General features: G+C 39.3%; 3 protein-coding genes and 1 long non-coding RNA gene across 17 annotated transcripts; 2 read left to right on the forward strand and 2 right to left on the reverse strand.

Annotated features, from left to right (window-relative positions):
* The first annotated feature begins 7,921 nt into the window (after positions 1 to 7,921).
* On the forward strand, positions 7,922 to 54,242 carry PDGFRL (platelet derived growth factor receptor like). Its single transcript, XM_037526307.2, has 6 exons — positions 7,922 to 8,032; positions 16,567 to 16,864; positions 45,180 to 45,331; positions 49,333 to 49,626; positions 51,640 to 51,779; positions 53,462 to 54,242. Exons 1-6 carry the CDS (start codon positions 7,978 to 7,980, stop codon positions 53,648 to 53,650), a joined length of 1,128 nt encoding a protein of 375 aa, XP_037382204.1. The 5' UTR covers positions 7,922 to 7,977; the 3' UTR covers positions 53,651 to 54,242.
* Positions 54,243 to 54,979: 737 nt separating this feature from the next.
* On the reverse strand, positions 54,980 to 193,192 carry MTUS1 (microtubule associated scaffold protein 1). 12 transcript variants are annotated; one of them, XM_037526308.2, is made up of 15 exons: positions 193,115 to 193,191; positions 149,728 to 151,955; positions 144,960 to 145,155; positions 126,126 to 126,287; positions 116,761 to 116,895; positions 114,545 to 114,583; positions 89,976 to 90,190; positions 81,895 to 81,961; positions 67,977 to 68,191; positions 67,160 to 67,265; positions 66,077 to 66,150; positions 65,839 to 65,934; positions 62,559 to 62,675; positions 57,809 to 57,906; positions 54,980 to 57,246 (listed from the first exon to the last, which is right to left on the reverse strand). In XM_037526308.2, the coding sequence occupies exons 2-15, from the start codon at positions 151,816 to 151,818 to the stop codon at positions 57,033 to 57,035; spliced, it is 3,825 nt and encodes a 1,274-aa protein (XP_037382205.1). In that variant the 5' UTR covers positions 151,819 to 151,955; positions 193,115 to 193,191; the 3' UTR covers positions 54,980 to 57,032. The 12 variants fall into 12 exon arrangements, with proteins under 12 accessions (XP_037382205.1, XP_054556994.1, XP_054556995.1 ...); XM_054701019.1 differs by lacking the exon at positions 193,115 to 193,191 and adding an exon at positions 192,657 to 192,709; XM_054701020.1 differs by lacking the exon at positions 193,115 to 193,191 and adding an exon at positions 152,730 to 152,831.
* Positions 193,193 to 230,867: 37,675 nt separating this feature from the next.
* On the reverse strand, positions 230,868 to 250,864 carry FGL1 (fibrinogen like 1). The gene is made up of 8 exons (XM_037524717.2): positions 250,662 to 250,864; positions 248,972 to 249,048; positions 246,710 to 246,890; positions 240,974 to 241,133; positions 240,627 to 240,724; positions 236,268 to 236,356; positions 235,895 to 236,082; positions 230,868 to 231,223 (listed from the first exon to the last, which is right to left on the reverse strand). Exons 1-8 carry the CDS (start codon positions 250,678 to 250,680, stop codon positions 231,064 to 231,066), a joined length of 972 nt encoding a protein of 323 aa, XP_037380614.2. The 5' UTR covers positions 250,681 to 250,864; the 3' UTR covers positions 230,868 to 231,063.
* On the forward strand, positions 243,686 to 254,588 carry LOC119256996 (uncharacterized). Of its 3 annotated transcripts, XR_005127954.2 has the most exons (6): positions 243,686 to 243,826; positions 245,235 to 245,457; positions 246,768 to 246,897; positions 247,153 to 247,199; positions 247,545 to 247,583; positions 248,996 to 249,246. It is a non-coding gene; the product is annotated as an uncharacterized LOC119256996 (long non-coding RNA). The 3 variants fall into 3 exon arrangements; XR_008554013.1 differs by lacking the exons at positions 247,153 to 247,199; positions 248,996 to 249,246 and adding an exon at positions 254,572 to 254,588; XR_005127953.2 differs by lacking the exon at positions 247,153 to 247,199.
* The last annotated feature ends 22,617 nt before the right edge of the window (positions 254,589 to 277,205 follow it).

The following is a 277,205-nucleotide window of genomic DNA, read 5'->3' on the forward strand; positions in this document are numbered from 1 at the left end:
TTAATTTTGAAGTATCTTTGTGTGTATACTTAATTCTTATTGATTCTTGTAAATTGGAGCGAACACTATGTGTTGAATTAAAAAAAAAATTTAGTGTCCACTTAGCAAACATGAAACCAAGCTAAGACAGCAATGTATTTGCCAAGTATAAGTGTAAAACTTAAATATCTGATTGTTGACTTGATTCAGATTGTTAATAAGTTGTGATCCCCCCTCTGCTCTGGAACTACACAGAAAGAAAGTGATCCCCCAGAAGCTGGGTCCAGCCAGGAACCCCTGGAGATAGGAATACCATCTTAGTGTTTGTAGGGCAAGTGAACTAATCAGGTTTTTTGCACCGTTAGCCTTTGTGGCTACCACCTGTGGCCTTGATCATGCTAATACAGGAGGTGCTTGGGAGTGTGGCCTGATTGTGGACACCTGGAGTATGGATGTGGGCATCCGCAAGTGTGCACATCTGAGCCTGGAGGCCAGGGCTGTAAGGTTGGCGTCACTCAGAGATGGAAGAAGATGGCTACCTGAGGAGTGACTACAGAGGGGTGAGTCCACGAGAGAACGCCAGAGAGCCCAGAGAAAAATCATAAAGATTTGTGGGGGGCTAAATTGCCTACCTAGTCCCCACTAGTCTCCCCTCCCATCCATGCCAGTGTTCTTTAAAGAAGGCCACTGTAGGGTAAGGTAAAAGGTATCAGGCTTTTCTGCCCTCCCGCCATCAGGATAGATGAGGGAACCCTGTGATCCTGAATGCACGCCTGATGGCGGGCACCTGAAGTGGGTCCACCTGCGCTAAGACTGTGCTTTTAAGGGCGGCGTCACGGGGACGCCAAGATGAAGCTGAAAGAGAAGCCGAGAGAGAAGCAGAGCCATAGGAAGAAGCAGAGATCACCGGAGAGCCCAGATAGAGTGAGGATTTGCTGGGGGCTGGGAGCACTGCCAGCCTCCCGGCCCCCCAGCACCCTTGCCTGCCACGTACCCAATGAACCCCAATAAAAGACCTGCAAAAAACCACTGAGGACTCTGACTCCTCCTTTACCTGATCTGCATGGGATCCTAGAAAACCTGCACTGTGTCCAGTCCTGCCACTACAGCCACAGATAGCTTTCCTTTGTAGTCAAGGGTCAAAATCTGGATTGAGAGATTAGGCTAAGTCCCCTTCCGTCTGGAAAGAATGATTATTTCACCCCACAAAGAATCTCCAAAAATGTCACAAAGACACAAAAATGACCCATTTTATATTATTTCAACTTTTAAGGTAGGTTAAAATATGGGTGAAACTAGAAAGAAACTCAGATCAATATTGATAAACTTCCTTGAACCTTTCTAGTAACAGATTTATAGTCAACTCCAATATTTTTTGGTAGCAGAGATTACCGATGTCGTAAACCTTGGGTAAAGAATACTTATTACTCTCAACAGGGATAAACAGTTGCAGGGTAAGGAAAAATGTCAGGCTTTTCTGCCCTCCCGCCATCAGGATAGATGATGGATCCCTGCGGTCCTGAATGCATGCCTGATGGCGGGCACCTGGAATAGGGTGTGGGCATAGGTAGATGGGATTCACCTGGGCTGAGACTGGACTTTTAAGGGCGGCATCACGGGGGATGCCAGCAGCAGTAGAAGCCAAAAGAGAAGCCAAGAGAGAAGCAGAGAAGGCTGGAGAGCCCAGATAGAGTGAAGACTTTCTGGGGGCTGGGAGGCCTGCCAGCCTCCTGGCCCCCCAGCACCCCTGCCTGCCATGTACCTGGTAATCCCAGTAAAAAAGCCTGCAAAAACCACTGACGACTCTGACTCTTCCTTTACCCAGTCTGCTAGATCATAGAAAACATGCACTGTGGTCTTCCTGCCCTTTACAGCAGTCAACGTGAGGAGGAAGACAAGACAGAGGCTACTGCCCAGGAGAATTACACAGCTGAGGGTTCCATGGTGGGAAGCAAGCTCACTTCTGGGCTCTGGGTCTATTTATCCATAGTAGTAGCACAGCATTGTCATGACTGAGGTTTTCTGGGGGTCCCCGGTGGCTGAATTGCCACATGTCCTGAATCCTCCCCCGCCTGCTCACTGATTCATGATACTTCTTCAGCAAGGCCCAAGGGTTTCACTGCCCTAGTAGAAATCAGACTTAAAATGCCCATGTTCTTAAAACCAAAATACTTAAGTGGCACTAAGGTGCAAATAATTGATAGCAGGGCCTTCCCGGTGGCGCAGCAGTTGAGCACTGAGTTGCGAAGCTGCCCGCAGCCTCTGCAGTGCCAGTTCGATTCCCCAGCCGCTGGAGAGGGTCCCACATGGCGCACAGACCTCCTGCTGCCCACTACTCCCTTCAGCAGTGTACTTCGTCAGTCTGCCTGTTCTGTTCCTCACTCTGGCTCTGGTGAATTCTCTCACCCTCCTGCGCTTCTGACTGTACCCCAGTGCTTGTATAAATAAATAAATCTTTTAAAAAAATAATTGATAGCAGATGCTGTTTAATAAGAAGCACTTAGAGGGCGTAAACAAATAGGCATGGGCTGGTTGAAATGGGAGAGGAACAGCATTAAGAAAAAGCCATTTATTCACTTAGAACTGTGTTTCCCATACTCACCTAGGGGCTCTTGCCACTAATGGACAGTAGTACAATCTTATAGCATGCTACATCCTGGAGCTAAAAACCTAATTTCTTTACCCCATCTATTTTAACGAGACCAAGGTTCTGGGATCCTTCCTTATACTCTGGTATCTCATAATTAGTGGTTCTGGGAGCATAAAAAAATGTCTGGTATTTCTATTAGAATAAGATTTTCAGTGTTATATTTGAAACTCCTAAAATTATCTTCTGCTAAGAACCTGAAACCATTTTTTTAGACTTCATCTTAATTGTATTTCTAGTTAATGAAAATTAGTTAGTGCAGCCTACCCCCCACCCCTGGATCACACTTCTCTCACTTTTCTATCTCCTGGTTTTTGCTTCTTCCTTCTGCTACTGCTCTTTCCTCTCCAGCTCTCTATTTGTTCAGCCAGTGCAAGGGACTGCTGTCCTCACTCTGCAGAGAAAGGCACTAATGCTCAGTTGGTTGGTTAAAGCAGTGCCCTACCATGTGTGACCGCCCTGGTCAATTTTTAAAAGCTGTTTCTATGTTTTCAGAATCTCACATCAGGAAGCAGCTGATGATTCAGGGGAGGCTTGAGTTCCCTAATTTGTTCCATCCCTGAGACATTCTGTCCTCCATGGAATGGGGAGTCAGTGAGTGAAGTGACAGAGGCAGACAAGCAACAGATAATAAAGAAGTGGGTGATGCAGGTAATATGATCATTTATCTAGAAACCTACGAGAGCTGTTGAAAACTACATGGACAAATAAGAGGGTCCATTTAGGTGATGAGATATACACTGACCATACAAAAATTAATCATGACTCAGGAAGCCAGACTTCAAGTTGTATTTGGCTTAGAGCCGTAAGATAATATTTACTTTAATTGACCAATATCACAGCAATTATTGGAGAAAAATGGAAAAGTTTAGTGCAAACAGATCCTCATAATAAAATTCTTTTTTACCCTAGAGACCAAGAAAATGGCTTTTTGAGCAAAATACAACTCATAAAACAAAGCTTTAGCAGTTTTATTTTTCAAATTTGGAGTCATCCTGAGATTGCTTCTTTCAAGGACAACGGCCTTGTGATTAAGCAGCTACAGGTCTTGGGAAACCCCTGTGCTTGTTGTAACCCTTGCTTCCATGCTAACAGAGTGTATTTGTTCCCTAGGAGCACAAAATGAAGTAACCACAGATTGGGTGACTTAAACAATAGAAACATATTTTTTCACAGTTCTGAAAGTTCAAAATTCAAGACTGGTTTCTTCCAAAGCCTTTCTTCGGCCATCTTCTCCTTGTGTCTTCATATTTATTGTGTCTGTGTCGAAATTTCCTTTTATTATAAGGGTACCAGTTAGATTAGATTAAGGCCCACCCTCATGACCTCATTTTAATTTATTACCTCTTTTAAGATATCCTGTCTCCAAATATGGTCACACTCTGAAGTACTGAAGGGTAAGATTTCAATATTAAAAATATTGGGAGAGGGCCACAATTTAACCCCTAATAGACCCAGGATAAATTTGGGTGCCTAAATTTAGATAAAGTGTATATGACTACAAACAGGTTTAGGACATTTCCAAAAATATTCTAAGTTTTAGGAATTAATGATAATTCTAACAATAATCCCCAAATTATTTTCCATATAAGTTAACTAGTTTGAAAATATAATGAGGACATATTCATTCACAATAACCAAATAAGCAAGCAAAAATAGGAAATGTCTCTCATATTACAAGCAAATGAGTAACTACATAAGCATGTTTAACTATCTGACTGTGTACACACATGTGTATAAGTACATATATGCATATAAGTACACACACACACACACATTTAGGGATCCCAGACTTAGCTAAAGTATATTTGACATAAGGAGGCTTGGAAAAACAGAATGATAAAATTGTTGTCCTAATACCAGAATTAACCAACTAGAAAATATAATGGGGACATAAGGAAGACTTGAAAAATTGGTAAGATATATAACATAATATTTCTGGGTAGGAAAACTCAATATTGTTAAATGTGTCCATTCTCCCCCAAATCAAAAATTCAGTGCAATCATAATCAAACACTACAAAATTTTATGGAGATAGATAAGTTGATTCTAAATTTCATCTGGAAGAAAAAATGTACAATAATAGAAGAATAATGAGAGGGTATAAGGTCAGGAATGATACGGAGCAGGTTTTCTATGATCCAGCAGACCGGGTAAAGGAGGAATCAGAGTCCTCAGTGGCTTTTGCAGGACTTTTATTTAGATTTACCAGGCATATGGCAGGCAGGGCTGCTGGGCAGCTGGGAGGCCAGCAAATCCTCACTCTATCTGGACTCTCTCTGGCGTTCTCTCTGCTTCTCTTCTCTAGGCTTCTGCTCGTTCTTGGCTTCTGCTGGTGTCCCCATGACACCACCCTTATAAACTCACTCTCTCAGCCCAGGTGTACCCACTCCAGGTGCCCGCCATCAGGCATGCATTCAGGACCACAGGGTACCCTCATCTATCCTAATGACAGGAGGGCAGAAAAGCCTGATACTTTTTACCTTACCCCGTAGAGGGGCATCCCTTCTCCAAATAACAAAACATGCTATAAACCAGCACCAATTAATGCATTCTATAGGCATATGTAAAAATACCAGCAGAATAAAATAGAACAAAAATAGATTCATGTCTATGTGTCATTTAATGCACAAAAAAAGTCAATTCAGAAAGATGAAAAAAGAAGAAATTGTTTATCAAATGATAGTGTGACAATGATAATCCAACTGGAAGCAAAATTAGATTTAAAATTTGTGATATGTAGGGTATTGTAGATGGGATATGTAGATGGGATTCACCTGGGCTAATACTGGCCTTTTGAGGGCAGCATCACAGGGGCGCCAGCAGAAGCCGAGAAGCAGAAAAGCAGGAGAGCAAAGAAGCTGAGAGAACGCCTGAGAGCACAGAAAGAGTGAAGACTTGCTGGGGGCTGGGAGGCCTGCCAGCCTCCCGGCCCCCCAGCACCCCTGCCTGCCATGTGCTTGGTCAATCTAAATAAAAGCCTGCAAAAAGCCACTGAGGGCTCCAGGACTCTTTCCTCCTATACTCCATCTGCATGGGATCATAGAGAACCTGCACTGTGTCCATTCCTGCCTTTACATGATACCAGAACAAATTATAGATTTAAAGGCTAAACATGAACAACACAACACAATTAATAAAAGTTTTAGATGAATATACAAAATAATTTGAGGCAGAGAAATTCTACCTAAGGAAATATAAAACCCAGAGTCATGAAGGAAGTTACTGGAAAATGTAATTGCTTAAACAATGGTGTTCTTGAGCCATCAGCAAAGAAAAATGGGTACAAGGAATTAGAAGAAAATGTCTACAATGTGTAGAACATCCAAGAATTTACTAGTCAGAATATAAGATTCTACCATTGCGTGAAACAAACAATAAAATGTACTAAATTTTTAAATATAAGAAAATACAAATGTCTGATTAAAACATAAGAAACTCATTCTTGATAATAGGAAAAATAAGGGGAATTGCAGGAACACAGGGAGACAGCCTCCCACCCCACCCTGGCAGGTTGTAACAATGGAATCATCACATCCAGCGTGGTGGGTGCATGCAGAAAGGAGTAGTTTCATTCCTATGCTCCTGAAGACTGCAGAATTGGCTCTAAATAGGGACATCTTTGTTGAAAGGCAAATTGGCAATGTTTATAAAAAGTGTTAAATATCTTGGCCTTTGGCCAAATAATTTCACTTCCAGGAACTTATATTGTAGAAATATTCATGGACATAAAGATATTGGATAAGGATAGTTTTAGCACTGTTTTTTAATTAATTTTTTAAAAGAAAGCACAGATGGAGCTACTGAATACAACTCTTCATTAGCCCCAGATCTCTCCACATGTGGGGCCATTAGGCTCTTGCTTGTGAAGAACTTGCAGACCTGCAGGAAGGAGCTGCTGAAGAGGGTGTCTGGGTCCCCATGGATCTGAGACGCCCAGGGATTTGACCCTTGCCTGCTAGTCTGCATTTGGCTTTTAAGAATTCACAAAAACTTGGAAAGTCAGACGTTTTCTTCTAAGGGCTGTTTTTATGGCAGCCACTCCTCCCTGGGCAGACTTGCCGCTCCCCAGGTCAGGTTGCCTGGCCAGGCCGCAGTGAGGTAAGTCTGCAAGTTCTGTCTTCAGTCTCGAGTGTTTAAGGTGGCGTTTGGGCCCTCTCCCGTTTATTGGTCGGGTGGGCACCTCTGCAGAACTCTCCTTCGTAGTGATTTCAACAGCTTGTTTTAACCAGCAGAGTGAGGGTTATACCTCCCGGACTTTCAGGTCAGCTACAACCTGGATTAAGACTTAGGCTGAGTTTAAGCTCCTGCATCCTCATCTGTAAAACCAGGATGGTGTTAACAATACAGCTGGCCTCAGACTTCTCCATAGGAGCAGCAAGAGATGCAATGTATGGTATAACACTGGTTGGAACAATGAGTTCCTGGTAAGTAATTATTACAGTCCAGAAACTGGTGGCAGACAAGTCATGCAGTAAGATACACCTGCCCTCTGATTTATAGCAGAGGGTGGAATTAGGAAGCAGGCGCAGATCCCCACTTAGGTTCTACAGTTTGTTGTAAGTGTGGGAGAGAAGTACTCATGGTCGGCAGCGCTTAGCCCAGCCCAGAGAGGGTGAGTCTCCTCCATGAGTTTCACCAGGAGTTGGGCCCTCTAATGGCAGACCAGCCTTCCCACGTGGGACCCCCAGGGCTAAAGTGTCGACTGCAGTGGAGATTCACGTGTGCAGCAAGCCTGAATGCCAAATATAAAACAGGAGCAGCAAGAACAGCTGAAGACAATGATCTAGTAATTGAGAGACCTTCTAATAATGAGCAGAAAAACCACCGGGGTGCCTTTGACAGAGCATCAGTGTTCTACCTGAACGGGTGGAGAGCGTGCTGGTGACAATTGCAATTGTGGTTCAATGTGAACCCATTGGTATCCTCAGGATTATGCAGGACTTTCTTAAAGTTAATCAATTTGGTAAGACCTCAAGTCTTGGAGGAATTTGAGTGATTTGCAATTGACATTTCGCCCTGACGCCTTCTTTTACTCTCCTGGGAAGGCGCAGCGCCAAACTTCTCCGCCAGGGGGCAGGAGAGGTCACATTGCACAGAAGAGATTTAAAAAAAAAAAAAAAACCAACCACACACACACGCAAAAACTTTTCCCCCCAAACTGTGTTCCTTCTCATGAAACCGAATCCTGCAGCTGTGGCGTCCCAGGCGCCCGCCCCGACCTGGAGCGGCTCCCGCCCCGAGGCGGCGCCCCGTGCCCGCGTCTCCCCGGCACCCTGCCCTGGCCCGGAGCTGCCGGCTCGCGCCTCCGCCCGCGGTCCCAGCCCCTGCGCTCGCTCCTCGCCCCGAAGATGAAGGTTTGGCTGCTTCTTGGTCTTCTGCTGGTGCACGAAGCGCTAGAGGAAGGTGAGTGACTCTGGGGAGGGCCTACTCCGCTTGCCCCTCAGCCTCCTCTGCGCTCCTCTAACTTTTGACCCCCCAGGAGCCACCTCCTGCCCCGTGCACCTGCCCCGTCCTAGCAGAGCCCCTGTACCTCCGCTCCTTCTCCCCTGGAAGCCCCCGGGACCGTGGCCTCTACCCCGCTCCAGAAAAACCCTCGTCGGGCAACCCGAGCACCCCCAGGCAGCGCCTGTTCCAGCCCCCACTGTCAACGTGTCGGGGTGGGGTGGCGCCAGGCGGGGCATCACTTCCACCTCGGCGCTGGGGCCGCCCGGGGGATCTTGGCTGCTAAGGGCGGGTGCCACCTCAGCAAGGCAACTGCGTATTCTTTTGCAAAATTCGAATGCTTCTCCCATCTGCCATCCTGCATTTGTTTCCTATACCACCTTGGGCATGAATCCTGCAAGATCTTAGACCAGATATTTCTCCTTACTAATCTCAAAACCCACAATGTTACCCTTACCCAAATGGATAGAAAAGGTGAATAAAATGCTTTGTTGTGTAGTTGCAGCAGCCCTTGGGCGACTGCACGTTTTTGACCCGCCCTGGACCCACCCTGTTGGGTCACCCACAGCTGCAGGGCCTGCACCTACGCATGCTCACCTGTATTGCTGGAGGTATGGCTGTAGGTCTATATGTTACTGTTAGTGTTTGTTGTGTTTGGCTGCCTTCTTGCCTTGGTGGTATTTGTGTAGTACATTTTGCATCAGAGTACACCCTAGGATCCTGAAACCTCCTTTGAAATTCCTCAGCTACAGCCACAATTTGTGCTTAGTTCTGGTTTTTACTGTTATGCAACCTCAAGCTGGAGCCAGCTCAGCCTGGCTCACATTTTACCCAGTACTCCATCCCAACCAGTTCCTTTCTTTCCTGTGGAACTACAAGCGTTTGCCCAAAAAAAAAAAAAAAAAAAACAAAAAAAACCACATTCTAGTTTACAAAGCCCAAGATGGTTTGGAACTTGAAGCTGGGGATGAAGATCCCTCAGCCTGAGTTTGCTGAATAAAATGGAGGCAATGCTGCTTTTCCAGGAGCAACAGCTACTCTGCGCGAGTTCATGTTATAAAATGAGTTAAGTACTCCTGGCAGATCCTGGCTTGTGACCTGTCGAAGTGTTGGAAATGTCTTATTTAGTATAATTATTTGAACAGGGCAGGAAATGGCCAGACAAAATAATTTCAAACAACCCATTCACTAGTCTATATCACTAATCCAAGATGCCTGCCTCCGGGGCTCAGGAGGCTGAAGCCAGCCTCTGCCTCCTGGATTATTCCTGGCCCCCGGTGGCCCATGAGGATGATGACAAACATCTCCCTGAGGCAATGGGTTGCTGTTTGAGTCAAATGTAATTCACACTACCAATAAACATGTGAGCTGATGGGAGAAAGTTTAACACAGACTGAGTACTTTGTAAGAAATGATAGATGAATTTTGGGTGTGATAATAGTACTGTGGTCATAATGTTGCAGAAATAAATTCTAGCCTTTTAGCAGGGCAGGGGAAGAACAAGTGGTACTTCAGGAATGGTGAGATCAGGAGAAGCTTTATTACTCATGCATGAGATCTCAGACCTGGACAGTCTTGTAAGGTCTGAGCATCCACCGAGAGACAAAGGGTCTCTTTTACACACAATCATCTTACATTGATAACATTGGTCAGTGATCACAGAAGTTCTGGGAGATCAATCAGCCTGGCCAGTGGTCCAACCAAGTTAGAATGTCACCTCCTTTAGATATGCTTATTAGGGAAGCAAACTTGTTATTTACAATTGCATTGGATTATTTACTGCCCCTGGCCTAAGACCCTTCAGTAGGAAACAAGAAAGATTTATTTGCTTAGCAGTTCCTTTTCAAGAATGGATCCAAACCTACCCTAATTCCTCATTTTATTTTTTAAAGATTTATTTATGCATACAAGAACTGGGGTACAGGCCAGAGATGTGGCAGGTGAGAGGATTCACCAGAGACAAACTGGGGAACAAAACAGGCAGACTGAAATACACTGTTAAGGGGAACAGCGGGCAAATCAGGAGAGGTCTGCTGTGCCATGTGGGTAGCTTGCTGGCCGGGGATCGAACTCGTGCTGCAGTGGATGCTGATAGCTTCATAGGTTGCATCTTAACCACTTGAGCCACCAGGGAGGCCCCCAAATACCTCATTTTAATTTGATCACATTTACAAAGAACCCATTTCCAAATAATGTCACAATCACAAGTACCAGGAATTAGGGCTTCTGTGTATCTTTCGGGGGGAACAATTAAAACATAATACTGGGTAGCAAAATGGAGAGGCCTGAGGAGGGGAGTGAAGATGTGGTTTGGAAAGGAGGGTCTGAGGCCAGCTTGGCACCTTTGGGTGTCTGAAGGAGGAGTGACTGGGGCCAAAGGCATGGGAGCACATCAGCTTTGGGTGTCTCAGTGGTGAATGTGGCTGAACACCGAGGTGGGACAGAAAATGTCAAAGCCTTGTAAGGCCTGGGAAGACTTAGGGCTTTGTTCTAAATGGGAAGAGATTCCTGGAGGGGAGCAGAGAGCACACGATCTGTGTTTTTGCAGGTGAGTGGCTGTTTTAATAGTCCAGATGAAACATGGCTTGGCTCAAGGTGCACAGAGGACTAGGCTTCAGTTTATTTTGACAGTACAGCCAAGGAGTTTGCTGCTGGACATGGCTTGGGTGAGAAAGAAAAGAATCAAGTGTGACTCTGAGGTTTTTTTCTTGACCAGCTGGGTGAACCGAGTTTCCTTTTGCTGATAAAGAGATGCTAGGGAAGGAGCCAGTGTGATAGGCGTGGAGCTCAATGTGGACACGAACGTTTGAGATACTTATGAGCCTTCCCTGGGGCAGTGCTGGGAAGGAAACAAGGTTTAAAGGCAAAAATCAGGGCCTCCCCGATGGCACAGCAGTTGAGCGCTGGGTTGCGAAGCTGCCCGCAGCCTCTGCAGCGCCGGTTCTATCCCCGGCTGCTCCCCGGCCACCGGAGGAGGGTCCCACATGGCGCAGACCTCTCCTGCTGCCCGCTGCTCCCCTCAGCAGTGTACCTCGGTCCTTCTGCCTGCTCTGCTCCCCGCTCTGGCTCTGGTGAATTCTCTCACCCTCCCGCGCTTCTGACTGTACCCAGTGCTTGTATATAAATAAATAAATCTTTAAAAAAAAAAAAAGGCAAAATCAGAACAGGAACAGGGCAACCCTGAGCATCTAACCCCGCTTTTATCCGGGGGGTGGTGTAGGCCACGCAGACTGCCCTTAGTGATTGGGAGCAGTGACAAGGATTAAGTCCTTGGGACTCAGATCAGACAGAAAAAGATGAAGAGCAGCCAAATAGTCTGAGGAGTTTCACTGGCACAGGAGGAAAACCAAGATGGCGATGTGTCCTGGGCCCCAGCCAGCAGTGATTCCAGGCGAGAGTGATCAACCATGTACTATTGGATGACCTAGAAAATGTTTCAAATTAAGATCTTTATCCTGGAATATGAGTACTTAAGAAAATGATAGTTCAAGAAATGGAAGCAGGGTGCTTTGGAGTGAAGTGCCAGAAGGGAGCAGGGCAAGCCAAGGGTCCCCTCTTTCTACCTCTGCATCTTCCTGGTCATTGCTTTTCTGCCTTAGCTTGTTTGAAAAGTGTAGGTGTTAACTTGTGGGGTGTTTTATGAAGAATGGGAAAATGAGAGGGGGGCTTGTCTCTATAGTGGGGACCCCTGAGCTATTCAAACTTCTAGTGCAGTTGTGTTGATGTGATCCTCACAACAGCCTTTCCCCCTTAACTGCCCACGGGGAGAGAAAAACCAACCAGCTATAGTTCTTAGATGTTAATGACTGTTTGCACACAGACCTCTTTGAAACAGCAGTCAGTGATTATTTTTCTCTAAAATAATTGCAGAGAGGTTCACAGTCAGATCACCTGTATTGTAAGGACTCATTGCAACCCTCAGTTAATGCTGAAGAATTAGTCTTTTATGTGGCCCGCTTTTTAACATTTTTTTGTTCATTTTGGAGATAAGTTTTTGACCAGCGGCTTCATGGGGATTCTAATGTATGCCTTGGAAAAGCACCTCCAGGCCTTCCAGGAAAGTGCTGCCTCTCATCCATGGCATGGAGTTTTGTTTGACTTGGAACTCCTTGTGCAGGTTGGGGGTGTAGCAAACAGAGAAACCACTCAGACAGGAGGCTGTGGGTGAGATTGGTGCAAATAAAGTAAAACTGCTACAATATCTTTCTCTCCAAGGGACTCAAAAGGCAACAGCATGAGCCAGAAAAAACTCTAGGCCTGGAGTCAAAGGGTCTGGTTTCTTACTACCTTCTTAGTGACCCAGGATGAGTTTACTGATGTCTGTGATCTCAATTGTTTTCATCTGTTAACTGAAATAACAGCTGCTTTGCTTCCACTTAAGTTTATCACGCATCACCTCGAAACAAGATGAGAAGCACAGAACAACATGAAGAATTTAACTAGCACTGACTTATGGCTGGAAGCTTTACTCAGCACCTTAAGCATATTAGGTTATTTCATCCCCACAGCTGTCCATGAGAGAGTCATTATTGCCTTATAATTCTCTACTTACAGATGAGGAAACTGAGACAGAGGGTTATTTCCCATGGTCACACAGCTAGTCAGTGGCAGCCAGGGCCTGATGTCAGTAATATTTGATTGCAATTTTTACCAGCTATTTCTCAATAAAATCTGTGTGATAGTCTCAAAAGTGCAATGGTAATAGACTTTCACTTTTATTTATGTACAATATAAATTTTTATGTTTCAGGCCTCTGAAAACAGTTTACACAGCTAGGCTGAAGAGTCATGCATATTCTTTCCAGAAGTTAGATGTGGGATTGGCAGTCATTTGATCCTAAGATTTTCTGAGGGTCTGCGGTACCTGTAGGCTGGCTCGTTTAACTTGGCGTCACTATCCTCAAACCATGAACTATTTCCTTGGTCAGGCAGCTGGACAAAGTATGTAGTTAGATCTGGGGGTGTGGGAGGAGGTATCTGGTCAAAGGGTCAAATTATTTTGCAAGGATAACAGCACACATTTGGATGTGTAATGACCTTAATCAGTTCATCAAGTGTTCCTGAGTAGCCCAGCCACACAGAATGTGATGGCTTAGAAATCAGTCAAGTTGGTCTAGCTGCTGAAATTCCATAGGATTTCCAGACCCCTGTCGCCATATTGGGGAGCTTGAATTCTTGGTACCTGATAAAGAAAACACACCAGGGCCTCCCTGGTGGTGCAAGAGGTTAAGACACAACCTATCTAGCTATCTGCAACCACTGCAGCATGAGTTTGATCCCCAGCCTGCCAGGGAGTGACCCACATGTGCAGCAGACCTCTCCTGACTCACCCGCTGCTCCCCTCAGAGTGTATTTCAGTCAGTCTCCCTGTTCTGTTCCCCATTCTGTCTCTGGTGAATCCTTTCACTCCCCCCACCCCCCACACACACCTCGGGCCTCTACCCCAGTTCTTATATGCATAAATAAATAAATCTTAAAAAAAAAACCCATTGAATTAGTCATTAATCCAGAGGTCTGTGAATCTCCTAGGTATAGGGTTACAACTGCGTGCAGGACACAAGTGACTTGGACATCATAACGGTGGGCTTTAATTTTCTATATTATGAAAAACACCATGACCTTGTTCTTACAAAGCTGAGGTGTATGCTTCACCGTGGACCTGGCTGGATTCGTGTGCTTGTGTAGGTCTGCAGTCTTCCCACTGGTGCTATTGCTTCTCCCTCTGGGAAGTTGAAGTTGTGTGTGTGTACATGTGTGTGCCATGGCCCCCATGTCTCAGAACCCCAGGGGTGAATAAACCAAACTCATGGGGTCAGGGGAACTCTTGACAAACAATCAGATCGGCAGCAGGTGTTGGGGACTTGCGGGGGAGTCTAGAGTTCAGAACATACCTCTGCTCCCAGGAAGGACTAGGACCCAGAGTAGAGGACGGTTGGGTAATAAGAACAGACTTACTTCTCAGGAAATAGGACACGCAGGAAAAAGAGGGGGTCACAGTGGATCTGAAGTCACGGGAAAGACAGCGGGGCACAGGGCGCAAGGTGCGCAGGGCCCATGACAGCAGCCGGCTGAGGAAGAGACGAGGCGCCAGAGTCTGGGCCTGGCTGAAAGCAGAGCAGAGGTGAAAGGGCAACATGCAGAGGATACTTGAGTCCCATTTGATTGCGTTTTAGGCTATGACCAGACTTTCTCTTGATGGACCACATTTCCTCATTTTATACAAGTGCCCTGTAATTCCCTCGCTTGTTCCAGGTCTGTGTGGTTATCTTTTCAAAATGCAAACAGGGAAATGAGCTCTTGGGTGGGAGTCAGGAGACCTCAGCTCTACTCCCATGTTTGCCGCTAACAGCTTTCTGCAATAATTGAACTTGGGGGGGAGGGGGCTCCTTAATTTTTTAATCAGTGACATGAGAACTTTATCTCAATGACCCCAGGATCCTATAAGATTAGATATTTTATAATTAGACATTTGTAATTCCAGGTCACCTTTGAGCTTCTGCAGACAGACATGCACAGTAGTTCTGCGTGGTCTCCTTCTCATCCCCGCTGGTGGACACAGCCAAGTGGCTACCAGAGCTGGTGCACAGCCAAGATTTCTAGAACTCAGAGGCCCACCAAGGCGGGGGCAGTAGTAGCAAGATCTCTGGGTGCTGGCAATAAGGGAATGTTGTGTGTCGAGAAGGGAGAACAGTAGTAAAACAGATTGAAAGTAGGTCAGCTTGTTATTAGCACCATCTGTCTAATTCTCAGGAATGTTGGTGATAAAATACTCCTCCAATAGCAAAAGTGCCCTGTTAACTAAGTTCTAAGCCATTGCTACATTTACCATTAGGTTATAATGACTCACCTGTAAGCTCCTACTTGTTCCTTACCCAGCCTTTATCTCCATGGGTGCTGTCAGCTACAGACACCAAAGGCGCCACTCTACATGCTAATTTAGGAGAAAGTCTGCAATGGTTTGAAATCTAAATGTGCTTGGAGTGCAATTTTTGTCTCCACTCAAGATTGCATATCCCTGAATTAAAACAGTAGATTTAAAATAAACAAGGAACACTGAGATGGCAAAGACCAGAATCAGACCTCAAATAACTTTGGTCCTGCCTTCTGTGTGACCTGCTGGAGACTGTAAAAGAGTGTGAACGACAAGGAAACGTATTTGTGTTTGGCAAATGAGCATTTTAATTCATACATGAAATATTTTGTTGAATTTAATTAGCATCTTTGAGGCTGAATTAATTCCTTTTCAGTTACTCGTTGATGTATTTTTTTAAATTTATTTTCTTACATCGTTGTTACTATTTGATTTTTCCCCTCAAATGTTGTCCATGTAGCTCTCCCGCCACCACAGCTCCCACGACCCATCACCATAGTCCCTTGTTCTCTTCTGTCCCCTGTTCCGTCCCTCTCCCTCCTGTCCCCCTGCTCTATGCCTCAGATCTGTGGTCTGCTTGCGAGTTTTGTCTCTTTCCTAACCCTTTGTTCAGTTTCTCTATAGCCACATGTAAGTGAAACCATCTGATATTTATCTTTTCCTTCTGACTTATTTTGCCTAGCATAATCCCAGCTCCATCCATGTTGCTGCAAATGGCATGAGTTTATCTTTTTTGATTGCTGAGTTACTTGTTATTTTAAAACTAAAAAGTGAACAGGAAAATCACAAGTCCTTACATACCCATGCTCCGAAACATGGACTCCTGGGCCACTCAGTGTCCTGGCATGATCAGTAGTAGTGTATTTGCTTTTTAAAGATTTATTTATGCATACAAGAACTGGGGTACAGGGCCTCCCCAGTGGCTCAGCGGGTTGAGCACAGTGTTATGAAGCTGTCCACAGCCTCTGCAATGTAGGTTCAATTCCCAGCCAGCCAGGGAGAACCCCACATGGCATGGCAGACCTCTCCTGTAGCGCCCACTGCTCCCCTCAGCAGTGTATTTCAGTCGTCTGCCTGTTCTGCTCCCTGCTCTGTCTCTGGTGAATCCTCTCACCCTCCCATGCCTCTGCCCTGTACCCCAGTTCTTGTATAAAAATAAATAAATCCTTTAAAAAAGAACTGGGGTACAGGCCAGAGGTGTGGGGGGTGAGAGGGTTCTCCAGTGACAGAGTGGGGAGCAGAACAGGCGGATCTACTGAAACACACTGCTGAGGGGAGCAGTGGGTGAGACAGGAGAGGTCTGCTGAGCCATGTGGGTTGCTCACTGGCTGGGTTCAAACTCGTGCTGCAGTGGCTGTGGATAGCTTCATAAGTTGTGTTTTAACCCCTTGTGCCACCAAGGAGGCCCTGCTTTTTAAATTTTCTCTAGTTTTGGTTTAAGGGAGAGGGCTGACAGTAACTGCTTATTCTAGCAACTTGATGAGGTTATGATAATCATGATTACTACCAAAAATAATTTTGACAAATGAAAGGAGAGGTATTTAAAAAATTACCAGTTTTAGGTGTTAAATCATAGGTGTATGAGATTACAATATCCCACTGCTATCTCCTGTCCTCTGCCCTAGTTACTGGCCAACAACTTCCCAAGAACAAGCGTCCGAAGGAGCCAGGAGAAAATAGAATCAAGCCTACTAACAAGAAGGTGAAACCCAAAATTCCTAAAATAAAGGACAGGGACTCAGCTGATTCAATACCGAAGACACAGTCCATAATGATGCAAATGACAGATAAAGGTCGGTTCCAGAAACCTGCTGCTACCCTGAACCTCATGGCAGGACAAACACTTGATCTTCGATGCAAAGGGAATCAGGTTAGATGGAGCTACCCTGCCTATCTAGACACCTTTAAGGACTCCCGCCTCAGGTAAGCAATATAGTTTTAACTTCTTTTGGGTCAAGGATTTGGTTTTGTTCTCTCATTAAATATTGCTCCTCTGACATCAATCATTCTTATAGCTCAATGAAAGCTCAGTGAACAAAAGTCATATGTTTTATTTCTTCACCAGCTTAAAAAGTCATTAAAAATCCTATGAACATTGATTAAAAGAGTGAATTTTATAGGCAGTCATGACAAATCATTGAAACTGTGATGAATCAAGATAGACATTTAAGAATTCATATTGTAAAAAATAATAGATCCAATACCCTCTGTAATTTCTAAGTAATCAAAATAAAAAGTGAAATGACAGGAAATTCCTATGAGTAACTTGACCAGAGACCAACTTAACTTGTTTTTGAAATTTTCATCTGCTCCTCATTATTTTTAGTTTCCCGAGTATTAGATTTTTATATTCAAAGATATCAGTTAGTATGAAAGTGAAGGATTTCTCATGTTATAAAGAGCACCTTCAGGTACTCTTGCTCAAATCAAGTGGGTAAGATGATGATGATGATGAAAACTGAAATGCATGAAAACAAAATATACTTCAAGGAGGGGGGTCTTGGGGTTAAAGGACATAAGTCCTTTGTATTTTGGGCAAATTCCCCTTAACACCAGCAGGTCTCAGTGTCATATGTAGAATGAATGAGGATTAGACTACAGGATTTCTATGAATCTTTCAAGCTTTCATCGTATGATTTAAGATAGAGAAAGACAGGATATTGTCTATTTGAGATGTCTAGAATGGGAGAAAGAATATGAATCTTGAATACCTCAAATCCTGCCTCTTCATATGTGGGGGCACAAAAGAAATCTCCCCAATCCCTCTGGGTTCTTTAGGCTGATAACCAAGCCATCTGACAGACTGATAAGAGAAAAAGCCAAAAGCCCTTGGTATATATGGGAGAGACCCAGTATGACAAACTCCATCATGTGGCTTAAATAGTTTAGGCAAGTCAAGAGATGCCAGGGGTCGGGGGTGAAAGAGGGGCAGTGGAGTGGGTAAAATGGAAGATCAGTTAGGGAGGTTATTGAGAAAGCACAGTAGACAAAACTATGCAGATTTAAACTATCTTCGCTAACAAAAAGAGGTAAAGATATTAGGCTTTCTTGGAAAACTCCCTCACAGAGAGATGTGTGTTTACATATAAACACCAAGACCAACCTCTACCCAGGTTTCAGCGCCCCTCCTATGAAATTAGCCCTTTGCCAAAAGACATATTTTGTGGTGTAAAATATGCACATAACAGATCCATATTTCCACACAAATGCCACTTCCCCTGAGTTCCAGCTCCTCAAGGACCATCATCCACTTCGTTGCTCAGTCAGAAAACCTGGAAGCATCCTACCTCCTCCCTCTTCCTCACTCCCTCACTCCCACATCCAATCAATTGCCAAGTTCAGTCAGTTCAGCCATGAACCTGCCTGCTTTCCATCTCTGATGTGTTGGCCCAGTCACTGTTAGCCCTTATTAATGTTAATCCTGCAGGAAGCAACCCAGGTTTGTCCTCGTCCATCTTCCTCACTGCAGCTGGGGTGATTATGGGAAGTGCAGAGCGGGTCATGTCACTCCCTGCTTAACACTCAGGGGGTTTCCTCTGGACATAAAGTCCAACATCCCAATGTTCACTGAAATAAAATTCTCAGTAATAGACAAAGTGCTTATTAGATAGTCAAAGTCAAGAACTGAGTCTAGGAAGAAGTCTGCGGTTCCACAGGTGGTGCTTTGGGAGAACTGTTCCCCCAAATCACAAGTTTGAGGTTAGTTTACATAGATGGGAATAGTGAGTTATTCACATCAAAAACTAATTGTGTTCTTGGAAGGGGGTGTTTCTGGTTTTTTAATAGACTTAGGTTTTTCAGTTTCCCACTTTGTCTTGACTTGGAGATGCACTGATGCTGGCTGCACGGATGGGAGGGCCGGGCTGGGAGTGAATCCCTTTCCTGATTGGCACTGTGGGCATGTGAGGCTGGTACCCATTTGTGTATATCTTCTTTCTCTGCCTCTGTGGTCTTTTGTGGGGGTTGAAAGACTGGTTTACACACAGGCAGCAGATTTAAAAAAAAAACATTTTCTCAATTGTTTAAATGTCTGTATAACTTTGAGGTTACATTTTTACTTCTCCATATATACAAACTTTACTTACCTCCCACCAAACCTCCCTACTAATATCTGTCCCATTCTTTTCCCTGTCTCCTCCCTCCCAGCGTTCCCTCTCATAACTAGTATATTTTTCACTAAGTCTAAGATTTGCTTTATTTTTGTTCTTCTTTCCCAGTATACATTTTTTTATAATTTACTTTCAACAGATGAGTGAAAACATCTATCACTATTTTACTTAGCATAATCACTTTAAGGTCCATCCATTTTGTACCAAAAGGCACTATTTCATTTTTGTTGTTTTTTTTTTTAAGATTTATTTATTTATGCATATAAGAATGGGGGTACAGGTCAGAGGTGTGGGGGGTGAGAGGATTCACCAGAGACAGAGTGGGGAACAGAACAGGCAGATTGACCGAAATACACTGCTGAGGGGAGCAGCGGGCGAGTCAGGAGAGGTCTGCTGTGCCATGTGGGTAGCTCCCTGGCTGGGAATCGAACTCGTGCTGCAGAGTCTGTGGTTAGCTTCATAGGTTGTGTCTTAACCCCTTGTGCCACCAGGGAGACCCCACTATTTCATTTTTGAGTAGTAGTCCATTGAGTATATATTTCAGTTTCTTTATCTTGTCATTGGACACTTAGGTGGATTCCAGGACTTGGCAATCGTGGACAGTGCTGCTGTGAAATGAGGTCTTTTCGTGTTAGTGTTTTCATATTCTTTGAGTAAATATCTAATAGAGCAATTGCTGGATCATATGGGATTTTCATTTTTACTTTTAAAGGTTTCTTCATACTGTCTTCCACAGAGGCTGTGCCAAATTGTATTTCCCTCAGCAGAGGATAAGTGTTCCTTTTTCTCCACAACCTCACTGACTTTTGTTGTCTCCATTCTTTTAGATATAAATCATCCTTACTGGGGTGAGGCACTATCTTGTGATTTTGATTTGCATTTCTGTGTAGTAAGCGATGCTGAATATTTTTTCATGTGCCTGACTGTCTCCTTTAGAAAAATGTCTAAGTCTTTTGCCTTTTTGGATTGGGTTGTCTGTTGTTGGATGCCATGTTGTGTAAATACTATATATATTTTGGAAATTAACCTCTTCTCAGACATATGATGTGCAAATATCTTCTCCCAGTCTGTGGGTTGCCTTTCTTGTTTTTGTGAGATTCTTTTGAGGCAAAAATCTTATTACTTTGATATAGTCCCAATTGTTTATTTTTGCTTTTCTTTCCCTTGCCATTGGGGTTGCATCCTGAAATATATTCAATATCTTTACAGTTGATTTTCTGTAGTGTACCCCTTGTGCTTTCTTTTAAGTACTTTATGGCCTCAGTTCTTACATCCAATTCTTTATTTGAACTAATTTTTGTGTCTGGAGTTAAGTAAGGATTTAATTTCAGTTTTTTGCTTGAGACTATCCATGTTTCCCAACACCATTTTTTTTTTAAATTAGGATTTTTTTTAATATTTGCATAGAAGAACTGGGGTGTAGGCCACAAGTATGCGGGGGTGAGAGGATTCATGAGAGACAGAGTGGGGAGCAGAACAAAGAGATTAACTGAAATACACTGCTAAGGGAAGCAGCGGGTGAGAGAGGAGAGGTCTGTTGCGCCATGTGGGTCAGCTCCCTGGCTGGGGATCGAACTCAGGTCATAATCATGATAGAGCTGAGACTTAACCTCTAGGCCACCAGGGAGGCTCAACCAATACCGTTAAAGAGGTGTCCCTTCCTCCATTTTATGGACATGGCTCCTTTGTCAGAGAGTAACTGTCCATACATGTATAGCTTAATTTCTGGGCTTCCTTTTCTATTCCATTGATCTTGGTTATATTTTTGTCTCAATACCACATTTTTGGGTCTTTCTTTTAAAAAATGTTTTCATAAGCATGCATCATAGATCCATCAAAAAATTGTTTTCTTTATAAAAACACAAGCTGTAACTATCCTTTTTCTTCTGTTATCAACACAATTAAATTCACCTCAATATTTTATTGTATTTTGTCTAAATTACTGCTACTGCTGCTTGACATCTTTGTGTACAGTCTGAACTATAGTGACCAGTGCTCAGATATTAAGCACCTATAGGTTATGAAGGTTGTTGCAGATCCTCAACCATCTGTTCAGATTGACCTTTGTCCATGACCCTTTATTTTCTTATGTTGTTCATTTTTATACAGTATTTGATTTCTCCCCTCAAGTGTAGTACCCATAGTTCTCTCACCACCATAACCCCATGACCACACCATAGTCCCCCATGCTCTTAGCTCCCATTTTGACTCCATCTTCCCTTGTGTCTTCCTTGCCCCTTTCTTGCCCTCCTCTCTCTTAACCTCAGAGCCCTCGGGATGTTTGTTGATTTCTAGTAGTTTTTGAAAGTATTTTGCATTGAATTGTCTGCAATACTGCTTTGATCATTATTGCTGTGTAGTTTAGTTGGAAGTCAGGGCATATGATACCTCTGTTTTCTTTTCTCTCAGGATTGCTTTGGCTATGCAGAACCTTTTGTAATGCCATACAAATTTTATAATTTTTTTCCTATTTTCTCAAAGAAAGTCATTGGGATTTGGATAGTGATTGTATTGAATGTGTAAATTGCTTTATGTAATATGACCATTTTAATGATGTTTAATCTTCTAATCCATGAATACAGGGTATCTTTCCATTTCTTCATGTCTTTTATTTCCTTTAGCAGAATTGTATAGTTTTTACCATATTTGTTAAATTTAACCCCAGATATTTCATTCCTTTTGGTATGCTTGTAAATGGGATTTTTTAAAAAAATTCTCTTCTAATTTATTGTTTGCATATATGCAACTGATTTTTGTGTATTTGTATCTTGCCATTTTATTCATGTCATCTTTAAATACTGTTAGTATTAGGATGCCTTCCTGGTGAGTTAAGGGTTAACTTTCAGTGCTATTATCACTGTGGCCTGAGATCAATCCCTAGCCAGGGAGTTAACCGACATGGCACAGCAGACCTCTCCTGTCTCGCCTGCTGCTCCCCTCAGCAGTATATTTCAGTAGCTCTGCCTGTTCTGTTCCCCACTCTGTCTCTGGTGAATCCTCTCACCCCACTCCCCATCTCTGGTCTACATCCTAGTTCTTCTGTGCATAAATAAACACACATTTTTTAGAATAGTGATAGTATCCCTTCTTTTCCAATTTGGATTCCCTTTATGTCTTTTTTTCTTGTCCAGTTGCAGTGGCTAGGACTTCTATCACTTGTTGGACATCCTTGTCCCTGATCTTAGTGAAAATGCTTTCAGTTTTTCCCCATTGAGTATGATGTTGGCTGTGGGTTTGTTGGTATGTGGTTTTTATTATGTTTAGATAAGCCTGTTTATTCCTATTTTATTGGGACTTATCAATGGACATTGAATCTTGTCTAGTACTTTTCTGTGTATTAAAATGATCATGTGATTTTTTTCCTTTTGTTGATCTGGTGAAACACATTAATTTGCAGATGTTGAACTAGGCTTGCATCCATGGGATGAATCCTGTTTGACCATGGTGGATGATTCTCTTAATATATTGCTGTATTTGGTTTTGCTAAGATTTTGTTGAAGATTTTTGCATCAATGTTCATCAAGGATATTAGCCTATAGTTATCTTTTTCTGTGCTGTTCTTGCTTGATTTGGGGATTAGAGTAATGTTGACCTCATAAAATGTGTTAGGAAGATTTCTACCCCGAGTGAGTAGTGGCGAGTGAGAAAATGAGACAATTTTCCCATTTCAACTCCACACTGGCAATTGCATTTGTGTGTGTGTTCGTTCCTCACTTGGGACAAATCTAGAAAAATTTACTGCCATGTACCTTTTACCTTTTAAATTACTTAATTTACGGGCCTCCCCTGGTGGTGCAGCACTCGAGTGCTGGACTGCGAAGCTGCCCGCAGCCTCTGCAGCACCTGTTCGATCCCTGGCCACCAGCGAGGGTCCCACATGGCATGACAGACCTCTCTGGTCTTGCCCACTGCTCCCCTCAGCAGTGTATTTTGTCAGTCTGCCTGTTCTGTTCCCTGCTCTGGCTTTGGTGAATTCTCTCACCCTCCCGCGCTTCTGACTGTACCCAGTGCTTGTATGTATGTATGTATGTATGTATGTATGTATAAATAATTACGTAATTTACCCAAACCAGCAACTTTTTACTACACACTTTCTTAAAAACTAGAATTTATCTAATTTAAATTATTCTAAACTCTTTGACTTTGTTAAAAAAAACAAAATTCATCTGAATAAACTTAGCAATCTAATTGATTTATTAACTGATTCATGAATTAGGCAGTACCCCATCTAGCAAATAGAAAGGCTCTGCTTGGAGGTGTATAAAATGGAAAGATTTTATATTCAGAATGAAGGTGAGACAGAGTATTTAGCAAAAGAAAAAATTTCACAGTGGGGGGTTTAGAGAGGCATCTTATGCAGATAATCTTATAAGTGCAGGAAACTTCGCACTTATTGTTTTCAAATTTTTGTTTTGGGAGAGGCTGAAACTATGATTAGCTTAGTTTAGGTATTAAGTCTAGGTGGGTCTGGCATAAACTATCCATTTTTTATCCATTGTTTCTTTTTAAAAACAATTTAGCAAAGCATCCTAAACCTAGGTGACTTGGCCCTTGAAGATTTAGTATTTTCTAGGTGTATTTTCAAAGTCACATTAGCCACAATATGTTTGAAAATATCTTAGAAGCTCAAACTGAAGTGAATGTGTCTGAATTGAAGAGAAATATCCAGGAGCTCAAAAAGCCAATTTTTAATGTTTAGTATTAAATAATATTCTTTCAAAATACAGTGAGGGCTTTATAAGAAAGTAAAGACAGATGTAGCCTTCTCCAAAAAAAAAATGCCAAAAATGTGAAAAACATCTAGTCATAACTCTGTATCAAACATCAGCAAAATCATGCTTTGACACTAAAGACTCTACAAATCGACTCTTGACATTTTTCCCAGACCATGGTTGGATAGAGGAGGATTATTCGCCCTGTGTTTTCTTCCCCTGGAATGAGTTCTTTCCAACATTCTGTCAGCTTTGGGGTTAGAAACTCCCTAGGTGTGCTTTCAACAAAACCTTTCATTTTAGCTAATTTTGGTAGCTTTCTGGACTAAGTTCACATGCTAAAACTTTTGTCTAAATTTCATCTTCTGACCAGAAGAGGGAGCACTATGCACAGAGAGGGCAGGGTAAAACACAGTTGGATTTGAATCCTGCCTTTACCACTCACCAGGAAAGTGGTCTTCAATGAGCAATTTCCTTTGAACCCAGTTTCTCCCCTGAAATATGGTGATAAGTGCTGCCTAGACCATGGTGAGTGTTTAATAAATGATAATTGTCATTAAGAAACACATTTCTCAAACATAATAATCCAAGTGATTCTGGGGACAATTCTGATCCCACCTCGTGAAAGTCAGGGAATCGTGCAAAACCAATTTGGCTTCTAACATAAAGACTCCAAGGACATTTGTGCACCTGTCTCCCAGCAGCATGCACAGCTTCATTTAATTGGTCAATTATCTGTAATCCAGGGTCTGTCCACTTCCTCCATGAACGCATAAACCCCTTGAAGGTAAATATCACGTCTGCTTGGCTCATCATCAGTTTCCTAGCATCTGGAACACATGCCAGTGACACATACCAGAATTCAGGAAATATTTTTGGTTTCCTCAGGAGTTTAATGGTCATACCAGAATTCAGTTCCTAGTCATGTGTTCATTCATTTGACATCTAAAGATCGTGTATCAGAAGGAGGGTAACAACAATGCCAGACTTTTTTTGTGTGCGCCGAGATTGCTATGCCGCCTGAATCCGTCTCCATTATTTTAGAGTCTGTTGTGTTGCTTAACTGCATGGCCCTACCCTCCCTCTTCACCCACCCTGTTCTGTCCCTCCTCCCTTTCTTTATTGTTAGATTCCAGGTTGATGTTTCTAAAAAGCGTGTTAATATCTCATAAGTGTGTCTTCTTTTCCGTCACACTGTCAGGGTGCAGGGGAAATTCTCCCACCCTTCTTGGTTCTTCTTGGAGAACCTAATGGGATACTTCTCGGGTATTTAAAAAAAATAAAAAGATGCGCTCTTGCCATTTGTGACAACATGGACAGAAGTGGAGAGGATCAAGCTAAGTGAAATGGAACAGTGTTTGAGCATTCCCAGACCCAAAAGTCACCTATCAAGTCACACCAAACAGGAATGTTCTACTTTCAGTTGGTGGGGAGACCTGTAGTGAAGGAAAGTTCTCACCTCTTGACTAAGACCGAAGCTCCCTCTGTGTCCTGAACCTGTTCCATACATGCTCTCCTGGGAACCCTTAAACAGTCGCCCTCTTGTCCTGAGGCTTCAACCTCCCTTTCTCCACAGGATCCTTTCTGAGAGTCTTCTCCATATTAAGAGCTGCCTCTTGGCCCCTGGAACCGTCCATCTTCCTTCCTCTCCCTACCTTCAGAGCCAGAACCTTTGGAGGAGTCTCTCTCTCCACTCTTTATCCCTGAATTTCCTCTCCCAATCACTCTTCAACTTCCCCACCTGCCTCTTCCCTATTACTCCACATGCATTTTATCACCAAGGTCAACAGTGTTACCAAATCCATTGTTCACTTTTCTATCCGCCCCCCTCGTGATTGCCCCACTAGCTCCATTCAGCAAATGGAAGTACTTTTGTCTTCCACAATGATATAGTCTTCTGTTTTCCCTTCCTTCCCTCCCTCCCTCCCTGCCTGCCTGCCTGCCTTTTCTTTCCTTCTATTTAATATGGATGTAGCACATTATGTAGGTTTCAGGTGTAGAGTCTTAATTCAGCACCTGGATGAACTACATTGTTTGCCACCAGACCTCTGGTTTCTGTCCATCACCATACAGCTGGCCCTTTTACCAAACTTACCAGACCCTTCAGCCCCTAGTGGTTTTGGTAACCACTATTTTGTTCTTTTAGTCCAAAGTTTGTTTTTGTTTTATTTATTTCATTTGCTTGGATTTTTGTTTAATGTAGCCTACAGGAGAGAAATCATACAATGTTTGTTTTTCTACATCTGACTTATTTCACTATGCCTAATACCTTCCAGTTCCATCCTTAGAATTATAAATGGGAGGATGTCATCTCTTCCTATAGCTGAGTTGTCTTCCTTTGTGTATAACACATCTTGCTTATCTGTTCATCTGATGAGCATTTAGTTTGTTTCCAATTCTAGACATTGTGAATAATGCCTCAGTAAATGATGGTGCATCTTTGCCTTCAAATTGGTGTTTTTTGTATTCTTTGGATCGATACCTGGAAGTGCAATAGCTAGAGCATATATTTCTAGCCTTAATTTTTTGAGGAATTGCCATACTGTTTTCCGTAACGATTGGGCCAGTTTGCATCCCCATCAACTGTGTACTCTGGAGTTCCGCTTCCTCCACACCTTTGCCAACACTAGTTTCTTTGTGACTACAGCCATTCTCCTGAGTTTGAGGTGACACCTCTTTATTGTTTCAATATGTATTTCCCTTGCAATAAGATTAACATCTTGTGCTTGTTAGTTGTCAGCTTTCTTACTACTTCACTGCTCCCCCCACCTTGTGTTTTCCTTTTCCAGGTTTTCATTCCCTGGCTATATTAAATGTTGATTCTGTGCCACCTTCTCTTTTCTCTACATGCTGCCAAGTGCCCTCAGTTTATCACATATTAGAATTAAACGTTTCTTCTGAGCTCTAGAGGGAACTCTCCAACTGCCTGCTAGGTTGTTCAGATCTTCAAATGTAATCATCTAAAACTGAAATTTCACCATACTTCCTCCACACTCTCATCTTCCTGTGTCCTTCAGTTCCGTGAATGACACAAATTCCATCCAGTCACCCTTGACCTGGAATATGGCTGTCTTTATCACTTCCACATCCAATCGACTGTCATGTCGTCATGATGCTACTACAATTTTTTTCTTGATTCTTCCCACTTCTTTCCACCACAACAGCAATGGCCTTAGTTTCTTACACGGACCACAGCAATAGTCCCAAAAGTGACCTTTCACAGCCAGGCTTACACCTGACTTGCCAACTTAAGATAAATTTTTGGCTTTCCCCCTTGTTTAAAATGGGTGGGGTTGTCTGTGCCATTGTTGCAAGCGCACCCTGCTGCTCCTGCGAGATAAACAGAAATGGCAAATGACCATCATGACCCCCAGGGTTTCACTTAAGCTCCTCTTTTTAACAAATGAGAAAACAGACTCAGAAGTAGACAGCTAGTCCAGAGTGACACACTGGTGAGCGGCAGTGTGAGTCTTAAAGCTTGGCCTCCTGTTCCCAGGCCAGAGCTGCTGGCCTGCTCATGTGCCGAGGTGTGGAGAGTGGAACATATACAGGGAATAAGACTCTTGGCTTAATGCAGGCTGTAGCTTCAGGGACAAAAGATTTGTTGTCATTGTCTTTATTCTTTTTAGTTCCAAGGGTGCTAGATTAATCTTATTTCTAAAGTAAAGATTCAAGACAGAAATAACGAGAGAGAAGCTTTTGCAGAGAAGTGCATCGATTTCTTGTGGGGATAGTTTTGAATTAAAAGTGGTTGAAATTGCAGTGATTTAGGACAGCTCTTTGGACATCAGAACATTAGACCATTACACCGGGCTATTGAGAAAGGGGAGATCTGTTTGAAGACAAGATCCCTCGTGCCTTGACCACCCCGAATTGGGTTCTTCTGTGACTCTTACCTCCTTCCCACCAGTAAGCCCAGGTGACGAGAAAGTCCACTAGATGGCAGGTTTTAGCTGTGTTACAGTGGCTTCCTTTCATGGAAGAAACATTTCAAATGAGGACTGACTGGGTAAAATAATTACGCAATGGTTCTTTCATGTATCGAGGCTAGTCAGCTGGATCACATTTTCAAGTTATATTGGAAACAATTCAATTCCCCAACAAATTAAAAAAAGGGTGTGTATTTGTGTACCCACATCATAAATTCATTGATAGGTCTGAATCCTGCTGTCTTTTCCTCTGGGCACTTTGAACAGCTAAGTTCTGTATTTTCAGATGCTAAAATGGACCCAAATTTTAATTCTGGAATCAGTCCATTCCATATCGCATAAGGCTCCACTGTTCCAAGATCAGGAACAGCAGAGATATTTTTTCTGACAGTCGTTGTTGGCATTTATCGAATGCTCTATTTCTTGACTCTGCCTGCCCCATCCTCTTCTGGACTCCGCCCCCCACCCCCCACACACACCCTTTTTACCCTTCTCTCTACTCTCCTCTTCCTTAATGTCCTTCCAATAGTTTTCTTTAGCATCTGCTACATTCAATGGTCTGAGTTTCCAGAAGATTAAAAATTCCTGCATGTGCAGATGTCATGTCTATCTTGCTCACCATCATATCCCCAGTATCTGGCTGTGTGAGTGCCTTGTTAGCAGAAGTGCAGGATCAGGGAGAAGAAAACTCAATATGTGAAGACTGACAGTTAACCAGGCAAAGGAAGTGATAGGAGGACAATATAAGAAAATTCTAGAAGGAGGGAACAGCATGAGGAACTGCCTAGGGCTGAGAAAGAAAACACCTGGAACATTGAAAGTGTGTGGGGAAGTGGTGGGGGATCACTTGAGGCAAGGGATAGAGGAAGAAGGAGACTAAAGAGAGACAATCTTGGAAGGTAAATGGGAGTGAGACATGGAGGATTTGTTAGCCACATTGAAAAATTTAGAATGAAACCTAAAGGCAATTATGTGTTGGTACTTAAAGCCTTTATAAATGGATATACAGAGAAAGTGCACAGAGATAGATACCACAGTGTGAGAGTTATTATTCCTCACTGTCTTCAGGAGAAAATAATTTCAATTCCCAGCCTCAGGTACAACCATCTCCCTCCATGTCTCTTGTTCCCATTTTCCTCAGAGTGGTGTCTGTAGACATATTCCTGGACCTGATGTTGCTTTGTGAGACTTTTTAAAATTTGGCTTTTATTTTGTTAACAATACAAATAATTGACATAAGAATATTCTGGACCAACTGATCTGCCTCTGCTGGGTGACCAACCTGCTCTATTTCCATCTTTTCATAACACATTTCCAGAGTTTAGAGCAGGTGAATTGCTGGTACAATGCTGAGCCACAAAGGAAAAGAAATTTAGAATAGGTGACCTGGAAAATGGCTTAAATATAAATCAACACTGGATAAGGACAGGGAGCCACTGAAGATTTAAGGGAAGTTTTTAGTGACCTCACAGCAGTAAAAACAAGCTGGGCTGATGGGGAAATGAACCCCCACACTTACAAAATCAGGCTCTAGGCATTGTCTTTCAGGATGTGTCTGTGGTGTCTGGCTGGTGGGATGTTCGCTTTTTTCTGTCAAGAACTATACTTTGGGAGGAGCAGGTGGGGCAAGGGAGTCACTTTGATGCTTCCTCTGAAAACAATAACTTGAGTCTAGAGAGAAGGGAGGGCATCTGGGTTTTCTTTGAGCTGCAGTTGGCAGCAGCTTACCCCACCCACACACAACACAAAGGAGGGCGGGCCCAGGAATCAGCAGGCTCCTGTGCTAACCCTGCCTTCCAGGCCCCCAGGGAGAATAGTTGGGGGACATTTTGAAAGAAAAAAAGAAATATGTTAAGAAGTGCTTGTCAGCAGAAGAATCCCACTGTTGCAGACTTCAGTAAATATTGTCATCATTCTTCTGGTGTTGTGCAGAGAAAGATGTCTTTTTCTTCATTTTATATTGTCAAATATACAGAACAAAAAATGTACCTTTTCAACATATATAGTTCAGTAGCACTAAGGGCATTTACATTGTTATGCAGGTGTCTTTTTAATGCGAACTCATTTTCCTTGAAAACTTGTTGAGCTTATTTTCTGATTAGAACAAATGAAGCTGATGAGGTCCCCCAGAAATCTTGGCCCCCAACTTGTGCCAGCCTGCATGCACATTTGGGTCCAATTTGCAGTGGGAAAAGGAAAGCATATGCTAAAGTCAAATGGATACTTACCTTCCAGTGGATTTCTACCCCAGAAAACAATCAAATTAAAAATAAATAAGCATCCAGCTCTAAAGATAGAGATCTCTTACCAGACTCCATGGCACCATTGCCAGAGCCTCCAACCTTGCCCCAGGGATGTGTTGGTGGGGGCGGAAGGATACCAGACTTCTCTGGGTGTACTAGATGTTCTGACAGTGCTCAGGTTGCAGAAAAACAGGGCCCTGTTCTGTTCAGGACATGGGTGGGGGAGAGCAATAATAGAACTGGTCTCATTGTGTTGTCAGGATGGAATGAGGTCATGCAAGTAAAGTGCTTGGCACACAGAGCAAGCCATCCCCGTACAGATGAGTTATTTTTACTCATAGTGCCATACCCAAAGGAGGTAAATCATAAGAAAGCAGCTAGTTTTTCAGGAATGCTGTTGTTTAAAATGTCCCACACGTATGTCTCAATTTCGGACAAGCTCTGGATATCCAGAATGCTGTGGGTGCTGATGCTCAGACCCAGGACTGGGTTAGGCCAAGCTCCAGCTCGCCCCAGTCAGCTAGTCATTCAGGTGGAGAAATGGGTTGATGCACATTATCTGTTTGGGGGAAATGTTTTCTATTAACTTTTATCCTAAAAGAATGGTTCATTAGCAAAACATTTCATTTCTTGAGCTTTCTGGTAAGTTCAGATTTTTGATGATCCCAGAGAAGTCAAGTTAATGCATCAAACCAAAGACACTGTAGGACTATCACAAAACCATTTTATATGTTGTGTTTTGTTTATTTTAGCAAAGAATCTGTTTTTTTAAGTTTAGGTTTGGAGACTTAAAAGAATGGACATAAATCACATGGCACAATTCACTATCTGTGTAGTGGAGACAAAAGAATAACTATGTTCCTTTAGAGGGAATTAAAATTGAGGGCCTCCCTGGTGGCGCAAGGTGTTAAGACGCAACCTATGAAGCTATCCACAACCTCTGCAGCATGAGTTCCATCCCCAGCCAGGGAGCTACCCACATGGCACAGCAGACCTCTCCTGTCTCACCTGCTGCTCCCCTTAGCAGTGTATTTCAGTCAATCTGCCTTTTTTGTTCCCCACTCTGTCTCTGGTGAATCCTCTCACCACCACTCCCAAACCTCTGGCCTGTATCCCAGTTCTTACATGCATAAAATAAGTTTAAAAAAATTTTTAGAAGGAATTAAAATTGAATCCAGCACCTTCCGCTTCTATCTCAGGGAGATGCAAGCCTCTTCCAGTGACGGCTCTTTCAGTGACTCTTTAGGATGAGCAGCGTTGACTGCTTCTCACAAACAGGCCAATCCAGGCTCAGAGGGTAGGTAAAGCACTGAGCAGGAGGCTCTAAAGTTCAGCCTCCTGCCTCCAAAGCCCATGTTTTCTCCAGTGTACAGCACAAGCCTGTAGGTCTAGGCATTTCTAATCTGGAGGTGCTCCCTGGAACATTGCTCAAGCTTCCTGCCTTATGAGACTGTAACTGGAGGCAACTCTAGTCACCATACCCCACGCAGGCGGCTCTGCTGAAGAAAATAACCTAAGGCAAGGCCACCATCCACCCATGCTTCATTCTCCAAGAGCCTTCAGTTTGTTGACCTTCCCTACCATCTTCCTGGCCTTCTCCTCAGTGGTTACTCCATTCTTTCAAATACCTGTCTGGCCTCTGCCCCCTAAGCAGCCTCCTGCTTCACACTTACTGAACTTCTCTCAGTGCCTCCTCCATTGCGAGGTCTCGGCAGCATGGAGACCTAGTCCTGCCAGGCTTGGTGGCATCACTCTACACTTTCTCTAGACCTTGGCATCTGCTGTCACTTCTGCATCTACAGTCCTCCATCTGAGTTCTTTTCCCTCAGCAGGTCAATTTCTGTTTTCTGCAAAAGGAAATCTCCCAAGATCTTGAAACTCTTCAAACTATCTCCATCACGTTGTGGCCAAGGTTCTCAGAAAAGCGAGCTGTGCCTCTGCTTTCTTCCTTCATTCTCTCCCTAATGAGCTTTCCCCGTGGCCTCTGAATTGCAAGGTCTCTCATTAAGGAAGGCCTCTTCAATGCCGAATTGATTGTGCCCGAACTATTTGCAGAATTTAGCACAAGACTGTTTTCTGCCTTCTACTTTCACCCTCTCTGACCTTTTCTCTCCACTTTTCTGGCCACCCCTGAGTCCTCACACTCACTCCTCCCTAGCTGCTGTCTTTCATCCCAGCCTCTGACCGTTGCCTCTGGGCTCAAGACTCCCCAGTTGGTGTGTTTGGCCCAGGGCGCTCCCTCCTGAGCACCAGGTGGGAGATTTATTCACTCACTTGGCAGCAACCTCTGGAAGCCATAGTTGTACCTTCATTTCCCATCTCATGGAACTTTATCCTCCGCACTCTCCTTCAAGATCAGCTCTTCTTATTTTTGTCTCTGTCAATATTAATAGCCCTACAACCTACCGACTCTGTATTTTGTACCTGAAACGTGAGATTTATTCAAGATGGCTTTATTCTCAGGTCTATATCCCATCTATCACAAATAGGCCTGTCCCTGAGGCCTCAGAAATGCTTCTGACTCCTGTGGTGCCTCCATCCCTGCTGCCTGCACTTCCGGGCTCTTGAGGTCTTCCTGCCTCTTATTGGACTCTAAGCTGCACTTTTAGCAGAATGATCTTTCGAATACAAAATTAATAATTTATCTTAATGCTTAAAACTCTTCACTGCTGGGCCTCCCTGGTGGTGCAGGTGGTTGAGCACCGCACTGTGAAGCTATCCACAGCCTCTGAAGTGCGGGTTCGATCCCAGCTGGCCGGCGAGAATCCCACATGGCGCAGCAGATCTCTCCTGTCTCTCCCGCTGCTCCCCTCAGCAGTGTGTTTCATCAGTGTGCCTGTTCTGTTCCCCACTCTGTCTCTGGTGAATCCTCTCTCCCTCCTGCACATCTGGCCTGTACCCTAGTTCTTGTATAAATAAATAAATCTTTAAAAAAAAAAAAACCAAACTCTTCACTGCCTTCCTATTTCTACAGATTAAAAGCTAACCTCTTCAACTGCATATCCCAGGACCCCTCCGTTTTTTGTAAGACTCGGTTAGTTCCCTTAGGTATTTATTTACCTTGTTCAGCCTGGAATCCTTCCTTTTCCTCTTGTTGGTCTGGCATGTTTCTCTTCATCCTTCAAGGCCCAGCTCTGCCATCTCAGGGGACCCATTCTTCACCTCCAGAGGTGGTTAAAGGCTTCTCTCTCCAGTCTACCCCTGGACTTTGTGCACATTTCATGTCTTCATGCATCTGTGAACTTCACCTAGGGACTAACTCTTTGATCTGCCATCCTAGGATCTGCTCAGGAAGAATCTGTTGACTCAAATTTTCCTTAAATTTGCACAGTCAGTTAATAGTAGGAAGGCTTCCTATTTTGGGGACTGCTCAATGAATACAGTGTGGGCAACAAAAGGAGAGGGAGGTAAGGCCAGCTTTGGGGTAAAAAAGTCAGAGCTTGGCAGGAGGAAGAAGCTGGATAGTGCAGACTGCACAGAGAATCTGTGCAGAAAGTGACTGAGTGGGCTTGAACCCCAAGGTAGGGCTTGGTACAATCTCGAATGCCCCTTTCAGGGCAGCTGGAGTCAGGATCAGGGGAATGAGGTATGTAGAAGACCCTGGGTACAATTTCATTGTTCTGTGTATGTATTTCTCCAGTTTTCCCAGCACCATTTATTGAAGTAATGATCCTTTTCCCACCAACATTCTTGGCTTCCTTGATAGTACATGATCATGTATACTGTAATTTAATTTTGGGCTCTCTATTCTGTTCTATTAGTTAATGTGTCTATTTTGGTACCAATATCATATTGTTATTGATATGATGGCTTTGTAATATAGTTTGATATCCAGAAGCATGATACCTCTGGATTTATTCTTTCAAACAAAATAATCAAACTATTTTTGATGATAATTTTAGAAACTGTTGCAAAGTGGAATAATTTTACAATATAATGTTGTGATTGCATGCATTTTAAATGATCTTGCTTAAAAAATATGTATACATGTAGGTGAGGTTTGGAAATGGTGGGCAAAAGTAAAAATGGGCATGATAACACAAAATTATTTTTTGCCTGATATTTAAATATACAAAATGAAAATAAAACCATTTTGAAAAGTTATGTCAGAAGGGGAAACAAGAAAAGAGGAATAAATGATAAGATAAAACAGGAAATTTTATGCCCACTTGTATATAATATTGCATATTATAAAAAACAGTAAAACTAAGATGTCACATCTTAGCCTACAGTTTTGGGCTCTGCTCCCTTAAGAGAAAAACCCACCCGCACAGCTGGCTGCAGGTGGGCTGGTGAGAAGTCACTGCCCTTGAGACTCTGCCCAGAACCTCTGTCATCTCACTTTCTATATTCCTAACCTGTTCACTTTTCCCTAGGTCTCAGGATCCTGCCATCTCCTCTTGCTTGGTGGTTCCCTGCTTAGACCCTCTATTCAGATTGCTATTTTTTGGACTTGATCCTAACTTTACTCTTGGACTTTGCCTTTCAGATCACATCTTACTGTGTGAAGCTTGACCTCCACCCTATCTCTTAGCACCCAGGTTTGATCTGGTAACTCATTGCCCCACAGAGGTCATGCAGTGTAGACTCACTCTTATCTTTATGAACTTGACTTAGTAGCTGGGACAAGACAGAGGCATGGGACTCTGTATACCAACCAAAACCCAGATAAGAGAATGTACCCTCAGACATTATTTACATTGGTGGCTAATGGAATAGTGAAAGATGTGGCATCAGCTGTAGACACCCTGGGGGATTTATTAATTTATGCACCCTGGGGGACAAGGCAAGGGACAGCAGCTATCTATATAGAAACCAGACAGGTGACCTCAGTGATAGTGTCATGGCTTGAGATTAATCGATGTTTAACTGAGCAGAGTGCATGCCAGATAGTTAATGTTTAATTTTTTTTAAAAAAGATTATTTATTTATACAAGCACTGGATTCAGTCAGAAGCGCGGGAGGGCAAGAGAATTCACCAGAGTCAGAGTGGAGAGCAGAGCAGGCAGACTGACAAGGGGAGCAGTGGGTGACAGGAGAGGTCTGCGCACCATGTGGAACCCTCGCCTGGTGGCCGGGGATCGAACCGGCGCTGCAGAGGCTGCGGGCAGCTTCGCAACTCAGGGCTCAACCGCTGCACCACTGGGGAGGCCCAAGTTTAATTTATTTTTAAGACAGTTCACCAAGTCAAAAATGTATATGCAAAATTAAAAAAAAAAATACTAAACCAAAAACCCAACCAGAAGTGGTTCCAGCCACAAGCAGCTTACGGGCTAGTGGAATAATGATACCAGATAGAATTACAGAGCCACAGTGGATAGCTTGAGGTCAAGTGTGAGGGATAGGAGCTGACAGGAGAGAAGGCAGCTGTCAGCATAGGCTAGAGAGGTAGAGTGATTCATTGAGGGACTGGTTTTCTAGTTGCAGGGAATTGGGCCTTGGAAATAAGAGATGTAAGAGGTGTGGAAAGAACCAAGGAGAGGAGCATAGCCCTTCTTAAGAGGTCTCTATTCTCAGTAGTCAGCTGAGGCCACCACTGATCTAGCCTAGACTCTGTATTTTAAAAATGACTCCATCACTGTTAAAGGGTTTTTACAAGTTTGCACATTTTTTCATAAAAGCAAACTGAACTTAAACTTAATTCCCTACACACTCTGGTCTCTACACCAAGAAAACAGGTTGTTTTTTTTTTTTTTAAAGAGATTTATTAATTTATGCATAGAAGAACTGGGATGTAGGTCAGAGGTAGGAGGGCATGAGAGGATTCACCAGAGACAGAGCAGGGAACAGAACAGGCAGACTGACTGAAATACACTGCTGAGGGGAGCAGTAGAGCGAGACAGGAAAGGTCTGCTGCACCATGTGGGTCATCTCCCTGGCCAGGGATCGAACTCAGGCCGCAGCAATGATAATGCTGAGACTTAACCCCTAGGCCACCAGGGCGGCCCCCAGTTTCTTTAGGTTTCATAAGATTTACTGTCCAAACAGCATTACTATGAGTACATATTGAAAATATTGGCAAGATGAAAGATCTGGTGCATCTATCTCTTGCTGTGGATTCATTGTGCCAGGTGCAAATAGGTTCTGGCTCCTTGGCCTCTGAATTCACTATTATAGCTTGGCCACAATACATTCGCTGTGGCTATACAGTAACCCACAGCTTGTTTTCCTAACAAGGGTGGTGGAGGCTTGCTCCATTGTCTTCTGTCTGTCTTCCTCCAGGACCTTTTCTTCCCGGAAATATGACTATGAGCATCCAGCAAAGCAGAGTTGGGGGAACTCTTTCTCATGTTACCACAGAGAAGTGCTGATGGGCTCATGCTACATGGTAGGATAGAATTGCCAGAAATATAATAACATGAGCTGTTAACATACATAACCGCTGTACATCAGCATCATGTGGTTGCCAAGTTTGAAAGATGACCTCATTACTCTGATGTGACAACAGTGATTGACTTAGTTCTATGAGTTTCTCAGTGGTGTGTGCATGTCTACTAAGCTATCTTTAACTGTCATCCATAAACTTCCTCTCAGTCACTCACTTGGTCAGGATTTGGTGTCTTTGGAATCATGGATACAGACTTCCTTTCCAAGGCTCAGTGGGAAGCATGCCAGGCTCTCTTTCCCAGGGCTCCCCAGGGAGTCCATTCCCAGCTCTGACTCTGGCTGTATGACCTTGAGTGAGTCACTTGATCTCTGTAAAATGAGGGATCCAATCAAATGATCTCTAACTTCTTCCTAGTTCCGAAATGATTCGTTGCACTTTTCTTAATTCACTTTAGATGATATGGGGAACCTTAAATACCTGCAAAGATGCCTTCTTTGCTGTGTACACTGGGAGTTGCTCATATATTTTTTTAAAGATTTATTTATGCATACAACAGCTGGGGCACAGGCCAGAGATGTGGGGGGTGAGAGGATTCACCAGAGACAGAGTGGGGAGCAGAACAGGCAGATTGAATTAAAGACACTGCTGAGGGGAGCAGCAGTCGAGGCAGGAGAGGTCTGCTGCGCCATGTGGGTTGCTCCCTGGCTGGCCAGGGATCGAACTGGTGCTGCAAAGGCTACGGATTACTTCATAGTGCAGTGCTTAACCCCTTGCACCACCAGGGAGGCCCCAGCTGCTCATATTTTAAAGCTGGGGATAAAAATAAAATGGATGTTAGGATAGTATATCTGACAGTTTTGCAGAACATATTTAGGGAATGGAGGAAACTTTTTTCCTAGAAGGCTCGGTTTGTCAGCTCTTTGAATTTAAGGAATAGAAGGGATGGAGGGTCAGTGTTGACAGTGAGATTCAGCCCAGGTGACAGGTAGAGTTGCAGCTCTCTTGGAAGAGATTGGAAAGTCAGGAGCCAGGGGAGAGGAGAGACTGAATAAGACTCAGGGAGGAGCTTGGGAAGTCAAGGTTAAGTTCCAGGGAGGCCACTTGGCCAAGGGGAAGAGGGCAATTTTGAGAACAAAGTCAAGTTGCAATCTTAATTATTTCTTACACTCTAACAATGTTTTCATTAATTAGAGCAAAATAATATGTTCAATTTTTTTGGCTTGCAAAAATTCCTGCTGGTCCTGCCTTTTGGAAGTTCACATGCTAAAAGACAAAGTGATAAAAAATTTACCTTGAGATTTTTAAAATAGAAGTGACCTATCTGTGAACATACATTTGTAGAGCATCTGTTTGGCAGTTTTATAATTGGATTAACATTTTGCTTTTATTATAGTTCTTTTTACTACAAAATAACGCATGCTCGTCTACTTTAGAAAGTTGAAACTTCTACATAAGAAAAGGTACTGGAACAGTCCCAAGTGTACCATCAACTCTATCATGTAGAATCTTCCAATCTCATTTCTATATGTAAAAAATTGTATCAAAATATACAAACTCATTTACAATTAATTTTTTCCATCAATATTTCTGTTATGACTATAATACCAAGTTGTGTTTAACTAAATATCTATTGTTAGAATCTTTGATTAGTTCCCACTTTTTTACTCTAGTCTCTGCTGCAGTAACATTTAGTAGCAAGGATTTGTTCCTCTTAGTGGAATCACTGGACCAGGGGTTATGCACATTTTAAGGCCATAGGTAGGTAGATAGATAGATGTAGATGTTTCAGGTTGATTTCTAATTTTGAATTATAGTCTTGGAACTTGGAAGTTCCTCAGTTCATAGGTTTGGTTTGCCACTGGTTCCCATTCATATTTCATTGTGTTCTTTTTTTAAAAAAATCATAATCTGTGGTGTTTTGATACCCAGCTGTCTGCTGGGCTTGTACTCTGTTGAAAGTTTCCATTCCCCTCATAGCACCGAGGGTTTATTTTTTGACACATTCTTAAAAGGAGGTCTAGAGTCAATACAGGTGTCGTACTTGAATGACTGACCAACCCCATGAGTCTTTATCTCCCTTGATGCTTGGGCACAGCTCCTTGCATTTGGTGAAAGCTGTATATTTAATTTTTTAAGTGACTTTAGCTCCCTTGATGCTTGGGCACAGCTCCTTGCATTTGGTGAAAGCTGTATATTTAATTTTTTAAGTGAATGTTGGCTAAGAGGGCTACTTGCTTGAATCTTTCTTTTCCTTGTTCCTTGCATTTCTGTTTGATGCCAATGGAAACAACCCAGTCTGTAAGGCAGGGTATCTGGGTTCATATAGTTGTATAGCCGTGAAAGTTATTGAAGCTGAATTTCGAATTTTCCTTTGGCTTCAATGCTTACTTGGGAAAGACCCTATCCTCTCTGGTGTCTGTATACTTACGACATGAGAACAACTATAGCATCTACCTCAAAGAGATTTAGGAGGATGAAATCAGCCAAAATGTGTAAAGGACTTAAAACACTGCTTGAAACAGATTAAGCTCTAGTTTATTATAACTACTTCTAACATTACTATTTCATGGGATTGAGAAAAGTAACCTGTATTTTTCAGCTATATAGTAGATGCTTATTAACTCGTCTTATTTTCTTCAATTACTTACTAAGAGATTTATTGCCCATTTAAAACTTTAAAATGAGCACTATGAATCATATTGAGATAATTTAATCAGCTCTTCCCTGTTTTTACTTGGGGTGTGGTATTTGTCTGTATTTAATAGGATTTGCAGACTAGTTGAGGCACCACCCCCAGTGAAAATACCTTTGGTTCACTTTTGAGCCATGTGGCCCTGCTCTTTTCATTTGTAAACATTTGCAAACCAAGTCTGTTGTAGATGACATTAGATTAGAAGCTCTACTGCTCAGAGTGGGAAGACTTGGACAAGGTACTTCTCTCAGTTTCGGTGTCCTCATTAATAAAAGGGGGAGAAATTATACTTCCATGCTAGTGTGGTGGTGAGAACTAAAGAGGACCATTGTAACATCTGAAATGTACTGAGTACTTTGTGCCAGGCCCTATTCTAGGACTTGCACTTATTTGAAGAACAGAATGTAATGGCCGGTGCTCTGTAAGCTCTAGTTACTATTGTTACTACAATGAAGTGGTAGGTATAGCCAGACTGTGAAGGTATGACCTCTAGCTAAGGAGTCTGAAAGTCATGGTAGAGGTCAGATTTGATTCCTTCAGTGTGGCTCCAAAGTGCATGCTCTGACACCTCACGATTGCTGCCTGCCACCGGGTCCTCAGCCCACTTGTGTTCCAGTAAAATGTCTCATCATTATGTCCCCTTCTTTGTGTGTTGAAATCTTTCTCCTCTTCCAAAGGACTCTCAGCCCTGAAGCTTGTGAGCCAGAAACCCTTTAGAAACAAACCACTGTGTGTCTCCTTCGCACCCTGAACCTCCCACTTAATTTGCATTCATTAAATTTTTATGGGACCTAAGACTCATCTTGTAGCCCAGGGCTCACCCCGCCTGTTGCTGGTGGCGTCTGGGGTAGGGCCTAGAGCATGGACACCTGGTTACTGCCCGAGGTGAGAAGTGCAGTGCTCCCTAACTTTGGGAGTTGTCAGCCCCCCTCCTCTGTGCCATCCCCTAACAGGAACGCTCCATGAGAAGGAAGACTGGGCCTGATGCAGAAAACTGTGTTGGAAAAGGCAGTGGAAACCCACTGGAAAACACATACCCCTAAATATTTTTCAGTTTCTTCATAGAGCTTTTAATTTTTATCTTTTGTTTTTATATTTTATTAAGGTAACATTGATTTATAGCACTCTGTTTTTAGGGGTGTGGGTTCTATAAATGTATGTTAGCACAACACCAGAGCTCCCAAAATCTTCCACCATCGTCAACTGATCCTGCATCATCTTAGCCCCACTTGCCATCCTGCCCCACCTCACCTCCCCCTGGGAACCTCAGTTCTGTTATCAGATTTCAAGGGCTTTGGGTTGTTTTTGTTCCTTTGATTTGTTTTGTTTTATACACCACACGAGTAGAATAATCTGGTATTTTTCTTTCTCCTTCTGACTTATTTTCTTGCATAATCCTCTCCTGTCCCATCTTGTCACAAATGACAAGTTCACCTTTTTTTTTTCAGCTGAGTAGTATTCCATTGTGTAGCTGTAACACATCTTCCAAATCCACTCATTATCTTTGGGCACTAAGATTTTTCTTATAATCTATGGTAAATAGTGCTGCCATGAATATAGGAATGCATATATCCTTTCCAATTAGTATTTTTGCATACTTTGGATAAATACCTAGGAGTAGGATTGCTGGATCATGTGATAGATCTCTTTTCAATTTTTTTTTTAAAAAGATTTATTTATTTATTTATACAAGCACTGGGTACAGTCAGAAGTGCGGGAGGGTGAGAGAATTCACCAGAGCCAGAGCGGGGAGCAGAGCAGGCAGAAGGACCGAAGTGCACTGCTGAGGGGAGGAGCGGGAGGCAGGAGAGGTCTGTGCGCCATGTGGGACCCTCCTCTGGTGGCCGGGGAGCAGCTGGGGATCAAACCGGTGCTGCAGAGGCTGTGGGCAGCTTCGCAACCCAGCGCTCAACCTCTGCGCCACCGGGGAGGCCCACTTTTCAATCTTTTGAGAAACCTCCATACTCCTTTCAATAGGGCCTGGACCAGTCTACATTCTCAGAGTGGAGGAGGGCCCACTTTTCTCCATGTCCTGACCAGCACTTGTTCTTTCTGATCTTATAAGGGCTATGATTATAGGACAGGACAAACCTAAATTTTGAACAAACACTCTTTGCAGCCTGGACTTTTCTGTGACTAAGCCCACTGAGAATTCTGAAATTGCTGTTTTAGACAACAGACACCTGAGGTGAGCTGATGGCCTCTTTTATTACATGTTCATAGCTGTCTCCACTTAATGCAAATCCTCAGTTATTACTTTTCTTTCTGTACTTTGTGGCAGCAGCTCTTTTTTGCTCCACTCAAGCTTCACATCCTTTGCTGCTTCTATTCCCAGGCATTTTGTCAAGTGGTTACAAGAGAAGGAAAGGGTCCTGGTGAAGCATCTCCAGACAGGTCTCTGCAGGGCTCCTTGAATTCTTGTCTCCATTCCATGGTGAAGAATCTGCAGCCCCTCCCACAGCCCCACTGAGGCCTGAGGTCATATTCCAACCAGCTGGGTAACCTGCTGCCCTGACTATGCAAGACCATTAGTAGAAATGGACATTTTTAATCCAGGCATTTAAACTGTAATCCTGCTAAATCATTAGTTTCCTGTTTTACATTATTTGCTTGTGAGAGGGGGTGGAAAATCCAGAAATGTTTTCCAGCACATTTCCTTCCTTCCACCCCCAATCCTGCTAAAGATATAGCATGCAAATTTCCCGGTGGTGGCAGGGTTACTCCCAAGCGCTGAATTACTCTGTGCCTGACTACTTTCCTGATAGGAATGGAATCTTGCACTTTCCATTGCTACAGTACAAGTAAATGCTGGGTCCAGAGAAGGTTCTCAGTACATTTATCACTTATTGAGACCCCAGGTCCTGAGTTCTACAGAGAGGTGGCTGGATATTATGGTCATGTACTAAGTCCTCCACCTCCATTTTCTCTCCAATTTTCTGTTTTGTTTGCAGAAATCCAAGGTCCTCATCACAACTGAAATTTTTCTTTTGATGGTTGTGAAAAACTTACATTCTGCCAAAGAAAGTGTGTGTGGGGGGGCTTAAGGGGGGGTAGGTGGGTCATGAATCTTACAGGCATCTGATGCTTTTGCGCCACAAGGCCTCAAATCTTTCTCCTTTATTCATCCCTTTCCTGCTTCTTCACGCATCTACCTCTTCCTTCTGGCTCCCAAGTTTTGTTCTAGATCTGGTCTTTAACCTTCTCTTCTGTGCTTTTTGCTATTTATTCCTTTGGCTTCTAATTCCCTCAAATACAAATCTAGTGTTGTTTTATTTCTTCTGTACTAGGTCTGTGTTTCCAGTTGCTCATAGGACATCTATACTTAAATGACCCACATTTGATCCCAAATAGTGAATTATTTTGCTTACACCATCTCTTTTCTCAATCAACCCATTTCAGTCAGTTAAAACCCCATTCTTTCCAGCTCACAGAAATACCGATGGAATGGCCATTATTGATGTGTCTTTCATTGCTTATGCTCAGTCTGTCAATAATTTTCCTCAAGAAAACATTCCTTGAATTTGCCTCCATCCCACTGCCAGCGTCCAGTCCTGTTCAGCAGGGAGCAGCAGCTCAGTCTCTCCTGCTCCTGCTCTGGCTCAGGTGGGCTCATCACGTCCCACCTCTCAAACTCAGGGTGGTCCCTGCTGCTTGGTGAGTGCCATAGGTCTCCCTCTCACTGTTCCCCACCAGGCGCCGCTTGACTACCACCCCGCTGCCTTTGTCTCCTGCAGTTGATGGATTAAATCCCTGGACCATTGAGCCTTCCACCCACTGGCCCCAGCATTGATGGAATAGACCAAGTCCCCGCCAACCCCGTGGGGTTGATGCTTCCTGAGCAGGAGCGCGCACTGCCTCTCAGCCCCCTTGAGTCCCTGTCCTCCACCCTCACCTTTCAAAGTCCAGCTTTTGTCACCTCCCCCTCAAAGCTGTCTCCAACCTCTTCAACCTACAATGCTAAATCCTTCTTCAGAATTCCTGTTTTTATGAGGACTCTTACGTTTACTCTGATCTTTTCAAGTAGATTTAACTCCTTAAGCAGGTTGTAATATCTTTGAGGTCCACTGTATTTTATTTGTTGTGCTATTCCCAATGCTGGGTGTGTATTACTCGTTGTAGTAGTGTTCACAGTCACTGTGACTCATCTTTTATTACATGTGATTAAGAGATAATTAGGATAATGCAATGCCCCAGGCATGGCATGAAATTCTCATCTAATGAGTGGCTATTCGGTACCTACTTGTCTAAGGAAGACTTGCTCAGCTGTGCACCAGCTGTGGGTCTCGGGGATAATCACTTCTGTCCAAGACTTTATTTTTTAAATATTTTGTTTTATATAATTCTTACATCATTTTTCATTTTTTGCACAATGTATGCATTTTCATTTTGTTTATATTCCCCATACAATTGCACCCCCCTTATTTTGACCCTAATCCTTCCTCTCCCCGCCTCCCACCCTGGTAGTGTGTCTCTAGTTTATAGTTGCTTGTTGATTTTGATTTTTACTTTGTATTAATTAGTCTTTTTCCTGGTCCCTGATTTAGGTTTTCTAAATTCCTGCTATGAGTGAGACCATCCGGTGTTTTTTCTTTTTCTCACTTATTTCGCTGAGCATGATCCTTCTAGCTCCATCCATGTTGCTGCAAACTGCATGTGTTTATCTTTTTTGAATGCTGAGTAATATTCCATGGTGTATATGTACCACATCTTCTTGATCCAGTCATCTATTTTGGGGCATTTGGGTTGTTTCCATAGCTTAGCTATTGTAAATAGTGCTGCTATAAACAGTGGTGCAGGTGTCCTTTGGAATTAATGTTTCTGTGTCATTTGGGTAAATACCTAGGAGTGGAATTGCTGGATCATATGGAAGCTCTATCTTTAGTAGGCTGAGGAATCTCCACGCAGCTCTCCATAGTGGTTGGGCCAGTTTGCACTCCCACCAGCAGTGCAGGATAGTTTCTTTATCTGCAATGCTGGGGGCTGGATGCCTGGTTTTGAGGCTCTTTCTAGTTTCAACAGTGTGGTGAAAAGTGCTTTCAAGCCACATATTGGGAGAGAATCCTTACTATGAACTCTGCACAGATTTGTTGTTTAGGGAGTATAAGACAAATATGGCACAGTTCCTGCCCTCAAAGTTTTGACTATCATAAAATAACAGGAAGTTGAGGGAATCTAAGGGTTAGAGAACAAGGGAGTCAATTACGTCACTAGGAGAAAGTGGGGGAGATTCCTGAGAGTCGATTCTAATTAGAAGCTTCCTGAAGGAGGAGAGATTTCCGTTGTTTAAAGGAGGCAGTTGATAGAGTGGGTGGACAGAGGCACCTCTTGGCAGGGCCGGTTGTCTAAACAGCTCTTGAGGGCTGTGCCGGACAGGCTGTTTGGAGCCAACCAGCCAGACACTTTGCTGTGTGCTGGCCCCTCTGGTGTTTCTAGCACCCACAACAGCAGGACCTTCTCTACATCAGAAAAGTGTGCAAGCTCAGGGCTGAAACACTGAGATAGCAAAGATGCATTCTCAGGTTAAAACCATTTATTTTGGAATGTGCACAGGGTGAGCCTCCTCAGCCACAGGGAAGCCTCTGACCCAAGCGTGATACATTTGGATTCCTATTGCAGTGGAACACAGTTACCAGATGGGGCTAATACTAGTGTTTAATAACAAATTTGTTTAAACTCATGACATTAAAAAAAGAAACACCAAGAAAGTAAAAGTAGAAATCACAGGGTGAGGTCAGAGAAGCATGAATGCCCAACCCTTTCTTAGGTGTGAGCTGTGTACCTGGGGCTCAGCCTCTTAGCAATCAATGCATCCTTCCCCCACCGCCAAGCAACATTTTAAATTTAATAATGTAGAATCTTAAAGATTCCAAGCTCACATTCAGAGGCTTGTCCTTATTGGTCAGAGTTTGCACACTGGGTAACGCTGTATGCTTTCATTCACATCGACTGTGCTGATGTACAGATTTTACTTAAGGAAACCCTAGTGCTGAGGTTGAAGAGAATTTCCTCTTTCTGGAAAACATAATTGTCATTTATTATTTCCTTTTAGGAAAGGCTTTTCTTCCTGCTCCCCCTCCCCGCACACTTTCATTAGTTTGTGCCACATGAGAGAGGGTACTCCCAAGTGACCAGGGGGTTATATCTGAGAAGAATAGGGCAGACAATAATGGCTGCAAGGCCTCTGGCCCAGGAGACTGACTCTGCGCTCACTTCTTTCCCTGACAGTGTGAAGCAGCACGCACGCTACAGCCAGCTCACCCTGGTCAACTCCACGGCGGCCGACACTGGCGAATTCAGCTGCTGGGCACAGCTCTGTGACGGCTACATCTGCAGGAGGGATGAGGCCAGACAGGGCTCCACCTACATCTTGTTTACAGGTAAAATGCTTAGTGCAGTAGTGTCATCTGCAGGACGTCTGTACTTAGCTCAGATTAAAGGTTTCCACCGACTGCTGAGTATCAACTAATTGTACTCACTGTTTAGCTCTCCCTCTCTCTGGGCCTAATGTGTTACATCAATTATGGTCCTAGTACAACTCCCAGCTACTCTTCAGGGTAAGTGCAAATGGATTTTCTTTTTTTCCAAGGGAAAAGTTGAGTTTGGAGAGATTTGATAAGATCCTAAGTTTATACTGCAAATAAGAGACTTGACTGGGATTTGAACCTGTACTTATTTGCTTCTGGAGCCTGTACCTGAACGTCCAATATTCTAGCCTTTAGACATGTCAGACTCTTTAGAATTAAAATTTTAAAAACCGTTCCTCAGTGATACTGCCCATTTTCAAGTGCTCCTGCAGCCAGTGCAGATGGAGGCATGCCCACCACGGCAGAATGCTCTGCTGGGGACTTAGTCATCATACACAGAACCCATGCTGCTCTCCTTTTTGGAAGCTCCATAGTCATAGGGAGGCTCACTAAATGACACTCTCCATTTGTTATGAGTACTGTGAGCTGAAATTTTGGAGGCAGATGCCTAAGTGATGTGCCTGACAAGTTGCAGGTCGCTCCCCCCCTGCAGGACTAGACGTGTTTGTCAGGTGCAACTTGTTCTTGGAGAAACAGGCATTGCAGAGTACTTTCCCAGGCTCTTCCACCTCAGAGCTCTCTAAAGTTGGGGGGATAATATTCTCCTACAAGGTTCAAAGGTCAGAAACAGCTTTCAAGAATCTTACCAATGCTGCCCCTGGCACAGCACAATTCAGGTGAAGCTAGAGTGCCTTAGTGTCGGGCAGGGGCATTCCTGACTTATGTCTGTTCTTGATCCATTTCTCCTTCAGACCTACAGTGACTTAGGTCTGTGATGCAGATGTTCTTAGGTCCTGGCCATTAATGAATCCTTAGCAAAATCTCATCTATCTGCCCAAAGAGTTCCTGTTTGACAAGCAGATGCATCAGCAGAGCATGCTGTAGTTCTGGAAGCAGATGCATGTCATGTCATAAGTACAAACTACCTTTTAAATGTCTGCATGAGAAGTAATGGTGTTGCTGTGAGACCGGACAGGGCAGGTAACTCAGTGTCCCATAACTTGTAGTGGCCAAGTGGTGAGTCAAACCGTTACTCTGAACTGGGATCCTGTGTTCTTACTGTCCTCATGCATTCATAGGACAAGGTAATGGATAGATTGGACAGTCGGGTAAATACTAGCTACATAGTCGACTTTTTCGGAAGCGTTGTTAACTGTTGTTCATTGGTAACGCCATCTGATTCTAGTTTTGGAATGTGCTGCACACGTGGTCCGGTGCCCCTAGGCTCCCCTCACACTGGGAGCAACAGTGTCCATGGCAGCTAATCAAGTCTAGTAAGAGTGTGTTATTCTGGACAAGGACTGATGGCAAAGAATCTTCATTCTGCAATTTGAAACATAGCAAGATTAGCACTGGTGTATCTTTCTGAGTATTTGTTTTTCAACTGACACATTGATCACAATGTCCTACCAGGGGTATGGCCTCTAATGAATGAAAGCCTTCTTGTGACTCAAAGGCAGACTAAAAAAAAAAATTCAGCTTTCAATATACCTGGATCAAAAAAGGAATAGGACCTAATATGTTTTCTCATCTCTCATCCCTCAGCACCGTGAGTCCAGTTGGACTTCGGCATAGGGTTTAGTAGTTTGTCTTTTCAGGCATGAGTGGGTTTGGGAACCAAGATGGGGTGTTAAGGAAGCTGAGCCCCCACGGCTAGCTCGGTCTGTGGTGGGGCGGTCTCTGGAGCACATGCTCCCCCACCACCCTCACGGAGGAGGCTGGCGCCCGTGATGTCTGTCTGCTTTTAGGGGTTGGCTGAGAACACTGTGGAGCTTCTTTTTGACTGTTAATTTGTATAGTTTATCTTTAATATTTATTCAGAAGGTTCTCAGACAAGGTTTGTTCTAGCTTTTTAAAAAAAAATCTCAATATATGGAACTTGCACATTCTTTTCAGCTCTTGTAATCAAACACTAGAATTAGGGAAAGGCCAGAAATTTCTGTATTAACTGTCATTTTTGACAGTTAATTATTACAAAAACAGCATAGAGGAAAGACTTCCTTTGTTACTGAATGCCATCACATCAATTCCTAGGTATAAATAAAGGAAGCAAGTTCTCCCAAGCCCAGGGAAGTACTGAACAGTCAGTACTCACCAACATTAACCACAGATGCCCTTTTCCTAAAGTTGTGTTGGAGTAGGACATACACAAAGAAAAAGAAACAAACCATAGATAGCTCAGTAAATTATCCTCAAGTGCACATACACATGTAACCACCACCCAGGTCAAGGAGAAGGTTGCCAGCAAGAGGCCCCTTTATGTTGTAAACTAACTATGGAGTTTGTTATAATTTGTATTTCAGTTTACAGCCTATTAACTTTAACGTTTTGTAAACCTACATTCCCATGTGTTTAGTTTCTTAAAGTAGTATTTGGCATCCACAGGAATAGATAAAAACATTTGCAGGGAGCCCATGCCATCTGCAACTTGTAAAGTAAATGTCACACATTTTTTAGTAAATGGAATCTCCTGATTACAGATACATTTTTTGTTTGTTCAAGAAATTGGTGGTCACTTCTTTAAAAGCATGTGTTGTAAGAAGTCCTACCACACTTTAATGTTCTGAAATGGAGACTGGACACTTATTCCACGGGCTTGGCCCACTGGTTCAGATTCCTCCACAAAACCTTAAGATTTAGAAGGCAATTTTGGTTGTAAGTTCCATAAATGTTTTTGTTAAAAAGTTACCTCCAGATTTTTCTCTTTACAAATGGGGCTGTTGAAACATAGTAAGGCTCAGTGGTATATCTACCCCAGGGCCCTATTAACTTACTCTGTGTGAACCCTGGGGTGTCAGGTACAACACTGACGAAGGAGCCCCCAGCCTAAGCCTGAAAGTCAATTTATCATGAAGTGGCACAAATAACCTGACACGGACAGACTTGCTGATCTACGACCTGCTCTTCCTTGATCTCAGAGCCAGGGACAAACCTCCGCATGAGTGAGTGTGGCACTCGCTGCCAAAAACTCTTGGTCTATGAAGACAGTCGATGTATCCACGGATTTTGTCCCCAACTTAGCACATAAGACAGTGGCATAAAGAAGGTTAGTGAAGGAGAAAGTCAAAAACAGATTTGTTTCAGGAATGTTGAGGAAAAAAACCATAGGGAAGTTTAACAAATGCTGGGGTGTGATTAATTTCGAAGACTTCTTAGCAGTTACTATAATATCCCTGTGCAGGATGATCTAGAAAACAAAGCACTAAATGTCCTATGCCAAAAAACAAAACCAAAAAACCCAGTTAGAGTTCTTTGTCCTGAGGGAAGTGTGGGCAAACCCATCCTCATTTCTGCAAGAGGAAAATGCCATCATCTTGAGCTTCAAGAATAGAATAGTTTCAGAGGAAATAGAGTAAGATTCAGACAGAAGGTCCCTTGCTCAGATCCTGAGCTTGGCAGTTCCTCATCTGTCCCTACTTGACCTTGGCAGGAGTGTGGCCCCCTGGGCACAATGAGGAAGGATGAAGCCACCAGCACCCACAGTGGGCTGGCCTCACAGACACTGCTGTGTTGGCAGATGTCTCTGCACAGAAGTTACTGAGCATAAACTATGGTGCTAATTTCTCTACATGGACACAGCAGATATTCACAGGTTTAAAAGTTGCTCTTAAAGAATGCAGTCTCCTTCCTCAAGTGGGGTAATCCCTGGGCCCCTGACTTGGGCTAAAGAAATACCTGCTTTGTTTTCCTTAAGGAAATGTGGAGTAAAATCCTTTTGAAAGAGGAAAAGCATTTAGAAACAGCTCTATTCTGTTCATAGAGACTCAGTATTGTGAGTATATTGTTGGTTCCCTTTTCTTTGAGCCCTGAGTGAGTCCTTAAAGTCCTCTTACCTTGTGTCTTTCCCTTTACAGAGAAAGGAGAACTCTTTGTACCTTCTCCCAGTTACTTTGAAGTTGTCTACTTGAACCCAGACAGGCAGGCTGTGGTTCCTTGTAGAGTCACTGTCCTGTCAGCCAAAGTCACACTCCACAGGGAGTTCCCAGCCAAGGAAATCCCAGCCAATGGAACAGACATTGTTTATGACATGAAGAGAGGCTTTGTGTACCTGCAACCTCATTCTGACCAACAGGGGGTGGTCTACTGCAAAGCGGAAGCTGAGGGCAAATCTCAGATTTCCATCAAGTACCATCTGCTCTATGTGGAAGGTAAGCCTGTTCCCTACCAGGCCTCAGACTGCAGTTAAGCCAGTTCAGGTACTGCTCTCCACTATTTAAGATGGAAATTAGGAAGCAAAGATTGCGGTTCTTACAGGACTGTCATTTCTAGAATGTTCTACTTCCTCACTTGTGATCCAAATCCTTCCACCTGTTACTTGAGCAATTCTCTAATTTCCCCAAACACTTAGCAGATTTTGGCTACAACAAAATCTCCTCAGGGGACCGTCCACTCACACCCTCTGCTCTCCTAAGACTTGTGGCTCAAGGCTAGACCAGCTTAGTAATCACTTTCTAGTCACTCACCTCATTGATGGTCTTGTCACTCCATTCTCAGGATGACATCAGACTCACCTTGGAACCCACTGACCTGTTTCACTGACTGCCTTATCCATTCTGCCTCACACACCCCTTCCCTCAGTCAACCTGTCAACAGTACAACCCACTAACCTGGGAGCCACCAAGTCAGATCCCCAATCACAGTCTCGTACTTGAGACTGAGTGTCCAGGGTCCCTGACCCCTTCTCCACACTGATCCTCACCTCTACTTTCTACTCTCCACATTCCTGGTGGCCATTTCCTCCCCCCCACCCCCACCTCTCCTTAGCATGCTTCCATCTGGCTTTCTCCCCTCTAGCCACCTAACAGCTTGGCTAGGGTCTCCAACACTATGAAATACAGCACACAGCGCCTGTCTTCATCCAGCTATATTCTGCCTCAGCTATATTCCACTCCCTTTAATCGCCTCTCACTAATACGTCTGAGATGAGTAAATGTGTCTCAGCTTCACCCACCAACTTGTAACAAATACCTGTGCTTAGATGTGTCGCAGCTCCCCTGAGCATGGTTCTTCAGCTGTCCCTGCCTCAGCAGGGTTCTCCAGTTACCTGCGGGGAAGACCCAAGCCTGCAAATCAACTTGATGTTCCTGCCTCCATCTTTTTGACTTTTTCCATTAAATTGCTTCCAAATTCTCTCCATCCTCACTGCAAAGCCTTCAAGTTATCATTATCTCTTCCTTGGACTGATGTGGATTCCTTTCCAGTTGGCCTCCCCCTAAGTCCAACTTGTCTTTTTCCACTTCCCACACTGTAGCTCATTATGATTTGAGTTACAATCCTTCAGTGATTTTCCTAGAAACAAGGTCAAAAGCTTTCATGTGACCTGAAAAGTCTCACATGCCCTGGCCTCCCTCCACCTCCCCCTGGGGACTCTGCTCACTGCCATTCCCACCCCAGGGATAGCTTCCCCCACTGTTCCCTCCATGCCTGGTAAGCTCACTCTTCAGATTTTAGTTTAAACACTGCTTCCTCAAAGCAGCCTTTCCTGTCTCTTAACTTCCGGAGCACTCTGGGCTTCTCCTTATAGCTCTAAACACAACTCAAGTCTAAAATTAACCATAGAATGACTGGCTTAGCGTCTGCCTCCTCCACTAGCAGAGGCTCCATGGGCTCAGCGACTGGGCTCGGTCTGGTTTGCTGCTATAGTTGCGGCCCCTAGCACATCACCTTGCTCAAGTTTGCCAAAAATTACTTGCGTGTGCTGACCACATTGAAATTTACTTCTGAAATGCTATGAAATAAAGACTCTGCAAACATCTTTCTAATCAGTATTTAGACTTCCCCTGGGGAGAGACAGTCACAACCTACCTGCTCATCTCCACCCTCTCTCTAGCTGCCTTCTCCATGTTCCATTGCTATTCCCCAATACCACTTCCTGCCTCAGCTTTTTTATTTCCTTCACGGGGCACCCTGGTAGAATTTTTATCCTCTTCCCCCAATTCCATGCCTAGTTGCTGGCATTCTACCTGATCTAGACCACCAAGAAAGAGAGGAGAGGCTTCAAAGAAAACCCAGAAGGGTGGACAGAGTAGGTCAGGCACTAACGGGGAAGCTGGAAGACCAGCACATCTGCTACATGGCTATCCAAATAACAGAACAGCGCTGTAGGCTTTCGTCATACGATACTCATGATGTCACCTCACTTTTCCTCTGCTCACTTCCAGTTCCCAGTGGCCCTCCATCTACAACCATCCTGGCATCCTCCAACAAAGTGAAAGGTGGGGGTGACATCCGTGTCCTCTGCACTGTCCTGGGGGAACCAGATGTGGAGGTGGAGTTCAGGTGGATCTACCCAGGGCAGAAGGTAAGCACTGCCCACCTAACAGCCAGCCGTTTCAATTCAGTTTTGTGATACAGACCATCACTTAAGTGCAAGAAAGGCGTGGCCTATGGTAGGGAGCCAGACCTTGCTTGTCTTTTTTAAAGATATCACAGGACACTTACAAATGACTTAAAAAAAGACAGGAAAAATAACGGTTCCATTACCCTCTTCATATGTGATTTTTCTTAATCATCAAATAAGGAGAGGGCCAAAAAGGGGAGTCAGGAGGCTTCCCTCTTCCTCAACCTCCCAACCTTAATTCTGGAGCAGTTGGAGGTCAGTTTCCAGTGGCCCTCCTCCTGGGTCCTTCACTTCCCTTCCATACCAGCTGTGCCCTCCACAGCTCCACACAGACACCTGGTGGCTCAGCCCTGTCAAAAAAGGTGCTGTGAGGCCAGAGATCATTTTGAAATAGACTTTCCATAAAAGCAGCTATGGCATATCGAGCCTCTATTCATGTCCTGCTCACTAAAATAAACAGCTTTGCTACTAACATGGAATAATCCCTTTGTTGCCAGAGAGATTTGAGACGTACTCAGCAGCCAATACACTTCTGGCTTAAAGGTTGTGCTTAATGGAAAATAGCTCTCCCTAGAGAAAGGTAATTTCCAGCATCCTAGTTCTAGGTACTTGTTTTTTCAAAAGTGTTGTCACACGTAGCAGACAATGATCTTCTTTAGAATTTTTATGTTGCTGATATTTTATGAGCAGAAAGGACATAATTTAGTAATTCTATAAATATTACAATAATGCAGAACTAGTCCAGAAAAACAGAGCTTGATAAAACATCTTAAGTGACGCTCTCACTTTCTATAAATAGGGCAGTACGTCATCTAGAGCATCATATAATCCATCTTTGGTACAACTTTTCTTTCACTGGAGACCGTGGCATGTTGACTAATCCGCCCCAATCTGAACAAGCTCTTATTCATTTACACAGGGAGCACTTCAGGCTCCTTTTTGTCATAAAGGATGGTATTAAGAGGTACTTAGTGAGGGGTGAAAATCTATGTCTAATACAAGTTCTACATCTTGGAATTCCAAAAGTATTGATTTTATACTAAATAGAAATAACAAAAGGGCATAAAGAGAGCCAAACAGCTTTGGAAAACAGCAGCCTAAAATATCACACAGGGTAAAAGTTCCCATGAGCTAGGCCTAGCAAACAGACTTCTAGAAGGCTGTGTTTTGCACTCTGAAAGAAATACCACTGATGTCTTATTTGGTTCCCCTATATTCCTGTTATAAGTGAAACCATCCTATATTTTTCTTTTTCTTTCTGGCTTATTTCACTGAGCATAAGTCCTTCTAGCACCATCCAAATAAGACATGAGTGTTAAAAAAAATAATAACAGTACAAAACACAACAAAGCAAAAACATACAATTATAAACCAGAGACATCCTGCAGGGGAGGAGGCGGGAGAGGGATCAGAGGGAGGGAGGAGCACAGGGGGCTGAGGTGATGGTGCACGGGTGCACTGGGGAAGGAAACTATGGGGACTACACCTGAGGGGTGGGGGAAGCAAATATTGTTTAAAAAATTCAAAAAATGATAAATGTTAAAATAAAAATTAAAAAAAACACTCACCAGTGCTGGGTAAATGGGAGCTGTTGACAGCAGCTGGTCATCTCCAATTCAGTCTGTGTGGGTGTCCCTCAACAGGAGGAAAGGCCCGTGACAATTCAAGACACCTGGAGGCTGATCCACAGAGGGCTCGGGCACACCACGAGAATCTCGCAGAGTGTCATCACCATTGAAGATGCCGAGACCATTGATGCAGGATATTACATTTGCACGGCTCAGAATCCCCAAGGACAGACTACGGTAGCTACCACTGTTGACTTTTCCTGACTTGGAAAATGAAGTATAATGAACTGATGGAAAGCCCATTAGTGTAAACATCCAACTTTGGGGTTCTTTTGACTAGGGCTTTGCCAGAGGCTGATCTGAAAGGCCAAACCCCAACCCCTGCCTTTGGAGTCAGACCCAGACACCCAACTAAAGGAAGTCATCCAGTCTAATAATAGAAGTGTTAACTCTTCTACCAAAGCATGTATTTTTATTGCTTACCTACGCATATGTGCGTCTAGTTTTTAAACTAAAAGCATATATGCCAACAATGCTAATCATTTCCAATAAAGGTGCAAGTTTTTGTAAAATATTAAATGGGCTAAGTTCTCTTTCTCGACTCAGCTGGATATACACCCAGGACTTCTTGCCAGCAATGTCTGTGTCAATACTTAATATCCTATTTGATAGAACCGCAATGAGATGAGAATCTAAAATAGCAGTAACAGAGCTCAACTACTTATCTATGATCAGCAACTCAAGGCTTGAAAGCTTAGGCCTATCATTTTTGTCCTCAGTAGCAATCCTTAAATTGCAATTTTAAAGCTAATGTGATTTAAAAATCTAGTGATACAAAAAAAACTTGCTTTTTGGGCCTCCCTGGTGGCGCAGCGGTTGAACGCTGGGTTGCGAAGCTGCCCGAGGCCTCTGCGATGCGGGTTCGATCCCCGGCTGCTCCCCGGCCACCGGAGGAGGGTCCCACATGGTGCGCAGACCTCTCCTGCTGCCTGCTGCTCCCCTCAGCAGTGTACTTCGGTCCTTCTGCCTGCTCTGCTCCCCGCTCTGGCTCTGGTGAATTCTCTCACCCTCCCGTGCTTCTGACTGTACCCAGTGCTTGTATAAACAAACAAAACAAATAAATAAATAAGCATGCCTCTATAAAAAAAAATAAAAAATTAAAAACAAAAAAAAACCTTGCTTTTTAAAACAAAGTTGCTACTCTCAGAAGTACTAAATTCTGGAATAGTCTATTCAGTAAGGACCAAAGCATGTGTCAGGTTTAACTTGCAATATAAAATAGATGCAAAGAAGATTCAACTTTGCTTACTTTTATACCATTGTCAAATTAGACCATGGCAGTTCTAGTTTTCTTACATAGCATGCAGAAAGTGAAAACCAGTCAAAATTTCTCAAGTACACAACATAGTTTTGAATTTAGAAAAGAAAAACTTACCTCTATGTCTAGCTCCATGAGCCAAATCTCAGCCCATGACCGAGTTTGTGGCTACATTGGAAATTTCTGAAAAGAAAAAAGTAACTTACCAGAAGACATTATGTCAACACCTGTGCTGTAAGAAAGGCTATATACTGGACAAAACTTTGGAGGGAGAAGAATGCTAGAGATTACAATACTTATATTGAATATTCCAGCATTATTTATTTGATCAAAGTAAATAAAATACACATTTAATCACTACAAACTGAGCACAACTACAGCTGTTTACACATTCATATTTTTATGAAGTGCCAACATTTTGCATCCTACATGAAACATTTGGTTTGGAAAAAAAAAAAATCAAAGATCTGTTTTGTTTCCTATCTTCTCTCTTATTTAAATTTTGTAAGATTGATTTCCCCAGACACCTAAATGGCATGGAGGACAGCAGGGAACAGCACAAGATTTACATGCATAAGGGATGAATGGCTAACCCAACTTAGGCTGATGACACTGAGAGTTACTTGGAAGGATGAGGAGGTGGCAGTGAACCTACATTTCCATTTATCAGAAGCAAACAAGGCTGGCTGTATTTGAAACAAACTATTGAAGGTTAAAGAATTCGCCAATAAACATGCATCATGAATATTAACTTGCACTGAGTGTACATGTAAATGATGGCCCAATATCCCCCTTCAGTATTTTACTATAGGGGGGTTATTTGTAGAGTCATCAAATGCCAGCAACGCAGGTTAGTAAATACTGACATCACAAAGTTGACACATGCAAGGACAGAGAGACAAAGCCACAGAGTTCTTCCTTCCACCTCCCCCAATGTATTAGAATTGGGAGAGGTACTAAATTTTTAAAAAAGATAATGCAGCTTGGAGGAGAGCTGTACAAGGTACATTTTCTACTTTGTTGCCAAGCCTTCAGCTACCTTCCCAAGGGCAGAATTCTTCAAGGGATACGTGGAAACTTAGTTATCTCACCAGACTCTTTTTCTATTAAATACTGCATCACTGGTTTAATCAAGGTGCTCCTGTTCATCAATAAGCACTGAATCTCATCTCAGTTCTGTTAACCAATGACTCTCTCGTTCTTCATCCTCTCCAGGGTTTTTCCAAGCTTTGTACCATCAGATCCAGGCATTAGTTGATTTAGAAAGTGGTTTCAGCACCTTGAAGATGAGCTGGTTCTGGAAAAGCTTAGTTTTTATCCTCGTCCCAGAGAAATATAAGTATAGGAGGTAGAAGGTTTGCTTTTGTGGCTCTCGAGAGGGAGAGGGAGAGAAGATGAGGATAATGGGAGAGAAGACAGTTCAAACTCATGAAGACAACTGAGATCAAGGTGAAAAATAAGGCAGGAAAAAACCCCACTGTTACTGCCCTTTTTCTTTATACAGATTTGTAGAAAAATTTGGGTTCTATACTTGCTCATTGCCTGAGAAGATGGATCTTAGTATAATATTAGGTTTACGTGGACAAGTTAAAAATCTAAAAGAAAAAAAAATGGAGCTACTTTCAACTGACAAGGCTAAACACAAACACTGCCAGGAAGTTACTCCAAAGGGTACGGGGAATGTCCAGATGTGGACATGTCAAAGCTCTTCTGGTCATTCCCTCCCCTCCCAGGTCAGAGGGCTGAGCGGAGTTGGTGGTAAGGAATCATAATTAAAGCAACTATTGCTCTTCTATGGCTTTTGCTGAACTGCATACACTGACTATTATTTGATTAGTATATATCCAGATATAATCAGCTTTCCACTCTTACTATACAGCAAAGGAGGCAGCAGCAGACACAGGACACTGTTACATCCCTTTCATTCACACATCCCCAGCCAGACCAAAATAAAAATCACAAGAAGGTGTCTGTGGTCAAGAACATTATAAAGGTTATAAATCTTTATCTTAATAGGCCCCTGAGAGTTTTTCCCCTTATGCTTAGGTGAAAAAGGCAATGAACAAGAAGGTCTCGTTCCTTAAGTGCTTTGTGCAACAGCGTCCATGGAGATCAAATTCCGAGATCTTTTTGGGGAGGAGTCTCTTGGACCAAGTCAAAAGTCTCCCTCCAGAGTTCCAGTCTTACAAGGAGCCCATTCTGGGGGTGGTGACTTTCCAGTTCGATTGTTGTGACTACACGTCAGCTAATATAGCTCTTGCTCCGGTGCAGGTCAGCCCTGCGGACCTGTAAAAAGGCTTTCAGACAGTCTCCCAGCTTGGGAAAAGGTCATCTGGGTGAAACGCTGGGGCTGGGGAAGGAGCCAGAATTCCTTGGTGACTGGAAGGGGATGGCGGAGGACGTGGGGGACCTCTTGGGGCTGCACAAGTCCCCGTTGTGCAGCTTCCACAGCAGTTCCTCATTCTCCATGGAGAGTCGCTTGTTGACTTTCGACTCCTTCTCCAAGGACTCCTGCAGAACAGCCTGCTCGGTGGAGAGTTGCCTTAAAGAGGAGAAAGAGTCAAGTACCATGCGGATCTTAAGTTAAATAATAGGAAAGAAGTTTATCATTTTAAAGCATTGAGTCCAACAAAAACTATCCTTTTGGACTAAAAGGGAGTCCTGCACTGCACTACCTGGCACGAGTACTGGCTGGAAGTGGGAGCTGAACCAAAAGAAAAGCTCACTTTGGGGGGCAATTTCATAGCAGGCTGGGTGACACTGCCACACACACTCAGCATGGCTATGACTGTCTTATGTTCGGGGCTGTTTCCTATTTGGTCCTGTGATGTTCTTTCTCTGAATGTATTCTAAGTGTCAGTAAGCCAGGGGGCCCGGGTGGGGTCAGGGGAGGCTTGCCTGCTTAGGCTGATGTGGTAACAGCATAAAGCCCTACAATCATGGTTTTTTGGATAGTAATTACAGTAATTTTTGGATAGTACCCTGTAGCCAGCCCCGCCAAATGTGTTTCCAGGAGATATGTGAGTCAAGAGTGGCAAGAAAGTAATGTTTAGTGTTGGAAGAAGTCAGCAGCTCCAGGAAAATGAGGACTATTTAGGTTTTACCTTGAAATTGCCATGTGCTTGTCCATCCGAGCCTTTAATTCCTCATTCTCCTGTTGGAATCGCTTCAATTTGTCAACCAATGCTGTGTTGTTATCCACCTTGGCATAAACAAGAATGCCAACATTTATACATTAAACAAACAAAACCTTTCATTTCTTAAGGCATGTCAGGCACATTCCATACAAAAGCACACTTTGGAGAGATTTAAGAAAAGTCTAGGGGGCCTCCCTGGTGGCGCAAGGGGGTAAGCACCACAATATGAAGCAATCTGCAGCCTCTGCAGCATGAGTTCGATCCCCGACCAGCCAGGGAGCAACCCACATGGTGCAGCAGACCTCTCCTGTCCCGCCCACTGCTCCCCTCAGCAGTGTATTTCAGTCAGTGTGCCTGTTTTGCTCCCCATTCTGTCTCTGGTGAATCCTCTCACCCACCCACATCTCTGGCCTGTACCCCAGCTCTTGTATGCATAAATAAATAAATCTTAAAAAAAAAGGAAAGTCTAACAGAATGTTGAAATCGCTACACCCTGATATGTTGCAAATATAACCTGACGTGACAGAAGGGAACACAGATTTCCTCATCATCATCATTGGTGCTGACACATGTGACTGAACTAGGGTAGGTATTATTTTTTCAAATGTATGCCCAGGGGCAAAGAAGGGTGAGGGGTGAAAACGAGGAGGGAGAGCACGATGGACTGTGGTGGGAGACTCTGGGTGCTGAGGTGGTGGGAGAGCTGTGGTCACCACACGTGAGGGGAGAAATCCCATACTATAAAAAAATATTTACAAGGATGTGTAAGATGATAGTTCTTCATTAAAAAATAAGTAAAAATGTATGCCAGTCACTTGGAGACTGGCATACCCATGGGGGTAACTGATTTGTTACAAGTCATACCAGCTAAAGAATTTTGCTGGCATTAGTGCCCTACCCTGGGCAGCCCTGTAGGGCAGTGCTGCTTTCAGCTTCGAGGCAGTAAAACCAAACAGCAGTTAGACCTCCTGTGCTTATCCAGAGCATTACAGCTTCTTATGGAATATTTTGGAAGAAAAAAATTTCCCACATTTGATGAAAACTCATACGCCAGCAGTTCACAGTTCCTGTCAATATTTAATGTGGCCTTAAAGGCAGTGCCCTAGTTACTCTAGCATTTACCTCTGACCGACCACAGAAAGCAGCACTTCACAGAGATCTGAGAGCAACAACTGAGGGGAAGCAGGGCTACAGAAACCCTCTCGCTTCAGCTGGAGATACCTGTTTTTCTGCTAGCCTGGCCCAGGCTAAACTTCTAAGGAAAACACATTGACCAAGTGAGATATTGAAGAATAAAATCCTAGAAGACATTTAATCACTTAACATGAAGAATTGATTACATCCCATCTTACTTTCTAAAAGTAAGATTTTATGACTTACTTAGGAGGCAACATCATAACTGTCAGAATGAATTTTAAGACCTCGTCATTGTAGCCATCAACTAATCCGCTGTGATTATAGCTTTTAGTTTGGAGTCCTATTGTTCTTAACATATCCTGATAACTGAAAATATGCAGGACAAGGTAAGCAAGTGAAGTAACTTTCCCTAAAATGAGACTAGAATGTAAAGAAAAAGGGGAGGGGTACAGAGGGAGGTCCTTGGAATTTCTAGTAATTACAAAGGAATTCAAGATAAAATACAAAGTGGGAAAAATCTAGAATCAGAGAGTGGGTAGTGATCTTAAAACATTTTCTTGTTCAATTTGTGGAAGAGAAAACTAGCTTAGTGTTGCCATAGAGCTGATTACTGGCAAAAACTTTCATATTAAGAAAGCCTCCTTGCTTTTTTAAGTGTCTTATTTTCTGCAAAGGCCAGGAGCTGACAAACCCACTTATTAGTGAGTTTACCTATTATCATAACAAATCATTTGCATATATGAGGCAATGCTAATATACTATTTCTTAGGCATGGCAAGAAACAGGAATATTTATGGATTAACAAAAATTAAAGTGTTTTTTTAATTTTATATATATTTCACATCATTCTTCCTTTTTGTACATGCATGCTTTCTCTTCCCAGGTGTTGTCCCCATAAAATTCCCATTACCCATTCACCTGTGCACCATCACCATAGTCCCTTGAGCTCTACCCTCCCCAATTTTGATCCATCTCCCTGCCCCTCCCCTGCAGATTGTCTCTGATTTACAATGAGATACCACCTTAGACTAGTGAGAATGGCACATATCAAAAAAACAAACAAACCAAAAAAACCAACAACAACAGGCAACAACAAATGTTGACAAGGATGTGGAGAAAAAGGAACTCTCCTACACTGCTAGTGGGAATGAAAACTGGTCCAACCACTAAGGAAAGCTGTGTGGTGGTTCCTCAAACTACTAAAAATGAAGCTGCCATATAATCCAGCAATTCCACTCCTAGAATCTACCCAAAGGACACAAAAACATTAATTCGAGGGGCCTCCCCGGTGGCGCAGCGGTTGAGCGCTGGGTTGCGAAGCTGCCCGCAGCCTCTGCGGCACTGGTTCGATCCCCGGCTGCTCCCTGGCCACCGGAGGAGGGTCCCACATGGCATGCAGACCTCTCCTGCCGCCCGCTGCTCCCCTCAGCAGTGTACTTCGGTCCTTCTGCCTGCTCTGCTCCCTGCTCTGGCTCTGGTGAATTCTCTCACCCTCCCGTGCTTCTGACTGTACCCAGTGCTTGTATAAATAAATAAATAAAATAAAATAAATCTTTAAAAAAAAAACAAAACAAAACATTAATTCGAAAGAATGCCTGCATTCCTATGTTTATTGCAGCACTTTTTACAATAGGTAAGCTATGGAAACAACCCAAATGCCCAAAAATAGATGACTGGACCAAGAAGATGTAGTCTATACATATACAATGGAACGGTACTCAGCAGTAAAAAAAAGGATAAACTCATGCCATTTGCAGCAACATGGATGGAGCTGGAAGGGGTTATGCTCAGTGAAATAAGCCAGAAGGATAAAGAAAAATATCAGATGGTTTCACTTATAGGAGGAATGTAGGGAAAAAATAATTACAAAATTATAATAAAAAATTAACAGGCAACTATAAATCAAAAAGTGCTTTTCAACAGAGCTGATGTATTTTATTGTTTTATCGCAGTCTGCAAGTAATTTTATTTTTGTGTAGAAGAACTGGGGTGTAGGTCAGAGGTGTGGGGGGTGAGAGGATTCACCAGAGAGAGTGGGGAGCAGAACAGGCAGAGGTACTGAATTACAATGCTGAGGGGAGCAGCAGGTGAGACAGGAGAAGTCTGCTGCACCACAGGTGGGTTAGCTCCCTGGCTGGGGATCAAACTCAGGCTATGGTGGTGACAGCTCTGATTTAACACCTAGGCCACCAAGGAGGCCCCCTATAACAGTATGTTTTTACCACACATGATTTTTTGAAGTTTTGATGCATGCATGGCAGATGGAGCAAAAGATCCTCAACTGGACTACTTGAGTCACGTTGCCTACCCAGACAGGATCGTGAGACCTGATACAATGGATGACCTTTGACAGGAACTAGTATATATACTAGGTTTGGCCAATTAACAAACCATGAGATGCTCCCTTCCCTTAAAAAACAACATGTTTCGTGATTGTTTTTTTAAAGATTTATTATTTGTTTATGCAAGCATTGGGTACAGTCAGAAGCGCAGGAGGGTGAGAGAATTCACCAGAGCGGGGAACAGAACAGGCACACTGATGAAGTACACTGCTGAGGGAAGCAGTGGGCGGCAGGAGAGGTCTGCGCGCCATGTGGGACCCTTGCCCAGCAGCTTCGCAACCCAGCACTCAACCACTGTGCTTCTGGGGAGGCCCTGTTTCCTGATAATTTTAAGTGCCCATATATCAACATGGGGCCTCAGTCCCATATCCCCCTCAGTAGAGGGGTAATAATCACTACAATAACAATGAACCAGACCAAACTGAACACCACAGCCCAAACAAACAAAAAAGCAAATGGTGACCTCCAGCTCCCTACTGTGGAGGGCTGGTTTGGGTTTGACTGAGGGGTTACTCAATGACGAGTCATCAGAATTGAAGGGAGAGGGGCTGCAGTGCCCGGCAGCTGGCACAGTTGAGCAAAGTACAACACAGGCTGTGATCACTTAGGTGCCTCGCCAAACCCTGCCCTCTTGGTTTGACTCCTTGTCGTTGGCAGCTGTGTGGCCGGGCTGGGACAAGATTCACTGAATGTGCAGCCCAAATACGTGGTTCTGGGTAGACTAGTTATACACCAGCACAGGTTGTTGGCCCCAGAGGCTGCAAACTAAACTTTACCCATATTTTTCATTGTATTATTTGTTCAACTGGAGTAATTTTTATAAGGCATGATTCTTTTATCCCATTCTCATTCACCACGAGCAAGATGAAGAATTTGGATCTTGAGACTGAACTGCTCCAATGAGATTAATTTACATATTCAACTGTTTGAGCAAAAGAAACCCACTAAGAGTTAGTGGTATTTTAAATACTGATGTGATGCATTATATTAAACTTTACGCAGGCAAAGAGTAACACATCACTGAAATGAGGCCCAATTTGTTTGTTGCAGTTTTCCCAAGGCCCAAATGCTGCTTGGAAAGCTTCATGAGACAAATGCTCTAGAAGGCAGCAATGAATAAGCCTTGAGCATAGAAAAGAAAATGTAGCAGTTAAAACTAGAAGCAGTTAAAATAACTAACTCCACAGTTCTAGCTACTATTTCACATCCCACTAGGTAACGATCTGAAAGAAACATACCACTTTCTCCATTTTCATCAGCTTGATGTCCTGCTGATGCAGTTTTTCATTCTTGATCTCTAGCACAGCTTTCAGGCTTTCTAATTCTTGCTCCAGATACATGATCTGAGGATTTTTCTGTAAAAGACACAGCAGGATAGTGCTCTAACTGATCATTTCACACACTCATAATTCAAATTCTTAATATAAAGGATCTCTGGTTATATCTAGAAATTAGACAAGCAGCAAGTGACATTTACCTTCTTATAGTAGTTTTAATGACAGGTGAAAAGCAAAGGCTCTCTTTAATCTCAAAATGATTGTAAGAATGAAATAAAACATTTCACATTTGGGGCCTCCCCGGTGGTGCAGCGGTTGAGTGCTGGGTTGCGAAGCTGCCCGCAGCCTCTGCAGCGCCCGTTCGATCCCCAGCTGCTCCCCGGCCACCGGAGGAGGGTCCCACATAGCGCGCAGACCTCTCCTGCCGCCCGCTGCTCCCCTCAACAGAGTATTTCAGTCCTTCTGCCTGCTCTGCTCCCCGCTCTGGCTGTAGTGAATTCTCTCACCCTCCCATGCTTCTGACTGTACCCAGTGCTTGTATAAATAAATAAATAAATCTTTAAAAAAAAATTATAAAAAAAAAAAAAAACATTTCACATTTGAAAGTATGTATATGAATTATTTACCGGTAACAATATGGAAAAAGTATTGATAGTCTCAACTATCTTAATGGAAATAAGAGAAAAAAACATTGCTTAGATTTCAAAAAGAACTCTGTAGAGATTAGGTGATTACACATCCTTTACCGGTGCTTGGAGGGAGAAAAGGCAACAACAGTTAATTCTAACCAAAGTCAGTAACTAATCGGGAGTGGAAATGTAGTACATTTAGAGGGTTTTCTGGAAAACAATGGAAATGACAATCATGTCCTGAGCCTTTATATTTCTATCAAGGTGGAACTATATAGGGCTGGCCATATTTCCAGGGTAGGCATGGCACACCACCATTTATTTTTTATTTTTTTAACATAATTTTTATTTTTTTAAAAAAAAATACATATTTTTACATCATTCATTTTTGTACAAGTTTGAGTTCTCCTCTCAGGTCTATCACCACCAAGACATCCAGGAACTGTCACCACAGTCTCTTGTGCTCTTCCCTCCCCTGTTTTGATCTCTCTCCCCCAACTCTACCATTTTATTTGGTGACATTCTGACACCTACATAGAACATGCACTGCTGAAATTCTATCCAAAATAAGCACTGCATAAAGAGAGATATTCTCAGAGTCTCGATGACCCCCAACTCCTGGTTTTATTTATAGAAATTCAATGAAGCCATGCAAAATGTATGATACAAATGAACAGCACAAGGCTACTGATCAGATGTTCGATCCAATGAGGGCATTTCTTAGATAAGAATCAAAGGTATAGATCATCAAAACGATCCTCCTGGGCAATGGTTAGTGTTCTGGACCAACCCATAGAGACAATGAGGGAAAGTGGCCCAGGGAGGTTAATTAATCAAACCCCTCATTTCACAGAAAGAGACAATGGATTCCACTGCTTAAGTGACCTGTCCAAAGAATGCTCTAGAACTCCAAAGTCCCAGGGCAGGGATCAAAACCCAGCTCTTCCAAAAATTTCGTTAGTTACATATATTATTTTTCACATTTTTTTTTACCCTGAAGATAATAATATCCCAGTTTTGTTAAAAGAAACAGCATAAGTTACTCTGTTAATTTAAAAAAAATCAGAATTTATAGCCCTGTTCCCAGTGTACCTTTTTCCGGTAACCCTGCTGCCTGTCCCTTCTCTGTCACTCTGTGAGTATGTGCTCTTGTTTCTACCCCTTCTGCATGCTCTCAGGGGGAAGGCATTACACATGCCTGCTTTCCTCAATCTCTTTTTCCATTTTTCAAAGCTGCTACAGTACCAGAAAGCTGTTTAAAATCTATTCCCCCAGGGCCTCCTTGGTGGCACAAGGGGTTAAGACACAGGCTAAAGACGCAACCTATGAAGCTGTCCATAACTTCTGCAGCACGAGTTCGATCCCTGGCCGGCCAGGGAGCAACCCACATGGCACAGTGACCTCTCCTGTCTTGCCCGCTGCTCCCCTCAGCAGTGTACTTTCGTCAATCTGCATGTCCTGTTCCCCACTCTGTCTCTGGTGAATCTTTTCACCCCCACACCTCTGGCCTGTACCTCAGCTCTTGTATGCATAAATAAATAAATCCCAAAAAAGTAAGTCAAATTATTAAAATAAATAAAATAAAATAAAATCTATTCTCCCAAATATCAGCAAAGTTTACACCCTGACCAGTGTATGGGTGATTTTTAAGTCTAAATTTTCTTTTTAAATCACTAACATTTTCCAAAAGGGATCACTAAGACCCACACAAGTACTTCAAGAGAGGACAACAGATTTTAAGTGACAAAATGGCTTTGCTTCTTCTGTAGTCTCAGGTCACGATATATGGAGCAAACATGGGAATACTAAAGATCGAAGCAACAGCAAAAGCACATGCTTACACACATACACAGAGTAGGGAAGTAAGGATGTAAGTTGTAAGAGCAAATTAAGCTTACAAGAGGAATTTGTATTTTGCAAAAGTGAACATTTTCTACATAATAAAATGATTTCAGCCACAAAAGGAAATGAAGGACCTACATAGTACAGTATGCATGGACCTTGAGAACATGAGCTAAGTCAAAGAAGTTATATACAAAAGGTCACATGCAGCATGACTCCATTTTTAAGAAGTGTGCAGAAGAGGCAAATCCATAGGGACAGAAAATACACTGGTAGTTCCCTGAGGCTGAGGAGTTTGGAGGGAAATGGAGAAAGGCTGACTGTTAATATGTACAGGGGTTCTTAGGGGGGGAGGTAATAAAAATGTTCTGGAATTAGATACCAGAAAGCTTTATAAATATTCTTAAAACTGCTGAATTGTATTCATTTCAAGGTGTGTAAAGTATATTTGATTACAGCTGTTAATTAAACAGACCAAAAAGAAAAGTCTTTACATAAAACCTTTTCCCTAACCAACAGATTATCTGTCTTCCTGTATGTTTTAGCTCAAACCAATATGCAATATGTTGGGATTCATCTGTTTATTAGATTTTTGAATTAAAAAAATGACACCATAAATAAAGAAGCCTCTTACAGTTTTAAAATGATGCTGCAAGATATGAAAAGGATTCCAAACACATACTATCTCTCTAGCTGTTAAATGCTTAGCAGAGGGCAAAAGGCAGCTGGGCAGGAAAAACCTCCAGTAGTAACAGAAGGGCACAACTTACTAAATTTGCCTTCTCTCTTGATATTCTTTTTTGTTCTTCTGCTTTCAACTTTTCATTTAAAGCATCATTTTCACTCTTCAGATCATTGATTTGTTTCTAAAACACAAGCAATGAAACACGGAACTTAAGTTAACAAGCAGACACCAGAATGCAGAAAATGTACAGACATACCAAAACCCACACATATCTCAAGAATGAATGAATTTTTTTTTTTTTTTTGCTACTGAGGTTTACCTACCTCGAGTGACTCCTGCTTCTCATAAAGTAAATCCTCAAGTGATTTTTTTTCCATTTCATGGCTTTTCTTGATTTCTGGAAAGAAGTAATATTTGTTAGGCAATCACAACCTATGAGATCACTGTCTTCACACCCAGGTAAGAGTTGCTCAGAAAGCAACAGGACTATTGTCTGTGTATGAGGCTTTTATGTACATTAAGCAATCTGCTGTCAAATGAGCCCTGCAGGAGCACAGACATTCCATCTAATGTCTGACAGCAGAGGCCCACAGAACACAGGAAGCCCAGGGAACACACACAAGAGTCTTGGGGGAGGGTTCAAACACTGGCTTTTAGACTCCTGGTCCAGAACTTCTGTGCTCTTTGCCATTTGTTCTTCATGACCCAAACAGAAGTCTAAAATTAAACTCATTTCCAGCAGGAAGGAAAAAATAATGTCTACTGCGGGCCAACTACTTTTACATGTTCTCATCTTTGACTTCACACAACGGCTCTCTTTTTCTGATGAGAAAGGCCAAAGGCCACGCACTCGTTCTTACCACGTGTCCACTCATGTCTCTGTAGGGTGAAACGAGTGTAACGATTTCAGCTACATGGCCAATTATGTTCTGAAAGACATGGCTTGTTCTTTCCCATCTACTACAACCCTTCCAATCATGATGAAATAATTTAAAAAGACTCTATTCAGCAAATGCAGCTATATTTTGCAGCAGTGCTGGTGAGTGAGAGTGCCCAGCATGGATCCCCGGGAATGGCCAAGGATATAAACCGAGGCCTTCAGCTTCCTAAAACTGAAAGTGGTGAAGCACAACCACTGCTGAAAACAACATTAAGTTCTTCAAAAGTGCTAGTTCCTAAAATGCTGGCATTTATATCACACTATTATTTGTATCCTTGAGGATGCAGACATCCTAACATTGTCCTTAGCAAGCAATGAACAATGAAAAAAATAAAACACTCCAAACTGGGCACCACAGGTGTTCTCTGGAGGGCATTCTCTGTTCTGTGAATCAGTTCTGTTTTCCAACATATCATGCTGTTCCATTAGATGTTCTGCAATTTAAATAGAAGAGAAAGCATCTTGCCTGCAAGAGTGGCTTCATAGGCCTCCTTTAGCAATTCCACTTTCTCCGAGTGGCTAGCTTCGATTTCCAACTTTGAGGTTTCATGGGCAGCATTTAAGTTGTCAAACTGTAAGAGGGAAATCCAAAACAGTAGTTCACCATTAAAATCAAAGGTCATAAGTTGAAAAATAAGGCGCAACATGAGGTGACTTTACACATAAGCTTGCATTCCAGCACAAGAGTTGCTTGACATATGTAAAGAGCAGCAGGACTTGGAGTTTTACACTTCCAGCTCTCCACGTAGGAACACAGACACACAAGCTCTCCACGGCTCACTGAAGGAAAACTTTCAAGGTGAAGACACATTTCTCAGCAACAGGATCAGGTAAGCTACTCCCATCATGCGGGCCTCTACTGCCTCAGTCTCCAGCCTGTGCCTGACACAGAACAGGCACTCTGGAAACACTGGCTAAGTGAAAAATTGACTTTAAAAGGGAGTAAGGAAATTAAAGGTTGGTTTATGACATACCATTAGGTGAAAACAGTTACTAAACAAGTACCATTTTAAAAAAGAAGAAATGCAAGACAGGAGATTAGCTGTACAACCCATGTTCACAAAGAGATTATTTCCAGGTAGTAGGGTTGAGGGTTATTTTAGTTTATCTTTTTCCTTCTGTTTGTTCACTCAACATTAAGTACATGGCACTGATCATTAGAGGAAAATGTAAGTCAAAATCCTTTTCACCAATTTCAATTTAAAAAAAGTTAATCATCAAACAATTAGAATTCAAATAACTAGGCATTGTCCAAGAATATGTTCAGGTCCAAAGGCACCGACCTGTTCCTGCAGTTGAGTTTTATACTTCTCTGCCTCTTCAATGTAGATGTTCTGAAACTTCTCACATTCCCCAGTATAAAATTCTTTAAGCCGATTCTCTAGTTCTGTTAGATCAGTCTGGTGTTGCTGGTTTAGCTTCTGGACAAATCCTTCGTAAGCTGTTTGCAACTCATTTCTGGCCTTTTCCAATTTCTCACAGGTGGCTGAAGCGGTGACTGAAGTGAAAAAGGAAAGGAACAATGACATTTAACTTAGTCAATGTCCTGAATTTGTAATATCCACACACACTTGGGATGTCTCTGGAAGCAGAGAGAGAGAGAGAGCACAGTCTCAGTTCTGTAGGGACCAGGCTTTCAAATGCCATAGTATGAAGTGAAAAATAAAAAGGACAAAAGGCAATGATCTCTGGCAGAAAAAAACAACAAAAAGAAACAAGCCAACAGCTATGGAGCAAGCAGTGAGGGGGTACTGAAGAGCCTGATTCCCAAGTAAAGATGAGCCTTTTCTGTGGTGACCTAGGAGTGAGGGAGCATAAGGTTGAGAAGGCTCTGACTGGCTGAGGCATCTCTAAAGACAGCCAATCACTGTGGGAGAAGTGAAGACACAGAAGGATCTGGGAAGATCAGGGACAAAAAATTAGTAGATTTTAAGCTTGTCCTTAACTTGAGATGATTTCTTTTGAAAAATCAGCAATTAAAGTCAAAATATTAGAATTCATAGAGCACCAATCACCAGTGCATAAAAGAGAAAACTTTAGGGAAAACATCTTAAAAGCTACCAACGTGAACACATTGAAAGGTAAAATAACATGCTTTCAAAATGCAAAATAATGTGATAAAACTCAGTTTAAAATCTGAGCATCCTACCTCTTCACCACTACCACCAAAAAGAGAATCACTAAAAATACACTGCAGAACTGGCACACAAATGCATCCATGCACACACTACAGGGAGTCCTGGAATGTCACGATCACTTCTCAGGAAGCTGTGAGCTCTTCCACCCTCTTCATTGATGTTAAAACACAGGTGAATGGAGACCTACTGCACACCCACCAGGACACATGTTCTCCATACTCTAGAACGCTATGTACTAATATAAAATGGGTATTGGTAAAGTTAATCTTTACTTCATTTCAGAATATTAAATTTCAGGCATTGTGGAAGGAAATAAAAGATTGTTTTAGGGCAGAGAAACTAATTAGGGCACCTAACTAATGTGGAATTGGCTGGGTTCTGGGATGAATTCCCGGCGCTGCTTGGACTTGTGTTCTTGGGAATATGCCATGTGGAGTAGAACTACCAAAGTGACCTTTAACGGTATCCTCTCAGAGGTAAGATGGACCATATGGAAAATGACAAGGACAGTGGCTGCTAAAACAAAACTCTGAAAATTCAAATAAACATTTATCAGAGGGGAAAGGAATTAATGTTAAAAACAAAATTGCTGGGGCCTCCCCTGGTGGCTCAGGCAGTTGAGCGCAGCTCTATGAAGCTGTCCTCAGCCTCTGCAGTGCCAGTTGGATCCTGGCTGGCCGGCGAGGGTCCCACATGGCACGGTAGACCTCTCCTGTCTCGCCCACTGCTCCCCTCAGCAGTGTATTTCGTCAGTCTACCTGTTCTGTTCCCCGCTCTGTCTCTGGTGAATCCTCTCACCCACCCATGAATCTGGCCTGTACCCCAGGTTCTTGTATAAATAAATAAATAAATCTTTAAAAAACACACACACAAAAAACCAAAAAAACAAAATTGCTACTTGATGACTGGTGCACAGAGGGGCTCTGTACATATCACCTCACTGAACTCTCCCACAAGTCCTGGAGAACCATACTGCTAAATCAGGAAACCAGAAGAAGGGCGAATAGGTGGCCTGTGGCACAGAGCTAGAAGTGTGATTCTGATTCTGTGCCCCATGCCTGTGTTATTTCAACCCCAGTCAATTGACTATTGCACCAGGAACTGGTGAGAAAACCACCTCAATCGTTAATTTGAATATATAAATATGGTGCATCAAACTATAAAAAAGGATAATGAACATCCTCTCACATTAGCCACCAGACAGGGCTTTTACTGTTAAGGGGAAAAAAAATCTAAGTAGTGTTCAATTGTGTTGGCAACTGTGAGTGAAGAGGTGAAGAGAGGACAGATGAGAGGGAAAGGGAAAAAAATGGGTCAGATGGGGGAGCGGGAGGTTTACTGCTGTTTATTACCACAGGCCGAGAGCAGGCCCAGCCCCAGACAGTGACATCAGCCTGCAGCTGCGCAAAGACCTTTGCTCTGTTTATTGCTGCTTGTGCTGTGTGGACAGCAGCTGGGCTGAAACCTTCACTCACACATATGGCTTTAGTTTTAAATAAATGGCCTGGGCTCCCCAGGAAACATTTCTTTGGCATAAAGACTCAGACTATGTTTTTACAGGACACACATGTGTATGTATCATGAGCTCCCAGAGTGCTCCTGGGGGCTGGACACACTGTTGGGGGCGAGGGGGCCGGGAAGGGGAGAACATCAGCCCAGGGTTTTAGTTGTGGATGTCCCTGTAATATTACAGGGTAGGAGAGGTCTCTAATACCATCTGCGCTTGCTCTTACTCCTGTTCTCAGTCCTGTCTCTTCTGTGCATTTTCTCCACAATTCCACTTACTTTCAGTCCATTACTCAAACACCTACTAAAGTCAAAAGCAAACATAAAATCTAACAGAATTTGGGCAACATGAGCAAGCAGTTTTCCCAGTGTTAGGTGAAACTCTTTCTGGGAGTTACTGCATGAATAGAAAATCCACACGGATTTTTGAAAGCATATCTGTGACTGAGAGCACCAAAAGATCACTGATGGGTTCTTTCTTTTGCGTACATACTGATAAACTACAAAATAGGTCCCTAACAATCTACTTTAAAATGAGAAATAGTCTTCAGAATTAACAATGAAGGAAAGAAAAACAAAACAACTTTTACAAGATTAGCACCAAAACAAAGAAGTGGACATTTTTACTGAGATGAACCTGGGCTGAGAAGTCTTCTAGACCAGCAATGTAACAGCCACTGCCTGGTAGTTTAAAACATGAACAAGTGAGTAAGGGAAAAATATTTAGAAGTGGGGAAATGCTTGAAATTTTCCCTTTCCAAATAATTATTTGGATGACATCTAGAAAAGGCCCATGTGACAGCCAAATATAATCTCTGAAAAATGGAAACTGGATTCATCCCAGATGCTCCAGCAGGTGCAGAAAGGGAGCCATTACCCAATTAGCCCACGTGGGCATTCATCAAAGGGGGAGGTCAGATTTTGAGCATTTCCATTTTGCAGAGACCAATTCCCCCTTGATGACTGATACATGCGCTATTCACAGAGAAAAACATACAACCATGACCCTAAATTATCAACATTGTTTTGAAATATCACAGAGCTTTCTTCATTTTTATATGTGAGTGCCAAGCTTTACCAGGAGGCACCCCCCAAAATATCTCAATTCTAGGAATATAAGTCTTAACAGAAGGGAGGCAAAAAACTTAGGCTCAAATCTCAGTTATACCATTTACTGGCTGTGTGACTTGAGCACAGCATTTTAGTCTTCTAAGTCTGTATTTCCTCATTGTAAGATGGGGATAAGGTTAGTGCCTTCCTTATGGGAGATCATACATGAAGCTCCTGGCCCAGTTCCTGGCCAGAGTAAGCAAGCACAATACTCATAGCTGCTGTTAGGATTAGCCTTGTAACAGTCCACTGACTCAAAATCGGCTTGAAGACTCCTCAAAGACAGCCTTGGGCTCTATGACGGAGTGTAGTAACAAAAAATAAGCATTGCGTGTTCAGTATTCAGACAACACGCACATGTGGCAGGGTGTAACAGTGGAGGAGACATCAGCCTCAAATTTTCACCTTCTCACCTTTCTTGACATTTTCCTGATTTAGGTGACCATCAAGAAGGGATTAGTTTAATTATGTTAAATCTATATAATGGAATACTTTCCGAAGAAAGTAAAAATACTTTACAGCTGGTAGAAAGGACTGGGGAAGTTCTTTATGTACTTATATTTAAGAAATGTTAAGTGGAGGGCCTCCCCTGGTGGCACAGCGGTTGAGCGCTGGGTTGCGAAGCTGCCCGCAGCCTCTGCAGCGCCGGTTCGATTCCCGGCCACCGGCGAGGGTCCCACATGGCGCGCAGACCTTTCCTGCCAAGCCAGCTGTTCCCCTCAGCAGTGTGTTTCATTGTTCTGCCTGTTCTGTTCCCTGCTCTGGCTCTGGTGAATTCTGACTGTACCCAGTGCTTATATAAATAAATAAATAAATCTTAAAAAAAAAAAAAAGAAATGCTAAGTGGAAAAGCCAGGTATCAAGGTCCAAAAGACTCAGGAATAATCTTTGGCCTTCCCCTTAATTGCCTAAAAAAATTCAGGAAGAATACCTGTTCCATGAAGGGAGTTACCACCATGGATAACTAGCATATGAGTTAGCTGTGGAGGCAGGAAGGAACCTAGCGATGTTTGACTTAAAATTCCTATGTCCCATGGCTTCTGCAGGACCCAGCAAACATTTGTTTACCAAACACTTGCCTTATCTCATGCTCCTATGAGTTTTCTCCCTCTCACCCTTTCCTCATGAGCTCAAGATGTCATATAAACCCCAACTGCCTATTGGGAAGCCCCCCTGTGAATGAAATTTTTCTCCTGTTAACCTGTCTTTTTAAAAAAAGATTTATTTATGGGCCTCCCCAGTGGCACAGCGGTTGAGCGCTGGGTTGCGAAGCTGCCCGCAGCCTCTGCGGCGCCGGTTCGATCCCCGGCTGCTCCCCAGCCACCGGAGGAGGGTCCCACATGGGGCACAGACCTCTCCTGCCGCCCGCTGCTCCCCTCAGCAGTGTACTTTGGTCCTTCTGCCTGCTCTGCTCCCCGCTCTGGTGAATTCTCTCACCCTCCCATGCTTCTGACTGTACCCAGTGCTTGTACAAATAAATAAATAAATAAATAAATAAATAAATTAAAAAAAAGATTTATTTATTTATGCATACAAGAACTGGAGTACAGGCCAGAGGTGTGGGGGGTGAGAGGATTCACCAGAGACAGTGGAGAATAGAACAGGCAGACTGACTGAAATACACTGTTGAGGAGAGCAGCAGGTGATACAGGACAGGTCTCCTGTGCCATGTGGGTAGGTCCCTGGCTGGCTGGGGATCGAACTCATGCTGGAGGCCGTGGACAGCTACACAGTGCTGTGCTTAACCCCTGAAGCCACCAAGAGGCCCACCTGTTAATCTGTCTTATGTCATTTTAGTAGACCAGCCGAAGAAATTATAGTGTGGAGTAAAATTTTACCTCCCCAACAGTTTCTAAAAGTGGAGTCTAATTTACTTAAAATTGGAGATGATAAAAAACTGAATAAATGAACATTTTTCTAAAAGTAAATTGCTACGTCATGGAGAGGAAGTAGCTGACAGAAGAACAACAAAAGCACAGGGACCCTATGATCAGACAATAGCTATTTCTAACTTCCTGCCTCTCAGTTTCCTGATAAACAGGTAGGAATAAACATCACCTGAGCTGTTCATCTTATAGTTGATAAGGATAATGTGAAACAGTAAGAGTATTCTATTTCATAGAGCAAATCTTCATAGACTTTGGAATGACGATCTACACATATGCGCCTCAGGCCTGCTTCTCAAAAGTACTACCCTTTGAAATTTCACATGACCAAGAAATTTGGCAAACAGGGGTAGACAAAGGTTTTTTCCTACAAATGGATTTCTGATTGTTCTTGAGCATTAGAATCAACATGAACAGGTTTCAAAGCCTTCCATTAATCTAACTTATTAGGAACTAACTTTTACAAAATGCCAATATTATCAAATCAATTCTCCCATAAATATCATCTTACTTCTCAAACTCAGATCATACTTTCCAAAGTGCTATTACATTTATGATTCCATTTACTGTAGTACTGAGTTAATAGTCATATAGATATGAGGGGACTAGGGTGACAGAATTGCACCTAGAACACCCTCTTAGCCTCTTTCTACAGCACAGAACACAGAACCTGACCTGAGTGCCATTTCTTCAACTTGAGATATGAAAGAGATAAGCTAAATCATATATAGATGAAATACCTCAGGGTATTAGGGCTCAATTCTCAAAACTCGGCTGAGAAAGACTGAAATAAGGCAGATAAAAGATGATCTCTTTCCCCCTCTACACTGAGTAGTCCTGACAAAATCTTCTTTGCAAATGATCTTTGTCTGTAGGTGCTAGCTGGGCCTGCATGGAGCCTCAGGTTCTCCCTGCCAAGACAAGTCTGAAAAGACTTGACTGGTTTTCCACTTAGTCACCAGCCAACAACATGCTGCAAAACAGATGCTCTCCTAATCACAACAGCAAACACTCATCTACCAATGGAAACATTCAAGAGTGAAAGCGGATCAGAGCTGCAAGCCTGGCTGAATAACCAATAGTGCTCTAGGTTTCAGGCCTGGGGAAAATGAATTAAGACTTTAAAAAAAAATCATGTCTCAATCAAAGAATAAATGCAATGTTAAAAAAAATGGTGATTGAGAGTCAGGTACTGACTGCTTTTCCTCCCTGATGAATCATTTTTAGGACGCAAGGGTCAGAAGGACAGGTGAAAGTTGATGGCGTGCATAATATTTAGAAGCCTGTGTATAAGAATGGACTCAATTCAGTTGGAGCTCTTTGGTATTATTTGCTCTCTTATTGTGCTTACTGATTCATATATGTTATTTTTACAGAAAAGAAACAATTGAAACAAAAGAAACAATTGGGACTGCGAGATTGGTGTCAACCTGTAGTCTAGGCAGACAACTGAACAGAATCACCCAGAGGGTGGTTAAAAAGAGGATTTCTGGACTCCAACCCATGTCACCCAAGTCAAAATTAATGGGCATGAAAACGAGGAATCTACATTTCAACCAGGTCATTTTTTTTTTTTTTTACACAAGGGAGTTTGAGAACCACTAGTTAATATCACTTGTCTAGTGACAAGCAACATTAGATAAACTGAGTTTATCAAAACTGGAGTTAGAACAAAGACACCAACTCAATGCACTTTCAAAACAGATACTCTTGGTAAAACTGTGCATCTGTACAGATGACAGAATATGGTCTTTACCTTGTACAGTCAGCCAAAGTCTAAATTTAGGATAGATGGATATGGACAGGAAAATACTATCTCCACCTTTAACCAACTCAACAAGTGAAGAGCTCTGTTTTGGTATATGGTCACTTTCTTTTCCTTTCATTAAAACCCACTCCAAAAACCACTTGTGGAATTCTGCAATGCCAAAGTGACTTAACTGTGCAGAGTTTTAAAAATACTTTAAATACAGCCTTGTTAAATGACACTGTAGACAAAACTGGAACAGGAAAAGAATTAACACATTCCATAAGGTGTGAGGTAGCCTGGAGTTCATAGATACCAGTTAAGTGTTGATTAGACAATTTGTATACTGCCCTTGGCAGAGACAAGTCATTATTCCCTAGGAAATTGCAAGACATATTCTAATATAACAATACTTCTTGAACTCTTGACTTGAATGAAGCATTCTAAAAGTAGATACCAATGGAAGCTAGTGTTGTTTCAAATTATTTTCCAACCTTTCAAAGATTTTCATCAAACATTCCCTTCTGGAGTTAGGAGTTTGATAGTTTAGCCATTCTAGATTCTTTCCAAGAGCTTTGCTTGCTAGCTGTTTACCCTTAAGGAAGTTACTTAAATGTTAAACCTTTATAAAATGCAAACCAGTCAAATTTGAGCTGATTGTTATGGAAAAAAAGAGTAGATACTCAACATATGCTCACTGCCACACCCATCTCACAATTCTCACATAAGCATGACATGGAAAAATCAACTAGCTTTCTATATAATTATTACGGGAATTCCAGTAATTTAATTTCAGTGAATTGAAGGTTAAAATCCTGTGAAATGCCAATAATCAAAACAAAAATTATACAAAGATGTAGGTAAGCTCTTAATTCTGATGGCTAACAAATATATAATGTTGAAATACAAAATATCTTTTTCTTTATATACTTATATAAAAAGGTGATTTCAATGATTATGATTAATTTAAAAAATAGGAACCCCAGAAGATAATTACAGCCCTCTATTACACCAGTTTTGATCCACCAACTGTAAAAGATCAAAATAAGACATTTCTTCCCTACCTCAAAGACCAAATATTTGCTGTGAGTATAAATCATTAAAATTGAACTGCAATCTATTTCAAGGTTTGACACTTCCAAAAATGATCTACTGATAAAATGGGCATGTCAGGCAACAGAAAATGTTTCTAAGATAACTAGTTCACCTTACTTTCTTATTATTTTTTCCTAAATTGACTATTTTATGACAGTTTATATAAAAACATTTGTGCACAATAGCTGAGTATTAATATAAAGATAAAACTAATTCTCCTTAACTACTGTCCTTGATTCACTCACTGAAATACTAAATGCTAGGCGTAAGAGATTAGCTGTTGGATTACAAAGATAAAGATATTGGCATTGGCCTTGCCCTTGAAGAACTCCAAGGTTTGTACTGAGAAGAGGTATATAAACAAATAATTACAATGAAGTACCTTGGTATAGTCAAGATGCAACTAACTTGCTTGAAAGATTTGGGTGAAACTCAAACCAAGATAAAATATTTTAGCCATTTCTTAAAAAATGAGTAAATGAGAACAAGTTTGAGAGGCAAAAAACAGAAACGATAGTAAGAGGCATAAAATAGAAAGAGCAGCATATCAGGAAGAAAGGATAACATGTGCACAACAGGAATAAATGAGATAAGAATGAGCCGGTGGTTGGGATGGGGGGTGGGGGGAGCAGATGTGAAGACAAGTAAAGAGCACCCAGGATGTTCAACTGGAAGGTTATGGTGACTTATCCTATGTTTGGGCATAGGAATCATTTGTTTGTATAAAAATGTCTAATGAAGGACACATAAGATCTGGTATAAACATAATCTGCTAGCCTGTGGAGAGAACAGAAGCAGGCCTGGAGGCAAAGTGACTTGTCGGGCAAACAGGGGCATATAGTCCAAGTGAGAAATTATGGGGCTTAAATGAGAACAGTAGCAGTTAAAATGCTGGTGAGGGACAGATCTGATATTTAGAAAGCAGACTGGTTTGCATGTGGAGGATGGAAGAAAAGCACGTGACTCCAGTTGTTAGTTTGAGTGGTGAGTGAATAGTAATGCCACAACAGGGGCTGATGGGTAGACTATGAGGAATAGATTTGAATGAGGAGACTGCAGTCTTCAGGGGCTGGAGGGTCAGGAAGCCTTGATTACAATGGACTAGCTCGCCTAAAGATAGCTCTTCACCAGGAAGAAATACATCTGCAGCTTGGAAAGGACAGGACTAGAAACATACACCTGTGAGTTTAAACCATGGGAATGGATGAAAACAACTGACAATAAAAACCTTGCCATATGACAACATTATTTTAGGAGTAAATGAACTTAGGCTACACCCACTTGATAAACTTGCAAGTCATTAAATAGTACCACAATGAAGACTATAGATAATATGGATATTTTCTTAATGTAAATTAAAAAGATCAGAGTACACATAAGCATGACATGGAAAATCTCAAAAACATGAAGAAGCCAGACACACACACACACACACAGTTTCCATGCACATGAAAATCTAGAATAGACACATGAGCTTATGGTGATAAAAAATCAGATCAGATCAATGTTGCTTCTAGAGGAAAGAGGCATGAAGGAATTTTCCTAGATAGAATTTTTCTATGCAGATGCACTTGTCAAAACTGATGGACCCAAAGCATTTCACTGTATGTAAATGACACCTTACAGAGTACAATGTTGTATATATTTATGTAAACAAAGACAAGGGGATATGGAAAAGTTAGTTATGTCAGGGCAGTGGAGCTATGGGTTATTTACCTGTCACTTCAGAATTTTCATACGTAAGTCTTTAAAAAGAAAAGAAAGGGAACTTTAAAACCTCAAATGCCCATACTTAGCCAGCCACCATGAAAATGAAAGCACATTTTTCCCATAAGAAACAGGAAAAAATTGCTGCAATTGGGGTTTATACTCGGAAGACAACAGGAATGGCCATACTCAACACAAGAATGAAAGCACCGAGGAATGTAAGATGCTGGGGGAGCCCACGGCATTGTTCTGAGTAGACCAAGGAGGGGTTTCCAAAGTGTGGTCACAATAGCACGTGGCAAGTCATTCCACAAAGGGGGTGTCCTCAGGCAGCAGAAACTTTCACTGGAGGGAAACTGGGCTGACTTGACAGCAGATGACACTTGCTAGAGTATGAATGGAAGGGACAACGAGAGGCAGTTAGATTTGGAAGGTCAGGAGCATAGGCTCTATTTGGGTGTTAGTGTTCCTGATGTGATGAGTTGTCCTTTATTCTTTGCTGTTCTTAGTAGTTTGGAAGCCTTGCCTCAATCTTCAGAGGTGGCAGAGAAACATTGCTCACTGGAAGAGTGACAACAACAATCCCCCATTATCTAGGGAAATTTGTGAACCCTTTGATGGTGGTGGTGTGGCACCTCAATTCTCTTGAGTTGCCTGTGATGAACAAGGCACAGACCAGTTGCTTCATACATATCACCGTTTTGTTCAAGCTCCACAGTCGTCCAGCAGAACGCGAAATAACTTCCCACCACCAGTGGGGAAACTGCACTCAAAGTAGTCAGAAGTTACCTAGGAGGGAATGGCCAAACACCTGGACTATGGACGCCATACCCCAAGACTTCTATGTATTAGGAAGGGATAGATCATGTCTTACATTTGAGTCTGAAGAGGAAAAAACATCCTGTCCCGAGGGAGTTCTAATACTATTGAATCCAATTATTATTCCTTTCTTTGGTTTTGCTTATGTCCTCACAAAACAGCAAATGCTGCTGATTGCTACACAACTTAAACAGCATATATCTTAATAGCTATTATTTAATATCAGTTAACAGTTCTAGATGCTTTAAGATGCATTACTTCATAAGATCCTTACAGCCACCCTTTTTTTAATTGTCTTTTTTTTTCTTTTTCTTTTTCTTTTTATATTCCCCATACATTTGCACCCCCTTATTTTGGCCCCAATCTCTCCTTTCCCCACCTCCCCTCATAGTGTGTCTCTGGTTTATAGTTGCTTGTTGATTTTGATTTTTACTTTGTATTAATTAGTCTTTTTCCTGGTCCCTTATTTAGGTTTTCTAGATTCCTGCTATGAGTGAGACCATCCGGTGTTTTTTTTTTTTTTTTTTTCTTTCTGGCTTATTTCACTGAGCATGATCCCTTCCAGCTCCATCCATGTTGCTGCAAATTGCATGAGTTTATCTTTTTGGATTGCTGAGCAATATTCCATGGTGTATATGGACCACATCTTCTTGATCCAGTCATCTATTTTTGGGCATTTGGGTTATTTCCATAGCTTAGCTATTGTAAACAGTGCTGCTATAAACATAGCGATGCAGATGCTCTTTGGAATTAATGTTTCTGTGTCCTTTGGGTAAATACCTAGGAGTGGAATTGCTGGATCATATGGAAGCTCCATCTTTAGCAGGTTGAGGAATCTCCACACAGCTCTCTATAGTGGTTGGACCAGTTTGCACTCCCACCAACAGTGCAGAAGAGTTCCTTTTTCTCCACATCCTCGCCAACATTTGTTGCTGCTAGTTTTTTTAATATATGCCATTATCACTAGAGCCACCCTTGAAGCAATTATGACTGCCATTTTACAGAGAACAAAACTGGGACAAAAGAAATATGACTTGCCTTTGGTTGCCCAGCTACCATAAACTTGAACCTAGATAGTATGACAACACAGTCTAACTACTTGCACTGCTCCTCAAATTTATACAACTGAATTTTAAACTTTGTTGTGTACAAACTAATTAACACCCCCGCCCCTGCCCTCTCCCCCCACTACAAATTGGCAGATCCGAGAACATTCTTTCCTCACTATTTCATCAGAGTAACAGAATAACTACTTTTCTTCTTTCTCCTCACAAAACAAAACCTTCCCTAAATGCTTTTTGTTGCTACTCAAGCAGTCTGCTTAATCAAAAGCAGCACATTCCCTACCAGTCCAGCCTTGGGAGAGCAATCAATATAAATGAGTCAACTCTTGAGTCAACCCTTGTGCCTCCTGCCACTGCCACAGTGGCAGTAAAAGCACACTCCTTATCACAGATGGAAAGCTGAGAGTGGGTACAAAGTGTTGCAGCAATTTCCTGTCAGGCTATGTGACTAACAGGAGGTGCTGCATACCTGGGTCCCAATTTAAATTGCTTAATTGTGCTATCAACTAACAGGTAACAAGAGGATCCCCCATTCAAGCAGAGTGAATGAGGGCAGTGTTTGGTTGGTGTTTCTGCCTTGTTTTAGGATGAGGCTGAAATGTGAACCACCAACTAGGCTCATCTCTACCTCCACGGAGCTATAATAACTCCAAAACACACAACAAAGGTCTCTTTCCTACCTTCTAACTCTAGATTCATGACCTTATTTAAGGCTCAGACAAAAGCAAATTAAGTTGGTCATTTGGATAATCAAAAGGAAAGTAGTCTAGTTAAGTAACCAGCCAGTGTCAAAAGTCTCAAAGAGGTGGGCTGTTGATTTTTCTTTGGACAACACCAGAGTTTAAGCATCATCAGTTAAGTAGGCTTTATGTGAATACCCTTAAGTTTCCCCACTCAGGACAAAGATCTCAGTGTGCTTCCTTGAAACTCTTTCCTTAGATTCTTAAGTCTTTCAGTGCTGAACTTCCATGTCTTAAATTTACATTTCCAGAAAGAGCTCATCATTTTCACATCATAAAATAAGCTCTGGAGAAAATTATACTTCTGCTAGATATTGGGAATGGCTAGCCACGAGTTCACCCATCAGGAAGTGAACAGAGAGGAGATGGAAGCAGTGAGGAAGTCTTGACCCCACTTTTACTGCTCTGTACTGGGGAAAAAACTCAAGAACACTCAAGCCCAGTAAATAGTATCAATGTTTAAACTCTAGTCCTGTCCAAAGAAAAATGGGCAGCTCCTCCTAGAACTAGATCAACACATCTTTCATGCGCGGCTATTGCCACGGCATAATTTGTACACCTACCTACCCACACTTTTGATGGAGACTGTCGGCACAGGCTGAGAACTGCAAACAGCAAGGAATTCAGCCTTCAATAAACCATCCAAGACCTGCCTGACTCTCCAGGGCTGAGGTGCAGAAAGGGGGAACCCCAAGGCAGTCAATTCAACCCAACATGGCGGCTGAAGACAGAAAAGGCAGCATTGCCTTCTCTTTCACAGACCCTGAGGGCATTTTCCAGGAGAGACAAGAACTAAAACAGAATCCTGCCTGACACTGGCAGCATCATGTGGTGACTGCCACAGAGGACTATAGATATCAGAGGTGCCTGGCTTCCTAAGGTGCTGGGTCCTAATTCACCAACAGCCCCACCCAAATTCTATGATTGGCATAGAAAGTGCCTTCTTCAGACAGGCTACCCCTCCACACGGCATCCTTTTAACTACACTCTCCATTCATAACCCACCCTGTGGAAGTATAATTACTGTTATCTGAGAGGAAATTTTCCAACCATTCTTTAACATAAAAAATGGTTAAAAAAATATTTAACAGGAATGCACACAGTGCGAAAATCATTCTGTCCTCTTAAGAGAAATGTTTCAGTCATCAGAAGCTCTGCTAGGCTTACTCAGATCAATGCCAGGAATTCAGTGAACTTGGGGTCGAGCTGCCAAGATTCAAAAGAAATGTTGATATAGTAAGTGTTTTCACAGACACCAGTGTGGGACAGCTAACAAATGCCAGCGTGCAACTCCGGTCATAACGCAGATAGGAAAACCAAATTTTCCAGTTTACCCCCTGCACCATAAAATCTAAGAACAACAGAGAAAAACAACAACAAAATTCTTACCTAGCTCTCCCCGGAGGTTAACAAGTTCTTGAGATAGGGTTTTGTGTTGTTTCAGTGCTTCCTCCTGCTGCGGAAAACACACATCAAGTTACTAAATGTTTTCAAGAGGGTCCCATTCATTAAGGCTTACATTTGTTATCACTAGGAAAATGAGACCAGAATCGAGAAGCCAAGATATGAATCATTTAGGCTAACAGTGTGTTTCATTAAAAAACACAGATGTCCCTCAGTTGTTCAGGAAATTCACGTTTCAAAATCGGTATTTTCTCAGGTCCTCGTGAAACTTTTATTTGAGGCACTGAATGGCCTATTTAAAAACATTTACTTTGAGCCATGCTTCATTGCTGTTCCACAGAACCTTTCAGCCAACGCATACTGTACTTAAGACGTAATGCACTCTCCTCCTCCAAGGGCAATAAAGGGCCAATCAGTGGAAGATAAATATTTAATGTTCTAAACACATGCACTTATATGCACTTTGTCCTATATTTGCAAATAAAAAAAGTTTTGTTTGAAGGCCAATACTTCTAAAAGGAAGACAAAAAGTTGGTTGTAAAGTTACACAAAAATTTAATCCTTTAAAGACAAAATTAAGCTAATTTTATTCAATTACACATTACTTTCTACAGATTATTATAGTTTGGATCAACTATAATTCTAAGTAGATTTTAAAGAAATAAATCAAAGGAAATCAGGCAGCTGTTTCAGCATGAAAAAGCAGTTCTCATTCTTGCAATAAAGTACAATTTCCAAGTTACCAGCAACTCATTAGCAAGCACACGTACACACATACTCATACAAATACAGTAATTAGATATGGTTTTGTAAGAGGTACAGTCAGCACCACAGGGGTGTAACTACGGAAAAGGCAGAACTCAAAGCTCTCTGAGTATACCCAGCCTAGGCTCACCCAAGGAGGAGCTCCCGCCGCATCTTGATCACAGTATTGCAGAGATCATGAGACCTGGCCTTTGCAGGCAAGAGTTGCTTGTCATTCAAAGCATTTTCCCCTAATTCCAGACAACCTCTGCCTTAGTCTCTGCATTCTTCCAGAAAAGCACTATAAACAAATACTAATTACCCTCGTTGCTGCACATGGAGAATAGAGGCACATTTTGCTGCCAGAGCAGCCCATTTTCCAGCTTCTGTCTCCAACTCCCTCCACCCACCACACTGCCCAAGAAGTGCACAGGTGGCCACGCCACCCACCAGTCTGGTCTGTCTACATTCAAAGCTTGACCAGGAGGCGCGCCATTGGTCCTCGGTTAGCCTTACTTCACGTCCTGCAGGTTACCGTATGCCTCAGACGCCTCTCTCCTCACAGAAGCTGATGCTGCAGCTTCTGCCTTTGGCACAAGCAGCCTGTGATTACTTAAAGCCACAGCCCTTCATTTATGAAAAACGAGAGCCAGACATTAGACTGATCGATTGCCACTTACTTAAATATCAGCTGGTACAGTGGAAAGAAAAACTGACCTTTGGCTACGTGGATAATGGAGTTATTTTTAGATTTGTGAGCCTTTTTAGTCCCCTCTCTAATTGAGGTCATTAGATTATTACACTTACTAATAGAAAAAGGAAACTGTTCTCCAAAACCTGGATTCTAAGGGAGCTTACGAACCAGGAGAAGAACAAAGAAAGTGCCCGTTGTGACTTAGTGACTTAAAATTGAAATGACTTAAAATGAATGCTCTCTCCACAAAATTAAATTTGAGTGCTTAGAACATGGTCCATGCTGCGTTGAGAACTGGAGGGCACATACATTCTATAACTTTTACTTGGTACTTTGTAGTTGTCTGTCACTGAAGACTAAGGAAGTTACCAACATACTGGTGTCTTAAAGATAGTTAACAATGTCCAGAATTTAAAAAGCGTTTCTCGTTGTGTATATTTTGGGCTTAATGCTTGATTTTTAAAGTATTAAGTTGTTCTGAAGCCACAGATCAGAGAGTTAGGGCTTTAACAATGAACAAGCAAATTGGTTCTTATGTAAAAAATAAAGTTTGAGGAAAATCAATCTGGCCAGAAACAGAAATCAAATAAAAACATACACTATACATTTCTCTTAACATTGTAACTTTAAGCCTTAATTTCATTTACTTAGTGATCTAGTTTAAGTAACAATCAGCAAATTTTTTAACTGGATGTCAGGAAAACCAGGAGACAGCTTGACTAGATACTCAGCAGCAATGCTGTAACACATTCAGTGCACTTGCTTAAAATTCATTTTTTTTTCCACTAGTAAGCAGTTCAATGGTTAATAGAAAAATCAGCAAGAAAGTTTACTCTTCTTCAAATTTATGGAAGCTAAAAGGACAACTGAATAATTAACCTGCTATACAATTTTGACAAAACTGTTATGTTCTATCATATTATATATATATATATATACACACACATACATATATATTAGCAAATATAAATATTAGCAAAAGTCAGATGTGAGAAATATATATGCTCACATACATATATATTTCTCACATGTATATGAGCATATATATTTCTCACATCCGATTTTTTGATAATATATATTTGCTAAATATTTTCAATTAGAAAAAAATGAGATGTGAGAAATATATATATGATATACATATGATCATATACATATATATTTCTCACATCTGATTTTTCTTCTAATTGAAAATATTTGGAGGCAAAAATTTTGGTATCCATATGAACACATCCCTCAACCCCACTGCACTTAACTTTCCTGCTCTCAATGTCCAGAAGTCATCTATATCTTCCAACATCTGCCAGTACCAGGAATAGAAAGAGGGAAATCCTGAAGTCATCTTTGACTTTTCTTTACCTAAATGGGCTATGTATGCCAAGTCAGTTCTTGCTTCCTAATGTTTCTTGCATCTGTCATCCTTTTTCTACTAGTGATAGCTCCAGCCTAGTCCTAATCCTCACCAGCCATTCTTGCACTATTGAAGCATCCTCCACACTCCCTTGAAGAAGGCTGCTAGATTATTATCCCATATTCTCTTTACCTAATGAATGCCCTTGATCAAAAAGAGCCTCCTGTTTAGTACTTACAAAAATAAATTTCACCCTAGCTTCATGAACCTAATCATCCAGTTACCATTTAGACTTCCATCTCCTCTTCTGTCCAAGTCACTCTCTCACCATGCCTGTCTCACCCTCCACAGTCTGGAATGCCTAGTCTTTACCTGAACCATTTTAAAACCCTTCAGGGAATACTGAATGATAGTCATATTCACTGTTCTCTTCCACCAAAGCCTAGACAGGACTTGACCCTTCTGATTCAGTGTGCAAGTCATTGCTCAGTACCAATTAACCAAGCACCATTCCAGATACTGTGAAAAATATGAAAGGAATTTAAGACATGGTCTCTGCCTTAAAGAAGGCTGAGACTAAGCAGAACTAAAATGCCCTCCCCCCAATTCTCTGGTTATCTCCCAAGGAAGACGCCTCACCTGAGGAGGAAGCATACAGGATAATAAGACCATGGGCTTTAACTACAACCCAGCATGCAATGCTGACCACAGTCTCCCATATCATAATAGACACATATGAAGTAGCTGACTCTCCCTGGCTGCCTGCTCTTAAGGTGCTTACCCTTCACCTATAGATGATGAAATGCATTTTGTCAATTAGATACTGATAGCCTGTTTCTTTTTTTTTTCAGTTAATCCTATGTCAGTGTTTTCATCTTAGATGACAAACACCTAACCCAGACAATAAGCTTATATGATTGTATTTGTAACATGCAGAAGTTCACACAAAATAAAGAGTAGTGAAAATCTGGATAGAAAAATGCCTCCATACTCATGCATTAAATATATGAAGTACTCCAAGAAAAAAAAAAATAGATTCACCATAATTTAATTAGGAGTCCCTGAGACACAGGCACTTAGTCTCTGGCTGTCATCCCATCAGTGAGTATGAATTAGCTAACAGTGCAGAGCATCAATAAGATGGGGGGTTCTACAGAAAAGTCCTATCAGTTGGCTCACTGTACATGATATCTGACCTCCTCCACATGTACACAATGATAATATCCACTTTTTCTGTTGTGAGACATTTTTACTTTCAGTAAACTGCTGATATCATTCAAAATTTGCCTCTGTTCTGGTGTTACTTTAGATTAGATTCCACTTTCAAAAACAGATTTGGAGAGACACTGACTAATTAGTCAGGAATTTTGGATGGGGAGTGACCTCAGTCCTATTTAGTCGTACCAGGAAGCATCATAGAACCTTTTATAAAGAAATCAACACTGTCCTCTACTTGGCTGTCTGTATAGGGTACTTATGCATACAACGATGCAAAGATAAGTAAAATAATTAAAACTAACAATAGTGTGTTCCGGGAAAAACAAATTATAGTATTGCTTTCCATATTTCTGAGATATTTGTTAGAACTGAGCTACACAATGGTTTATGTCTGCCAAAAAAGTGGGAAAGCTATAGTAATGAAATCAGTTTATGCAAAAGAACAAGTGATGGTTCAAGGATTCTCTATAATCAACTATCTTCATTCATAATCTAGTGTTCCAAACTGTTTAGGAACAGTTAGCAGTAACAAGATGTATCTCTATATACAGATCAAACTATATCCACTTGTCACTACTGTAATGGGGAAGAGAGAACCAAGAGTTAAGAAAACTTTGCATTGAAGAAAAACTTTTTCCCCAGTTATGGCTCTCCTTTCCAAATGTTTTATAACAGTGCCATGTACACATTAAGCAATCAGTAAATATTTGCTAACTGATTAGAACTTGCTAGAAAAGAGCAAAAGATATTTATGTAAAGACTTTAGATTTTTAATCTTACATCTGAGGTTTCTTCCTTTCCTTATTCATTTGTTCCTGTGTGTCTATTATGTGTGTAAGGCATGGCCACAGCAGCGACAGTCGTCTCTTAAGAAAGAACTAGATGCAAATTCTGCTCTCACTGATAACACAAAGTGGAGAATGACAGAGAATTTTAAGTACTTCTAGAATGCAGAGGGTAGACAGAACACAGAGCTAGAGGGACCAGGAAAGCCTTTAAAAAGGGGAGGATGGGTGAGCTCTGCTCTAAGAAATTAAGTGAAGTCATAATTGAACAGGAACCAGGATCTAAATTAGGTGTTTGAATTTACTATACAGCAAAAGTATCCATAAAACTCATTATGAGTTTGTCCTGTTGGGAAAAGATATCTTTCAGTATGTCCAGCTCAGTGATGCTTTTTCTCTTTCTCCAACTGAACATTTGATAAAATATTTGGATAGTATATAAGAGTCAGGGCATATGGAAAGGAAGTATCTTCAAATATTAGATTACATGTTATGTGGAAGGTGCCTGCCATACATAAGAGGTATTCAGGGACTGAGGATATACCTAAAGGAAGAGCAGATTGATATCCACTCCTGGGCCTTTGCTCACTGATGGGCAGGAGGGCAGGGCTACCTGATAGACTTAATTTGCATTTTTTAAACATTGATTATGTTTATAATGAATCCATGGAAATTAAGTGAAATGATGCTACCTTAAGAAAGGTACGGGGGGAAGGATGGTAGTCTAGCAATGGTACTTCTAAAAGGATGAAAAAGAACTGGCAGAAACAGGGGGGGTGAGTTCTAGAGTCTGAGATCTGGGTTCAAGTACTAGCCAGACTTCTCTCACCAGCTCTCTGATGATAAACAGGCATGTTACTCAGGAGCTCCTTGTCTCAACATTTTTATTAGTATATATTCCAACTTGTGTTTTTAGACAGAATTCAGTCAGATAAATAAGAGTATGTTGAACATTAGGAAATATTCAACAAAGGTTAAATCCTCTTACTTCTCTATTTTCCCAGCTATATAGCTGGAACATACAGGCAGTGATCAGTTTCAAAAGATCAGCTGGTGCCAAATAATCATAGTTTTATACTCCAAGTTATAAATCAGTTATCCAAAAGAAATATGATGTGAGCTATTTTAATGTTTATAATTTTAATTTCCCAGTAGACACATTAAAATGTTTTTAAAGATTTCAGTAATATATTTTATTTAATCCAATATAACCAAAATATTATTTCAAAACAGTCAATAGAAAATTATTGAGATATTTTACATTCTTTTGTATGCCTTTGAAATCCATGTATATGTATTATAATTACAATTAATTGCATATCTTGATTCAGACTGACTACATCTCAAGTACTTAATAACTTCCTGAAGCTTAGTGGCTAACATATTGGACAGATCTGATGAGCTGCTATCATTCAAAATTTGCCTCTGTTCTGGTGCTGCTTTAGATTAGATTCCACTTTCAAAAACAGATTTGGAGAGACACTGAATAATTAATTAGTCAGGAATTGTGGATGGGGAGTGACCTTGTTCCTATTTAGTTGTACCAGGAAGCACCACAGAACCTTTTATAAAGAAATCAACACTGTCCTTTACTTGGCATCTGTATAGGGTACTATACAACGATTGACAAGGGATAATCGCGGAAGGTTTTAATCATTAGAATGTAAAGATGAGTCTGTTAGCAGTGCTTGGGGTAGATTATAAGGAGGAAAGGGTGCAAGCTGAAAGACTGCTGAAGAAGTATAGTCTAGTGGACAGCTATCCAGACTATGAGTAAGGATGAACCAGTAAGAATGAGTAAGAGGGATAAAGGGCAGAGACACTGTGGAAAGAGTTCACAGGACATGATGACTGATTTTATGTGGGTGATAAAGGACAGAAAGAGTTGAATGTGGGATTGTTAAGCTTGATATAGTAAAACAAGATAACCTCTTTATCCCTAATCTGCTTCTGCCCTACATTTGATAGGATATGGTTTTCAATTTAGCTTGATTATATAAACCAAATCTTGAATTCCTTCTTTACATATAAAAAGGGGAGAAATACTGTATAGTACTGTAATTTTAAAAAACTAAACATTTCTATCTCCTTCTTAAAAACATACGTGTATGCACACATATATAAACACATACATATATATTACATATATATCTATTTGGACAAGGCTGCAAAATGTTCATCAACTATTAATCTATACTATCTACCAGTTTGGCAGCCCATCAAAGGCACAGACCAAGTGACATTCACCTGTCTCCCTGCCCTAGATGCATACACAGCAGCATCTTAGGAAATGAATATAGTCTTGTTGAATTGACTTAAGCTACAAACAAGCAAACCAAACCGTTTTCTTCTTGAGATGCCTTGTATTTTTAAAGCTGTGGTTAAAAAGTATGTAAAGAGCTCAGATTATAGTCTCATCCCAGAGTTTCCCCTTAAGAGAATAAGTTTTTGTTGCTATGCAAGTAGCATATGTTCATAAAAACTTGGTTTTCTCAATGAATTTTAACTAGTTCCTGAACTGACATCCTTGGAAAGTATTGGGGGTGGCTTAGCAAGCAAAGACAATCTGTTTTGTTCTTGTTGTACCACAAAGTATTTTAGGAATGGATGGAAATCCTGAAGAGTCCTCAGATCTACCCTAAATTACTTTCACTGTTGTCTGACCCATAAATGATCAACCTCATCTTTCAGAGCATTAAACTAAGTGTGCTGTGGAAAGTGACATATAGTTAGGCAAAAAGTTAAGTGAAAAAAAATCAGTGCTAATATAGTCTGGAAATAAACAAAAGTCGTCTCAAGGCAATTATCTTCTGTTGGTCTAAGAGACTCTAGAGGGGAAACTGAGGTACACGAAATGTTTCCATCCTGCTTCCTGAAGGAAAAAGATAAATATCAGACGGTCTCAATTACATGTAGAATATAGGGAAACCAAACAAAAGGTTAAGAAAAAGTTAAAACCAGCAAGCTGACCATAGAACTGAGGCATACAGCAAAGGAGTAGCGGTCAAAACAGGGGAGGGAAGCGCACAAGGGACTGTGGTGATGTTTCACGGGTGATATGGTGCTAAAATAACTGTGGGGACTACAATGATGTAAGAAAAAAAAGTTTCTATTGTGTATTTCCAGAGATTCACTCAGATATCACATACTTAGCTAAATTAGATCCAATCTTACGAACTTGCAAATAATCCCAAGACAAAAGCATGAGCGCTGTCCCCACCTGCCCTCTGCTTCTCCCACCCCCGACTCACCCACTGCAGTGAGGACACATCCTTACCTCACACAGCAAGTGCTGAATCACAACTGTTAATGCTTCAAACTTGGTGTTACCACAGGAGAGAAGCTGCTTGAGCTGCAGGATAATTCCACTCTGGTTTTCACATTTTGTTTTATACTGGGCCAATTCGAGTGTTTTTTCAGAGGACAGAGCACCTGGAGACGTCTGTGTCTGGATACATAAACTTCTGGGAGTCTTTTGTCTGCCCTTTTCAACTACAAAAGAAAAGACAGGTACTTAAATCTGTGGCTTTAATTTTATAATCACCACCACATGAGTTCAAAAACAACTAGGTAAGCCACAAAAATGCATTAAATTTACATTTACATAAGGAAAGAGTATGAATGACAACAGGAGTTAGTCAAATACTGGGTCGTCAGGAAAAGTCATCATGCATTTTTGCATAGAAAATAGAAAAAAATACATCATGACTTTTCTGACAACCCAGTACCTAGACATTTGGAATTTAAAAACCAGACAATAACCACTTTAATTCTGACTTTAAAACATTTATGTGGAGCAGAGAATCATGCACAGGAAACAAATTTAGCAATCCAAAAACACGAAAATTGTGTGCAAAATAATACTGATTTCATAGTTCTAATCTTCTAGGTGAACTGGCACAGAAACCAATAACAAGTCTCCCAACTCTATATTCTGATCATGCGCACTGAAAGAAAAACGACTGAGCAAATGATTGGAACTTAAATGTCTTTTCCTCCTCCCAAAACATTTTCTACAAACTCCCTGTCCTTCCCCTGCTAATGCTGATAAATTCAAAGATTTCTACTGCAGACAAATTATTTCCTAACCTCTACTAAATTGTCATATACATTGAAAATCTATGTCCACTTTGCCTTTCAAGTTCACTACTAAAAGTACTCTGCTCCTGACTATACAATTACATTTTTTTTTTCTTAAAGATTTATTTATATATACAAGAACCGGGGTACAGGTCAGAGGCACCGGAGGGTGAGAGGATTCACCAGAGACAGAGCGGGGAACTGAACAGTCAGACTGTCGAAATACACTGCTGAGGGGAGCAGCGGGAGAGACAGGAGAGGTCTGCTGCACCATGCGGGATTCTCGCCTGCCGGCCGGGATTGAACCTACACTACACAGGCTGCAGACAGCTTCACAGTGCAGCGCTCAACCACCTGCGCCACCAGCGAGGCCCTACATTTTGTTTCATACACTGGCTTCATTATTTTCCCTTTCCAAGTAGTAATAATGGCTTAATTTTTTTTTTTTCTTAAAGCACATGCTACTACTCCAAATTGATCTAAGAATCCATGCTAAGTCATTATTCACTTTCTGTGCCATGTTGCACTGGGAATTACTCTGTTTAAAATAAAAAACTGGTCCATTTTGGAAGCATTCCAAATATCTCAGTGACTTTAAATACCAAACTGAATTGGAAAAACAGGAAACAAGCTGCTTAGCTTCTGAAAATAAGAGGCGAAATAATCAAAACAAATCTAAATCTGAAAAGACACAAGAAACAAAACAATAAGTGTTTCCTTACTCTCACAGGCATTCCTATGGCATCCACATACTGTGGTAACAAACAAATCTGAGATGATTTTTGTAAACAGTAATTATTTTCTCTAATTTTTCAGAGGGAGGAAAACTACAGTGATTTCTTGAAGGAAAATAAACAAAGAAGGCTCAGTATTCATGTTCCAAGAACCAAGGGCAAAATTACACTCAATATATTACAAGTTAACGGCAGGAGAGAGGCCCTTGTTTTCTATGGTTGTTCTCCAGATTAAACAACTCCGCTCACTTCTAAAATACCTACTGTGTTTCATCCTTTAAAAAGGGGAAAGTATGAAATATTTTTATTAGCAATCATTAAAATAGTTATTTGTCAGTAACTGCCACTTTCACAGCAGATGGGGAACATAACCAAGACTCACATTAACATCTGAGAGAACTTCAGTCTTTATATTAATAAAAAGTAATCTAAATATCTTATAATTTATCAAAATGAGATTAGTATTTCTTTAGTTTGTCACTTCCTAAAATGTTCTTATAATAATTATTGTGTTATACTGTTCACAGAATATTCTCACATTCCCTCTCTTTTGATCCTCCCAGTAACCCTCAGTAGGGAAGGTGAGGTTCAAGGATACGAAGGGACTTGTCCAAGTGGACACAGCTTCTGTGGGATGGATTCAATGGCAGAGGTTAGGCTCCTGCCGCCAAGGCTCTGCTGTTCCTACCCATTCTGCAAAGTGGAGATGGAGTGGAGATATATTACACAACCAAGAAACTTATATGCAATACTCTTCACAAAGTGTTATTTTAATACATTCAAGCCCATTATTTGACAACTCTTCATTTCAATAGATTACATATAAACATCTACATTTTATACAGAATTTTATGTAATTTTATAGTCAAAAAAACCCATTTGAAGCTTTGACCACCTACTGTAATATTTTGATAGCAACTCATCCTCCTAAGTGATACCATTGCTAGAAGTTCCATCAGTACTTACTGAAATATTCATTTATTTATTGATAACACTCTTTTGAATCTATCACTTCTTGACTCCTTAACAATGTTAATTCCCTTTGTAGAATTTTTATGGTAATTAACTTCATTATTTAGTACAATATTGGAATTTTGAAATGGTCAGGTTATAACTATTCATAAGATTTGAGAGGTGATTTCCATATTAACATTCTTGGGGGACACTTTCTTTAGGATTCTTAGTCTTTCTGATAAATGTCAGTATTTGCTGGCCTAACAAGTTATTTCATAAGGGAAATATATTGAATTATATATAAATCAAACTATTAAGAATTATTTTACACACTTCGGTTTCGAATGTAGATACTCCTTTTATAGCAACAAATTTCATATTTTCCTTCAAATTATCTCTTAAATCAAAGTCAGGCAATAGTGGTATATTTATGTTTGGCTCCTTTGTAAACTAAATTCTTTTACTATATTATCAAGGTTTTTGGTTTTACAACTCAACTGAAAGTATTTGCTAGTTACATTGTTTGGTCACATTCATATACATGTTATATGCCTTCCTTTATATTTATATGTTTTTCTCATTAAATGATTAACTCTATTTCTAACATTATTTTAAAGATAGGGAGACATAGCCTTACCCTTGTGGTTTAAGGCTAAACCTTAAACCAAAAGTTTCTCAATGGACATAAAATAGCACATTTATGCATACTGTTAGGTATTTTTTAAGTGTGCAAATTTAGGAGTTGTACATGATGACTTCTTATTAGGTCTATGAAATCATTAAGATCTTTTACTGTCTTTTATTTTAATTCAGTAACTTTTATTAAAGGTGCTTATTATGCCATATCAGCTTCAAATTCCTGTCACGAACTCCTAATTTGTTTCAGGATGTCAGTGCAGCATTGTTAGCTATTCCCTAGTTGTTTCTGAGCATCTTGATGGCATAGGTCCACAAGTGAGATTGGCATCTGTACATATCCTTTATTAATTTTGGTTGCTTTACTTTGGGTAACAAAATGGCATTTTTGTGCTAATAAAAATACAATTCTCCACATTCCAGAATTGTTAAATGTGTTACTGTATCTATTCATTGGAAGTTTAGAAAATTCTCTAGGTCCTAACATGATAAAAAGAATGCTGCTGAGATCACTCCAGACTGTAAACTACTTTTTGCTAAGGAACACCATGGAAAACATCAGCTGTCCAAGTTTGGTTGCATTTCAATCACACAAGTCTCCTTGTTCTTAGCTGCTTTTTCATTTATATTATCTGGTTGCTGTTTATCTTTAGTGGCAGTTGAGTGTGTTAGGGTATTAATTCCATCTAACTAGATAAGTAGGCAAGGGCACATTGACCGCCTTAGTAAAACCCAAGCAGTCCCTGGATCTGTTACTTTTCCTCCCAGGTTTCCTTATGAGTTGGTAAAACAATCTCTAAGTGGGGGAACCCACCTATTTGTATCAACTCCCAAGTGTCCATTCATGAAAGCCCAAATAGTGCACCCAGAAGACAAACACAGCTCTGCCTCAGGTAGTACCAGAAATTATCTGTACATCAGGATGCAGTTCTCAAAGCCATCCTCCAAGAAGCTCATGGCTGGTAAGCAAGACTTTATCCTTTTATGAATACTACACATGAAATGACATATATAAAAGGGTTTTCATTATAAACTTGTTTGGAAAGATTGAAAAAATAAAAGACAGCACCCTAAGGTCCATAAGAAGTAAACTGCTTAAATAAATCCATTGTACGTTTATATGTAGAATACCACAGCTGTCATACAGGAGTAGGAGGCTCTCTGTGCTGAAAGAGAAAAGCTCCATAAAGAGCAATGTAGCTAATGTGACCCCGATGTGTAAAGATGTAGGGAATGTAAGAGCCTGTTTTCTTTTTTGCTTATAAAGGCATAACAAAAATGGACAATAATGTAAAATAGAAATAAATTACATTAAAAAATAAAGGCATAACAAAATGATCACAGAATACATATAAAAAGACTAACAATGTTTACCTTTTCAGAGAAGGACATAGGAACCAGATAGATGAAAGGTAATCTAATGCAGTCTTTGTAATTCTTTAACCATAGGGTAAATGTATTCTCTATTTGAAAATATGCAAGTAGTACTATTTTTTTTAACAGATGGTTAAAATGAATTCTGAGTACCTAAAACATTAACACTTTGTCATCAAGAAAACATGTTTAATTCATGTTGTTTCCTTGGGGGAATCTAACCAGGATTTTGAATGACACAAGTTGTGTGGTATGTGAATACTCAGACTATGTTTATATTTAAGGAGGAAATACAACATTGACATACATGTCTTTGAGAATTTTATGTAAGAATAAATAGGCAAGTGACTGCCTTCTACATAGAGCTGGAAAAACAAGCTGTGACCTCAATCTTCCCCTTCATATACCGTGCTCCCTAAGGACAAAATAATACCACATGGTAACTGATGCCCCAGCTTGAGCATTGACGACCCCCCACACACCCCAACTCATGGTGCAACTGAAGATCAGAGATGATGCAAAATCTCCAATGATGCCAAAAGCCCTAATGCTCATAAAGAGGGTGTTTCCTAATACTAAAATGCCGCAGTTTCCCTTAAATCCTACAGGAGTCATTATTTATAGGAAATGAACAACACATAACCCAAACTTTGCCCCTACATTCTGTTTAACATGTTACCATTTTTGACAATGTAACTATATTTAAAAGTATAGTCATTATATCTATAAACAGACATGTTCTGATTTCAAAGAATCAATTTAATCAGAAATCTTAAAAAATTAAGTGTTAACTTCATAGATTCAGGAGTCATTCAACAAGATAACTATCACTATCGTCATGGTTGATTCAACCTTACTGGAATTCATTCTAATGAAACTGAAACTTCCACCAGGATTAAAAAAAAAAAAAAAAAAAAAAGACCTAAATCAAAGACATGTGTTCATTTGTAAAACAGTTGGATAAGACTGTTTGCTAATCTCAGTTCATTCTACTGAGAAATATGAATTTAATAAGGAAAACTAGCCTAATCAAGTACAAAAGAAAATGACTGGTCAAAGAGGAAATGTCCTGCTTTTCAGGTTCAAATCACTCAGGCATCCAGACCCTCAAACCAAGGCTAAGAACAATTTCTGAGAGAAAGCCTTAACTATTAAGGCCTGAGCCAAAGACCATCACATATTAGCTGCTGAAGACACATCTATCCTCAGGCCAAACAAGCCATTAACTAAATCTGTTGCCTTTCCAAACATTAAAATCAAGTTAGAAATAAGATCTATCAACAGAGTGTGCTTTGGCATCCATGAAAAACAAAACTAAACACAGAATTCAGTAATGTTGCCTAGCTTTTTATGCACTCAATGCACATACTCACTCACCAAGTGTTTATTAAAAATCTACCATGATGGCTTTGCTGTAGGGAGGGGGACAGCTCCTAGTGCCTTGGGGAGAGTGAGGTAGGCAGCACATAGAAAAAAGATAGGTGCACAGAGATTCATAAGACACCAAGGATTCCTGGTGAATCATGTCTTCCCAGTATCTTAACCTCTTGCTGTTCTCAACACAGCCACCTATTTGTATGGTATGTGCTTTTGACTAGATCATGTATTAACTGGTTGTATGTTAATAAAAGGTTGGTAATGAACTAAGGGCTGGTAGGTGCTCTCAATCTGCCATCGGCCTGGACAGACAACTGATCCCCTTCTTTCTGCCTTATTCTGAACCTACATTGCTAAAAACCTTATTAGGGATAAAATGCAACGGTAATGTGTATTCTTGTAAGAGGGAGTATTTGGTTATGAATGATGGTCATTCAAATGACGAATGTTCATTTAGTGTCTACTGATGCCTTCCTCACAAATGGCCTCTGAGCTTAAGGAACTTTAATGCAACAGAGACACCCACAATGGCCATAGGATTTCATGGTCATAAAATGGAATTACATCTACAGTGGGGTGAGAATACAGGTAGAGAAACCCCAGCTCTGGGGCAGTCCAAGAAAGGGGTTCAAGAGGCTGAATTTGCATGGACATTTGCACATTTGGCAGACAGCTGAGCAGAAGTGAGCAAATACAAAGGTGTAGAGGTACGGAAGCCCCTGGATCCTGTGCTGACAAAGAAATAATAATAAACAGGAGCTAGAACATGTATGTCATATGAGGTTTAGCTCAGAGGGGACCAAGGAGGCTGAGCAGGACAGTGGAGGGATGCGGAAGAACACCTGAGCGGGTAACAGGGAGGTCAGCAGGGAGGCTCAATGACAGTGAGAACGGGCAGGAAAGATGAATGTGTTTATGAGGCAGAACAGGAAGAATTAATGATTAGTTGGATCAAGGGGATCCAGGATGAGTCACAGGTCTCCAACTAAGCAACAATACAAAGAGCAGTAGGATAGCATGTGAGGGTGAGGACAAGAGTTTGGTGCGGGACCTGGTGGAGAAGGTGTTATGACACCTTCTGACACTTTGCTCACCATTCTTCAGAGTCTATTCTAATACTCAACTGTTCCATTAACACTTTCTAAATTTAATCATCTGCTATGTAGTTTTCTTTAGAAACAATCAGCTCTTTATCTCCCAGTGTCCTGAACACTGTCTCTAACACATGAGTTTTAACAAACATTTCTAGCTGTAGTAATTTAAAAGCGAATCTCTGGTAATCTGACCAATTAAGATATTTTCAAAATTTTCATGTCATCAATTATTAGTTTTAATTTGTATAAAGTTTTTTGGTATTCTTTCACTATTTTTTTACTCTAAAAGACTTACTAGTAATAATAATTTAAGCTCTACAGAACATATCTTTCTATTGCTAGGGAGGTATGGCATTTGTTTAATATGGAACATTTCAAGCTCACAAAACAGAATGTTTAGACTTTTAAAATTACCTCAGACAATTTTTGAGGTCTGGGGGATTTTAAGATATCTAGGCATTTTAAATTTTACATTATTTTATTGTTAATTTTTTTTTTGCTATAGTTTGTACTGTATGTAAAAATGTTTTAAGATTTTGTAATTTAACATTAAGGATAGAAGGCACATATGTATTTAAAAACTCCTACTTCAGGGCATCCCCTGGTGGTGCAGGCAGTTGAGCGCCGCACTGTGAAGCTGTCTGCAGCCTCTGCAGTGCCAGTTTGATCCTGGCCAGCCCGTGAGGGTCCCACATGGCGCGGCAGACCTCTCCTGTCTTGCCCGCTGCTCCCCTCAAGCAGTGTATTTTGTCAGTCTGCTTGTTCTGTTCCCTGCTCTGTCTCCAGTGAATCCTCTCACCCTCCCGTGCATCTGGCCTGTACCCTGGTTCTTGTATAAATAAATAAATCTTTAAAAAAATAAAATAAAATAAAAACTCCTACTTCAGGATTACATGTTTACAAAATTATTTCCGAAATATCAAAATTTAACAAATATTTTCCATGTAGCTGGCCAGAAAAAAAAGATTTCTAAAGTTTCTAAAATGAACTACTTAGCTATAAAGAATAGTAGGAAATTCACTATATTCAGAAGTACTTTAAAGAAGCTACTAATTGCATCCCTTGATTAGTTTTCTAAATAATTAAAAAATCCAAAGTTTATGAATTTGTTTCAAGACTAGAGATTATACCATAAAAATTGAACACATCAAAAAGATTTACAAGTATTACAATTCTATATAGGAAAAATATGCATTCTTAGCTTAACTTATTAAATTGAATTTTACTTTTTATTAGGTTAGGAAACAAGTATCTATTGTTATCCTTGTTCACACTGCCCATGCACAAAATGAATAGGTCTTTTCTCAGAGCACAGCAAAGCAAGTTCCCACTGATGTCAGCAAGGGGCCATCTCACTAGACAGCAGTCGCTAGTACTGGCTTTTCCTCCTTGGTTATTAAACACTGGCCTTCGTGTGGACCTTCTTTTAGTCTTTGTCTTGCTGATCATTTGGACTTACCAATTTTACTAGTTCAGCATCACAAAGCCTGTTTATAATAATCAGTGTGTTTGATTTCAGTGATGACAATATGCACCAACAAGGTGTCCTTTTTAATTCAACACATGAAAGGACACAGCACAAGGAATAGGATATGATTCAAAACATGCACAAAGTCTGCAAGGCCCTCCTCCTACCAGCTCTACCTCCAGTACATTTACTACTTGAGATTTTTTTTTCTTAAAGATTTATTTATTTATGAATACAAGAGCTGGGGCACAGACCAGAGATGCGGGGGTGGGGGGGGCGGTAAGAAGATTCATCAGAGACAGAGCGGGGAACAGAACAGGCAGACTGATTGAAATACACTGCTGAGGGGAGCAGTGGGTGAGACAGGAGAGGTCTGCTTCGCCATGTGGGCTTCTCCCTGGCTGGGAGGGGATTGAACTCGTGCTGCAGAGGCTTCAGATTGCTCCATAGTGCAGTGCTTAACCCCTTGCGCCACCAGGTAGGCCCTACTTGAGAATTTTAAATGCTATCTCTTCTGTCTCTTTACATTGAGCTAGCCAGCTGAGAGGATATCTCCACTGCTGTGCAATTGAGTTCAGGCCTTGGGGGCCATTGCTCCACCGGCACAAGTGGTATCCCTATCCATCACAGATGTGTTGCTATCACATGATCTTTGCAAACAGGGTCCCACTCCTCTCCATTGCAAAGCAGCATGGCTAAATCAAGGCAAGAGCCAACACAAGACTGAATCCCCCCAAAACACCAAAGGGTCAAAAAATCCTACTGTATACTCCAAACAATAAACTATCTTATAGTAGAAGCAAAGCTAAAATAGTCACTGAAAACCTTCAACATTAAGAATTTCTATGACACCAATAATAAAAAAAGGAGAATGTCATTCTTCAAAATGCTGACCAGTAAAGGGAAAGCGATTTTGGAGAGAAGTGTCTAGAACCAGAGAACCTCAGAAAAAGGGCAAGTTTCTCACCCCCCAAAAAAGCTCTGTCAGTTATATTTTTCCCCAAAGCTAAATACTTGCTGATGTTTATAAAAAAAAAAAAAAAGGATGTTCAGGTACTAAAATAACCCAAAGATCACCTATTACAAATACAGAAAAATGTTTAATACTGATACACTGAAAACCACACTTGTCTCTTTACCCAAGAAAATAAGCAGTGTAAACTATAGATCTGAGGCATACAGCAGGGGAGGGAGAGGAATCAAAACAGGAATGGAAAAGAGCACAAGGGACCACGGTGATGGCTCGCAGGTGATGTGCTGGTGGGATATTTACCGGGACTACATCAGAGGGGAGAAATCAAATACTGTACAAAAATGAATGACAATGTAGGAAAATTAAGAAATTAATGAGAAAAAAATGAAAAGAAGCAATGTACACATACTATTAATATTGTTTTAGCTCTAAAACATGCCGCAGAGCTAAGAAAAAGTACCATAATCTATATTATTTCATTTATAGTGATTCTCCACTATCCAAATGCATTCACAGTTTTTCCATGTATCTACATGTTTTTTATGGAAGTTTTCCTAAATGGCTTCATTGACTTCTACATTTTGTGCGATGAGAAATGCAAGAGATATGGAAGTCTGTTTAACAAATGCATAAATTCTTTAGTAATAATTTTTTAATCTTTTGTTAATACATTATAAATACATAAAAGTCACACTTCAATTTTACCTTTTTTCTCAATGTATTATTTTATGCAACCAAAAAGCAACTTTAGAGATCTAAATCAAATATTAACCTATACATTCAAACAAAAGATCTTGAAAGTGCTTAATTGAAATAATTGCAAAATAGATGCTCATTACCTAAAACACTCACATCACAACAGTATAAACAAGGTTTGTTGCAAGATTCAACTTGTTAATTTTATTTGTGAATAAAATAATCTTATTTGTAAATAGCCACTGTCACCTTTTGAGAAATAACTCTTTTGCCTTCTCTGTGGCAGTGAAATAAGCCTCTACCCACCCACCCCCACCCCCAAATACCTGAATGAAGCAGAGAGACTGGAGAAGTCAAACACTCAATTTCCCATCCTCCTTTGCAGGCAGAGAGAGCCATGTGACTGAGGTCTAGTAATGAGATGTAAACTTCAGTGATTTGGCACCACCTCTTCCCTATTACTTTTTTTTCCTGCCTGGAGCAGCCATTGTGAGATCATGAGGCAACAGTCAAGAGGAAAGGGCTGAGAAATTAGCAGATGTTGATCCTGACACACTTGCTAAGCCACTGAATGACATCAGAACTTCTCAGGTGAGACAGATAAGCTACTGTTAGTTAACCTGGCTGTTATTTGCAGTTAAAAGCACTCTACTTCACAGCTCAAAAATGAATAACAAACACAACAACACAATTTGACTATTCTACCTTGTTCTCATTAAACATCCAGTCAAAATTGTCCTCTTTGTGCTGATTTAAGTAAATGAAAATATTTTTTCTATTAATACTTCTACTGCCCTCCCACCCTACCCCCCAACAACTTGCCAGAGTAATTACTTTTAATCTAACTTAGCAAAAAAAAAAAAAAAAAATCTATTTCTTAGTGTAATGAATTTCCTTCACTTGAATCCAATTAACTCTGTGGTTCAAATTGATACTTTTTATAACTAATATAATAAAAAGTCTCCCCCCCACAAAATAAAAGCCTAGGGCCAGTTTCACTAATGAGTTCCATCAAACCTTCAAAAGTGAACGAAAACCTATCCTATCAAACTCTTTCAACAATTTAAGAAAGAGAAAATGGTTCCAAACACATTTTATAAGGTCAACATTACTGATACCAAAAGCAGATAAACACACACACACAAACTACAAATATGCAAAAATCCTCAACAAAATCTTAGCAAACAAAATTCAAAATACATTAAAAGGGTCATACTTCAAGACTAAGTGGTATTCATTCCAGAGATACAAGGATGATTCACCATCCAAATATGGATTAATATAATTCACCACATCAACAAAAGGAATGATTAACATCATATGACCATATCAACAGATGCAGAGGAAGCATTGATAAGCTTCAACATTAATTTATGATTAAAAGCCTTCAAAAGATGGGGATTGATGGAATTTACCTCAACATTATAAAGACCATAGATGATAAACCCACGGCTAGCATCATACTCAATGGTGAAAAATTGAAAGTTTTCCTTCTAAGATCAGGTAGATGACAAGGAAGTCAACTTTTACCACTATTAGCCAACATAATTTTGGAAGTCACAGCTAGAGGTTAGGCAGGAAAAAAGAGACAAAAGGAATCAAAATTGGAAAAGAAGAGGGAAAACTATCACCATTTGCAGGTAAAACTATCACCATGATAACATATATAGAAAACCCTAAAGACTCCACTAAAAAAACTAATTTTAAAAAACAGTGATTCAGTAAAGTGGCATATTACAAAATCAATTTAGAAAAATCAGTTGCCATTCTATGCAAACAATGGGCTAGAGAGAAGACGTCAAGAAAAAAAAAATTCTATCTACAACTGCATCAGAATGAAATACCTAGGAGTACACTTAAGAAAGGTGGTTAAGGACCTGTACAATGAAAACTATAAGACATTTTTAAAAGAAATAGGACACAACACAAAGAAATGGAAAGATAATCTCTTCTCATTGACTGGAAGAACTGAACATTGTTAAAATGGGCCCTTTACCCAAAATAATATATGGATTCATTGCAATTCCTATCAAGGTTCCAATGGCACTCTTCTAATTTACAGAACAAACATTACCAAAATTTACATGGAATCACAAAAGTTTCTGCATAGCCAAAGCAGTCCTGATAAAGGAAAAGGAAAAATGGTGGCATCACAGCCCCAGACTTCAAACTATACTACAAAGCTGCAGTAATCAAAATAATATGGTACAGAAATTAAAAAAAGACACACAGACCAATGAAATAGAATTGAGATCCCAGAAATACACTTAGTGGACAGTAAATATATGACACAGGAGCCAAAAGCATACACTGGATAAAGGAAAATCTCATCAATAAACAGTTCTGGGAAAACTGGACCACCACAAGCAAAATGAAACTAGATCATTCTCACATCATACACAAAAAGTAACTAAAATGGATTAAAGACTTGGATTTAAGACCTAAAACCAAAAAGTATATAGAAGAAAACAAGCAAAATATTGGTTTCCATGATGCCTTTGGAGAGAGCAAGGGAAACACCCTACTGTCACACGTCTGACAAGGGGCTAATAGCCAAGATCTATAAAGAATCACACAACTCAACAAGAAATCAACCCAATCAAAAAAGGTGCAGCAGAGCTAAATAGGCACTTTCAATGAAGACATACAGATGGACAAGAAGCAAATGAAAGTATGCGCATCATTATTTACTAGAAAAATGAAAATCAAAACCACAAAGAGATATCACTTCACACCTGTGAGAAAGACCTATATCAAAAAACCCAGAAACAAGTTTTGGCAAGGATGTGGAGAAAAAAGGAATCCTCATACAGTGCTAGTGGGAATGCAAACTGGTGGGTCCCCTTGGAAAACAGTGGTGAGATTTCTCAAAATATTAATAGATCTACCATAAGATCCAGCAATTCTATTCCGAAGTATGCAAAAACACTAATTTGAAGTGATATATGCATTCCTGAAGCACTATTTACAATAGCCAAGTTATGGGAACAATCTAAGTGCCCAAGGACAGATGAGTGGATTAAGAAGATATGATATATATACACACAGTGGAATACTCAGCTATTAAGGAAAAAAAAAAGCGAACTCACCATTTGCAACAACATGGATGGACAGTAAATAGATTTTAAAAAAGATGGAACTGGAGGGGATGATGCTAAGTGAAACACGTCAGAAGGAGAAAGAAATATCAGATAACGTCACTTATAGAGAAACAAAATAGAGGGTCACACAAAACCAAAGCAATAATAAAACCTAGAACTCTGTAGAATTGTAGCTACCACTAGGTGAAGGGAGGATGGAGAACAAGGTATGCAGGGAGCCCAGTGGACTATGGTGGAGGACAATGGGTGCCTTGGAGTTGGGTGTAGTGACAGATCTGAAAGGGTGTGATCCTATACTTCTGAGCCATATACAGTGTGTAAACCAATATTACCTCAATTTAAAAAAATACGGGGGGGGGGCGGGGGCCTCAGTGGGTTAAGAGCAGTGCTGTGAAGCTGTCCACAGTCTCTGCAGCACAGGTTCGATCCTGGCCAGCCAGGGAGATTCCCACATAGCGTGGTAGACCTCTCCTGCCTCGCCTGCTGCTCCCCTCAGCAGTGTATTTCTGTCCATCTGCCTGTTCTGCTCCCTGCTCTGTCTCTGGTGAATCCTTTCACCCTCCTGCACCTCTGGCCTGTACCCCAGCTTTTATATAAAAAATAAATCTTTAAAAAAAAAAGACAGGTAGCTCCAGCTTCATAGAAAAACATACTGAAAACGGGCAAAAAGGAATATTTCTACCTACAAGATTCTTTTCCTTCTACTGACTCATAATATTGGAACAAATATGTTAAGGCAAAATTCTGAAATAGCCTGAGCTGAATACTTTGGCAAGTCTGTGAAGTCACTTCTTAGAAGATGTGAGCACTTCCCCGATCTTCATCCATGTCGAACATCCTGCAGCATCACTCAAAACTCTGGCAAATTCGCTCATTTTCTCTCCTCACTGTTATTTACAGAAGGAATTATATCCTGGATTGACAACATGCAGTGCCAGTGGGTGCCATGCCAAAGTGCACAGTGCCATATGTCAGGATGGGTGGAGGAGGAGGCTGGGCCCCTATACTTGGCAGTCATACTGCCCCATCCTTCGATATATCAAAATACTTTCATTCCCTTGAAGGAATCATCCTCTGTCTGACCACCAGGTTTTTGCATGCTATTTTCTATTCTAGGAACACTTTTTCTTCTTGGCTCATTCATATATCTTCAGGCCCAAGCTTAGTGGCACTTCTGAAAGACGTGGATAAAGTCAGCCCCACCTGCTAAGAGCTGCCCCAGGTGCCTAGTCCATGCCCACCCGTGATTACATGATGTTGTAGGTGTGCTTCCCTCTGTCATACTGTGGGCTGTGTCAAGGCAAGGGCCATAGGTGCTTTAGTCCTGGCTATATTTTTGGCACCTAGCATTGTGTTGGGTATTTTAGTGCATGCTTAAGAAATACTTATTTATGAAATGCATGAAGTAATCTTGCAATGTGAAAGACAGTTTGGAAGCAGGGGAAAAGCTGGTAGTAGAGACCTCCTTCAAATTACCCAAAGTATTGACAGGTATACAACTCTCAATACTTGATTATATTTAGCTTAAAAGAAGAGCAATTTTATTTTTTTTTATAATAAATTTTATTTTTATATTCCCCATACAATTGCAACCCCCCCATTCTGACCCCAATCCCTCCCCTCCCTCCACCCACCCCCCCAATAGTGTCTCTGGTTCATAGTTTTTTGTTGATTTTGATTTTCACTTTCTTATAGTTATTCATTTTCCTGGTCCCTTATTTAAGTTTTCTAGATTCCTGCTATGAGTGAGACCATCCGGTATTTTTCTTTTTCTTTCTGGCTTATTTCGCTGAGCATGATCCCTTCCAGCGCCATCCATGTTGCTGCAAATTGCATGTGTTTATCTTTTTTGAATGCTGAGTAATATTCCATGGTATATATGTACCACATCTTCTTGATCCAGTCATCTATTTTTGGGCATTTGGGCTGTTTCCAAAGCTTAGCTATTGTAAATAGTGCTGCTATAAACATAGCGGTGCAGGTGTTCAAGAAGAGCAATTTTATTTATTTTTTTTTAAAAATGAACATATTTGGATATTTTATTTATTTACATTTTTTTTAATATTAAATTTATTTTATATTCCCCCATACAATTGCAAACGCCCCATTCTGACCCCAATGCTTCCCTCCCGCCCCCCACCCCCAAAAAGTGTCTCTGGTTCATAGTTTTTGTTGATTTTGATTTTCACTTTCTTATATTCATTTTCCTGGTCCCTTATTTAAGTTTTCTAGATTCCTGCTATGAGTGAGACCATCCGGTATTTTTCTTTTTCTTTTTGGCTTATTTCGCTGAGCATGATCCCTTCCAGCGCCATCCATGTTGCTGCAAATTGCATGTGTTTATCTTTTTTGAATGCTGAGTAATATTCCATGGTATATATGTACCACATCTTCTTGATCCAGTCATCTATTTTTGGGCATTTGGGTTGTTTCCAAAGCTTAGCTATTGTAAACAGTGCTGCTATAAACATAGGGGTGCAGGTGCTCTTTGGAATTGATGTTTCTGTGTCCTTTGGGTAAATACCTAGGAGTGGAATTGCTGGATCATATGGAAGCTCTATGTTTAGTAGGTCCAGAAATCTCCACACAGCTAAGAAGAGCAATTTTAAAAGCTTCAACTTAATAAAGCCTGAACTAGAGTAGTGGCAGAGGGTAAAAAAAAAAAAAAAAATAGACACTTCAATGGACATAGTCTTATTCTCACAGTAAAATAGTTGTAGATAAATGAGGAAAGAACAATGCTTCAAAGGTGACTGAGATTTGATGGCAGGATAAGGGAAAAACCGTAAGCATCATAAAAAAATATAAAACGAGTATTAACTGAGTTTGGATGGCAAGGAGAGATTTAGATAGGATGTATTTTTATGTATCAGTAATACATCCAGGCAGTAATACATACATACACTGAAATCTGTAGTCTTAAAATTTACAGATTTTGAGGTTCGATTATCTCTTGATTCCTTTCTTTGAAGTCCTGTATTGTTACGTGAACAAGGTCGTCCAGCAGAGCCAATGCTCCTGCCCCAGGCTCTCGGACTCCAAGTCAACACCACTGCCACCAAGGCAACCAACACCAACAACACAAGCTACTGCTTACAGTTCACATGGAGAAGAATCAATGCAATGACTTCAACATCCATCTTATTCGAACATTTCTCAGATCTTAAAGTTATGCAATATGGATAAGATCACAGGAGAGTCTTCCTAGGGGGTAAGTAGAATCATATTCTTTGGTAAATTAAAAAATATTTCCTATATACAACAAAACACTTTTCTCAATAGATTTAATAGAATTATAGCCAATTTACAGTCAGGAAAATCTGCAAATCACAGATTTGTAAACAAAGGTCTCAGATTTAGTCCCATCTCTGCCATTGACTGACTGTGTGTCCTTGGGGAAATTCTCTTTTCCGGACTAACAACTTACTAGTATAAAATAAGGTAGACAAGATCATTTTTAAGGATATGCTAGCTCAAATAATAACTGTGGTCAAACAAATATTTCATAAAATTTATATAAATTCAGAAAATAAAATGCACCTAAAATACCACTATCAGTCAAATTCTGGTAATAAAAGCCTTGTCTTTTGTTTAAGCTGCCCTAGAAAACTATCTGTTTTTTAAATACTACAAACAATCAAAAAGATTCACTAGTAGAGGACTGGTTAAATAAATTGATTCACCAAATGAGGGGATATTATATGATTGTCAAAAATGATGGCGCTAGACATGAGTTAACATGGAAAATCTACGACATATTAACTTTAAAAAGCAGGGAATCAAAGGATATGTGTAGCATACTTCCATGTATATATAACAAAAGAGGGTACAGAAGATCTGCACAGCCTCACATTTGATAAGAAAATTACTGCCAGGATAGACAAGCCTCAGTGGAAAGGGCAGGAGCTGGGGAAGAAACGGGCTTACTGGGAATTGTAAAACCTTCTATACTGATTGCTTTTCTTTTTAACTTGGAGCATGGAGTGCATTATTTTTAAAAAGTTAAAATTAAAAAGCTATTTAGAGCTATTTTGAATCACACAAATTATGGCAAATATAGGGCACCGTTTTTTTACCTTTTTATTTTGTAATGTTGAAAAAATTACAGTGGCATTTAGGCTGGGCAATGAAGAACCACTGTGCACCTCCTAATTTACCTCATTTACCTTCAGTCATCAGCTCAGATAAGATGGAAAGGCTGGCAGACTCGAGTGACAGGTCAAGGGGAATTACGAAACATGAGGGAGAGGTGCTGGAAAAAGTAAGAATTAACCCACAGAGAAGGGAGAGGCCTCAGGGGAAACGACAAACAATCCTTTGACAACACTAGGGAGAGAGATGAGCCAAGTGAAAAACAAAGACTCATCAGGCCGACATGCATATAAACAAGAAAAAAAATCTGCTACTTCCATACTCAGACAATTCTACCACAGTAACACAAGCCAGCCAAAACCCAAATATAACAGCACCCTAGTTTTTCTAGAAAAAAGTGGCTTAATTTACCATCGTTGCAATTATCACATAGAACAAGAAGTAGCAATGTAAGGCAACCAGATCCCCTAAAAGTAAACACGCAGGTTAATGTATGCCGAAAATACACAGTTAACTTACTCCCATCTTGGGCACAGAAAATAAAAAGCAGATACAAGAATAAACAGCAGACACAGTCATTTGTGATTGCAAGCATTGTCAGTACGAATCTTGGAAAACTTAATCTGTGGTGCACTTATTACTTTGCCACAACCATTATAATGCTTTATTTCAGAAATGCTTGGAATAAGGGAATTTTTGAATATATTAAACTAACCTACCATCATCTCAGTGAGAAACCACATAATAAACTAAGAAACTCTCACATTTCACCTTCTTAAAGGCAAAGAAATATTCTTCTTAATCTGCCTGTATCCTCTTTCCAAAATCAGTTGAGTTAAAATGCAATTTAAGGGTATTGACTTTCATGGATTTGGCTGGTGTTAGAAGAGCTAGCACCCAGGCAACAATACTGGATTCTATAAACAAACCGAGCACACATCTGCTTGCAAACAGTGACTGCACCATACAGCCCTGTTGAAACACAGGAGAAACAGCTTCACAAATTTAGCCAATTCTCTCACTAGATAGTCCCCTCTGCCCATTATCTCTCTCCTTAGACATTTTCTGACAAACATCTGCCAGTTACTCAAGATGTCCCCCAGCAACACTAAACAGAGATCTATGCAAGACAAACCTGTATGGAAGATAACAGCGCTTTTCCTAAACCCTGATGGAAGCCGGAGGTTCCGAAGCAATCCTTTGGCAGTCAGTCGGACGTGAATGGTAGACAAGGAAAATTTGGGAGACAACAACATGTCTTCAGAGCAGGTGGAAAGATTTCACAGAAGAAAACAGCTTCCATGGACTATCTATCACATACTGTCTTTTTAAACTCAGCACTCTTGGAGGCCAAGAAATACAGCGAGGGGAAAACACGCCTACAGAGCAAGTGCCATTCCACCACACACGCACAAAAGAAAAACCCAGAGTGCTGGAGTGCCTCTGGCTTCCGTTTTCACTCCCAGATGTTGCCAAAACAATGCTCTTCCTCCGAATGAAATCTCTGCTTAGCAGCTCCAGCAGTAAGCAGCCTCTGAATTACATCACACTGTACATGCTTATGGGTTGTTATGGTTTTCATCAGAGATGGCAAAGGGGAGGAGAATGTGGGTGGTCTTAGGTGCTTTGTAACAACCAATGTCACACATTCTGTAACTACTTGGGTAATCATTATGGGAAAAATTAATTACTTCAAGTGCCTAATGTTTATTTGGTAATTAGAAAAAATTAAAAGAGTTCATTAAAATAATCCATGACCTGATTTTTAAATGTTTACTTACATTTGCACGGATAGCACTGAGCATTTTGTTCCCCAGATAATTTATGTGTAAACCTAGATATAAACCTGCTATCTTGGATAAACTTTAAAAAATACTATAAAATATAAAAGGAATAAAAATGAGTCAGGCAGTATTCGAAGGATGATGACACGCTTGACCAATTACATTTATACAAAATCAGGCACTCTTAAAAGTGATGCTTTAAAATTAGGAACATGGGGTGAGGTGTGATTATGTGTATCTTTTATCTTATTAAATTTCATTTTAGTAAAGTCATTTGTAAAAGTACTGTAAAATAGGATGACAACTCCCCCCTCCAAAAAAAATTTAAAGGTAAAATATGGATGAGAAAAATCACTGACAATATGCTCATTAAAGTAAAACTAATATTAGACCAGAAATAGCATAAACTTTTCACATTTTTAATCTTAAAAAGTATAAGAAACTACATGCAAAAAATGATCTGTTTCCAAGACTTCCTAAAAGAAAGACTCAGCAACTTTTTTGGAAATAGACTATATAGGGCAGAAGAGGGAAGGATATAGGCAGGAAAGGAAATTTTGAATAATTCCTTCTTCCTCTTGACTCAGTCTCCAATCTGTCATTTCAGAAGTTGTCAATAAGAGAGACAAATCCAATAACCTGTCAAGAGTTAATTCTGGGAAAGAGACAACTAGTTCATTCACAGACAATGGAGTTAGTACACATTGTACCCATGGCAACTGAAACACAAATAACCAAGGAAATAAAAATTTAAGAAAAATGATATTTAGGTATTTCCTTTTCACTGTGATTTCAAAACACGTTTTAGATTATGCACATTAATAAGCCATAACCACCTCTCCTCCCTGCCTCTTCAAAAATTCTTAAAAGCAAGGTAACAATCCGGATTAAGATCATAAAAAACAAAGTTAAATATCCATAGTAAAAATAGACATAACACCATCCCATACAGGAGTTTTTGTTTTGTTTCAGTTTTTGTGTAAGTAACATCCAAACTCCAAATTATCCTGGTTAAGAAGGAAATCTAGTGTATAATACCCAGAAGAAGTTAGCAATATGCTACTAATTCATCACAGTCAACAAAAATTTTACTGCAACTACACTAAGCTATACCACATATATAAGAAAATGTTGCTAATGATCTTTTTAAACAGAAGAACAAGAGAACTGCAAGAATAAAGTCAGTCAGAAGAAAAGTCAAAAGTCAGAAGTAGCAGTTCCTGTTTATACAGTAAAATACACAGAAAATTAAGTGTGCTAGGTTAAGACTAACAGCTCAAGCTGGCTTGCTATTTTTCCCCAAACATTGTCTGCCCCCTGGTGGCACCTAGCACAACTCTAGTGCTTTGGTGTCCCCAGCAAATTTAATATGTGGCAGAACCAAGGTAATAATAGTATGTGGTATGTATGACATCTTTATAAACAGTAGCCAAGTTTTATTTAGAGTCAATGTTGGATAGAATCTCACTGCATCATAATCCTTAAATAAATTATGCCAGCTAGACCCCATGAGGATGGTTCTTGACCATCAGTGTTTTTTTTTCCTGCTTGCTCTAAGGATTTAAAATAACTCAACTTCCTGAAAAAGAATTCTAAATCACTGGAATGAATTGTCAACATCACCACCTTAGTAAAAGAAGCAAATGTCATTTAAGAGCTTTTGATAGAACAATTCTGATACAATTCAAAATTATTCCTATACTGGAAATTATTCCCAAAACTTTTCCATGTTCCCAAATGATAAATTTGAGACTTGGAGAAGCTTACCAACCATCCCAAGTTCGAGACACAAAGAGAATGTGGCAAGATTAAGACCTAAACCAATATTCATAGTCAAAAGTTCATAGTCAACTCATGAGATAATGGAACTATTTTTAAAGTAACTGGCTAGAGGGTAAACCAGTAAAATTTTCAACTATTACACTGACATCAGTCAACAATTTAAAAAATAGTACCCAATGTTGACCACAGTACGGTGAAGCCAACCTTCTTTTATGTTGACAGTCATGGTATAAATGAAGCTTTTGGAGAATAATTTGTTATTTAAGTGAAGTGATACATTATGAATGTTTTGAATAATTTGCACTATTGTTAGGAATCTATCACGAGAAATTTTCCCAAACTTTTAAAGTGTAGTTATAAAGATGCTTGTCATAGAATTATTTGTGAATGTGACACAGAAGAAACCCAAATATTCAAGGAGGAGCTAAATGTTGCTGCATATGCTCAGTGAAATAGTCATTAAAATGATTATTATATGTTAAGTGGCAAAACAGTTACCTAAATTTTATTTAGAATACATTTTAAAAAACTATAAGGGGCAATTTCTAAACCTCTACATACTAAACATTTTAAAATTGAGCAAACTACAATAATGAAGTATTTTACTAAAACAAAAACATCAGTCAACTTAATCTTCATTAAGGTTAATCTTCATCACTGTTGCTTAAGAAAAACAATCTCAAAGCTATAGCATGGACTTTTTTTTTTTTTTTTTTTTGGTGGGACCCTCGCCGGTGGCTGGGGAACCAACTGTCCCTGCACAGGCTGCCGGCAGCCTCGCAGCCCAGCACTCAACTGCTAGGCCACCAGGGGAGGCCCTATAGCATGGACTTTTAAACGTTAGTGCTCAGAGGAAATGTTTATATGTGGAGGCAATGTCTTCTTGGATCATTTAGAAGATGATCATTTGCAAGCAAAATATGAGCAAATTAAGATTATTTTCCATCATAGACTATTCTAGCCAGGAGAAACCTTAGAGATCATTTCAGCTGCACAGAAGATGAAAATCAACCTCAACTATATTACACCAAATCTTTGGGTGTTTGGATACCACATCTTAGCATCAAAACTGCTCCTCCAAAAGCCAATACACTGTGACTTTTCCTTCGCCAGCTCATCTTAACCAGATTAGCCTCAACTCAGGATAATTACTAACCATCATCTAGAAAATTTTTCAAAGTCATGTTTATGATCTTTGAAAAACATCAAACTAGACTAATTTGCAATTTGCATGCATCTTTTTCCCACTGCGATTCTGAGAGCACTGATTATGAAGGGTTACTTGGAAACAGGCATTTTTGAATCCTGTTGTCTACCCCATTTTCTACCCATGATTAAAGGCTTTGTAAACAAAACCACAACATGATGAATATTTTCCATTTCTTTTGCCATTTAACCAAGAATTGGTATCATTCTGAAAACCTTTTGTTGCGACAGGAACTTTGTTGCCACTTTGCAGCAGGAAGGTGATGAGGGACACAACAGTTGTGGAGCAAGTTTGCAAGGCAAGACTTTGCTACTTGAGCAGAAGTACTTGTGCCACTTATTAAAAGCATACAGGCAAGTAAAAGCTGATAATGCAACAATGGTATGAGGAATAAGGTCCAGAGGGTGGGATAGGAATGGGGGACAAAGTTTTATGAGGGTCAGGAAAGTGGACATCATGACTATTCATCAAGAGATATTTGCATCATCAAAGTTTGATGTTATCACAGGCAGAGTTATCCCGAGACCACCATGGAGATAGTCATGTAATCAGATCAACAGTGGCTTAGGCATCCCTGGGCCTGCCTCGTGATACGGGCTATACTCTGAAGGTAGTCAAGGAATGTTCTATTGTGATTTGCAGATAGCAAATAGGTCACAGTTGCCTATGAGTGGCCAGCTCATAGGGCCCACATGCCCCCCCTTTCTATTACATGGGTGAGGAGCATGGGGGAAAAATGAAGAGTGGTCTGGTAGATCAGCATGGCTTGTGGGCACTGACATGGTTGGATGTAGAGGCAGCACTGTCAGCCTAGGCAGACAAGAAAAAAAAAATAAGAGGCATAAAAATATTTGAACATAACTTTGTAAAGAAAAACCTGTCCACCATATATGTGGGTGAGCAAGTTTGGCAAATGCAAGAAGATCATCAATGGATTGTAGGAAAACTTGAATTTTATGGAGCTGATTTAGTAACTTGGCTTGAAGGTCACGAACAGAGCCCTCCAAAGGAGAATCAAAAAGGCTTGTAAAAAATTATGTTGTTGGGCCTCCCTGGTGGTACAGCGGTTGAGCGCTGGGTTGCGAAGCTGCCCGCAGCCTCTGCAGCGCTGTTTCGATCCCCATCTGCGGGTGAAGGTCCCACATGGCGCATAGACCTCTCCTGCCGCCAGCTGCTCCCCTCAGCAGTGTATTTTGTCAGTCTGCCTGTTCTGTTCCCAGCTCTGGCTCTGGTGAATTCTCCCACATTGCTGACTGTACCCAGTGCTTGTATAAATAAATAAATCTTTAAAAAAAAATTATGTTGTTGGAGGGCCTAGGAGTAGGGAGATAAGATTGTTGGCAGTAATATTAGTTACACATAAGTGACCAAAACCTATATTACACTGAAGGAGAGAAAGCGTCCACAAGGCTTGCTGTTGCCTCATCGAGTTCCTACCACAAAACAGCAACAAATTTCCTGCCACAACAATCTCTAAGATTAAAACAGTTATATTAGATTCATTTAGTCAGCCCTTTTCCCATGACCATTAGGAATGGCAGCCAGCAAAACATAGAAAAAACACAAACCAGTACTTGCCAAGAGAACTGCAAAATTTATATTTTTAAAAACTACAAAATATCATTCAAAAAAATGAAAGACAACATAACTAAAAGGAAAGATATCTCACATTCATGGATCAGAGTGTACTGTAAAGATGGCAATACTCTACATTTCATATATAGGTTCTGAGCAGTCTCTATCAAAATCCCAGCTGACTTTTTTTTTAGAAATTGGCAAACTGACCTGAAACCTCTTTTGTCACCTAAAATAGCCAAAACTGTCATGAAAAAGATGTTAAAGGGATCAAAACTTACAACACAGTAATCAAGATGTTGTAGTATTGGCAAAGTAGATATGCAGATACATGGAATTGACTTGAAAGTCCAGAAATAAAACTTATGGTTAATAAAGGTTAACCACAGGTAAACTATGGTTAATAAAGTTACCATGATATTGCATTGAGGGCAGGAACAGTGTTTTCAATGACTGGTGCTGAGACAACTGGAAATCTAACATGCAAAATATGAAGCTTGACCTCCTACATCACACACAAAAACTAACTCAAAATGGATCAAGAAAGTATAAGTTTCTTTTTTTTTTAAAGAAAGTATAAAATTCTTCAAAGAAAACACAGGCATCATTCTTTATGACCTTTTATCAAGCAATTTTTTATATAAAATGACAAAATCATAAACAATAAAAAAGTGAACTTCATCAAAGTTAAAAATGTATGTATTTCAAAGGGCACTCTCAAGAAAGTAAAAAGATAAATCACAGAATGGGAAATATATTTGCAAATCATATACTTTATAATACACTAGAATAATAATATAATAGTATTCAGAATTATAATAGTACAATACAGTAGTATTCAGAATATATACAGGCATACTAGTGAAAAGACACAAAAAATAATTTTTTCCATCCATATTTAATATGGTCAATCGCTTACCTGAATTTAAAGCTGTAAATAGATTTTTTCTTGAAGGACCTAAAACATAAAAGAAGTATTTGTAAAAGATATGTATGCTTTATTTGAAATAACACACAAAAATAAGTCATTTAAAAAGAACTGTTTCATTTCCAAAACCAATCTTTTAACTTCTAAATCTTAGGTTTGGGATGAGAAATACTGAGATACAATACCTTTATTAAGTATATTTTAATAAAATTGTATTCCAAAAACATTAAAATGATAGCTTAAGAGTGAGGTAAATTCATCTTCACAAATTAAATATCAATTTAACAGAACAAACTACAATAGATTTTCAGACAAGAACTGCTGAAATTAAAATTTTAGTAATACTGAATGCACACATAATACTACCCCAGTGTTGACTTGATGAAAGACAGTCCCGTGTGTGATTTCTCAAACTGCCAAGAGTTAAATCTAGTTCACTTGCTGTTCAGCTATGAAGGAAAATATAATAAAGCTTTTTCTCCAAACTGTACTATTTAAAATACAACTAGGAAGAATTCACTCACAGATACATAGATACCAAATCATCAAAGATAGTACAATTTTGTCAAACCAGGAAAGTAACAGGTATAGAGCTACAAAGTTAATTCACCAGAAGAAAACTACAATTGTTTCTACTTGACATGAGCTAGTCATTTCTAGGGCACAATCATCTGCAAATTACTAGTTGTAACAGCTGCCGCACTCTCTGTGGAATTTGGTAGATCACCTCCTAAAATATGTGGCTGTTCTAAGTGGAAAGCCTGGATTCCCACTCAAGTAAAACTTTTGTGATACAAAAGCTCACAAAGTCAGTAGCGAGTGGTTTTAGAACACTGCAGTTTCCTGCTCTAAAGTTATCAGTGAAATCATGAAGTTCTAATTCTCCAGAAGTTATTTTAGTATCAAAGTCTGACAGTTTCTTTTCAGTTAATGGTGTGTATATGCATTATGGGGTTTATCATCATCAACAAAAAGCAGAGATTCACACACTGATGTCATCCCAGCAAGAGAATATTTGATCTTTCAGTAACTGAAGACCTTGGACAGATGCGAAGCCACTGGCACAATGAAAAATCTGTGTGCCAATATTTATCACAATTTTCTCTAATTCAGTGGAAAGGAAAAAGTGTTGATAAACACTCACTAGGCAAACAACCTCAGATTACCAGAATAATCTCATACTCACAAACACACTCTGAGGTGGCTACAGTGCAACAGAGACGCTGTCACTGCTGGGAGAGACTGACCTCTTTCTGGAAAGTTATTTAGTGACATATTAGCAATTTTAAAGAAGATTCATACATTTAAAACCAGTGATTCCTCTTTCAGGGATATCCATGGAATTAGAATCTGAGGTAATGAACAAAGTTCACATTCAGAGATATTCATCTGAGGATAATGTATAATGTATAATGTAAAAGTCAGAAAGTGCCTAGGGAGGGACCAGGGCATTGGAAAGTAGTGGACGACTGCACAGCCATTTTAAAAAAAGAGGATGACTTCATCATTAATAAACACATTGTATATACTATACACCAAGTTTTCTTGAAAGAAAAACAAAACCATCATCTGTGGAGAAGGAAAAAATAGAGGAAATGGAACAGTCATTAGTGGTTAAATGGGATGAAGGAAGACTGTTTCTGTGTGTCTCAGATTCTGTTATAAATATGGGTCATTCGGAATTATTTTTCACTTGAGCAATTCACTAACCTAATTCTTTTCACTAGCCTAAAGGCAACGTTTAAGGTGCTTCAGATCCATTGTGATACAGCAGTGTAAAGATTTCATGACCAACATACACCATACACTTTCTGTAAACCTGAAAGTTATTCTTCCTAACCACAGCAATTACAAACTGGGTTACCACAAAGATGAAGAGATAAATAATAGAAGAAAGAACATAGCTTGGACCAAGGTAGGAAATAAACTAAACATTTCTAGCTCATTGCTTTAGATCACTGCCTTAGAGTAACATAACTCTAACGTGACTTGTTCTATCCGCCGATTTATCTGTAGTAGGTCATAACTGAAACACCTCCTGACTCAGAACAAGAATGACTCTCTTGGTGTAAGAGTGTATTATATGTCTTTATTCAACATATGTTTTAAATATAATTGTTAAATATGTCATAATCCTAACTGTCCAATTTTAATTTCCTACGGCCAAGGACCTGTCTCCTCTTTTCTATCTACAATGAGGACCATACCTTTTGGGGGAGTCTTGAGTAAGTGTGCTTGAGCTCTGTGTACCAAAGGTTTCAAATACAAGGATCCTGAAGAACCATTTTGAAATGCTGGTTTTGGGGGTTTTTCCTCATACTTGATGACAGCGGCATTGCCAGCTGTAATAAAACAGAAAAGCACGTTTTACTTCACAGATCAATAAGTAGCATTTTCCACAACTTACTCTTCCTTCTTGAATCATCAAGTCTCACTAAGCATCTACATTGGCCCAGGCATTACTGTGTGCTGCAAATACAAAGATGGATAGTAGGTAGTTCCCGTCCTCAAGGATACAATGTAAACACTCTAACCAGAATGACCATACATCTGAGGACAGATTTTATCCCAGATAAAAGTTGAGCCATAAATTATATGGTCTTGCACGCTATGTGACAAATATACCCAAGGGCAACTATGAGGCATTTCTGTCTCCACGAGGATAAGTCAGAGTCCAGGGCAGCCAGTTGCAAAATAAGTCAGAAAGAAAAAGAAAAATACCAGATGGTCTCACTCATAACAAGAATCTAGAAAACCTAAATATGGACCAAGAAAAAGAATAACTGTAAGAAAGAAAAAAATCAAAATCAACAAACAACTATGAACCAGAGACACTCTTTGTTGGGGGGGGGGGATTGGGGTCAAAATCAGGGTTGCAATTGTATGGGGAATATAAAAATTTAAAAAAAATAGCCACAAAGATGAGATCTGGATCTAATCCTCCTCTGCTATAGCGTTAGACCTGTATCATCTGCCTTGGAATAAAGGTGCTTCAGTCCTAAAGCTAAAATATGGAAATGAATCCCACTTAAGAAAAATGTTTACATAGATTATTATGTAAATCTTTATTTTTAATAAGCAGGCAAATCTCTCCAGATCCCTCCCCAAAAAATAGTCCTAGGTATTTAAAGAACTGCTTAAGAAAGATTGATTGCGGGAATTTTGATACTAACCAAATTTGCTTGGACTGTAACCTAATTCTGAGTTTAGTAGAATTAACTAGGCAAAGGGACTCCCACAGAAGACAACTTACAGCATTTCCCAGGGGAAAATGCCAGGGTAATAGTGAGAGGGAAGAATTAAATGACCAAATATAATACTTTAGGTATACTATGTCAATGAGTGCTAGAAAGGGCATCTTCTGCTTTTGCTACAGTCTCCGACTTTATTTCTCTTTCTTCACTGGGATTGGAAAGACAATCCTAGCATATCATATGACAAAGACACTTCAGAATAAACAAAGAGCTTTACAAAATAATAGCGATAATTTATAACTTGCTAATCTTCTAGCAGAACCAAAATCTGAAACCATAGAGAAACAATTATGGCAAAGACTTGAGTAGTTATCTTGCTTATTCTTATTTTTAGTGTTTGCCCAAAAATGACTAAAGTCCTTGGCATCAAAAAACAAAGTATCTTTCAGTTGCATAAGACAACTGTATCTGACCACTTTTATATAGCTTCTTCCTGAACTTCCTCTTCCCAGTGATGGCTGCCCACTGGAATAAAAAGGAACCAGAACCTTTATAGTATACATACAATTTTTACTTGTACTTAGGCAGGAAAAGGGTAGAGGGGAAAGAGAGCAGAGTTCATTGCCAGCTCTCTGAATTCCAAATGAGAACACATTTTCACATTGTACTTTTGCTGAGGATGTACTTGATCTACCACGAGGTCTTATGAGTGTCCTTCAGCTATGGTGTGGCAAAGTGGACTTTGTGGCTACTTCAGGAATCATCACCATTATCATCATTTATGGCACTGTTTGGCATAGCGGAATCTACCTTTTAAAATCTTCTAAATGGCAAGAACACTAGAGGAAAGATTTGAAAACTATACTGACATTTAAAGATAAAAACATTTTTCAAAGTTTCAAATTTTATTAAGTGCTATTTTTTAAAGTAGCAGCAATTTATTAAGGAAAAAAATTAGAATGTCCTTAAAAAATGATTCTATATCCACATATTTCCTTTTAGTTCTCCATAACAGAATCATCATTGAAAAAGTACACTGTCCAGAAGCTTAGGTTCTACAAGGAATTTTAGTTTTTTTTATTTTATATATTTTTTACATCATTTTTCATTTTTGCACAATAACTGTTTTGTTCTACCAAAGATTATCATGTTTCACAACACTCAGGAGTGTAAACATAGCACTTTGTCCTTTTCTCTCTATATCCATGGAGAAAAAAATCCAAACAAAAATACTTGGAAAATGTTTTCTGGTTCTCCCTTGCCATGAAAGGTAACCCTTTTTGTCGATCTCCTCTCGCTAGCCATACAAAGCACTGGCATGTTTGTGTTACCATATACCCAACTGGGCCAGAGGGAAAGCTAGAGCTTCATTCACTGACTGGCTCCCAACCCTTCCCCCAGCACAGACTGGCCTTATTGTTTGTTTCTTAAACAATATTTGACACCCAATTCTAAGCACCCAGCTCTATTCTAATCTACACTCATAATCATAAATTTCTTTATTGCTTGGGGGGAAATAAAATTTGCTACCCCAAAATACGTCTTTTGATATCAGGATTATTTTGAATTGACTATTTTTAAGAAACAGCAGACAGAAGTACTTCTTTACCTTCTCCTAATTGCCTAAAAGAACTTAAAACAGGAGGGGGTTGTTTCAAGAAGGGAGGTATCATCAGAGATTACTACAAAAATGTAACTAGGTATGACAGGCTGGAGGGAATTAGCCAGTCTTGTTGGTTCAACTTCTTCTCATAGCCCTTTTCTCTCCATGTAGCATGAAAAACATTTGTTTACCAAACATTTGTGTGTCCCAACTTTCTGTAAATTGTCTTCCCCACTCCTTTGAAGTCCCAGCCACCGCCCCTTCTTCCTAGTTCAGAATGGCCTATAAATACAATTGCATGACTCTCAGGGAGCCTTTTTAATTTGCGGAGTCCCCATAGACACACTTAAATTTGTCTTTTTCCTGTCAACTGCTCTTATACCAACGTAATTACTAGACCAGGCAAAAGCACTTTGAAGGCTAGGAGGAAACTTTCCTCCCCAACATTACCAACCTACATCAACTCTCATTTCAGAAAAGTGTGAAATGGCTACCTTATTAGCAAGTACATAGTAGATTTGAAGACAGCTAGAAATTTTCCATTTGGTTAAACCATCCCAATTCCTACAACAGTGCCTGTAGATGTAACATTCAGACCCTGAAAACACACTCTTGATGGACATCAAGTTTCTCTAGATGGAGCCATCTGTTACTTCTTCCTGTGCCCAGAGGACATTTTCAGTATTAGGTCAAATCAACAGAGCCTCCCCTCCTACTGACAAGTTTCTGACAATTTCCTACCCTTCTTTCCAATTGTCTCCTTCTCCAGAATCTAGAAAACTGGATTTTCTCAGCATTGACAGAGAGCTAATAGAAATGACAACACTGGAGACACCATTACTGAAAACCTCAACATAATCTTTTAAAAGATGGATGGGGGGATTACTTCACAGCCTGGAAGTAAGAGAAGCAAAATTTCATGGGGTATACTTTTAGATGCTCATATAAAATGGGTATTGAATTTTACTTAGCCTTTCAGTTTTTACTAAGTAAAAATCCAAGAAAGGAAGTAAATGTTGTTATTAGAGTCTTAGCCCTATATAATAGTACTCTGCACTTCGATCTTATTCTGAAAACATTTAAAAATTACATTCAAAACAAATAAGCCATCTATTCAGATTTTGAAAAATTATAGACCGAATAAAAAATTCCATGATCCCAAATTCGTGCTTTTTCATTTCTAAGTTATAAACACAAAGACCTTCAGTTACCAAAGAACTCAGTAAAAAGACCTCCCACTAAAGCAAGACACATTTCTCATGAGGCACAATACTCCAGTCCCTTGGCTCTGTCACACACAGATGTTGTTGTCCTGGAAACAAACTGTCTCGTGGCCTGTCTTCAGGCTCAACAGAACACTGATCCAGTCCCAGATCAACTCTGTAACATGTAAAGGTCAGAATCCATATTTGGGGGTAATATTTCTGAGTCCAACCAACCCAGCTACACACACACACATTTTCATTTATACATGATTAATTACATGACTATATTTTTATGTGCTATGATTATCTATTGCACATATTTCCCACCTTCACTTGCTTCTTCACTTTACTAATGGTGGGGAAAACCTCACCACTTGTACGTCATTTTCTTGATTTTCTAAACCTACTCTAAGCTGATCTACTGCTTTCTAGGAAGCCCCAACTTGAAGGATATATGTCACTGTGAAGCATGAGGCTCTCTAAGTATTTCTCCTGCCCTCTATTTCAGTTCCTAAGATGAAAGCAGGTCAGGTAACCTACCCTGATAACTAGATTTTCCCTCACCCAGAGATATTTTAACCAAACTCTTCAGTGGCAAAAGTTCCCATATAATAAAAGAAAGATCACAGTTTTCAGTAATAGAATGGAATCAATGATAACAGAGTTCTGGTGCAGACTTGGCTGTGCTAAAACTTTACTTGTCCCTGTGTGTATGACAAGTGGATATGAATGTCAGCTATGGGAACAGAGGCTGCCGAAGGGCCCGTTGTAAAGAGGACTGTGCTCAGCCCCACTGAGGCATCTTCAGAACTCTCCTGCACACAGTGTTATCTGGGGCCAGGACCACTCAGTGATGGCTGGTCTGTAGGCCCAATATATGAAATGCCACATGTAGTTGCCAAGTTATCAGCCATCTCTAATATACAGTTTTTAAATTGTCCTTATTTTGTTATCATTTCAATTATGCCAGAATAATTCTCTGAAATCCTATTTTCATTTCCCTATGGTCAAAATCTGGTTCAAGTAAAAGGGAGAGGGAAGGGAGAGAGGAAGAACGAGGGAGAGAGGAAGACAGAGAACTATGTGCTAGAGTCTAAAGAGAAAATGAAGAGCTATTTTCAGAGAAGACCAAGCAAAGGTTTTCCTGTGAGAGAACTTCTCATTGTTCCAGAATTTTATTTGCAAACTAAATGGATGCTTTTCACACAGCATCCTCGCCATCTAGTTAACATTAGTTTTGTTCTGCTTATTAAATTACGTATGTACACAGAGCCAACATTCTGTTCATTTCTTGAATTTGGGTGGATTTACTCAGCACTCCCTACTGTGCCAGATCATCTGCCTACCTGGCCTGAAATCAAATCACTATGGAAGTCTAAGCTTTCAAATTCCAAAAACAAAATTGCTTAACTTTGTAATAACAAGAATATCTCCTATATACCCTAGGAAAACACTCAAAGAATAAAATAGCAATCTGCATTTTTTTTTAACTAAGGAGGCCACTCAGATGTGTGTAAGTACTAAGCACATTTTATAATATAGGGTCGGGGTATGTATATTACTTTTCCTGCCTCCCCCCATCCCTGCCCACTGTATACATCACCAGTCAAACACAGGATGCTGTGAAGCTGAAATCTTCCTGAAAAATCTTTCAACACTATTCCAGGTGATTCTTACCAAGTGACTAGTGTTGGCAGGTGAGACAGTACCTACTTGTCATCTTACAATAAAGAGAACTAACTCTTCATAAGATTAAATAAGACTAATCTTTCCATCAACATAATCACTTAAACAACTCAAAACACCACCTTGTTTTATTTTTTTCACTACAAGTGATCAGAGAACATTTTTTTGCTGCAAGGATTCTGAAAATATCTAGTATGCCCCTCCCATACATCAGGTGAGAATTCTCAGGCTAAGACAGCAAAAGGCTGTCCAACTTCTCATGAGTTAGTGGAAAACTGGCTGAATCCAAGTTGAATGTCCTTTTCTATCATGCCATGTCAGCCAAGGCTCAACACTAAGGTGAAGGGAACGAAAGCTCCATTTCTTTAGTTAGACTCCTGCTGTTCTCCTATTTCCAAGAGAGTGCAAATAGCTTTGGTGTGCATCTCTTATATTTCCCCTCACCATCTGTCTCTCAAAAATAAACATGTTTTCATGGCCAAATTGGAAGGAGAAGGAAGCCCCGGGACTTCCTTTTTGCTTACATGCCAAAATTATACGCTCTGTCAAGACTTCCTATATACTTACTTGCACAATGGTCCTTAAACCTTCAACTCTATTTGAAACCAAAAAATGTAATTTATTTTTATCCAATCTTCAATACTGGACTTTAGCTGAATCTGGAAGAACTCATAAGCTCTAGCCTCTATAAATGAGCACATTTGATATAGAAACTACTATGCAGTATTTCATGCTAATTTGCAAAAGAAAATCAATATCATAACTTTAATTTACTATGCATAAAAGAAGACACAACAAGAACCTTCTAGAGATTTATTGTCTTGTACACGATCCAGTCATTGTAAAAATTGGTATTGTTATTTCTATAGGATCCTGAAGCATCAAAAAATCAGAAGCCAATTTTACAACAGCAGTATGTGATTTCACAAGTTCTTAAATGATGCCAGTAACAGTATTACATCACAAAGAAATGAGCAGACAAATCAAGAAAATATTCTTTAAAAGGGTTCAAATGTTTCACCCAATGTGAACTAAAATACTGACTGAAAGATTATTTCCTACCATAAACCATCATTATCAGAAATGGTAAAATGTCATCTTACAATGATTTTTCATGTTTTAAGGTAATCTTGTGAAAGCACACATCTTTAATAATTTTGGGATATAATGCAATTTAATGAGCAAGATAATAAAAAGTGCTTCTTTAATTATAATTCTAGTATTTTTCTATACTCTTACAATTATAAGCTACATTTACAAAAACTACTAGTTATTTAATCAAAAATATGATCAAATAATCTTTCTTAATAATTTCATGTCAAGAACATCACAATGCTATTGAATTATATTTAGCAAGAGTTCCCAAACACACAGAAAAATAAACTTGATTCTACATAGAATCATTCACAACTTAAATACAAATATGCCCCAGAATACAATTAACAAATTGCAAGTTACAAATATAGCAATCAAGAGATGCCAAATCAATTTATTGAGTAAATTTAGGCATGCTTACAAAGAAAAGAATCAAACCAGAAATCGTCAACCTACTTCTTTTCCCAGTAAACGTGGCTAACAAAGGAATTATACAAAGGCTGTAGGATCCCAGGACCAGCAATGTCAACAAAGTAGCATCGTAGTGTCTCTCTGAACCACTCGGTGGGGTGAGTGTAGAATTGATAAATATTTTTGAAGAAATATCCGTTTCTGTACAACTGCGAAATCCTCCTGGTACAGTCATTTAAAAGGATCAAAGCAAGCTTAAGCAGGAAAAACTGCAGCCATGTTCATTCTCACATCCCTCATGCTTGCTCTTAGTGAATGAGAATGGAGGAAAAAAAATCTGTAAGCTCCAAGGCACTACACAAAACAGATTAACCCAGCTAGCAAATCAAACTAAGAAAGAGACTCACTGATTTGAATGCTTAATCAGCAACAGGGACACATCACCACTAGACAGGCTCTGTGGGTATACGGTAAACCCCTTTGTTGAAAGACAAAAAGGAACGGACAAAAGCATTTTACAACCTCCTTAGGAGTGTCAGACACTACTGAAACCGTGGCCAAGTCAACATGGCTGTCAATGGAAAATGCTAGCTAAGCAGCACTACAGAAGGTGTCAGCTCCTAGTGTCACAAATCCCTTTACTACACAGTCCTCCCAGAGCACATGAGAGAATCTGTTTGGCAGTTTGTTTTTAAAAGTCACCTTATAAACAGGAAGTAGAGAGTGATATGACCATAAAGTAATGCATGTGTGAATCACCTATTCAAATTGTCAGAGAATTGTCTGTTACATGCAAGCCCTTCTGAGCTCACGCCACAACTCACATTTCAAACAGTAGAGAAAACCCTGTTAATTTTAAACATAGTCCAGTACCCCTAAAGTTCTGCTCTTTAACTACTTACTACCATGAGACCAGCTACAGCTAAATGACCTCGCAAAAATGTACTCATTAATTCAGTCATTCATTCAATGCCTCCACAAGCACATTCTCAATTCTGTCACATGCTGGCTGAGTGCCCAAGGACTCAGTGACAACCTCTCTGAGCCTCAGTTACCTCATACATAAAGTCAGAATAACAGCAGATGTAACTTGAGGGCTGGGAAGGGGGAAAGTATGGTACCTCCAACAGAGCTCCACACCCAGAAGGCTCCTTGATTCTTTACCAGAGAGAAAGAAATCCCTCCTCCCACACTTTTTTCAGCTTGTTTTATCTGGCATTCCAGTTATCCACATTAATAGCTTCTTTCTCCTCAACTACCTTCTAGTAAGGACCATTTCTTTTGCATCCTGTGTCCCTCACACACCCATGGGGATGCCTGTACACAGCAGGTGCACCAAGGTGGTTCAAATTAATTCACTGGTTTGTGAGGAAATTTAGAAAGGAAATGAGCAAACACATACTAAGACCAACTACATCTAGCAAAGGAAAAGGAAGACTCAGTTAATTTCACCCATTTTATATACAGTCAACAAAATTCCTATTAACTGAAAGCTTTAAAAAAAATTTTTGAGTTTTGGGCCTCCCTGGTGGCGCAAGGGGTTAAGACACAACCTATGAAGCTGTCCACAGCCACTGCAGTACAAGTTCGATCCCCCGGCCGGCCTGGGAGCAACCTACATGGTGCAGCAGACCCCTCCTGACTCTCCTGCTGTTCCCCTCAGCAGTGTATTTCAGTCAATCTGCCTGTTCTGTAGACAGACTCTGTCTCTAGTGAATCCTCCCATCCCCTATACCTCTGGCCTATACCCCAGTTTTTGTATGCATAAATAAATCTTTAAAAAAAAATTTTCCGAGTTTAAATTACTTTGAATTAGGCTTAATAGTCATATTACACCAAATTTAGCATTCAAAGTATAGAATTACAAAATACCCATCTACAAATTAGTCTTTTACAAAGTACATAGAATTGTTTTTTTCCCCCTGATTTGCAGATGGGTTCCAGTAGCCCCTCACTTGCAATTCTGTCCTTAAACTAACCAAAAAACACCAACCAAATGTGCTTCAAGTAAAGCACTTCAGAAACGTTCATGGAAAAGGATACCAGGCACCTTTAACATAGACCTTTTCCGGTGTTTCAGAGTACACTCCTCAAATAAGAATGTTATTGAAATCGTGTTTTTCCCTGGGGACTACACCTGAGGGGGGTGGAAGCAAATATTGTTTAAAAATGAACAATGATGTAAAAAAAATTTTAAAAATTAATATAAAAAAAAGAAATAGTATTTTTTCCTGCCCAACTTTCGGAACAATTCCATATATATTCTTATAATCCCTTATATCTCTGATTCAAAAATTCTGATGTATTTGTAGAGCAGTAGTTTCTTCTTATAACTAAGGTTTCAACAAACCCCAAAGTCTGATGTGAGACCGACTTACAATTATTGCTGTAAATACTCAAATCGCTGTGGGTGCTGGTGAGGGAGGTGGTGCTTCCAGCCCTCCGCAGAGCAGAACTTTTCAAAGCCGCTTTGGACTTAGGAAGTGGTCTAGGCAAATTCACCCAAGATGGCTGTGCCGTTTTCGAGGATGAGGGTTTTCCTTGGGATTTAAAAAAAGAAATTTCCTCTGCTATTCATTTCAAAAGCTTTAGGGTTATAAACAAATTCCTGCACCAACAACCATGTCAAAATACAAAATGAATATTCGCAATTATGTAACTTCAGATGGAACATAAAATCTTCATATGAATCGTTTTTATTTTTGATAATTTACAGGCATAAGCGCAGAGATGATGGTGAAGCAATCAAGCTATAGAAGAGGGGCTCTAATCCTATAACCTGAAGTAATTAACTCATATCTTCTCTAACACAGAGACAGTTCAGGAGAGCTAGTAGAATAGAAGCTTTTGGCAAAGTTGAAATCAAAGAATAAACAAACTGTTGTGACCTCCTCCCATACTGTTGAAAGTAAAGTAGTTCATTTGCACCTTAGGCTACCACATAAAATAGTGAAAATTTATGAACAACTAAAACAGGAGGGAAAAAATTCAAATTGATGAGAAAAACTTCATTTAAAAAATGCCTACTGCCTAACACCAGGTGGAGCTATGTTATTAGCATTGTTTTCAACTTGCTCCGGCTTGCCAAGTCTATGGTCTTCACTTAAAACTTCACTTTCTTGCAGTAAATATTTCCACTTGTCGAATTCTCAGGCATCTTTGAAACCACACAATACTGATACCCACACCTATACCCAAATATGGGCATTTCTCAAATTCAATCCTTTACTCACAAATTCCTTCATAGCCACCTTTCTTGCAGAGTCTACTTTGCTTTAACCAATGCTCTTATATGGATGAATCCCAAATTCTCACCTACAGCCCTATCCTCCTTCTGAATCCAAATGCCACTAAGGTTTTGAATCCCTATTGTTTACATTCTTTGTTGATAAATTCTTTGTTGGAATTTATAATGAGACTCAACTTCAGGCACACACAAAAAGGATAATAAAGGGCTTATTTACTAAAAGGGGAAATGAAGAAAGGAATAACTCAGAGAGAAAGAACAAGAGATAAATTGGTGAAAGCGTCCTACCAGTTCCACTGAGGTGGAACCCCAATAGCATGCTGAAAGCCAACAGAAAAACAAGGACTCCCAAGGCCCACGTGTCTGGTTATATACCCCCTCAGTTCTCAGCAATCCTCCCCTTCGGTGGTGATGACATTATGGGATTTGTAGTCCTTGGTGTCCTGGACCTCTTTGGTCTAGGGTGGGGATCTATAAAACCTATTTGTGAAGTTTGTTCAGGACATCCTTTCTTTGTCCCAGAGATTTCACTTAAAAAATCTCATCTTAACCAGAATAAAAGGAGTTTAAGCTCTTTGGGTCTGACATTTAAGGTCCCCAACATTAAAGTTCTATCTCCAGCATTACCCTGTGTATTATTCTTTTTTTCATCAATTTGTACTTTGCTCCAATCAATTGAGTTTTCTAACACCAGATGCACTATTCCAATTCACTAGACACATTTTTTTTCTCCAGAGATCTTCTTTTTCAAATGCTACAAATTCTTATTTACCCCTTATATTGTGTCTAAATAAGTGTATCAGACTGCTAAAGTCTTCTCCCTCCATCATTTCCGACTCCATGTAGATCCTGAACATGAAAACTAAGGTCATGACCCAACCTAAAATATAAGTCCTCATTATCTACAGGGTGTTATTTTTAATCATCTTAATATTTCATTTTGAAGGCAATTACCAACCTCCCTCCTATAGTTTTCCATACCTATATTCCTCTACAAATTCATACACACACACACACAAATTTATTTCTATTTCTCCAGGCCACATTATTCCTCTGCTAAGGCCCAGCTTTATGAATGAAATGGCCCCTCTCTCACCCACAGAATATAAAGTCAGTTGTTGATTCTCTTTTAAATCCTTGCCACTCATTTGCATCTCCACCTCAGATCTACTGAGTCAGTCTACATTTTAACAAGATCCTTGGTTGATTCACATGCATACACCCTCCTACTAGAGCATGTTTCAATAGGATTCTTGGACTAGTCTCTAAGGTCCCTGACAAGAGAACGAGGACCTGCCTTAATTCTCTCATAGAACTTAGGAAACTGTCTAGTGTGGAGATTTAATAATTGTTTGCTGGATGAGTTCATTTTTCTTTTAAGGAGAAGGGGTGGGTGTGGAGTATAGGGAGAGACTGGTGAAACGGTACCCACTTTCAGCTAGAAGATGAATAAGGTCTGAGAAACTAAAGTATAACATAGTGACTAGGGTTGAAAACACTATTGGATCAATGAAATTTGCTGAGAGTAGAGAGTAAATGCTTTCACACATACACACACACAAAATATGGGACATGATAGAGGCGAAGTCACAAATGAGAAATTTTTCACCATGTATATATTACATCACATATCACAATGTACTCTGTCTTACAATTTTACTTGTCGATTATATCTCAGTAAATCTGGAAATACAGACATGATGATGACATAAATAAAGTTATTAAAACTTTAAGCGCCCAAAGTAAACAATACATTTTGTTTACTTCTCATCATCTATAATGTACACTTAACCACTATTTACAAGCTTATTTGTCTTTTGTTAAGCTAGATAAAGGGAGATATCTTTCTTTACATGCCTTATAATAAATAGCAAATGATATTCAGACATTTCATTTTAATTACATTTTTAATTACATTTACCCACCAGTTTTATTTACTTTTGGAGGAACACAGTTTTAGGATGTAAATTTACCAAAGTGTTGTCCCTTCATCAGCAGCAGCAACACTGTGATGCGTCATCAGAAACCATGGACAAGGCTGAGCTAGTAACAGGACTATCTCTGTGCCGCAGCCACAGCGCAGTCAAGGGTCAGCAAGTTTGAAAACTTAACTAACTCTTCAGGAAGGGATGCTTCACAGCACTGTTTCTGAAAGCACTGCAGGTTTACAGACATTTCCAGTGGGCTTCAGAATTACTACAGACCTGTGTCTCTGGTTCTAATACTCAGCCTGGCATCAAGACCCCAAGACTAACTGCCACTCCCCTTTCTTTATGCCATTTTCACAAATCTCACTGTCATTTCCAAGCAGTCCCACCACCAATACCTAATGGTAACTGTCAGTTAAAGCCAAAATCTTTCCCATTGCACCAGAACTCTTGATCAATGAGCACTGAGGACACTGAACATACCCACTTCTAAAGATTAGCTCCTTTAAAGATGAGAATAATCCTAAGAGGGTATTACTATTTCCACCCCCAGTTTATAGAGGAGAAAACCACTGAAGTGGTTAAATGGCTTTAGTTTATGCAGCCATTACTAGTGACAATGAGGCCTAGAATTGCCAACAGCCTAAGTTTCCTCTACTGTCCAATGGAGCAGAAGCCATCCGGGTCAAGAGAAGAAGGGGCAAGCTTAAGGCAACTGCTTTCCTCCTATTGTGAGGAGGGTGCTCCTTTAGTGCAATTCTCGCAATCTGCAGACACCTCGCAGGCATCGCTGTTTCACTACAAGTCTCAAGGCTAAACCTCATAGCATCTGGATTTCATACAGGGAAGCAGTAAAACTTGTGTATCATAAGCAATACTAAAAGACAAGGAAATATTGGGTTGACAGGCTGAGTAAACTGAATACCAAATGCTTAAAAATAAAATCAATACAGGTCTTTTCTGACTTACAGGTCTGAAAAGGTAATATTTACCTGTTCATCTCACATAGTATAACTTACCATTGACCTGAACCATAAAGACGTTTTAAGATCTATCTGCAGAGGTACTGGCCTCGGTGGTTTATTTTAAGGTCATACATTTAACATAAACTTACATATAAACAATGAATTTGTTTTGGTGCTATATTTATAACCATCTTTTGTCTAGGAAAAATCTGGAGTAATATGCACATTACCTTAGAGGGTAACTCAAAGTTAGTGGATGTGAAGCTACCTTCATCAAACAAACCATTTACTAGAATATCCATCTTGGAAACTACAATAAAATGTACTGCATTCAACAAAGAAAAATTCAATAAGGAATATCTAGCAAAACTGAAACTCTAAACGAAAGATAATTATTAAGTTAAAAAGGGGATGTTATTATTTTATTTAGTTTATGTTTATCTATACATTGAAAATTCCAGGATACACTAAAAATTCATGGGGCTGTTCTGCAATAGAGGGACATGGAGGAAAAGAGAAGGCCAGGAGTGGGAAATGCTTCCTTTTTCCTTTATATACTTATACGTTATTGCATGTGAATTTTTCTTTTACAAGGAACATTTTTACAAAAACTAATAAATATTAAAGACAGTGGTGCCGGATATTTAACCAGGCAAAAGATATATAAGATAAAACAAAAACTAGATCAACAATCAGATTCTCATAATCTTTTATTCCTGGACAACTATAAACATCAGCTATTCCCTAATCGAAAGAAAGAAAAAAAGAAAGGAAAGGAAAGAAAGAATGTAATAGCTTTTAAACAGCAAAGGAAACAGTCACTCTACTACTGAAAATTTTTCATGATATTATTATGGTATGTTTTCCTAGGACCATATATTAAAACCAAAGAATGAACACCTGACTGTCAGCCCTTTGTTCTGACACCTTTATTAAATGATTCATTCTCCATGAGAAAGCTCCAGGGCCCTTCAGGTATGTATCATAATCTCTCAGCTCCAATTTGGATTTCTCCATTCTTCAAGGAAAGGCCTGGGAAAGAAGGTGGGTCCCACACTGCTCACAAAACACCTTCAAAGTAATGAGAGTGGTTTTGCAAACCACAGAAACATCTACCAGTAAAAGCAGTTTCTCATTCCTCAACTCTCAACAACAATGAATTCAGCTTTAATCTATTTTCTGCAAGATTATTCAGCATTGAAAATTTGACTTGCTGTTATTTATAATAAAAATGTATGTGTTTTGAGGTGAGATTTTTATTAGTTGACCCTATTTTGTTACTTCATTAGAAGACACGATCATCTAAAGAAAAATCTGGACAATGGATTCATATCAGGGGCTGTTACATGAGCATTTACTTTCACAGAAAGGTTAACTACAAGTCATCATGAACGTAAATGTATAAGGTGGAAGAAACATCTGACATCTTGCTACAAATATTTTCAGTAAAAATTATAAACTCTTAGAGAATATATTGTATCTCACAATATTTTGTTCTGTGATTTTTATAACTTGGCAGCATGGGTGTATTAGGAGAAAAAGAGAAAATGAGTATAGAGGGGTGGGAATTAATAGCTGGCATTAATTTGCTGTTAAAGATGGCATTAAATGTCAGGATAAAAACTTCAGACCTTAACTGTGAGGTGGACACTGTAAGGAGGGAAGATGGAAGAAGAAGGGTACGTTTGTAGTAAAACTTGATGGTGTGGTAGCACCATGCAGGGGTCCAATGAAGGGAAGAGCTTGAAATCAGGGGAACAAGGTAGGAGGATGGTGTGCCTGCCAGGGCTAAAGGCAGAGGGAATTTTAACTAGATGATGAAAAGATTACTGAGGTCAGCTTGTAATGTAAAAATTATATGTTAATATATACATTTATTTGAAAATAAGTTACAAAATAAAATTAATGAGGCATATAAATGGCAGAGCCACTAACTACTAGAGCTGGGAAAAGAATGTGAAATAGACATAAATTACCTATTGGGTTGTGGGAAGTCATGACACATTTTTTGCTTGAAAAACAGAAAAAATATGTTATGACTTTTCTGATAACCCAAAAAAAAAAGAGAAATTATGTTGATAGTTATAGCTTGGGTTCTTTTAACACAACTATATAGAGGAGGTGACCTTTGGACTGATGATCTATAGTAAATAGGAATTATTATAAAATTAAATCTACTTAAAAGAACAAAAAAAGTAAAGATAAGATATGGGGCAATAAACTATGCAACTTGAAACTGTTCCTGGAGGGTCACTCTCAACCTTCAGGTACAAATTCTCTCAACAACACTGTTTACCATCTAAAAATTTCATTTTATAGGCTGAGTGTTACAGACTAAAATCTATTTAAATAAACCTCGGTAGGCTACTTACAAAATAAATTTTCAACAATCAACAGCTTTCCAAAGTACCAGGAAAAATATTTAAGAGTCTCTATTTTAGCAACAAAAGGCAGTTGCACACATATTCTATTTCTATGAATAAATTTATGGAAAAGGCACTCACATTATGGGGAAAGTTACAGAAATAAGGGGCAAAAAATATTTGAGTACGGCCTCCCTGGTGGCGCAGGGGGTTAAGACACAACCTATGACGCTGTCTGCAGCCTCTGCGGCACGAATTCGATCACCTGGCCGGCCAGGGAGCTACCCACATGGTGCGGCAGACCTCTCCTGTCTCGCCCACTGCTCCCCTCAGCAGTGTATTTCAGTCAGTCTGCCTGTTTTGTTCCTCACTCTGTCTCTGGTGAATCCTCTTACCTCCCCCCCGCCCAATACCTTCTTGTATGCATAAATAAATCTTTAAAAAAAATTTAAGTGATTATGTTGTTCTTTCCTGAATTAATATATCAACTGACTACTATTCCAATCTAAATCCATATGTGCCTTTCTTAAAGGGGGAATTAGAGAATTTAAAATTTAGTGAAAAGGAAAGGGAGATGAGCCTCTTAGATACATCTATCTTAGAGGATTTGTTTTATCTCTCTGGACTTTTTCTCCTCTGAAATGAACAAACAGACCACCACACAGAGTAAGATGATCTCTGATCTCTTATGTGCACTTCAGTTTAAGTATATATGCTACATAGGAGTAAGTACTCATTTTTCCCAGTTTCAACTCCTGTTGCATATCCATTGTTTTAAGTTATAAATGTTCCCAATATTTGGTTTAAAAAAAATCAAGTTAATCTGGAACAGTTAAAAATAACTCAACATTCTAGAATATAAAAATGAGAAGAACTACAAATCAACAATGAAAATAATTAATCTGGTTGAAAATGGGCGAAGGACTTGAATAGACATGTCGCCAAAGATACACAAGTAGTGCAACAAGAACATGAAAGAAGGGCCTCCCTGGTGGCGCAGGCAGTTGAGCGCAGCGCTGTGAAGCTGTCCGCACCCCCTGCACTGCCAGTTCGATCCCCGCTGGCCGTGGAGATGCACACAAGGCGCAGTAGACCCTCTCTCCTGTCTCGCCCACTGCTCCCCTCAGCAGTGTGTTTTGTCAGTCTGCCTGTTCTGTTCCCCACTCTGTCTGGTGAATTACCCCCCTACATATCTGGCCTATACCCCGGTTCTTGTATAAATAAAATAAATCTTAAGAAAAAAAAGAACGCATTAGGCATTAGGGTAGTCCAAATCAAAGCCACAATAAGAAACCACTTCACACCTGTAAGGATGGCTATTATAAATACATACATAGGCATACATAAATGTAACAGTAGTAGGGGCTAAATAATAAAAATTAAAACTCAAAACAAATTAACAAGTGCTAGCAAGGAACCTGTGCATTACTGATGGAAAAGTGCAATGATATGGCAATTCCTCAAAAAATTAAAGAGAGAATTACCATGCGATCCAGGAATTCCTCTTTGAGTAGATAACCAAAAGAAAAGAGAGCAGGATCTCTAAGATATATATACACTCAACCATGTTCATCACAACCCAAGTGTCAACTGACAGATGTTAGATAAGTAAAATGAGGCATATATTGAATTGTTGTAAAATCATGACGCATTTTCATGACTTTTCTGACAACCCAATACATTCACTGAAACATTTTTGGGTTTATAAAGCCAATTTTGACATGTTAGAACATGGATGAACCTTGAAAACATAAGTGAAACGAGCCAGTCACAAAAGGACACATGCTGTGTGGCATCTGGAGTAGTCAAGTTCATAGAGACAGAAGGTGGAATGGTGGTTGTGGTGGCCTGAGGGAAGAGGAGAATGGGGGATTAAGTGTTTAATGGATACAGAGTTTCATTTAGGGAAGCTTAAAAAGTTCTAGAGATGGACGATGACTGCAGTGGTCCAAGAATCCTGCACAGGTGTACGTCATATCTCTTAAAAATAGTTAAAATTGTTAATTTTATGTAACACATGGTTTATCACAAAACTGTTTCAAAATTTAATTAAAAAGGGAAATGTGCTGCTAATGATTATAGGATATAAAATAATAAAAGTTATGGGCATAAAAAGGTTATTAGCATTAATAGACTGGTGTACAAAAAACTCAAAAATATAAAAATTCAGAGAGGATAAAGGAGGTATTTCAAATCAGTGAAGTCACATTTATTTGTGGTATTAAGATAATGGAATTAAAAAAATTAAAGTTTGAAAGTGGTAAGGTGTAGTAGTTAAAAGTTAAAACCTAGAGCCAGAATGCCTAGGTTTAAAGTCAGCCCCATTTAGCACTGGCTGTAAGCAGGTTACTTAAGCTCACTGTGCCTTTAATTTCCCTGTGAGAATGGGGGCGATAATAGTGGTACTTACCTCATAGATTCTTGTTAGAGTTAACTAAGCTTATGTTATTTTATGCTTATAATGATACCTGGCACATAACAGTGCCATCTGAACTACTAAGTTCTCATAGTGTGCATGAAAAAAACAAAACAAAACAATTAAACCTGTATTAAAAAGTAAAGGATTGGGCCTCCCCTGGTGGTGCAGCGGTTGAGCGCTGGGCTGCAAAGCTGCCCACAGCCTCTGCAGCGCAGGTTCAATCCCCGGCTGCCGGCGAGGGTCCCACATGGCATGCAGACCTCTCCTGCTGCGCCCGCTGCTCCCCTCAGCAGTGTACTTCGATCCTTCTGTCTGTTCTGTTCCCCACTCTGGCTCTGGTGAATTCTCTCGCCCTCCTGTGCTTCTGACTGTACCCAGTGCTTGTATAAATAAATAAAACTTTAAAAAAAAAAAAAACAAAATAAAATAAAAAGTAAAGGATTTATAACAAAACCACAAAATACAGATAATATGAACTGACCTCTTTTAGTAAGGAAGGTCTTAATAAGCTCAAAAACACATGAAAGTTAAAGGAAAAGACATATTTGACAATATAGAAATGTAAAAAATTTAAATCACTCTACACAAAATAAAAAGGCATTGAATAGTAAAACACAGGACAATGGACAATATCAAACCAACAATGAAGACTCATATGCCCCAAAATACAAGTGAGCAAAAAGTTCTAACAAGAGAGTAATTAAAAAGAATCATTACATTTTCTTTTAATTTAATCTTATTGTGACTAACACATTTCCTGACTCCCCATTAATTTAATCTTATTGTGACTAACACATTTCCTGACTCCCCAACTGTCATTCTTAATCCCCATTTCCATCACTCACACCCTACAGAAAGGCTTAAAGCAAATTGTTTCAGGCCCAACCTTTCTTGAAGTTAGGAGTGACTTTGTGGTCCTGTGGGTGCCAACAAGACTGAAAGATAAGAGTGCTGGGGGGTTTGGTGCTGAGGAGGGGCTTGCCTCCATGATAAATGCAGACAGGCATGTCAGGAGAGCCCCGACTCTGGGCCACCATCCTTTGATTCCAGCCTTCAGACACAGCGGCAGCAGGACGTGTTCTTGGAACTTTCAGCGACCATATTTTAACTGTTGCCTCAGCCTGAGGCTGAACAGGCTGAGGCAGGAGAAGAGGATTGATAGAAAGATGACATTATTGAACAACCAAAACTGGAATTGCCTACCTCTCGACTTCCTGTCAAACACACAACCTCCTGGTTGTATGGGGCTTCTATTACTGTAGTAAATTGTGATCCTACCTATTCCCTCATCAGCAGCATTTGACAAAGATGGAAGTCATTTCCTCTTTGTCCTTGAAAAGCTTTCCTTATGTGGCTTCCAGAACACCGCTCTGAATGACTCCCCTCCTACCTTCCTGACTGTTCCTCCCTGATGTCCTTTGGGTTTCTGCTTTAAAGCTTAGGAGTATCCCAGAAATAATTTGAAGTTCTCCAGGGAGAACAGTCAGGCGCCCCAGCACAGCCCCTGACCTGTTCTCCCTCTGTACTTTTTTGGTGATCTCATCTAATCTAGCAGCTGTAAGTATCACCTAAATGTTAATAAATCCCAAATTTACATCCCTACACCAAATTTCTCCTATACAGTCAGGACTTACACAGTCAACTTTACACTCTACATCTTCACAGATATCTATTATTCATCTCTACTTAATAGCTTTAAACCGTGTTCCTAATATCCACATACCAAAACCTATGTTTCCTTCATCCCTTTGTGTTATTGGCAAAATCATTCTTTCATGATTCACGCAAAATGTTCTAAGTCATCTCTGGTTCCTCTCTCTTTTGCACTCACTGTTCTCTCTAAGTGAATTCTTTTGGCTTTACCTTCAAACACATACCTAGAACCGGATCAATCCTCCACCCCATGCCACTGCAAACCTGTTCAACGAAGCACAATCTTCTGCTAGGACTACAGCAATCAGTATCTCTTCACTGATCTCCCTGATCATGCCCTCACCTCCGTCAATGAATTCTCTACACAGACATCAGAGTGAACCCGCTAAAATTAATTCATTTTGGTTAAAATGACTTTGGTTCTGGGCCTCCCTGGTGGTGCAGGCGGTTGAGCACAACTCTGTGAAGCTGTCTGCAGCCTCTGCAGTGCTGGTTCGATCCCCACCTGCGGTGGAGATGCCCACATGGCACAACAGACCTCTCCTGTCTCACCCGCTGCTCCCCTCAGCAGTGTATTTCAGTCAGTCTGCCTGTTCTGCTCCCCGCTCTGTCTCTGGTGAATCCTCTCACCCTCCCACGCATCTGGCCTGTACCCCAGTTCTTGTGTAAATAAATCTTAAAATAAATATATAAATAAAATGACTGGTTCTAAGTCCTTATGATCTTCCTAAGATTGTACATGAGCTCCTCTCCACTACCTCTCAACCTCAACTCTGTTTCTCTTTTCCTTATTTCATATCTTGCTATTCCTAGAACACATTAGTCAAGCTCCACCTCAGGGTTTTCCCCTTCCTGTTCACTCCAGCATGTCACATCCAGACAGTCACATGGATAACTCCCTTGGCCCTTCACTCAAAAGCCACCTTTCCCAGGCCACACTCACCAAAAATCAATCAATCTCTCACACACAAAAACATACATATATATCTCTGCTGTAGTAATTTTTTTCTCTCACTTTGGTACTTTATATTACCAAACATTGTATATACTATATTTGCTTATGGATTAGCCTGTCTCTTCCATCAGAATGAATATAACTTCAAGGAGGGCATGTTTTAATCCTGTTTTCATTTCTGTACCTCAGCACTCTTGATCACTGAGTCTACATTTATTCAATAAATTCTTGTGTGCCAAAGTCAATACACCAATTAAAATAATATACATTTTTGCACTTTTCTAAACAGCAAATATTTGGCAAGAGTGTTAGAAATGTCAAATTCCTGGCAAGGGTGTTGGGAAACACTCATATACTCAGAGTAGGAGCACAGACTTGTATGCTATTTCTGAAGGACAGCTTGGCAATGTGTATTAAAAGTCTTAAATATGCTCACACCCTCTGAGAGTCCACCTAAATGAATGTATCCAAGGTATTTGTTCTGCCAGCATATGTACTTATTTACAAAGTTCCTCAGTGTAAAATTGCTCAATATATTGAAAAAATAAAAGCCTGATGATCAAAGAAATCTGAAGAAATAAATCTCAGCATATTCAGATGATTACATATTACTCAGTCATTTAAAGTCACAGCATTAAAGAATATTTATGTTTTAAAGATCTATGAAAATAGGTACCATGCCCTTTATTTTTTAAATTCAATCTTTTTTTTTTGCATATAAAAACTGGAGTGTAGACTGGAGGTATAGAGGTGGGGGGGCGGTGAGAGGATTCAGCAGGGACAGAATGGGGAGCAGAACAAGGGAATCTACTGAAATACACTGCTGAGAGGAGCAGCGGGGGAGACAGGAAAGGTCTGCTGTGCCATGTGGGTTTCTCTCTGGCCGGCTGGGAATCGAACTCATGCTGCAGAGGCGACAGACCCCTTCAGAGTGCGGCGCCCAACCCCTTACACCACCAGCGAGGCCCAATATGCCACATTCTTGACTGAGCCAAGACAATATATTTACCAGTAGGGTACAAGAAACTGTCATCTGTATAACCATCACCATTTGCTTCAATTCACAGTAAACTCAAAAGAGCAGCTTATGGCAGTACATGTGAGTCACAACAACAATATAGCATGTCTTAAGAGGGTGGTAATTTGACAGAGAAACAAGAACCCACAAAGCAATGTTCTCATGATGATGGAACTGCAGAGAGCACAGTGTTCACAGTAGCACTGTCAGTACCTGCCTCTACAAGTATGTGTACAAGATGTCTGCTGCTTCAGGTTCAAAAACAACAAAATACTTCTTCAGCCATAGGCCTGGGAACGCGTGTCCTGCAACTAAGGTTATAATAAACCAGAGACCAAAGACTCAGGGGGATTGCATTCTTTCACCAACTACCAGACACAAAAGATGAACAAGGGTCTTCACATGGTTACCAGCAAGTTTATGACCTGGCATGCCAGTAGGAATCCTAATAAGGGAGGGAGACACACATTAAGTCTCCAGTTCATTAGAAGCCAAGTCATGGGCAGAGGTTAAGAAAGTCAGTGGAACCCACAAGTTTATTTCCTTTTCTAAGATTACATAGTAAATCAATAAAATTTGCACAAACACACTTAAATCAACGAACCTCATAAAAGTAGCTGGAAAATATGAATGAGGAAGCTGTCCAATCCATTATCCACAGCTACTATCATGAATCTTGACCCTTAAACGCCTCTTTAATCTCCAACTGTATGTTTATTTCCATGTCTGCATTGCCTTTTTTATTTCAAAGACCAATTTGCATGTACACCGGTGCATCCATCACCTCGTTGTCCTGCTTATCCCTGTCACTCCTGTCTTTATCAGCTCTTTCCTCTTAGGCTTTCTTACCCTGTACACATTTTCACTATTTTAAACTTCAAACATGTACACACCTCCTGGAGGTGTTTTAATCTCTTCAAATTCAACATCCCCAAACTAATCTCATCATTCTCCTCCTGAAAAATCAACTCTTGCTAGGCTATTCGCTATTTTGCTTCATGGCCTCATCATCCATCCACCCAAACAAGAAATCTGAGGAGACACTTGGCACTTAGTCACCACCAATGCTGCTTACCAGACCCTCTTCCTCCAAAACACTTACTATTTTCACTCTTCTTTCTATCCCCAAATAATTGCATGACTCTCACAAACTTGTGCCTAAAATGTTAGAACTGATCTGCATCGACTTTCCTTAACACCCATCTGTCACTGTACAATCTGATCAGGGCACATGGACCCCAGTCTTATTGTTCCCCAAACATACCATATCCTTTTGTAACTCAGCATTTGTACCCTTGGGGATGCCTAGAGAACCACTAAGGTCACTTCACATGTCACTGCTCATCTCTCCCCAGAGGTTGGTTAGTGGTGTTCCCTTTACTGTGGACACAGTGCTTCATACAAGTCTCCTTTTGAATCAAGCCAGATGATATTTTTAAACACCTGTTGTGTAATAGGTACACCCTGATGAGCACTGGAAGATATAAAAATAACCAAAGTCTGGACTATACCCATATGGATCTCAGTTTAGTAAGTGACAGAGAAGTCAGGCAAGAATTACAGTGCAACATAATAAATGAAAAATATCACACAAGCCTGGGAAATTCAGGCGGATTTAGGGAATGAGGACTTCGCATTCAAATGATTTCCTTAAACACCCTCTTTTCACTTCACCCTCCAACACATGAGGTTATTAAAGGGCATGATTCATGTTTGTATTCACAGAATCTAATATAGACTGCCCGGCACACAGCAGACACTCAAAACACATCTTGAATGCATACATAACAGACTCCATGGTGACAAATCAAGCATAGTTTATGAGTCAATCCATAAAGCAATCTCCTCCACAATGACTTGCCAAGTGAGAAGAACTGTTAGTAATGCCTGCAAAGTGATCAATAATTCACAATGATGGTGTTCGAGGAGGTATTTGTCTCCTACGTGCCTTGATTGGCTCCATCTACTCCCACCATGCCCTCTCCCAGACCCTGTGCACACTGCACAGCTCATTCTTGGCCAAGCACATCCCTACCTACAATACTGCCTCATCTTGGGATCTTTGCATTTGCTGCTCCCTTGCCTGGAAAATCCTCACATCTGATATCCAAATGTGTCTCTCCTTCTCCTCCAAGTATTGGCTCAACTTTCAGGGATTAACTAAATATCACCTTCTTGGTGAGGTCTATTCTTGATCACTCCCAGTGCAGGAATGTAGACCTTTGAATTGGGTTTTTTTCCCCCTCAGTACTTACCATTATTTTACATACTAAACATTTTGTTTACTCAATTTTCTGACTCATCATACTAGAATTTAAGCTCAAGAGGGCAAGAATTTGTTTTTTTGTGTACCATTCCATAACTAGCAGAAGAAGGTACTCAACAGATTGGAGTGAAATGACTGAATCTGCTGCCTGGATGTCCAGGGTAGAGGTTAAGAGCAAAGGCTCCAGTGACATACTGCCTGTCCTGTTTCTCGTCTCCCCCAACTAACTGTTAATTTGGGCAAATTATGCTTTCAAAACCTTAGATTCTCTGTCTGTAGATGGGGGATACTCAGAGCATCTATACTTGATAAAGTGTGAGACGAGATATTATGCACCAGGCGAATTTAGAACAGACACATCATTAGCACTCAAAATATGTAGCACTCAAAACCAAGTTATTTTTATGAAAAGAAACCTGGAAATACATTATTTGACATATTTTAGTTACATAAATATATAGAAATATCTACATACAACACATTCAAGTTAAGCTTTAGAAAAAAATCACCAGGTAATAACTTCTAGTTTTTAATAATTAGCTTAGTGATGCAAGCGTGTGAATAAATTTGTCATCATTTTGCTAAGTCTCTCAGACTTTCAACCAGAAAAAGACAAAATGATGTAAAATTGAAATGGTATTACATTCCCTTTAATACTAAATAAACAAGAAATCAGTGTGTAAGAAACAACTAAGAAGGAAAACTTAGCAAGAAAGAAGAGATTCCCCTAACAATAGGCAAGTAATTCCAACTTTGGGATGCACTTCTGGTTTGAGAGGAAGTACACTGTATTAAGCCACAATAAATTGAATTAAAACAAAGGCTTACCCCTTTGCTATTTCTCAATGTCTAAAAGGAAGTCATCTCTTTCTCTAGAAAAAAGCTAAAGACATGTCTTTCATAGGCCTTGCTTTGGATTCTGGAATAATCAGACTAGTCCTTGAACATTCCATTCCCCAAAGTCCTCTGGAAGCACACAGAGCCTTTTCCACACCCTTCACACATCCCTCTGTGGTGCTAAATCAACCTGTCTTTGCCCTCCCCAGAAAGGCTAATGGGTCCACAGGGCAGGGAGTGTGTTCTAAGCGCCTATAACCCTGCCTGGTTCAGGCTGGTCACTGGCAGTGCAATTTCATATTCACATGAAGGAACACACACATTTATCATCTAAGACCTTGTACAGATTTTGCTATTGCCTCTGAAAGATGCTGGCAGAAGTATCTCTAAAGATGCCTGAATAGGTCAGGAAGTATTTACTGGGCAATTTTATTTATCCTGCATATTAATTTGCAATAACCATGCAAAATCATTTACACCATACTCAAATGACATGGATTTTAAGCCATAAGCCTGAAAAGGGAACAGCCGTGAGCTCTAAACCGTTCAGCAAAACACAAGAAATTAAATTTTTCAAAATTTATGGTGACTCTAATAGTGTATCTTTAGTAATGTTAAAGATCAGAGCATTCATTCCAGAGCCCCACTGCTTGACCTGAGCCCCATCTCTGCCACACTTTAGCTGCACAACCTTGACAAATTATATAACTTCTCTGTGACGGTTTCCTCAGCTGTAAAATAGGAATGTCTCACGAATCTATTGGTGAGGATTAAGTGAATTGACAGGTGAAATGAGTGGAGTCTAGAGCTTGGTAAACATCTAGTAAGTGTAAGCTGCTATCATTAGCATTAGAATTATTATTAGTTTTCCTATTTCATTTAATTGAGTGCATTAACATACACACATACTCCAAGGAAGTCATGATACTGTGAATCTGGTTTATTATAATCACTTATAACCTGGTTTCATATAACTTTCCAGATTTTGATGAAGTAAAATGAAAATAGTTCCATTGGATTTCTCATACCTTAAAGTTTCAAGAAAATGGCTGTTTTAACTCCAGGTCTGGTTTTCTACTTAATTCTCTGAAAGGATTTATTGAAAACCCCAAGGCAGCTAGAATATTCCTGCTGCTTACCTTTCAGTAGGGTAACTTTGTTTGCCTGCAGAGGATATCCATTTGGTTTCAATTTTCTGATACACAATCACTTCATTGTACAATAAATGGCAACATGCTCTCAAAGATCTAAAGGCATATTGTTTTTGCTACTTGATTTTCTGTTCTACTTTTAATTCTCTGATGATTAAATTTCCTGGCCTCCACACAAACATGTCTCAATTTACTGTGAGCATCCAAACAAGTTAGTTGATATTATTTTTTTTTAAACATAATATAGCACAATCAAGTCAGTCTTCCAACCACTAAAATATAAAGCTCAAATACAAATCCATAATATCCCTGGTTACAAAAATTTTTTCCATTTACATGTGGAAAATCACCACATGAAATATAATTTAGTTTTTTACTTAGATTGAAATCTCTAAATACATAATTTAGTGTTCAAGCTGTTTTGTACAGATTAATAAAAAGCTTGATAACTTTTATTAACTTTTCATTAAATAGACCTCTTCACTCTTTAAGGCTTAACATTATGTAACATAAAGTAAAGGGACATAAACTGTTTGACTCTGTTGGAACTGATCATGCAGAAAAAAATAATCCCATCTTTTAAAATACATCCTGGTGGGAAGAGCACAAGGGACTATGGTGATGGTGCACGGGTGACTTATATATAAAATAAAAATTCATCCTGGGAAACAGCATAATTTCTTAAAAGTATGTGCACTTCAAGGTTCTCTGGGGTGTAAGCATTTTGTGGTCTAGAGAATCATATGAAGGTGACACTATTCAGAAAATCAGGTGAGCTCCCTAGAAAGATAAAGACTGTAAAAACTAATGAAACCCTCACACTTCACAGAAGCCCAAGGTGAGTAAACATTTGCTCAGAAAGTTCAATGGTGCCAGAGCAGTTCTAGAACACAGAGTTCCTAAGTACAGACCAAGTTGCCAGTGACCACAGCTCTACATGACCCCAAGACGCAGGTGCTGCTAACATCCAATAAGAAGGGCTCACACTATCATCTGGTAAATACCATGCACCCAATCTGGCAGAAAGAACAGCAAGAATCAAAGTTTTGATCTAACTCATGCCTCAGCTCCCCGATTATGGCACTGTTTTTCCTCAACATGATGAACACTTCAAACTGATGGGGTCCTCTTTCCCACTCAGCTTCTCTGGGGATGGGAATGGACATGTGCTGCCAATCTCTCTTCCTCCATCCATCCCTCTTCATAGAACTGCTCCTCAGAACCTCAAGACCTTGAAGTTGGGCCTGCATCTAAATAAACAACTCTTAAAATACCCCTTGAGCTATAAGTTTCTCACAAAGGAGACTTCAGAAGAGGACTGAAAAATAAAACCCCAAACAACTAACATGTAGAGAAATAAAAGAGATCCTCTGGGAATTGGTCAGTTTTGTTAATTTTTATAAAATGTTCCCACATGTGTGGACAAAACTGTAGAGGCACTTCTTCAGATCATTCAATAGCAGTCATTATTTTTATAAGGGAACTTCTAAATCTATCTGACATGCCTTAATTTGCTCAAGGTTATACCTGTTTGAGTTCAGATAAACCCAAATAAAACATTATTTCTGGGTGAAAAAAAAATCTACCTAATATAATTGATATATATATATATATATATATATATATATGTTAAATGAGATGTGTGAAAATAAATTTCAAGTTGCCCAATACAAAAAAATAAAATAAGTGGCGTTCCCCACAGAGTGCTCTTCATCAGCTGCAATGGTTAGCAGGCTCTTTGAGTTCCTATGATGAAATATATTGGCTTTTCCATTTTGTGTTCTTATTTGTAACAAAGAAAACTGTACATCTGCCAAATTCACTAAGATACTTACTAGCTACTCTTGAAGCTCTAGAACTTTATAAACCTAACATGAATTTAAAACAACAATTTCTAAAATACAAAGCAACATAAATAGAAGTTCACATCAGAAAAGTTTAATCAACCTCATGTCCCTGAAAATTTATAATACATCTCTCAGTAAAATTCAAGGAAAAAACTAATCTCTTCACATGTGGTCATAACATATTATGAGTCTAGTATATAACACATCATTAAGCACTTAACCATTTGTAAAAAATTTGAAGATGAAATGACTCATATATAAAAGGTACACAATTGTCCATATACACATCCTTCTGATATACTTACAAGTTGGTTTATGCGTGCATATTTTCCCCCAACTAAACTTTACATTGGTCAAACATAAAGGCTGTGTCTTCGACTTCTTTTTCTACCTTCCCTGTTCAAGATGCTAGTCAAGGTTAATGAAAAGCTAAATGGTTTAGTGACAGAATGTGTTAGTTTAGTTCTATATGCAAAAACTTACTATTTTTTGACATTCCTAATTATTATGTATGAATAATTCAAAAACTGCTGTAAGGAACAGCTGAATTATTTTATTCTTACCAGATGTGGACACACGTCTGATTCTCTGAGGAGACAAGGCTCCATCAGAACTGAGAGTTCGACTGCCGCTATTTCGCCTCAAACAGGAAACAGAAGGCCCCACTTTGGCTTTTGGACCCGTTGTTTTTCTCAAACTGGAGGAATCAGGCTTGGATATACTCCTACCCAAGGTGGCTGAAGTTTTTGAACCAGAACCCTGTGAAAAAATAGTTAAGATTTTACTCCAGCTGTCATATTCCCCACACCCTCCCCTGAAGTGTTGTTATCTGTGGGAAAGAATGAACTATGTCAGAGGGCTGAGGGCACAGTGTGGTGATGGGTGTGACCCTACGCCTCTGAATCACATACAGTGTTGTAAACCAATGTTGCTTCAATTTAAAAAAAAAAAAAAGCTTATAATTAAAAAATAATTTAAAAATAACAGAATTTTACTGCAGACCATACCTTCCCACAATATTTTCCTGAAGTGTTACCCATGTGAAAGAAGCAATTTCTAAGTGGAAATATGCCTGATGGATATTTGATTTTCATTTTTACTATGAAGAAATTGAAACTCATGAAATGCCTCTTGCTCCTACCAATGAAACTGTTCCCAAGATGACCAGCACCACTGATCAGATTCAAGGCACAGCCCATGTGCTCTCCCTATAGGCCCTTCTCTATGGCATCCAAGGAGAATAACCATATTTGTTTTCTCTGACAGAGCTCTTTCCTGGCCTTCCTTCTTCCTACCTGATTATTCCTTGTCTGGATCCTGGTCTTCCCTACCTTCATATGCTAGTTATTGTGAGCTTCCTAAACTGGACCCTCTTCCTCATCTTCTATTTTATAGCTCCCTAGATGATCATATCCGCTGTTTCAGCCACCCCCTACACACTGTGATCAGCATATGGCTCTTATACCATGAAAAATATCATAGGTATCAACTCATGATTTCTCAAAATAAACTTCTGAGGTTGATACTTTCACAGAAGAGCACAAAGCAGTATCTAAAATTAAACAAATTCTACCCGCCCACCTCAAAACTCATCTCTTCCCATATTTACCACAACACACCCTGTGTTGTCCAACTTAAACAACCAAAGTTATTTCTAGATGCCTCCTTTCTTACCAACTAAACCCCTCGTGATTTCATTCTCTTGCCTCTTTATCTGCGGTAACACAGGGCTGCATCATTTCTTGCCAGAATTACTGAAATCATATCCTCTGGACTGAAACCTGTCCTTTCTGGTTTCACCAGTCTCTCCAATTAATCTTCCAACTCACTGCTAAGGCAAGTTAAAAATGGGTTAGGCTGCTTCCCTCTGTCTGCCATATAAAGTCAACTCTTCTTTGTAAAGTTAAAAATGAATTAGGCTGCTTCCCTCTGTCTGTCATATAAAGTGAGGCACAACAAGTCATCTTGGAAGACACCCCTTGCTAACCTATTCAGCTTATTCCTCACTGCTTTTGGTCCCACATCCTGGCTCACCTCACACACAGCACCTGGGATCTCTTAAATAATATCTTCTCATGTTTTTTCATCTTTGTATATATTATTTCCTCTACCCAGAATACCCTTCCAGTGCATACTTGTCCTGTAATTTCCAGATAGTGACTAATATCTCCTCTTATCACTATCACTCCATTCTGCCTCCTATAGCACAAGTCTAAAAATACTCCCTGTGTGCTGCCAAAGTAGTATTTAGAAACTCCCCCACTTTCGCTTAACTTCTGATAGTACCACTACACTAGACACCAGGTCTGACCAGCGGCTGTGTATTTCTTCTCTATATCCCAACAACCACTGTCATATATAGCAGATAGTGAGTACCCAAGAAACACTTAGGAAATGAGAGTGTGGGCCTTACTCAAAGCACAAATTCCAACACTGTAAGCTATAAGTTGTATTCTTCCTTTATATCAAGAAGAATTGAGCTTCATAGAAACCAAATGACTTACCCTAGGAAACTCAGTGAATGATGGAGCTATACTCTGAAACCACTTCTAGCTTCAAAATTCAACCTCTTACCTTCTAAGCTGCATATTCCTCAAAAATCATTCTCTGTTCAGTAAGTCATATATGGACAATTTCAAATAGAGATATGTGAAGCCCCATACCGATGGCAGTCATATTCAACACTAGGTGAATTCAACACGAGCTCAATAGGGCAATATCTCCGGAGAACAACATAGAATTGGCTAAGGAAAGTAGGTGATTGTACATGAACTAAAAAAAAAAAAATCTTTTAAAAAGTAAACCAAATTTTTAATCAACTTTCAATAGTGAATCAGGCCTCAGCAAATCAGATTCACTCTACCTTTCAGAGTCCACATTCCACAAAATGTTGAAACCCTGTGGTATAGCAGAAAAGGGACAGAATTCAAGTTGAGGGACTTGAATTTGAATCTGAAATTTACTATTTACCAGCTATGTGAGTTTTAAGTAAACTTCCAGAAGCTTTAAGATGTGGTTAACAACTGCCCTGTTGTTACTGGGAGGAGTAAGTGAGAATATATGGAAAGCACCTGACCATCACTGAGAAAATGAGGATAAATTCTATGTAAGACATCTGAGCAAGTATTTAGTAGAGAACAGGCATCAAATACCATTTCTTTTGCTTTTAGATAATTCACAACTCCCTTTATGTAACATACTTTCACCAATATATAACCTGTGATGGATTGCTACAAACCACCTATATCAAACTAAAGTTAAATTCCTTCCTCCAACTAAGAACCTTCCTGAAGTTTCAGATAAACCCAGACCAAACATCTGTGAGGTTGTAGGCAAACTAACTCAATGCCTAGTTTAGCCCAAGACCAACAGAGCACATTGAAAATTAATATCCCTCCAGGACTATCTCCTCATAAATCCGGGACAGATTTATAACCTTTGGGTATAGCTGAAGTGGCCAACAAACACTGGAGTTAGAGTAAAACAAATGTTCACTCATTTAGCTCCCTACAAGCACAAAGCCCATGGCCTGGGATGATCTGCCCAGCCCCTTCCCCGTCATACATGTAAATGTGTCAGATGTGAAGAGTGATACTAAGAACTAATAATGCTTACAACACCAACATGGAAAAATGAGTTTATATAGTTGATAAAGGGACCAGGGCCAAAAATACAGGAATTCTAACTTCAAAATTCCTAAGGTGAAAAAAGTGTTTCTTTCTCCAAGATGTATTGGAATCCATTTCAACATGATGATTCCATATTCTTACTTCAGAATCATATGAACCTAAAACATGCACTTTCACTCTGCACACAGGAAATATAAAGCTGACTTAGTCAATGTACACATCAGACAAACTTTTACTTTCAAAATTATACAACAAATTCTATTTGAGGAAAATGCTCTTTAAAGAAGCTTTTTGCTAGTTTTTCTAGTAATTGGAGACCAACAAACAATAACTCCCAAGAATCAATGAAGACTAGTTTTTTTAAAAATATCTATAAAACATCAAACTAAGAATGCTGATTAGAATTATCAGAGGTTACAGTATTTTTTAGCAAAATAATTATAAATGATATAAAATGAGTTCCCTTAAGTTTTGACCAAAAAAAAGCTTTATAAAAAAACTTAAAGCAGTTAATTTCTGAAATATTGGGCAGTCTCATTAGTTTGGCTAATGTGGTGAGGTCTTCCTTATAGACTGATCATAAAAACCAAAACATCTCTAAACAGATCTAGTGCAAGAATACCATCGATTCCTTAAGCATTCCCTAGGCAGTCTAATAAGTCAGAACAGCATTTAGCACTTGACTCCACTTCTGTGTTTCATTCCTTTCACACATGAGCCTTCCACACAGATGTCTCACATATGCCTTCACATCTGCTCAATCTTGGCCCAGAGGACCCTTTCATGTGCCCAAGAAAAACCCATGTGGGGCTCAAAATACATGCGAGTCCCCACGGCCAAAAACATAGCCAAGGACAAGTACATACGGCTCCACAGTCGCTTGCCAAATGTTTTTAAAACTCAGAAAACTAGCTTCCTCATGCTATTACCAAAACTAGCTTCCTCATGCTAATTTTTGAAGTAAAGGTAATTCCCTCATATAACCCCACCCCCCAATATCTGACAGATGATATAGAAAACAGACAGCTTTTCCACTATACATAAGTAAAACAAGTTTTGTTTATTTTATGTCCAGGAATATATCAGGGTTGCAAGAGACCTCTGACATTTATTAGTACAATCATTTCATCTTTGGGTTTCAAAGATGACTTGCCCTAAGTCACATTAGCTGATCAGGGACAGAATCCAGAAAACTGCTGTCAGCAGGAGAAGGCGCCACTTTCCAGAGCTACTTTCTCCAGAACAGACAAGAGTTATTTTTATGTTGACTTGTTTACGAGCACCCCCTGGTCATTTCTAATTTTGTGCTCCAACACATTTTAAAGTTTCTATTTTTTTCCAGAACTATAAAATATAATCAGTTACATAATTTTAAATAACTACATTAAATATTAAAGTATCTTATCCTTTTTGCATACTATTAAAAGAAGTAATATTCAATACAATATACTGAACTTGAGGATGTTTTCTTATACTGAAGGTTCCTATATTGTAACCAATTAACACTCTAAATGTACTGACTGACGACAAAGAATTACTGAATTGTATATGACCTGGATGGCATGTTACCTACCACCTGAAAGTAAAAGTGCACTTCTAGCTCTGCAATAGTATACAGACAATTTATGGATAATCAATTACTAGTATTGTTTCCTTCTCAGTTTCCTTCACCATCCCCTGAAGAGGTGAAAATTTCACTTACCGAAAACACAGAACCATACTCAAAGGTCTCATTCAAAATTTCCTTTTTAAGTTCTTGTTTTTCCACAGGTGTCCCATTTTCTTTTTCACCCTTCTTTTCAGGGCTAATCCCATCGATGTTGGAAACATATGTCATTTTCAGACACTCTGTGCTTTCCATCTTAACAGGGAGTATGCCTTTGATCTGGAAAAACGTAGCCACAGACCCAGTCTCACATGCCGAATTAGAAGAACTTGCTCTGTCAACATTTTCCTGATTTGATTTCATGGCAGATGTTGTTCTTGGAAACTTGTGTGAAGCATTTTTAGAATGAGTTGTAACATGTACAGCCTGGCTAGTAATGAGTTTATTAAATTGTTGCTTGTGTGTCTTGTTAATTAAGATTTCTGCTTTTGTGTCTGCATGCAAGTCAGATCTTGGTGGTTTGCTCAAAACTGTCAACTGTCTTGAGGACACTGGTGAGGATGATGAGGCCCTGGTTAACTGGGGTCTAGTTATGACCTTTGATAAAGCAGGGTCTTTGGGCTGCAATATTGGTCTAGATATAACTTTTGCTTTGACATTTTTGAAGTTTGGTCTTGGGTAGCTTATAATTTCAGTTTTTCTAACTTTACTGCCTACAGGGGTATTTGTTTTGGTTGTTGATTTTCCTAGACTAGGTTTAGTTACATTTAGAGAGGTCTTCTTCAGGCTTGGTAAATTTCTGAGATCTTGACTGTTCCTGTCTAACTTATTACATTTCTCTGGTGCTGCAATAGGTGATATAGAAAAGGTGGTATGTATGGGTTCTAGAATTGGCGTTGACATGCAAACTGTGTTATTTGTGTTAATAACCATATCATTTGTATCCCAAGTCATTTCAAATGATGAAGCCATTTTTTGTCTTGGTGGGCTACTTATCATCAGTTCCATGGTACGATTTTGGGTTCCCAAAATCTTTTCATTGGAGGCAATATGTGCGTCTTCAGCCACAGTGACTTTATGCTCTGGGTCCAGCACTTGGGCATCACTTTTATCAAAAGTTGGCACCAGCAGAGGGCATTCATCATCGATAATACAATTGGACACTGTTTCTCTTAGATTTTGGCCCATTTCCTTTTGCCCATATGAGCTGGGTGAATGTGTCTCACTATTTGGTTCATCTTCAGATAAACAAAAGAACTCTTGTAATACAGACCCACTGGGAACCTCCATGCCATCAGAAACTGGTGTTAGACTTTGTATCTCTTGTTCTTCAACTAGTCTTTGCTGTGACCCGTCTGTGAATTCACTGGTAACCTTTCCTGAAGAATATTGACACTGACTTCCAATATCTGGAACAACAACATCAGTTTGCATCACCACATCAGAAAATGCTGTGTAAGTTGTATCTTGGGCCGCTGATGCTGTGGTTTGAGGGTTTTCAAAGCTGCCCCTGTCACTACTCATTTCTCTCACATGCATCTTATCAAAATGGGAAGTTGTACAAGTGGAACAGGATAAAGATGCTTTTCCACTTGTTACATCAGTTGGCTGTAGACTTCCAGAGGTGTGCAAAGAAGAACTCTTTCCACCATCATGACATGTGATAAAGGTGCAGTTTACTTTATCCACTCTCATATCAAAGGTCTGGTTTAGCTCCAAGGCAGTCGGGTAGTCTGTACAGCTGAAGTCATTGTTTGGTTTCCACATAAAAGGCATAGATGTCTCAACACTCCGGTCCTGAAATATTTCTAGGGAATCAGAGTTGCCACACAGGTACTTGGGATCCTTAGTATTTACACCATGTGCAAAAGAACAATGTTCAGAATCCTTCGGGCTGTCTAATACCTCCTTACCAGTGAAATCACTTGAAGATTTTTGGTGACTAAGTGCCTCAACACACTGAGGTTTTAAAGAAATATTTTGACCAATGTCCACGGCAGAGTTGCTTTCATAATCAACCACCATGTCATCTGTGTTTTCAGAATTCCAATTCATAGTATTGATGGAAGACTTTTGTGGTGATTTCTGGTTGTATGCATATGTGTTCCCATTTTTATCACTGATAAACAAGGATTGCAGTTCATCTTCTGTCTTGTCATGTGAATTGTCATCATTCATCCTGAACATTAACTTTAAACCTCTGCCATTTTATTTCTTCTTTAAATCCTTTCAAATGAGAAGGAAAATCTATCTCCTAAATTTTTCAGCATAGTTGAAAGTTTCTTAGTTGAAGGTGCTTTGTCATTGAAATGATTTGTTGTTTTCTGGAAGACATAAAATGTTTTACTCAAATAAATATTAGGAAATTAATGTCACCCCTGATTAATTTTAACCACTTTAATATTTAGAACCTACACTTATGGATAAGGGTAATTAAGATATCACTAATGTATCATCCCTTTTCAAAGATATTTTTGCATTTGAGAGAATGGGACAGAATAGAAAAGAAACACTGCTAAAATTGCTCCTACAGGGGCCTCCCTGGTGGCACAAGGGTTTAGACATAGCACTGTGAAGCTATCTGCAGCATGAGTTCAATCCCTGGCCAGGGAAAATAAAATAAAATTGCTCCAACAAATGACTTCACTTCTGAGATATCGCCTCCCTTCTAGTGATTTTTTTTTGAAAGATTTATTTATGCATATAAGAACTAGGGTACAGGCCAGAGGTGCAAGGGCGGGGTGGGGGTGAGTTGAGAGGATTCACCAGAGACAGAGTGGGGAGCTTAACAGGCAAACTGACTGAAATACATTGCTGAGGGGAGCAGTGGGTGAGACAGGAGAGGTCTGCTACGCCATGTGGGTAGCTCCCTGGCTGGCTGGGGATCGAACTTTTGCTGCAAAGGCTGCGGATTGCTTCATAGTGTGGTGCTTAACCCCTTGCACCAGCAGGGAGGCCCAAAAGTTCATTCTTAATAGTTAAAGTAGTACTCTATTGGTAGTTCTTTTCAAATGTATGACAAAACAACTATACTCTTCAGTATTTACCCAAAAGAAATGAAAATAAATGTCCAAACAAAAATGTATACACAAACGTACATCATTTTTATTGCTTCTCAGCCTTTGGCTAAGCTCAAGTGTAGTACAAATATACATCACTTTAATAGAAGCATTCTGCACAAGGGCATATTCTTCACCAATACCAGGAATGGAGCATTGATACCTGAAACAGCATGGATACAATGTTACAACTTAACAATATGACACTAAGTGAAAGAAGCCTATCAAAGGATTAAATAATAAGACACTGTTTACATGAAAAGTCCAGAATAGGCAAATGCATAGATAGAAAGTAGATTAGTGGTTCTCCAGGGCTGAAAAAGTGTGAAAGGGAATAGAATGAAGAGTGACTGCCAATTGGGATGGGATTTCTTTTGAGGGTAATCAAAACTATTGTAAGGATTATGGTGATGGTTGGTTACACAATGCTGTAAATACACTAAAAACTACTGTACTATAGTTAAAAATCATTAAAAATAACCCATGCAAGCATTTAAATCCATGGACTTTTGCAAATAGCTAAAATATTACACTTTTGGTCAAACTGAAATGCTTAAGAAAACCCAAAACATTCAAGTCAGGACTGCTAATAGATCACAGAGTCATACATACTTACATTCACTTTAACCAACAATCTAATGTCTGGCATTTAATGTCAATCAGGTGCCATGGTTCTGTTTTGAAGAAATGGAATATGCATTTTTTTTAAAAATTGCCACAATAACAAATTTCTGAATTAAGAGACTATCTCAGTTTTCTATTTTGCCATCTTTTCTCTGAATTCAAACTTTGGTGACCTGTACAGAATCAAGAGAAAAAGAGTGATGGAAGAACTGAAAGGATCAGTATCTTCCCCAGCAGTGTTCAGTGTGTGCATCCTGAAACCAGTTCTCACCGTGGGAAAGAAAGGCACAGTGTTTACCTCAACAGCCCACATGCACACATGCATACGGGCACGTACTCTCAAAGAGATTCCGAATCCTAAAATATGAACTGTGATTTATACACCAATAGAAAATATAAATTAGTAACTTTTCCCCGACAATGCTCTTTAGTTAATGAAGGAATCACTGAAATAATAGTTGTTGTTTTGGACAGTATTTTAACAAAAGTTTTTTTGAAACACAAATTTATATTTTTAATTCTTGGTAGAAAACATGTTCAAGCGAACTGTTTAAATCAAGGGATATATTTACTCATTTTTTTTTTTTTTTTTTAAAGATTTATTTATTTATTTATTTGTTTATTTATTTATACAAGCACTGGGTACAGTCAGAAGAGTGGGAGGGTGAAAGAATTCACCAGAGCCAGAGTGGGGAGCTGAGCAGGCAGAAGGACCGAAGTACACTGCTGAGGGAAGCAGCGGGCGGCAGGAGAGGTCTGCGCGCCATGTGGGACCCTCCTTCGGTGGCTGGGGAACAGCCGGGGATCGAACCGGCGCTGCAGAGGCTGCGGGCAGCTTCGCAACCCAGCGCTCAACCGCTGTGCCACCGGGGAGGCCCTTTACTCATTTTTTTAGATCTCTGTATATAGCAGATAATTTCAAAAGGCATTAAATATGCTAGACCCTTCTGCTTCCATGAAGGCATTATTCATTTAAGAGGCTGTGGCATAAGCAAATGGGAGCACAAGAATCAGAAGCATTCACATAGATCACAGACGTGATTTGTCTGTATGAACAGTCATTAGATTTACTTCATGGAACTTTTACTACCCGAGTTCCCTCTTTCAAAACACATAAAAGATGAGTTTTAAAACCCTGATTAAAAACCTAACAAAGTGAATGTTTCCATTGTCAAAGCATTTTATTTTTAAAATAAATGCATAGTAGAACAAATTATATCACTACTACAATGTTTCTAGTTTTCCTCCTTTATGAATAATACTACACTAGGTCTCTTTTCAATCTTTGATGACCTACTTATTTTCTTTGAAAAACTTCCTGGAAATAAAAATCATTACTGTCAAGGGATATGATTTTTAAGACTCCTATTAAGATTTAATAATTTGGCAGACTTTATAAAGGGTAGGGTTCTTTTTAATATATCTACTAATAATTATATGTTATAGATATGTGGCCTGAATTTTGCTTTCAAAGCTTAAGTCTCCCATTATGCGAAAGTTCATGTCACCATTGTCTTTCAAGCTTTTTTCCCATGTCATTGTAATGCAAAAACATTTCTAATGGCTATAAAATTCTACTACAGTCTAAATATTTTGAATTTACACATCGGTAGCTTACAAACAGTGATAGGGAAATAAAGAACATATTACAAGCAGTAATAGGAAAATAAAGAACAAATCAACTGTTCAACTTTCACATGCCTATTAAATATACTTGAGTGTGTAATTGTAGAAAATTCCAAATTGATGAACAAAGCTATCCAAAAAATTGCAACATATATTCATAAGATATATTTAAGGAGAGTTCCTATAATAAATACATTTCCTGAAGTATTTTCTACTTTTGTAGATATGAGTAAAGAATTATTGTATCGGGATTTGAATATCAAAAGGAATTTGAATTTAAATTGATCAGTTACTGGATTAGTTGGAAGATCAAGTTCAATCACCAAAGACAAATATAGCTTCAACTTACTATCCTGAAGATAAAATCATGAACAAGAAAGGGTTGACTGGGCCTCCCGGGTGGTGCAGCGGTTGAGCACTGGGTTGCGAAGCTGCCCACAGCTTCTGCAGTGCCAGTTCAATCCCTGGCCACCGGGCGAGGGTCCCAGAGCTTGTATAAATAACTAAATAAATCTTAAAAAAGAAAAAAAAAAAAGAAAGGGTTGACCAATCTTCCCTCAGGAGTTGTGCCGAAGTTAAAATTAGCTATCTTGTCTTCACGGACAATTTCATTCCTCTCCTGCTTTCAAAATAGTACTGAAATTTTCCACCATGTGCTAGACTTATATTCATTGACTTAGTCTCACCTGAACCAGGAAGCAATGACTCTTTCTGTTTCTATAACTGCAATAAAGTTTCCAGTATTTTCAAAGTAACTATCTTGGAAATGATATACACTAAAACAAAAGCAAACAGTTAATAAGTAAAATTAGAAAGAGAAAAGGTTGGAACAAATCATTCTCAACCAAAGGGTTAATCTCTCAGTTGTCTTTCAGTAGCATGATTAAACAGAACAAAACAGAATGATCAAGTTTCCTTTTTAAGAGAGTCATTTGAGAAAAGAGAGATCTTTTACAGAGAATATTTTGTTTGAGAAAGAACAAATTCCCTACTTATTCAGATTTGGGAATATGATAGGGCAGCTCCTCTTGAATGAAAAAATTTTCCAAAATATGTGTTTTTATGATGATTTTCAAGGTTAAAAACTGATAAATATGACTAAAAGAAATGCCCAAGTAAAAGAACTATTAGCACAAGATTTGAGCTGTTTCAACTCCTGTGGAAAAAGCAAAATTACTTTCTAAATTACAGCTTAAAAATGACTCTATTCTCCAAAGATAAAAATTCTGAGATGCAAAATTAAGCTGAATCAGTTTTCATAATTAAAATCATTATAATATAATTGAACCAATTAGCTTTATCATATTAACACTGGCAAACATTTTAGAAATCCAATTCCGATGTCTTCATTTTACAAATGAGGAAACCATCTCGAAGAAATAAATTGCACGACTTGGCTAAACAGTTGTCAGTGGAAGATTACTGTTAGGTTATACAATAGTTGTGTGCCTCCCTTATTAGCCGAACTACATCAGCAGAGGCTTATGCATCAGTAGGTACCTTCCACATCTTCCTATTACCTGCCGTGACTAGACCAATAATTTGAACTTAATACAGAATTTCCCACACCATATGACAATTTTGAAATAAAGAATTGTTTCCACAATTTAAGTGCCCAATTAAACTTAAGATGTGGCACATAATGAAGATAATGAAGATGTGGCACATATACACACAATGGAACACTATTAAGCTTTAGCTTAAAAAAGATGAGGTATTGCCATTTGTGACAAGACAAATGGAATAGAAGAGTCTGCTAGGTGAAACAAATTAGAAGGGAAAAGACAAATACTGGATGATTTCATCACATGTTTTATGAATATAAAACAAAGGAACAAACCATACCCTACTAAAACAAACCCTTTAATTTGACTGCAGAACTGAGGCTACCCGAGGTGGAGGGCGGTAGAGAAAGCTCAATGGATTATGGTGGAGGATTATTGGTGCTTTGATGGGGAACATGGTATGATAATATGTTTTTGAAGAGGTGTAACCCTATACTTTTAAAACATACAGTGTTGTAAACTAATGCTGCCTCAATAAAAATATAAATTTTTTAAAATGTAAAATCAAAAATTTGTTTCCACAAGTCACGTGAAATTAGCTTCATTTTTTATAGTCACAGAAAACTTCAATTTTATTCTTTATATAAAAATATGGCAAACCGGGCCTCCCCTGGTGGCGCAGTGGTTGAGCGCTGGGCTGAGAAGCTGCCCGCAGCCTCTGTAGCGCAGGTTCGATCCCCAGCCACCGGCGAGGGTCCGCTCCCCTCAGCAGTGTATTTCGTCGGTCTGCCTGTTCTGTTCCCCGCTCTGGCTCTGGTGAATTCTCTCACCCTCCCGTGCTTCTGACTGTACCCAGTGCTTGTATAGATAAATAAATATTTTTTTAAAAATGGCAAACCAATCTAAGATTTGAATATAAATATAATTTATTTATAGCTTCCAAATCAGTCATCTCAGTCTTCACAACAATCTTGTCACAAATCACAACAGTGGTTCAGTTTTCAAACCCAAAATATAACCTGATCTTCACCTTACTTTTAAACAAAAAGATATAGGAACAATAGCTAAGCTACAGCTCTTATTTTATTCTGAATTTAAAAATAAGCAATTAAGCAAAAAACAGCGTATTATCAATATATTTATTAGTTTTTGCCTCCTGTCAAGACCAGGAAGTAAAAGATTTGGGAATAGGATAGCCAAATCATAACACTATTGTTCACAAAGGAGGCTTAAATTCTTAAATTAGCTGTTGGAACCTCCCTTTTGACAACGCCAATAGCCTCTGTAAGCACAAAGCTAAGCAAAGCACATCTCACCCCAGCAGCCAAGAACTTGCATAACGAGTAGTCAATTTCCTAAGCGCATGATGATTTCCAATGAAGCCATTAAGCAGGAAAAGCTAGAGTTCTTTTAATGGATTTCAAAATGAAGGCTATGGACGTACCATGAATACTTTAAACAATTTATTTTGAGGGTACAAATTTTTTTTCTTTTTTTTTAATTTTTATTTATTTATTTTATTTATTTATACAAGCACTGGGTACAGTCAGAAGCACGGGAGGGTGAGGGAATTCACCAGAGCCAGAGCGGGGAGTAGAGCAGGCAGAAGGGCCAAAGTACACTGCTGAGGGGAGCAGCGGGCGGCAGGAGAGGTCTCTGCGCCATGCGGGGACCCTCCTCCGGGGAGCAGCCGGGGATCGAACTGGCACTGCAGAGGCTGCGGGCAGCTTCGCAACCCAGCGCTCAACCGCTGCGCCACTGGAGAGGCCCCACGAGGGTACAAATTTTAAATCATCTTCATCTTCCTAAATCTTTGTGTTTCTCAGACTTTAATGTACATACAAATCTATTGAGCCTCTCATGGAGAAAACGCAGATTGACTCAGCAGGTCTGTGGTGGGCCTAAGAACCTGCATTTCTATTCATTTTCCTGGCAGTTCTAATGTTTTTGGCCCATAGAGCCCCCTTCAAGAGCAAGGATGCAGCAGAGAACTTTGAAGAAAAGCACACCTGTGTCAACCAAAGCAATAAAGTAAAATGGACTGCCAGAGCCAGTGACCTTCATATCTAAGCTGTAAAATTTGTTACTCTAACTTTGGTGGGGTTTTTCCCCCCCTTTTCTAAATTTTCTTACATTGTTGTTCACTTTTGTACAGTATTTGATTTCTCCCCCCTGGTGTAGTGCAGGTAAATATCCCACCAGCACATCACCTGCGATCCATCACCATGGTCCCTTGTGCTCTTCCCATGCCAGTTTTGATCCCTTTTTTTCCCCCTCCCCTGCTTTAAGCCTGAGATCTACAGTTGCCTACAGAGACTTTCCTTACTTTGAACCATGAATTTATGCTTCTGCATTATCCTCTCAGATAACTAGCACTCCCTCTAGGGACCAAGTTTACAATTACGGTGAATGCTGCTTCTAAAACCTCCTTGACTTTGTCCCTTCCAAGCAGAGGGCTTTCAATGAGTTCTATCCTTGTTCTGTCCCTTCACTCTCTCCACTCAGGAAAAATAAAATGACTTGGTGGATTCTGCAAATTTTGATAGAATCACCTGGTCAAGGAGTAGGGTGAGGTGAGGGCAGCATCTGCCACAAATGAGGAGGGGGGTGGGCAGTTAAGTCAGTAAGGCTGATGCTGCATTGTTGTTGTTTTTATTTTGATTATTTTGTTATCATGGAGTTTTTGAACTCTTTTTTAAAAAAAAATATTATTAATCTGGACCACCAAGTTTTTTGGGTACCCCTTAAATTCTAGAGTTGAGGTGAGTGCTTCATTACTTCACCCTAATTCTAGCCCCACTACCCATGTTCCCCCAGGAAACATGGAAAGAGATGGGAAGGGTGGCATTTCTACACTGCAGAGACTGGGTGGGTAAGTGTGCTCCTCAAACACAGTTCTGTCCCTCAAACTAGCTTTCATCTGCATGACTCCACCCCCCTTAACAATTCTACAATTGTAGAACCAACAATTAAAATTCATCTACAACCTTACCTATACTAATTGACCTACACCTTCTCTTTTCCCTGTTTCTCAGATGGTGCATAACTAGAGAGGGAAAAGATAATATTCCAGAGTTGCTAAAGAGACAACAGGTCCAAAATACAGTCACTTATGCTAAATCCCATGTCAGCAAACCAAGATTTAACATACAACCTTAGAAAGATAACCTTTTTTAGGGCAAGCAGGAGTTTCTGGGTCAGCACTCCTGAGGCAATCTGCCTGACAGACCCCTCCCATGCCCCACAGGATGGTGTCTTTGCCTGAAACAATTCCCTCTTATCTTGCCTGATTCCTGTCTACAAAAGCCTCCCATTTTGTATACTCTTCAGAGCTCCAGTCTACTTGCTCCATGTGATGCTGGTCAATTCATGAATCATTCAAACAAGCCAATTAGATTTGGGACTTTTTGGGTTAAATTTTGTTTAAAGAGTTAATGATGAATCTTAATATGTGCAGGCCCCAGTACTGGAGGCCAGAGCCCTGGTGAGGCTTATGGGCATTTCCTATAGCAGCTGGAGCATGGGGTGGTCCAAGGCATGACTCAGAAAAGGCTGGAGAGATTATAACAACCCAAGAAAGCACATGGGACTTTGGGTGGTGGTTTTTCACAAATCATGGCAAGAGAAAGTCTGTATTTTAACTACCAGCTCAGCCACCCTCAAGAGCAGTCTTGAAAAGGTGCTACTTTGGGGGCCCGCTGAAAACTGTAAAAATGCTACACTCAGTAACATACTATGGAAAATAAACAAGGAGTCAAATTTGGAGGAGTAACACGTGGGGTAAATGGGTCTTCTGTCATGGCCACAGTGGTTGTGTCTTTGGTTTGTGGCACAGGCCAAATGTTATACACAACTGGTGGTTTGCAGCATGCACCCTGCAATCCAGCTCACTCTTGCACTTGGGATGTTGGCTTTAAATAACACATACTATCCAAGAAGCTTTAAGCCTAAGACTGTACATTCTTTTGACCCAAGCAGGAAACTTTAGCTCATGGTGACTGATGACTCCATAGATAAGTGGTCATTTCCACAGAAGCGGTGTTGCACAAGTCTGTAACGTCAAGAATAGGCTTGGACTGCACAGCTAATTCCAAGCCACTTAGGTCTTGGCACCAGGACAAGCTCGTAGCAGGCAGACGCCTGGTGAAGGCAACATAGCTCAAACTTAAACTACCCCTGGCAGGTGTATGTGGGCATCAGAGGTCTCATCTGACACCAGCAAGAGAGCAGGGATGGGGTAGGCAGGCACCAATGAGGCCTACCTGCAATCGCTGGGAAGAGTCTGTGCAGGTCCTTCAGACACTGGTGGTCAAATAATATTTATTGTTTTAAAATGTCAAAGCAGAAGATTTGTAAATGCTGGCATCATTCTAGCTTTAAATTGTTCATAATAGATCTGGTAGGCAATGCTAGGGGAGTTGCCCCAAATTCTATTCGGTATTGGAGCACAGAGAGGAAAAGGTGGGTGAGGCAAGGAAATCCATGTGGCTTTTCTAAAGGCTCAAGAGTCACAACATGCCCCGTCACGCACACCAATACAAAAGAAGTGCTTTCAATTAACACCCAATTGGATAATTAAACCGTATCCATCCCCAAGAGGGGAGGATATAAACCTAACCCCAGGAGGCAGGCTTCTCAGACTTAATTCCAGAGCAAGAGGCAGTAGAAGCAGCTCTTCCGCTGCAAAACTGAAAATGCTTCGTCAGAGTAGAAGGTGTGTCATTAGCCAGGGGCCGCCTGGTGTAGCACGATGGTCTTCAGGAACACTAAAAACTGTTCGTGAACCATATTCTCAAAATATTTATTTTATCTGCTCTACTATTTGAGGCCTAGGGGATTGTCTTGTTTTCAAACGTGGTGGTTTGTGCTCACTGTGTTTTCTCCACACACTGCATTGCTCAAGTCACACAGCCTCTGAGGCGCTGCAGTAACCACACCTTCCCGAACAGAAGTGCAGGCTAGGACTGCTGAAAGAATCACAACTCTACCTGGGTTTCAGCAACAATTTAGCCTGACATGATCTAAGTACGATGCTGGCTAGCATAATTACTGGACTGTAATTCTGGCCTTTTTTTAACTCAGTCTCCAGAATGTCAGCTCCAGAGGGCAGGCTTTTCTGTTGTCTGTTTTATTAATCAAAATATCCCCATAACTCAGAGGAGTATAGATCTTCCTAATATGTCCTAATAAACCCAACATATGTTGAAAATACTCTAAATTTTAAAATGTATTTAATAAACCTAAACTACTGAACAAATGGCTTAGTCTGACCTACATGCTGAGAATCTACATGCTTGGGATATTGACCTTAGCCCACACTTGGGCATAGTCATCCTACTCAAAGCCTGTTTTATAATGAAGTACTAAATACGTCAGACACAGATGTAGACATGATAGGATGTGCGAACACAAAACACAACATCCCCAAAATGCTAGCAACACTCCCAATACCTGGCGGTGTATCATGGTTTACTCTTGTGAGCACATGGTTGATCATGAGCTGCAGCTTAATGCATCACAAGTTCACCTGGCTGAGGGTCAAAATTCAAAGTACAGTTTCCATTGAATCCAACTTGCACTTTTAACTCTTTTGGATTTTGGACTTTATTAGACTTTAACTTGCAAGCTGAACTTGTATGTGACTCTATAAAATATTTGTTTTTTTTTTTTTTCCCGAAAACATGACAGTGGTAGAGGTTTTAGATTCATATTTAGGCATCACCATATGCTATTGGTACTTTAACTGTGTCTTGAATCTCACTGCACACCTCTAAAAAGCTATGTGGGAAAAAATAATAAATAAAAAGCTATGTGGTACAACATAGCTGCACAGCATTTGAGACTGGAAAGATAAATGTAAATTTAAGCCTCAAGCACAGATTGACTTTGGAGTTGATTTAATTAATGCATCAGTCAGTCTTCAAAAATCTCTACTGCCCATCGAAGGTGCTAAAAAAATACCCAGAGGAGCATTGGTTTCACTGGAGCAACCTCGTGAAGGTCTGAGCAAGGCACTGGTTACCCTTCAGCTACAATGCAGGTACAGTGCATTAAGGGAACAAGAAGTAAGGGTGTTGGAGGTAAATGTTTCTTCCCCAAGTCTGAAGTTTCCTTTGAGATGGGAGTTCAATCAATTTCAATTAGAAAATCATACCCAAACAATATCTAATAACAATGTTTCTCCTTCATATAGGATAACATTCCTGTGCTGTTTCCTTCCTTTTTCTAACAGGTCTTCACATGTTCATCTAGTCCGTTGTTGGAAAATTATTTCTATAAATAGTTAACTACATGGTGCTGTAAGTTTCATGTTTGTCTGGTGCACTTAGCCAACCCAGCACAAAAGGAGCCACAGACAATGCGTAATGTGAATGAGCATGGTCAAGTCCCAAGCAAGCAATTTACAAAATCAATCGGCTGGGCAAATTTGGCCCTCAAGCCAAATATGCTGACCCCTGAACCAGTCTATTTTCTAATGCATCTAGAAGACTAGCTATCATCTCTCTCTACTGTCAATAAAAACAAATGATGTATTCCTTTTGATTTTTTGTCTTAATTGGAGGTTAGCTAGCATGAAGATAGTACAAGGACACTATGGTCTCAGTTCCTTGGATACAGTCAATTAATATTTACCCTCATAAAAACAACCACTCTCAAAATCAGGAACCACAGGGTCCCAAAAGACCTGGTGACAAACAAAAAATACCACAAAAAATGTGTTTTTTGAAATTAAAAAAGGTTTTCACAAAACTTCTCCATCAATTTTCAGGTATAATCATCACATGATGAAGTTGTTATATATTATAAATTGAGATTTTTATGCTAACACTAGTTTACTTTTGTGAAAAATAAAAAGCTCAGCTGTGAGTTTGTACTTAATTTTAAGAAGAGTTGACAGTCGGTGACTTATTGAATTTCAGTCATCAAGTTCAAGTTTAGTATAGATGTCAAAGACCATAAAACTGAAAGCAGGGCCTCCCCTGGTGGCGGTTGAGTGCAGCGCTGTGAAGCTGTCCACAGCCTCTGCAGCGCGGGTTCCATCCCGGCCGGCCATGGAGATAACCATATGGCAGGGAAGACCTCTCTTGTCTCGCCCGCTGCTCCCCTCAGCAGTGTATTTCAGTCAGTCTGCCTGGTCTGCTCCACGCTCTGTGTCTGGTTAATCCTCTCACCCTCCCGCACATCTGGCCTGTACCCCGTTCTTGTATGCATAAATAAATAAATCTAAAAAAAAAAAAAAGTAAAAGCACATTCTATTAGCAAAAACAAATCTTATCAGTATTGGTGCAATTTTAAGGAGAAGCCCAAAAACTTGATAACTAACTTGTAATAAGATGTCCAGAGATTAGCACATGAAGTACACAAGTACCCATCATCCTTAATTAGACACTGAAGAAATGGAAAATGTATCAATCCCACCCATCCTATCCTCCAAGTGCTTTTCATGAATATAATCTGCATATATAAACCACATACAGTTGTACTGGGATATGAAATACTGTTATCCTCTTTTACACATGAGGAAACTGAGCACACAGCTAAATAATTTGTGATAGTTGCATAGCTAGGTGGTGGCAAAGTTATGCATTCTGGTTTTATGCCTATCTTTCAATTAGTATCTGCTAAATAATCCCAACAAAGACTAGACATCAGAATGACTGACTTTATTAATATCAAAAGGCTGGATAACAATAAAGAATTATCTTCAGGGCCTCCCCTGGTGGCGCAGCGGTTGAGCGCTGGGCTGCGAAGCTGTCCACAGCTTCTGCAGCGCCGGTTCAATCCCCGGCCTCCAGGTGAGGGTCCCGCAAGGTGCGCGCAGACCTCTCCTGCCACCCGCTGCTCCCCTCAGCAGTGTATTTCGTCAGTCTGTCTGTTCTGTTCCCCGCTCTGGCTCTGGTGAATTCTTCTTTCACCCTCCCACACTTCTGACTGTGCCCAATGCTTGTATAAATAAATGAATAAATCCTTAAAAAAAAAAAAAAAGAATTTTCTTCAAACGTCTAAGAGACAAATATTTTCCAAGTGGAATTCCAATCCTACCAAACCATGAATCAAATGTGTGTACATAAAGGCATTTTTAGGCAGATAAAGCCTCAAACTTCCTCCTCTGACATGCTTCTTCAGCAATCTACTGGAGAATGAATATCACCAATATAAGGAAGCAAACCAAGTAGGAGTGTCATCAAAGCAACAGGGCATCTAGAAAGAGAGAAGAAAAGGAAATGCCCTGGAAAACTTAGAGTGACCACTGTGTTCTCCACTTGGTTAACAAGTGGCCCATATGGCAGCAGAGACAGGTCCAATAGCAATTGTCCAGGGAAAACACAGACCTAATAAATATTGGAAAATACTAACCAACTGAAAAATTGACATGAGAGAAATCTGAGCATGCTTTTGGAGGATGCCAGGTATTTCTGCCAGGCATTCAAAGAAAAAAAAAAGTAAATGGAATAAAACAAATTGTTGCACAGAAAGGAGACAGCACCCTAATACACCACTGGGGTCACCAGAGGTAATATTTACATGGTCCTAGTAACACAAACACTGACCATGGATCTGGGAGGTAACAAAGTGTCAAAAATCCTTATCTATAATAGTAAGCTAATGTTTAAAGAGATGTCAAAAAACAAATAAATGCATGCTATTTAAGTAACAAGAAGAAACAGTGGAGATGAAAGCGGTAACCTCTGAGAATGAAGAGAGTGGACTGTTCTTTCATGTAACCCCTTCAGCACTAAGTCTCCTTCAACTCCCAGCCTAGGATAAAAACCAAAGAATCACATAAAACGAGTATTTTGAGCCATCACCACCTATCCTGTTTTCTTACTCCCTAAGAATTATCTTGCCAAGAAAGCCTCCGTCTCTTCATCCCTTTATAAACCTTAATCAGTTTAGCTCTTCTCTGTCCGAGTCTTGGAAAAAGCTGACTACAAACAGGGTCCATGAAGAAACTGGTAAACTTGAGTTGCAAGTGACCTTTTTCTGAAACTAAAACAAGTGACCCATACAGCTACTCCTCTATACTCTTAAGCCTGACTGGCTACTAAACCTGCTGATTTTAAGCCATAGGGGGATACATACCATATGGGGGATACATATGAACCATCAAGGCCAATTGTCAAATTCTGCTCTAGTAATTTAGCAAAGTTAAGATGCTGTCTTGTAAAACATATCCTAATATCAGAGACATTAAAATGAAAACATGTGTCTTAAAAATGATGAAATACAGTAATTTATTAAAATAAAACTCAACACTTCAAAGTCCACGACTTGCTGGATTAGAAGACAGCTCAGAGATGATCTATGGAATCTTAATTCTAAACTGACATTTAAATCCTCTTAGACTGAAATCAATCAAAGCTCTTTCTACCCTAGGGAAAGTATCAAAGTTCTAGGCAGTTCCTATTTCCCCTGTCTAGACACTTATTGTCCTAAGTTATAAAGCAAACTATACTATTTGGCATTCAAAGCCTAGCCCACAGATGGAAAAACTCAAGTAAGTGGCAAAAGACAAGACAAAAGTTCATCTCCTGAAGAAATCTCATGCAGAAACACCATTGGCTGGGTGGTGTTTCAGAAGCTCTCAATTAGATCTGCCACACTCAAGTCATATGTTACTCTACTCTGAAAAGAACAAGAACAGTTAGGTGTTTACCTGGAAAACTGTTTTCACATATTTCAGAATCTTGAACTATTAAACAAGTTGAAACAGGAAAGGCGAGAGAGAGAGAGAGAGAGAGAGACACCCACCCACCCAGCTGTCAGGGATCCAGGCTCTACCTTTTGTATGTCTCTGGCATGCATGATCTAACATATGGTCCAAAACAGCATTGCGGGCCTCCCCTCGTGGCGCAGGCGGTTGAGCGACATGCTGTGAAGCTGTCCGCAGCCTCTGCAGTGCTGGTTCGATCCCGGCCGGCCGGCAAGGGTCCCACATGGCGCAGCAGACCTCTCCTGACTCACCTGCTGCTCCCCTCAGCAGTGTATTTCGTCAGTCTGCCTGTTCTGTTCCCCGCTCTGTCTCTGGTGAATCCTCTCACCCTCCTGTGTATCTGGCCTGTACCCTGGTTCTTACATAAATAAATAAATAAATCTTGAAAAAAAAATCCAAACAGCACTGCGTTTCACTGAACAGTATAGAAGAGTGACGACGCAGCAACTATGAAAGCTACTTCCAACTAACACCACACTTATGTTAGTGGCCACAGCTTAATCACATGGTCACATCTGCCTCCAAGAAGGGTAAGGAAGGAGGGACACCAACACAGACTCCTGCACCAAAGTAAAAATTCTATTACCATAACAAAGTCCCCCTTTGGTGATGGTGATGATAGTGCAAAATAATCATGTTATGTGATTGTTTGGTTTTTATCACTTTACCCATCCACTCTCAAAAATACATAAGGTTTGTATGTATTTAAAATATTCTTAAGACTCTAAAATTTCACTAATTAGAATAGTTTATAGGAATAACCAAGTATTCCTAGCACCCTAAAAGCGTCCCACTTCCAAAGTCCCCCTGTGTTATGGTAATAGAATTTTTACCTCGGTGCAGTAGCCTGTGTAAATGGACAGTTAGGGAGCAACAGTTGCCTCTGCCCCACAGACGCCACCCCCAACTGCCCAAGCACTAATAAGAGAATAGGTTTGTGCTTATACCTCCACAGTTTATTTACGTTTGAACAGAGCTTTCCTAGAAACCAGGATGCCTTAAACTCAAGATCCATTCTGATGGTATCTTGCTAGATTGAGGGAAGATCTTTGACAGAGATGGTAGACATCACAATATGACTACTACGATGGTGAGTCTAGACACTAAGGAAAGGTCATGGGTCACCTTGAACCATTCTAACAGAAAAAATAGTTTCTTCTTATAAAAATGGTCCATCAATCTTAATTCCAGACTGGCTTTGATTTTCAATATACAAACCTCTTGGAATGGTTCGCTTCTTAAGTGTAATTAATGGAAATTGTGCTTTTGGATCTTGGGCTAAAATTTGCATTCAATCAAAAATAGTGGACTGGTAAAAGTGTATACTACTAGGGATACTATTTGAAACATGTATTTCTTGACTACCATGTGCTGGGCACAGTTAGGATCTGGGGCTGCTGTAGACTGCTTTAGGAGCAGGAAGTGACTTAAGTAGGAAGTGAATTGTAAGACGGGAAATACCTAACTAAGGAAAGATCAATACACAAGGAGAGCAATGAACAGACCACAACAGAGACAATGTATGCTCCATAGAGAAGAAATAGGGGGACTATCTAGTATAAGTGGAAAGAGGCAATACAGCCAGAAGGCAAACCACTGGCTCTGAAGTGTGAAAGGACTTGGAATGACTGGAAATAGTAAGAGGCGCTAAGTGGCCTCTGGTAGGGAGAAGGGCAGTAAGCTCATGAGTTGGGATTCTATTCTGGGCACATTGCTTGTCTGCCAAAGTTGCTGAAGATGGATAGTAACACTCTGGTTTGGCTCAAGTGTGGGAGATGTCCTAGACAGGAAAGACTGACAGCTCGAATTTGTTGGGATAGATCTGAACTAACACATGGCTGTTGAGAGCAAAAAGAGCTGAAAAGCCGGGGCCTCCCCGGTGGCGCAGCGGTTGAGCGCTGGGATGCGAAGCTGCCCGCAGCCTCTGCAGCGCCGGTTCGATTCCCGGCTGCTCCCCGGCCACCAGAGGAGGGTCCCACATGGCGCACAGACCTCTCCTGCCGCCCGCTGCTCCCCTCAGCAGTGTACTTCGGTCCTTCTGCCTGCTCTGCTCCCTGCTCTGGCTCTGGTGAATTCTCTCACCCTCCCGCGCCTCTGACTGTACCCAGTGCATGTGTAAACGAAACAAACGAACAAATAAATAAATAAAACATGCCTCTATAAAAGAAAAAAAAAAAAAAAAAAGAGCTGAAAAGCCAAATGAAGCTTAAAAGGCTCACTGACTATTATCTACTCTGAGCAGTGGAGAGCTTGGAATACAGTAAGTGCCCTACGCATGCCTTTTGTATTAAGCAATGCCTGAATGGACTATTTTAATGAAATTAATAATTTAGGAGGAAGCTTTCCCATAGTCTTAGAAAAAAGCATAATCATATACTAGATGGGTACAAAAAGGATCTAAGCTTCTTGTATAAATTATGTTTCTTGTATAAATTCTGTTTTTTTCTTTAAATAAACTAATCTGTTTAGGAGACTAATTCTGAATAAACTAGGTGCTTTTTTTTATTCATTCCAAACAACAAAGGAGAGAGTCAAAGAACAAAAGATGAAATCTAGGTTAACATGAATAATTTATTAAGCATAGAGACAGATACTACTTAGTTTTATCATCCAAGGAAAATAAGTACACTTCTTTCTGTAACACACAAACTGCAAATCTCTAAAAGTGAAAGTATTACTTAATGAAGAACATTATCAGAGAAAGCGTTCTTCATACTATGGTTTTAAAACAAAACCATCTCACAAAAACAACACCACTTTACCCAGCCACTCTCAAAACTACATAAGGTTTGTATTTAAAATATCCTTAAGACTCTAAAATTTCACTAATTAGAATATTTGATAGGAATAACCAAATATTTCTGAGTCTCCTAAAAGCTTCCCACTTCCAAAATAACCCCAGTCAGTTACAATCGGCAGGTAACAGAAAAGATGACAAACCAAAGTATTTAAAATGGATACAAACCACAATAGAAAAATAAGGGGCACATCCAAGGAAAATAACCACCCTTAAACTAAAAAGGTTCAACAAATAATATTGGCTCAAGTGCCATTGGTAAATAAAGGTTTTATTTTCAGTCTACGTTGCAATTTCAATGCATACTGGCATCAGAGTTCTGATGTGGTTAGTAACAGTACAATCTTTCTCAGACAATTCACACTATGCAGTTAAAAATCACTGTGGCAGGGACAGAGTAAAGCCCTTGCTGATTACCAGCAGGTCACCACGACTGAAGGACAATTCCTACTCAAGTCTGTTGAGGCTCAATAGAGTTAACTGACCTACTGAGGTTGGAGAATTCTGTTTCCTGGGCTTTATTCAAAAATTACACCTTTATTCCAAGATTTTCTGGCTTAAGTATTTCTTAAAACCTCAAAACCAGCATGTGGAAGACTGGAAGACCCCACACATCCACAAACTTAAAACTGCATTCCTGAAAGCTTAGTCAGTAATTTTACCCAGGAAAACATTGCCAACATTTTCCTTTTATTAGAAAAAATGATGTTTGAGGACATCCTATATTCTTTAAACATATTAAACAGCATAAATAACAAAGGTGTATTCTTCCAATCCTCATGTCTTGCTGCTAAAATACTGTGAAGACCAACTGCCAGGTTAAACATAAACATGCTCAGAGCATCTAAAACCATAAATATTCAAGTAGCTCTAGTTTTCTTCCACCCCTCCTTCCTACTCTGCCTCAATCGCTGTGTCTGTCTCTCTCTTTCTCTCTCTCTCAGAGCTGTAACCAGAAGCACAATGCAAAATTGATCAAACAACCAAGGACCTAGACACTTCAGATTTAAACTAAAGTATATATGGAATAATGCCCTACCATACATACTGCATGCTATTTTACAGGTATAGTCATAAAATAACTACAGTTAATTATAACAATATATAAAACTTTAACATGTTGCCCAATTAGATTTATTTTGATAACTTAAACCCAAATCACAGCACATTTGACTCTTTTACTCTCCAAAAATAAGAGTGTATTCACATCTGTTCATAATAATCTTTCCATTTTCACAAATTCTAGTAGAGGTACAGTAATACGATAAATATAATAGGAGGTAAGGAGATAAATAGGGAAGATGTTAAAAAGAAGCTACCTTATCTTTTTTTAAATATCACATCTAAAACTAAACCAACTTTAGTGTTTTTAACACTCCAAATCAACTCTATCAAGGTAACTTACCTATATTTCTCATAATGTCATTATCAATAGCTGTAAAAATAAGTAAAAGATGTCTTACTCAAGTTATTTGTTCCCAGAAATATCACTTTTGATTGTACCTAAGAGACTGTGCTTTCATACCACCACGCAGAACTACAAGGAGACTAAAGGAAATCCAACCACCAAGCCATACAATGAATTCTCTTAGGAGACCACAGTTATTCAAAGACCAGCTCAGTCTTGCAGCAGTAATATGGCTGAGTGTAATGGGTTTTTTTCCCCCCAAACTAAAGAATTTTCCTTGGACTCTGCCAACAAAACATCACAGACTTCTCTGAGGTTTATAGGCAGAAAACTCATACACAGATGTTTCTTGGTTATACTATAGATCACTTACAGTAAAACTCAAAACCAAAATGAAGAGTTCTGTAAAGTAAGCAACTCACTGGTCAATTCAGATCATCTCTTAAAACAAAAGGGACCATTGCTTGTCAGATTAAATCAGCATTCACTGCTGCTGGGTGACTGCTTCTGGCTTTGAAAAAAATACAGAGTATTCTAGTGACTTGGGTAATGAAAAAGAAAAGATTTAAGGAAATATGTTAAGTAGGCATCTACATCAGATTAGGAACATAAATTTAGATTTAAGTTCTAAATGTACCTACAATTTTATATCACATTTCCTATATTAATTTCTACTAGCAAATTATTTGGAGTTTTGTATTCTTTAAACTTAGGAACTTTCAGGTACTCAGAAATCCTTAACTAATAAATAATATGTGTAAAACAAAGTTCTAGAAAAATTAGGTGCCATATCATTAATGTTGGATCTTCCCCACTCCCTTAAGTGGGGAAGGTCAGTAGAAGGGCTCTTTCACATTATTAATTTGCATCAGACATTTCCACTATTAAACATTTATAATTACTCTTGGAATCCTACACAAAAACCAAAATATTAAAGATATATTTATGCCCAAGGGAATAAACACATTCTTTATGGTTGTACCTTTTGATCAACATTTCTTTAAATAGACACTGAAACTATAAGATTTGGAAATCATTTACTTAGAATCATGGGTCAACAGATCTGTTCTTTGCAACATGAATGACTAGTATTAACTAAGGTGTTACTTTACAAAATAGTCCACATAGTCTCTAAATAAATGTCTCTCAAATTCCGACAACAATTTGTCTGATTCGGGCACCTGAAATACAGGCCACGATGTCTTGCAGGCAGACCATCCACATATGAAGCCAAACAACAAATGAACTTCTCTTGAAATAAAACACTTCTTAACAAAGATAATTTTACTATTCTCCTACAAAAAGGGCCCATTCATGGAAGAGGAGCTGAGCAATACAGATGACTGATTCCTACTCCAGTGCTTAGAAGACGCAAATTCATTTAAACTACCCTACTCATATATATTCCATATATGAGAAAACTGAAGTCTAGAGAAAAAAATATAATTTCTAGTAGTGCCTTTATTGTAACTCTGGGAGTAACCATTTTTACCATATCTTGTGAAAACCCCCAGGGACACCGTGTACATTGCATGCTGCTCCCTACAATCAGCAATGCAACAGCTCTGATGACGTCCAAGTCCACAAATTATTTAGAGACAGAACCAGGATTGGAAACTCATCTGGCCCCTTCTGGTTCACCACCATCTTGTCTCATAAAAGTATGTGGGGGAAAGGGAAGCAAACTTCAAGAGTTTAAAAAAAAAAAAAAATCCAAACTTCCCTCCTCTTTAACGCTACACATTTAGCCCCTGCAGGTGAAATGGCACGAGCACTATAGACTAATCCTGCACGCAGAACATCAAACACAAAAACAGCAGAACAGCAAAAATGAAAAGTCTGCAGAAATTATAAGCAAACCTACATAACAAAACAACTTTTAAAAAAAAAAAAAAAGTCCCACTCCAGTGTAATGTGCTAAATAGTCTGTGTCCCAAGGCTACAGGTGAAACAGGAGTAAATATTTCACTTGTATTATATAAATCTGAATCCCCATTGTTCTCAACACCCCAGTTACTACACCACAAAGGAAATAAAGGGAGTGATAATTACCACTGTCACACACATCTGCCAAAACAGAATTATCTGCTCCATTTGTACTGATGTCATACCAAGGAAGCACTTTTGGCTACACTTGCTGATGCCAATTAAGATAAGAAACCAGTACATTCAGTACTCCACCGGGTCTCCAAACAGATTAAAATTTGTTTTAATTTTAATCTCTCTACAAAGAGAAACTAGGCCCATAAATAAACACCAGATGTTCAACCTTTTTTGAAAGCTACTATCACTCAATGTTAAAGATCTAGACATTCAGTAAAACATTTCCGACCATTACTGAGTAACTAACCAGAGTAGTTCTTCCTATTTCTAAAACTGTATAGTCATCTGTGATCCGTCAACAAGAAACAAAGGAATAAAAGGGGACATATAATGGACACAGGTCTTTGAAAGTAGTGACTGTACTATAAGATTAATGCATTAAAAAATCAAAAATAGGGCCTTCTTGGTGGTGCAGGGGTTATGACACAACCTATGAAGCAACCACAGCCACTGAGTTCGATTCCCGGCCAGTCAGGGAGAAACCCACATGGAGTGTCAGACCTCTCCTGTTTTGCCCGCTGCTCCCCTCAGCAGTGTACTTCAGTCAGTCTGCCTGTTCTATTCCCCACTCTGTCTCTAGTGAATCCTCTCACCCTCCCATGCATCCCTGGCCTGTACCCCAATTCTTGTATAAAAATAAATAAATCTTTAAAAAAAATAAAAAATAGATTAAACCTCAAAAAATATGTTCATAATAATGAAAAACTACCTACAGGGGACTTAATTGCCTTCCTGTTTCCTAAGCACATGCAATAAAGGTTCACATACAACTTTACTCTCCTTTCACTGAATTGACTTGAAATGCTAACTTGAGAAAATATTATTTCTCCTTATTCCCTGATTCATCAGTGTGGATCCACAAGTATACAGTATAAAATATAGAAACAGAGTAGGAATCAGGCCCTGAAGGCAAAAATAATAATAATAAATTATATCATTGGAAATTAAGACCTGTGAACTAAACTTTCGAGACATTTTGTGGTGCCTCAGATGACCAAGTCTGCAGAGTCACTTATAGTCAGAGTCACAGCGCACACACTGGGGATGCTGTGGGTCTGCTGGAAAGAGGCAGAAGATACAGTGTCTATGTCACAGCCTTCACACATAGGGCAAACTTAGGAAATCTCACTTTGATGTAGCACCAAAACCCAGCAAGATCTTCCCAGGATAACTCCCTCATGCCTCCCTCAGTCACTTGTTTGTGTCAGTTAGCATCCACACATGAATCAACAGCTAATGTTTCTGAGGTAGAAACAGCACGAAGCGCACAATGAAGAAGTGGAACTCAGACGCACACCCACTCATCGCAAAGCCCACACTCTTCCTTGCTGTGCAGCCCCTGTGCACACACACTTGCTCCTTCAGCTCTATTCACCTCATTATACCACCTTTAGCTATCCCGCTGGCAAGGGCAGTCTTTTGCTTGTAAGCAAATCACCTTACAAAGGTCATTTGGAAATGTACTTAACTCAAAACTTATTTCCCAGGGCAATGCAATTGATGATTAGGTTCCCAAGCTGGCTCCCTAGCTGAAGCCCATTTAATCCATAATATCAGTACTATTAGTTCAGAATGCTCTACCTAACATCTAATGTATATATAATGATCAAGAAGCTAAACACAAGTTAGTTCCAGCAGGGGAAAAGATGCATCCCAAAACAGAATAGAGAGTCAAAGAAAATACTTTTCCTATTTGATACTGGCTACCACCAACTTCAGTAGCAGCCATCAGCAGTAGAGGTTGGGGTAGAGGTTGGGAGCAGAAACATCAGAAGTTTTCTCCCTTTCCAAAACAAATAGAAAGGAAAGGAGCTTGATTCTCCCTCCTGCCTTCTCCTCTTCCCTTAAAAAAAAAAAAAAATCAAAGGGATAAAGGCCTCAGTCCTCCCTCATTCCACTTGGACAGGTGAAGTAGCCTACCTGGTATATGGGAACCAGCTTGAAAAACCAAGAGCAAATTTCTACTTCAAAAAAATGAAACCTGTAAATTTTTTCAACATCTTCAATCAAAACAAAGAAAACCTTATGGATAAAAGAACTGAAGGAAACACCTGAAACCATAAAATATATAGAAGAAAATATAGGTAAAGCACTACATGACATACATCTCACTAACATCTTTAAAGACTCATCCCCCAAAGCAAACAAAGTGAAGGAAAAGAAAAAAAGCTGGGATTACATCAAACTAAAAAGCTTCTGTACAGCAGAGGAGACAATAATCAAAACAAAGAGACACCCAACTGATAGGGGAAAAAATCTTTGCACTCCATACAACTGACAAGGGACTGATCACAAAGATCTACAAACAACTCATACGATACAACACAAAGTAGACAATTCAGTCAAAAAATGGACAGGAAAGCTAAAAAGACACTTCTCCAAGAGGAAATGCAAATGGCCAAGAGGTATGTGAAAAAATGTCCAACATCCCTTATCATCAGGGAAATACAAACCAAAACCACACTGAGATACCACTTTACACCAGTGAAAATGGCACATGTTAAAAAAAAAAACCTAGCAACAACAAATGTTGTGAGGATGTGGAGAAAAAGGAACTCTCCTGCACTGCTGGTGAGAAAGCAAATTGATCCAACCACTCTGGAAGGCCGTGTGGAGGTTCCTCAAACTACTAAAAATGGAGCTACCCAGCAATTCCACTCCTAGGTATCTACCCAAAAGACACAAAAACATTAATGCAAAAGGATACCTGCACTCCTATATTTATTGCAGCACTATTTACAATAGGTAAGATATGGAAACAACCCAAGCGCCCAAAAATAGATTATGGGATCAAGAAAATATGGTGTATAGGGCCTCCCTGGTGGCGCAGCAGTTGAGCGCTGGGTTGCGAAGCTGCCCGCAGCCTCTGCAGCGCCAGTTCGATCCCCGCCTGCTCCCCGGCTACCAGAGGAGGGTCCCACATGGCGCGCAGACCTCTCCTGCCGCCCGCTGCTCCCCTCAGCAGTGTACTTCGGTCCTTCTGCCTGTTCTGCTCCCCGCTCTGGCTCTGGTGAATTCTCTCACCCTCCCACGCTCCTGACTGTACCCAGTGCTTGTATAAATAAATAAATAAATAAATCTTAAATAAACAAATAAATAAAACAATTCACTATTAAAAAAAAAAGAAAATATGGTGTATATATACACAATGGAATATTACTCAGCAACCAAAAAAAATAAACTAATGCCATTTGCAGCAACATGGATGGAGCTGTAAGAGATTATGCTCAGTGAAATAAGACAGAAGGAAAAAGAAAAATATCGGATGGTTTCATTTATAGGCGGAATATAGGAGAATGAAATAAGGGATCAGGAAAAAAGTAATTATAATACACAAATTAACAGGCAACTATAAATGATAGATTCTGCAGGGGAGGGGGAGGGAGGGATCAAAACAGGGGAGGGAAAAGCACAAGGGAATATGGTGATGGGAATTTTACGGGGACTACACCTGAGAAAGCATACATTGTACAAAAATAAAGTATGGTGTAGGGCCTCCCTGGTGGTGCAGGCTGTTGAGCGCTGCACTGCAAAGCTGTCTGCAGCCTCTGCAGTGCAGGTTCCATCCTGGCGGGCCGGTGAGAATCCCACATGGCGTGGCAGAGCTCTCCTGTCTCACCCGCTGTTCCCTTCAGCAGTGTATTTCGTCAGTCTGCCTGTTCTGTTCCCCGCTCTGTCTCTGGTGAATCCTCTCACCCTCCTGCGCATCTGACCTATACCCCGGTTCTTGTACAAATAAATAAATCTTGAAAAAAAAAAGCATGATGTAAAATAGTAAAAATAAGGAAACAAAGAAAACCTTCCTCCCCACTTTCAATCTGACCTTCTTGAGAAGATTCTTCTTGAGAAATACATACCAACACATACACACATATATATATATGTACAAGATAACCAATACATAAAACTATGAAATGAAGAAAAGGAATGCCAAAGACAACACTGCATGAACAAAGGACTTGAATAGGTATTTCTCCAAGGAATATGAGAATAACTAATAAGCACATGAGAAAAAAGTTCAATATCATTAGTCTTTGGGAAAATGTGAATCAAAACCATGAGATACCACTGCAGCCCCCTTACTGTGACCATTATCAAAATGTTGACAAGAATGGACTGGAAAATAGTATATATAGCGTTGTGGAAAATAATTTGGTGGTTCCTGCAAATTTAAATATAGAATTACCATATGATCTAGCATTCCACTCCTAGGTACATACCAAAAGGATCCAAATCAGCGACTCAACAGATATTTGCATAAATATCTGTTGAGTCAACAGCTACTCAACAGATATTTGCATAAACACATGTTCACAGCAGCACTGTTCATAGCAAACATAGAGTGGAATATTATTCATCCTTAAGAAGGAATACATGTTACAACTCTGACCATAAATCAGATTTTCTCAGCTATCCATTAATCACTCTCAAGTGATGGAGCAAACTTAAGAAGTGATAAATATGTAAAACACATACACATAGATACATATTATACTCCCTGTGCCCCTCTTCTTTTAACACCTAATTATGACTGCCATTTTGGAAAGCAATTTCAAAACTTTTAAGAACAGATCTTACGTATTCTTACTTTAAATAGAAAACCTGAGTATGGACTCAGTTGACAGCAATCCAATTTCTGAGAAGTAGCCATTCTCACCGAGGTGGGCTCCAGAACATGAACTATAGAGGACTATCCCTAGCCTAGACATCATTCTCAAGTGGGGTCAGATCATCTCTCCCAGAGCTTTTATATTTGAAATAGCTAGTTGGGCACAAGGTGTCCATGGAGCTCCCTGGAACTGAGTAACATATACGTCTAAGTCCTGTGTCACTGGTGTCCTTCCATGCATCCAGATGCAGAAGCAGCATGTGTCCCTAGAGAAGAATGCCACTAACGTCCCAAGGAAAGCAGAAATCAAAAACAATGAGGAGCATTGACTGATCTGACTTGGTTCCTGACAACTTCCTTGACACTGAGTTCTGAGAAATATTCCATATCCTTGTCCCCAGTTAGCTTAAATTGATTTCAGTACTTTCAAACTGTTGTCAAGAATTTATCAGAGAATTTTTAGTAGAGAATTTTTTGCATATTTTCCACAGCTGATTAAAAGCAATCTAAATGTTAACAATAGAAATGGATTAGAAAATTACAGTATGGTAATGAAATATCATTTAAAAACCATGCAATTTATGAAACAACTAGGAAAGATGTTTTTGTCTTTTATGATAACAACCATATAACACAAAGAAACGACATGAGAACAAGAAAATAGGCATCACTGGACACATGGGCTGTCACTCTCCTGGATGATGACTGAGCGAATCATTCGCTTCTTGCCTCCTTACAATATGCTGTCCACAGAGCAACCAGAATGATCCTTCGGAGCTGAAATTCAGCTCACAGCACTCCCCTTTCAATGTCCCACATGGTCACCCATCACAATGAACAGAAAAAACAAACACCGGTCACTTAGAACAATAATTAACAACAGATTAATTTTTGTGGTAAAGGTGACAAGAACTATTGTCAAAGGCAAGGGTTCGACATTATTGTTGAGACTTAATAGTTAACTCTGAAATGCAGTGGAAGAATTCCTGAAAATCAATGACCATTCATTCCTAAACCAATATGTGTTTAAACCAAATACTCTCCACTGTTATCTTATCAGAGCTCCACCATTACCCGAAGATTGGGAAGAAACAACAGCAACTATCTTTCTCAACTGCAGACCAAACTTTCTCCTCAGCCCTATGACTTCCATCATCAAATATGCAACATAAGTATCCAAAGAGTTTTTTTAAGTATGCAATCCTCCCAGAAACTTCAATTTAAAATATATAGGCCTTTGTTTAAACGACCAGTTGTCTCAGCTTGCAAACAGCGCCTCCCTTTGTATTCCCAAGCAGTATGGGAAACAAGGCAAGTTACTGTTTCTTTTCCAACATACTGTGACTAACATTAAATACAAAATATTTTCTTGAAAATCAGAAACATGTAGAAATAGATCTGGGGAAGCCCAGCCTCATATAAAGAATAACCTTACTTTCACTCTTTGTTTTCTTTAGAAGTCAATCATTGAAATTTTACCTCCCCATACACATGCCAGGAAGAAGACCCTCACACTCCCCCTACACTTTTGACACCTGTCTTTACAGGCACTCCCCCACTTGCCGCCCCCTTTCCTCCTGTGGTCATCCCCTGGCAGTGGGCAGGCAGCAGCAGCTCTGTGCTGCTGAGCTGTGACTGCCAAGCTGTGACTATTTTTAGGGCAGTGACCCCTCTCCGATCCCTAACTTGGCCCTAGATTATCATGAAACAGTCCTCAGAGAGAAACCCTTCCAAAGCCAAGCATGCCCCGGTAGGATTAGCAATGGCCCTCTGCAAACACAGCCAGGGCTCCTAACGCTGCGGTAGAGACAGCACTCCAAGCTCAGCTGGTCATGAACTTCCCAGCCCAGCCCACTCACTGTCCCCAGATGGCAGATCATTCAAATGTACAACCCACAGTGCACACAATTTCATCAGATTTAAAAAAAAAAAAAATCAAAGCTGAAAAAGGTTTTCTACTCTTAAGAGAAGTTTAACCCATATGCCAGAAAATGTAAAATAACTCATAAAGACTTTTTTTTCCTGTCATGTCCAATAGCAATCTCAAGACTTCAGAGTTGTATACCATGCCTTGGAAAGAGGCAGGCACTGATAAAACTGTTCGAAGGAAATTTTAGTCACCTTTCACAAAAAAAGAAGAACATACCAAGGCAGAGGGTAAGTTCAACATCCCCTTGGGCTATTTATAGCTATAACCATTTCTATAACATCTCTGCTTGGAGCAGGCCTACAAGAAACACGAAATGCAGCCTTGTGTAAATATACATCAACCACCACCACAGATCTATAAAAAAAATTATAATAACATGAATTTCAAGTTAACTACTTTTTCCTCCTTACTACTATATGAAGCCTAATAAAAACCTCAAACTAGGTCCAAATATTTTCACAACTAAGGATCCAAAACTATAGAGAAAAATACATTTATGTTTCATATTCACCTTTCCCGCAGGACACCATGACATAACAAAATGAATCTCATTCACTCACCCCCAACTTGGATTTTATAAAGAATTACACCTCTTTTCTGAACCCACAGATTTACATGGTCAAAAATATTTACTCTCCATTAAATGAAGATCTCAAGAAAACATTGAGAAGAGCACGTTGGTTGTGGTACTCGACAATCTGCCTTGACCCAGAGCTGCTGCGGGTCCCAGGAATCAGGAAGACTCACTCGTTGGTCCTGATATCTGCTTCTTTGGAGTCTCTGGCCCTGAAGGTGAGCACACCTCTACCAGTAAGGAATCCTCACCTCAATCCTCTCTGGAAGTCCAGGACATCTAAAGGTGGGAGTGTGGCAGGAGAACAAAGGAATGCAACATGGACCTCCGGAAGCAAGAAACCGGGTCAAGTCCACTCCCTCATCTTCCTATGACTTTGTTCTCAAGATCTCATTGCTCAAAAATTGGCTACTTTTTGTATTTCTCAGCTGGGAAGGTGGAGGAAGAGGGAGCCTACATGGAATCTTAGAATCTCAACTGATCTGGAGGATTAAATGGTGGATTTATTTTAATAAAGAGATACTCAAGACATTTAATATACATGCTCTTGAGCTACAGAAGAATTTGGAAAGTCACAAGTTGGTATATTTTTAAGGTTTGCATATTTAATGTAGCTTCATAAAAATGGTCCGAGTTTGCCTCCAACTGTATGATGGCCTGATGGTGACAGTCTTGAAAGTCATTGGTATGTGAAAATTAATCAAGATGGACATTTCTAAGCAATAAATTCTCAACTGAAACAATTCAGTAATGTGCAGACACCATTCTTATGGCAACCTGGAGCTCATTTATGGCCAAAAAATCCCACACTGATTAAGGCCAGTTGGGACCATTGCTCCCTTCTCTCAGATCCTTGGCTCTTTTTTTGAGGTATGACAGGCTGCCACAGAAAGTAAAGGCAGATATGGAAGCAATGAAGATTTGCACTTAAAAATGCAGACAAGTGTGCTACACATGCTCATCCAATTAACCTTTGTAGAATTCAATAGCCCAATTTTTAAGAGTAATTCTAGTATCCACATATCCTTTCTCCACACGGTTTTAACCCCTGTATAAAATACTTTAATCAAGAGTTAAATAAAATAACATCTTTTTGGATACTAACATCCTAGCTTAACTGTTATATGCAACATGGCTGTGTGGTTTAACTTAATCCATATTTACAGTTCAGAATAACTCTATCCCCTGCCATTAAGATGGTGTCATTAGCAATTTAAACCTAACCAATTTCCTAACAATTATGATTTTATTTTTTTAAAGATTTATTTATGTATGCATACAAGAGCTGGGGTATAGGCCAAAGGTGCAGGGGATGAGAGGATTCACCAGAAACAGAGTGGGGAGCAGAACAGGCAATTGACTGAAATACACTGCTGAGGAGAGCCACGGGCAAGACAGAAGAGGTCTGCAGTGCCATGTGGGTCACCTCCCTAGCTGGGGATCATACTCATGCTGTAGTAGCTGCAGATAGCTTCATAGTGTTGATGCTTAACTCCTTGTGCCACCAGGGAGGCCCCACAATTATGATTTTAATATTAGAGACTTTCAAGAAAGAATACTTATGCTACTTTTCTATTATATTCCAAGCCTACAATTAACTACAAATAGGTAGAATTCATACAATTAGTTACAAATAGGTGGAATTCATACAATAAAACTTAGCTGAGAGACTCCCTGGTGATGCAAGGGGTTAAGCACAGCACTGTGAGGCTATCTGCAGCCTCTGCAACACAAGTTCCATCCCTGGGCGGCCAGGGAGGTGACCCACATGATGTAGCAGACCTCTCCTGGCTCACCCACCACAACTCTTAGCAGTGTATTTCAGTAGATCCACCTGTTCTGTTCCCCATTCTGTCTCTGGTGAATCCTCTCACCCCCGCACCACTGGCCTGTACCCCAGTTCTTGTATGAATAAATAAATTAAAAAAAAAAACTTAGCTGAGAAGCTAAGTGGTTGCAGAACGGGGTTGGTTACTTCATGTGACACCCTGCTAATTTATTTATCCTTACTATAAAGCGATCTTTAGCTATAAAAGTCAACAAATATTCAACAAACATTCATTAGTGACTACCATGCACTACTAGGGACATGACAAACCCACCCCTGCCTTCAAGAAGCCTTCAGAGGGAATAAAATTCAATTAAGACCACAAAAATACAAGGGAAACAATTACAAAAACTGTAAAAGGAGAAACAACCAGTGCCTAAGGGAACCCAGAGAGTGGGCTCCACTGCCACAAATAAGGGAGGGAAGAAGAATGAAGCTTGAGCTGAGGATTAGAAGAGGGAGGTGAAATCATCTCAGTCTTTAAGATATTATGAACTAGTAGAATTTTCCCTCCAAAAATCTGGAAAAAACATGGAGAAGGCAGCCTTTTATTTTCCCACCAAGGCCACTTGACTTTTTACCATTACCAACACATTATAGAACATTTTAACAAAAAAAATGAAGGGAATACATAATTGCAGAGAAAGAACATTCTTTTAGTTTAGATTATAGAAAATTGGTCTGATGAAAACTGTGATGTAATTTTTTTTCACATTTCCCTGTATCATAGTAAACAATTTGTCACCCAGTATGCCTGCTTCATAGATCTACACCTCCAAGCTCTGTGCTAGGTGATAAAAGGCATTGTTGAAGAGGGAGGATAGAGCAGCGAAGAGGCCAAAAGGGATGGGGAGGGCAGTTTCCCACTGTCCAGGAAGATCAAAGATGTGGACCAGACAGAGAAACATGCAGAAGGAAATGCTGAGAGGCGTAGTGGATTGGAAAAGGTCTGGGACTGATGGGTCAGTGTATCCCACCTTCCACTGGAAGGCACAGAGCGACCACAGAACCATCACACTGTACAGAGGCACCTGCGACCAATCACAATGAGCTGACTCAGCAGAGGCAGCAGAACCAGATAACTCACCTGCTGCCAGTAGGTCATGATGCTATAAAGCTCCTCTAGGAACCAGGTGCTCCCCCAGCAGAGGGTGTGCTGGGGAGGAGAACAATCCTTGAAAGGAGAAAACAGTGCTAGACAGGAAGTGTGTACTCACCAAAATGAAATCCTGGAGACAGGAAGTACAATTAGCAATCAACCAGCATCGAAACACATCAGGGGACAGGCTTGTTCTCAAGAACACACGAACACAAGACTCAAGAGTCAAGTTCAGGCCAGAATGCATTTCCACAGTTCTCTGAATTACTTAGGCACACACCCTCCTTGAGCCACCTCATACTGTTTCCTATCAAGGGTATGCCTTCCAGAAAGAAATCAAAGCACAAATTATTTAAATGTTTAAAGGTTCTTTCTTAATAAAGTTGACAAGTACTATAGCCAAAAAAAAAAAAAAAACTATCTGAAGCTTTTTAATCTCATGGTTTGTCTCAATGATGTTTGGCACATCAAGGGATTAAAAGTGGTGTCTACCTCTCTCTGATATACTGTCAATTCCTTCTTGTCCACCCACAGTCAGCAAAGTGTCTGAGGCCAGTTGGGGGAGCAGGCAGCTGCCTCTTCCTCAGATAAGAATACTGCCAGCACGGAGCACTCCCAAGTGCACAAAGTGTTCTCATCGCGGTCCTCCCTGTTGATAGTCGTGTGGGACAGATCTCATCGCAGTTGCCTTCCTTCTAATTTAGAAATGTTAGTCCTCATGTTTCCAGAGCTTGAGTACCTTGCCCCAGAACCTTAGTTAATAAATAGCAATAAACATTAAACCCAGTTCAAATGTGTACTCTTAATCTCTTTCTACCCTCCTTTCAACAGTAATAAAATCAACTAACATTTGGTGGCTCCAGACCCAGAGCTGCCCAGACAGGGAGGATATACATTACTCATGGAGAACTCTCACATTAACTCATTAACTACAGTACTAACCTCAGGCAAGTCAAAAATAAGCTTGGCCCCATTTTCTTCACCTTTAAATTTTTATAGAACAGTAACAGTCCATTTCAAAGAGTTGTTTCAATAGTGAGATGACCCTGGCTACCCAAGGCCTGCTGGAGGGATGCTACTGTGCATGTATGGCCACATGCACAGGGTAGCCAGGGACACAGAACATGACAAAGATTAAAGATTCCATGTCACAGGGGCAAGATCTTAGGAGAAAGGGGTCTGCCTAGTCCCTATGTAGCCTATGCCACATAAATGAAAAAAAAAAAAGTTACAGGAAATTTTTGGTAACTTTCTAACTCATACAATTGTCAGTTGATACTGTTACAGTGCCAGCAACCTTGGGAAACAAGCTTTATCATTATCCTCACTTCACTGATAACGAGAGATTAACAACTTGTTCATATGCTCAAGGGACCTTTCTGGGGAGATGGACATGCCTTATTTCTTGATTGATGATTTGGTTACAGATGTACATTTGTCAAAACTCATAATTGTACACTTAAGGTAGATGAACTTCATGGTAATTTTATCTCAAAAAATGTGGCCAGTAAACAGCAGTATGTATTTCAGAACATATCCATTAATTCATGGTGAGTTTTTCCCATTAATTGTTCTATAATCCTTCCAGTTAATCCTTTCTAAGCAACTGAAAATCTTGAATGCTGACCATCATCTCTTAACAACCATTTCTGCCCAATTTCACAGATTTCAAACCTGCCCTGCTTACTCAAAGTTCTACATTTTACTGTTAACCTAGACCAAGACCACAGCCCTTTAGGGCACTAGAGCCACGTATCTGGACAGCCACGTTGGAGAGCAAGTCAGGGCCACATACCAGGTGCCTCCAGTCCCAAATCATAGGCCTCTGAAAATCTAAAATATCATCTCTCTTAGTCAGCATTCCATCAACATTTTTCAGCAATAAATATGCAGCATGATTCTAAATACTCCTAAAAGAAATGAACAAAAACAGTGCTTACTCTGTGGATATCACTCATATTGTAGTTTTCAGAATTTCACCAAAAAATAACCTTTTTCATCAGTTAAAAAAAGTGTAAAAATAATAAAACTATGTTTCAGGATAGTGTTGAGCCAATACAGAGAGAGCTGCCCCTGTAGATGTAAACAGCTAAAACCTAACCACATTTTCATACAGTGTCTATCCAGGACCATGATCAAGGACTGTATAGTTGTATAGTTAGGCTAAAGAAATTTGATGTAAAGACTACCTTTTCTTCATTTTTAAATTATATACACTAGTTTTTAAAATTACCCAAAAGGTAGCACAGGTTGTTTAAGGGAAATGGTGGGGGGTGGGTAAGGGAGACTGGGTGAGAAGGGCAGGGTTTAAAGCTAAAAGAAAATCTTTTCCCCAAAATGTTAAATGACCACATGAGCAGCTTCTTGTTTAGAATCCTCAGACACAGTTGTCCTATCTCAAGTCCACTTGGCTAAAGGGAAATGACTTTCCATTTCAATAGTGCCAAGACTATCTGAAAAATGTCACTCACTATGTGTATGTAGTTATATAAGTTGGCACATTACACTATCTCCCAATATCCTTTAAACATCAACTTCCTGAACCCTTTATTTGAAAATGATCATTTACGTTAAGACTTTTCCACTGGCAAATAAGAGTTCTGAAACAGAAGGTCAATGTGTACACACTTAACGCAGGAGCAGCCCAGAGGAAAAGCTAACTAAAGGGGCCTGCTTTTCAAGTCCTAATGCTGTACATTCCTTAGAAGTCACTTTGGTGATAGAGAACTATGGATCTTTAGGGCTAGAAACCCTAAGCAGATAGGGTGCAGCTGTGGTTTATGGGGCATTCTCTTCCCAGTTCTGGTTGACAGCAAGCCTGAGCTCTTAGTTAAATTTCTACCTGGGATTAGATCTATCTGCCCCCATGAATTGCCTGCCTCCATGTAGCTCAAAATAAGGAAATAGGATTTAAAATTTCTATAGAAAAAAATGTTCCAGAAAAATTAGTTCCTAGTCAACATACATGACCTTCAATGGCTATCTGTAAAGAGGTGCATTTTATAAGGTATTGTTAAAATCAAATGATTTACATGAATATTCTTATAGAATTTATTAGGTACTTCTTGAAATGGCAGTCTAAAAACTAAAATTAGTGAAATGGAATATATCACTGTAATGATTTGTAACTGTCTATTTTCTGCTTGCGCTACTACTCTTAATCACTTTCAAGGTTTAACATTCTGTTTTATGTTCTGCAGTCAGAAAATGGAAAAACAACAAACCATAATTCTAGGCTATTTCATCTGACATTTCACATATCCAAACTGCTGCATGCCTTTGATCCCATTCAGCCCAACATGAAGAAAATCCTAACAATGTTCTGCTTCTTAGAACATTAAAAGTAGTGAAGTAACAATATCATATTGGGAATGAGAAAAGCACTAGGAGGGAAGACATGGGTGCTGGTCCTGATCCCTTAACTATACTCATACTATATAAAACATTTATCCAAATGATTCCAGTCCACAATTTCCTCTGTATAAAACAGAGCTCTCTTAACTGGCCCTGCTAACCTCACGAGGCTGATATCATAAATGAAAGAAAATGTCTTTAATCTTGTATTATAGGGTACTTTCCAAAAACATGTAGTTATTATGTTTCACTTCATTTGAAAAGTGAAAAATCAGAACTGCCTTAGTTTTTAAATATATGAATGGTAACATTTCACAGCCCAAAGTCTTAAATCTGAATGTTATTTGTCACAGGTTAGAAATCAGAACAGAGTTAATGGCAGAATTTAAAATCCACAAGTGCTTTATTGGTCCAGTGATGACTCAACTCTTCTTTTGCTGATAGCAAAACAATAACATAATTTACAAATTTCAGCAGGATAAAAGTATCTGCTTTGATTTTAAAAAACACAGGTTATATATAACAAAATATCAGCAACTCGCCAAACTCAAACTCAAAAGAAAACCAGGAGTAGCCAAAACTGTAGTTCAACAATAAATAATCTCAAGCTGTTACTAATCCAAACCAATTCTTTTTAAGGAAGAGAGGAAGTTATCAGGCACCTGGGCCTGGAATTTTATTCCCAACAGAGAACCAGCAGATCTAAGCAACACCCCCCACCCAAAGCAGAGTCCAGGAAATGAAATGAAACTTTCACAATGAATGACAAAAGGATACGGAGAAAAGTTGTTAGCATCTTCCATATAATTGGCACTGTGGTAGAGTAATCCCAAAAGACAGATACCATCCCTACTGTCCTGAGTAGGCAACTGGGGGTACAAAGGTAATGAATAACTAACAAAGTCACTTGGCAAACATAGGCCTCAGATGGGAATGCAATTCTACCCACCTTTCACTTCTGGGCACTCTATATTTCCTTCCTGGAGCAAAGGTTCTCAATCCCAGTAACAAGTTTTCCAATTCTATAACAAAGTATGTCTCCAAGTTTCATAATGGACATTAAAGTGAGCGAAGTGTCACCTACATGCTGAAATACCTTGTGTTAACTATTCCAGTTTCAGTAAAAATAAGGAGAGGTAAAAATACCCAGCCCTCAAGACAAACTATATAAATTTGAAAATAATTTTCAATTTGGTTACGTACCTCAGTTTATAAATTTTAGATGGTCAGTGTGACAAGATATATTTTCAACAAGATACATTTTCTAACCTAATAGTCATATGTGTAATATAAAAAACCATTCAAAGTTTTTCATAGAAATGTTTTTCCCTATCACTCTCTTTTCATTGACTAAAGCCCACTCTTCTTATAATGGAATTAAAATTAATTAGTAAATTCAACCACCTAGTTGTCATTGATACCTCCATAAAACAAAAGCAGAAAATTTGAAGCATTAAACAAAAAAATCAGTACCTGGGAGCACTAAATCAAATTCAACAACCGCTAACTGTAACATACCATCAAGAAGTTTTACAAAAATACAAAACTACTCTGAAATACAAGTCTTATTAAACATGAGAGAGAAAGCATCCCAGACTAAATTCCTCTTTAAAATGTAAACATGTAAATACATATTTCCCTAACAAGAAACAGCCCAAGTCTCTATTCATGAGAAATCGTCAACTTGTGACTGTCTGCACAAAAGGGGACTATCATAAATTATCACAAGTGGAATTAATTCTGTACAAATATTTGCACACGGGTATGCCAGATGTTTTGAGAGTGACGCTTCATAATAAAACAGAATTATAACTCAGAAGGAATAGAGACCTTACACCTTCCGGCTCTGGGCTGCCCTGTTTCGTAAAGGCACCATCTTTCAGAGGGGCATAAGGCCAAAGGCTGACTCACTCACTCTCTCTCTCTCTCTCTCTCTCTCTCTCTCTCTCTCTCTCTCTCTCTCTCCTGAATATATCACAGTGGCAGAGGGGGGCAGGACAGTAGAAGGAGAAAGTCGAGAAAAGCAGTAAGGAAATTAGTATCTCTGGCTTAAAAGACCTTCTAGTAGCTGTGACTAACTGAAGAAAGAATTTCAAACTCCCATGCCATCAGAGTTCTAGATTTATTCCAGGCCACATCTGGTACAAATAACTATAAAAGTACAATTGTACCCAGCATAAGATTTAGACCCTACCCCCAAGAAGTTTATAAGATGTAACAAAAAGATACTAAAACAGTCTCTAAAAAGGGTATCCAGAGAAAGTGAATGAAGCCACAGACTACAGAGCTACATTATCTTGCTTCTCAGCTTTTTTGGTGAGAAGGAAAAGAGCAATAGTAATTAAAGGATTGGGAGCCTTTCGATAATGAAAAATCTCAGTCTCATGTTTATCAAAATTTGGGTCAAGGTAGCTGGCAGAATTCCCAACGAATGCACAACATTAAGAATCTGGGAGAATATTCTAGCAACTTGAATACTAACTTTTCCAAAAGCACTTTCACAAGGTTGAGGTTTTTCTGACTCACTCCTCCAAGGACCAGGGCCAATTTACTCCCCCATGTCTGCTTCTTCTGCTTTGACAACCCATAGAAAGTGCTCAATACATGGTTTGAGGTTGATAAAAATTAAACATAGGATTCTAATAGCAAAGATTTTTGGTAAGTTAAAAGATTCACTCTTTCAAACCCATTTCTCATTCCTCCAATCCTTCTTATTCTATCACCAGCATGTAGGCTTTCTGCAACCCTCACCTCAATTATAGTCTATTGGTTGTTGTTAGTGGTAATGTGTAAATATGGTTCAATTCTATCATCTAAGATTGACATGACCATAGTGTAGCAGTTTTTTACAGCACAAGGTGATTTAACTGGTAGTGGACCTGGCAAATACAACTCAATCAACTTGACACTGAGGTCAAGGTGAGAGCAAGTCCCTGCTGGAATGTCTTCTCTTCAACTGCTAATATATCTATGCTAGGTCCCACTTTTATTCCATGAAGCACATGCAGTTCCAACTTGATATCAATAATTACTTATAATCATCTACAAGATGAACATAAACTTCTCATTTGCCACTGAACACTGCTAAACATATCACATGAACTGCTTATCTGATATAAGGTGAAGAAATATTGACTTTTCCTCCAGGGTTGGTATATATGTAAATAACGCCTAAGTTAAATATTACCAAGTTTCCACAGTAGAAAAAGTACAGAAGCTCACAACCCAACAGTCAAGACTGAACACTGCCACAGACATTATATAAATTATGTGTTTATTTACATACACATATAGCTTAACACCTCTACTTCCTATTCTTCTAATAAGCATGTGAGTGTGACTCTCTCCTAGAAGAATTCCCTTTTTCAATGCCAACTTAGGACAAAAAATGACTTGAAATGTTTTAGTTAATTGTAGATTAGGATAATTATGGTTGATTGACGCCCAAACATACACACTAATTTTCTTTTCTTTGTATTGACCTTAAATATAAATTGACATGGTACAAGTAATTAAAAGTGTTCAAAGAATGATAATATGGTGATTTAATGGCTTCAAAGCCCTCCTTCCACAGCACCTTACCTAGAAGACTAATGTTTCCCCAGTCTGCTTTCTTCCCAATCTTCACTGGTCCTTTGGCTGTGAGCACACTACACAGGTAGCCAGCCAGGCTCCCTGCTCTTGCACTCAACACAACTCTTATTGAAATAGGAAGCCAGGGCCTCCCTGGTGGTGCGAGGGGTTAAGCACTGCACTAAGAAGCAATCCACAGCCTCTGCAGCACGAGTTCAATCCCTGGCCGGCCAGGGAGAAACCCACGTGGTGAGACAAACCTCTCCTATCTCACCCGCTGCTCCCCTCAGCAGTGTATTTCAGTCAATCTGCCTGTTCTGCTCTGGTGGATCCTCTCACCACCACACCCCGCCCCCACACACACCCCGCACCCCACATCTCTGGCCTGTGCTCCAGCTCTTGTATGCATAAATAAATATTAAAAAAAGAAAGAAAGAAAGAAAGAAACAGGAAGTCAGTACAATATCAAGCAAAACTACATAACCTGGGAGTAGATTTTTTCTCACCGCTTTGCCCTTTTCAACTAGTTTGAGAGAAATCATGACTTGTACTTACTTCATCTTCTCGCACTGCTCAAAGATTCTATCCAACCCTGCTAAAAAAGAAACATGTTTCCTCAAGAGAAACTTTAACTTTAAAACTACCTTCATTTCCTTAGTTTTATAATTTCAAGATGAATAAACTTCTAAGTTAGAAAAAATGTAGAATGTGAGATTCTTTTTCCTTTTGCTCCAGTAATTCATGTATACAAGAACATTCATTAATTTAAACCCACAAAACATTTCTATGAATTAACAGAAAAATATTAATATCCTAGGAGAAAAAAATGGGACTATATTAAAAGATAAAAATAGAAAGTAACTTTTTTTGGTATTCAATATCATTTGTAATCAAAGAAAAGTAAATTTAAATACTTAGATAGCACTGTTCACCTATAAAGCTAGCATTTAATTTTCCTTTCAAGGATGAATTTTTTTCCATATTAGCAAGAATACAGAAACACAGGTGCTCTCATAGAGTGCTGGTAGGAGACAGAAAGCAATGGTCAATCTGTATCAAGAGATCTCTGAACTAACAACTGCACCTCAAGGACTCCATCCTAAGGAAATACACATGAATAAGAATATCTGTTACATCAGTATATACATAAAGCTGTAATTGAATTAAGTTGAACGATGAGCTGTAAAGAAACAGCTAAATAAATTACTGCATCTATACAATGTAATATTATATAGGCACTAAAATAAGAATCTTTAAGAACTGTTATATCATGGGGGTTTTCCATATGTTAGCAGGGAAAACATCAGCACACCATCAGTATGTTTGTATAAAGTCCATTAACTATAAGCATATTGTGTTACCCATACGTGGAGTACAGAGAAACACAACAAAGGGTGAAATAAAACCAAACCAATAGCAAACCCAGAAATCTGACTATTGAGGCTACCAGAGGAGGGGGGGAGGAGAAAGCAGAGTAAGGAGGTGGCCTGGGGGACTGTGGGTGCCCTGGTGGATATGGTAGCATACACTTGAAGGGTGTGGCCCCATACCTCTGAATCACATACAGCATTTTAAACCAACATTGCCTAAACAAAATTTTAAATTTAAAAACCTACTTATGTTATATATGGTAACAAAAAAAGGAAATATTGTGATTATCTTTGAATGGTGGGATTAAGTCTCGTGCTTTTTTATCAGTCTACCAAATTTTATTCAGCACACATGCATTACTTTTGAAATTGTAACAAACTGATACAACAACAAGGCTAACAAGTGATGTGCTTTCTAAATCTAGTAACTGCAGTTTCATGTTCAAGAATTCCAAAGCTGTAAACTTGACTGACTGATATATAATTAAAAGGTAAAGTTTCTACAAGCACAATTTTCTTCACATACCGATTCTGAAAAGGGGTGGAAAAGTTGGTGTGAGTTAAATAACTATACATTATTTTTAACCTAATTCCACTCTAAGGTTCTTTTTTAAGGATATGGTCATTCAAATCATTTCTTTGTAGAATCTCCCTTCTGAAATGCTGCACTTTAAGAAAAATTTTGAGAGAAGCACTTTTATACATAGTACAGCACTCTACAAACATGTCATCTTTGTTTCCATTTAAATTTGATATTTTTCACCCCTAATCATGCCAGGAAAAAAGTGTCTACAGAATTGCAATCCCAGCTATGCAGGTCCTTTGAGGGCTAACATACACTGCATCTGGGTGGATCTAGACTCCTTAAGGAGGTAAGAGTTTCTCAGGGAGCAGAGCTTTTTCATTAGTGTTTAAATTCCTCCCCTCCAACATGGTCTTCCTCCTACCCGCTACACCTAACACCACCACACCTGCACCCAATCCCAGGGTTCATGATGCAATGTCGGTGAAGACTGCATTCCAATCACCTGGCAAAAGCAATGCTGTTATTCTACCCTCTCCTACATGTGCCCTCCCCAGCTATACTCTCTCCCCCACCCGTGGTTTTACCTTTGATTTTACTCAAACAAAACACACAGGCCTTAATAGAGTATATAAAACTTTATCCAGGCAAAACGAAGAATTAATCTCACCTTTCCTACTCTGCAAAAAATAATGCCAAGTCAAAATCAACTAACAGTAGAAAAGAGTACATATGAAAAAGAAGAGACAAAAAGATGCTTCTACAGTAAGAAATCATAGTCCACTAGTGACCACAGAGCAATCAATCAGGTGAACTTAGGAGTGGGTTTTTCTCCAGAGCTAGTAAAGCACAAACGAACCGCAGGAAGAGTCACAGACATGGACGTGGGGACCTTGGGGATCGCAGCAACCCCATTAATGCCACATTTATAGTCCTGATCACAGAAGCTAGAGGGGGCCCCAAAGAACCGCCCGGAGAGAAGGCTGGGGCTGCTGGGCCCTCGCGGGTCAAGTGCCTGGTGGGCGGCATCCGCCAGCGGGCACACGCCCGTCAATCCGCCGGGCTGAGTCTACTGCAACCCCCATGGGTCACTTTCAAGGTGACAGCTCCGAGATCCGCACCCGTCCCTGCTGCGCCAACTGCGCTGACCCCACGTGAGCCCTGCTCTCTGCAGCCTCCGCTCCGCTGGGGCTGCCTCCTCCCCAACCCCAAGTTGGCACCCGAGCCCCTGGCACACCCGCCCCCTCCCGACGGGGTCGCCGGGGGCTCTCTCCACCCTCACGGAGATCCCCGCCGCGAGCAGGACGGGCTCGACCGAGCCGACTCACCTCCGCACCCACCGCAGCGCCAAGCCCGAGGGCTCCGGGCCCCGGGACGCGGAGGGGGCGAGACGCGCGCTGGAGCGGGGCGCCCTTTGCACCCTCGGCGGAGGCGCCGCAGGCCCACCCCGGAGGCCCGCGCGCAAACGGTGCCCGCCCGGCAGCGTCTGCACCTGGGGCCAGGCTCGGCCCCACCCCCACCGCACGCCCGGGCGGCGGCTGCGGCCGCGCGGGCAGCTGGAGTCTGGGGCGCCCCAGCCTCCCCGCCTCCCGGCCCGCCGCGGGGAGGAGCGAGAGCCGGGAGTTGGGGAAACTTGCAAGTGGAAAAGCTCCGCCGCCTCTGCCCCCCGCGCCCGCGGCCGCGCCTTCCAGGCGGCCCCAGCCGGCGCCCGCAGCTGGAGACAAAGGCCCCGAGGCGCCCTAGGGGGACTGCGCCCCCGAGAAACTTCAAAGAGGCGCGAAACTACCTGGGGACGCCGGGTTCCGAGGCTCCCCCGGCGCTCAGCTCGCCCGGCTCGGCAGGTTGGCGGGCTCGGCTCGCCCCGGGCTCCCTCCTCTCGCGCTCCCGTGTCTGAGTCCGGAGCCCCGCGCGCTCCCGGCCTAAGTGCCCGCGCCCCGCGCCCCGGGCGCCTGCCCAGGACCGCGCTGCACCTGTTGCCACGTGCGACGCGGCGCCCCGGGCTGCTGCCTGCGCACCTGGCGGAACCGCGCGTCCCCTGACCGCACGGGCCCCCGCGGGCGATCGGGGTGCTGGGGGCCCCACCCCAGGCGGCGGCCGAGGGGATCTGCCGGCCTCCGACTCCCGTCTTGCCACCTGTGCTTTCCGTCGGCGTTCTCCGGCCTCCCGCTAGCTGTGGGGTGTTGCCCGAGGGCGGGCCGGGCTCGGGGGAGGGAGTGGAAGGTTGCAGAATTATTAGGGCGGATGCTTCCGAGGAACTAGCCTTGATTTTCTCCTCGGTGTGTCGGACTATGTATTATCTTCATACTGCTAAGTGATTTACTAGCACACACCTGTAAAGAAATGTGCCCTCTAACTGTTACCTCTGCTAATAAAGAGTGGAAAGCAGACTAGACCAAGGCGAGAAAAGAGACACGACCCACTTTTCTCTAAACAATCAGGCCTTGCTGTTTGCTGAACTAGACTAAATTCACTTAATGCTACCCAGTAGGCCGTAAAATATTTTCTTCTGCAGGCAAGTTTTAATACAAAGCTTTTCTAAATATGCTATTCCACCTTGGAGAGGTGTAACATTACTGAGCCATTCAACATCAGACAAACTGAGTCCAGTTTTTTAAGGACCTGGTTTGGATTGGCTAAAAGTTTTTTAAGAGAAAACTTTTTCTAAGAATTACTCTGACTTTACTGTATTTGATAAAGCTTTCTATGTCATCAATATGAGATCAATAACAAATCTATTACCCTTTGTAGATATAAAACCTTTTCAAGTAATGTTCCATTATTTCCTAAATAAGAGGCAAGGATATACAAGTCTAATTATTTTCTTCATTTTTAAAGTGAGAAAATAGGAACTCAGAACAGTCAAGTAACTTGTTCAAGGTCACACAGATAGTGTGGAGCAAGGCCCACCCCTCAGCAGGCCTAAGATCTTTTGTCTTTTTTTATTTGATGACGTTACTTGATTGATTCCTTACTTGATGACAGCTCCCCCTTTCTTTTGAATTCCATGTAAAGACAGGCATGTATACCTATGACTTTGGGAAAAGACATGTGTTTTTTTTTAAGAGATACAGAACCAAACACCATTAAATAATTTTCCCTTATGCAAAAGCACCAAAAAACAAAACAAAAACAAAAACATTGACGTTGTTTCTGCAAGTCATGAGGCAATTATGCTAATTAGCAACATGCCTCCTCCCTAAACAGAACACTCCTAGTATTAAACATATTATTTAACCTTTATAACCCTCATGTGACCCAGATGATTTGGCCCAACTCCCCCACAGTTCTATTGTGTGGCTTTGTTACAACTATAAATATAAAACCTGTTTTACTTCATTTTTCTGTATGATAGATTGAAGGGGAAAAAACCACCTTCTCTTAAGTGATTAGAAGCAACTTTTGTGGTCATTAGGGAATATGAAACTTAGCTTCTAATTGCATCCACATAAAAACAGCAGTTACCTTCTAGGGACATCATGAGGCTCTGTCAAGGCAAGTATACTTAAAATGGAGCCTGCTGGCCTCGCTTTCCATCTTGGTTCTGGGCATATTGCCATGTTCTTGATCTCTGAACTTTCATGCTGACCTGCGACAGACTCCAGGAACAATATGAGGGTTAGATAATAGCTACACATAACTTTGTGGCCCATTATCCTGGGGGAAAAAAAGTTAGCACACATAGAAAAATGTTAATTGAAACTACATTGAGAAAACTGTTTTTCATTTATAAGATTGGAAAGTTTGATAATCATTGTGTTGTAAAAATATGGAGAAACAGGCAGTGACAATACAAATCTGTATATAAATTAAAATAAACTCCACTGAGAGCAATTCACCATACCTAACAAAATTATCCATGTACATATCCATATAATAATTTATTCTACAACACACCTGAGAAATGGTAGGTACATATGAACATGTCTTATAAACAATGCTTATAAGCAATACTGTTTATAAATTGGGGGGGAGTATAAATGTTCATAAATAAAGAATTGGTAAATTATGATACATCCACAAAATGAAATCCTATAGTCTTTTGAAAAAAGAATGAGAAAGTGTTTGTACCTTTATGAAATGATCTTCAGCATCTATTATGGACACATTTTAAAATGCAAAACAAGTTGCCACATTTTCTATTAAAAAGGGGAAAAGTATATACACTTGTATGTATACATCTGTTTGTTTGAGTGATCATGAAAAATCTCCAAAAAGTTGCTTCACAAATTGATCAGGAATAACTAAGATTCTCTCTCTACTCATTTCACTTATAAATAAAATAATCGAATTTCTCGTGCATTAATGGAAGGAAAAAAACAAATAATTGATGTCCTCAATTTATTTCTTCTCTAGTTTATCTTTAGTCTAGGGCCTCCCTGTTGGTGCAAGGGGTTAAGTCTCAGCACTATGAAGCTATCGCCAGCCACTGCAGCACCAATTCCATCCAGGCCAGGACCCAGCAGACCTCTCCTACCTTGTCCGCTGCTCCCCTCAGCAGTGTATTTAAGTAGATCTGCCTGTTCTGCTTCCCAATCTGTCTCTGGTGAATCCTCTCACTACCCCTCCACACCTCTGGCCTGCACCCCAGCTCTTGCATGCATAAATAAATAAAATAAATATTTTTTAAAAAAAGGAAGACTTTAGTCTGATATGCTATGATTAGTATAAAAATGATAAGTTAGTGAGTCCCTTAGGATTTTAACATTGACATCACCCTAGAGCTTCCAGCTAGCTTTCCCAAAGTTACATTCAATGAGAAATGAAGAAAGAGGTGTCTGCTTAATTCCCAAAGGGAAACTCAATACATTGATTTGAGTAGTGAAGAAATAATTTCCCAGGAATTCTTTAGTGTCATTTTATTTTGTTCCCAAAACTGATTCCTATTTTTTATTTGCTACTTACTTATATCTACTTACACACCACCTCATTGAATGAGGGATTTGAACAACTCTAAAAGGCAAGCACAGTAAATTTTGCAAAAAGTAAATATTTAGAAGCATAAAATAGGATCCAATGAAAGGCATACAGGTAAGAATAAACATACCACTGAAAAGCAAATTAAACCACTGGGCTTCCTGCTTGTCAAGTGCCCCAACCAGTTACATAATTGCCTTTTTCAAAAGGGGTTGTCAGTTGCCCAAGGAAGCAAGGTTTGTCATAACATTGAATACAAGTGATATTTTTCACTCATGTCAGTTCATGATTTCTGAGTAGAAAGCAACAATATATTATTGTTAGTATTGTAAGGAACTTCATGTGGCTATTTTCAGAGTGGCCTTGAAAAAAAACCAAAAGTGTTTTAATATGCAACTTGATGAATGCATTCACTCAGTCAGAGACCAGGCTAATAGCAAACATTTTAACAGCAAAATGGGACCATAGAGGTGTGCATGGATAGAAGTTTCTTTATATATGCTTCTAAGAGTCAAATATGCTAATGGTAAAATTCTCCCATCTCTAAAAATTAGGGACAGACACAATTGTTTTATTCAATATTCTAGAAATGTTGTCAGCCAGCCAAGGTTATAGGTGCTAAAAAGAATTGTTAAAAGTGACAAAGACCCAGAGTGCTGGAACTTTGTGATATTGTTGATGACAGTTTTCCTATTTTTGTTGAGATAGAATGTTCATTACAAACAGCCACATGATTATAGCATGAGAACAGTGAGTGGTTCTGATTTATTTACAAATAGCTCTTAGGTTCCTAATTATCCATTCTTCTTCTTCTTAATGGATTCAGAGACTCAGGCAATTCTCCTTTCAATGTTGCAGAAGATCTAATCAGAATCAGAATGTTATCTAGAAATCTTCAGATTTGTAATAAAGTCTTTCAGGAAAGAAAAGTTTTTTGTTCCAATTTCAGAGCAGCAGCAAGAATAAGAAACTCTAGTTTCCACTTATCAAAATGACCTGAGAACATCTGAGAAACTGCTCAGAAGTACCTTCTGCACTCCTTTCCTTCCATTTATAGGCTGTAGAAGGAACCCTTCATATAAGCTGATGCTAAAATTATTTTAGCTCACACACAAACAAGTTGTTCTGTAATTCTGCTGTTGACCTCTTCATATTAGGAAGAAATCTTTTAAAATATAGCACCACCAGTTTGTTATGTAACCACTTTGAAAATGTTTACTTTGAGTGCTTAAAATGGCATGACTGAAGAAACCACTAGTCTGCGTAATCCACTCTTGACAATGAATCATTAACCATGTCAAACTTGGACATGGTTAGATGGAGCCTTCCCCTTAAAAAGGGATGTATCTTCAATTTCAAAGTTTTTATCACTTTGTGACAAATATAGTAACAAGTCTGTCGCTTTGACATCTCATATCTTTGAGATTATTATAGTCTACTCTTTTTGAATGTGCTTGTGATTTATGCCTCTGGTCCTGTTCTCTTGACCAAATATAAGCCCTTAGAAAGTTGGAAGCAGCCCTTCAACTGGCACCCACCCCACCTGGGCCCTGCTAATTGATCAGTGATCACCTAAAAAGAATGCAAACTCATGGAGGCCTAGTGGTTTCAGTCTTGCTGCCTTGTGACGGCTGCCCCACTTCAGGTCTGTCCACTGACTCACTTTCGGTTCATTCCTTTTACAACGCTTGGTTGTGATTCAGAGTTCTTGATCCCGTCTTGACTCTGAGATCCTTCCCCTTTGCAAAAGGTATGCAGTCAAGTGGGCCAAGTACAGCAAATTCTAACAAATGTTTGCAAATCCTAATGATGGAGGAAAAACCATAAACCCAATGAATAACAGCAATTAGCTGTTACATACACATTCCTCAAAACATAATCACTCTTCTAAAGATAGCCTGACAATTCAGGAAAGAGCCTCTGTATATAATATCATCATTATTTTCCCTGTACAGTGAGTATAGACTCACACTATGTTTGCCTAAATTGCATTGCAGTCTGCCAGCATGACAAGTTAGTGCTTGATTAGTTACCAGAAGGAAAGATAATTTTTTTTAGATTTATTTATTTATGCATACAAGAGCTGGGGTGTAGGCCAGAGGTGCAGGGGGGTGAGAGGATTCACTAGAGACAGAGTGGGGAGCAGAACAGGCAGATCTACTGAAATACACTGTTGAAGGAAATAGTGGACAAGATAGCAGAGGTCTGCTGTGCCATGTGGGTCACCTCCCTGCCAGGGATCAAACTTGTGCAGTAGGGCCTACAGATAGCTTCACAGTGGTGACACTTAATCCCTTGTGCCACCAGGGAGGCCCCAGGAAAGATAATCTTACTTTTGGGTATCTAGAATGCCAAGAAGTCAGGTTGCTAATCCAGGACTGCAGTTTATAATAATCTTAATAATAATAATAATAATATTTGCCGACAATAAAAAAGGAAAAAAATTGTTTTGGTTTAAATAACAATTAGCTGTTGGTTTCTAGAGAAGATAATCAGCTTGTAAATTAGTGAGGATTAATCATCTTTTTTAAATACTTAAAAAAGAGATCAGAAGTAACAACAAAAAAATCATTATTCCAAAACTGAGGATACAATTGGAATTAAAGGATTTAGTTTTGACACGTATGTTTTAGTCAATTTGACCTATGTGATCTCAGTTTCTCTCTTTTTTAAAAAGGATTTATTTTTGCATAGAACTGGGGTGCAGGCCCAAGGTGGGGGGAGGGAGAAGATTCGCCAGAGGCAGAGTGGGGAGCAGAATAGGTGGATCTACTGAAATACACTGCTAAGGGGAGCAGTAGGCAGGAACAGAAGAGGTCTCCTGCGCCATATGTGGGTTAGCTCCAGGGCAGGAGATTGGACTCAGGCCGTGGTGGTGGTAGCACTGAGACTTAACCCTTAGTTCACCAGGGAGGCCCTCAGTTTCTCTCTTATAAAATTCAGTTTGTAGAGCTCATTGTGCTCTGTGAGACTAAAAATAAGGTATTATTCATATATTTATGATCCATGTATTAGCTTATTTGGAATTACTCATATCACTCATTTTCCTTCCCATTGGTCTATGAACTTGAGTCTATGAAAGACTCACCTTCCCAAATCAACATTCCCTCCAGCCTACCAAAGCCTACTGTTTGTTCCTCCTCATTTTAGGCTTTTAGTTCACACATGAACTGTTCAAGTGAGTGGACCATCTATTTAAAAAAAAAAAAATTCAATACAAATGCCCAGTATTTATTTAAGTATATAAAGCAAGCAGAGTTCTGTTTACACCAGAGTACTATGCCCCCAGAATACTATTACATTATGTACACAATAAACTACACAGAAAAACAGCAAAGGATAAGATTTTAAAAGATAGCTAGAGAGAAGTTTCCATATTTTTTCCCAAAGATACCCCACCAGATACCCTCCACATACATTACCTAACACCACCAACCACCTTGATCCTCAGTGAACACGGAGTGGGCATTATACAAATTTAACTCAATTCTAATGAATCTAGGTGGAGTTGGTGTCATAGTCCATTCAGACTGATTGGCAGAAGCTACTTGCTGGTTCTAAAAGTGAGCTATGAAGAAAGAAAATGAAAAGAGCAAAAAGCAACTAAATTTTATTTGAGGCCTACAATGTCAGCTACTTTGCTAGTAGTTTCCACATACATTATTTCATATGATTTAATCTTATCCCCACAACTTTCTGAAATAGGATTTTGTAGGGTAAGTAAAAATGTCAGGTTTTTCTGCCCTCCCGCCATCAGGATAGATGATGGATCCTTGTGGTCCTGAATGCATGCCTGATGGTGGGCACCTGGAGTAGGGTGTGGGCATAGGTAGATGGGATTCATCTGGGCTGAGACTGGGCTTTTAAGGGCGGCATCACAGGGACGCCAGCAGAAGCCCAGAAGCAGCAGAATGAATGGAAGAGCAGAGAAACAGAGAGAACGCCAGAGAGCCCAGATAGAGTGAAGATTTGCTGAGGGCTGGGAGGACTGCCAGGTTCCCGGCCCCCGAGTACCCCTGCCTGCCATATGCCTGGTGAACCCCAGTAAAAGCCTGAAAACCTGCTGAGGTCTCCAGGACTCTCTTCTCCTTTACCCGGTCTGCATGGGATCATAGAAAACCCACTCCATGGCCATTCCTGACCTTACAGATTTAAATTCAGGTCTTCATTTACTGGGAACTCTAAGAAATTTAATACCTAGAAGGGACTAGAAATTGACTCAAGTACAACAGAGAAGAGATAGCTGCTGCAGTTTTAGAGAATCTTGTGAAGTCCTCTTGTTTTTGTCAAAACTGTTGTTTGGTTGTACTCTTGAAGTAAGATTAGGAAAATCATTTCAATGCAAAGGATAACACAGACAAATATAGGTGTGTAAAAAAATACATTTCCTAAGATGTAAGATAGGCATTGAAGTTAATAAATAAGAAACAACTATCAAAACAGGCAATTCAGAAGATACAAAAACAGATCCCTGAGAAGTTAATTGATATAAACAGCAGTAAATGGTAACTTGCTAGGTAGCATGGGTTCAAGAATTCCTTTGTTAAAAATCTGAGTTATTAAGATCAATGTTTACATAGGTTTTGTAATTATTCATAGCAATCTAATTAAGTGGTTATTATTATACCCATTTTACAAATGATAAAATTGAAACCCAGCCAGTTGATAAACATCCCCAGTGCCCTGCCACTAAAAAATATCAATTAGGATGGAAACCAGTTCCGACTAACCTCCAGGTACCTTTACAACTCTTCATAGTTCAGTGTTAGATTTACATTTTTGCACTAATCCCAGAAGTATAGCTCAAAAATTATATACAACTTTAAAACTAAAGGTAATTTTTTAATGTAAAGGACCAAGAGTAATTGTATAATCTGTAATTAGTGATGTGTTAATAAGGAAATACTGGAGTCGGGCCACAGCTGAGTCAAATTTACTTAAAAAAGAGAAACACAGGGCCTCCCCGGTGGCACAGTGGTTGAGCGCTGGGCTGCGAAGCTGCCCGCAGCCTCTGCAGCGCCAGTTCGATCCCCACGTGGTGCGACAGACATCTCCTGCCGCCCCACTGCTCCCCTCAGCAGTGTATTTCGTCAGTCTGCCTGTTCTGCTCCCTGCTCTGGCTCTGGTGAATTCTCTCACCCTCCCACGCTTCTGACTGTACCCAGTGCTTGTATAAATAAATAAATAAATCTTTTAAAAAAAAGAGAGAGAGAAACATAATTAGGTACTCCTGCACCACTCTCTCTGAGAATGTAAATGTATGTGTTACATAGTTGTAACTTAAACCTGTCAATGGAAACAAAAAATAGTTATTCCATACCACTAGAATACAGAATTCAACATATCAGCAAATGTATTCAATACCTAGAAATGAATTTAATTTAAAACTAGTTTTGCTTGTTTTTCATGATTAAATCCTAATAAAAAAAATTTAAAGCATAGCTAAAGAACTATGCCAATTTTTTTTAGAGACTAAAAAAAGACATCAATATTTTTTGTTTTAATATTTAGATTTATTGCAATACAACTCAATTCCTATAGGAACTGTTAGCAAAAAATAGATGATGATATCAAAACATTTTCATAGGTAATAAGGGTGGACTGAACCAGTTGTGGAACATAGAACATGCTGCAAAAGTGATCAGATTTATATTGTTTGAAATATGAACCTGACCTGATGGTACATGGGTGAATTGGTGGTGGGAATTCCGTGGGGACTATACCCAAGATGATAGAGCATACATTGTATAAAAATGAAAAATTATGTAAAAAATATATAAAATAAAAAGACAACTGTATTCACAAGTCCTAAACATTTTAGTTTAACCAAAGAATCAATAAACTTATTTCCATGTTCAAAAAAGAAGAAAAAATATGAATCTGACTTATACCAAAGACAAAACAAACATAGGGTAAGGTATAATCACTTCATACATTGTCTTTCAAATAGTTGGCTAACAAGTTGGAAAGAATCAACTTAGATACATAAACACATCAAACTCAAACACAATAAGTTCCAGCTGTATCAAAGTAAAAGCTATTTCTAAAAAAAAAAAAAAAAGAAGAAAGAAGAGTAGTTTATTTATTCCATATGTGAAGAAAACATATGTAGGGTAAGGTAAAAAAAAGTATCAGGCTTTTCTGCCCTCCCGCCATTAGGATTGGTGATGGAACTCTGTGGTCCTGAATGCATGCCTGATGACAGGCACCTGGAGTAGGGTGTGGGCATGCGTAAGTGGGTACACCTGGGCTAAGAGACAGAGCTCATAAGGGCACTGTCACGGGGACGCCTGTAGAGCAGAGAGCAGAGGAGAACGAAAGGAGCAGAGAAGCAGAAGACACGAGAAGGCCGGAGAGCCCAGAAAGAGTGAAGACTTGCTGGGGGCTGGGAGGCCTGCCAGCCTCCTGACCCTCTGCGCCTCTGCCTGCCATGTACCTGGGAAATCCCAATAAAAGTCTGCAAAAGCCACCAAGGGCTCCAGGACTCTCTTCTCCTTTACCCCATCTGCTCAGGTCATAGAGATCCTGCCCTGTGTCCTCCTGCCCCTACAACATACTTCTCATCATTGGAGACAAACAAATTGAATATATCTATAAAACATTTAATTTTCATGCAATGAAACATAAAATGAAAATATATAAAGGAAAATGTCTAATATGGAATGTTATAAATTTCTCTCAAAATATAGGAGAAAATGAATGATTTTATAAATTAATAAACACTTTCCAATTGATGATCAAAGGTACAGTCAAGAAAATATAGAGTAAATCATCATGTCGTCATGTTTTTTAAAAATTACAGTTGTATTAAAAATGAAAAAAAGGCAAATATGACTAACTTGAAGACTGGGGAGAAACTCAATATTGTAAAACATGATTTTGAAAAGTGAGGTGAAGGCAAGAGGTATACTCTATGTATTATTAATGGTAGAAATTTAAAATGGTTCTGTCTTTTTTGGTGGGTAATCTATAATATGCTCTTTGACCCATTATTCCCTTCCTCTGAGGGAGAAAAATTATTACACCTACCCACACAAACATAAATTTTCAATGTCCCTTTACCTGTTATTGGGGAAAATTAGCATCAGTTCAAATGTCAAACAATGTTTAAATGTTCATTTACTTTTTAAAAAAAGATTTATTTATACAAGAACTAGAGTACAGGCCAGAGATACGGGAGGATGAGAGAATTCACCAGAGACAGAGAGGAAAACAACAGGCAGATGACTGAATACACTGCTGAGGGGAGCAGCAGGGGAGACAGGAGAGGTCTGCTGCACCATGTGGGTTGCTCCCTAGCTGGCTGGGATTCGAACCAGCGCTTCAGAGGCCATGGACAGCTTCACAGGGCGGCGCTCAACCCGCTGAGACACCAGGGAGCCCTGTCCATTTACTTAACATTTAAATATTGTTCGGCATTTAAACTGATGCTAATTTTCCTGAATTGATACATACAAATAAAATCACAAATAAGTGGAGGATGTTATGTATGACTATGTCTATATGAAATAAAATTTTAAAATTTGGATATATGATCATATTATAAAATTATATAGAAATTAATATAACTGGTGTAGATAAAAAAGGGATTTTGATTAATAAAAATAGCATGTCACTATACATTAATTTTCTTTTTTTAAAGGAAACAAACTATTAGAATAATGACATAACATTTATAGAACCCTTGTTATATGCCAGGTTCTAGTCTGTATTTTTATGTGCATTAATTCTCTTTGATCTTTCTAGCAGCCCTATTTTTAAGCTGGGTACTATTTTTAACCTTTGTTTTGTAGATAAGGACACTTGAGTGTTGGCAAATAAATTACTCCGGGTTACACAGCTTAGCTTAATTTTTCCAAGCATCTTAAGGCTAGCTTAGATGGTATCTATTAACTGGTTGTTTTAACTTGCCCCCAAATTTTGGGCCTTGATCCATTGAGTGGATCAAGAAGATGTAGTATATATACACAATGGAATATTACTCAACAATCAAAAAAGATAAACTCATGCCATTCGCAGCCACATGGATGGAGCTGGAAGGGATCATGTTCAGTGAAATAAGTCAGAAAAAGAAAAAAGCCAGATGGTTTCACTTTTGGAGGAATGTAGGGGATCCAAATAAGGGATCAGGAAAAAAAGTAATTATAAAAAAGTAAAAATAAAAAAAATAAAAATCAACAGGCAACTATAAACCACAGACATTCTGCAGTGGGGGGAGGAGGGAGTTGGATCAAAACAGGGGTGGAAAGAGCACAAGGGACTATGGTGATGGTGCACGGGTAAATTGGTGGTGGGAATTCCACGGGACTATGCCCAAGATGATAAAGCATACATTGTATAAAAATGAACAATGATGTAAAAAATATATAAAGTAATAAAATGTTTACTGAGAAAGATAAAATCAATAATGAGGTAGAAAACATATTAGGGGATGCAAAAAGAGCTTTTTCCATAGTTACCTCTCCCATTGCACAAAGACTCATCTCCCTTTTCATTCCCTGATTCAACTTGTAGACACATCCAGTGGGCCCCAAAACTTCTAAGGCTTTGAACATTTCAAGCAGTAATTTCTCAGAAAAGGTTAGAGCCCAAAGAAAAAAATCCTCATGAAATAAAAGGACTGGTGATTTCATCTCAAAAATAGACTAGCAAATCCACTGTATTTAAAGGGGCAAATTTTCCCAGTTGGATTGATTCCAAGTGTTTTGAAGGTTGACTGTTCTCAGATAAGCCTGACCTGTCAGATTTATTTGTTGCTGCTTGATGGAATTATTCTTTATCTTTCATCCAGAGACCAAGGTGAACTAGAAACTAGGAGATATTTGAAGCAGCTTTTTAAAAACATTGCAGACTGTTGAGATATCTTCTGTTTTGTTCCCCAGTGAAAATGATAAGCAGAGGAAAAGAAATATTAAATTCAATCATAGGTTCATGAACCCATTATGGTTAATTATGAGTTCATATTATCTGCATGCATGTGGTGAAGCTCTGTAGACCATGAAAATAAGATTTATAATAAAACCATGCCTGTATTTCAGGACAACAGCCATAAAACAAAGACTTAAAAGGTTTCATCATTAGACTAATTGTAATTCACTTGATCCTCCAATGTAACAATATCCTTCTATCTACTTTCCCAAGCCATTTCCCTATATCCAGCATATTGGTTTGTCTATCATTAAATATTCATTTCCTGCGGTGCTTTTTGGAAGGCAAACAAAGCAGTTACTTTACACTTTATATTGATTCCTGAGTGGTCCTTAGAAAAAGCTTTCCATAGATTTAATAGTTTTAAGAGATAGTTAGGTTTACTCCATGATTGGCAAATATATTTCTACTTATTTCAGATTGGAATAACAGAATTTAGATTTATTTTTTCACCAGTCTATACTCTCATTATTAATGAAGACCTCAAATAATTCTGAACTGCAGCTGAACTCTATTTACAAGAATATTAAAATAGGAAAAGGACAACTTTGCATACTTTCACCAGATATGATTTTAATTGTTTTAAAAGGAAATTATGCAACCAGTGAAGAATGAAACCTTTGGGAAGGCCTAAAGCTAGAAACTATAGGTATATTTTGCCTTATTTGGGGAAGAAGCAAATAGTTTTATTTAACTGACAAGTCCCTCTATCAAGGTTTATTTACAACTGTTAAAATCTGTGCTTGTCATTTTATAGACCTTCCAAGCAGCCTCAGTGTCTTTTTACAGGACTGTTATCACAGTTTTATCCAAGTTCTTATGAGATCTCCATTTGGTTTGATTGTATGATATAGCTTATCTTTCATTAATGGGATTTTAAAAAAGTAGTATCCTCTACAATCCCCAGAAACATTAATTATATATTTGATGGAAGAAGAATAAGGGAATGTTATGGAATAGAGATGAGGACTTTACAGAAGTATGCATTTGTCACAATTATTAAAATTATATATGCTATGAACTAAATCCTTGTGTTCCCCCAAAACTCATATATTGAAATCCTCCCCTGTCCCCCAGTATTATGGCATAGGAGGTGAAACATTGGGAGGCAATTAGGTCATGAGGGTGGAGCCTCATGAATGGAATCTGTGCACTTATAAAAGGAACTCCTGAAAGCTGTCAGACCCTTTTTCAGCCAACTGAGGATACAGTGAAAAGGTAGCCATCTTATAGCCAAAAATGACTTAAGCACTCTATACTCTGATACTGGATTTTCAGCTTCCAGAATTCTGAGAAATAAATTGTTTATAGCCACCCAGTCTATGGTGCTTTGTTACAGCACCCAAACAAGGACTGGATAGTCAAGATTTGTGCATTTCACAGTATATAAATCTTTCCTCAAAGATAAAGAAGTTAAATATTAAGTTTGATTTTATCAGAGGGTTATTAATTCCAAAACAACTCTGTATATTCTAGACTTGCACAAATGCATAAATATATTGAGGATAATGAAAGTCAGGATTTTTCATTATTGGTGAGAAGCATTAGAGATATTAAAAGGGGGAAGATAAACTATATCTTATGGGATTGGGCTGGAATTAATGGTACAAATAACTCATGTTTTTTATGGTTCTCAATATCTATATATATAGATTTATGGATTGCAATGGACTGAATGAAAAAATATTAACAAATTGACATTTTGGAGGACAACTGACAAAATTTGAATATGTATTTTTGAGTTAGAGAACAGTATTTTATTAAAGTTTCATTTTTATTTTAAAATGTTTATTGTGGTAACGAAAGAATGTCTGTATTCTTAGGAAATACACATTCATCTTTGGAGGATAGGGAAAATGTCTTCAGCACTCAAATGGTTCAGAAAAATTCTGTGGGTGTGTGTTTGTGTGTATGTGTAGAAACAGATGGTGCACACAGATTGGGCTAAATGTAGTTGGTGAATATGGGTAAAGTGTTACAGAGGTTTCTTGTCTTATTCTTGCAACTATTTTATATAAGTTAGCAATTATATCAAAACTAAATATTATGCTAGAAGTGCTCATCTAAGTGTATATAACTCCTGGGCACATCTATCTTGGTCTTAGACCTGGAATGTAGACAAGATTTCACTAAAACTACAACTAAGATTTAAAAGGCAGGGGCTTGTAGCTTAAGATGAAAACTGGGGAAATTTTAACATAAATTAATTTTACAACCTCTATACTCATTTTAATATCCATAATATTTATTCAACATTTTTACTTACTCTATAAATCTCCTGTTTATGCCAGAACACTTAGTTTTGAATTCGTTGAAATCTTAGCAATTTTTTCTTCTGTTTTATGATCTTATTGACTGTATTAGTTCTCTGTGCTGCTGTAACAAATTACCACTGAAGTGGTTTAAAACAATACAAATTTATTCTCATACAGAATAAATGGAGGTCAAAATTACAAAATAAAGCTTCAGGGGCTAAAATCAAGGAGTCAGTAGGAATTGTTTCATGTGCAGACTCCAGGGAACAATCTGTCTTTGACCTCTCCCACTTCTAAAGCTTTCCTTGTCTCCTGCAGCATCATTTCAGCCCCTGGTGGCTTTGCCTTCTCCACTGTAGCACAACATCCTTCTGGCTCCCTGCTTCAGGGACATTGAATGCATTTAGGATCCTCTGGGATATTTCAGGATAATCTCCTTATCCCAAAATCCTTAACCTAATCACATCTACCAAATCTCTTTTCTATATAAGGTAACATTTACCAGTTCTAGGGATTAGAATGCGGACATTTTGTGGAGCCATTATTAAGCCTATTTCACTACTAATAATTTAGACTCTGTCCACCAGAAAACTAAATAAAATACTTATAACAATTTGGGGCTATGTCTTTATTCTTACTGTGAATATTTTATTTTATATAAATTCAAATCTTTATAGAATGTCAAGGCTAAAATTATAATAATCACTTAGTTACTCAATTTTGAGGGTTTTTTTTATTAGTTTGGTCCTCTCAATACTTAAGAAAGGTTATATAGAAATATTTTATTATGAAAAATAATAAACAAGAATCGTAGTGGGGGACCTCCCTAGTGGTGCTATCAAGCTATTGACAGCCACTGTGACATCTATTGGAGCATCACATGGAGCAGCAGACCTCTCCTGTCTCACCCATCTCTCCCCTCAGCAGTGTATTTCAATAGATCCGCCTGTTCTCCTCCCCATTCTGTCTCTGGTGAATCACCCCCTGCATCTCTGGCCTATACCCCAGTTCTTGTATACATAAATAAAATAAATCTTTTTTTTTTTTTTAAAAAGAGCAGACCTCTCCTGTCTCACCCACTGCTCTATTTCAGTAGCTCCACCTGTTCTGCTCCCCACTCTGTCTCTGGTGAATTGTCTCACTCCCCACACCTCTAGCCTGCACCCCAGATCTTGTCTGCATAATCTCTTTAAAAAAAAAAAAAAAAAGAATCATAGTGGGGAGATAGTATATCTTATTCTAATTGTCTATTCATTTGTTGAACGAATTTGTTACTCAGTGCCAATTGCTACTAGGATATCAGCTAGTGGAGAAGGGTCTATTTCCATCTGCATTTATATCTTGTAGCAGATTTTATTTCCCACTATGACCACAACACCATCTCTTATCCTACCTGCTGATCTTACAGTGTAAAGTTGCCTTGAATCCAGGCAGACCTGTGACTACAGAAGTTTTGCAATGTGACTTCTGAGCTTAGGTCATAAAAGTCAATACAACTTCTGCCTGGGATTCTTATAATTCCTCTAGGAACACAATTCCCACATCATAAGGGAACTCAGTCTCTGTGAGGAGACTAAAAATGTTCCATTATGTGTATGTTCCAGTTAAAAGCCTGGTATCACAGTCAAGGAATCATTAAAGGCAACTGCAAGGCTCATGAGAAATAGTAATAAAATAATACAGTGATTTTAAGGCACTAAGTTTTTGATTGATAGATAATCCAAAAGGGTTTATCCATTTGGGCAACATAGATAATACTTAGACTCACATTTCACAATACAACCTGTGAACTTTAGATTGAAACCTGTTCCTTAACAATAATACTAAACCAGGTGCAGCAGCCCTCTCTGGTCTCACCTGTTGCTTCTCTTAGCAGTGTAGTTCAATAAATCCGCCTTTTTGGTCCTCCAAAAAAAAAAAAAAAGTAATACTAAACTAAATGATATTACATATATGTGATTCTTTGAAATCAATGAATAAATTAGCCAAGTAAACTCAGTATTTTGCATATTGGTTATTGATGAGAAAAAAGAATAAAAGGAAATAATTAAAGCAAAAATAAAAAAAATCTAAAACTTCAACCAGCTGGAGCAAAATTGTTATTCTTTTCTTTTCCTGGCTCATTTTTAAGCTATTTGAGCTTTCAAAATTCCTCCACAAAATGTGGTCTTATAGAAGTTCCTGTTTCAATGTTTATTATCATCATCCAGTCCTCTGTTCAAGCCAGAAATTTGGGAACTATCCCTGACCTCTCTTTTCTTCAGCACCCATATACAATTCAGTGCTGGTTCTAACAATTTCTTCCCAAGGAACTTTTGAATTTTTACTCTGCTTTCCATCTCCTGCAGCACTATCTCCGTTCAACAGAAGTCTAAACTGTTCTTCCCAAATCTCCCAAATCTCTACTCTCTACCAATGCTTCGCATCAGAATGCAAACTTAGTCATGCTCCTGTCCTATGTCCTTTGATAACTTCTCAATGCTCTAGAGAAGATCAGATTCTAAACATGTCTGCCAGACCCTGCACATTTGGACCCCTGCCTCCCTCTCCAGCTTCTTTCCCTCAATGTCTTGTGTTCCAGCCACAATGGTCTTTTATCATTCCCTTGCTTCTTTTCACCTGACATCTCATTGATCTGAAATGTACTTACAGATAATAATCCTGGAATGTTCTGCACTTGATCTTAGCCAAAGGGCCTAGAAGTGATTATCCTGGAATGTTTTGACCTCCTTTTCTTGATTAATACTTATTTTTCTTTCCAACCTCAGCTTAGCAGTTCCCTTCCTCAGAGAAGTCTACCCTAATCCCCGAACCCAGGTCAAGTACTCTGCACTTTCAAATTTACCGTAATGTCTGATTAAAAAAAATAGGACAGGGCCTCCCAGGTGGCAACAGCAGTTGAGCGCTGCGTTGCAAAGCTGCCCGCAACCTCTGCAGCGCCGGTTTGATCCCCGGCTGCTTCCCGGCCACTGGAGGAGGGTCCTGCATGGCGCGCAGACCTCTCCTGCCGCCCACTGCTCCCCTCAGCAGTGTACTTCATCAGTCTGCCTGTTCTGCTCCCTGCTCTGGCTCTGGTGAATTCGCTCACCCTCCCGTGCTTCTGACTGTACCCAGTGATTATATAAATAAATCTTTAAAAATAAATTAATTAATCAAATTAAAAAATAAAAAAAAATAGGACAGGGCCTCCCTGGCAATGAAGGCAGTTGAGCACAAAGCTGTGAAGCTGTCCGCAGCCTCTGCAGTGTCTGTTGGATCCCCCCTGGCGAGGAGCAATCCACACGGTGCTGCAGACCTCTCCTGTCTCACCCGCTGCTCCCCTCAGCAGTGTATTTCAGTCAATCTGCCTGTTCTGTTACCTACTCTGTCTCTGGTGAATCCTCTCACCCTCCCACACATCTGGCCTATACCACAGTTCTTGGATAAATAAATAAATCTTTTTAAAAAATTAAAAATAGGACATACAAAATCAATTCATAGGATTTCATATTTTTCCCACTTCCCAGATCACTGAATAAATTTTTTGCCAGAAGTTAACTTCATTTTTATTGAAGATAGAATATATGAGAAACAGGAGAGATAGGAAGCCAAAGGCCCAGGAGTTCTTCTGATGGAGGGTCAGGAGAACTTCAGGAATTATCCATTTCTTGTCAGTTACTAGCTGCTGAAAGCCATGGGGAGAATGAAAGATACAGGAAAAGAGATTAAATATCTTTTATTGTGCATTAGAATAGACTACCCCTTAGGAATCTTCTGGAGAGGTTGCAATAAAGATTGTGTTACTTTTATTTAATATTTTCAGCTGGACTAACCAAGAGCATCTCTGGCTTAGATGGATTATGCACATTGAATATTAATTTAATGACTCTTTCTTCTCTTCACTCCCACTTGCATACAAACTTTACAAGGCCAGTGTCCTTTTCTGTTTTGTTGATCATTTTAACTCTAGTGTTTTCACTATTAGTAGCAGGTGATGAATCAATTTTGTTTGAATTAATGTGTGATTTGGACAATTTGCTTAAGCTCTCCAGTTGTCAATTATCACTGCACATTGTATGTCTCAATGTTTTCAATAAAAATAGCATCAACTACAAAGGAGAAAAAAGTTTACTCCCTAGAACTCCACAGTAGCCTGAAGCTGCCAATTACAGTTCTGGTGCTTCCCTGGGGTTTCTTTGGATTTCCATGGTTCATCCTAAAAACTTGTTTCATGTTTCATCTTAAAACTTGTTTAAATGTTTACATTCCATACCATGATGTAGCACATTTATTTAAAACTCATTTTATCTCAAATCTTTTTAAATAAAAAATGGATGGCATTATTCCGACAACCCATTTTCAAAGTTTTATGACTCTTTGATTGCAACAAGTCAAACAGATAATATTTACCGAATTCTTTTTCTATTCAAGTCACAGGGAGAGAATGCAAAAAACAATCAAATAAACTTGCTGCTTTTATGGAAAAAAAGGCAGATTATATTACAAGACATACAGAGTGAATGACGAATAAAGAGAGCAGCTCCTCAATCAAAAGAACTGAGAAGAGGGCCTCCCTAGTGGCGCAGGCAGTTGAGTGCAGTGCAGCCTCTGAAGCACCAGTTTGATCCCTGCCGGCCATGGAGATGCCCACATGGCTATCAGACCTCTCCTGTCTTGCCCGCTGCTCCCTTCAGCAGTATATATCGTCAGTCTGCCTGTTCTATTCCCCACTCTGTCTCTGGTGAATCCTCTCACCCTCCTGCACATCTGGCCTGTACCCCAGTTCTTGTGTAAATAAATAAATCTTTAAAAAAAGAGAGAGAATTAAGAGGGGTTAATCCCTCAAGGTCTCTCTTTCCTCATTTGTTACATGGGATAACAATATCCACACCTTATCTCAGGGGTGTTTATAAAGCTCAGTAAAATACGTACATTTACAAAGAAGAAATAGTATTATTGTTAGTGGGCAGAAAAAGAGGCCACAGGACCCTACTCTAAATGGGTGCTGCCAACTGCTGCATAAAGACAAAACATACTCTTAGTATAGAAAACTTTCAATAGAAAAGAACTTTAATACAGTTAGTATACAACAGAGAGAAGAGAAAGAATATAGTTAAAATAGTTTCCAATTAAATATGCAAAGTTACGCCATCCCCTTGTGGATAAATTCCCAGCCAAACAGGGTTGGCCCAAGGCAGGACCATTGAGGCCCGAAAGCCTGTCACAAGTCTAAGGCACCTTCTGGTGGGGAACCATAAGAAAGAAGTAGAAAGGGCCAGACAAGTCTGGAAGGAAAAGAGTAAAATCAAAATACAAATGAAGATAACGGCAGCCATTGTCAGCCTCCCCATGGGTCTCTCATCCATGTCTCTTTCTCATTCAAGTGCCTCCTTCTATGTCCCCCAAGTCCCTGGTACAAGCACAAGGTCAAGAAGCAGGCGTGGGGCCTCCCTGATGGCATAAGGGGTTGTCAGCACTATGAAGCAATCAGCAGCCACTGAAGCATGAGTTCGATCCCCTGCCATGGAGGTGACCCACATGGCACAGCAGACCTCTCCTGTCTCGCCCGCTGCTCCCCTCAGCAGTGTATTTCAGTCAAGCTGCGTGTTCTGCTCCCCACTCTGTCTCTGGTGAATCCTCTCTCACTCACATACACCCTGCCTCTTGTATGCATAAATAAATAAATCTTAAAAAAAAAAAAGTAGCAAGCGTGATTTCTTCACATGTCTCTGCTCTACGTGCCTCCTTCAAATCTCTCTCCATGTGCCTCCTCCAAATCTTTCTTTTCCTTCCTTTCATACTTTACCCTTTTCCCAGTCTTTTCTGCTTCTCATTGCTGCTCAGCTCCACCCTTCCTTGGGTGGGGTAGGGAGTCTGGAACCTCCCTTTTTTATGGATAAAATACTGTTACTTTATAAAGTGTTTCAGGGATACCTCACTCACACTGTGGAACCTTGAAGTATGGGTAGTAAGCAAATTGACAGATGAGCATGGGGAATGGCCTTCATGAAATCATAGAAGGAGACACACACCACAAAGATCAAGAAAATTATAAACATGAATCTTTACTGAGTTGAAAGCTCAATTAAGGGAGATATCCCTGAAAAAGCAAACCAGGCAGGCCTTGAATTCTAAGTTAGGGAATTTAGAATCATTCCTGTAGACTTTCTTGTAAAAAGATAAGCTCTTAGTATAATTTGGTTCACATTTTGAGACAGCTGGGAACATTTTGGCACAGACCAAAGGACAATTTTAAATGCTTCGACTCCTTTAAAGTATATTAAAAGAAAACCGAAGAAACCAGATAATTGCTTGCAGAGATCAAATGTCAGGATCATAATATTGCTAAAAGAGTAAAGAAAGTGAATATGGTTGCATTTTAGTCAAAAAGTGAACTGGCATTATGCCAGATGTGGGAGGCCTAGCTAGAGTAGTAAATTCAAAAAGGAGTTTCAATATAACTCTAGATGGGAGGCTAAAAGCAAGTGGCCTCCAGCATAATTTGGAATAAATTCCAGTGTTGTTGAATGAATAACACATGGTTCAAATCTTAATCTGTAAACTAAGTTAGTTATATATGATGAAACCTTGACATTTATGGAAGACTGAGCTGTTAGAGCATGATGTAGAGGAAATAGTGCCTGGTGATATGAAAATTCTATATGTTTATTTAAATGGGATTTTGAATATGAAGTAAAAAGAAAAGACATTGTTAGTATGTGGTATAGAATATATTTAGTTGAAGCATATAAAAGTAAAGTAAAATGTTATTTTTAAAAGTTTCTCTAAATTATATTGTCTTTTGCAAAACTCAGAAGAGACCGCAAACTTAAGGTTGAAACTATATAGATTTGAGTGCTGTCGAAGATGGTAGCAGTTCAACAGCACAGCATGTCACACTTTGTGTTGAAAGAAAGTGAAGAAAGAATTCACTACACCTGTTTACTAGTATCTGTATAAATTAACCCCAGAAAGATACAAAACAGTTAATCTTGGTTTGCCTCTAGGACATAGAAGTAAGAGAACAACTTCTGTATTTTTTATTTGATTCATCTTATGTATTCTAGTAAGCAAACAAATCAAATAATTGACTGCAAATAAAATGGTTTCTTTGATATGATTTCTAGAGACCTGATATTTAATTGTTATAAATAAGTCAGCTTTTATCATATAGTCAGATGGATAAAATGGTAGTTATTCCCCAGCACATTCTTTCCAAACTTTAATGGGCAACAGAATCACTTGGGGCTTGTTAAAACCATGACTTGGCCTTACCCCTCAGTTTCTGATTCACATGATCTGGGGTGTGGCCTGAGAATTTGCATTTCAAACAAGTTTCTAGGTGAGACCACAGTATGAGAAGCACTGTCCCAGCAATTACATCTGTGATGAGTCACCCTGTTGCTGTAAAACATCTCTTCACACTCCAAAACAGAAATAAAAATGTGTGATGAGTTAGAAACTCTGACTACAGAAAACATAAGAAAACTGTATGTCTAAAATAAAACTACCTAAAGATAACATCTCTAGGCAGGGAGCTTGTCTAGAGTCTTCTTAGGGATCCATATATCAATACCATGCTCAGTACTCCACAATTTATTATGAATAATCCAATGACATAGAAGATGCTGTTCTGCCATCAAGACAAATAAGGACAAATAAGAGTCCTCTTGGGTGATCCATTTAAATATTTGTGCTAACTCTGAATTAAATAGAAAATATAACTCAAGGAATTTTTTGACAAGTTTTGGTATCCTTTGTATTTATTTTTCATTAATTTTTGTTCAAATTTAGCTCTTGCAAAGCACGGTGAACCATTAACAATTTACAATTTTCAGGGCCTCCCTGGTGGCGCAGCGGTTGACCGCTAGGTTGCAAAGCTGCCCGCAGCCTCTGCAGCGCCAATTCGATCCCTGGCTGCTCCCCAGCCACCGGAGGAGGGTCCCACATGGCGCACAGACCTCTCCTGCCGCCCGCTGCTCCCCTCAGCAGTGTACTTCGGTCCTTCTGCCTGCTCTGCTCCCCGCTCTGGCTCTGGTGAATTCTCCACCCTCCCGCGCTTCTGACTGTACCCAGTGCTTGTATAAATAAATAAATAAATACATACATACATAAATACATAAATAAATAAATCTTTAAAAAAAAATTTACAATTTTCACATGGTGAACTAAAGGTCCATAAAATACAGATGTGAGTTTGAAGATGATCTTTACTGCTAAGGTAATATGTTTAACTTCTTTCATATGCTTTCTTCATCTAAAACTGGGTATAATTACAATTATCCTTTATTATCTATGCTGATAATAAATTCCAGTATTTATTAAATATTTACTATGTACTAGGCATTTATTAAACACTTACTAGGTGCTTTACATGCATTCATTCATTTATTTGTCACAACTACCCAATGTGAAATGTGCTCTTATTATTAGCATTTCAATATGAGTCAGCTGAAGCACAGTGAGGTTAAAAAACTTGTCCAAGTTACTCAGCCCATAGTGATAAAGCCAGGGTTTGAACACCTGTACTGTTCCATAATTGCCAGTTGTTCTGTCTTTTATAAGTTGGAGGTGAAGGTAAACCTTTCTTCTCTACCCTTAGTAGGGTATATAAATAACTTTCTGCTCTTTTTACTTTTTAATATTTTGCCATGATAAAAGTTCTTTTATAACACACACACACAAATATGTATATATGTACATTTACATATAAATTTTTGTTTATATGTAAGGAAAATACACATATGTATTTATGATTATATAATGTATGCTTTTATGTGTGTGTGTGTACACAATAGAACTATACCAGAAGAACATTATATGGAAAGCTGTTAAATCCAAGCAATATTTCATGAAATGTTTATTGAGCATTATACTTGAGTTCCTGATAAATTTTTATATTTTATTATACAAGTAACATAAGGAGAAAGAAACATTTTCATCCAAACAATGTATAGATAGGAACGTTTGTCTATTATGGCTTGGAACTAACTGTAAAGAATGTCAGATAATTTTAAAATATTTAGCCAACTTAAACCAAAATAAATACTTGACTAGTTCATTTACATCTCCATGGAAATTATTATCTTGGAATACAACAAGTAAACAATCAAGCACTATAAATTCAGAATGATAGGATGATCCTACATGTACTTGTATTTGTCCTTAATCAGAAGTTCATCCTCTTCTGGATATAGGCAAGAATTTTTTTAGCTGGTCACTAAAAAATCAACCACAAAAAACATTAATAAATTGGACTTGTTGAAGTTAAGTACTACTCATCAAAAAATACAGCACTAAGAGATTGAGAATGCAAGTTACAGACTGAAAGAAAATATTTGCAAAATTTATATCCAACAAAGATTTTGTATCTAAAATACAGTTTTTAAAAACCTATTAAGAAGATAAACATCTGAATTAAAAAGTGGTCAAAATATCTAAATAGGTCTTTCCTAAAAGAGGACATCCAAATTGTCATCATGGTATAAGTATATGAAAAGTTTCTATCTTTAGTCATCATAGAAATGCCTATTAAAGCACATTGAGATACCACTACGTAGTCATCAGAATGGCTTAAGTTTAAAAAAAAAAGGCAGAATAAAACATCTGACAATACCAACTGGTGATGATACAGAGCAACTCAAATGCTCATACAATGCTGATCAAGGTTTTAAATGGAATACCACTTTTTTTTAAATATTTATTTATTTATTTATACAAGCACTGGGTACAGTCAGAAGCGCGGGAGGGTGAGAGAATTCACCAGAGCCAGAGCGGGGAGCAGAACAGGCAGACTGACAAAATACACTGCTGAGGGGAGAAGCGGGCCAGCAGGAGAGGTACGCACGCCATGTGGGACCCTTGCTGGCAGCCGGGGATCAAACTGGCGCTGCAGAGGCTGCGGGCAGCTTCGCAGCCCAGCGCTCAACCGCTGCACCACCAGGGGAGGCCCTGGAATACCACTTTTGCAAAATTGTTTGGTAGGATTTACTCTAAAATATATACCCATGCTATGAACCAAGTAAATATGCAAGAGAAATTCTGAATGTTTCAAGAACGTTTATAGGAGTTATATTTATGATAAATCAAAACTGTAAACAACCCAAATGCTCACCAGCAGTAGAATAGATAAGCAAGTTATGGTATAGTTTTACAAAGGAATAGACTATACGCAATGAAAAAGAATGAACTAGCATTGTAGGCAACAAAATGAGTGAATCTCACAGACAAAATGTTGAGTAAAAGAAGCTAGTTACAAAAGCACCTGCTTTCTCTCCATGCCAGTCTCCAAGCATACAAACTTATATGCATTCTACACAAGTTTTTATATATATATATATATATATATAAAGTTCAAAAACAGGCAAAACTATTGTGATAGAAGTTAGAATATGATTGTGTTTGAACATTGCAGGATGGGGAATGGTAATTGACAGGAAATGACATGGCAAAATTTTAAGGTGCAGAATATTCTATCTCTTGATTTAGGTGATTGTTGCAAAGATGAACACATGAAAATTCATCAAGCTGTAGAATTAAGATTTATGTATTTTCCTGTATGTGTTACAACTTAATAAAAGCAAACAAAGCCAATCCCTCTTTTCAAAATTATAAAATACATATTTCTGTGCAAAATAATTTTCAGTTATGGAAAGAATAAAGTACTGAAAAGTTTTGAATATTCACCTAGTCAAAAGAACCCACACCTGACTTTGCTAAACATGGAACTGACACGGTAACATGCATTTTACCCATGGCATCACGTGTGCGGCATCAGTGAAACATTTCAGGGGAATACTGAAAAAACTACAGACCGTGAATAAGTTTCTGGTGAGTAATGCTTGCCTATGATTGCTTAAATTTGTGAGTCAGAAACTGAAGGAGGAGGGAGGGAGTGATTTCCCACAAGGCGCCCCTTTTTTGATCTCCCACAAGGCACACCCAAATCCTTGGCTTTGACTCTTATTAGGGGCCTTCTGTCAGATTTTGTGGTTTTCCACATTCAAAAATACAAGTTGTATAAACAAATGACACAAGCTTAAGGTCTGTAGATTCCTTTAGCTATTTCCTAAACACCCCTGTGGACAAGTTTTCTCCCTTCCTACCCCTCAACACCCTTCATTCATAATATAACACAGATTGGGTATTTGTATTTGAATTAGCAGAAAACTATCGGGCTTTTACTCTGGACTTTGCTGATGACTGCAGAGGCTCTAGCTAGGCTTTGGTTAGGGGACAGCCCACAGGATTTTAATTAGTAGGTTTGTAGAAATTGTTTGAAAGATCCTTTCTACCAGAGTAAAATTTTTTTTGTGACGTCTCCATGAGTGTTAACAATATGTTGTCATATTATGTACAGCATTCTGAAAAAGTCACCTGGCACATCTCAAACACAGCTGATGAAGGTAGAATTCAGTCAGCTCCCACCTTCGGGTTCAAAGACACATCCTTTCTGATAAGTAGCCAAAGAAGCAGAAATCTTGCATGGCAGAATGAGTTAGGTTTCTGCAAGGTCAGTCCATAAGAAATACTAAAGAATATTTGCCATTTTCCCCCCACTCAACACTGACTCTGCCAAGTTAGGGGAAGGGAAATTTCTAGAATTCAGAGAAAGGACAGCAAATTATCTTGGCAGACAACGTCAGGTACAGATTAATTCTCGCATGGTGAAACATCGTTTTGAGATTGCAAATCTCTGCTCAAGTGAAAAAAATCTCAGCCCAGTGAAAGACATAATCTTCTCTAATTGCTCCTAATCTGAGTGTTTCTGAATCCCCTTTCATCCTGAGTTCAGGCTTTGGTACAGAGTCCATGATTAAAAGAGTACTTTCTTCAATGTTGAGTGAGGGGAAGAGCTCACAAATATTCTAGTGGGCTGACCTTGCAGAAACCTTTAGCCATGCTGCTCGGCATATGGTTGTTGAAAAGGGAATCCTTTCAGGTTTTTATCATTGGGATGTTCAGCCTGTTCCTTGAGGCAAAATGCCATGCAGCTGAAACTCATTCCAAATGAAAGTGTTAAAATGATTCTAACAGAGGAGTGTTAAAATGGTATTAGGAAAATCTTGTCATTTTTTCCTGATTTTATTTCTTTGCTGGTAATGAATTTTTAACTTTATTTTCTTGATTTTTAAATAAAACATTTATGTATAATGGTTATTTACCCTTCTTAAGTATAGTTTAGACGACCAAAATTGCTAGTTCATTCTTCCTTAGTTGTTTATGCTTGCCCTTCTAGAGATATTTCACAAAGGTATTAAGTGTGTGAATCCCAGCTCACTGCCTTCTAAAGAGGTGATTTTAGGCATTATAACTTAACTTTTCTGTGCCTGTGATTCTTCATTCATCAAAGGGAAGGGGGATTATTGTAAATCCTAGCTCATAATGTTGTTGGGAGAACTAATGATTAAGCATTAGCTGTATTTCTGTTCCTGCTCTGGAACTTGGTACTTGAGTCCCATGGTTTGCTTTTCCAGGTGCTATTGCTCTCAGTCTTAACTCTAACGTTTGCTCCTGTATCAACAGGCTGAGTCCATTTGTTTTTCAGTGTAGTTTTGAATCACAAAATTTTCTGGGTGGAAAGGAGATTCTTACTAACCTTCATTATTACCTACCAAGACCTTGGTATAGTATGTTAAGACTGTTTCTTGGGGAGGAAGTGGGGTCTTAACAGGGGAGGGAAGAGCATAAGGGACTATGGTGATGTTTCACAGGTGATGTGGTTGTGGGAATTTTATGGGGATTATACCGGAGATGAGAAATCAAATATTGTATTAAAATAAGCAATGATGTAAAATAAATGAGTAAATAAATCCACCCCCAAAAAAGACTGTCTCTTGTTATGTGATTATTTATTATGTATTGTCATGCACTGATTATAAGATAATCAAAAGGCATAGATCAAAAAAACCCTAATCTGTGTTTTTGAAATAATGTATGATACTGATATTGCAATTGCAAATAAAATCTCAGATTTGAGGCCAAAAAAGTCACTTAATTTAACACTAGCAATGCTTGTGTGCATTTACAATATTCTCTACAAAAGGTCAAGCTTCAATTAAGTAAACCCCCTGATAATGATCTGATTAAATTGAGGCAGCTTATTTTGTCTTTAAGGTAGTTCTGATGCTTGGATGGTTCTAACTTTAGTCAAAATTAGCATCTGTACTGTTTTTGTCCATGCATTTTAATTAATTTATTTAATTCTTGAGGTGTTCTGAAATGAATTTAATACATCTTTCTATAAAAACCATTAAAAAATTTGCTGACTACTACTCTATTTCTCCTGGCGTTCTCTCTGGACATCCCAGTTGATTTAAATATTACCCATCTTGTCCATTGTGCATGGTCTGTTTTGAATGAACTTATGGCTTACTGATATTCTTTTAATTCAGGTTCTAAACTGACTGCAATATTCTATATGTCATTGGAAAAGTTCAAAATAGTTACTACCTATATTTACTAGTCTAGATGTATGTGTCATACTTTTATGAATGGACACCAAGATCAATTAGCTTGTTTTTGGTAGCCACATCATCTTTGTAACTAATATTGTATCAATTTGCTCAATGGATGGTTCTAATACGTATCTAATGAACATCTCATTCTTTGGAGGTTCCAGAGCATTTTGTACAGATTGCTATTGTAGACAAAGGCAAAGGGACCTATTTATTGTTTTTTGATTCTAATTTATTGCAATTATTGTAGTGTATTTTTGTAATTGCTGATGAACTCTGCATAAGAGAATTTTTCTTCGTTTTGTTGTAATGACTTCTGTTTCTCAAAACACATTTATCAAATAAATGCTGAATTCATCCCTTTACAGTGCTTCTAAAGGCAACTGTAGGTAGCAAATACCACTGTACCATAATGCCATGAGAAAATTTTGATACAAGTCCCACAGAGATTAATAAGCGCATCCTCTCTTCTAGAGGCCTGCTTACACCAAACCATTTAGCTGAAGGTTATATAACTTGAGTCTAATAAATATCAGGAAAAGGGATTACTACACTCAATAGCTTAGTCAAGTGAACACCAAATATGTGCCTCTGACTGCACAGCCACTGGGAACATTATGTAACCACATGGATGGATAACCTTGCAAAGTCAGCACCCACCATGGCAGAGCAGTCAGCTTTAAAAGACTGAAGCCGTGTACAAACCTGTCCCAAGGAAACAGAATGCTGGAAACAGCCAGTGGATTCTGCTGCCTTGGCAGTTGCATGTCCTACAACAATCTGGACCAAGAAAACTTATTTAGAGAACAAGCGTGCCTGTCAGGACATTGCAATATGTCTGGCCTTAAATTGAACACCGGCGCCTAGAAGGTTATGGTTCTGCTTATGTTATTTGTGTTATTATATGGACTTCACATTCCTTTCTGAACCGGTGTTTGGTTAATGCATATTCTCTGGTAACAGCTGTTACATTGAGCAGAGAAACAGCTACTTTCAGTACCTTCAATACTAACAGATTTTGCATACTTGATACTGAATTTCTAGCTTTGCTTTGCTAGTAATATTGTTATTTGATAGTAATATTTATAAATCATAATTAATGGAAAATGTCAAAACAAATTCTCTTGCCAATGAGGGCCTATGTGCACTGAGGTGATGTGAGAAAATTTCCATGTGATTCCAGAAAGGTTTAATGTGATTTATGGGGTGCATCCAATCATAACACCCTTCTTTTTCAGAAATTCCCATCAGTGAAAATAAATTAAGCTGTTGCTTGATTACTGAAGGGCATTTTCATTACCTGAGAGGAAGGGAAACCATTCTAACCCTTCTCTATTAGGACCTAGGAGGCATTGTTGAATCTATACCTGAGGAGATCTAAGAGAGAACCTGCCTAAGGGATGAAGTCCCTGACACTCCAATCCCAGTGACTGCACTTGTCCCCACGCCCACAAACCTCTGAAATAAGACGCTAAGCAGCCTGAGGCAGAGAATACCAAGCAGTGGTGCTGCATGAAGTCCTCAGGTCAGTGTCCAGGCAGTTTCCCTTCACTAGGCCTTCATCATGGGGAGGAAGAACTAAAGATTGAAGAGGAAGGAGCCTGGATTCACCTGGCCTGTTAGTAAGTGGCGTCCTTAGCCACTGTCAGGGCAAGCAAGACCATGGTATAAGTTTATAGTACAACCCGCTGAGGAAGAAGCAGGAGCAGACCTACAAGTCTGCCTGTGAGCAATTAGACAGAGGCCGTCACTGTTAAAACCCACATTGTACAGGCAGCAGGGAGAGGCCTACATTGCGGCTGGTCTGTGAACAATGGTCACAGTGTCTTAACAAGATGACAGAACCCAGAGCACAGCCACCCTGTGAAGGGCCTCAGGCCTAGCATCCCCTTTTCTGCCGAACTCATAAACACTAATCAAGAGTGTCTTCACATCCCATCACTGCTGGAAATTTTCTCAAGTACTTTATTAAAAAAAAAAACCCTCCTAATGCAGAAGGTTATTTATGTTTTCTTTGTTACTTTAGGGCATTTGAACAAAATATTTTGCAGGTAAAATATGTAGTATACAAATGTTTAAAATATTAAAATATTTACATTTTAACATACTCTCTGGTCTAGAAAGTATTCTTTATTGAAAACTTTTTGGAATGGAAGACTGTCTTTTGGCAAGTTTTATTTATGGATATGGGGAAAAAACAGTTACTGAAAATAGCCAAATAGACTGCCCCATACTTAACCAAAAACCAAAAAGAAAAAAATTTTTTTTGGGCTTACATCCAGTGTGGAAAAGTTTTAGTCTCTAAATAGACTCTTTTAGGAAGTTTTTGATGGTGGTGAAAATGGTAGAAAGTGGTATTTTTATTTATTTATTTATTTTAAAGATTTATTTATTTATGCACACAAGAACTGGGGTATAGGCCAGAGGCGGGGGCAGGTGAAAAGATTCACCTGAGATTGCTGGGAGCAGAACAGGCAGATCTACTAAAATACATTGCTGAGGGGAGCAGCAAGCAAGACAGGAGAGGTCGGGGATCGAACTCGTGCTGCAGTGACTGGTGATAGCGCTGTCTTTAACCGCTGCGCCACCAGGGAGGCCCCAGAAAGTGGTATGTTACCCTAACTTCAGCCTTGATAAATATTTTTTCTATAAAAATAAAAATGAATATGATCACTGACCTTCAGGGATTAGTCTTTTATTAAATATGAAATGAGAGCAACAGCTGGCATTCATGCCCCCTTTACAAATAGTTCATCCAGAAGAGCTGGCTGAGCAATGAACAAGATGATTCCCAGCAGTCTAAGCATCCTGGTTTAGGGTATCTGATCTTTAAGGGGTTGCTGAAAAATTTGGGGAATATACCTGATAAGACGCATGCATGTTGTAATCATCACAGAATTCAGAAAACTGTCACATAAACTTTTATCACATTTAAGTTCATGCTGAAAGATTGTCCTTGAACTGAGACTAATATGTCAAAGTGCTCAGCTTTTCTGATTAAGATATTGAGGAATGATGGAAGGAGTTTTAAACTTTGGGGTATATTAGATTTATTTATGAAACTTGTAAAATAACCCAGACCTATAAGTTGATATTAAAAAAGGGCCTCCCTGGTGGCACAAGGGGTTAAGTCTCAGCACTAAGAAACTATAGCAAGCCACTGCAATACAAGTTCGATCCCAGGCCAGGGAGCTGACCCACATGGTACAGCAGATCTCTCCTGTCTCGCCCGCTGCTCCCCTCAGCAGTGTATTTCAGTCAATCTGCCTGTTGTGTTCCCTATTCTGTCTCTGCTGAATCCTCTCACCACCCTACACCCTGCACCTCTGGCCTCTACCACAGCTCTTGTATGCATAAATAAATAAATTTTTTTTAAAAAGGCCGAGAGTAAAACACTTCTTCCAAATTCCTAGTTCTTCTTAGCTACAGATCTACTACATGCTGACTCATATACAAACAATATACAGATGTTCTTTGAACCTGAATTTCAAAAGTTCCCAATTTAGAAAAAGTTCTTAACTACGTTCACCAAATTCCTTACGTATTCTGGAAGTTTTCAGAATTACTCTTTTTCTGTTGCTACTGGTCTCCAAGTCAACATGGAGCTCTTACTAATATTTAATGTTCATTAAACATTGCTTTATTTTGCATAGTCTTTGCCTATCTAAAATTCTAAGTTTTTCTCTTTAGAAAAGTATTTTTTTTTTAATATGATTTCCTGCCTTTCTATCACAAGTAATACTCTTTCAAACCACAACTATTAGGACAAAGTCACAAGGGAATGGTGAGTCTTCACCACTCAGTTACTAGCATTGTTTCAAATTACATTTTTCTGAATTAGTAAATCACTGGCTACTTTTAATTTTTTTAAAAAAACAGTATTAAAAAGCTGGTGTTATCTCTAAATGGCCTTCTGTGAGGAGCATGTGATTCCTAAGAATCTCAATTAGTTCATCACCAGAAAAGGACAGAGGAGCCTTTATAACTAGCTGACTTTTCTAAGGTTTCATTTTACATTTCAAGAACTCTGTGCTTTAATATCACTCAACTGAAAAGAGACACTACAGGTGTAATAAAGGAGGAGAGTATAAAGATGAAACAGCTGGTACATTTTAACCACCTTTTAGAGCTCCAAAACTACCTGGTATTCCAATTATGACATGTGTGATAATTCCTAAGGACACAGTCATTCCTTCTGGGAGAGAAGCCACAGCATAAGCCAAAGAATGAGCTAGGAGCCAACAAAGGGTATCTGTTTAGCACCCTGAAAAAATCCAGTTACCCCAAATCTAAACTGAGTAAGGTCCTCAATCGTCTAATGAACTTAATCATCTAGAACTTCCAAGATAATACTTTGGCCCCATTCCAGTTGTTATCTGCCCTTGGAGAAACCTCTTTTGAAGTTTCCTGTGTCTATAAAACCTGAATACTATCTGTCCCAGATGGTTGGAATTGTATGAGATAATTAGTTCAAGCTGGAAAGGTCTTTGATAATGTTAAGTCCTAAATATTGTTATTGTAAGGGGTGCAGGTGGAGGCAATGTTACACAGCACCTCTATAATTAGAAAGGCCCAGAATCTGCAAATGGTGCCAACACCCCAGGAGTTAAGTTAGGGAGACAATTCTCTGTGTCATTTCTCTCTGAGACTAAGTCAGCTTGTTATGACTGAAGGCCTAATTCCCTCTTTTATCCTCTCTCAAAGGTTGAAGCTTGTCTTGGACTTGCCCACCAGAGAGTACATTTTTTTTAATGCATGTATATGCTTTTTAAGGCAGTATTCAAAATTAAGTGCTGACATTCATTAGAATATAGGGTACATGGGCCTCCCCTGGTGGCGCAGCAGTTGAGCGCTAGACTGCGAAGCTGCCCACAGCCTCTGTAGCGCCAGTTCGATCCCTGGCCACCGGCGAGGGTCCCACATGGCGCGCAGACCTCTCCTGCCGTGCCCGCTGCCCGCCTTAGCAGTGTATTTCATCACTCTGCCAGTACTGTTCCCTGCTCTGGCTCTGGTGGATTCTCTCACCCTCTCATGCTCTGACTGTACCCAGTGCTTGTATAAATAAAAATAAATCTTTGAAAAAAAAAAAAAAAAGAATACAGGGTACAGCCTGGGGTTTATAATGCCTATTAATTCACCTGAGTCAGAGAGTAAAGAAGTTCTTCCCCGGAAATATCTGTAGTCTGAAAAAAATGCAGAACATGTCTTGATGTATATAAGGAAGACAGGCCCTAATCTTCCTTTAGAGATAAAAAGCTTTCCTTTATTCTAAGCAAACAATAACCTCCTCTCCCCCTCCCAAGTGTTATGTAGAACCCAAACACATAAAATAGGTAAAAACTGAGCTGATATACATGGCAGAATTGAAAGTTCTCTGAGAGCAATTTAGAGACCCAACTTCTCATTTTTAAGTATTTTAAATTCCAGAACTATTAAGAACCTGGACTGTTGAGTTCTTAAAAAAGATCAAGTTTACCCAGACTCATAATTTGTTTTATAGGCTATCTTTCAGTTTTTGGAAAACTGAAAATCTCCTCTCTTCTCACACCTTCAACGTTTGGTAAAAGGTCACACAGCACGCCAATTCATCATGACCACAAGCATTTTTTATCTTCCTCTTCTCCATTAGCATCAGCAGCAGCAGCAGCAGTAGCAGCAGCAACAGCAGCAGCATTATAAATATTTACAGCACTTAATATGTACCAAGCACCATGCTATCTCATTTAATATTGACCACACTATTGTGTGGTAACTACATTATTCATATTTTAGAGATGAGAACACTTCGCACAGAGATGTAATTTGCCACCTTAAAAATGACAAAGATAAAATGTAACCCCCAAACAGTCTGACTAATCTTCTTAGGCAACAGCTAAACAGTAGACCATCTTGTTTATCACTTGATGTAGAACAAGTGCGTATAGTGTATGTGTTGACTTGTCTTTCTCCCCAGCAAGTTTTGTATTGGTCAAATGATAGATTTTTGGGCTCTATGGCTATAGCTTGTCTATTTGAAATTGTAGGTCTTGGACAAATATGAGAAGGTAGAACTTCACAAAAATACTTTTTGTCTCTTGGTGAAAACACTTTTGTCCATGTCAGGGAGTCAACATTCTTGCATTTTATCCTTTCTCCATTTAAAAAAAAGAAAAAAGCATTCATGTTTGTTGACTATAAAGTAAAAGTGGTATACGTCAAACGTACATTCACATTTTTAGAAAGTGATAAGCCTTTGAACTTTATCATGATGAAATTTCAGAGGAATTTATTTTAGAATGTGTTTACTTCAATATTTTAGCTTCAGATAAACCAGTATGTTTTCCCTCTTTCACATCTGAACTCCTTAAGTGATCTATTCTGCTTTTATTTATTGACCTTGGGCTATTCTTCCCACTATTCACTGAAATGGAGTTAAGAACACAAATAATGTTATCACTAAATTCAATGGTCTTTCATTAAAATGCTTTCTCTTCCATCTTTTGGTGACATTTAAATTTTTTTGTTTCATTTTTTCTGTCTTGAAAAGCCATTATGCTGAGATTTATGTAATACTATACTTGTTTAGCTCCCCTCCCACTTCTTGGAATCATTTTTTCCTCTCTATTAAAAGCTTTTTTCTTTTGATCTTCTAATTGTATGAGTTCTTCAGGCTACTACTTGAGAAAATAATACCTGTATTTAAAATTGTCAGTGGTGCCCCATTATTTATAGCTTTCTAAAGTGTGATCTATGGAACACTGTTCCCATGAAACTGCATTTAAAAACAAACTTTCAGGAATCATGAAAAATACTTGCCTGCACATTCTATAGACGCTATAAAGTTAAATATTTTCTTTTATGATCATACTGCCATATGGAATGAACATATGACACAATTCTGACTAATAAACAAACTGATATCTCTTGACCTTTCACCATTTTTCTTGGTTTTACCTCAGACTTGAAACAGGAACTCCAGCAGACAACTTGTGATTTTGAAGGAAGGGCAAGTGAATTGCAGAGATATCAGCTTCCACACTACAGAGCACTGAACCTCAGCCAGCAACCTCTTACCTCCTACCTCCTGAGTTCTTGTTACATAAAATGAATAAATCCCTATTTGTTTGGACTTTCACAATCAGGTGATTTATACCTTGCAGCTGCGTGTGCTTCCAACTAGAATTCAAAAATGTGACATACTATATGTTCCTTTTGGAACTTCAGAATACATATTAATATCTTAAAGGAATTGAGAAATACTAAACAGAAAAAATCTGTTTAATTTTGCTTAATAGATAATTTCCTAAACTATTAATAAATTGTGCAAGGAGCCCTTTTCTTCCTACATTTATTATTGACAGTACTAGCAGTTATGGTTCCCTACATCCTTGCTTTTCAAAGTGTATCCTAGACCAGCAACATGAGAATCACCTGAAATTTATTAGAAAACCAAGCTCTTTGACCCAATTCAGAACCAGAATCTGTTTAACAATATCCCCAGGTGATTTATATGACATTATGAGAGCCCTGCTTTGGAAAACAATGGTTAAAGGATAAATTACAACTAACTTTAACATCTTTGAGTAACCCATTATTTTAAAGACATCTATTATTATTGTTCCTTAATGCCTCCTTAACTCATAATCACAGCTAGTTCTCACTGACCACTTACTTTGTGCAAGGCCTTTTTCTAAGTACTTGTGTAATCCTCAATGCAATCCTGGGAGGCGGGGTTGCCCCCCACTATCTGAAATCAGAACATTCCTATGAAACCTTTTTTTAATAAAAGCTGAAATGGCACAAAGCAAAGAAGCAATTGTTTTTTTTTTTTTTTTTTTTTGCGTAGAACTGGGGTATAGGCCAGAGGTGCAGGGGGCTAGAGGATTCACCAGAAACAGAGTGGGGAGCGGGACAGGTGAATTCTACTGAAATCCACTGCTAAGGGGAGCAGCAGGTGACATAGGATAGGTCTGCTGTGCCATATGTGGGTTATCTCCCTGGCTGGGGATTGACTGAACTCAGGCACTAATGGTGATAGCACTGAGCCTTTACTCCTAGGCCACCAGGGAGGCCCCAATTACTATTAATTTTTATGGAAAAATTTTTGAGGATTTCTAGCCCCATAAAACAACATACCAAGTCATACCAAATAACACACAGAACCTAAAATAACACCCACATACAGTAAAAGTGGGGATGAAATGATATATACACAACTGGGAAAAGAGCTCGGCAGGGCCACTACAATGCTCAGGGTGTGAGATGCCTCTAGAACAGCTGCTGTAAAACAGATGCTGAACATTGTCATAAAAGGAAAATCCTCTTCAGAATTCTTTCACCTAGCAAAAACAGGTACCAATGTAGATCTTTCACAAAGGCAAAGTGGTATAACGCAAACTTTTGAAAAGCTGGGATACCTGTATTTTAATCTCCACTTTGCATATGAAATAGCCTAGGCTCAGAGAAATTAAGCAGCCAGGCAAAGTCACACAGATTTTAAGTAGACCCTCATGCACTGTTGGTGGGTAACTATTGGTTTAAGGATCTAAGGATCACCTAAATCTATACTACCTCTCTGGCCTTTTTTTCAATTGATTTTTTTTTTACCTCATTGTTCATTTTTAAACAATATTTGGTTCCCCCTACCCTCTCAGGTGTAGTCCCCATAGAGTTTGGTCTTTTTTTTTTTTCATGCGCTTTCCTGTTCAGTGCACTTTACAGACAGATTACCCTCTTGCCTGCAGTGATCTCCCCACATATTCCGAGTTAAAAGATTTCAGCTCAGCAGTTGGTTCTTCCAGGAAGTTTTTCTGAACCTCCCCAGCAGTTAAGTCAGGTGCCCTGCTATACTCACTAGGCACATGTTTTCCCTTCATGCTCATCAAATTTTAAAATTATTTACATGCTTATAATTTTATGGCTAGTATACGTCTTTATTTAAAATAAAAAAAACAAACCCGAGCTTTATGTGGGCTTGAGTTGTGTGGTGTGACACTTAGTTGGCACTCAGATATATTTGGAATATCTTGCTTTTACTGAAGTTTTTACTCTCACTTGAGAGGTTCTCTTCCTCCACCCCACCTGTGGGGGCAGGAATGGCCACAGGGCAGGTTTTCTGATCCCATGCAGACTGGGTAAAGGAGGAGTCAGAGCCCTCAGTGGTTTTTGCAGGTCTTTTATTGGGATTTACCTGGTACACAGCAGGCAGGGGTGCTGGGGGGCCGGGAGGCTGGCAGGCCTCCCAGCCCCCAACAAGTCTTCACTCTATCTGGGCTCTCTGGCCTTCTTTGCTTCTCTCTCGGCTTCTGCTACTTCTTTCTCAGCTTCTCTTTCAGCTTCTGCTGGCGTCCCCATGACGCCGCCCATAAAAGCCCAGTCTCAGCTCAGGTGAATCCCATCTACCTCTGCCCACACCCTACTCCAGGTGCGCGCCATCAGGCATGCATTCAGGACCGCGAGGATCCATCATCTATCCTGATGGCGGGAGGGCAGAAAAGCCTGACATTTTTCCTTACCCAACACCACCTATCCACATTCTATCCAGAAGAAGCTGTAACAGGATAGCAAAATACCTTACTTAGAATCAGAAGACTAGGATTTGAGTCCTTGTTCCCCTACTTAAAAGTTCTGTAATTTTGAGCAGTCACAAAGTCTCAGAACCACAAATGCTAAGCTCTGTTAATACTTCACATATTTGGTAAAAGAATTAAGGCTTCTGAAAGAAATGTATAACCCACATCCTGAAAATATGAGAGTGGTTTTTAGTGATTAAGGTCCTGGGTTGTATTTAAGATTTCTGACTCTGTATTCAGAGACCTGAGTTCAAATGCCAATTCATAATACTTTTTGTATATATAATTGATTTGGCAATCTATTATTTGCTGGACTTTTCAACTGCACTAGTATTTAATTTATTGTTCATTTATGCTTGTGTTATCTCCCAAGACATGGTATATCCTATGTTTTTTATTTTCTGTCCAACAAAAGCTGTTCTCATTGCTTCTTGCACATAAGAATTTACTAATACTAACAAAATTTACATGTATTTGGTGACTATCACATATTTTCTGTCTTGAAAGTACTTTAAGTAATAAAGGTAAATAAGAATGAAAAGTAGTCCACATAACAATTGTCACCATTATACATTTATGTATTCAGAATAGTTTGTTTCATATTAATTTAAACCAAGGTGAACTGCATAAATGGAAGCCCAACAGGTACAATTAAACAATATTTGGAATAAAATCATTTGGCCTAATTTTCATAATGACAGATTTCAGAGAATACCACCATCCAAGCCAGGTGTGCCAGACAATGCCATTGTCGGTGGTAGCTTTGTAGGCACCTGTGTAGTATAAACCATTGAGGTTTGCAGAGTGACACCTAGTGGGAGGAAAAATAAATGCAGAACAGTCAGACAAGAAAAACATCCTTCTGAAAACCTATTATTTTGCTAGCAAATGATAAAAAATCAGCCCATGAATTCTGCCATTTTTAGTCAGTGGAATTTTGTCAACTTCCAAAAACCAAAAGATGGGTTTTTGTTTTTTTTTAAAGATTTATTTATGTATACAAGAGCTGGGGTACAGGCCAGAGATGCAGGGGGTGAGAGGGTTCACCAGAGACAGGGTGGGGAACACAACAGGCAGACTGACTGAAATACACTGCTGAGGGGAGCAGCAGGAAAGACAGGAGAGGTCTGCTTTGCCATGTGGATTGCTCCCTGGCCAGCAGAGGATTGAACTTGTGCTGCAGAGGCTGCAGATTGCTTCATAGTGCGATGCTTAACCCCTTGCACCACCAGGGAGGCCCATTAAGATTTATTTATGCATAGAAGAACTGGGGTGTAGGCCAGTGGTGGGAGGATAAGAATTCACCAGAGACAGAGTGGGGAGCAGAATACGTGGATCTACTGAAATACACTGTAAAGGGGAGCAATAGGCAAGAGGTCTGCTGCACCATATGTGGGTTAGCTCCCTGGCTGGGGATCAAACTAGGCCTTAGAGGTGACAGCACTGAGACTTACCCCCTAGGCCACCGGGAAGAACTGACAGATGGGCTTTTTAATTTGGTGGGGTTTAGTGCCCTAACACTTCTCATGATATGACACAGGCCATTTGTAGTATAGTATATGGGAAAAGAAACATTTCTGTTTTGTTAACAAAAAAGAAAAGAAAAATAAGCATACAAAAATACGACCTTGTAACCTTTAGTTTTAGCAAGAGTGGTAAGGGTTAAAAAGCAAGGTGTAGCCTTGTACTTTACTGCCTATTCCCATGGATAATTTTCACTTCTATTTTCCTCCTTCTGCTGCCAAGATACAGATTTTGCAATTCAAACTCTTCCACCCCCTTTTAAAATGGCAAGCATATCAATTATTTTAACCTCAAGGATAAGGAAACAATACCTAAACTAGTACTTAAAGTTTTCCCAGCCATCAACCAAGAATCATGTGTCTGAGTTAATCTTTTACATAATTACTCCAATCTAGGTAGATTGGTTAGGTTATCATCAACTTTAAAAAATGTCTTCTCTCTTTCTTTGGGATTTGTAAAAATTTGTCCCTGATAGGGGTAAACTACAGGCAAGAGTGGGCGAAAATTTTCATTTGTAGTGTGATAAAATTAGTAACTTTACAATTCTTTATTGATATAACCAATGAAGAGATGAAAGAGAGAATTTTCACATAGGATAGTTCTGAAAATCTGAGGAAATCAGATTATCAAATTATCAAAAAAGCATATAATTTACCTACAAATGCTGAGTAAGTAATTAGGTTCACTTATCGGCTTAGTGATTGACTCCCACTAACCATCCTGACAGCCCTACCTTAAGTGAATGTAATAAATCTGCAAATGTAAAGAGCATACTGTGTTTTAAAAACTGTGTAGAAAGTAATGTCAAAAAGAAGGAACTCTAAATTGAGCTTCCAGAATATACATTTTGGCATATCTATCTTCCTGAAGACATCTACTACCTATATTTGTTTGTTTCATTGAACACAACATTTATGTTAGTGTTTCCAATAGAATTCTAACAGAAGATTCTTAAAATGACACAAAAATGGTTTTCCACATACTTTTTCATTTGGTCTGTGATTTGAATCCCAAAAGGAAACTGTCTTTACAGTGAACATAAGAAATCTTAGCTATTGAGGGCGATTTTCCAGCATCCTTTAGTTTCTAAAATAATCTGAACCTGAAACTAGATTGGGGGACAGCTAAGGTGCCCTTGGTGAGGAAGCAGCTGAGAGCACTCACATAATCAAAGTACCAAGAAAGAAGAGAGATTGTGGATTAGTTTGCTAAGATGCAGAGAACATCTTATAGGTGGATATTTATGAAGTGACAACATTCCATGTAAATTAGAAGAACTATGGGAAAGGAAAAAGTAAAGAGGAGGAATAGGATGCTAGAGTTACACTACAGTGGCACCAAGCTTCTGGAACAATTTACTTTTTTTTCTAGCTTTCCCAATTTTCCACCTGCAGAGCTTTATCATCTCCTTTGACACTAAAGTTAATGCAGGCTCTTCGAGTGACTCTAGCTACTGAACTACTTTTTTTTGTCCTCCCTGAATCCCAGTCTTTAAAATCAAGTAAATCATTTACTTGCCCAGGTTAACATGTATGCCAGCTGTCACTCGGGCACAATGCAAGCCAATCAATGCATAAGTATGTGGTTTTGATCTCGTGGTAATATGAACCAATGTGATTGTTATTTCTGTATATAGAACTGTTTAAAATCAAACATTGAGGGCTAATGCAATTTTGAGAATGACAATTAAGATTTACATAATGCTCATGATTTTTTCATAGCGCTAACTTGGATGGGGAGAAAAAGGAGGAGGAAGAGAAGGTGATGAAGATGGCTTTAAAACAGCAAGAAAACTACTAGTGAAAGGATTGTGGTCAGCTTTGATTTACCAAGTAGGAAAAATAACTGTTTCTCTGTCCCTTCCCACCATTGTATGTGCTCTAGTTCTTTTATAAATGACTAAAATTAAGTGGACTCAAACAAAATCCAGCGAAAACACTATTCTTCTAACTACTTGGATTCAACATGACACACAATACTAACTACAGCTAGCTGTTTTTCCACAGGATCTACAACTCTAAAATCAGTATAACACAATAACTGATGTTCATAATAAGAACCCTCATGATATTAAGGAAAATTAACCTAGTATATTTCCACTTAATAAGGTAGAAGATTCTATGCTTTAAAAGAATGGACATAACCAAAATGTTAAAATTTAGATTTTGGGATTTAAGTGGATAGTCCTCAACATGGAAAATCCGAAACTCCAGAAATACTCCCTTACTAAAATTCCTATAACGAACAGTTAAATATTCAGATATTTTGAGGTGGCTTCTGCCTTCTAAAGAGAAAACATTCTAAATTCACGCATTGCCAAACGATTGGGACACATCCGTTTTGCAGCACAACGGGCCCACCGGGTTATTTTTAAGAGACGAAGTTTCTATTTCGGGGGGGGGGGGGGGGGGTGAGGGGGGGTGAAGGTGGGCGGGGAGGCTCCCCGGTGGCGCAGCGGTTAAGTGCTGGTTTGCGAAGCTTCCCGTAGCCTCTGCAGCACCGGTTCGATCCCCAGCTGCTCCCGGGCCACAGGAGGTGGGTCCCACATGGCGCGCAGACCTCTCCTGCCGCCCGCTGCTCCCCTCAGCAGTGTACTTCGGTCCTTCTGCCTGCTCTGCTCCCCGCTCTGGCTCTGGTGACTTCTCTCACCCTCCCGCGCCTCTGACTGTACCCAGTGCTTGTATAAATAAATAAATCTTTAAAAAAAAAATAAAAGAAGTTTCTATTTCTCCCCTAAATCTGTGATTACAGGGGAACTGTCTGGAAACCATCTTGGGTGGGAAATAGTTAAAGCAATCAGGAATATCTGGCCTAGAGAAGAGAAAATACTGAGGAATACGGTAAAAATCTTCTCATCTACTTATCGAGTTAAGCTGAAAAGGAATTTCAATCCAGTGAGGCATGAGAAGGCAGATTTCAGGTTAATAAAAGGAAAAAAAAATAGTGGAATGAGCTTGCTGATAAAGTAACAACGAAGTAGTAAATCAGAGGGTGAAATTAGGCTTCAGGAATATTGGAGATGAAATTTCTACATTGGAAGGAGCTTGGATTCAATGATCTAGTGAAAGTTGCAGTGATTAAAAAGTAGCATTGCATAGAAAATATTTTTTCTATATAAAAACATTCTCAATTTCTTTGTGTTTATTCATGGTCAAATTTTTTTTAAAAGATTTATTTATTTATGCATACAAGAACTGGGGTACAGGCCAGAAGCATGGAGGGGGGTTAGAGGATTTACCAGAGACAGAGTGGGGAACAGAACAGGCAGATAGACTGAAATACACTGCTGAGGGGAACAGTGGGCGAATCAGGAGAGGTCTGCTGTGCCATGTGGGTATCTCCCTGGCTGGGGATTGAACTCATGTTTCAGTGGCTGCAGATAGCTTCATAGGTTGTGTCTTAACCCTTGCACCACCAGGGAGGCCCCGTGGCCAACTATTTTTGATAAATCACCCATAATTCAATTTGTAAACAATCTTCATAAAAGTAGTAATTTGGGGCCTCCCTGGTGGTGCAAGGGGTTAAGTCTCAGAACTGTCAAGCTATCACCAGCCACTGCAGCATGAGTTTGAGCTAACCCACATGGCACAGCAGACCTCTCCTGTCTTGCTCACTGCTCACAGTGTATTTCAGTAGATCCACCTGTGCTGCTCCCCACTCTATCTCTGGTGAATCCTCTCACCCCCCAACCCCTGCACCTCTGTAGGAATTAATAAATAAAAATAAATTTTAAAAGTAGTAATTTGATTTATTTCTATGACATATCTTTCAAGATTTATTAATGTACACAGTGAACAAATCCTTAAATATACTTCATCACTGAAGAATTCTAATAAGGATGATTAGTTAATAATGCCAGAGTTACAAAGAAGACCAACAATGCCTCATACATTATAATTAATGCACACCAGTGAGATATCATCAACACCATTACAACTACGTTCATTAAACATCAAACCTGTTAAACCACCAGCCAGACTGATCTTCTTCTGCACAGTTCCCTTCATAGTTGTCATTATCTCTGTCCCATGTGCTGAATTTCATTCTCTGGTGACTCCCCCACCATTGCACCTCAGGGTTAAAATTCCCTGTAAAGGCATCTCCAGCTGTTCCAGAGTATTCCCCTATATCCAACTCATAGGAATTCTAAAGGAAAAGAGGCAAGTTCAATCAGAAGTCACTGTTTTTAAAAAGTTCATAACATCATAAAATACTAATAAACAAAACAACCCCACATCCTATTGTATAGTTTTGATTCCGCTGACTTCAGGATTTACATTACATGTTTTATGCATTCTTTCATAGTGTTACATATATGAACTTTTCAGTACCTTTTCATTTCCAACTTTGAAATTTTTGTATTGTGCATAACGACTGTTTTTTTCAAAATCTGAAAGGTCAATTTTTAAAGTGTAGTCACCTGAAAAAAAAAAAAGAAATTGTAATGTTTTAAATATGTGACATGATATTGACTTATTGAAGATTGAAAACAGTTCATGGCCTTATCTCACTTAGCCTACTTTCTTTTGCCATGAGTCAGCTTTCAAAGAATAAACAGGGACTGCACTGTATTTACAACATGAATGTTTTATTGTGTATGTTACTTGAAAAACATTAGGGACATAAATTAGGTAGAAAACTTGTAGATTCATCATAGATAAAAGCTAGTGTAATTTACTTGGCAAAGAACAACAGAAAGTAAGTCTTTAGTTAATAGAGAAATCTAACAGTGAAGGAATAAAACTATAAATGTTTTAATAATTTCAGAAGTTTATTCGCTTTTTCTTAATTTTGGAAAGAATGTTGACCTTTAAATAATGACTTAAATAGTTGGCATCTTCAACTGATAATCTTTCTCCCATTGCCTCATCATTGGCAAGTAACAAAGACTATTCCTTTTTCAGAAACAGAAAGATTATCAGGGACATAGAAAGTTATAAATCAAACAGATAACATATGTTCTATTCTCCTACTTTGATAAATGAAATTTCACAATGACCCACAAAACCAGGTCTTACACTCCTCAGGGTAAGACCTCCTCAGGGTAAGACTCCTCAGGGTAAGACTCCTCAGGGTAGCCAGTTAGAACACAGAGGCCCAGGGATAGAAAGTCCATGGCCCCTTCACACCAGCCTGGTCTGAGGTCAGCCCCCTTTTACTCTTTCCAGGCCCACCTCTATCAGCACAGCAAGGATCTTTGAAGACATTAAGGCTGCACATCCAAATTCTGTGATACCCACAACACGAGCTCTTCCTTCACTTCCCTTCAAACTTAGGGTGCACACGCCAGTAATAAAATCATCCCAAGGGGGACAAAGATGAGAGATGAATGGGGTGTATGAGGAGGTGTTTCTAAGGAAACACGTGCAGTGCTGTTCTAGCAGGGCATGTTTGACTTTCCCTGGAGCAAGTCCAGGAGGGGTTCCTGTGGACACACAGACTCCTCATGCCATAGGGTTCTCTAAATGGAGTCTGAAGGAAGAAGCCCCTCTAACTTGAACTTTACTTGAAAGGACCTAAGAGTTTGTGAGCTAAGACTGTGAAGTGGATGGGAGCAGCAAGGCAGGCTAAGTTAGCTCTCTTAAGTAGTCTTTGTATTATAAGAGATTAAAAAGCCAGTCTCAATTTCTTAGGCAGTCAGTTAAATATCTGTTTGGTCAATAAGTATATAAAAATGCAATTACAGACTATTTCAAAATTAGTTTTATTGCAAACATTTCTGGTTGAAATTTATAGGATGGGTATAGCCTATTTTCAGAGGCAATTAATTCCCTACCCATAATTAAACAACACAGAGACAAAGCCACTCTTTTTCCTTGGGAAGATGTGAAATATGGTTGTGAAGTCTGGAAATGATAAATATATTTTTGCTGCCATGAAAATAGCCAGTCTTAATACCAACCAAACATGAAGTAGCAGCAAATGTGTTAGCAAAGTGCATCTGGATAAATAGGATTTAATAATAATTTGAAAAACAATACATTTAAATTTTGTATATTGAGAAGAAACCAAGGTTTTCTTCTGGGGGCTTTTTGTTTCAATAAGAAGCCAGATAAAATATTAATGTTTGAATGAAACAAAAACTGGTATAATAAGTGTTTAATATCATTAAACACTAAAATAGGATAATAAGCACACTGACGAAATGGAAATCTTATATAAATTTAGAGAGCACTTATCACAAGAAGGACAAAGAAAGAATCAGGATTCTAGGATTATCTGTCCTGTAGCTATGAATCTGAGGTCTCAAAGATCCCTCTTAACTATAATCCTACTCATCATTATGAATACAGAAGCACCAATCACTTAACTTGGATGGAGCAAGTAAACTCTTGCTTTTACATTTAATGCATTGTCAGTGTGATTTACCATGCTTTCTTGAACAAGACAATTGTTTTTCATGAAACATTCAGAATCAGACCTGTATGGGACTAACTATACTCTCAGACTACCACTGAGGTAAGAAAGGCAACAGATTGGAGCAAAAGAATATGGGAAAGAGAAGCTTAGAAATTTATTATCAAACTGTTGATATTTTATACAAATATTGAACTTTAAAGATATCTCAGCAAAAATATATGTGAAGATATAGATTTGTGCAATTTGTATAGATGTATGCAATTTACTTTGAAGTGTGTCAAAATAATAAAATGAATTGATTGATGGATAGATATATGATTAAAAAAACAATAAAATGTCAGTATAAAATTTAGGTAGCAGGCTGAAACTTCCGGCTTTGCTGTAACTCTGAAATTTTTCAAAATAAAAATTGAAGAGAATGGAAATAGCGTTTAGTATACTATGGTGTTTGATAGCAAGTCCCTGATTCTTCACCCCTCCTTTTGCAATGCCACTTTGTAACTCTTCCCATTGGGTCTATTCCTTTCCCTTGATAGCTGAGCTGGCCATGCAACTTGCTTTCTCCAGCAGAAGGCAGTGACAGTGACTGTACTAGTTCTGAGTCTAAATCTCTTAAGACTCATGTGCTTACACCCTCTTTCTTGGACCTCTGCCTGTGCTACAAGAACACGGCCAGGCTAGCTCACTGGAGATGAGAGACCACATGGACAAAGGTCAACTTAGAAATGCCAACCTCTAGCTTACCAGGAAGTTGATCATAGAACCATGAACAAGCCCAGCCAAGATCAGCAGGACCCAGCCCTGATCAGCAAAACTGTCCCGCCAACACACAGACTGTGAAAAATAATGAATGGTTGTTGTTCTAAACTACTAAGTTTTGAAGTGACTTGTTGCACAAAATTATCATGACACTATATAACTGATGTGGTATATAACCTTGAAGTACTCAAAGCATTTTTTAAAAGTATGATTAAGATATTACATTTCCTGGATTAAAGAACTAGACATAAGACCTGAAACCATAAAATACATAGAAGGAAATATAGGTGAAACACTACGTGATTTGCATATCAAAGACATCTTTACAGACACATCACCCAAAGCAGTGATAGTGAAGGCAAAGATAAACAGCTGGGACTACATCAAATTAAAGAGCTTCTGCACAGCAAAAGAGACAATAACCAAACAAAGAGAAACCCCACCAACTGGGAGAACATTTTTGCACCCAACACTAATGATAAAGGACTGATCACAAAAATCTGCAAAGAGCTGATGAAAATCAACAACAACAAAGAAAATACTCCAGTCAAAAAATGGGCAGAAGAGCTAAAAAGAAACTTCTCTGAAGAGGAAATGCAAATGGCCAACAGACATATGAAAAAATGTTCAACATCACTTGTCATCAGGGAAATGCAAATCAAAACTACCATGAGATACCATCTTACACCAGTGAGAATGGCACATATTAAAAAAACTAGCAACAACAAATGTTGGCGAGGGTGTGGAGAAAAAGGAACTCTCCTGCAATGTTGGTGGGAATGCAAACTGGTCCAACCACTATGGAGAGCTGTGTGGAGATTTCTGGACCTACTAAACATAGAGCTTCCATATGATCCAGCAATTCCACTCCTAGGTATTTACCCAAAGGACACAGAAACATCCATTCCAAAGAACACCTGCACCCCTATGTTTATAGCAGCACTATTTACAATAGCTAAGCTTTGGAAACAGCCCAAATGCCCAAAAATAGATGACTGGATCAAGAAGATGTGGTACATATATACCATGGAATATTACTCAGCATTCAAAAAAGATAAACACATGCAATTTGCAGCAACATGGATGGCGCTGGAAGGGATCATGCTCAGCGAAATAAGCCAAAAGGAAAAAGAAAAATACCGGATGGTCTCACTCATAGCAGGAATCTAGAAAACTTAAATAAGGGATCAGGAAAAAGAATAACTATAAGAAAGTGAAAATCAAAATCAACAAAAAACTATGAACCAGAGACACTTTTTGGGGGGTGGGGGCCGGGAGGGGAGGGATTGGGGTCAGAATGGGGCATGTGCAGTTGTATGGGGGAATATAAAAATAAAATTTATTATTTAATTAAAAAAAAAAGATATTACATTTCCTTTACAAAAAAAAAAAAGATATTACATTTCCTAGTGTTTAGCAGCCACATTCTACAAAAGGGATTTCTGCCTCAAAGGGATCACTGCCACCTGCAAATCGAGTAACTGAAGTATTTTCTTACTATGAGTTAGGAAAATATTTAAGTGTGTTGTTTTATTGTACCTCAAATGAATTTGATATCAGGCAAACCTTACCTTGTGTTGTCAAGAAGTGGAGATTTTTATTACCAAGCCAATATTCACCATTTGGTTGGACAAAATTTCCAAAACCATTTTCATAGTCATTCCAGCCTCTAAAAGTTTTAAAGAGAAAGCAGATTTTAGCAAAATCCAAATGAATCTTTATAGTATCCAAGATGTTTATCATCTACTGCCATCCCCACCTCCAATATTTTCTTGATTAGTCCATGCATTTTTGGATTATTTAGAGAAAGTGAAATTCTTTCTAATTATTCATTTCTTGAGTTATAAAAAAAGGTTTAACATTATAAATCTCACATTCGTTACCTCAAATAGATCCTATATCATTACAGTCAGCATACCTATTAAAGTTTTCACTACCATCAGATCGTCTCTGAATTACAGTCCATCCTCCTCCATCAGACATGTCACAATAAACAGAAAATTCTGCTGGGCTCTGGAGAGGCTTGATTTTGTAAAATCCACTGCGCTTATATCCATCATTGAAAATTTCTGAACAATCTGTTTGCAAAATGAGGTAATGTAGCATTTGTTATGTGTCTTTCTTTTTTAAGGGAGTCTCTGAATGAGATTACTCAATAGTAATGGACACAAAAATACATGGTGTAGATAATAAGCCTTTTAAAATTGCATCTTGCACATCTACCAGTGGATATTAGGAAATTCTTATTTTTTTCCCTAATATTTATCATCTGACTCTGCAATGATCATGGAAATAAGAGGAATAAAACAGGAATATGTTGTTGTTGTTGTTTATTTCTGGGTGGTGGGGGTTTTTTGTGGAAAACAATTTTGAAAGCCCCCTGTGACAAAATTTATCAGTCTCCCAATTAAAAATATATGTGTGTGTGTTCAGTTCATTACAGTATATTTAGAGAGAATTTACAGCTTGGTCAGACAAAAAGATTGAAATTTATTTCTCCTATGAGGCTAAAATGAAAGCAGAAATATAACACCGAACAAATAATTTAATATGGGCTATCCTGACTAAAAGCATTGTAAATCATTCTGAATGATTGTATACAGTGAACTCAAGATAGTATCTTCAGTTTAGATTCATACCAGTATCATCAGAATTTTTCTAATCCAATGAAATTTCTAATAGTTCATGCATTCCTAGATATTTTTGCTAAAAACAAGCAAGTTTCTGTTTTTCTTTTTTGCCTCCATTCCCCTTTGCCAAGGTATTTTTTGGACACAGAAGCAAACACAACTACCAAAACGTCACCCAAAAGTAGTAGCTATTTCTTTTCTTTTTTTTTTTAAAGATTTATTTATGCATACAAGAGCTGGGGTACAGTCCAGAAATGTAGGGGGTGAGAGAACCTACCAGAGACAGAGTGGGGAACAGAATAGGCAGATTGACTGAAGTACGCTGCTGAAGGGAGCAGCGGGTGAGTCAGGAGAGGTCTGCTGCACCATGTGGGTTCCTCCCTGGCCGGCCAGGGTTCGAAATAGTGCTGCAGAGGCTGCAGATTTCCTCATAGTGCGGTGCTTAACCCCTTGTGCCACCAGGCAGGCCCCAGTAGCTGTTTCTTGAGCTGCTTGAGGGTAGGGTGAATTCATATCCATGGAATATCATCTACATTATTCTGTGTGGATTTAGAGAATGTGACATTATGGAGTTCACGATTGTTTATATGCCCAGGAAGTTATGTTGTCAGATAGTGGTCACTACTAATGGCCTCAAGACCTTTGAATGAAAATGCTATAATTTAACATCAACAAAATATAAATTTTGCCTTTTCACTTTGTTAATTTCCTTCCTTTAATTTTTTTCTCTTCCTGAGAAAAATTGGGTAAGTTAATTGAAAATTGGATAAATTAATTCTTTTGGCTCAAATTTTTAAGTTCTTTCTTCATTTTCATTGTTTTGATGCCAACATATCGACAGCTCTGTTTCATTATAATAAAATATACTACACATTAAATAGATTGAATAGGCTATAGGAATCAGAAGAGAAAAGAAAAGAAAGAATCTTAGTCACTTTTTACAGCCTTTGTATACACTACTACTTTGGTAAGATACTAATCATTTGTAAAGATTTAAGTTTTATGTGTATATTCATTTTTGAGGTTCAGAAGCCCAAGTATTCTTTATACATACTGGGTTATTGAAAAAGATCCTGTTTTGAAAATTAAACAAGAAGAAAAAACAATGGGAAAATGATTGTCTAAAATTAGGTGAATGTTGTTCAAAAGCTTACAACTTGTGGTCAAGTGTGTTGTACAACATTTTTCATTAAACAGATTTTAACCTTATTAGGAAAGGAGCTCTTTGTTTATATTTAATCTCCTACCAAAGAGCTAAACAGTAAAGTTTCACAAGTGTAGACTCTTCCAGGCATATATGGAAATGATTAGCTAAACATTTGCCTCTGTTAAACTTCATGAATATGGGAGTTTTTAGCCAATATTTTCAATTCATTTTTATGTGTGTCAACAGCAAGTTTGTTGTATTTTAACATTTTTTCCCCTTTCTCCCAAAGAGAAATGCAAAACACATCTTAAGATCCAGAGGAAAGCTTTCAACTCAACAAATAACTAAGCATCAAAAAAGCATTAGTAGCTCAATTGCTTCTAGTAAACAATTTAAGGAGCCTGCCTTGGGGAAATGTGACTTTCATTGTGATACAGGAAAGTCAGGCAATGTAGTATTTAGAATATCAATTTGATATTTAAACTATGATTTTTGAAATGTTTCAACCTACTCAATCCCCAGGAGAAAAGGCAGGCCGGAAGCAGGGTGAAGAAACTGTGTTCACGGGAGTTAAAAAGAAAAAAGGATTTTTGGATACTTACATAATAGCAGAGTGAAGCCAGGGCTTCCTTCCCTCTCTTTGATAAACATTGTATTAAACTGGGTGAGTACTTTCTATGAGCTTGCAGAAAGCAAGCCATATTGGAAAGCTGAAGTTTAAGCTTCGTAAAATGACATGACAGCCTGCCAAATGGATTTTTTCCATTTATTCCAGAATGGTGGCTGAGACTGAACACTGAGAACAAAAGGGATAGAGTACCCCACATTCTAAACTTAAAGAAAGACCGGAAGAATTCAGCTGCCACTCCATAGGGCATGCTGGGAAATGCCAGAACTGGTCTTGTTATGGCCATCCTCAGCCTCAGGAGACTTAAGAAGAAAAGAGAAGAAAAAAGTCGATTCCATGGAGAGTGCAGTATTCTTGTAGGGTGGGGTGAGTGGGCTCTCTCCTCTGAAAATAAGGCAGAGATTCACAATGTAATATTGTCAACAGGTAACTGACAGTATAATACTGAATATATGTAACTGATATTCATTGAGCTAAACGCTTTTTTAATCATGTTACATGTATTCACTCATTTTATCTTTACAACAAAGAATCAGGAATTTTTATCACTTCCACTTTACACATGAGGAATATGAGGTACATAGAAGTTAAGTAACTTGCACAAAGGTCACAGCAAGCAAGAAGGGCAGCTGGACTTTGAAAATAAACTTCAGAGTCTACACTTGAACAACTACCATAATGCCTCAAGACCAACTATTTGATAAAGACTGGGGCTTCTGGAAAAGGGGGCAGGGTTGAACCAGTGGTCTTGTTCACTGAACAAATACTGCAATGTCACAGGCTCTTGTAATTGTCACCAACAATGTAAACTTAGTACTATAATCTTTTTATTTAGGCACATAATTCAACAACACCCAAAATCTTTTTCAAGGATACATTTAATTACATATTGTACAAAAATCGCGTGATCTGTGCATTGTTTGTACAAATTGCTGGTTTCTATGTAAGTGCATGTTTTCTATGAGATGAATTAGAACTAAGAAAATAATTAATTTAGTAATAACATAGTAACTTGCGAATAAGAACACAGAAATTTATATTTTTATAGATCATATACATAATTATTATTTCACATTTTAAATTTAAGGACACCAAAAGCATAAACTTTGATGCAAATGGGTTCTTATATATTTTCTATCATATATGCTATATATATTATATTGTCACATATAACATATATGTTATATATTTTATAAGAATTACAAAATAATAATTTATTTATTGAGTGTGCCCTTGGTAGGCTCTCTAGTACTAGTTGCTTATGTGCTGAAAAAATAAAATACACTTGAATTGCACTTATAGTTTATCACTTCTTCTCTTCCTTCATGCTTGTACCATATATGAAAAATATTAAACACAGACCTACTGATATCTGGATTTTTTTTTAGCTTTTATATCCAGAAAGAGTTGTCTAGGATGCCTTATCTATCTATCATCACCTATTTAATGTTATAAGACACACACACGCATGCGCACATGCACACAAACAAAATAATAGTTTGTCTGAACACTGTCCATATGACTTTTCTACTTAACTCTTCTTATACAGTCATCCCTGCTCTGAACTTGGTACTTGGTAGTAACTGATTTCTTATCTAGTTCCTGGGTTACACTTGTTTCTTAAATCTGCTCCCTAATCCTCTCAATGCAAGATGGGATTTTTAGCTCTTAAACTTCAGTCTGCCATGGTCACACAGTCCCAGTTTCTCTTTGTTCCATGCCCCAAGCCACAGGCCATCCTCACCCTGTATCCATTTCCATTCTCATTTGCCAGTGGCTCTGGATGCCTGATTCAAAAGCGGGGAAAGGGTAGCTGGACTCCAAGGATCAAGGATCAAAGATCAGCTGCTAGACATCAAAGTCAGAGGCCCACGGCAAAGGCCCACGGCAAAAAGTCTCAACAAAAAACAGATTATCATGTTGGAAAAAAGAGAAAAAGGGGGCATTTTATTAAAGTCTAAGTTCTAAGATTCTCACAATTCTTATACCCTACACTGGTGAGTATATTTAGAAACTCAAAACAAAGATGTTTTTATTTTCATGAGTTTGGCATCTCTTTGGCTTCTACATATGTATTTCCAGATTTATATTTGCTAATGTTGATATTCCTGTCTCGATGTACTACTTTGCTTTCATTCATAAATATGAGGCTCTACTCTGTTCCAGGCATTATGATAGGCAACAGGAAGGGAAGAATGCATTAAAGGTGTCTCCCTGGTGGCGCAAAGGATTAATCATCAGCACTATGAAGCGATCCACAACTACTGCAGCACAAGTTCAATCCCTGGCTAGGGAGGTGACCCACATGGCGCAGCAGACCTCTCCAGTCTCACCCACTGCTCCCCTCAGCAGAGTATTTCAGTGGATCTGTCTGTTCTGCTCCCCACTCTGTCTCTGGTGAATCCTCTCACCACCCCCCCCCACCTCTGGCCTGTACCCCAGTTCTTTTAAGCACAACTAAATAAATCTTTTTTAAAAAAGAATGCATGAAACGTTGTCCCAGAACTCACAAATTTCCCAGTTAATTAACCAAGAGAGACTCATAAACAGAGAAATTATAATACAACATGGCAGTAGTTGGAGACCTATGAACACGGTGCTCTAATTGTGTTTATGTTGTTTCTTACAATTATTGTTTGACTACTTTAAAAGATGCCTGGAGGAAGTGAACAATTTTCTAGAGGGAATAATGGTATATGCATTATGTTGTATGATGTGTGGACAGCTTAAGATCATTGAGTTTTAGGGAGAAACATTGGCCTAATCGAAAGGAAAATTACCAAATCATGAAATGTAGACATGCAAGCATTTTTTTTTTATTTTCCTACCTAATTCTGATACCTTTTCCTTTTCTGCTCTCTTATTTCATTACAGTGCTTACTACACTGAAGCACATCAGGATTTCAGAAGGGAAAACTATGAATGTGACAAGAAAAGATACACAAAAACAAAGTTCAATTGTAAAAGTGCACAAATTATTTCTCCCATTTGCACATGGATATGCAATAGATAAACTATCTATTGTCTTGTTCTCTTAAAAACCTACAGAAATTCTCAGGCATTTCATATTGCTATTAAATGTCCCCAATAGAGATAAAAGGATAAAACATGGTAGAAGACATGAAAATTGGTACAATGCTTCCCGTTGTATGCTATCCAACCTGAAGTGATGAAACAATTGGCACCATCACTGCACATGTTGTATAATAATATAAAGTATTGAAACACTTAAGAAAAATAGATTCTGACCTGCATATTGTCTCTTGCTTCCAAGGTCAATGACGTTATTTTCCTCTCCTTTATCTAGGAACTGGACTTCCTTCTCATGCAAGAGCTGTGCGATCCTGACCTGTTGCTGTTTGACACGGGTCTCGAGCATGTGCACCTGGGCTCTGAGCCGCTCCTGCTCTTGGAAACAGTCCTCCAGCGCCTGCAAAGTAACGTTCTCATGGAAAATAAGTGGCCCTAATAAAGTGGATAAAGTAATGATTTGATTGTGCCTCCAAATCCTATTTCACATAGTTCTAACCAGAAAACGGGTTTGAAACTTTTAATGCTATTTTGTTATTTGAAGCATAGGAAATGGTGGTGTATGTTAAAGCTCCTAAAGAAATAGTATAAAATAATCAAATGACTGTGCTACGACCTGTAGAGTGGTGGTCTCATCTGATTTTCATTATTCCATGAAATAGGAATAAGCTCAAGCTTGATGAGGAAACTTGGTCAAGAATTCCCATAGGTAAGGGGAGATAGGATTCCATTGAAATACAGTTCAAAGCTCCTGTTCTCAATCTCTACATGAGACTGCCTGCATAATTTCTTAACTGTAAATTCTTTCACAGAAGTTAATCACATCATTAGCGTGTCAATCTGTGAAATAAATAAGCCTCGTGAATTATTTTGGCATCAATATATTTTAAAAATATAATTGAATACTTAAAATCTGACCACCTAGGTTATCTCTATGAGGGATGTTATCTATAAGGAATAATAGTGTAGGCGCTCATATCACTGATTACCTGTTGCTGGAAATTCTCCTAGAGTCACTTAATTTTTTTATTTTTTTTATTGTTTGTTCCTTCAGTTACTTCAAAAAGGGATGAAAGGAGGTTGAGTCTTTCAGGTAAGTCTTCACCTTTTCTAACAAGTTAAATAACCCATGCATCTTGCACCTAAAGGAGTTTATTAGATTCTTCCTAAAGAGGTCTTTGAACAGAACTCCCCAAAGGTAAAGTGAAAGTGTTGTGTGAATGGGGAAGGAGGGCGCAGGGCTGTGCAGCTCTTGGGAAGAGCTACTGTGGCAAGAAACTGCAATGAGGTTTCTCATGTATTCAGTGTTGAAAGAGTTATGAAGGACAATGGGTGGAAAAGTGACAAAAGACACATTTTGGCCATTTTTCCATTTTTGCCTTCACATGTCTTTGCATGGTCTCCTGTGAAAAATGTAAATTATGAATTTTAATGTGTAATTGCCTTATAGTACCCTTGTGTACCATTATTTCCTACACAGGCTTGAGATAATAGTCAGATCTATTTCCCAATTTACATTTGTATAACTGCCCACTCCTTATGTATTACCTTATGTTCATGTCATAAATATGAGGACCTTCCTTGTTCCAGAAACTCTGCCAGGCAGTCAGAAAGCACAGTTAAATATCTTATTTGAGCAAAATGAAAAAGTACACTGCCTTACTATGAAGGATTGTAATGTAAATACAGAAATTCAGCCTCAAAAATGAAAGGCAAGAGAACTGGGAAGTGATTGTCGAGACACCCTCCCTCCCATGTCCAGATTCAAGGCACTAAATCTCCCAGCATTTTGTCAGGACTGTTCTTTATTTGGTCTTGGTACTCTCTCCTCTTCGCTCTGATTTATTCTCTCTGATAGAGTTATTTGCTTAGCCCCCAGTCTAAAGAATGTTCAGGAAGATTATTTTATGGGTCTGAAATCCTGGGTGCTTTCCAATTGGGGGAATTGGTTGCGATATTGTTAAACATAAATAAAAGTGACTGACGGGATTCCAGCAAAGTATGTTCAATATTTAGGAGATTACATCCATGGTTTTAGTAAACTCTTTCAAACTTAGAAGTTTTCTTTGCCTCAGAACTCTGAGTAAATGACTTTTTTCTCTTTTTAACCCATGAATGGAGGCACACATTCTTAGTAATAATTTTCAAATTAGTGTCCAACATGGTGTCCAATATTGGAAAACCAAGCTCAATGTTAGTAATGATAGGCAGCTTTTAATTACTAATATAATGCAGCACCAGGAAATTTTAAAAGATTTTATTTCTTTGTTGTGGATGCTGATTTTGACTTAGAAAAATGTAAAGCACCTGGTAAGTACCTAATGTGGGCTAGGTGCTTCCACAAACCTTTTTCATTACACCTCCCCCCCTATTAGTTAAGATTTTTCAGTGACAAATTACTATAGGTTTTCTGCAAAGGAAAAGAAAGTTCCTGACAGAGCAGGCATTATAAATACAATCTAGTTTTTGTAGTATGCTTACCCAGATCTCCCCGCTCATTACCAGAGCAGTGGTGACAAGGATGAAACTGAATATCGACATTTTTCCCACTGAAAGAACTGCAAGAAGAAAAAGAATTTATAATCTACTTTGAATTTTTTGAGACCAGAGTTGAGTTCAGAAGCAAGTTGCTCCAGGAGCTCAGATTCTGTTCCAGCCATCTCTCGTCTAAGTGGCTGAGGAAATTCTCTTGGTGGTTTGGTGGAGGGTGAGTGGTACAATTGCCCATATGGAAGAGCAAAAATGTAACCCCCAAAATTGAGCCAATAAATAATTTTGTATAAAAAATAAAGACTCCCAAGTAATTTCAATGTTTAGCAAAATTTGGGAAGTAATAATTTGGGGACTTAATAGAGAATTTTTGGTCTATGTTACCAAAGTAGGCAGTTCTCAGTCTTGGGGCCAACAAAAACAGTCACAGAATGAAAGAAACATTCGTGAACCAGTGATAAATAGACATAGCCACTTTGGGAAGTATTGTAAAATACAATGCAAATTTTCAGAATATGTAAAAATTGCTCACTATAGAGAGTCATAGAGTCTGGGGAAAATAGGGCCTCCCCTGGTGGTGCAGGTGGTTGTGCCGAGCTGTGAAGCTGTCTGCAGCCTCTGCAGTGCCCGTTGGTTCCTGGCTGCCCGGCAAGGGTCTCACATGGCGCGAAGACCTCTCCTGCTGTGCCCACTGCTCCCCTCAGCAGTGTATTTCGTCAGTCTGCCTGTTCTGTTCCTCACTCTGTCTCTGGTGAATCCTCTCACCCTCCCACACATCTGGCTTGTACCCTGGTTCTCGTATAAATAAATAAATATTAAAAAAACAAAACAAAAAAAAAAGAGTCTGGGGAAAATACCTACATATTTTACTTCACACATTCTTACATCTGGTTGACTTTTGTGGAAGACCTGGCTACTGAACCGAGGTCCTTCTACTATGAACATCTGTGTTTCTAATCTGTATTCTCCGTGTTCCTTCTCACTACATTCATATATCCCTGCCATACACAAGCAAACAGGTTTTAAGAGGTATGGAGGCCCTCCTGTAATAGCATTGTCTCCAGGAAAGGGGGAGGTTCCAGGTTCCCTGCCCCACCCAAAAGGAGGGTGGAGCTGAGCAGGGAGAGAAGAAGCTGCAGAGGAGACTGAGGAAGGAAGGAAGCAGGATGGAGAGCCAGAAGGAGACCTGGAGGAGGCACATGGAGCCAAGAGACACATGAAACTGCACTTGCCTTTTGGTCATGGACTGGGTGACACAGATGTGGGTGAGAGACCCGTGAGGAGGTGACAATGGCGGTTTTTGTCATGATTTTGATTTTGCTCTTTTCCTTCCAGGCTTGTCTGGTTGTTTCTGATCCTTTTCTGTGGGTCCCCACTGGAGGATGCTTTAGACTTGTGCAGGCTTTGGGGCCTTGGTCTGGGCCAATCCTACTTGGGTGGACTTTTACCCACAAGGGGACGGGTAATTTTGGGTGCCTGATTTAGAAACTAGATTCTTTGCCTTTCCTGTATTGTTTCCTAATTGTATTAAAGTTCCTTCCCATTAAAGTCTCGTATGTTTTGTGTTGATGCGGCGGATGGCAGAACCCATTTAGAGTAGGGAGGTTTGTGGGGTCTGGGGTGCCCCTCTCCCTGCCCTGCAACATATTCGGCACCCAAGTCCTGTAACACCCCTACTTGCCTTCTCCAGTGAACATCATTCTTATTCATGAACAGGGCTGTGACTTATTTCTTCCCCACTCATGTTCTTCCCCAAAGAACCCGTAAGTTAACATGGCAGAAGAGGAGACAGTTGCATTATAGCAGAAGCAGTCCCGGAGATGACAGCATTAGCAAGCATCTATAGGTCAGCAGCTATCCACTTAGCACTATGCTGTGGCAGAATAAAACAACTGCCGCTGCAAGACAATGATTTGGGAAAGAAAAGAAAATCTTAAAATAGAAATTAAAAACAATATAAATTCCTTACACATAAAGCCATGTGTAATTAAATATAAAACTATACTTTCCCACACCACCCTTCAAGACAAAATTAATTACTTCCTCCACTGTATCCCACACTATAGTTACAGACTAATTGTATCATTTATACACACAATAAACATTGCTTATGTGCCTGCTATGTTCTAGCACTGAGGTAATGGAATTATCATTTGCTCTGTTTTTTACTGATATTTCTCCAAGTGCTTCCCTTTGTCCCTGCTATTTTGATTAGAATAAAACTTTTGAGGGCCTCCCCAGTGGCACAGTGGTTGAGCGCTAGGTTGAGAAGCTGCCCGCAGCCTCTGCAGGGCCAGTTCAATCCCTGGCCACTGGGCGAGGGTCCCACATGGCACACAGACCTCTCCTGCTGCCCGCTGCTCCCCTCAGCAGTGTACTTCGGTCCTTCTGCCTATTCTGCTCCCCGCTCTGGCTCTGGTGAATTCTCTCACCCTCCCGTGCTTCTGACTATACCCAGTGCTTGTATAAATAAATAAATAAAACTTTTGAAGGGAAAGATCATAATTGTTATATCCTCAATATACAAATTATTAAGGTGACCCACATAAAAATTTAGTAGTTGCCACTACAGAAAATATTCCCCAGGGAGATTAAAGGGGAAAAGTGATTTAATTGTCAGAAAACTGTAGTCTGCTTGTGGGAACTGATTTCCTCCTTTATGCTTTTCCTTCTCAGGGGGAAAGCAATGGGCTAAGTGTATTTTTGCAAATAAGTATTTTTTAAAAGATTTATTTATTTATGCATACAGGAGCTGGGGTGCAGGCCAGAAGTGTGGAAGGTGAGAGGATTCACCAGAGACAGAGTAGGGAGCAGAACAGGTGGATCCACTGAAATACACTGCTGAGGGGAGGTCTGCTGTGCCATGTGGGTCAGCTATCTGGCTGGGGATCGAACTACTGCTGCAGTGGCTGCTGATAGCCTCATAGTGCTGACACCTAACCCCCTACGCCCCAAGGAGGCCCACAAATAAGTATTAAGAAGGAGTTGGAGTTAAGGAATTTTTGTTGGATGGATTTATTCATGAATTTATTGGCTGTCTCACACCCTCCAACTAAAAAAGGAGTCAAGAAAAATATAAAAGCTATGAATTAACAAGGTTGAGAAAAAGGGAGGGGAGAAAACATCTGGCATGAAATGTCAACAAGTTTGTGGATGATAAAAAGCATGCAGGAGAGCTGGCAAACTGCTGAAACTGAGTAACAAAATAGGGACAGAGGGAAATTCGACAAGCAGCTGGCTAAGTACAATAAAGTTCTCCTAACAGGTGCAGGATTGGAGGCACCAGCTACTTGAAAGGCAAGGGTAGAAGTGATGGGCTGACACCAGATCCTCACCTAAACCATGAGCACCCAGGGGGAGAGTGTTTCTCCCACCCTATCGGAATAGGGAGGATTTACTTTCCGTTCTGGTTAAACCAGGTAGCCTGAATGCAGGGACAATGGAGGGAGGGGAAAGACATTGTTCTGTAAGATTGAGATGCACCCTTCCCTCCTCAACCCTCAAGCCCAAAGTACACACCCCACACCCGCCCTAAATTGCAGCCCCTAGACCTCCTCCCAGGCTACTTGTATGCAACAGCTGGGCAGTCACCCCTATACTCCTCCCACCACTTTCCATGCCAGAGATCATGGGATTTCTCTGGAGTCCCAGGAATAACCACCCTCACAGAAAAGATCTTCAGGACTGGTGTGAGGGAGTCTCCAACAAAGAAACTTGTCCTTGTCTGATGACAGTCCAGGGAAGCCCACCTACTGGCCTCACTCATGCACATAGGAAAGGTATAGGCACAATATTTTGCTTATTTTTTTTCCCAAGGAGATTTCTTTGTAAGGGTATAGTTTAAATGGCAATCTCTGTCCATATATTCTTAACATTCTAAAGGGATGCACTCAGAGAACAGTGTTCTATGTAACAAGGGGCAGAAATTCATATAGCAGCTAATTTACTATGAATTTACCTATATGACTTACCCTTTTATTCATCTGAACAAAATAAGCAACATGTATGGAAAGAAGGGAAATACTGAGTACTTTGCACAGTTAAATGGGGGGAAAATTAGAGAAAACAAGACACATGCAATTATTCTTTACAGAAAAGTTCTAATAAGCATTTATAGACCCATTTTTTTAAGTAAGTCATCCTCTACTACAGCCATAAAATTCCAGAAAAAAACAAATAACTGAAAGTTAATACTTTATATTTAAAACTTAACAATTTTAAAGGAATAAAGCCATTATCATAGCTAACTCATAATAAATTATTAGTTTGACTCATGTTTTCAGTTAGTAATAAATATATTTCTCTTATGCTGCTGTTTTTGTTTTTTTGTTTTAAATTTTCTTTGTACTCTGTGGTCACTTAGCATTTAATTTTAAATTTATCATAAAGTTCAAGTAGCAAAAATAAATAAATAAAATCCTTTCACATAATGCAGATTTCTTGATATGTAATCAATTTATGTAGTTAAATGTTTAATCATGAAGTTTTTGAATATTATGGAAAACAAGAAAAAAGAATAAATGTCTTATATATAAGCAAAAGAAAAATAAAGATAAAATATAGGAAAAAAAATTTAAAAACATATAAAGACAATTTTCAGGGGAGGTCTGCTGCACCATGCGGGTCACCTCCCTAGCTGGGGATCAAACTCATGCTGCAGTGGCTGTGGATAGCTTCATAATGCTGCATCTTAACCCCTTGCGCCTCCAGGGAGGCCCCAAAGACAATTTTCAGAGAAGAATGCACTAGCTCATGAAGACAGAACACAGTCAAATGTAATGAAAGGAAATGAGCACATCCAGTCAAACATGGTCAACACTTGAGGAAACAAGGCTCAGAGTAAAAATTATTTGTCTAAAGAATAAAATCAACTTTCACTAAGTATATTCACATTAATCTGGAAGATCAGCATGAAAATATAATACCATTTAATACCATTTATTTGTAACTCCATTTCAAATTGTTCTGAGAAAAACCAAGATATTTAATGGACTGTTATTTGGGCCTTTTTCTTTTCATTCATGAAAATAACACCTCATCTTTCTCATGTTCTAGCAACCAGATTTTCATTACTTTAATCCACTTCCCACTATTAGTTAAAATATTCAGGAGTTAAGAATTAAGAGTCATGAAATAATTGTGCTTTCCAGACTTTAATGCTATCTTTTGAAATGATATTGTTGTTTATTTCATCAAGTAACCCCTATGAGGTCAAATGCTTTATTTAAAAAAAACAAATGAATAAATTAGCTTAAAAACAAGGAGCTTTAAAAAATTATGCTTTTGGGTCCTCCCTGGTGGCACAGGGGTTAAAGACACAATGCTATCAGGCTATTGCCAACCACTGCAGCACAAGTTGGATCCCCAGTTGGCCAGGTAGCAACCCACGGTGCAGCAGACCTCTCCAGTCTCGCCCGCTGCTCTTCCTCTCTTGCCTACTGCTCCTCTCAGCAGTATGTTTCAGTGGATCTGTCTGTTCTGCTCCCCACACTCTCTAGTGAATCCTCTCACCCCTGGCACCTCTGGTCTACACCCCAGTTCTTGTATGCATAAATAAATAAATCTTTAAAAAAAAATTCTCTTAAATCTAGGTCTGATTCTGGCTACGACATCAGTGAAAGTGTGTTAAAAGTGCCCTGGGAGACTGAGAAGTTACAGAACACATATACATAGCTCTATACATTAGAATTGGCAGAAAATAAAGGAACAATGAAATGCATTGGTGGGTCTCTGTTTCTTGGTGTCCTGAAATTTCCATTTTATTGATATAAAAAGAATCAGTCTGATCTGTCCCAGAGAAAGGAGACAGCACAGTCTGTCAGAATCTTAAACAATAAGGAATTTAAAATGTTATTTTTTGTTTTTTAAAGACCATTATATTAGTTCGATCATATTTAGAATAATTTCTGAAGTATCATTAAGTCCTCCAAATTTCCCACTGCTTTCATTTGTGATTCTAACCATCTTCTACAATGTTGAAAAGTGATAGATTTTAAGAAACTTTGAAAATATGGTCTTCATCATTCATCTTATTAAATCATTATTATTCTGTAAATCTGCTTTATGGCAAAGTTATATCTGATTATTTAGTTCCTCACTACACAATTAGTTATATTTCTTTTATAATTTTTTTTGGTTATAGGCTGTTTCAAACCTTTTAATGTAAAATTAAAATAGTTTATAATTGACTATTCCTTGATGTCGTGTCAATTCATTAATATAACTTCTTGTAAGACTATAATGTCCATTTTCCTCCCCATGAAAATTTTTTAGTTAATTATAATAGATCTTATTTAAAGGCAAAAATATTAAGTTTGGAACTGAACAAATCTACAACTGATATATATAACCTTTAAAACACAATTTCAAAACAAAAGTATACCAGTAGCGTGTTAGATTTTAAAAATGGTATGTTCTAAGTGAATATTATGAAGGACTACAGATAAAAGAGATTTTAAAAAGGAAGTACAAGTAATTGAAAGATGCATGTTTAATAAGTTACCATTCACAAATGGATTCCATCTTAACATAAGACAGCTAAAAATTTACCAAAAAACACAGACTTAAAGTCTCTTTTAATAGGCTATTTTCTTCTGATTCTTTTCCTGAAAATGGAATATAACAATATCTTTGTTATTTATCTCGAGTGTATACTCAACAACAGACTTAAAAAATCAAAAGAGTTTGTTTTGACCCCCAATAGAAATAATGGAAAATATTTCTAAAGTTTTCACTTCTGAAGTGGAAATTAGAACATGGTCCATTTTATTATACATTTTGTATACTTATAATTGCAAATCCTATTATTTACATCAGTCTCCCTTCAATTCATTCAAAAACATCCCAGTAATGGAAAGCAGATTTAATTCTAAATCTTTTTTCCAAGTTGCAGAGGTGGGCTTCTCTCTAATAATCAACCTGATCTCTCTCAATAGCCATTGGTGGCTTCTTGAGTTATGTTTAATAAGACACCTATGAAACAAACTAGCATTTTTACAATTATGTCAAAAGTGCAAAGACATTAAATACCTTGCCTAGAGTCAGAAATGAGTCAGAGACGCAGTTCCGGCTGTGTCCAGCCACTCAGCCTCCCAGGATCCTCTAACTGCATTCAGAAGTTGTAATTGTTTCTCTGTTATTTGGTTTAGAAATGGGGACAATGTTGATTTTGGCTTTAATCCAAAAACAAATGTAAGAGGAAATTGGTTTAACTGGAAGGAAAAACTAAAAAAGGGATTGAAAACAAATTGCAATCCTCTAATTTTTCCCCTATATGTATGAACTTTTACAAAAGGTCCAGTAAAATGTCTATATAAAGAGATATCTCTGCTTTTTTTAACCACTTATTATTGTGCTCATCAGAGAATTTTTGTACTGTGATTAACTTTTATAATGCTCAATTGAAGATTAAGTAAAACCGAAGTTCAATTGAAGCTTTGCTTCATAGTACAAATGATAATAAAATTTACCCATAAAGATAGTAATTAAAATATTTCAATTAAGATAAGAAAAGAAGCCAAGGTTTCCTTAGTTATAAAAAAAAAAAAGGTCAGGTTAATAATTCCCAAATGCAATGGTCTGTTTATTTGATGTTTTAAGAAAAGCAAAACTACTCCCTGAGGAGCACAATAGTGAAATTCATCTATAAGCATCAGTTATGTTCTGCACAAGTTGTTCCTTTTGTTTTAAGCCCTAGAAGATGTTCGAATGTGTAATATGTGACTTGTTAACTCCCCTACTTACATTGCATAATAGTTTCAGACTGGAAGTCCAGGTTCATGGCTCCAGTTTCCACTTGATGTAACGCAAGCTGTTGTTTGCAGTTCATTCTGTGATCCCTGTTTATTAACTCAGATTCCAGTAAAACACCAAAACTGGATTTCCCTTTTGTTCTTCAATGTTTTCTGTACTCAAGTATTGCTAGTGTTTGACCTTCCCATTGAACATTTTCCTGTCATTCACTCAGGAAATTTGAAGTTTATTAAATAAAAGGTAATCCTGATGACTTACTGGAAAGAAAAATAGGCAATTAGGTTGAAGTGATTTATATGTACAGAAGTGGAAATTATACATTCATAATTAAAGAGAACTTAAGTTGCTGACATTTAAAGTTCAAAAGCAAAAGTTTGCGATTACTTGGCAGACTTGATAATTACCTTTGTGTTAAAATGAAATATTTTGAAATGCAAACCTATTTTTTCCCTCATACATCCCTTTGCCTTTTCCCCATTTAATAAGTAAATACATTAATTCATTCAACCACAATAGCCCAGTGAGCAGGTATCATTACCATTTTACAATTGAGGACACTGAGGCACTGAAGTTTAACTAATTTGCTCAAGGTCACACACCAAGAGGTGGAAACAGGATTTAAAGACAGACTTAGAAACTATGCTCTTCATCATTAAAAACACACAATGCTGTTTATCAAGAAATCGGCTGGGTTCACTGTCTCATGAGAATCTGAAAATAAGGACTGTGTCCGAGGTCAATATTTTATGAAGGCATGACAGAAACTGAACTTGTTGGGAACAACGTTATTCCATTAGTCTGTGGCTGCATTGTCAGAACACAGTGGAAGACCTTTTATCAGGAAAGGTCAAATTTGTCACCTGGCTTGACTATAAAATGAGAATGAAACTTGAGATCACTGACTGAAAGAAGTAGGAGGAAAGAAGGAAATACGAGAGGCAACGCTGGTTGGATCCAATATTTGAGATGAACCAGAAAACAGAGGGTCGAGAAGCATACTTTCTGGCAATGTTTCTTAAAGGTACTTCACTGAACAGCACAGTAAAGTTATTAAAACTTACATCTTAGAATAGCATGTCTAGAATTTGGGTTTTACTCATTTATCCTAAGAGTGATTAGTTTCTGTAGAACTGACTCACACCTACCAGTTTCTTAGTTAGGAAACCTAGCATTATCTTAGAAAAATGACAATTATTCGGTGAGATAACTGCTTAGGTATTTGCACAGATGGTAGGCAATATCACCCCAGAGAAAAGATCAAGCAAAAGGAATTTTGGTGAACAAACACAAATAATGGGCTTTGGATAGTCTTCAAAGCTTATTTTTAATTGAGGTAACATCGCATGTGATTCAAAGGCACAGGATCACACCCCCCTCAGATGCATGTCACTACACCATACTCAATACCAAAGCACCCATAGTCTTCCAACATAGTCCATTGGACCTCCTCCCCACTGTTTCCCCCACTGCCTCTCTTGTAGCCTCAATTCCAGTCACATTTCTAGCATTTTTTTACTGCTTTGGCTTTGTATGACCTTTTGTTTTGTTTCCTTCTATTGCACATATAGATGAAATCTTAGGGTGTTTATTTTTCTCCTTATTTGCTTAGCATAATCCCCTCCAGTTCCATCCATGTTGTCATAAATGCCAAGAGTTCATAGCTGAGTAGTATTCCCCTGTGTATAAATAACATATTTTTCTTATCTACTCACCTGCCCTTGGACATTTAGATTGGCTCCATAAATTTTGGCTATTGTAAATAGTGCTGCAATGAACACAGGGGTATATATATATATACCTTTGAATTACTGCTTTTACATTCTTCAGGTAGAAACCTAGAAGTGAAATTGCTGGATCATACAGTAAGTCTGTATTTAATATTTTGAGAAACCTCCATACAGTTTTCCATAGGGGCTGGACTAGTCTACTTTCCCACCAACAGTTTATGAGTGTTCCTTTTTCTCCACATCCTAAGAGGATTTTTAAAAAATAATAATTATATCTTTCTTCTCTGGACAAAGAATATTTCCCTTGCACAAGTTCAAGTCATTCTGGATCCTGGACAGGATTAGAATAAGCACTAAAAATTTTTTTTTTCCATTTGGAAGAACTTATTCAGAAAACTCTCTCAATTAATACAGCAGTTGTATCACAGTAATCACCTAACCCCTCTAGACTCTGTGTTGTGCCTGCTAGATTGGACACCTGCCCAATACCTGATATTTGACTAGTCCCAAAGGTAAGGTTTAATTCCAGCTCTTCCCATCTCCAGTCAACACAAGCCTGCAGCAGCGTTTCCAGTCCCATCATGAACTAGACTTAGACAACTGATCTTACATTCTATAGAGTATTCTACCTACATAAATTTCTAATGGTTATATTTTCCTAACTTCCAATTTAGAAGGATGCATTTTTCATGGGATTTATAAAATTCTGTGCTTTGAATATAATGATAACATTTTAAAATTAAAATGTGATTTTGATCAAAATATTTAGAATGAAGTGCATTGTAAACATGGAAAGAGGTCATTAAGAATGGTCTTCATTCCACATAACTAAGAAAGTCTCCTCAAGTGGCAATAATAAAACTTCTTTCTAAAATGTTGGTCTGGATATCACATTGGGCAGATTCCTGAAAGAATGTAAAACTTATTCTCATGTGAAACAGATCTAAGAAATTACTCTAGAAAGTCCTTTTAAAATTAGTAAAATTAAAAGTTTTTTTCTTTTTATAGAGATAACATTAGTTTACAACACCACGTTTTAGCTTAACAGTGTTTCATCTTTCACCAACTACATATTTCACTCCACACCCACTAAAAAATATCCAATCACCATCCAGCACCAAAATGTTCCCTCCACTCTTCACCCCTTTGACAACTACTATTTAGTTGTGAGAGTCTGTGTTTTGTTGTGTGATTGATTTTGCTTTTTAAAAATAGATTCAGGCCTCCCCTGGTGGCGCAGAGATTGAGCACTGGTCTGAGAAGCTGCCCTCAGCCTCTGCAGCATCAGTTTGATCCCCAGCCACTGGCGAGGGTCCCACATGGTGCACAGACCTCTCCTGCCGTGCCCACTGCTCCCCTCAGCAGTGTATTTCGTCAGTCTGCCTGTTCTGTTCCCCATTCTGGCTCTGGTGAATTCTCTCACCCTCCCGTGCTTCTGACTGTACCCAGTGCTTATATAAATAAATTAATAAATCTTTAAAAATAAATAAATAAAAATAGATTCAACAGATGAGTGAAATCATACAGCATTTGTCTTTCTCCATTTATTTCATTTAACATAGCCCCCCTTGAGTTTCATCCATATTGAACATCCATGGGTGAACAACCATGTTGAACAGAGGTTTTATGGCTGAGTACTATTCTATTGTGTGTATATATCACAATCCCCTCATTGTTGTCAGGCACTTGGGTTGTTTCCATATTTCAGCTATTGCAAATAGTGCTACAATGCGATAGATGCATCTATCTAATTTCTAATGTTTTCGAGGAAACTCCATACTGCTTTCCAAAGTGGTTGTACCTATTTACATTCCAAATGTGCACAAGCGCTCCTTTTTCTTCACATCCTCACCAATACTTACTACTTCTTGACTTTTTGATAATAACCATTCTAACCATTATGAAGTAAAATGTCATTGAGATTTTTTATTTGCATTTCCCTAATGATAAGTGATTTAAAACATCTTTCCTTTTGGGTATTGGCATCTGTACATCTTCTTTGGTGAAATGCTTGTTTTGAGCCTCTGCCCATTTTTGAATCTGGTTGTATGCTTTTTGTTCTTGAGTTTTGTTGTTGTAGAGTTATTTTAAAGTTTTATTGTTTTAGAAGAAGTTGTATTTTGGATATTAACCCCTTGTCTGGCATATGGTTGCAAATAACTTCTCCCATTCAGTCATTTGCTCTTTCATTTTAACAGTGGTTTCTTTCTGTGCAGAAACTTTTTAGTTTGCTGTAGTCCCATTTATTCATGTTCCCTTTTGTTTCTCTTACTGTTGGAGAAAAAGATAAAGATAAAGGTATCACTAGGGCTGATTCAAAGAGTTTATCATGTTTCTTTCTATGTATTTTATGGTTTCAGATCTTATGTTCAAGTCTTTTATCAATTTTGAATTGATTTTAGTATGTGTAAGATAGTGGTCTAGTTTCATTCTTTCTCGTGACTGTCCAGCTTTTCCAACACCATTTTTTGAAAAGAATTTCCTTACTCCATTTAAGCTCTTGGCTCCTTTGTAGCAAATTAGTTGTCCATATATGCATGAAAGATAAGCCAATTTTACTACTAAAAGACTAACTACTCCTGTCATCTATGTAACTAGTGAAAACTTAAATGAAAAGATGTTAAACAAGTATTTCCTGAATTAATTAATCTATGTCATGTCAATGTGAATGGTACGGTCAAATAAGTGAAAGCATTTTACTGAAGACTGAGAAAATTGCATCAATTTCCAGACTCTGCCGTGGCTTGGAATATGTCTTTGAGAAAGTCCTTTCACTTTGGTAAACCTCATTTTGAAGTTAGGAAAGTGACTTCTTGATAGATGGAATTTGAGTTGTGAGAGAAAAAGGAGTCAACAATAAATTCAAAGATTTTGGTCTTTGCAACTAGAAGGATGCATATGCATTCAAACTAAGGTGGGGATTAAAGAAGAAATAAAATTTTGAAGAAGAGAAGAAGGATCAAGAGCTTTATTTTTAAAATGGTAAATTCGAGATGATGCTAAACATGCCAGGAAAAATGTGAAGAAAGTAGTTGGATTAATGAATTTATAATCAATCTTGTAAAGAATTGTATTTAAAGTCATAAGATGAGTTACACCGAGGAAGTGTACAAAAATATACATTCAAAAGGTAAGGGACACAAAAACTGAGCCCTGGGATAAGAGACCAGATGAGAGCAGAGAGCAAAAGAAAATAGAAAGGAGGGGTCAGTAGGAATGAGGAAAACCAGGAATGAGTGAAGTTCTAGCAAACAGATAAGAAGCTGCAAGAAGGAAGAAATTTTGTGTTTAGTTGATAAGTAAGGTAATGTGAGGGCTGATAACTGATCCTTAAATTAAGCAACAAGGAGATTACTGGAGGCTGAGAAGGTCTAGTCAGTGGGATGGTGGGGTGAAGCCTGGTCATAGTGAGTTTAAGAGAAAATAGGAGGGAAGATTTGGAGATAACTTAAAAAGGAGGGGAATTGAATAGCAGTACAGTCACTCTAAGGGGCATGGGAAAAAGAATGTGATATATTTTCAGGATGGGAGATGTTTGCAGAAGAAAACTCCTAAAGTATGTTTATTAATATCATATAAATAAGAAATAATCATAGAATGCTGTTATTAAAAAAAAAGGTACAGCAGAAAGAGCTTATGAAAATTTAAAAATAAATTCCACTGAGGGGCCTCCCTGGTGGCGCAAGGTGTTGAGCACCGCACTATGAAGTAATCCGCAGCCTCTGTAGCATGAGTTCGATCCCCAGCCAGGAAGCTACCCACAGGGTGCAGCAGACCTAACCTGCCTCACCCACTGCTCCCCTCAGTAGTGTATTTCAGTCAGTCTGCCTGTTCTGTTCCCTACTCTGTCTCTGAGAATCCTCTCACCCCCTGCATCTCTGGCCTGTACCCCAGCTCTTATATGCATAAATAAAGAAATCTTTAAAAAAAAAAATTCCACTGAAAGAATTAGTATATTCAAGGAAATCTCCCAAAACATAGAATAAAAAGACAAGTATATGGAAAATATCTTTTGGTTTGATTCAGGAATTTAAATATGCCCATACAGAATTTTCACAAAGGACACAGAAATAGTGGAGCTTGAACTATCAAAGAAACAATAGAACAGTAATTCCCAGAACTAAAGGAGATGAAGTTGAAAGAGCCCATTTAATGCCCAACATAATGAATTACAAAAGCAAGACAAAAAACACCCAGTCCTTGGGCAGAGGGTGATGAAATTTTGAACAACAATAATAGTGAAAAGTTTCAAAAAGCTTTCAGGAGGAGTAAAATCACATCAAAACTACCAACACTCAAAAGGACATGATGTTTATCTTCAGAAAAATAGCCTTAAGAATTCTGAGGGAATTTTTTATGTTTTCCATATAGGGACTCTGAACAACTAAGCTAGCTATCAAGTATGAAGACTGAATAAAAAAATTTCAGACAGGCAAGAACTCAAAAAAAATCCACCTTCACACAGCCTTTCTGAGGGTCTGATTGATAAAGTGGAAGACAAAGAAAATGATCCAAGGAAAAGTAGGGGCTTTGTAATGTGGTAACTTGGCTAGACTGACTACATTTCCCAGAATTCCTTTTCCTTTGTTTCCCGTTAGGGTCTGCCATAACTGAGATTTTTACAAGAGATTTGGAAGGTAGAAGAGAGGCAGTGGTTATCTTTGTAGTTCTCATATCCTGTTGCCTATCTATTGGCTCGCCTTACCGGAACAAGTTAGTCTACAACTGGCCACTGTCCCAGCACATGAAAGAGTTGGCTTCTTAGGACGCCCACACCAAGGTCAGAGGCAAGAAGTAACCCAGATTCAGTTTGTCTTCATGGGCACAAGCTCCTGTTTCCCTTACAAGAAATCTGCCCTTCTCACTTCTGTGCTCTACGTACTTCTACATCCAGCATCAGATTTGTGAAGAAAAGAGTTTTCAGAGGCTGCTTAACCAGCTCTCACAGTTGTATAAAGTCATCCCTCATATATCCCACAGACTGATTCTCTGTATTAGCTCAGTTACATACAGGAAAACTGAATGCCAGGGAAGGAATTTTCCAAGTATACTGTTGTTTCCTGGAAGTCTTCCTCCCAGCAACCTCTGGGGTTTTTTGTTGTTGTTCAAATATGGGTTACTTGCCCTCTAGGCCTGCTACATGAAATATGTATAAAGCAATCTTGATAGACATTTGATAGATCCCCAAAAATGTAGTTTTGGGTCCTACAAAGTCTATATTTTCCCTTGCATACCAGTAAAGATAAAATGAAATGCTTGTCCACTACTCTTCTTTTCTGAGGTTTCTCACCTATCTGGAATATTTTTCCCTGAGTTATCTATGAAAGTCTAAATAGTTCCTTAGCAGGGCAAAGGGCAAAAAGTAATTTCTTATTCCATTTTTTCCCTTGCAAGGAATAAAAAGATCTCTGGCCAAGGAATATTTTTCTTTCAATGTGTATACAAGGACTTCAGAACTCCATATATTATATGCTTCTGAACAACAAGGTCTTTCTTATTAAAGAAGAATTTTCCCCTAAGATCATGTCATGAAAAAAACAATTGTAACCATTAAATGTTAAATTCTAAATAGATTTTTTACACTTAACACACACAAAAGAAATTCAGCTATACTGTGTAAATATATCTGGGGAAAAAAGAAAGCAAGAGCTTGTGTTAAGTAAAATTGTTAGAGAGAAAGGATGTCCTGAGCTAATTCCATGCAGGCTTTGTGGACTCCACCCCCACTCCAGACCAAAGCCATCAAGATATTGGGAAAGACAAATCCCTTCACCACCAAAGGGAAGGTGGCTGGGACCTGAGGGTAGAGTTAAGCGGCCAGGTTTGGTATAAAAACCAAACATGTGGGCCTTGGGGGACTCGCTCTCTTGCTCGCCTCCTGGCTTCATGGCTCCTGGCTTGCAGCCAGCTCTCAGAGTGCATTTGGGATTCCAGATCGGTGGATAGGGTAGGATACATTTAAAACTTTGTCTCCCACTTTACTCCCTGAGTTGTACATTTCCTCATTTGCCCTTCCTTACAAATAAACCTTTTATTAACCTTTCATGTGTGCCTGCAGTCGAGTATTGATAAGTCCTTTTACACGCGCGGGTGAGGACCCACAGTCAGGCATCCCATTTTGTATTGGGGCTGCCCTATAACAATATGACTGACATGAGTACACACCAAAATGATTCTCTAAGATGAAAGCGTTCTTCCTGCTTGTCCCTTAGAGAGATTGAGAGGAATGTCTAGAACCTTTAGAATATACATTTTATCCCTACTTCCAGCTATCAAAGATTCTGAAATATTAAGGCAGAATTTTAGAGTAACTCACTTAAATATTTTTTGTTGTTGTGCTTTTATTTGCAAGCTAAAGAAATGAATTTCACCATCTTGCACAAAAAAAAAATTGGATGTATTGGAGGGACACTGAGGAAAATAACAAATCATTGACAGATTGGATTATTCTGTAGAGTGCAGTGCTTTAAATGTTTGAGTGAAAATTAGGCCCTTGTGGCTTTCCATACAAATTCCACTTCCATAGGAGAGAAAATACAATTAGCCCAGTCACTTGTATTTCCATAGACAGTTAACCCTGGAACAACATGGGTTTGAACTGTAAGGTCCACTTACACCTGGACTTTTCTTGTAAACAGACAATGTAAACTTAATGATACTTTCAAGTGCAGTGCAGTACTGTAGACGTATTTTCTCTTCGTTATGATTTTCCTAATAATTTTTTCTTTTCTTTAGCTTATTTTACTGTAAGAATATAGTATTTAATACATATAATAAATGAAATGCGTGTTGGCTGTTTCTGTTATAAGTAATGCTTTTGGTCAACAGCAGGCTATTAATCAAGTTTTGGGGGGAGTCAAAAATTATATGTGGAATCTCTACTGTGTGGGAGGTTGGCACCTCTAACTCATGCTTCCTTTGAGGGTCAACTTAAATACAAACACTTTGCGACATCCCCCTTGCTTTCTTGCCCTCAGATGGTGGACTCAGAAGATTCTTGCCAAGCATGACAAGTGGGAAGACTGTTGTGAGCAAGGAAGGTACCCCACTACATACCATTCCCCTACTACCCAATCAGGACAATTAAAGACAAAAGAAAAGCAAATCTATACACTTTAAGAGAAGATTGTCTAGTTCAATATTCTGAGGGCATTTTGCAGCTTTTCACTATCACTGTTGTTCAAAATTCCTTCATTATGTGCCCAAGGGTTGGGTGTTTTCTGTCTTGCTTTTATAATTCATCATGCTGGGCACTAAACAGACTCTTTCAACTTCTCTTCCTTCAGTTCTGGGAATTACTGCTCTATTGTTTCTTTGACAGTTCACTCTCCACCCTTCCCCGTTTCCTCTTTGAAAGTTCTGCTGGGACATGCTTGACTTCCTGAATTAAACCTTTCGTTTTCTTATCTTTTCTCTCCTATTTTTCGTATCCTTGTCTTTTCATTCTAGTTTCTGTAAGGTTTCCTTGAATGTATGTTCTAATCCATTCAGTAAAATTTTTTAATTTCAACTATTTAATTTCATTTCTCTGGATTTGCTCTGCTTTGCTAATTGCTCTTTAAAAAATTGTTATTGTCTCATTTCTCTGATAATATTAAAGATGCTTGGCAATCCGAATATCTCTTCTCCAATGATTATATTCACCAAATCTACCACATTATATGCACCCTTTTAGTTATTGCTAAGAGCACAGATAGTGCATGTATGCAAGCATGCATGCATGTATAACACAATCATGTTCTTCATTTTCCTTTTCTAACAATACTTTTGTGTCCTTTCTGAATAAAACCATTCTGACCACCAGCTCTTTCTTAGCCCATCTACTTAGGCTAGATGTTCTTCTATGTATTTACTTCTCTAATATCATAAATCACTATATTGTGTACTGACATTTCTCTTTTCACTAGAGAGATTGGAGACTTATTTTTCTTAATTCTATATCCACAACACCCAGCATACACATGCTATACAACAGAAATCCAGGAATGCTTACTGTCTGTAGAGTAATAAAATTCACTATCTGTAGTAGCAAATAATACAAAGATTAAAAACTTGCTAACTTAACCCAACCTATAACTCAGATAGGGCTTAACATATAGAAGATACATAATTAATTTTAGTTTCCTTCTGCTTTGAAACAAGTCATGACTTTTTAATTTGATCTGCAGAGTGTGATAACAATATATACACACATAATGAACAAATCATTTTATAAAGAAATCTCTAATTAGATAGGGAAGGATGAAAGTAATTTTTAACAATCTAGAATTATTTGTGGGATGGGGAAGTAATGAATATTGGTGCTTCCAAAGTTGTTTTCTAGCAAATTGCCAAACCCACATTTTCAGTAGAACAAGAAATTTACATTTCAAAATAGAAAAGTAACAGAAACTTCTGCTTTATCATTGAAGAGCTTTGATCAGAACAAAATTGCTACCAAGAAAAACTTGAAAAGTTAGATAAAATAATAGAGATCATCTGTATAAAGTTATCAGGCAGTTACTAAGAGAACCAGGGCTCAAGGGGCCTAATTATAAAGAGAAAGCTATCTATTTTCTTTTTTTTTTTTTTTTTTTTTTTTTTTTTTAGAGGCATGTTTTTCTTTATTTGTTTGTTTGCTTGTTTGTTTGTTTTGTTTATACATGCACTGGGTACAGTCAGAAGTGCGGGAGGGTGAGAGAATTCACCAGAGCCAGAGCGGGGAGCAGAGCAGGCAGAAGGACCGAAGTACACTGCTGAGGGGAGCAGCGGGCGGCAGGAGAGGTCTGCGCGCCATGCGGGACCCTCCTCCGGTGGCCGGGGAGCAGCCGGGGATCGAACCGGCGCTGCAGAGGCCGCGGGCAGCTTCGCAACCCAGCGCTCTACCGCTGCGCCACCGGGGAGGCCCGCTATCTATTTTCTTAATGGGATAAATGTAAACTACCTTTCCTACCTCTTTTTTGTTTTGTTTTTGGTATTGTTGTAGAGCAACCCCGACAGTATGAACTATTCATTAAAGCAAAAACACAGAAAAGAATACAAATCATTAACACATAGTTGAATGAATTTTCCCAAACTGATATTTTCTATAGTGTGGACATGCTAGTGATTGATTTTCTTTTTTTTAGTTTTATACAGCTAAAAATTTTCCCTGTTAGTTTCAAGTATCCTGCTTTGGGTCAAAATAACTGGGTCTTACTCCCGGATTCATCGGTCATTACATGTGATCTGTCCCAGTACCGGGAGACTCCCTGAAGGCAGGGGTTCTCCTAGAGTCGAGGGTATCCCTAGAGAGGCTAATTGCTGATGGATAAGGGTACACCAAGCAATGGGCAACAAATTCTTCCTTGAAGGGGGAATCTGGAGGTGTTGCTCACCATTTCCATTAGGTCTATGGAGACAATCACAGGAATTATTTCCTTAGTGGAGGAGAGCAGATCAGTCACTCAAGAGAGGCTACTGCAGCATCTTTTTGGTGATTCAGTGAGAAAGACTCTGTTTTTTGCTTTTTTGTTTTTGTAATTGTGATTAAACTTACCATTTTAAGTGTACACTTCAGTGGCACTAAGTACATTCACATCGTTGTACAATCATCATCACTATCAGTCTCCAGATTTTTTTTTTTTTTTTTTGGTCTTCCCAAGCTGGAACTCTACCCTTGAAACAGTAACTACCATTCTTTCCTCCCAGATACTGGCACAGGAACAGTTACTGGCACCCACATTCTACTTTCTGTTCCTATGCATTTGACTACATTAGGAACCTTATGAAAGATGAATCATTATTTGTCCTTTTTCAACTGGCTTATTCTCCTTGGCACAATGTCGTCAAGAATCACCCACATTGCAACATGTGCCTGTAGTTCCTTTTTAAGGTTGAATAATATTCTATTCATATACTACATTCTATTCATATACTACATTTTATATCTGTAGGTGGAAAGTTGTTTTTTTTTTTTTTTTTTTTTTTTTTTTTTGTCTTTTGGCTATTGTGAATAATTTGGCCCTGTGAGTAATTGTGGGTGTTAAAAGCGCCCAAATCAGACCACCCTAATATTCCCAGAACTGATCTCCTTAGGATGCCCAACTCTGGCACACAGAGTATTTTGAGCTAAGAACACTGAAATCCCTTGAGGCTGAGAAGAAGCTTCTGTCCTTGCCTAAATCCCTTGTCCTTCCCTAATCAAAGAAGAGATAACCATATTCTAAACTGCCTTTTTTTCTAATCAGAGAAGCCATCACTGCATCCCCTTTTATGACCTAGAAGAATGTAGTTTAGGGTCCCAACAAACATATTCTAAGAATCTCATCTTTACTCTTAGATAAGGATGAGATAACCCTTACTTGTAGTCATGTAAAGTCAGGCCCCTCTCCTTCACACCCCAGGTGCTTAAATACAAGACAAATATTCCCAGTCCTTTCCGTTATTTTTTAGAATTTCCAACCATGTAAATTCTCCATACTTATATTATTAAATGTTGGCCCTTTCTCCTCCTGTCTTATGCTAATTTACTCAACTCTCCAACCTTAGAAGAACCCAAATGGGGTGAGGAAATTTCCCTCTACCCCTATGGTGTTTGAATATGTCAGTTGCCTTTGAATTGGGTTTAGTGACTGCTAAAGGATAATAAAGAACAAGAGGCCAAAATAAGAGCTGTGAATTTCCATTGGTGGATTGAGTGTCAAATTTTGAGGAATTGATCACACAAACCAAAGGAGAATTTAAAAAGTTTACAAATCAGGTAAATGTCTTTAAAATAAGTGTTCCACTTTCAAAAGACTAAAAAGCCCCTCCCCCCCCCAATCCAAACCTTATGCCCCTCCATTCAAGCCAAACTGCATATACACCATTTCCCAAACACAAGTTGTGCTTTCTGCTCCTGTGTCTTTGCCCATGTTGCTTCCAGCCTTTAGAAAGCTTTTCTCAAGGGATCAGTTACAGCTAGCTCTGATCTGTGGGTCAAAACAAAGCAAAATGTCAATAATTACTTGCCCTTAAGGCAATTTCATTTAGCATCTTTTTATTCTATGACTAAAGCCTTCTAAATACCAAACTCTTCATAAGTCCCATTGCCACAACTCCATTGCCAGTGTCATCTTCATTTATGTTCTTATTACCACCTTAGCATAAACTCTTGGTACTGCCTATTTGATCAATCTACTTAAAGCCATAGTGGCCCAATTGACTGAAAATAGGGTGAATTCTTGGAAATGACTAAAATACAAGTTGAGGAATTTACCCTGAGGCCCATGACAATTCTGACACAGAGCCAGTTTCACATACAAATCATTGAGAGTCAATATGCGTATTCTGCATTAAATTCACCACTGAAAGTCCAAATCTATTCTTCATCATACCACTATCCCTTTCTTGTGATTTAACTACCCTTCTTCCCTTTCTTTCTGGTAACCACTAATTGGGCTCATAGTCCAAAAGTTTATTTTTCTCCTTCTGTATTATATCTCTAGACCACACATGAGTGAAATCATATGGTGTTTGTCTTTCTGTCTGCCTTATTTCACTTAGCCAATGGCAAAATTTCATTTTTTATAGCTAAAATTTCATTTTTTATAGCTAAGTAGTATTCCATTGTGTATACAGACCATATCTTTACGTATTCATTAGTCAATGGGCACTTACATTGTTTCCAGTAATTGTTTTTTTTTAATGCTGCAATAAACATAGGGGGTGCACAGAGATCTTCAAAGTAGTGGTTTCTAAATTTTTCAGGTAAATACTGAGAAGTAGGATTACTGGATCATTTGAATTTTTACTTTTAATTTTTTAAATGATTTCCAAATTGCTTTCCATAGTGGCTGCATTAATTTATATTTATAACAATAGTAAATAGAGTTCTCTTCGCTCTACATCCTCCCTAACATTTGGGTATCTTGAGTAGTAACCACTCTTACAGGTGAGAGGTGCTATCTCAATGTAGTTTTGATTTGCTTTTCCCTAGTAATAAGATATGATGAACATCTACTTGTGTACTTATTGGCTATCTGTATGCTCTTCTTGGAGAAACTGAATTTTTTTAATGGAATTTAATGCATTATTTGTATATTTTGGAATTCTTCACAGAGCCTTCTTTGTAAGTTTAATAAATGTAAACATTTATATATCACTTAATTGTGAGTCAGATAATCTCTTAACACTTTCTTTTTACTGATTCATTCAGCTTTATAACATAACCCTTTGACATTATTTTTATCCTCATTTTGCCAGTGAAGACATACAGCAGGCAAGCAACTTGCTCAAGGTTACATGAGTCAGATTTAACTCAGAACAGTCTGGCTCCAGGGCATGCTCTTATCTAGTTGCTATAGTGCTTCCCTACCCTTACATGGAGGCTGTGTGGTTGCCCAACCTCAGAAAAAGATGACAGTCCCTACAGGGACCTACGTCACTGAGAGGCTAAGAGTGAAGTCTGAGTCAAGAGTGGCTGAGCCTAACATTATGGGAGAATCCTTGTTTTCATACCTTCCCAATGCCCTTAAATCCTCCTCCCAACACACACCCACACCCACCATAAGAAGCTTCTGAGAGACCAAAAGGTCATTGCCACAGGAGATAATGAGGCCACAGACCATGTGAAAATGCTTTCAAAAATAACCAGTGAGGGCAGTGTAACAAAGAATAAAAAATTGGAAACCATCTAGAAAATCAGGCACAGTCTCCGTTTTTCCCTCTCCTTTTGAATTTGAGCTAAAGACTGGCTGCTCAGAGCTGTTAGTTGTGCCTCACTCCATTCTTAGATATCTGGGGAAGAAAGATCAGGGAAATGGCAATTTTCCTTATAATATCTGCTAATCAGGAGTGTTAAGAATCCTTTGCAATTAATTTTAGCTTTTGAAGAATATATGACTTTAAAGATTATAGTGGGCCTCCCTGGTGGCGCAGCGGTTGAGCGCTGGGTTGCGAAGCTGTCCGTGGCCTCTGCGACACCAGTTCGATCCCTGGCTGCTCCCCGCCACCAGAGGAGGGTCCCACATGGCGCGCAGACCTCTCCTGCCGCCCGCTGCTCCCCTCAGCAGTGTACTTCGGTCCTTCTGCCTGCTCTGCTCCCTGCTCTGGCTCTGGTGAATTCTCTCACCCTCCCGCACTTCTGACTGTACCCAGTGCATGTATAAACAAACAAACAAACAAACAAATAAATAAAACATGCCTCTATTAAAAAAAAAAAATAAATAAAGATTATAGTAAAGAAATTGGCCATGCTAACTAGTATAGCAGAGGAAAAACACTGGTTATTTATTAGTGGGTCTAGCTGGGAGAGACTAGAAGGAAGATGAGAACAAAATTGTTCAGTTAAGAAAGAATTTGGAGTTTCCATTGGGTAACCCAAAAGACAAGGGTAAAAAGGGAGTGAATGAGATAAGACGGGAGAGTAGGACGTGAAGAAAGAATTCATCTAGATGACAGAAAGTTAGGCAATAGGCAAACAGGAAAAAGTTCCAGACTATGGGAAAAGTCTTTATAGCACAGGGGTGTTGAACATTAGCTTTAAGACGCTTGCTGCAATGTAAATTCCTCTTCCTTTCCCCTACATTCCACTGTTAACACCAAATCTTCAGTGAAAAGTTAATACATAAAGTGCCTTGTGTGTAATGTATTTTGAGAAAATAAAGGTGTATGAGATTGTGTTCTACCTTGGGAATGGGGTGGGATGGAATAATGTAAGAACAGGCAAAAGAGGTTAGACAGAGAAATCAAGAACTCCACAAAAGCAGGAAATAATAGGACAACGTTAAGTACCCAAGAATCCCAGAAGACTTTGGCAAGTGAGATTAGGTTTTCTGCTGTATATGTGATGGAGATATGGTCACCTCCACAGCTTTCTTGAGAACATTTATGTAGCTGCCATTTGAACCATATAAGTAAAGTGGTTATGACTCAAACACATGTGAAAGCTAAATGTAGTTGGTTTTCTAAATGGATTTCGAGACAGTGGGCCTGGAGAAACCTGTCTCACTCATTTTAGTCTCATATCAGACAATTTAGAGTCTTCCCTCATCCCAGAATGGTATAAGACTTCAGGGCTCATGGTAAGCAGGGTTTGCATTTCCTCTATAATTATTGCTGCAAGTCACGGAGACCTGTAATTCTTAGTCATCAATCTACACAGATTGTACCTTCCTTCTTTTCTGTTTCAGAGATGTAGGGAAGAGCATCAAATTCTTTTGATTGAGTCCTCCTCTTTCCACCCAGGCAGTATGTAAAGAGCGAGAACCACTCTGGCTGATTTTTTTTTCTTACGTCTGAAATTTCTATCATTGTTTCTGGTATTACTGGCTGTGACAACTCTTCATGGAGGAATGAGTGCCTGTAGTTACTCTGAATGGGGAAAACAAAATAACAAAATGGTATAAACTAATACCTAGAAATACCGTTCCAGTTACATTGGCTATATATCCTTCCTTTCTTATTAGTTCAAAGTATTCCTCATAAAATAACCATCCTGCAAAGGAATGAAACTTTATCTCCCATTACACATATTCCTCCTTTGAGCTATCATTAATTATCTAAGAACTTTAAAATACTCAGTACTCTACATTACTTCTAACCTACCTTAACTGGTTTATTTGAATTCCTATTTTGCCAGTTACCCCCTGGTATTAGAATTTTTATCTTATAGGAAGAAAAATGAAGTATGAGAAGCCTTTTATGGGAAAAGAGCAAAAAGTGGACTATCTACAGCTGTAACTTCCCTATAGAATGCAGTGAACTTCACATGGACCAATGTAACACCAACCAGTTGGTTATTCCTTTGCTAGCCCATGCTTAATTTAATGCATATTCTGAATCTAGTTGTCACCTGAAGATCTTATTTATGTGAGAAGATACTTTTCTGGCCTAGAATTCATCTTTTATAAAGTCTTTCCAAATTATTCCCATATTACCAAGACAATCATGAATATTTACTTCATATAATTTTATTTTCTGTAACAGGGTTCTAAAAGTAAAAGCTGTGGATTTTCATCACATTAATATTATTCACATGTGTTAGAAAACAAAGCCTGTATCAGTCCATATTTCCATGTTTTGAAACACACCTAAATATCTACTTAATTAACAACCTACATCTAGTTATACTGAATACTTTTCTGCTGCAGGGATGATGGGAAGCCAGGGAAAAGTTATAGATTATTTTTCTTTAGTTCTTATTGTTACATTCCTTTGTTTATATTCAAGCTGATATATGTCCTGGAAAGCAAGCATTCCATACAGACCACTCGATTGTAGTTCCCAGGTTTTCAATGAAGAGAGAAGATGCAATAAAAACATAGACATAAAAGAATATAGCCAGGAAAATATAGGAAGAAGTACATAGTAATTACAACTCTATTGAAGTAAAGCCATGCTGTTAAAACAAAAATATGAAATTCATCAGAATTACAAGGGCTACATTTAAAGAAGGGAAGGACCTAAATTGACGATGAAGGAAAGGGCAGTTCAGACTAGTGTGTGAACATAACTATTGTAGGTTGAGAGCAGCAACCAGGTATTTTGGAATCTATTCATGGTAATAGAAAGTTTGAACTAGGTAGTAATGAGAGACACCACAGAAATTGGATATGGGGGAAAAGAAAAGTAAGAAGAGCCTTGAAACATTACTTATACATGTGGGTTTGATATTATTAGTCCATATAATCACACACACTAATTAGTGGGTTTAATTATCTACAAGTTCAGCTTTTTAAGCAAAAGAGGAATCAGAAAAATCATAATAGGGACTAGATCAGTGTTTATCAATTGCTTGCTTCCCACTCCCCTCTAAGGATATTGAATAATGTCAGGAGACATTTTGGGTTGTCATAACTAGGGAGGCAGGTGCTATAAGAATCTAGTGGGTAAAGCCCAGAGCTGCTGCTAAACATCCTGCAATGTACAGAACAGCTTCACTCAACAAAGACACATACAGCCCCAAACATCAATCATGTGAAGATTTAGAAACTCTGGGCTAGATTAAGGAAGAGAAACAATAGCACTTAAATTTTATCAAGAGAATCAGCAAGAACTAGGTAAGAGATTTCCAACTAGTCTCTTATTTAACATGGCTGATCTCTTTCTTCCATCCAGTTATCAGCAAAGTTAACTTGAAGAATAAGCATTAAAATCAGTTATATTCAGTTATAGGAATATGCCCAAATTAATTTTGCATTGTTCTCTCAATAGACTCTTGTTTCCACTCATCAACATAGACAAATCTCAGAAACATAATGTTGAATGAAAAAGTTAGTCAAGCAATAATAATCTAGTATACTATTTTTATAAAGCTTAAAAGCAGACAAAACAAAACTCTATGTTATAGCCATAAAAGGAAAACAAAGTGTAATGATAATACCAAATTGAGGGTAGCATTTGTGTCTGCAAAGAAGGGATTAAATTTGGAAAAAAGTATGGGGGAGGTACCTAAATGTATTGCTTATATTCCATTTTTTAGGTTAGGTAGTGAGCTCTTAGTATTCATTTTGTTATTTTACTTTATAATTTACATGTATTTCATATATTTTCTTGGATGTATAACAACCACGTAACAAAAACAATCTAAAATTCAGTTGAGTCTGAAGAATTTTTCTTTAGGGTCTATTGCCACCTGCAGGCTAAGACTAGGTATTGCAGAAAACTGCTTTTTCACCACTTAAATGAACTCTGCAAGGCATTCTGGATAAAAAGTATGGAAAGCAGAGTTTCTCCTTTACTTATACTTATAATCCACTCGTGGAAAAAATAACATACAGACTAAATTAAAGAGATAAACAACATAATGTACACAAAATGTTACACTGTCAGTGCCTCTGTCAGTGATTTAGTGTATCATCATCAAAATTATGCTAAGTGAAATAAATCAGATGAAGACAATGTAATTTCACTCATTTATGGAAGATAAAGAAACAAACTAATTAACAAACAAAATAAAAACAAACTCTTAAATTGTAAGAACAAAATAGTGGTTACCAGAAGTAAAGGGGGTGGTAGTGTGCAAATTGGGTTAATAGTCAGTTGTATGATGAAGGATGCAAACTAGACTTTTGGTGATGAACATAATGTAGCATATATAGATGATGATTTATAACATACACATGAAACCCCTATAATGTTAGAAATCCATGTTACATAAATAAAAAATTTCAAATTGAAATCAATTCCGTTGGCCAGATCTTAATTACTTCTTGCCACTTACATCTTCTCCTTTGTCTTGCCCGCCTTTTCTCTCCCTAGTCTGTGCTAAACATTATCAAAGAATACATTACGAAGAATAAAATATTAAAATAGCTACTTCATTATATTACTGCCTCTTCCAAAACTCCAATTGTTTTCACATATAGAACAGAGGATAAACTCTGGGTTAGCCCCAACCTGTTCATTAATCTTGCTTGCTTCTTCTGTTTTGTCATCCACCTCCCAACCCCTATGACTTCTCTATTTCACCCATTCTGGATTCTGTATTATCCACTGCTTATTCTGCATGTATCATCTGCATGTGTTTGAACTGATTTCCTTTTCCTTAAACATCACTCTTCCATTTAGACCTCTCTCTTTCATCACTAATACATGTGTTATATTGTCTTAAACTTGAAAAACTGAGATATAGTTTTGACATGTAATTTGTAGAGGTCACTCTTTTCTGCTCTCCATTTACATTTTTGCCATATCTTTGCCCCTAATTTCATCCTACATAGAAATCCATGAGTTATCATTACCTTTGAGGTAATATCACTATTATTTTCTCTGAAAGTATTTACTGTTTATATTACTTATTAGCTAAATTCATACAGTACTGATACAGATTTATTTGCAAAAACTTTGCTTTCTAAATTAGATGTAAAAGCTGGGATAAATTGTAGTTTTTCTCTTTTCCTCCATCCCCTGCTAAGATTGGTAATGCTCATATTGAGTTAAGAACTCCCTTAAAAAAAAAAAAAAAAGTTGGGGCCGCCCTTGTGGTGCAAGGGGGTAAGCACCACACTAAGAATCAATCCACAGCCTCTGCAGCACAAGTTCGATCCCCGGCCCGCCAGGGAACAACCCATATGGCACAGCAGACCTTTCCTGTCTCTCCCACTACTCCCCTCAGCAGTGTGTTTCAGTCAGTCTGCCTGTTCTGTTCCCCACTCTGTCTCTGGTGAATCTTCTTACTCCCCCCGCCCCCATCTCTGGTCTATACCCCAGCTCTTGTATGCATAAATAAATAAATCTTTCAAAAAAAATTTGTATCTTTTTTAAATTGTGATAACGTTGGTACGATGCTGTACATGATTTAGTTATAGGTTCACAACGCTTCAGATCAGAGAGGTTATCACAAAGCATACATCACCAAAGCACCAATAATCAATCCTTCACCTCGGTCCATGGGGTTCCCCTAACACTTTTGCTTTCCACTCCCACCCTCACTTTTTGGTAGTCTCAGTTCTATGGTCAGATATCTAGATTTTGTTTTGTTTTAGTTTTATCTCCTTCCTTACTCCCCTTATCCCCTTATCTCCTAGTTTTATCTCCTTCCATAATCCCCTACTTAAAAATCATCTATTTGCAAATGGCAAGAATTCAGCTTTTTTTTTAAGTTGAGGAACATGCCGTTATACATATTTATATCACACTTTTTATTTATTCATCTGTCTTTGGGTACTTAGGTTGTTTCCATAATTTGGCTACTGTAAATAGTGCTGCAATGAATATAAAGTGTATATATACCTTCAAATTAGTGTTTTTGTATTCTTCAGTAGATATGAAGGAATGGAATAGGTGGATTACATGGCAGGTTG

This window comes from Talpa occidentalis, unplaced genomic scaffold (assembly GCF_014898055.3).
Source record: "Talpa occidentalis isolate TD23 unplaced genomic scaffold, MPIMG_talOcc4v2.1 talOcc4.4, whole genome shotgun sequence".
Taxonomy (NCBI): Eukaryota; Metazoa; Chordata; class Mammalia; order Eulipotyphla; family Talpidae; genus Talpa; species Talpa occidentalis.

Excerpts from the sequence above, each read along its gene's own strand:
- PDGFRL (XM_037526307.2), top strand. The coding sequence starts at position 7,978 with ATGAAGGTTTGGCTGCTTCTTGGTCTTCTGCTGGTGCACGAAGCGCTA. Across the intron at positions 16,865-45,179 it reads TTTAAGGACTCCCGCCTCAG|TGTGAAGCAGCACGCACGCT; the intron begins GTAAGCAATATA and ends TTTCCCTGACAG. Across the intron at positions 51,780-53,461 it reads GGATCTACCCAGGGCAGAAG|GAGGAAAGGCCCGTGACAAT; the intron begins GTAAGCACTGCC and ends GTCCCTCAACAG.
- FGL1 (XM_037524717.2), bottom strand. Across the intron at positions 246,891-248,971 it reads TAATGAGCGGGGAGATCTGG|GCGCTGGAGGACTGTTTCCA; the intron begins GTAAGCATACTA and ends GTTACTTTGCAG. Across the intron at positions 240,725-240,973 it reads GGTAGTGAAAACTTTAATAG|AGGCTGGAATGACTATGAAA; the intron begins GTATGCTGACTG and ends TAAAACTTTTAG.
- MTUS1 (XM_037526308.2), bottom strand. The coding sequence starts at position 151,818 with ATGTTCAGGATGAATGATGACAATTCACATGACAAGACAGAAGATGAA. Across the intron at positions 114,584-116,760 it reads ACTCAAGACTCCCCCAAAAG|GTCCTTCAAGAAAAAATCTA; the intron begins GTATGGTCCTCA and ends TTTATGTTTTAG. Across the intron at positions 65,935-66,076 it reads AGAAGCAGGAGTCACTCGAG|AAACAAATCAATGATCTGAA; the intron begins GTAGGTAAACCT and ends CTTGTGTTTTAG.